Source organism: Ascidia mentula, chromosome 2 (assembly GCF_947561715.1).
Source record: "Ascidia mentula chromosome 2, kaAscMent1.1, whole genome shotgun sequence".
In the NCBI taxonomy this organism is placed as follows: Eukaryota; Metazoa; Chordata; class Ascidiacea; order Phlebobranchia; family Ascidiidae; genus Ascidia; species Ascidia mentula.
The window spans coordinates 1,101,398-1,347,607 of NC_138567.1; the positions used below are offsets into that span (position 1 = coordinate 1,101,398).

The 246,210-nt window shown below is 37.3% G+C and overlaps 17 protein-coding genes, 1 long non-coding RNA gene and 6 pseudogenes across 33 annotated transcripts; 15 read left to right on the top strand and 9 right to left on the bottom strand.

The window, feature by feature from the left end:
- The first annotated feature begins 13,309 nt into the window (after positions 1-13,309).
- LOC145889622 (uncharacterized) lies at positions 13,310-44,485 on the top strand. Its single transcript, XM_082980607.1, has 35 exons — positions 13,310-13,503; positions 14,139-14,215; positions 14,490-14,600; positions 23,001-23,249; positions 23,547-23,597; positions 25,290-25,391; positions 25,654-25,791; positions 26,088-26,268; positions 27,391-27,535; positions 27,739-27,952; positions 28,188-28,319; positions 28,593-28,721; positions 29,061-29,136; positions 30,213-30,315; positions 30,696-30,834; positions 31,107-33,237; positions 33,476-33,532; positions 33,785-33,942; positions 34,286-34,460; positions 34,631-34,965; positions 35,163-35,360; positions 35,729-35,875; positions 36,250-36,348; positions 36,707-36,814; positions 37,092-37,178; positions 37,832-37,957; positions 38,324-38,521; positions 38,946-39,125; positions 39,395-39,494; positions 40,828-40,909; positions 41,192-41,291; positions 41,784-41,915; positions 42,475-42,604; positions 43,042-43,161; positions 43,571-44,485. Exons 1-35 carry the CDS (start codon positions 13,380-13,382, stop codon positions 43,711-43,713), a joined length of 6,777 nt encoding a protein of 2,258 aa, XP_082836733.1. The 5' UTR covers positions 13,310-13,379; the 3' UTR covers positions 43,714-44,485.
- A 226-nt stretch (positions 44,486-44,711) lies between these two features.
- LOC145888894 (uncharacterized) lies at positions 44,712-50,224 on the bottom strand. The gene is made up of 6 exons (XM_082979764.1): positions 49,254-50,224; positions 48,862-49,088; positions 48,649-48,698; positions 48,207-48,338; positions 47,460-47,501; positions 44,712-46,438 (listed from the first exon to the last, which is right to left on the bottom strand). Exons 1-6 carry the CDS (start codon positions 50,192-50,194, stop codon positions 46,376-46,378), a joined length of 1,455 nt encoding a protein of 484 aa, XP_082835890.1. The 5' UTR covers positions 50,195-50,224; the 3' UTR covers positions 44,712-46,375.
- A 580-nt stretch (positions 50,225-50,804) lies between these two features.
- On the top strand, positions 50,805-54,781 carry LOC145889258 (spermatogenesis-defective protein 39 homolog). 2 transcript variants are annotated; one of them, XM_082980179.1, is made up of 12 exons: positions 50,805-50,873; positions 51,096-51,241; positions 51,439-51,641; positions 51,834-51,985; positions 52,049-52,184; positions 52,594-52,807; positions 53,233-53,458; positions 53,591-53,688; positions 53,753-53,876; positions 53,941-54,030; positions 54,212-54,319; positions 54,606-54,781. In XM_082980179.1, exons 1-12 carry the CDS (start codon positions 50,853-50,855, stop codon positions 54,624-54,626), a joined length of 1,539 nt encoding a protein of 512 aa, XP_082836305.1. In that variant the 5' UTR covers positions 50,805-50,852; the 3' UTR covers positions 54,627-54,781. The 2 variants fall into 2 exon arrangements, with proteins under 2 accessions (XP_082836305.1, XP_082836304.1); XM_082980178.1 differs by having other exon boundaries at positions 54,212-54,781.
- Positions 54,782-55,340: 559 nt separating this feature from the next.
- On the bottom strand, positions 55,341-65,118 carry LOC145889847 (uncharacterized). The gene is made up of 9 exons (XM_082980891.1): positions 64,978-65,118; positions 64,647-64,816; positions 63,730-64,589; positions 62,159-62,272; positions 60,694-60,771; positions 59,872-59,949; positions 59,090-59,179; positions 58,782-58,892; positions 55,341-56,335 (listed from the first exon to the last, which is right to left on the bottom strand). Exons 1-9 carry the CDS (start codon positions 64,990-64,992, stop codon positions 55,848-55,850), a joined length of 2,004 nt encoding a protein of 667 aa, XP_082837017.1. The 5' UTR covers positions 64,993-65,118; the 3' UTR covers positions 55,341-55,847.
- Positions 65,119-67,110: 1,992 nt separating this feature from the next.
- Positions 67,111-72,844, top strand: LOC145889059 (spermatogenesis-defective protein 39 homolog; annotated as a pseudogene). The gene is made up of 15 exons (XR_014399483.1): positions 67,111-67,384; positions 67,600-67,758; positions 68,145-68,264; positions 68,344-68,397; positions 69,075-69,223; positions 69,522-69,722; positions 69,894-70,045; positions 70,109-70,243; positions 70,564-70,777; positions 71,248-71,473; positions 71,601-71,698; positions 71,761-71,884; positions 71,949-72,038; positions 72,220-72,327; positions 72,717-72,844. The product of XR_014399483.1 is annotated as a spermatogenesis-defective protein 39 homolog (transcript).
- A 369-nt stretch (positions 72,845-73,213) lies between these two features.
- On the bottom strand, positions 73,214-211,140 carry LOC145889842 (uncharacterized). 7 transcript variants are annotated; one of them, XM_082980880.1, is made up of 17 exons: positions 210,375-211,140; positions 210,144-210,313; positions 209,227-210,086; positions 207,711-207,857; positions 207,004-207,108; positions 206,770-206,889; positions 205,801-205,914; positions 205,600-205,710; positions 205,204-205,287; positions 204,442-204,519; positions 148,752-148,841; positions 130,021-130,131; positions 126,047-126,160; positions 125,905-125,952; positions 125,575-125,673; positions 125,057-125,167; positions 117,000-118,478 (listed from the first exon to the last, which is right to left on the bottom strand). In XM_082980880.1, the coding sequence occupies exons 1-17, from the start codon at positions 210,405-210,407 to the stop codon at positions 117,718-117,720; spliced, it is 3,156 nt and encodes a 1,051-aa protein (XP_082837006.1). In that variant the 5' UTR covers positions 210,408-211,140; the 3' UTR covers positions 117,000-117,717. The 7 variants fall into 7 exon arrangements, 4 of the variants coding, with proteins under 4 accessions (XP_082837009.1, XP_082837006.1, XP_082837007.1 ...); XM_082980881.1 differs by lacking the exon at positions 125,905-125,952 and having other exon boundaries at positions 117,001-118,478; XM_082980883.1 differs by lacking the exons at positions 204,442-204,519; positions 205,204-205,287; positions 205,600-205,710; positions 205,801-205,914 and adding exons at positions 149,592-149,669; positions 150,308-150,394 and having other exon boundaries at positions 116,999-118,478.
- On the bottom strand, positions 73,486-89,704 carry LOC145889843 (uncharacterized). 3 transcript variants are annotated; one of them, XM_082980885.1, is made up of 10 exons: positions 86,976-89,701; positions 86,061-86,920; positions 81,241-81,399; positions 81,041-81,118; positions 80,586-80,699; positions 79,140-79,256; positions 77,550-77,660; positions 77,349-77,459; positions 77,000-77,086; positions 73,486-74,471 (listed from the first exon to the last, which is right to left on the bottom strand). In XM_082980885.1, exons 1-10 carry the CDS (start codon positions 87,149-87,151, stop codon positions 73,711-73,713), a joined length of 2,574 nt encoding a protein of 857 aa, XP_082837011.1. In that variant the 5' UTR covers positions 87,152-89,701; the 3' UTR covers positions 73,486-73,710. The 3 variants fall into 3 exon arrangements, with proteins under 3 accessions (XP_082837011.1, XP_082837013.1, XP_082837012.1); XM_082980887.1 differs by lacking the exon at positions 77,000-77,086 and having other exon boundaries at positions 86,976-89,704; XM_082980886.1 differs by lacking the exon at positions 81,041-81,118 and having other exon boundaries at positions 86,976-89,650.
- LOC145889858 (uncharacterized) lies at positions 74,392-76,955 on the top strand. Its single transcript, XR_014399538.1, has 2 exons — positions 74,392-75,508; positions 76,759-76,955. It is a non-coding gene; the product is annotated as an uncharacterized LOC145889858 (long non-coding RNA).
- LOC145889849 (spermatogenesis-defective protein 39 homolog) lies at positions 91,354-96,217 on the top strand (annotated as a pseudogene). The gene is made up of 12 exons (XR_014399535.1): positions 91,354-91,374; positions 91,570-91,704; positions 92,705-92,935; positions 93,112-93,264; positions 93,503-93,638; positions 94,046-94,259; positions 94,673-94,898; positions 95,031-95,128; positions 95,191-95,317; positions 95,378-95,467; positions 95,656-95,763; positions 96,057-96,217. The product of XR_014399535.1 is annotated as a spermatogenesis-defective protein 39 homolog (transcript).
- On the bottom strand, positions 96,822-108,340 carry LOC145889061 (uncharacterized). The gene is made up of 11 exons (XM_082979942.1): positions 108,323-108,340; positions 108,080-108,249; positions 107,160-108,022; positions 106,385-106,543; positions 105,834-105,947; positions 104,441-104,557; positions 103,076-103,186; positions 102,875-102,985; positions 102,526-102,612; positions 101,051-101,161; positions 96,822-97,805 (listed from the first exon to the last, which is right to left on the bottom strand). The coding sequence occupies exons 1-11, from the start codon at positions 108,338-108,340 to the stop codon at positions 97,054-97,056; spliced, it is 2,613 nt and encodes an 870-aa protein (XP_082836068.1). The 3' UTR covers positions 96,822-97,053.
- LOC145889848 (spermatogenesis-defective protein 39 homolog) lies at positions 110,924-117,067 on the top strand. The gene is made up of 15 exons (XM_082980892.1): positions 110,924-110,980; positions 111,382-111,500; positions 111,923-112,048; positions 112,128-112,181; positions 112,735-112,883; positions 113,182-113,396; positions 113,562-113,713; positions 113,777-113,912; positions 114,883-115,096; positions 115,466-115,691; positions 115,819-115,916; positions 115,979-116,102; positions 116,167-116,256; positions 116,446-116,553; positions 116,949-117,067. The coding sequence occupies exons 4-15, from the start codon at positions 112,143-112,145 to the stop codon at positions 116,967-116,969; spliced, it is 1,572 nt and encodes a 523-aa protein (XP_082837018.1). The 5' UTR covers positions 110,924-110,980; positions 111,382-111,500; positions 111,923-112,048; positions 112,128-112,142; the 3' UTR covers positions 116,970-117,067.
- On the top strand, positions 120,038-121,662 carry LOC145888842 (uncharacterized; annotated as a pseudogene).
- Positions 123,463-124,288, top strand: LOC145888844 (uncharacterized). The gene is made up of 3 exons (XM_082979714.1): positions 123,463-123,510; positions 123,610-123,931; positions 124,029-124,288. The coding sequence occupies exons 1-3, from the start codon at positions 123,463-123,465 to the stop codon at positions 124,286-124,288; spliced, it is 630 nt and encodes a 209-aa protein (XP_082835840.1).
- Positions 127,165-128,979, top strand: LOC145888846 (uncharacterized; annotated as a pseudogene).
- On the top strand, positions 131,344-132,177 carry LOC145888847 (uncharacterized). Its single transcript, XM_082979716.1, has one exon. The coding sequence runs from the start codon at positions 131,344-131,346 to the stop codon at positions 132,004-132,006; it is 663 nt and encodes a 220-aa protein (XP_082835842.1). The 3' UTR covers positions 132,007-132,177.
- On the bottom strand, positions 135,935-137,423 carry LOC145889855 (receptor-interacting serine/threonine-protein kinase 1-like). The gene is made up of 3 exons (XM_082980902.1): positions 137,327-137,423; positions 136,973-137,142; positions 135,935-136,915 (listed from the first exon to the last, which is right to left on the bottom strand). The coding sequence occupies exons 1-3, from the start codon at positions 137,339-137,341 to the stop codon at positions 136,039-136,041; spliced, it is 1,062 nt and encodes a 353-aa protein (XP_082837028.1). The 5' UTR covers positions 137,342-137,423; the 3' UTR covers positions 135,935-136,038.
- On the top strand, positions 141,325-142,857 carry LOC145889857 (uncharacterized). Its single transcript, XM_082980904.1, has 4 exons — positions 141,325-141,596; positions 141,817-141,975; positions 142,365-142,484; positions 142,638-142,857. The coding sequence occupies exons 1-3, from the start codon at positions 141,542-141,544 to the stop codon at positions 142,478-142,480; spliced, it is 330 nt and encodes a 109-aa protein (XP_082837030.1). The 5' UTR covers positions 141,325-141,541; the 3' UTR covers positions 142,481-142,484; positions 142,638-142,857.
- On the top strand, positions 158,397-160,470 carry LOC145889859 (spermatogenesis-defective protein 39 homolog). The gene is made up of 6 exons (XM_082980906.1): positions 158,397-158,499; positions 158,973-159,199; positions 159,325-159,610; positions 159,675-159,765; positions 159,955-160,062; positions 160,361-160,470. Exons 2-3 carry the CDS (start codon positions 159,037-159,039, stop codon positions 159,336-159,338), a joined length of 177 nt encoding a protein of 58 aa, XP_082837032.1. The 5' UTR covers positions 158,397-158,499; positions 158,973-159,036; the 3' UTR covers positions 159,339-159,610; positions 159,675-159,765; positions 159,955-160,062; positions 160,361-160,470.
- Positions 169,880-173,287, bottom strand: LOC145889856 (claudin-7-like). Its single transcript, XM_082980903.1, has 5 exons — positions 173,249-173,287; positions 171,585-171,684; positions 171,222-171,319; positions 171,027-171,163; positions 169,880-170,353 (listed from the first exon to the last, which is right to left on the bottom strand). Exons 2-5 carry the CDS (start codon positions 171,616-171,618, stop codon positions 170,179-170,181), a joined length of 444 nt encoding a protein of 147 aa, XP_082837029.1. The 5' UTR covers positions 171,619-171,684; positions 173,249-173,287; the 3' UTR covers positions 169,880-170,178.
- LOC145889852 (spermatogenesis-defective protein 39 homolog) lies at positions 175,381-186,721 on the top strand. 3 transcript variants are annotated; one of them, XR_014399536.1, is made up of 17 exons: positions 175,381-175,791; positions 176,180-176,299; positions 176,379-176,430; positions 176,983-177,128; positions 177,337-177,477; positions 177,553-177,704; positions 177,768-177,903; positions 178,432-178,645; positions 179,072-179,297; positions 179,424-179,521; positions 179,584-179,707; positions 179,772-179,861; positions 183,346-183,465; positions 183,934-184,115; positions 184,483-184,550; positions 185,890-185,997; positions 186,387-186,402. XR_014399536.1 is itself a non-coding variant. In XM_082980901.1 (14 exons), exons 6-14 carry the CDS (start codon positions 177,597-177,599, stop codon positions 186,405-186,407), a joined length of 1,125 nt encoding a protein of 374 aa, XP_082837027.1. In that variant the 5' UTR covers positions 175,381-175,791; positions 175,997-176,299; positions 176,379-176,430; positions 176,983-177,128; positions 177,337-177,477; positions 177,553-177,596; the 3' UTR covers positions 186,408-186,721. The 3 variants fall into 3 exon arrangements, 1 of the variants encoding a protein (XP_082837027.1); XR_014399537.1 differs by lacking the exons at positions 184,483-184,550; positions 186,387-186,402 and having other exon boundaries at positions 185,890-185,998; XM_082980901.1 differs by lacking the exons at positions 183,346-183,465; positions 183,934-184,115; positions 184,483-184,550 and having other exon boundaries at positions 175,997-176,299; positions 186,387-186,721.
- On the bottom strand, positions 186,901-215,242 carry LOC145889066 (uncharacterized). Its single transcript, XM_082979948.1, has 3 exons — positions 215,233-215,242; positions 213,728-214,684; positions 186,901-187,206 (listed from the first exon to the last, which is right to left on the bottom strand). The coding sequence occupies exons 1-2, from the start codon at positions 215,240-215,242 to the stop codon at positions 213,933-213,935; spliced, it is 762 nt and encodes a 253-aa protein (XP_082836074.1). The 3' UTR covers positions 186,901-187,206; positions 213,728-213,932.
- On the bottom strand, positions 187,201-192,766 carry LOC145889845 (uncharacterized). Its single transcript, XM_082980890.1, has 6 exons — positions 192,743-192,766; positions 192,493-192,665; positions 191,577-192,436; positions 190,924-191,082; positions 190,282-190,368; positions 187,201-188,147 (listed from the first exon to the last, which is right to left on the bottom strand). The coding sequence occupies exons 1-6, from the start codon at positions 192,758-192,760 to the stop codon at positions 187,396-187,398; spliced, it is 2,049 nt and encodes a 682-aa protein (XP_082837016.1). The 5' UTR covers positions 192,761-192,766; the 3' UTR covers positions 187,201-187,395.
- On the top strand, positions 195,987-201,911 carry LOC145888848 (spermatogenesis-defective protein 39 homolog; annotated as a pseudogene). Its single transcript, XR_014399470.1, has 15 exons — positions 195,987-196,011; positions 196,246-196,404; positions 196,827-196,952; positions 197,032-197,090; positions 197,639-197,784; positions 198,067-198,269; positions 198,409-198,560; positions 198,624-198,759; positions 199,176-199,389; positions 199,815-200,040; positions 200,173-200,270; positions 200,335-200,458; positions 200,523-200,612; positions 200,786-200,893; positions 201,787-201,911. The product of XR_014399470.1 is annotated as a spermatogenesis-defective protein 39 homolog (transcript).
- Positions 215,243-228,857: 13,615 nt separating the features above from the next.
- LOC145888852 (spermatogenesis-defective protein 39 homolog) lies at positions 228,858-234,560 on the top strand (annotated as a pseudogene). The gene is made up of 12 exons (XR_014399471.1): positions 228,858-228,878; positions 229,073-229,213; positions 229,510-229,738; positions 229,902-230,053; positions 230,111-230,246; positions 230,797-231,010; positions 231,438-231,663; positions 233,506-233,615; positions 233,678-233,801; positions 233,866-233,960; positions 234,151-234,253; positions 234,549-234,560. The product of XR_014399471.1 is annotated as a spermatogenesis-defective protein 39 homolog (transcript).
- The last annotated feature ends 11,650 nt before the right edge of the window (positions 234,561-246,210 follow it).

Consider the following 246,210-nt stretch of genomic DNA (forward strand, 5'->3'; position numbering starts at 1 on the left):
ATTGTGGGCCGTTATCCGACATCACTATGTCTGGAATCCCATGACGGGAAAAAATAGACTTCAAGTGACTGATAATGTCCGATGAGCTCGTACCATGAGCGAGTAGGGACATCTCAATGAACCTCGAGAAGTAATCTACGACCAATAGATACATTTTACCTTGGAAATACAGCAAATCTGTTCCTACTCGTTCCCATGGTCTACTGGGGAGAAGAGAAGGAATCATTGGTTCTGCTGGCATATTTCTATTCCGCTGACACTTAATGCAGCTGGAAACAAATTGATTAATGTCGTTGGTAATACCTGGCCACCAGACAGAATCTTGGGCTCTCCGTCTACACTTTTCCATCCCCTGATGTCCAACATGGATACTGCGCAAAATTTCATTTCGCAGAACTTCAGGAATGATAAGTCTGGAGCCTTTGAGAAGCAATCCGTCAACAACAGTTATATCGTGGCGCACTTGGAAATATGACTGCAGCGAATCGATATACACTCGTTTAGGCCAACCGTCTTTAGTAAGTTGAATAACTTTTTGACTTAATACGTCACACTTCGTCGCGTCACGGATTTGCTGTAACCGTGTTTGAGATGCGGGAATGTTACCAATTACCGCAACAACGTTTTCTTCTATCTCATGTTGCAAAGTAATTTCAATTGCAGAGAGCGAGTTTAGAGAAGGCGATCTAGAGAGTGCATCAGCAGCATGCAAAGATTTACCAGGTACATGAACTATATCAAAGTGATACCACAACAAACGCATTCTTAACCTTTGCAATCGAGGGGACAACTCAACAATATTCTTTTTTCCTAAGATGCTAATAAGGGGCTTATGATCAGTCTCCATAATAAACTTTAGCCCAATCAAATATTCACGAAACTTTTCACACGACCAAGCTACTGCCAAAGCTTCTTTCTCAATTTGAGCGTACCTCTGTTCTGTTTTCGTTAGTGCTCGTGATGCGTAGGCTACTGGACGAAAGTTACCGTTTCTTCGCTGTAATAAAACAGCCCCGAGTCCATAGGATGATGAATCAGCAGAAACTACAGTTTCAGCCTGAGGATCATAATGTTGAAGAATGTCAGCGCTCGTGAGAAGATCTTGGATTGCCTGAAAAGATTCTTCATGTGGACGAAGCCACTGCCATGGTTCATCTTTCTGTAACAGTCCACACAACGGTTTAGATATGTCTGCCAAACGGGGAACAAATTTTGCGAGTTGATTTGCTAAACCCAAAAACCTGCGCAATCCCGTTATATCGTTAGGAGGTTTCATGGACACTACTGCTTCTATTTTTGAAGGATCTGGATAAATACCATTTTCATCAATGATATGACCTAAGAAACCGATTCGTTTCGCAGAAAAGACACACTTATCTGCATTTAACGTTACTCCAGCCTGCTGTAGGCGCGACAAGACCTCCATCAAACGCTCGTCGTGCTGTGTCTGAGTGTCTCCAAACACGAGAATGTCGTCCATGTGGCACAAAACTCCTTGAAGTGAGTCCAATATTTGTGACATTTGTCTTTGGAAATGTTCTGGAGCAGATGTTATACCGAAAGGTAATCTATTAAAACAGAACCTCCCCACTGGTGTTATGAAAGTGGTGAGCAATCGAGATTTTTTTGAGAGTACAATTTGCCAAAATCCCGAATTAGCATCCAATTTAGAAAAATATTTAGAACCGGATAGGCGAGCAAGTGTTGCATCAACAGTAGGCAGCATCAGTCGTTCGCGACAAACATGTTTATTTAAGTGAGTATAGTCCACACATATTCTAACGGTTTTGTTTTTCTTTGGGACCACAACCATGCCGGCGCACCAATCAGTTGGTTTAAGTACACGAGAAATAACTCCAATTTCTTCCATTCTTTTTAGTTCGGTTATAACTTTATCATGTAAAGGAAGTGGCACTCTGCGAGGTGAAGTGAGACAAAATGGTTTTGTTGAATGTATGAGTTTTATATCATAAGTGGGTGTCAATTGTCCAAGTCCCGAAAAAATTTTGGGGTATAAATCGGTAAATTTACTTTCAGATTTTACTGCACAAAGAGACTTGAGAATATTCAGAGACTCTATAGCCGGCCAACCAAGTAGTGATTGCCGTAATCCTTTGACAACATAAATATCTTGTACAGACGAAATACCTTCATGTTCTAATGTGGCTGAGAATTTTCCTTTTAGCGAAAGTCGAACACCCTGAGGACCCCGCAACACTTCACTGCAAGGTAACAATTCCGGGGCATCCAAGAAGTTATGTAGTTGAACAGAAATAGCAGTTACATCCGCACCTGTGTCTATACGGAAGTTGATTGTTTTGCCATTAACAAAAACAGAAAAGTTATTTTTCTGTCATACCTGACATAGCGGTACAAATATACACCCGTCCCAAGTACAAAGGCAACTTATTTTCTTCTATGAAATGAAGTGATTTGCTTTTACATACCGACTGGAAATGACCGCGCTTGTTGCACGTGTGACATGTAGCATTGCGCGCTCGGCAAAGTTGCCTTGGATGAGCCTTCGCATTTCCACACCACTGGCATCTTCCCTCGGGCTTCATTCCAGTGCTTGATTGGCGCTTGCGTTGAACGCGCTCAACGTCGGCATAGGAATGAGATGTGCGACGCAGTTCCACCTGCTGCTTTTTCACAATCTCCGTGTTTCTGGCCATATTCACTGCTTTATTCAAAGTTAGATTAGGATCTAGTTGCAATCGCTCAGACAAACTTTTATCAAGCAACCCAACCACGATACGATCTCTTATCATTTCTTCTTTTAGTTCGCCATAATTGCAGCTTTCGACTAGTGAAAATAGTGAAGTTATAAATTCATCAATAGTTTCTCCAGGTCTTTGCGCACGTGAATTAAACTGACATCGTTCATAAATTACATTCTTACGAACATCAAAGTATTCATCAAATTTTCTTTTTACAATTTCGTACGTTTTAACCTCGTCTGCAGATAAACCGAAAGAGTTGAGAATATCATCGGCCTTATCGCCGAGAAGGTATATTAGGGTATCTGTTTGCTTTTTCTTTGATTCGTCAGACAATTTAGACGCTGATCTGTAGCGATCAAACCTGCGAATCCATGTCCTCCAGCTTTCCGGCTTGTTAAAATCAAAGCATTCCGGCGGCGATATCTGGAAAGCCATACCCTTCTATCACTTAGTTAGTGGACAAAAGTTAAATCAGATTTAACTCCGCCGTCAGACGCTTCGAGCGAGAAAATCACGCCGTCACGGCATGACGCCGGCTGGTGTGAATCCCCCGCCGCTTCGAAACCGCGTCGCCAGCCGTTAACCGCGTCTGGTGTGAATCCCGCTATTATTATTCGACACCCTGCACATGAGTCAAAGCATAAAATACCTTTCCTATGTCTTTAACGGAACATAAGACTTCATCGCCGTCATCTTGGCAAAACGTGGCTCTTTGTGGTAGTGGAACAGTTGTCATGACAATTTCTCTAGATATTTCCTTGATAAGACACAAAAGCGAGGTTGGTAAAGCACTAAATACGGCACAGCAAACACAACACACCAAACAGGGATTTTCTGAAACAAGCCCAAAAACCGCCCAATTTTACTCCGACTTAGTTTCTGTCGCATCCCCACTGCGTGTTTATGTGAACGCATTATAACTCCCTGCGCCATACGTTTGTTTCGTTTGTCGGGAAATAAACGCATTTTAATTGGAAATTGCCTCATAATACTGCTGGTTTCTCCCCGCATTCCTATCTATATTTTCAGCTACAACAAGTAGAAGAAATGTTTCTTCACCTGACCAGGCACCAGTTCTTACTTGTTTGCTCATATTTCTGTTGTATGTTATAATGTGATAATGCTTAAAACTACTGTGGCACTCATTACACATATCATCTGTTTTAATTCCTGAACAATCAATCACCAGAGGGATGTTAGTTGACACAAAAAAATCGCCAGTTAACAAAAGTTTGAACGCGGGTTACTCGGCCACCTTACGAGGTAGCGACTTACTTTAAAAGGTTTTTGTTTACAAGGATAGTAATTGGGCACCTGCTGTTTTGTCGAATATTCACGCATTTCATAACCTAAAATAATCATCCTGGTTGCCAATTACAACTACATGTTTCTGTTTTTTATCAGTACTACACTGTAAAAACCTCTAATAGTCTCAGAGATATTTAACAGTGTCTCGATAGCTTGAGCGCGAGTTGAGCCTCTTCGATTGTTGAGCCTGCTTCTGCCTCGTCTTGCAATGTAAACAGACCTTGGATAATTCTCTGGATAACGATTGTATTGGAAACTGTCACTGCCCTGATTAAAACGGTACATTACAACTCTTCAATAGAATGCTAATAGTGTGACGATGTTTATGCAGGCGCCAACAAATCAGAAAGAATGCCGGTTACTTTAAGGAGCAAGTTGCATACATAAAACGAGACACATGTAAGAAAAAGGCAATCGACGCATGTCACGGTTCGATAAATACACGGTAGTCGCTACCATAGAATCCAAGCGAATAGAAGACTAGACTAGAATAGAGCTCAAGTTGTTGCCAGGTTAAATTTTCTAAAACCGCCCAACGCCTGTTCAAAAGTAGCCCAAAAACCGCCCAAACAAGGATATTCTGAAAGAAGCCCTAAGCCAGCCCAATTGTAATTTGGTTTAGCTGTAATTCGACATATGATTATAAATTCCTACAGTCGGAAAATCAATCATTTGCAAACAATCAACACATTTCATTTCATCGTATTTTCGTGCGTAACACGATTAAGCGTGCATGGGAGCTATGGGTTGAGAATTATTGCAAAATATTTTCTTAATGTACGGAAACGCTGCGTTTGTTTAATTAAAAAAAACAATGGAAAGACAATCCCTATTGTTTCCAAACCACGCAACAGTATCCGTATTCTTATCGCATAATAGTCGCAAATCCGTATCTTGCTGGGTGTTATCGACCGTCTGCCGCTGGAAAACGATTCGCCGGGAATCACAATAAAGCGACGTCCGGGGCAACACATAGGGCATTTTCGCCTACCGATAAGACGCTCTGTGACATTTCTAAACAAAATGGGGCAATGACAGACAAAGGACACAAAAAAAAACAGTTTGCAACTGGTATCCCGAGAGCCATGATTTTAAGATAAAAGTCAGATAATAAACTTTAACATTTCACATACAGTCAGATGTTTTGCACGGTTATTTACAAAAAACAAATGCCCGGAGATTATTCACAAACTTATTTAAAATAATGCAAATGAAAAATTATCATTAAATTTACGATTTTACATGATAGTAGTGAGTGATTTCACGCTTGACTAACTTGGTTGTTATGCATGGGTGGACAGCTTCATGCGTGACAACTGTGACGTAACAAAACCAACGTTGAAATTTGGAAGACAATATTTTTATCACAAACGTGGTGATTTGCTCGTTTCTATTCTTTTTTAAAGCAGTTTACGTTCATAAAAATATTTATGCCAAATATTGTGTTTTTTTAATGCGAAAATGTATATAAAACTTGAAGCAAAATTTTTGTTATTGTTGTTGAAACCCTATTTATTTTTAAGGTGCAATATCATTTGTTATACACAAAACTGTACGTTATGCTATTATAAACTGTTTAAAGTTGTACTACCAACAGCAGTATGTCGTGGATTGGAGGACTTAATGACAGTTTCAATCAGATTTCGTCCTTTACTGGGCAAATTGGTGGCCAACTTTCTTCTTTCACAAAAGAAGTTCTGGCTGAGGGCGCTGATGAAGAAATTGGTAAAGTTAAAGCTTAACCTCAGGAAATACAAGGCCAAGCCAGTACACACAAGGTGTGTGATCGCGGTCAAACCCATTTCGTTGCGATATACTTTATAGGTGTTCAAAAAACGCAATGGTAATGTGATCTGCTTGTTTTAAACCTAATCTAGACCAACGCAGAAGTTATGCCATGCTTTCGCATAGCAAGGCAGGATCGCCCCACTGCGCAGGCCCTTTATATTTGGCGATCACAGCTCTGAGCTCCTGTAGCTCAGTTGGAAGAGCGTTAGGCCTGGTTAGCCCAGAGTCGTGAGTTCAAACCTCACCGGGAGCTTGATTTTTCAGATCTTTCTCCGATTGTTCGGGAAAAGTGGCTGATCCGGCCAAGCTGCGATGCCTTGGCTGCGAAACCTTGTAATCTAGACCAATTTTCAAAACATTCTATGGCCCGGATCATCATCAAATTGGCACTTGCATGCAGCGCCAAAAATCAGAAGGGGAAATAATAATTACTGGTTGTAAACATGGCTGGTTGTATCTATCCTAACAAACTAAATGAGTGTTTTATTAAAATTATGAAACAAATTAATGTCCCATTCTTTTGTGTGGTGCATTTACTGCTAATTTCATGCGCGTTTCCCGCAAGGCCGAGAAAACCCTTAGAAACCACTTCTGCTCAATTTCTCGGGCACATTTCCGGACATGTACCAGGATATGTATCACAAAGAATGGAAAAGTCCTTTTTTGATCACCGAACGACACAAACATAACCAAACCGAATTTGCTATCGAAAAAGTCAAAACTGGCAAATAGGTGCAGTTTTATTAGACGTTTCAAAGAAAGTCACGTATTTACAAATATACAGCGGTGACACCAAAGAAGGGAAGTAAGGAAACGAATTGCAACGAAAATAATTTATTTTCTGCGCCGAAGCCGTTTCGCCCAAGGTTGTGGTGTAGCATGCACTCCTCCTCCTCCTCCTCCTCCTCTTCCTGCAGCTGTCAAACCAGAGGTTCGGCGTCCACGTCGTCCAGCGTAACCGGAGTGTTTCGGGAGATGTATATGTAGTCGGCGATTTGAGTCTCGCTCGGGTAGAACACGTGTTGGTCGTACGACATGATTTCGGGGTTCTGTTTGAGCACAATTTCACGAACAAAGTCGTGAACGATCACCCGTACTTTTCTCACGTCGTATATTTCCAAAGACAGGAGTTCGTCGATTTTCGCGGCCACCGAGAAATGGATGTTTGGCCTGAGGCCCCCGCAAGGCACCAAGTGGCCCATGTGGACTTCAGGAAGAGGCAAATGCACGTAAAACCTGTGCTGAACATTGATGGGGTTCTGGGGCCCTGTGTCTGAGGACGCCGCCGCTCTGGCTTGTTTCAGTTGCAACATATGATTTTCTTTTTCTTGCCGGACTTCGGTTTCACTCAATCGATCGATGTCCAAGGCAAAGTCGGGGAACATGACAACTTCGCGGACCTGTATGGTAGCAGGGCAGTCTTTCTTTTTCGTGGGCTTCTTTTGACTCTGCAAAGTATTGAGTAATTAGGTTATGTATATATACACTGACTATGCATATGGTCATGTATACACTTTTAAAACCAAACCCCTTTCATCAGATAATTTTAAAACATTAGACACTTACCGGTAATCTTTCAGCATTGGTTTTGCAGATATGTGAGCCGAGTTCACAATGTTTAATAAAGTTCTCTTCTATAACAAATGGAACTCCAGTGAACGGGATACTCACGTTTCGAGAATTGTGTTTCCAGTAAATGCGTTCTGAGAAAAAAAAATACATATAACTTAAGGTTTTCAATTTTTATTGGATGCCTTTTAACATTTTTAAGGGTTAATCACGATCAATGAAGTATAAACTACAACTGTTGCCTGCAGATTTAAAATATTGGAAAAGGTGAAAGCTTAAAGCAAAACCATACCCGTTTCTGCATATCTTCGTTGTCTTGGTAAGTTAGGGGCAGCTTTTCTCCAAGAAGTTCGAACACTAAACTCGGTCTTGCAAACTTCATTGAATTCCTTCATGAACATTTCGAAGGTATCTCCCCCGTCAACATAACCTTTGACGTACATTCCAACTATTTTGGGATTTTTTAAGTAAGTGGCAAGGACACTGTACGCAGACTTCTGTCCTTCGATTGTTGCAACACCTTGGTGTAAGTGGTGCTGCCCATCCATTCTACAACTAGTGACTATGCTTGAAAAAGTAATCTAAAAAATAATAATATAAGTAAAGCAAAGCGAGAACCAATGCAAAGTATAAAAATTATGATAGTTTGGGAAAAAAACAAAGGAATATACAAAGGCAGCATAAATGGAATGTCATAAAGGTAGTGAATGTCTCATTTAACTTCAGGAAGTTTTACTGATGCGCCTTCGTCTGTTTCAACCATGGGCATCCGCAGGAAACAAAGCATGGGGGGGGGGTAATATTATCGTCACATCGCCGTTTTAGAAACGGTATTTCAGAAGAAAAATCATCTTGCCCCTCCCTGCGGACGCCCATGGTTTCAACCCTAACTTGTAATACTCGTGCGACTGTTATTTATGTATTAAACTGACAGATTGACTTTGGGTTAGAGAGTAGCCTTTTTATCAGGAGTCAGATATACGGCAGTGTTAATATTTTAAACCTTCTGATTAATAATCTACGCAAATTATAGAACTAACTACAAATATGGGTAATTTCTTGTGTCTAGAAATTAACGAAAAAAATGTTAAAGCCGTGGAACCATTATGTTCACCGGTCTTGCAGCCACAGCACGAAATACGGTAAATTTCAAATGTGAAAAAATATTTTATTGATATATTTTATGAAAAATTTACTGCGCTTGCACCGAAAATAACAGCAAGCTCTTTGCTGCTTGTTAACCAAAGAGATGCTGATTGGCCATTTTTAGGTGCAAGCGCTGTAAATTTACCACAAAATGTAATAAAACGTTTGAATTTTAATAAAAGTGTAAACCAGATAATGTTTATGATTCGAAAAGCACTACTCACCTCCTGCAGGCTACTTTCCAAATCAACAATCTTGTCCTGTTGAGTGGTTTTTGCCTCGTTGTATTTATCAAGAAGCTCACGCTGTTCATTCTAAAATTTACTAAGTTACAAAAAACACAACGCTTTCCTTTAAAACATATTTTGCGGGTTCAGTTTGCATAAATTCAGTAGTTAATTTTTTTTTCATACTTGCACGTCGTATAGTTTTGCTTTGGTTTCCTCCAACTCCTTCTCCAACTTTCTGATTTGTTTCCGGAGTTTATTTTCCTCGGTCGTGAGATTTTCAACCTCCTGCAACGGATGAGAGAAACATTAGGAAATATTTTAATCAAGAAACCCCGAACGGAAGCAAATGGGTCAAAATAATCCATGAGTTGCAGACACTGCACACTGTTACGATCCATCAGGTCTTATCAGTGCAGCTGGTGACGGAGATGGACCTGGTGGGTAAGAACAGTGTGTAGCGCCTGCAACTCTAAATTCAAACGAATACAAAACTTCATGAAACAAATGGTTAAATGTATGAAATGCATGATGCAGGCTGCTATGTCTCTTTTGAGGTCCGATTGAACGAAAAATGGCACTTGTTCGGTAACAATGCTCCATGTTTGGAAACAATGCTTAGTTTTGTGTATAACGTGCTTATTTGAACGTTAAAGTAAATGCTGACAGGTTTTTGCATGGATTTTGTCCAAAAATTTATTGCGTTTTTATAACAAGCTAAACAGACAAATTTATTTTGGGTGGACGATGATATCGGATTTCAATACAACGTAACCGTTCAGTTAAATGCTGTTGTTAAATAGTGACTCGAAATACAAATTTCTCCCCAAATAATTGTTTGCGGTTTGAAATTAAACGATTTATACTGGCACCAACGTCTTTGAACCACTTTGCCACCAGCATGTATGGCAAAAAAATTGACAACTACATGTTAATAGGAAAATCGTTGGCGTCCAATCTTCGAAAAAAGAAAACTAGTAGTGATGCACCGAAACAGCTATTTTTATATTCGGCCGAAACCGAATATTCGGCAAAAGTTGCCGAATTATTTCGGCCGAATAAACCGCAACTAATTTTGGTATCCATCTCTTTAAACGCAATAAATTTAAACAAAATATGTGCTGGGTTGGAACTAATCTGATCATACAGCCTTTTTTGGTCTTCTGTGCCAACTGCCTAAAGTTGATTTTTATCATTTCTGTGAAAGTCAACAAATGAAACGAACATACTCGTACAATTTAAACAATGATTTTAACCTTTTCTAAACTTCGGGTATCAGCGTTACATGCAGTAAAAAAGTTTCGGTTTCGGCCGAATTTTGCAGAAATATTCGGCCGAAACCGAATAATTGCGAAAATCTTAGTTTCGGCCGAATAAATTCGGCAAACCGAACTTTCGGTGCATCCCTAAAAACTAGTATCGATGTGAATGTTGCAAGATTGGCGTGACCAATTAATTAAGTTATTATAGTAATTCAATTTATGGACATTTGAAGATAACAGTAGCGTTTGTCTGCTCGTGGTACTGCATACCGGTAACTTTATTTCGCGTCGCCCGTAGGGCTTTGCACACCATACGCGGTTGACGGTAGCGGCTGGCGATGCGGTGCCGTCGCGGTTTTTTCGCGCGTTGTTCGAAGCGGCAGGGGGCTTCACACCCGCAGAGCGGTTGGCGCTGACGGCAATAAATCATTTTTCGTTGCCACGAAAACTAGGCCAATGTGCCAGCCAATTTCAGCGTCTCTGCATCGTAAAATGTTGTGACAAAGCCAATTATCGTTTGAACGTTTAAATCTGTAATGAAATAAAATATTTATGTCTAGTGTGTTTCCTTAGCACAGGTGCAAAATGAATAATTTTGATTTAGTTGTGATATTACTGCTAAATTAGCAAGTGATATTGTTAGTGGCACTGATGTACAACATTTTGTACCCCAGAAGGTAAGTTGGTTTGTATATTGGTTGCTCCAAAATGAACTTTATGTGTCAAACAGACAAAACAGCAAACAAAAATTTACGCCAACTTACCATAAAACAATTAATTTACAAACAAAACTAGCTAAAATTGTCTGAAATAAGTCAAATAACCCACAAAAATAAGTTTCTGCAGCCAGCAGACCTACTAGCAAACAAAGCGTCTGGCGGAAAAGTTAAATCAGATTTAACTCCGCCGTCAGACGCTTCGAGCGAGAAAATCACGCCGTCACGGCATGACGCCGGCTGGTGTGAATCCCCCGCCTCTTCGAAACCGCGTCGCCAGCCGTTAACCGCGTCTGGTGTGAATCCCGCTTCGAAATAGGCATTATTCGACACCCTGCACATGAGTCAAAGCATAAAATACCTTTCCTATGTCTTTAACGGAACATAAGACTTCATCGCCGTCATCTTGGCAAAACGTGGCTCTTTGTGGTAGTGGAACAGTTGTCATGACAATTTCTCTAGATATTTCCTTGATAAGACACAAAAGCGAGGTTGGTAAAGCACTAAATACGGCACAGCAAACACAACACACCAAACAGGGATTTTCTGAAACAAGCCCAAAAACCGCCCAATTTTACTCCGACTTAGTTTCTGTCGCATCCCCACTGCGTGTTTATGTGAACGCATTATAACTCCCTGCGCCATACGTTTGTTTCGTTTGTCGGGAAATAAACGCATTTTAATTGGAAATTGCCTCATAATACTGCTGGTTTCTCCCCGCATTCCTATCTATATTTTCAGCTACAACAAGTAGAAGAAATGTTTCTTCACCTGACCAGGCACCAGTTCTTACTTGTTTGCTCATATTTCTGTTGTATGTTATAATGTGATAATGCTTAAAACTACTGTGGCACTCATTACACATATCATCTGTTTTTCCTGAACAATCAATCACCAGAGGGATATTAGTTGACAAAAAAAAATCGCCAGTTAACAAAAGTTTAAACGCGGGTTACTCGGCCACCTTACGAGGTAGCGACTTACTTTTTTCACACAAAGATAGATCACCCAACAGAATAAAGGTTTTTGTTTACAAGGATAGTAATTGGGCACCTGCTGTTTTGTCGAATATTCACACATTTCATAACCTAAAATAATTATCCTGGTTGCCAATTACAACTACATGTTTATGTTTTTCATCAGTACTACACTGTAAAAACCTCTAATAGTCTCAGAGATATTTAACAGTGTCTCGATAGCTTGAGCGCGAGTTGAGCCTCTTCGATTGTTGAGCCTGCTTCTGCCTCGTCTTGCAATGTAAACAGACCTTGGATAATTCTCTGGATAACGATTGTATTGGAAACTGTCACTGCCCTGATTAAAAAGGTACATTACAACTCTTCAATAGAATGCTAATAGTGTGGCGATGTTTATGCAGGCGCCAACAAATCAGAATGCCGGTTACTTCCAAGGAGCAAGTTGCATACATAAAACGAGACGCATGTAAGAAAAAGGCAATCGACGCATGTCACGGTTCGATAAATACACGGTAGTCGCTACAATAGAATCCAAGCGAATAGAAGACTAGACTAGAATAGAGATCAAGTTGTTGCCAGGTTAAATTTTCTAAAACCGCCCAACGCCTGTTCAAAAGTAGCCCAAAAACCGCCCAAACAAGGACATTCTGAAAGAAGCCCTAAGCCAGCCCAATTGTAATTTGGTTTAGCTGTAATTCGACATACGATTATAAATTCCTACAGTCGGAAAATCAATCATTTGCAAACAATCAACACATTTCATTTCATCGTATTTTCGTGCGTAACACGATTAAGTGTGCATGGGAACTATGGGTTAGGAATTATTGCAAAATATTTTCTCACTGTACGGAAACGCTGCGTTTGTTTAATTAAAAAAAACAATGGAAAGACAATCCCTATTGTTTCCAAACCACGCAACAGTATCCGTATTCTTATCGCATAATAGTCGCAAATCCGCATCCTGCTGGGTGTTATCGACCGTCTGCCGCTGGAAAACGATTCGCCGGGAATCACAATAAAGCGACGTCCGGGGCAACACATAGGGTATTTTCGCCTACCGATAAGACGCTCTGTGACATTTCTAAACAAAATGGGGCAATGACAGACAAAGGACAAAAAAAAAACAGTTTGCAACTGGTATCCCGAGAGCCATGATTTTAAGATAAAAGTCAGACAATAAACTTTAACATCCCACACACAGTCAGATGTTTTGCACGGTTGTTTAAAAAAAAAATTGTTCGGAGATTATTCATAAACTAATTTAAAATAATGCAAATGAAAAATTATCATTAAATTTTACGATTTTACATGATAGTAGTGAGTAATTTCACGCTTGATTAACTTGGTTGTTATGCATGGGTGGACAGCTTCATGCGTGACAACTGTGACGTAACAAAACCAACGTTGAAATTTGGAAGACAAATTTTTTATCATAAACGTGGTGATTTGTTCGTTTCTATTCTTTTTTAAGGTAGTTTACGTTCATAAAAAATATTTATGCAAAATGTTGTGTTTTTTTAATGCGTATATAAAACTTTAAGCAAAATTTGATTATTTTGTTGTTAAAACCTGATTTATTTTTAAGGTGCAATATCATTTGTTATACACAAAACTGTACGCTATGCTATTATAAACTGTTTAAAGTTGTACTACCAACAGCAGTATGTCGTGGATTGGAGGACTTAATGACAGTTTCAATCAGATTTCGTCCTTTACTGGGCAAATTGGTGGCCAACTTTCTACTTTCACCAAAGAAGTTCTGGCTGAGGGCGCTGATGGAGAAATTGGTAAATCTGAAGCTTAAACACTTTTTCTTTATATCATGCCAGGTTCTTCTGGTAGCCAAGAGCTGGTTTATTGCCTTTGATAACAACATAATGACTTTATCAAGTGTGATTCGATCTTGGTTGTTATTCTGATATGGTTGTAATATTTACCACTCATTTTTAAGTGCCTTAAAATTAATTTTGGTCTATATCTGAAAACTTATTTGATTGCAATTGCCTTTTTTGTTGTTGTAAAATATTGTTTCGATGTGCAATATTTGCCGCAGTTTCCACCATGGATATGTTTGTACATCCTTGTTCCTCTATTATATTCTTGCATAAAATTGAACATATTGATAAACAAACAATTTTTCCTCGAGAATCTTTGTGGAAATAACAAAAATATTTTTAATGCTTTAAAATTAAAATAAGCATAAAAACAATCATTGCATAATTAATGTTTTTTTTGTGAATTTTTGTGGTAATCCAATTGAACACACAGGTTAATTGTACAACATGCTTTAGCTATTTTTTTGTTGTTGTGGAAAAAACAAAATTTTTGTAGTTGTGGAAATTCAATGTTTTGTTTGAAGCAGCATGCAGTGCATTTATGCAACGTTGTATTATCTGTTGTTAACAGTTATAAATTTGTGCAGATTTTGAAGCAGAAGTACGCAGACTCAGAATGAAGCTTATTGAAGCTGAAGCATTTATTAATGAAAAGGAAGCACAGGTATATATGAATTCACATATTTAGTTTTAAAAGTTGAACCCAGCACTACCAATTTCTTAAAAAGTAAACATATTTGTTTTTTAACTCATCCATATAATTCCCCATAAGAAGTGTTTGTATTGTTGACATAATATTGTCATTGCAGTTATTGTTCTTATTATTTATGTATTTTTTGTTTAAAAAATTAGTTTTGTGTGATTTTTATTGCAAATACTCACTCGACCTCACATGCCATTTAGTTTTGCCTTTATTGCATGTCATTATTACTTGATAGATTTCCAAGTACGTTCAAGCAAACTCTGCACTACAGGAGAGAGTAAGAACAGCGGAACTGGAGGTTGGCAGCGTGTCACATGAATATCAAATAAAACTACAACAGCAACAAGTGAGTTCCCTGGGGATATTAAAGAAGTTTCCACAATAAGTGAAATTTTATTGTAATTTGTCAGATCTAGGGTTATTCCAGACTGGTATCTGTAATGATGTGATAAAAAAGTCATAATTTTGGTTTGTAAGCTTTTGCGATCACAAATCTAGGTTCATTATCTGGGCAGATCAAAATATACAACGTAAGACTGTGTTACAAAATGCAAGGCTGATCAGGTCTATGGTCTAATAGCGCAAGTCTTCATTTTCATCTGGACAACAGCACTCTGCACTTGTAGTACACACGTTATTATAGTCATGTTATTTGCCTGACTAATAGGATAGAAGTTGAAGGGTCAATGATTCCATTGGTCGCTTCTGCTGACAAAGCAATATTGCTGCACAAAGTCCATGTCTACTAAGCACATTATTGTAGCACGGCAGGAAATTTTATGCGAGTTGTGAAATGGTGAAAAAGTTTTCATGCTTTCCCGGATGAATTCAACTTTTCATTATCACAAATTTGTCATGGGATTGCTTTCCAAAAAATGTTCTTGCTCCATTGTAAATGGGATGCATTTCAATTTGTGTTGTTTTTACCGACACTGATGATGTTGTGCAAAATATGAGAAAGCAGCCTGGTTTTAATCTTGGAAAACCAAAAGCTTTCATAAATCAGCCTTTTTTGGCGACATAATGAGAGGAGTTTGCATTGTCTTTGAAATTCTCTACTCTATTTATCACTGATACACAAGTGTATGAGATGTCTTCTTGACATGGAGTTGTTTGAACTGGAGATTATGGATAAATGTAATGATCAAGTTAATTAGTAGCCAACTTACTAGCAGCCCGTTCTCTCCTTTGCGCTTCATATTAGGGTTTGTGCAATTTTTCTGTTCAAGGTTTACCTGCTGTCGCATTTCTAGAAGTTGTGTTAAATTTTCCATGTCATTATTTATTTGTGTGTTTTAGCATTGAAAGAAACAGTTGAAGAAATTACTGAAAGAAACAGGGAGTGTCCAACTTTTAAAGTGGTATATTCTGAACAAAGAGTACACTTGATGGTTATGTAAAGAGTTTCAAGATAATTTGTTTTAGAGGCAGATATGGATAATTACTAGTTAATCACAATAATCTGAGATTACTGCTTGGAGAAGAACAACTTTAATTTTGTGAGGCAAACCGTGGGACGGGAGTTCTTGTCCATTATTGCGACAAGCCAGTCCCAATGGAGGGCATTGTGCAATGGTTTAAAGTGCCCACACTTGAGCTCGTTGAAAACGAATGGTATGACTTTCCACGTGGCATTCTCAACTTTAACGAATTACTGTCTTTCCGCGCGTTGGCGCTAGAGAGTTGTTATGCGTTGTCGGGTCAAAAAATATTCTCTCTTGTTTTGGTTTTAAATTTCAACCCTGGGGCATTTTAGCGACGAAATTTGGTTGAAAAATGGCGACAAAGAAATTTAAATAACAAAATAACTCTTCATGCATCAAGGTGGCTTGAATTTATCAGAACGCGAGGCTGTGACGTCAACTGGAAAAGACTGGATTTTGTTTGGTATGGTTTATTAGTTAACTGATTCAAACAGTTTGTGTCCAAAGGTACGGTTTGCAATAGATTATATCACCGTGTGACTATTGTGCTTAAAGCCAGGTTAAACTTAACTTTAAAAAACCTGTTCCACAGATTTACAGTTTAAGAAAGCAGGTTAGTCTAAAAGTAAGAGAATAAGTTGCCCAAATTGTTTCGTTCCTCTATTCACATGGTGGAGGCATATACGTATATACATGAAAAATCGGCACCAAGTTGTGGTTTACGCTGTAAAATAAGCTCGTACTCTTATATCAAGTTGCACGTGTTTGAAAAGCACTCTGTTTATCATTCCCACCGTCAGCCTAAAAAACGATTATGACGTCAGTAATCATCATGCTTGACTGAGCAGCCTGTCAAGAAAGATTTCGTGTAGAATTAAACGACTTGGAAAGTTGTTTTGTAAATTTTGTTGCTGTAGTAACTGTTGAACAGACTGCGTTAAATTTGCTCGATTCGGTGTGTTTGTAGTCGGCAGGGTGTTTACACAAGCATTGGGCGTCATTATGGTTTGATAATTTTCTGGATAAACAACAAATAAGATGTCTCTGTGGCCTCGTTTTCCAACTCCTATAGAAATATTAAACAGATAAGAAAGTGCATAAACCCATCTCGCGACATGGTGTTTTCAAATCTTGATCGGTTACTGTGCTGGACTCCGAAGTGTTGAATGGAGAATCGCTTTCTAAACTTCAGAATGTACAAGTATTTGCGCATACAAAGTATTCGACACATATCTCTCTTCACAATGCTGGAATAGAAACTACTTTGGTTCAAGCTGATCACGTGACTTTGCCACGCCGCTTCAATCACAAAAAAATCCCTTGTTGAATGTTGAAGATAAAAATCAGTTGAAAAATGACCTCATAATGGTTCTAACAATCTCCTATTGTGATGACAAAGCTGTGAGTTTCTCCCGATTTACTGCCTTTTGTCGAAGTAAGGTTTTTGGGAAAGTTGGCTGTTATGCGAATGAAATGAGATTTTTTGTGCACAAATGTTGAAAAAGCTCTCAAGTAATTCCTTGAGTGCGTTTATTCCCAAAGGACCGTACATTCGTAACACGCTATAATTGTTCATAGATTCCGTATCAAATTCAAAGATAGTTCAAATTTCTCATAAATAATTGGCTGTTGCGAAATAACGACCACTACAGTTTGTCGTTTCTGTTAATTCCACCAACATTTTCACTTCTTGAAACGGATTTTAGTTTTACCAAAGCTTGTGTTGTATTTTCGTTACGGAAGACACGCAAGTTTAGTTATTCCAAAGATTATCCCGCTATACTGCGTTACGAATTCTGACTTCATGAATTACGTATATGTCGGTGGCCAATGTACAGTAATCTGGCTCCAGCGCATCAATTAAACGACACGTAACGCTATTTCTTTGGGACACAGGCCCTTACATTGTGATGACCGAAAGCTCTTGAAACTCTTCGCAACCGTCAAGTAGATTGGTCACAAAAAGGCGGGAAATTTGAATTTTGGCGGTCTTTTACCCCCACACTTCTTGATGGTGGAAACAAAAACCTGAGAACCCACTAACAGACAGACCCGTTTGTGGCGTCCTGTCTCTTGTAACGTAACACACCCAATTGTGACGTGTCAATGAAAGTGTGAAGACACCAGGAACGTTTCATTGCCCCTTTTTTCCCAATGGCAACTTGATACAACACATTGTGTGAGTCAGTTTTTGTGTCCTTTCAAATTATCAGCGTCCATTCTTCTTCGGACAACTTCTGGTGGCTTCGGACAGGTTTGTCTTCATCAACAAAAAGCGCCCAATCGAGTGGGAATTGGGTTAGCCGGATACATGGGGTTGCTCCATTGTAACTTGTGTCATTCGCCGCATCCGAACGCTGGAATTTGATGGAAAATCACACTTTGAAATTTTACGCCTGCGGTTTCTTGTGATGGGAAACGATTTTTGGTCACACGACCTATGACCAATCGAACATACGATATCTATGTGTATTGAGGATGCGGGTTGTGTAACGGTACTTGCTGTGCTTAAAACCGTGCGCATTAACTACACGTATGTTTTAATTCAAATCCACACAACACGTGATCATTTAAACATTCGATATTTCTTCCACACTTGGTTAGCGTTTTAGTAGAATGTGTATTAACGCGTGTAGATTTTCAATTCCAATCCTCGCTCTTTCAACCGATTTGAGTGGCAGCCCTCGTAGTAATAATTCACCCCCAGCTTCCACTTCAATTCTTGCGCGTATTGATTCGATCCACAAAAGTTCTGGAACGTCGCGCGTCGTGAAAAGAGGGGCCACTCGTCCGCGACACGCGACCCTCTCCAACCACTCCTGCAGACCCGGATGTAAAGCTGTTGCCGTGGAAACCGATCGATCGACCGTCGCTGTGGATCCGGATCTTTTTACGAGTATCCCGGATGTTCAACGCACGATTTTCGGCTTTCAAGGGGGGCTTAACTGCCGATTGTGACGTGGTACATTACGATTGTGACGTGGCAATCTCAATCAGGGCAAGATGTGGGCGTGTCCTTGGACAACACTACGTTGCGTAGATTTGACCTACCTGTGTTTGGTTATTTTATTCGTGTGATACCAACTATCAAGTTGCTTCGTTATTCATTGATCGGGAATCAACCAATAGTTTCACCGACAGTAGATCATGACTTGTCTTGGACCCAAATTTATAAAAAAACCGTTAAAACCAATTGACAAACTTTCGTTGTCGTTTACATTGTATCCACTTACATTAAACTTGTTCATGTAACATACGTGTGGTAAGAACAGTTTTATTTATGAAAAAATCCATGTAATCTCTCGTTTCGTCTCAAGGCAGCCTGAAACGTAATTTACTGTCGTGTCAATTCAGCCATTTTTGAAACAATGATATTATGTTATGTTCTCTGTTGTCCGAAACCATTTAGATGCTTATAAACCTCCCAAGACATTAACAACCATGTTCTGTTTTCTTCAATGTACACTTTTGTCTCTTGAAAGTAATCGGCTTCATTGTCTGCGAAACGGTGGTAAAAGTCTTGGGCCAAAATTCTGGATTAGTATCTATGGTGGCTTGTGTGCAGTCAAGCTTGACGATTTGCCACCGAGTGCCAAGGAGTCGTGTTCAAGAAACGTCGCGCGTTCGTCTTTTTTCCTCCTTAAACGACTTACAGCGCGGCGAAAACAGAGCTTCCTCCCCCCCCCAGCTTATCGGCCCGCCCCAAATAGAACACTTGAAATGTGAAGAAAGCCAGTCGTGGGGGCTGCGAAGCGTTTGTAAAATATTACTTAAAGCTTTAATCTCGGCGAGCTGTGAGAGTGATCTGACTGTGGGATTTCTGCTGTTAAAGATTTCACCAAAGTTTAAGTCGTGGAGACACACATGCTTGTGTCAAATTTTCAGTGTGCGTTGGTGAAATCTGTTGATGAGGTTTCTTGGTGAACTTTTTTGTGGTTTTAGATATTGCAATGAGCAGAGTTATTAAGGTTACCTATCTATGTATTTGCGTGGTGGTAAAAAAAGTAAATCACCGGAAAATAAGGTTTTGGAATTCCGGCACGGTTTATTTCGTCTGCGGTCTGAAGGAGCCGATTGTCCCGACTTTTACGTTTGCATAGGTATTAAGATAACCCCTCTATGTACATATACGTAGTCGCACAAGAAATTATGGGAGTATTTAAGTACAGTTCGTTTCCGTTTGTTGTATGACATTGTCAAGAGCGAGGGGAAAATGTTGAATAGTCCAGACTTTCTACGTTTACTCTGTGATAAATCTCTCTTCTGTATCTTGTACATGCAATGAACGGTCGAACGATGATCTGCGTTCTGGTTATTGTCACGTGTCAAATAACTCCAGACACGGTTGGGTGGATACGCTGTTTATATGTTTCATGTAAACGTTGGATTGACGTCAGAGTTGTCACTGAAGTGAGTGATGTGGGCCCCAGTTTACCCAGCCACGCATATACTGGGTTAACATATCCATCGACATAACTGTTGATGTCAGATTGGGAAGTTTGCAATTTACGCTGAGTTTTTTTTTCGGCGAACGTTAATTTCGCGGATTATCAGAACGTTTTTCGTCGGATATCCGCGATTTTTTATTGCGTTAGCTGATTGTTTAGCTAGACCACGCACGGCATTTCATCTGATCTAAATGTTCGGCACATTGCGGGATGCCATACTCATTTAAGTGACGAAAAATGTTAATCGTTTTATAAAGTCGGCATTATGTTGTTTGTGTTTAAATTTTACTGATTATTGCGTCATCACGCACCAATTCTACACATGATAAATTAACTCGTCATGATAAATCATAATAACGTAAGAATTTAACCGACTTTTTACTCTTGTCACACGTTTTACATGCAAACAAAGCTAATGCATGTAGACCCCGTTTGTAAAAAAACTGTTTAAAGTGAAAGATATGCGTTGTGTACCGCATAACTCCACCTCTTCTGCCCAAATATATTTTGCATCATGACGTCATATACCAACTTGGAATTACGGTTGAAGCTAACGAGCTCTCGTTGTTTTCTGTTTTCTGGGAAAACAATTGTTCAGTTTTCCGGTTGAGATCTCATTAAAACGTTCCCTCCTTGAACCGTAAGTTTTGTGACAAATGGGACTGGGTTATGTCAGGTTCATGAACTTGTTTATTTATGTATTTGGCTTCAACGATTGCCTGCAGTTTCTCTCCTAAAATATATTTTTTTAATCCGCTCGTTGCATATATTTTGGCGCACGGATGACGGCTACATATCCAAAAAATGTAAAAATAAACTGTTAGTTTTAGGAAAGACTGCTTTAGGAGTAACAGAAATGCTTTTTAATTTTTATTAAATATCATAAAATACGGCCTAATATGTCCTTCTTCATAGCACTTTTGCGTGCAAACGCATAATTTATTAGTATATTCAATAAATTCATTTAATGTCACGCTGGACGACGGTTTCGTTATTCCAAACCTGCATTTAAACCACATTGTGTTTATTCAACCATTCTCACCCACGTGTCAACTACTGGGCGTCACGTGATCGTAACTATGGTTTTCCCGCGTTTTTTGTAAAAGAAACTTTCGCCTGTTTTGTTCGAATGTTTCAGCCGAGGTTCAGAGCAGATAATTACACATTTCGTAATAAAAAACTAAATTACAAAACGATAAATAGTCAACATTATATGTGTTGCACCTGATTTATTAATCCTGTTGTGAATTTTTATCACAGCATTAACTGGCAAAGTCAAAGATATCTACTGATTGTATCGTTTGTGTGAAAACAAAACAAAAATATTGTTAATTTTATGTGTTTTGTTGAGTGTTGTTGTCCAGCCACGTATTAGCATTGCTTTTTCACTTAATTCTAGGAATGCAAGCGTGCGTGCTAATCTCTAATAAAAAATGTGCTAATTTTGTTTACCCCGTTTTGTTGTTGTTTTGTTTGTAATCTTAACCGAAAAAAAAACAATTGCTGTTTGCCAGTGGCAGTGGGAAAGATGTCCCCCTCTAGCGTAATAATCTTTTTCGGTTGCGAAATCCTCCAACAGCAAAAGAAGCCACTTGAGTAGTTCAGAGCACTCAAACATTCTGAATGATTGAACTGTTCGTTCGGACCCTCTGTGAGCAAACAAAGGTCCCTGTTGCGTCACAGCTCACTGCCCAGCAGACACTTGTGCCAGTCTACCCTGTTATAAAGAGGCGCCAAATGGCGAACCACGTGTACAGTCGTTTCGACGGAGCGCTCCACACTAAAGTCTTTGTGTTTTTAAGCGTGGTTTTACAATCTGGCTCAAAACGCGTTGTACGAAACACGGTCGTATGCTTAGTAGTTATTTGTCGTTGCCGATGTTTGGGCAAACTTGCTTTGAAACACGCATCAGAATTGCAGTGCAGGAAAACGATCTTAACATTCAGGCGATTTTCAGGCTGACTGACAAGCGACGATGTATGTAGATAAAGGGTTATTGTGTTAGATTGCTTTGCTCCTTATGCACTTCTATATTGCTTTGTCGTTTAATTGAGGCGTAAGTTGTGACTGGTGGTTATTCCCTAGGGACACTTTTTTGGCGTTTGAACACAAGCAGGAGGTTGACGAGTCGCGAAGGTTCTCGCTTGAACAAATATTTAGTTATGGATCGCGGGAATTTCACGCGACTTTCTCGATGTCAAGCTTGAAAAAAAAAACAATAACAGACCATCGCGGCCCCTTTTTACGTTGAAAAATATTTCCTTTTTTGTGGTTTCGCATTTAGAAAATAGACAGATAGACTGCGTGGTTGAATGAACGTAGCGTTTCTAGGCCAATAACACGGCTTGCTTTTAGCGCCAGAGCATGGTCACGTGACTCAGTAGGAATGTGGGGGGTTTGTATGTGTGTTCTACCCGAAGCGGCGTGGCGTCGAATTTATTTGCCGACCAGTAGTCCACTCGATATCTCGGTCGCTTCTTGTTTTGAAGGAAACCATTCCCCCTGCGGAGCCACGATCGTCGAACCAAATTGTCAAGCACGTTGCCAGGAAACGGTGGCTCTAACTGGCTGCGTATCTTCGGAAGTTAATTCGCTGTGTTGGTTATTAAGTCGCAGGGCGTTTTGGTAAAAAAACGTTCTCCTTCATTATGCACAAACCTCGTTTATGCGCAAAGCTCTTTAAATTGGGATTTTTTGAAGAAATCCCAAAGAATGTGTTGAATGAATCTTGCTTAAAACCTGCCACAGTTCACGTTTTGTGAATACAGATATTTTCGTCTGTTTATGTCTAAAGAAGGTCGGTTTATTTTTGTGATTTGGTGTCATTTTAAGGGAGAAATCGTGTTGCAAATTACAAATTTGAATTGTTTCCAGAAAATCATAAGTAAATTGAAAAAAGATGCCAACATATCTGATGATGGATTTCAAATTCTTCACGAAGACGACTTCCATCCTCACCAAAGCTCCTCCAGATCCGGGAGGACTTTCTCGGGAGGTTCTACAGATGCTGCGGAGTTTGATGATGTCATAAGTTCCCAGCGAGAAGTAAATCGTTTGTCGTTCGAATTGGCTCGAGCCAGAGAGGAATGTGATCTCTGGAAGAAAAGATCGAGTGGAAATAACGTAAGAACAATCAGCACTTTTCTGAAACAGCAACTGAATAATTTAGTTTTTGTGTTTTTTGGAATTATTGCCAAAAATCTTGCCTTCGAAATGCTGTCCTTACCATTTTGATAGACTTTTAAGTTTTGACCAAGCACAAGTCTCACCAAAATTGTAATTTTTATTTCTTATTTTTTTTATAATTGTATGTGCAGGTTTCATAAAAAAAATATACTAAAAACCATAAAAAATGTTATAATATAGTGTTATTTTATTCCTAAAACAAGAAATTTGTAAAAGTGCAATTTTTACCAATAGAGCTTGGCTTCGATGGATGAAGACAAGACTGCACTTCACAAGAAAATAAAGGTTTGTATTAATAGGAGTTTATTAAAAGTGATATGGAATAATAAATGAAACTTTCATGGAAAAACAATAAGGAATGTGCTTTTAAATTGCTGTGGGTGTTGCGAGACATGTTAATTGTTAAAAGGGATTTTCAGGCATGGTTTGGATTTAGGTTCCAGTAAGTTATTGGTTGTTAAAATGAATTTATTTTTTAACAAAATTTTAAAACTTTGAACTGGAAAGTAGCTGCAAAAAATAGATCCAGATTTACCCAAAATTTCCACACATAAACTCACAACAGTAAAAATGTTTTCATATACTTCATGCATAAACCTAAAATATTTTAGAATTTGAACCAAAGTGAACTCAAAGAAAAAATTGGTATAATTTCTATTTAAATCTAGTAGACATAAATTAAATTACATTGTCACGATACCATTAGAGAGCACACATACTTTGACATCATTGATTCTTTATCTTCATGGGAAAGATAATGTTTGCCTTTTGCACAGTTAATCGTTAAGCCACACAGGCTTGTAAAAGTGAACGCTTCTTATTAGTTACTTGGTTTAACCTTAAATCATGGCTAGAATATATATATTTTTTCTTTCACTGAACAAGAAATGCCATTTTAGATAAAATGTTTGTTTTTAAATATTATTGTTATTTCTTTTTCTGGAAAACTATGGTGTTGAAGGCACTGTTACAACATTTGTGGTAAAGTTCTCCATTTAATAAAAAAATACACTAAATAAGTGAATATGATTTTGGGATATTGCTCTTAAGGCAGGCACAACATTTGTTGCATGAAACTAAATCTTTAAAAAAAAAATTGTTGCATTTTTTAAAATAAAACGCTAAATCCGTTCATGTGACAATTTAGATGCCTTATTTTTTTTCCTTTGTGCAAACACTTAAATCACACAGTGGAGGAACTAGAATTCACGCAGTAGAAAAACTGATTTTTTGACAACCCCACTCAACCACTTGACATAAAATATCCGGCAGTTGATGGACCCGACAGCTTTTATGTGACGATAAATTCTCACAAAATGAGACAATGCCACCTGTGCCATCTAGTCGAGCAGCAGGCTCTCAACAAGCGGTTGAAAAAGCAACAAGTAGCATAACATCGACTCGCACAATCATTAAACCATCATGAAAATGTTGTTACAGTCACACTAGCATAACACTTAAGTATCTCGCAGTACTGCCATATCGATTGTGTCTTGTCAAAGTAGGTTTTTCTGCCACTTGTGTCAATGACTGTCTGCAGTGTTCCCGATACTCACAGCAAATATTATGTCACCCCCTCAGATATGTGAGAAAATGTAGCATTTTAAACAATCCTTATTTTTTGTTTATTGTAACTAAATTGCAACAGGGTATGCATGAGTGTCCTACCAGTGTATCAGTTTTTCAAAACATGGTTTGCTTCCAAAGAATAATAGAGTTTATATACCTGTTAAAACCTATGCTAATTTTCACTTATAACAACATTTCATTATAACATGATTTATAATTTGGGTGGCAGCCTTACGTTGAACGAAGTTTTCATGTAGAAACATTTTAATTTACAAGAAAAAAGCCAATAATGGTGACAGTTGTATTATTCAGCCATCAACAGCCACTAGCTGGACTGATAAGAACTTGATAGGTCGAAACAGCACAGCTGCCTGCAGCTCGCGTAAAATTTTATTATGTTGTTGGCAGGAGTTACAAGACAAGTTGGGCTCGGAAGTTGAAAGATATCAACATGAAATAATTTCACTCCAAGAATCTAATTCCGCGTCAATCAGACAATTTAAGGAAGAGGTATTTATTGACTAGATATCTGTTTTGCATAAAATTATTAAACAAAATGGGGAGTTATTTTAAAGAAATGCGAAAATAATGTGCATCAAATTCTACCTACAGTGTCCTGTTTTTGTTGACTAAGTATTTCGCGAAAGTAAATTTTTCCAAGATTTTGTTTTCATTCTGATATTTGGCCAGAGCACAATAAATTTTGTTTCTTAAGATAATGGTAAGGGTTTTGATGCAAATCAGGTTTTACATAAAATTTTATTATTTGAAGATTCATCACCTTCGATCACATGGTGGCAGTCAAGGCCCATCACATGACAATCTTAACCAATCACAAAAAGCCGCCAAACTTAGTGCTGAGCTTGAAGAACTGAAATCTAAACTGAGAACAAGAGATCGCCAGTTGCAGGTAAACTTGTGTGTGGAATGTTCTTCCCAATGCTCTGCAACCAGCTACACTGCTGTACTTAGAGATGAAGCTGGGTATGCCGTGGTGCGACTTTTCACATTGCAACAGCTGAATATTCGCCATAGTTAATCCAAAATTTATGGCAAACTGCATTTATATATCCATATAGTTATGTTAAGTTTTCCACATAGGGTTAAGGTGTGGCGCCTAATTTTGAAAGTTTGTGAACCAAAGATTCCTAAACCAAAGATTTAAACAAATGTTTGTGAGATGTTTTATGAAGGAATTTTTTTCAGGTGCAAAAAAATAATATCGACGCCCTGAAACAGCAAGTAGACGAACATAGAAATGGTAGGGAAATCGCTGAAAGCAGTTTAAAGGAATCTCTTTCAGAAGCAGAATCTCTACAGAAAGAATGTGTTTATCTTGAAAAGCTCTCAAATAAACACAAAGATGATTTGGAACAAGCTTTGAAAGGTGAAGTTTTTTATAATTGTTTTTCAATAAAGTTCTAAACAGCTTAAACATTTTTCCTTCTGAAACTGGTCATTTGAAGTCATTAGCTGTTGCACTGTTTGAAAACCTGAGAGAAAGGGAGAGGGATCCGTTAGTGGCGTGAAACATGAGCTGAGAACAAGATGGAATCACAATTGAATTATTGTTCTAATGTTTGGGTCAGTGCATTGTGGCACGCTTGTCTGTATGTGTTCCCAATCCATACCTGTGTCTTCTATTCAGCGAGTTTGAAACTTTATACAGTGGAGCTGGGTTTGTATGTTAGGTTACTAAGAGAACGTTGGTGGTTACCTGTCAGTTAGCTTGAAAGATATTTCAGTTGAAGACCAGAGAAGTTTCAAATGTGCAATAAACATCCAAGTAAGGCCAGGTATTCCAGCGTAATAAACCGACCTCTTCTATGTTTACTGCAAGCATTTTATTGAATTTGTTCTTTCTGACTTCTATGAATGTTGGTTGTGACTTTCAACTCAACTTTCTACTCAAACTTTTTGCTCAACTTTCAGTTAGAATTACTTGATTGGAATGTTTGTTGAAATTCATGCAGTTTACAATTTAAAGTGTTTGGCAGTAATACTCAAAATTTTGCAGAGGATTTGCAGAGTTGTTGCAAAATTGTACTAAATTATTTAATGTTTTCTGCAATTTAGTAAAGTTTGTTGCAGAAAAATTTTATGTACAAAAACTGCAATTTAAATTTCTGGGATAGTGGAGACATTTTTTGTGCCCAGATGTAAAACATGTTGTACAGTGTAAGGATGTGTTGGTACGAGACAGACAGGCAGACAGACACTAAGCAGAAGTGGAATGTGTGAATATGTAGATAAGCAGTGACGTCTTGAAATACTTGCTGGTGGTATTGCTATTCTGGCACAGTGAATAGGACCCATGTATTTCTGCCTGCCTTGTCATTTGTCACAGGAATGATTGTATTTAACAGCATATAACTTTTAATATGGTCACACGTCGATAGTTTTGCTGTAACTTGGTAACCAAAGAATTCAGATCCTGTAGAAAAGGTTTTTCTTGCTAGAACTCATTTGCAAAAGGAACTGTGTTCATTTACAATGTTTTGATTTCCAGAAATTCAACGTTCCCTCTTACTCCAGAATGGAGATGAGCTCGTAGATAGCGATAACTTGTCTGTAAGTAAGATAGTTGAAAGAATCAAAAACCTGAAAGAGGACAAAGAAGTCCATGGAACTGATGAATCTTGGAACATCGACAAGTGAGTAAAAGTTTAACAACAAAAACATAAAACCTATTACCTCACTACAAATACAACCAAGGTCTTGCCTGGGATAATAGTTACAGTTAAGAGTGATTAAGGTTCCGAACTGCTTCACATTTGCGTCATTTGCGTCGGTTTGAAATATATTTAGTGACATAGTTTAGTAACCACCGATAAACAACACAGGAAATTTTCTATAGGTCGATCACTGAAGACGACGAACTCAGTCGACCTTTCGCTATCCCTCGTCACATTTCAAAACCCCTCTATCAGAGTTCCCCCCAGGGCAAGAAAGCAGGGGGCGCGGAGGAGAAATTCCTCCTTGTGGACGACAGTCACCATGACAACGGAGACAAGGAGGTGTCAGCGGTGGGTGGGGATTTGACCTTGACCTTGGCCGCACTTCAAAAACAGGTTTGTCGCAGTTGAATATGAAGTGCAAGTGTGAAACTATTTGTTTCATGAAAACTTTTACTTTTCCCTTGTTTTGGATTGTTTCAGGTTTTTATTAAAACTAATTAGTTAAGAAAAATGTAAATCAACAATAATTTAAAATACTTGAAAGTGAAAATGCTTTGGCAAAACTTTTTCCACTGTTGGAGTTTCCAAATAGTCGATATCTATGTTTTAATCAACGTCTTTATGACAGGTTGAAGATTATGAACTCGAGATCGCGCAGTACGAGGTTGTACGCGAGGAGTGGCAAAATGAGAAGGAATCTTTACAAACTATGCTCGATCGATATGAGAATGAACTTGGAGGAAAAACTAGCGAAGAAAAGGTGACTTGAAAGCTCACAGTTGTTAATAAAACTTGGCCAGCAAGATCTCGTCTATAGTCTAACCAAGCTGCACTGGTGAAACCTTATAGGTTGAAACAGTGGCCATTTGTATGCAGCCCTTAAAATGAAATAATATTGACTCAAAACCTAGATATGACTTATTGTTGTTTGATGTACAAAAAGTACTGCAGACAAAAAGTCCTATTGAAATAACTCTGTTTATAAACCTGTATTATTCCCAATTATTTATTCCAATGTTAATGTGGTTTTTAGAATGAGAAAGTTCCGGAACCTGATGAACTGCGAGCGTTGGCTGTTGCAGATTTGAAAAGGGAACTTGAGGATGTGAAAGGAGCCAGAATCAACCTGGAGAAAGACAAACATAAACTTCTGCAAGAAAAGGTAAAAAAAAATATTATTGTTTGCTGCCTTTGCAATTATGTTTTTTAGTTATCAATATAAAACACTATTGACAGTAAAAGAAATTCGAAACAAAGTTTAACTACGGTTTGGAAAAATGTTTTTTTTTCAAGAAAATTAAAAAATAATCTATGAAGTTAAAACCTTATATTTGAGACAAAAAAATCCCTTTTTGTTGTAAACAATAATGAACGACACAGTGAAATAAAATTTCTACAAAATAAATTGAAAATTTTAAGTATTGTTACTACAGAAGACTGGTCTTTAGCACAACTTAAAAATATTCTCAACATTTTATTACCAATTTTTTTTAAAACAAAGGAACGACTGCAAACAGCTGCAAACAATCTTGAGGATGAACTGAATGTTTCAATCAGTGAAGCCCAGTGTGAAAAAGGTGAAGTTCACATTTAGCAACTTTGTTGGGTTTGGGTAAAACAATATTAGAGTATCTGACAAACAAATTAAACCTGTAGATCCACTTTAATCAATCAAACAACAACACAAATATGGCCTAATGATACCATTGATATCTGGCAAACATTTAAAGCTGGGTCGTGATGCCCAAAATCTGAAACAGTTGTTTTTTTAATTCCTCTGCCTGATCAGTCTTATTCTGTCGGTCACTACACTTACTGCTTGTTCGACACGGAAATTTGAGAATAATTTTTTAAAGTACCCTAAGGAGAACATTTTCTTAAAATTGTCTTGTACTGAGCAATGATCCCAACCCCTATGGTCACTACCAACTTTTTATGTGTGGCCTTTCATGAAAAATATGCTGACTCCTGATTTGAGCATGGCAGTATTGCGCAATCCTTGAACCCAAAATGGGAGCGCCTGAAAGATTATTTTTACTTTTGCTGCAAGAAATAATTGTTATTGGTATCGCTTTTGTAGTTTTTTTTTTTGTGTGTGTAACACGAACTATGCAGTAATAAAACTGTACAAGGAAAGTAGCGCCCTCAAATGATGCAGCTTTGTCAACTGTTCTTCACTATGTTAAACTCACTGCGCGGCTTTTAAGCTTGGGTCGTGAGAATTAAAACAACATTTTGAAAAAAGTCAGGGCAGCATTAATTAAAGGTTGGAAACTATTGGTATCGATGGTCTTCAGTAATTAAATCTCCATCAAATTCGTCCAACCAGACTGCTAGCATCTGTGTTAGTTTGCCAACCAATTGTTATTAGAGCAACCCCCTGTGTTTGTATAACTGGCCAGCCATAAGTGCTCTTTCCCAATATGTTGTAAAAGCAATGGTGCTTATTTCAGATGATGTGTCATTGCGGGTAACATGTCTGTATGCTGGGATTAGGAAGTTACCCTTTAGAAACCATAAACTTGAACCTATTCAATCTTAGGTTACGTAGAACAGTTCAATTATTAAAAAATGTAAGATTCTTGATAGGGCTGTTACTCTTACATTATTTAGGGTCAGCCAAAGATCAAAATAAACTGTTTTTTGTTTTCAGATAAAGTTACTGAACTTCAGTCTGACTTGGAGCAAGTTGTAGCCGAGAAGAAACGACTTGAGACCGCTTTGAAAAACGTTTCAGACGAATTGAATTCAAGCAGGTGAAAAAAATGATGATTAGTTGACTTTTTTACATAATATTAAATTCTTTAACTTAAAATACTTCAGATCCAAGAACTTGTGCTAATGATGATAGCAGTTGTGTTTATGATGTATGTTTACTGCAATGCTAATCAACTGTTCTTATCTCTAGCATTGGTTCTCAAATAAAATTAATTTTACTGAAAAACTAAATTATTTATTCGATTGTAAATTACGGCTTTTAAAGTTTTCACAATCAAGCAAATGTGATGAGCAGTTTTAAGTCCAACCAACAAATGGTGATATTCATAAATCCAAAGCTTACTAACTGCTGAAAATTAATTAACCATGATAGTAACAATGACAAAAAAACACGCCCCAAACAAAACTTTCCTTTCAGAATGGAGAAAAACGAGTTGGACGACGCCATAGAAATGCTCGATACTCAACATCAAGATGAGATGACCGAGATCATCCAGATCAGAAACAACCTTTCCTCACAACTCAAGGAAGCTCAAACTCAACTGAGCAATGTGAAGGTGAACTTATTAACTGTGAAAATGCATAACTGAAACATGTGGCAGCCAAATCTGTCTTAATTTTTAACAATTGTTATGGTTGGGATGATTATTTAAGAGAATGATATAGAGCTGAGCTCCACCTGTTGCAATACCCCCACAAAAATAGTTGTTTATGTCGTTTGTAGATTTAACATGTGTGAATTAAACAAGGTTTTGTCTGTTTTCTTTGCCCAACTTTCATCATGTAAATATCCACACAGTGTCAGTAAACCTGTTGTCCATCATTTCAGAACGAGAATAAACAAAATCAAGCAGAGATGGCAATTCTTAAAGAGAAACTTCAATCTATGGAAAGTCAAAAGAGTTCGGAGGAGGAAAACGTCCTCCTTAAGACACAAGAGATGCTGAAATCTGAAAAGGAAGACATTGCCAGGCAACTTCAAGAGGCACATGAAAATATTCGCAATCTTGAGAATAATCTGACGGAAGCTCAAGAAATCCTCTTGGATGTTGAAACGGAAGCAAAAGATGCAGAAGAGAAGTTGACAGATGCCATCAGGGAGAAAGAAGATGCGGTTGCTAGGAACACAGAGCTGGAAGCTGAGATCTCACATCTGATGGAAATGCTCCAGCAGCAGGCTAGGGAGAGCTTACAGACGATCACAGAGGCGGAGTCAAGAGTTGATGAGGTAGAATCGAGGAGAAAAAAGATGGAAGAGGAGCAGAAAGCGACTTTGATCAAGATGGACGAATTGAAAAACGAACATCTAAAAGTGATCCAGGACATGGATGTCTTCCGGGAAGATCAACTTAAATCCGAAGATGAGTTTTCTGCCACGCTGGAAGAGAAAAATGAAGAAGTGAAAACACTGAAGGAAGAGCTTGCTCTTCTGCTGGAAGAGGAAAGGAAGAGAAAAGAGGAACTTCATGTTCATGAGAGTGATGCGGAGGAAGGGACTCTTTTGAAGAGCGAGATCCGACGACTGGAGGAGAGACTTGAAGTTCTGGTCGAGGAACGAAATTCACTGAAAACAAACGTTTCTGCAACCGAGAAGAAAGTGTCTGAGTTGCAGAGAATTGTGGATGCAAAAGATTCTGTCATCCAGGAGTTGAACTCACAGGTTGACGAGATGAAGAAGGAATCTGCCTCCGACCTTCAAGAGGCGGTGTCTGGTTATGAGGAGAAAATGAATCAAATCCGGAAAGACACCCAGGAAGAGGTTGAAAAGATGAAGAGGAAACAGGAGGATGAAATTAAAAACATTCAGTGTGATTTCGATTCCCAAGCTTTAACGTTGGAAGCTGAGTATGAAGATCGTTTAACCTCGCTGCAGGAAGAAATTGAGAAGTCTCGGGTCTTGAGGTCAGAACTAGAGGCAAAGATCAAATCTCTTCAGTTGGAAAAAGAGTCCGAGGTCCAACTGATCCAGGAGAGGATGCAGAAGTCTTCTGCTGATGAACAAACTGAAGTCGACGCTCAAATAAAAGAAATTGAGGGAAGGTTTAGAGAAGAGACGGAAGAATGGGAGGTCGTGGAGAAGAAGCTTCAACAGAGAGTGCTCGATGCTGAGGAGGAATGTAAAAGTCTTCATCAATCTTTGGATGCAAACGAAGCAAACTTTGAAACAGAGAAGAGAAGGTTGATGGTGGAGTTTGGTGAAGAAAGAGATGCTCTTGTTGAGAAATTTGAATCTGCTGGAAAGGAGAAAGAGGTTTCCTATCAACTTATGGTGGAAGATCTGAAGAAAAAAAAAGAGTCAGAATACTTAGAAACATCAATTGTTCACCAGGATAGAGTTGCTTCCTTGGAAAAAGACATCCAAGAAGTGCAAGATGAAAAAACTCTGATGGAAGAAGAGCTCGTTTCCACAAAGAATGATCAGACACTTCTTCAACAACAGCTGGAGGAGAAAGAAGTGGAATGGATGAAGAAGCTGAAAGATATGGAGGAGGAGTTGGAAGCTGCACAGAATGATGTCGTACTGATGTCAGAGCATCTGGATCAGGAGAAAAAGAAGTGGAAGAAGGAGATGACATCAGCTGTTGAGAAGATGAGACTGGATCACAAGGAGGAAGTGAAGAAGATGCAGCAGCATGGAGACACTGGTGATGAGGCAATAAATAAGATTAACGAACTCACAGAAACAAATCAAGAGCTTGAGATTGAAATCGCCAAAGTCCAAAAATCTTTCCAAGAAGCGAGCGCGGAAGTGAAGCAAAATTACGAAACTAAAATCACAAACCTTGAATCCGAGATCAAGAATCTGCAGATTTCAACTTCCACCAATCTCTCCTCGGCTTCTCCACCTCAGCAAGACATCGATAAGATGCTGCAAGAGATCCGGGATCGAGATCTTAGTGGATGGGAAAAGGGAGATTTATCAAAGGAAGATATCAGCTCGTTGCTTGAAGTTATTAAAGGTCAGTGAATGGCAAGCGTGGAAAAGCAGTTTAATAGCAAGTTTGCATTGGTTTTAGTGATATGAAAAATACATTGGCACACTTTCTCTTTCAACATAGCATTTGATATATCTATCTGTCGTAATCGAATCATTGAAAAGATTGTATTTTGGAGTTTTAAAGTTCGATAAAAGTTTTCTCTCAACACACATGTCAGTGTGGGTCATTGTTTAAAGTTGGTTCCATTATATTTTTGTAGAGAGAGACCAAGTGATCAACCTGCTGAGAACCAAGAACAAAAATACCACAGAAAAAAGTAAGTATAGAATTGGTGACACGTTGGCAAACGTGTCGGATTGTTGCTCTGTGCAGTGTAATTTTTTATCACTGGTGGACTGTGCTAAGGTCCTTTTAAAGCTCATAAACAGTCCTGTTTCAAATTGAAAATCTCAAGTAAAATTAAAAAAACAGCAACTTCTTTCTGGCCCTAATCACATCGGGCTCCTTTGCTTTTGTCTAGTTTATGATGATATGTTTGTGTGTGGAATTAACTTTTGTTTAATTTAAGGCACTGTGGATTTGGAGGAGAAATGTCGAGAATTAAATGAGGAGCGCGACCAAATATTGGCTGTGATATCTCAGAAGACGAAAGAAAATCGACAATTGAAAGATGAGATCCAGAGAATGTTGGATACACTGAGTACAGGGCAGACTGCACTCGCAAAGGTGGGTTTAGCATTATGGAAAATTGCCGTTCCCATGATGAGCGTGAACATAAATTTCATTGCTTTATGGATGGTCTTTATGCATATCTCTTTAGTAACTTTTAAATGCAAAAAAAGAATTGTTTTTATACCACCTTCTAGACTAAGCTTCTCAATAACCACGTTTGGTTTCAAGGTGACCTCAAAAAGTATTGTGCTTGCGTTAGTTTCATTTGCTTAACATGGGATAATAAGTTATGCATGTACGATGTGATTCTACTGTGGCAAACGACTAATTCGCACTGTAACGTATAAATGTCGTTTATCGTTCTTTAAAACTTGACCTCAATATTTCTGCTCCACAGGTTGAAGAAGAGAACAAAGCTCTGAAGGAGAAATATGAAGGATTTGATCAGGAGATGACGAAGGAAACCGTGGGAAGATTGTCGAAACTAATCAGTGAGAGAGATTTGGAAATTGAATCCCTCAAACAAAAATGCCAGACTCTCTTGGATGTCCTCCAGCAACAAGAGAACATGCGTAAGTTGCATAAACGTGGTTCTGAGATGGCAATTTATAATAAGATTTCTATGTTGCTTTGTCATTTGCAATGTTATTTCTGTTGAAAAAACTTTTTCTCTTATTTTGACAACATTTTCCACTCTAAGCAATCGGTCGTTACGAAGACTTAATGATGTTTTTCTTCACAGCTTCATCACCAGGAGGCAGCACAGAGCAGTCGGTGTCATCTCAGCAGGTCCAGGCCCTTCTACGAGACCGTGAGACTCTGTCACAGCAGGTACGACAGCTTCTAACGGAGCGTGACCACCTGGTGGCGCTGGTGAACAACAAACACCAGGAGGCGCTCTTGTTCCAAGAGGAGGCTCGCAAGGCTTCGGAGGCGGTGGAGAAGGACACGGCTGAAAACTCTAAGTTGCAAGTCGATTTTGGGAACTTGGTTCACGATTATGAGCAGCTGGAGATGAAGTTGAATTCTGTTCAGCGTGAACTTGGAAGGTTTAAAGAGGATTCGAATCACTTGGAGGTTAGATGTAGTGTCTGAAGAAGTGTCCAAATTAAAAAGTTCGGATCGTATCTATAGAGTGCTGATGCTGGCCTGGCGATCACTGTAGCTTTCGTAATGGCAATCGTTTTTGGAGCAGTTTATTAAGAAATAAACCAACGTGTTGGTACTTTAAGCGATTATTTTTTATCAAACAATTTGACCGATTTCTCCTCCAGGAGACGAAAGAAATCCTCTTCTCCAAGCTTGAGATCCCACCAGATCAGCAACCTCCTCTGAGATCGGATGCGAGTCGTGGTTCGGAGAAGAGCAACGAAGAGCTGGAAAAGATCCTCGAAAAGAAAACGGAATCACTCCTCCAGAAAGATCTCCTCCTCCAGGAAACAGTGAAGAAACGGGAGGATCTTGATTCAAAGGTTCGGCACGTAACCATGGCAACATCTCTGCCGCCATATCCTAAAATTTAAAGTTTCTACATTCGTGACATTTTAGTTTGTGACGACACAAAGGTTACAGACAAAAAACCCGCCATCGTCCTTTAAACTGTAGCTCGTCGTTTCTGACTGACATACAAAGGTCTTAAAATCTAATATTCTAATGATAACATCTCTAAATTGTGTAAATTTTCCCAATATCCGTTTTAAGTAACAATGATCGTTTCCTTAAAGTGAGGACTGGGAGGTGTTTGTCCTAAGCTGGCACAGAAACAATTCAAAATTCTCCAAATCCGAACAATCTTGATCAGTTTGGCGAGCAGATTTTCCTCATTAGATTATATTCGCAGGTCGGGCAGTTGCTGAAAGATATCAAGGAGAAAGACATCCTGATACACAAGAAGATGGAGGAATCTTCACTGATGGGAAACGATCTTGCACGGAAAACGAACGAAGTTGGGATTTTGAGGAAGTCTGTTGAAAACTTGAGGGAACAAGTGAGTTTTTAAGTGATAAAAAACATGTGAACTCCTGACTGTGGCCCATGGAATCGTAGATGTTGAAATAATTTGAAGCAATGACTTTCAACCTTTTTACACTTGCGAAAAAATTTAAACGATTTTACGAACTGTGGATTTGATTCAATCTAAACTAACGTGTGATGAACAGAATATATTATTAAAAAATAAATACTTATTAAGGCAAAAAGATGCACTTTGCTCCAGAAATAAAATCCACTTGAGGTAAAAATAATATATATTGCGAAACCGGTAGGAAAAATAACGGGCAGGCTTGAACACAGGTGTAAAGTTTCCCTAGAAAATCCTTTAAATTTATCCAAATATTGTTGTTTAATGTTGTAATATAACAGGTCGCTTCCTGTACGTATGAAAGCAACTTGCTTCGAGAGAAGACTGCCTCACTCGAAAGATCGGCCGAAGATAAAAACTCTGAAAGTTCAGCATTTCAGGTAAAAATTTTCCAGGTTTCCACTGGATTCCTCTTATCGTGATACATTTTGAAACAATTGGAGAATTACTCGCATTTTTTTGTAAATCTTCAAAACAAGCAATAAAGCCTTTGCAAATGTTAAGAAATCATTTTTCAGATGTTTCGTTTGTATCTACAATCATTCTCAATGCGAAATGCAGGCGAGCGTTATTGTGTGCTTATTCCAGGTGTTATTGTAACGGGCAAAGCTTCACGGCAGTTTAGCTGCAACATTGTGTAATTTTCCATCCCAGCATGTCCGTAGTTTCTATCACTATAACTGGACCCACAGCCGAGGTTTTGCGACTTTTTAACATTTTAACTCGAAACGTTTCCAGGAAACCAACGCCCAACTTGCGATGCTTCTGAAAGAACGTGAATACGAGTTAGAGGCGATGAGAGAAAAGGTTTCGAGCGTCAACGATGTATTACAAAGAAACGAACAGGTTCGGGAAATACTTAATAAGGAGGAAATCACCGGGTTTGCTAAAAGGGGAATTCCCGGTTTGCTAACTCAATTTTTTTTTTTTTGAAAACGGGGAGCAAAAGTGTGTCCATATATTTTTGATTTAAATAACAAAACTTGGTATTTTACACTAACTTCAAAAACCCTTAGTGCCGTACTTTGTGGGAATTATGATTAAATTTGATAAATGCCAGTATCAAATCTTAATATTACAAAGTGCTACTTGTTACGACGCTAACCAAACAAAACATAATCAGGGAAAAGATTCGGAAACGAGGAAATATTTGGAGGAACTTGATCGATTGAAGAGAGAAGCAACTTCAGCCAAACACGAACGTGATCAGGTACGGTTGACTGCTTTAGGCGTGACTGACATTCTTTACAAAAACCTATTTCAGTGTTTCTTAACCATCGGCGCCAGACCGCGTATATATTTTTATCGGTCCTCCAACATATATTATTTGAACCAAATGAATTTTCTGGTGTACGAAGTACCTTTGCACATAGGATTTCCTGTTTAGTTTGTATATTTGTTCTTTCCAAGACATTTTCGATTTGATTTCGTTAATCTGCCAGGCCGCAAAAGTATGGTTTGAAACTTTACCGGTCCGCATGTGCAAAAGAGAACCACAGCTCTATTCTGAGTATTATTAATACCAAAAAAATACCACCTCACGACTAAAACTTTCAATGCGCAAGAATCCATTTACAAACCTGCAACAAAGGTTTCGTATTTTCCCAAATATCTGCATAACTCGCAGAACAAACTACCTGTGTCGGTCATACTGTTGGCGTTCTACTGAATACTAAACTGCTCGTTTTGCGCCAAAAAAAGTCACCCCCAAGTGGAAGTCTTTGCTCGGCCGTTTGGTCGGCAAAGTCGTCTGATAGTCACACCAGCTCCACTGATGAGACCTTATAGGCCAACGCAGTGCCCATCTGTATGCAGCTTACACTATTCTACTCTCTTTCCAACAACCCTGTGTGTATTTTACAGATAATGTTGACGTTGAAACAGAAACAGTTGGAAGCTCAAAGAGCGAACGAAGAACTCCGGATGTTGAGAGACAAGGAATCAAAACTTCAGTCGGAGTTGACGCGACTGAGGGGTCATCTCGTACAGGTGAGGATACATTGTTGTTTTCATGGGATGAATTTTTGCATTTAGGGTTATTTTAGGTGTTTAAACGCACATGTCAGAAATGGTACAGACAACGGCTGTTTTACTGTGATTTTAACCTTTTTTGTTATGAAACCTGTTTTGCTTGAGTAACGCGAATATTAAAACCCAGGACACGTGTGATTTTAAGATTTTGAACTCAGTTTAAAAGTCATATGGTCAACATTTTTATATTCGAAACCATGTGACATTTCTAATTGCATGAACTTCATCACCATAAGTAAATATTCACTTTGAATGTCATTCCGAGCTCCGTTGTAACTTGTGTCTTAACTTGTTTTGTTTTAACCTTGAACGTTTACCTTCAAGGTCGAAGAGACTTACACCCAGGAAGCGGTCCTCTCATCCGATCGGGAACAAGCTCTCCGCAAGCAGTTGGAACAAATCCAGTTTCGTAGCGAGAGCGTTCACGAAGCTAGCGAGCAATCGAAACAACAGGTTGAAAGTTTGCAGGAGCAACTCCGCTCCATGGCCGCACAGAGAGACCAAGTCATGTACAAGTTACAGGTAAGCCGGGGAATACCCGTACGTAGGAACGTCGACAGTATTAACAGCTTGGTGAAATTTCTATGATGGAAATAAATTGTCCACTATAAATCCGTTACATTTCATACTGGAGTTTTTTTAATACATCAGATGGATATTGTTGACATCCTTGCAGTTTGTAATGCTTGTGGCTCCACTATGAACACGTTTGGCGTAGGGTTGTGGAGGCGCGACACACTTAAGGTTGACAAAGTAAGCAGAGAAAATAGAGTTTAAGGCAGTGACCTTTTTCTTCCCAACCGTAAGCGAAAATAGTTGCAATTTTGTATAACAACATAACTTGCGAGTATTGAAATAAATGCAATAACTTCTTACTGTACAAACCCTGCCTTATTTGTTGACGATCCTTTGTATTATTTCACATTGTGACAATTTGTGTTTCCAGTTATCGCAAGAGCAGTGCGCTCAATACGCATCTGCATTGCAACAACTTCAAGCAGCCGCCGAACGAATGCAGAGAGAGGAAGCTTCCATGTATTCAGCGCAACTTGACAAGATCAGACAACAGTACCATGTTAAAGAAAAGGAAGCGAAGACGATGTCAGACACTGTTGCTACTCTAAAGGTCCGTGTTTTAAGTTGTTTTGTTTAATTTTCACATGTAAAGCACAGTAGAGGCTTCTTCCCTTTCAGATAGCAGGTCTAAAACCTTGAGTGAAAATTCCTTTTTCATATTTTTGCTTGAAAATTAATTTTTTCGTGTTCATAATATATGACATTGTTCTTGCTATCTTAACTTTCAGTACTGACGAAGAGAAAAATAAACATTGCTTTTTTCTCTCTTCAACTTTAGTATTATGAAACAAACAACCATAACTTTCCTTGTGCGTTTAGGCCAAACTCGATGACGTCAACGAGGCTTTGGAATCGGCGTCACGCTTGAATGCACAGCTCGAGTTAAAGGAACAAACCATCGATCGATTAAAGGAAATTGGTGAGAATTTTTTTTTGAAACATTTTCAGTTCCTCAATCGTTTTGCTTACTTTGGTCTCGTGGAAGTGGAAATGGATGGAGTTTTGTTTAACAATCCAACCTTTAATTGTTCTTTATTTCCACTAAAAAAAATCGGAAAATACTAATACACCGGGATACAGAATTTTTGCCAAACTTGATCCACATTTAAGTCTGCGTAACATAGAAATCTGTGCGAATTGTAATGTTTAGGTTTGAACACAGCAACCACCTGTTATTTTTGGTTATATACTGGAATTAAAATACTACGCTAAATTGGATCTATAATCTTCGCACAGATTTCTATGTTACCTAGGCTTATGTGTGGATCAAGTTTGCCGCAAAGTTTGCGTCCCGGTGTTATTGTATTCTCCCAATACAACAAACAACCCAATGTGAGGAATATTTCAGTTTGCCTGTCGAGTGATACTTTCTCCGAGCCTGGGGTGATTTTTTAGTTTTTTGTCGAACCCGGGTTAATCTCTGCAGGCAACTGTGACACTGGGTGGCGCTCACACGCGCCGGCAGAGATCGACTCGGGTTTTCGATGTTTTCTTCGTTCAAACTAACCGACCTTCGTGTGCATTGGAAGATTATGAGTTGTTTTTATGTTTTCTCTGCTTGCCTTGCTTTGGTTGCTTTACGTTCGGTTGCCATTAGCAACGTAATCTCAGCTGGCAATCTGTGATCGTCGGCACCCGTTGTGACATCACAGTTGTCGATGAGATTGCGGTGAAGGTGGAAAATTTCAACTCAGCCAAGCGAGTGGAAAAAAGGTGTAAAGAGGTCAAGGGAGCAGAATAATTTTGAAACATTTCCATCGGCCAGTTTGTACTATTTTACAATCTGAGGTAAAAGGTTTGAGATAAATAAATCGTATTCAGCTTTAGGAAGATTTTGTACGCGTGAGACCAGAGAATTTGAAAGGTCAAGGAGTGCTTTGCTCATTCGAGGGAAAGGTTCTGTTTTCAGTTCAAGAAATAAAAAATATCATGCTATGCTGTGTTGGGTTTACTGCATTAGGAACTGATTGGGAGTTTATCCTCACTCAGTTTCAAGTGCACTACATTCAGTACTGCACCAACACGTGTGAGGATTATCGAGAGAAGATATGAATGTTGGGATTTTTAAGACCAAACTTTACAGAAGGGTTGATTTTATTGGGTTGCATTTCAACCCCTATGTTTTTTCTGGAATTCCTTCAGCATAAAATTGGTTTGTCCTGGTTTTCGTTTGTTTAACACAAGAAAATATTTTTGCTTAAACTTTAAATTGAATAAATTTCGACAACAACTAAAAATCGAACACGTTTTAGTTTCGGAAAAACAACTTAACCTTGAAGAAACCCAGGATCGACTTCACGCTTTGAACGCCAGAAATGAAACCATGGTCGATAAGTAAGTGGTGAATATTATTTATTTTATCGGTTCGTATCACACAATACTGTACGTTTTCATCATTCCCAATACATGATTGATTCATTGAGTGACATGACCAAACGCGCATTTTCGAAGCGCTGTTCGGTCCTTCCAAGTAATGAAAACAAGATATAATGTACCACAAAGTGTAGTGGTCTTCGGCTGGCTTGTCAGCTGATCAGTCACAGGCTGCTGTGATGAAAGCTGGGAGGTCGAAACTCTGTCTGCAACTCAACAACATAATATTTGTATATTTTCCAGGGAATTGGTAAAGAATTTGTTGGTCGGTTATTTTGGAAGTCCAACCAACAAACAACCTGACGTTCTCCGTCTCATCGCCAGCGTCATTGGTTTTACTCAGGTAAAAGGGGCTTTGTGACGTTTGTGTTACCTGGGTTTGAAACTTCCCGCTCATGTTGCATTGCATTGTGGGATTAAAATTAGCACCACGTGATTACGAAATGTCGATTTTTTCGGTTGATGTTTCGCTACAGATAAAAAAAGTGATGCAATAAATTGTTGGAATTGATTCGATTTCGTTTAATGAAGCAAACTATTGAAGTAACTTGTTTTGTACTTTTATACCATACACTGCAGTACAAATGTTAATCATTGTGACATAAAGTCAATGAAAACGCTCCGCAATATAAAGCGCAAACAAAATTGAACCTCAAGACACGTTGTAACACCAACTGACAAGGCATTAAAGTTGTTGTGCTCAACAAACTCTGGTATCAATTTGTCAGATAGGAACTGTTAAAAATATGCAACTATGAGAACAAATGGTTGAACCTTAAACCTTTCAAAGTACGTCATAACTTCAGCTGATAAATCCGCTCTGCTTTCGTTTCAGGACGAACTGATCAAGTTGGAAAAACCGAAAGCGAGTTGGGTCGGAGGGTGGATTCCCTGGGGAGGTAAAGGGGGAAGTCCCAGTCCGAAACAATCTCAAACCAACCAAGGCGAAAAGACGGATTTGAATGAGGTGAGTGGACGGCGTCAATGTTTCCTGTTCGGCGCGAATGCAAATGACGTCACACACTAGACCAGTGGTTCTCAAACTGTGGTACGCGAGAGCTTTTTAAGTGGTACGCGATTTAGTCTACTCCATACAATTTGCCGCACTTTGCAGAAGCCAAAACCGCTGCAAATACATGATGTCGTTTTTCTTTATTGTGTATTTGTGACGAAATAGTATCAACGTGAAATTGTTGCACTGTTGAAGTAATTCTGACATCGTGTATTCAACTGTGCAACAATTTCACGTTGATACTACTGCGTTACAAATGCACATATGTCATAACAGTTATGGTATAGTAATACGGTGGTACGCAGTGTATTAAAAAACAAATGAGCGGTACGTGATTGGAAAAAGTTTGAGAAACACTGCACTAGACAAATTAACTTTGGACACTTGTCTTTGTAATCTGTACAGATACCGACTATACAAAAGCAACGCCGTTTTTTGTTTCTTATGACGTACAAATTCTGACGTAACCACCCGTGACGTGGTTTATATTCTTAACATTTCTTCGTGTTTGCAGTCATTCTCCCAAATGTTCGTGAAATTTCTTGAAAACGAATCATCGAAGCAACCGGTGGCGAAACTTCCCGCTGCTGAGATGGTGAACGAAGCTCAACAACGAATGTCGCAGAGGAAGATCGCGTCAGAAGGTGCGGATGAATATGTAACATGTTGTGGTAGATTTAACACGGGTGTGGTTCGCGGTCGCTCTGAAATTCGTATGCCACCGCCAATGCAACATTATTTGCATTAATATATAATTATAATCCCGAATTCAAACACAAACCGTATTTATTTAATAACGAAAGGTTGGGTTTCTCAAACTGTGGGAGTTGTGTGTCTCTGCATCTACATTGAACCATAATTTACAAACAACAGCACAAAACAAAAGTTCAATCAATAAACTGTTTAACGATCGAACAATCAGACAAAAAACTTAAAAAAAAACCTGCTTTTATTTCATTCCCTACAAAGTCGCAAAAACAAGTTATCTCGCGATAGTCTACATCTGGAAAATCAACTTTTTGTCACTTCAGCGATAATTTTTTATTTGAAACAATTTTATGCAAGTTTGTTATTATCGTAGGTATACCAACACCAGCTTTTAACCCACCGGCAGGTGGCAGCAAAGACGTGCCAGTAAGGACGACGGTTGCAGGGCGTTATAACCCCTTCCTAGCACCAAGCTCCGTGCCCTCAACAGTCGGTAAGTAGGAAAACAATTAAATGTGTTTCAAATCCAGTTCTAAGACAACCGTTAAAAGTCAATGTCACTTTGGTTATTTAAATGAAGTTCGTCAAAATCATTCACAATTAAGCGGCGAAGGGTTATTTTTGAAACTTGCTTCATATACTATATATATTCATTTGTGTCTGGGATGTATCAGTGAACTGGATGATTAATCGGCATTAACATCAGTAGAAGCATTTGCAGTATTGCAATACCATATGGATGTGTAAATACTATCCAAAGTCTTGATTTTTAAGGAGCTGTTGGTTGCTTCTGATGAGATCACAATTTTAGTTTGGGTTTATATGTGATGCAATCATGTTGCTGAGTGAATGATTTGGTTTCGAGAAACTTCACTATAAAATAACTATTATCTGTCCTGCAGCGCCATCAAGTGGTTTGACTTCTCATCCGTTGATCCAACCCCTCACTCCGATCCTCCCCACTTTCACCCCAGTGGCTGGTATGAAACCGACGGCTGAACGCGATCTTCTGCAGGGAATTCTACATAATGACCAGAACACGTAGCACTCCGTGAAGATCATGTTCTGTTTATTTCAATCAAGTCTGTTGGAAGTTTTGTAGAACATCATCCTGTTGTTTGTGGTGAATTGTTGAAGAAATTTCCATTTATTGCAGATCAGGCTCGTGTTTAAATTTAATGCTTGATAAAATATCAGTTCTCCTCCCCCTCTAGTAACAAAATTATTAAAAAAGCCTCAGTGAATTCTATAAACATTTTGATAAAAAACACATGGTTTGGTGATCTAAGACAGAAACCTACATGCTCATACCAAACAGTGAAATATTATACTTACGACAAATACTCTTGCCATCTGTGCCCAATTATTAAAACTTGATATATTGTTTCAGCCTACTGTGATAAAATGGTCATCGTTATCACAAATCCTATAATATGTTGGTCCCTGGTTAGTTGCCATGCCAACAAAACTAGTTGTAACACTTGGCGCAGTACTTCCCTATCGCAGTTCACTGTCAAAAATGAATGGGGAAAATTGCTCTACTTTGTGAGGCTTCATGTTGGTTATTTTGTGGGCAATGGTGTTAATTTGTGTCATGTTTACATTAATAAGGGTTGCTAAACAACCCAAACAAAATGCCCACACGCTGGTTTTATGCCTGGTTTGTGTTAAAACAAGCACAACATTGTTTCACTTTCTGTCTGTTGTTTTTTTTTACTGTGGTACTTCATGCTTCAACCGAGATGTATTGATACTTAATATATTGAATATATTCAAATGTTGGTGCAATGTTAGAAAAGTTAAATACAAATAAACTGCTCAAACTTGTGTGCTAGCCAGTTGTAAGATATGTGTTTGTATTTTAACAAAATAAACCCCAACGTTTTAATTAAATACGTCATTAACTGTTTGGGCAGTTGGCATTTTAAGAAAAAATCTGAAAGTGTTTATTTAGGCTTCTTAGTTGCTTTTATAACCAACACAACTGGCTTTGAAACCCAATTAAGATCCCAAATCTACTTGGTCAAAACAAGACAGCCTAAATATGCATGGAAACCTGTAATTGCACGAAATAAAAAAGCACAAATGCTACAAAAAAATAAACAACACAGAGAGAAAGTACTGAAGAATTCTCATCAAAAATCCATTTAATTAATTTGAAAAAAAGCACACGATTCATAGTTTCACAATATCAATGGAATATTGAAAAAGATGTATTCGGATTTTTAGGCTTCCTACTCTGGTAAATTGCGCAACAATCGACTTGTTTACAAAATGTCATGACGAGTCTGCTATTCATCACATCACACAACGTGTCAACAGATAAAAACCATCCCCACTTCGTATCGTGAAGTAACTTGCACTGCAGGGAATTGTGTGAATTGAAGGTTTGTTTACGACATCTAATTCATTACAAGCAAAAGATTGCACTAAAGCAAATAGTTTCACCTCCAATGTTCAACTTCATAAACAAAATACAAACATCTGAATTTTTTTATCAAGCAAAAAATTACAATGAAGTGTAAGTTATGGGTAAAAGTGAAAAGCACTTTTAATTACAAACATGTATCAAAATAATATGAAATCCACAAAACAAATAGCAGGACGTTTGAAATCCTCAACACAATTTACATGAACAGTGTAAGTAGTTGGAGACCAGGTTGGTGTAACTGTCAATTTTGTCATACTAAGTTTGGCGAAGAAAGAAACGCAAAAGAATGGGATTGAATAATGTACATAAACTTTACACAAAGGAGCATTATTAACACAAAGTGAGTTTGAAATATCATATTGCCAAAGTTCTATTTTATTTTTGACAATTTAAACCAGGGGCATCCAACCATTCTGCCGTTAAGTCCACATGCAGTTTGGAAATAATTTTGCGATCAACTTGACAGGGAGCACTCTACATTTTAGAATTGGAACAGTCGATCATTTGTGCTATTTGCCCAAACAAAGATCAGTTCAATAATGTATTACATGTCATGAAATTTGTCAGATTAATTGACTTCATTTCAGAAATTTTTCCATTTACTACTCGGGACCTCTATGCTGGTTGGAAACCTCTGATTTAAACTGGAAACTAACATCACATGTACTTTTTAATTCAGCTGTGAAGTTTCAGAATAAACAACATTTACTGTGTAAATATGCATAAAGTTTGCTTCGAATAAAAACAATTAACTTTTTCACTTGAGTGGAAAACAGTGAAACGAGTTTTCCAGAAAATATTGTAAAAATTATTGAATCAATACAGCGTTTGTGCAAAACATAAAAAATGTCGACAAAGTTAAACAAAAACACATATATGAAGCAAAAACTTAGTGGGCATGGACGTAAGAAAGCCTAAATTTCCTAAGCGTAGTTGCAAATCCTAAAACACTATGCTCCATTCACACGTGTTAACCTTACATAGGGTTTTGCTACATTAATAATTGAATAAAATCATGATGAACACGCCGAGTGTTGTGAGGTCAAAAATAAACAACTGTAGACAAAAAATGTCGATAGAACAACAACTATATTAAATCATGACAACTTTTGACCTCACGGGTCTAAACATTTGCCGTTTTTAACTTGAAACAAATCAATGATAAAACAACATAACATCGCTATAGAAACCATGCACGTACTGCTACTGACGCCATCGCAAAATTTGCCACAACCCAGGTTTTCTTGCATTTGAAGAATTCCCTCGGAGAAAAATGTTAAAATTCATCTTCCGAACTTCCTTCAAGGAGCGTGAGTCGGTCACTGTGGTAAGCCCCACCCTGAAAACACAACATCCTTCAATACAGATTGGTGGCAACAGTAATAAATCAACCTTAAGTTATTCTTACAGTGGAGCTTTTTTGTAGGGTAGAGAGGTTTATTACATATTGGACTTACTGACATAATATTTGATTGTTTATTAACTGGAACACAAAATTCAAATATAAGTAGCTAGAATTTACTTCAGGTAAGGCTTAAGATATCTTTTTGAAGAGAAAGGTGGCTAAAAAATTATGGTAACCTTTTCTCCTAGAGACAATACAGTATGTTACAGAATCACAAAATTGACACTTTATTAAAACTTGGCATGGATAAAAATAATTCAAGCTGATTTTTTTCTACTGTTTTTCTATCCAATTTTAATTTGCAAATCTTTCAATAGTTTGGGAGTGGATGGTCGTGTACGAGTGTATCTCTGCGCTACAAAAGTGCCAAACTGTGTGTTGAATACCACATCTTGTACACAGATGCTAAGCAAACAACCGAACTTCAGACTTTGATACAGAGCAGGCTTGTTATACAAACAACACCCAAATGTGAACGGAGAAAAACAAGAGTAATTGAGTCGGATTGAATTGGGTGCTCACACTCAGCTCTGTTGTGGACGATTGAATAAGGAGAACTTTGTTTGTTTTGTGGGCGGGTAAACCACACATGATTACAAACCACTTTAATATTTTATGAACGCCCATATCTAGTTGCAGGCACTACTGTTGGGTGCATTTTACAGTCGATTTAACAAAATGTATCTCTAATTCTCTAATGAAATTTTTACCAACTGATTTACGTACTATTGATAAAGTTCAGTTCAAAATCACTTTCTACCAGTCGTAAATTGCAGCAAAACAACAGTTTGAATATACCATAGTGTTTCGTCACTAAGCATGTAATATAAGCTTTGATGAATTAGTAAAATTCTTTGCCAGGAAAAGTGTTTTTACCCAATTTGCAAGGAGGTATTGGCAACATGTAACATCTTACAAACTTGAACGCCACATGGTTGGTTAATTATCAACTTACCGTCTGATCTGTTAGTAAGAACTCCTTCTCTTGACCAAACTCCTGAAAATCAAATTGATAACAGTTAATGTTAAATTGTGGGATAAAATTTTGATTGTGATAAATCTGAATGCAAAAAACATGTTCTATCATCAAATGTTGATGTTGGAAAACAGAAAGTCATCAAAAAATCAATGACAATTTTTGAAACAACATTCACAATTAAATAAATCACAATTTACAAAATAAATATAATGTACAACAAAACACACAGGCCATCAAGCCACTAACATGTTTTAATACTAACAAGTTAAGAACAAAGTTTCTGGATATCTAAAGTACCATGCATGCAACCAATAACTTGAACAGAACAGATGAACTACTGTGAAATAGCTACCCAAGCAATTTACAACAGTTATACACACAACATTTATAATAAAATCAACCCACTGCTTCTATACTGAAAGGGTTTGGCACTTCAACCTAAATTTCAATCAACAATTTAAGAACTGGATGCTAAAACAACTTGTAACAACTGATAAAATTGTGTGAGTGTGAATGAATAGTCCTAAATAAAAAAAAAATCACAAGAAAACAGCAACATTTTTGTTAAATTACAACTAAATTCAAGTACAAACAAACATTATACTTGAAACGTCTGCTAAAAATGTCCAGCTTTAACTTTTCTATTGAAAGTTATCAACTCACCAAACTCAAAACTTTCATTTGTTTAGAGAACATAGTTTTTTAATAAAATACAAAACAAACCTTTAATCTTCTGCTGCGAATTCTTCCATACCGACGGCGTTTACATATTCTACACGTCACAAAAATCACAAACCCTGTCAAGAGCACGGCCAGAGAAGCAATTGCAGCAACTTGTGGACCTCCGTACTTTTTCTAAAAAATCATTATCATGTCAAAACCAAATACCTTTGTTATAACACAACATAAACATTATTTTACAGGCAGGATATATTGATATAAATTTAGCATTATCTTGGAATTAATAGAGAAAACGTCAGAAAGTGACTACAGGAATCAGGCGGTGAACGACGGATCTGTCTTTACAAATTAGTATTATATTCCTAGAATTCCAAAAGGATCAGCGCTAGTATAAGATCCTTATCACAGAAATATATGAGTTCTAGGAATGTAATATCTTGGAATTAAAAACAAAAAAAATTTCGGATAGCAGTCTTATATTTACCACAATATCTTCAGCAGCTTTCTTTGCCGAGTCAAAAATACTTCCAGAACCTGTGAGAACAGAACAGTATTTCTAAATCATAGAGATTTTCTTTGAAGGAAAGTTTTAGTCTTGAAATGTAGAAAATCCCTAATTTTAAATATCAATCTAGTTGTCTGCCATAGTTACAAAACAATAAACCTAATGTTACTCAACACTAACATTAAATTATACCTGTACTGCTAACTGCAGTTGTTGTTGTGGTTGTCTCCACTGAATTTGACGAAGATGTTGTTGTTGTTGTTTGTTTTAATGTTGTAGTTTTAGGTTTTATTGTTGTAGTAATAGGTGCTGTAGATGTTGTTGTGGTTGATGTTGTAGATATGGTGGTAGTGGTTGTAGAACTGGTTGTTAATGGACTTAAAGTCGGCGAAGGAGCTTCAGTTACAACAGGATCTTGTCTGTAAAATAAAAAGCATGTAATTTTTACGCACAATAAGTTATTTGAACATTTTATCAACGCATAGATTTGAAACAAAAGTCAATGTTATCTTGACTGTATCACATTTAATCCAATAATGTAGGCATAAGAACATGTAGTTTTAAACAAGCATGAAATCTTATACCCATGTGTTGTTTCTGGTGTTGTCGACTCAGTTGCTTTCTCTGTCCCAACATTCAAGGTCGTTTCCTCTGAGCCAGGGGTCGAGGTTGGTGAACTTGTATTGCCTTGTACAGAACTAGAATTGTTCTTTTCTACCACATTGGTGCTTCCATTGCCAGGTTTTGACAGTGAAACAGAAGACGTTTCAACAACTTCATAAGTAGTTGAGGTTTGCGGCACTGAAGTGTTTCCCACTCTACCAACTTCCGCTTCCTCCGTTGTACCGATGCTGGTCACAGGTTGTTGTGTTGAAGGAACAACAGTTGTTTCCATGGGAACTGTTGCACTGCTAGAAGATGCTGAAGATAGGGGTTTTGTTGTAGGACTTGTGATTCTCTCTGTACTAGTGGGAACTTCTGCTTCTGTTGTTGTTGTAATCTGGTCACTCTTATTTTCTTGTGAGGTTGATGAACTTGTACTAGATGTACTGGGACTAAGTTTTGCTTCTGTTTCTGCTTTTGTGTCCACTATTGTACTCTGGCTCTTTGAATCCTTCCCTGCGCTGGACTTTGTTGGAGCAACTGGTTCATTCTGACCAGATTCTATACTAGTTGTAGTTGTGCTTGATAAAGTTGTACTGAATGCTTCAACATTATTGCCACCATCAAAAGTAGTGGTCGTAACAGGTGTTACTGTGGCTGGTGGAGGTTCATTCGTGTTCCCTTTCTCAGTTGTTGTTGAAACAGTGGATGTGCTTGTTGGGGTGGAATCTTTTTCTTTAGTTTTTGCTGCCAGTGTTGTTGTCATGGATGGAGATTTTGTACTCAGCGTGGTTGTTGTGCTTGAAATTGTAGATGATGAAACTGGGTTTTCATCAGCATTGTTTTGAGAGCGAGAATAACAAACAAAACACAAAAGCAAAACCAATATCGCAGACTTTAAACGCGAGCAAATAAACTTCATTTTACACTTTTTATCATTAAACTACCAACTTCGGCTGAAACCAAGGCATTGATTTAAAAAATATACGTGTATTTAAGCATGTTGGATTTAGATACAACAGTCAGACACAATGGAACGCATGCATCTAAATAAATTCATAATTTTCATCTGAAATATTTTTATTATCGACTTTTCCACATACCCCTGTACCTTTACATTTATCTATTTAGGTTTACAACATGTCACTACAAATAGAAGCTTATCAGTTAAAAAAAATACACGGCAACAATTTTAACCTTCAAACTTTCTGAATCTGAACCAAAACCAACTCACGTAACTTTTGGAAACTACACACAGAAGAAAAAGTTTGCGCAACCACCATAGAAAATCTCCACGTTGGAAATCCAAAATATTTTTATTTAGACCTACTTTTATTTAATCCTATTCATCAAAAAACAGCAAACTGAAACGCCGATTAAAATACATAATTAAACAAATTATGTGAACTAGGCAACTACAACTAATGATAAAAAGGTGACAAAAATGAGTTACATTTTTTTCAAATTCAAGTATCCGATATTTAAGCCTGCGATCATTGCTGATAAATTCCCCGGTACTTTTTCTGTCAAGTTGTCTTTTGTTTTTTTGCGTAGAATAGGGGAATAAAGTTTTTTCAATCATGGCTTCTGTCCGCCGGCAGGTAATTTATTTCCAAAAACGGATATGTGCACACATTGCGCAATCAAATATATACTAGTTTTTGTGGAAAAATATTTAAAATAGTGTTGATTTAAAATAGTGTTTTTTCCATTCTTAATCAAAAGTAAAATAAAAGTTTGAGAACATAACATGCTGTAGCCTATAGGATTACCTCGCCGGAAGATTTTATTGGAAAATCTTTTATTTTGGTATTTTATTTAAGCCGGGAGTTACTCAGCAAGCTGACTCAGACGAATACTGGAGTGGAACCTCATTAAAACGATTCAACTTTGATGATGATGATGAAAATGAAGACAGCATCGAAAAAATTCAATTCGATGGTTCAACAGCTACACTTGTCAACAAAAGGTAAAATGCAATTGTTTCAACTGTTGTCTAAGCTAAACTAATAATATAATTGAACCCCAAACAAAAAAGTTTGTTATTTGTAATGATTTTTTTGGCGAGATTTGATTGCGCAGACCTTAAAATATGAAATTGGCCTTTCAAAAAGTTTGATATGCAAATCAGGATTCAAATTATTTTTATCTTTGTTGTTTTTATAGAAACCAAGCAAGTGTTTATGGTCATGGTGAAAAGAGTTACGTTGCTGAGGCAACTCCACCACGAGCCATGTCGGCCAGATCCCATCGGCCATCGATGCCAAAAAAACAACAATTTCAACCTTCATCTGCAACTTTACCTCCTGCTACAAAAATCGAATCAGTAAAATCCAACAATGTTCAACAAACCATGACCATCACAGAAGGTTGGAATTCATGGTTACAATAACCACAAGCTCGAAGAAACTTTAAAAATATTCAAATACTTCATTTGACAAATTGTTGTACGTTGTACCTGGAAAACAGAGCTGCATCTACAAAATAATATTATAATTACTGTCAGTAAATACACAGTCAATGTTTTATTAAATAAAAACATCATCATTTTTCATCTCAAGCTGCTTCCAACTATGACAAAAAAGCTGTTCCATCCGCAACAAACATGGCTCAACTTGAAACAGAAATCAACTCTCTTCGACGCCAACTTGTGCATGCAAAGCGAGATAGAGCTGCAGCTCCTTCAGTGTCGGACACTTTGCGTCATTTATTGGTGGGTAAAACTGCAAAGCCTACCCAGCAGCACCTAGTTTAAACCATTATTGTTTGTAATCAGATTGGCAATCCCTATGTACTTGAACTATACAAGTCGAAAGATGAAAAAACTAAGCTCTTGGACAGTGCAATTCATCGACATGATGGCAATGCAATTGTTGCAGTAACTCTTTTTATGCGAGACACACTAAAACGAGGTAAACTTTAAATTAATTATGTCTGGAAATGTTTAACTTCATATATTTATCTACTAATAAGGGAAACAGATTCTGATACAAAAATGGGCACTAAACATTACTTAAAATAATAAACATCTTACAATTGAAGGCCACTTACATTAGGTTTTAACATCATTACACATATCATGGTGACGATTATATATGGTGGCTATCTTGAATATATGGTGTATACATATTTGTAGATAGCAAAGAACGATAAATGTTTTCCTTATACTAAATAATTATTAACATACAAAATAAAAATGATTTGAAAGGCTCTAAACCTTACTTAAAATAATCCAAGGCAACTTATATAATGCTTTTAATAGCAAATATTTCATTGACAATTACATGGTTGCTGACAAAAAAATATGTTACATGTTTGTAGATATATTTAGCAAAGAACTGATGAGTCGTCCAGTGGCAGTGGATCATTATTGTGCTTATCTGCGAGAAGCTGGTGAAGTTGATGAACTACACGAAACATTAAGTGCCCTTGGTCGAACTGAAGAAGCTGCAATGTTGAAATATAAACAATGTCTTGCATCGACCGCAACAACCACTCCTGAAATTAGATCATCAGGGTTGAAAGACTGTATTAAGTGAGTTCCTTGTGAACAGAAAGTTACAATAAATGGCCCCATTACATAACCCAGATATTGGTAGACTCTTACCCAAAGATGGAGTCTGACCCACTTGTTCTTTCACATATATTACCAGGGGTTTGTATAAATGAGTGTTGCTCCGGAATGCTGTTCAGATTGTAGTAAAATGTATGTCATTTTAGTGCAAATGTTTTTGCTTTTCGGTTACAAAATAGCTTAGTTTAAAAACTATAGTGCAAACACTCTATGTTCACTTTATAGCCATTGGCTGGTCCAGTTTGTAATAATTTTTAGTTAATGATTTTGCCAACTGCTGTTTTTTAACTGAGTGAAATAATGTATAAATTTTCCATTGGGTTTTAAAAACTTATGTTTAACCCACAGTTATCATGTGAAAGCTACAAACAAACTTCTTTTTTCAGATATTATTTTGATGCTGACATTCGCCTTGCGAATGAAACCAGTGCAATATTTGAACAAATCGCGATGATGGAACGGCAATCGGCTGTGGAGGATGCTGACAGCGCTGCTGAGAAAACTGGTCAAGTCATGGTGTTTAAAAGTCACCCTCGTAAAGAAGCAATTATCCACAAACCAGTGGTGGACACTTTGTTTTATTGTTGTTATTATCATTGGGGAGAGGCAGAGGTAAATGTAAAAAATAACATGAAAAATGCTTCAATATGTTTTACCTGATTTCTTTGTATGTTTAGCTTATTGTTATCTGTTGTTTGTTTGTATATATATGGTTTTGCACAAAAATCCAACCTTGTTTTTCAGGGTCTTTTAAGTAGTCCCACTTCAATTCGCAATCAACATAAAATCAGTGAAAGGCAGTTTATGTTTACGACAATTGCAGCTTTGTGCAGAATGAGAAGGCAAAGTATTTCTGTTACACATACACTTTTGAAATGTTTGTTTAAACTAATTACAATTTTGCAGATGGCGTGATATAGAAACTTTGTTAACAGTTCCACGTTCATTGTTTCGGAGTTCAAGACTGCAAGCTGTTATTGGTTTTGATCGAGTGGTCGACGTTCTGAGTAAAAATCATGCTCCAGATGATGTCTGTTGTGTTTTTTACATTGTATTTTGCAACCTGTTCATATTCTTCCATGTTTTGTTTAAAGGCTCTTGCAAAATATTGCGCTGAAATTGAAACATCCGATAAAAGATTGGAAATGTCAATGAAACTGAAATGCTACAAAGTTGTAATTGATGTAAGGTTTTATCAGCTAACATATCGGTCATTAGGTTTCAGTGCCATTGCATTGAGCCTTAGCTGCTTGTGTAAACCATTTATCTAAAAATATAAATTATTACATATTATGTATTTTAACAACTGTCACACTACAGTGGATTTGAATTGAGGTAAATTATAAAGTTGAGTTTTTTGTACAGACTCTTGTTTATCAACGTGATCGACAGCAGTTGATGTTGTATCTTGATAAAATCCCGCAAGCTAACCAACATATGAGGCAGTATTTGTCAAATCAGTTAAGATCACAGGTGAGTTGCCATAACATAGGGTTGCCAGGCAAGTTTCATTGTAAAAATCTGTGATTGTGGAAAATGACAAAAAGTGCCTAAATGCCCAGAATGTCAAGACAAGACTCATAGCAGCCTGTAAATTATTGTAAGGTTCCCTAGTTTAAACCAATACCATGCTGCCATCAAATAACTTTCAATTGATAAACAAAACATAGTAACCCCAAGATTACACTAATCCACAAACAACACCAGTCAAGTTTTTGTTACACAGATTTTTGCTGTTAAGTATTTTACTGTTTTTCAGGAAATCAAATGGAAAAACTGATATAGTTTTTTGTAATCTGTCGGTTTCATCCACATCCAAGTTGATTTTAATCAGCATTTTGAACTTAACTCTATAACATTATGTGTGCAATGCTTTACATTATGTGATCTTTAATATTACTAAACTTTGGTTTGTCAACAAAATATCTGAATGTATATCGTGGTTATGTGTGTAACTTACCTGCAATGCAAATATACCCTAAATGTGTCAAAACCATTTGCCCATGTACAAAACACTTAGAAACAAGTGGAAAGGCACAGGTTAGGAAGTCTTGTTTGTGCTCCATGCTTAAAAGTATCTCATATTTAACATTCACAACCCCCTAAAAAGTACAAAGTCACGAAGAAGCAAGTCATGATGTCATCACCACTAAATTTATCTTGTCGCACCAAAAAAAATTAATCGCAGTTGTAAATTGCAACACAAGTTTTAAATTTTTACACATTAAGGTTGGTCGGCAAGAATATGGATTTAATTCCTTGTGTCAAAACTGCAACTTACAGTTTCGGTTCATTTAAAACTTCTAAAAATATCATAGATCTTACACATTTAGTCATTGTTTTTGATAATTTCCAAACCTTTCAGATACTTTTTTACCTTATCCACTCTCAAGACTGATCTGTGCAACTGCTTTCTGCACAACTTTTAATACAAATGTCTTTAAAATCACTTTTTTGTCCCCAACAATCTCGTTCTTCACCATAAAACTTGTCTGAAATCTACTTTTATTGCATTCACAATTAAATATTGACATGGTGAAAAACAACAACCAATATTATTTACAAACACAACATTTTTCTACAATACTCCAGGTTTTGATTTCAATCCAATACATTTTGCATTAAAAGTTTCCACAGTACATTTTATGGAAAATATTTACACATAATTATTACTGCTGTTTCATGCTTATTGACCAATCCAGAAACTACAATTGTTATGCAGTTGTGATGTCATAATGCCTACTGTTGCAACTTTTCTGTAACTATGCGCAAATTGTTTTCACTTCTTTCAATCTCCTCCTTTCTTCTCTCTTCAGTTATGTCTGTTGCCATTCTGTAAGCTTGGATTGCTTTTTGATAAAAATCCACGGTTTCATTCAGTCGATTTGTTTCCATGCAAACATGACCAAGGTTGTTTAACAAATGTCCGAACACTTTTGCTTTGCTGAGTTTTCACCAAACTGTTTCCTCATCATTTCAAGTCCAAGTTTAATTGTTGATTCTAATCTCCGATTAAACCTTGAATCCATGCAATCGAGTGCGAACACCACAAGTCACTTACACCTTTAATTCCTTCTTCCACGTTTTCAATAATTAGTATTTTGAGTCTCATAATTTTCATCAGTGGGATCACATGACGACGAATTATTCGTTTGTTTTCAAGTTTTTGATTCGAATCTGATGTTTCCATCAAATCTCTGCATGTCAGACTCAAACCCCGAACACAACCCTCCATACCTTTCACCCTTGTCACGTCATCGTGATGCCTTGAATAAAATTCACCTCCAAGTTCGTAAAATAAAATCGATTCCAAACATTTTCCCTCTTCTCTCTTTTCATCTCCAGTTGTTTTCAATTCTTCTGCAGTTGCCCCAAGACCTTCAAGTGACCTTGAAAGTTGGTTTTTTGTTTCATTTGCTTCAGAATATTTGTCTTGTTTCAACAAATTCACGTAAATTTTTTTCAGGGAATTTGGATCGATGTTTTTATCTGAAATAAAATAGAAATTGATTTTTGATTTAAATAAACCCGACATCTTGCTTATCCGTACCCTGACGTTCATTTCAAAGTGTAAATTCTCGCGGAAAATGTGTTGGTGGCGCTAAAGAGCATCAACGGATATTTTTTTATAAATGGGGATTTTTTAGGAAAAATTACAGAAAAAAATTATGCATTTTATTTGTGACTTTTGTTACTCCAAAATGAAACAAAAATATGTCACTGCACAGAAAAATAATTTGTGTTTATCGCCTAATAAACTTCACAATTTTTTTTACTGATGCCTGTACTTTTAACGTTTCAACTGTTTCAACTGACTGTTTTTGCAAGATGCATAGATTGACACAAAATTTATGGGGGAAAACAATTCTTCTACTATTGCAAAGCTTACACAAATACCTTTACGAGTAACGGCAGAGTTATGTGCGTTTAAAGTTTTGTCGACTAGCGTATCTGATAAGTCGGCGAGCCGAGTGATCGAAATCAGCGAGGGTCAAGGCCGCGCGGCGGGCAGAGAGATCGGGGCGAAGCTACGACATACATTGTTACGAAATAAGCAATGGAGAAGCCGATTGTTCAGAACTAGTTGAATGTTTGTACCCAGCCAAAGGCAAGAACTCTTTTTCGATCATTGTTTATTGTTAATATATGTAAATTTAATTTCGTTTACTTTATTTTGCAGCCTACAAGAGTGGAGAAGTATGGCGTTGGAGTATCTGGGAAGCAAACGATGTGGCGGGTTCCCGTCAAAAGCAGTCGGAAACGGTTGCTGTATATTTCCGACAGCAATGCTCGGAAATACGTTTTGCCTTATGAGGTAAAACCATCTAATTCTTTTTCTTTTGATTTTGCAGCTTTAAGCATGCCTGGTGGTACCATCTGCCATGCAATACAGGAACTTTCTAAAAGTCTAGCGAGAGATCGAGGAGGGAAAGCACCCAAAGGTCGTGTCGCAATCGAGAGAGTACGAGAGTTTCGAAGGAGAAACCCCGCCCCACTTTCGAAGTGCGCAAAAGGACAAGCTCGAGGTAACCTAACAGTAGACATGTTTGTGTCAGCATTATCCACGTACACTTCATTTGACCCTCATACCCCCTCTTCATGGCATGTATTGATAAAGCATTTTTTTGCCGAAGACATGTCCAAAAAACGGGTTAACAAAATTCTAAATCTAAAATACTTCTGAGCAAAACATGAAGGACAAATAAAATCTCGATTTGTTTGGCGACTGTAATGTTGATGGTAAAACCGAAGACAATATTAATGGTGAAGAAATAACTGACGAAATCTTTGAACATCAATCCAATGTTGAGCGTAGTCTTGTCGACATAAATCCCCCCTGTGTAAGCGACGAGGGTGAAGTAGGTGAAGATAACGTGGATAATGCTGATGTTTGTGTTGCGAATCGCTAGTTTCACGCGGCCAAAGTTTTGTTAACTGGGAATTTTTTCTGTTACCTTTCACGGGGAGCGCAAAAAGTTGGAAAATATAGGGGGTATGGTTAATATTCTTCAAATTTGAGAAGGTGCGCGTTTTTTATCGCGAACAAGATTAATATTTTTTGATAGTATGGACGCCAAAGAATATCTGCCCTTAAGGATTTCAGCGGGAATCGATGTTTACTTATGGTTATGACATAGCAAACATTTAATATTCATATGATAAGCAATGTGGAGCCAATAACATGAATTGTGTATAAGCTGCAGACAGATGGCCACTGTTTCGACCTAAAGGTCTCATCAGTGCAGCTGGTGTGACTATAAGACGACTTTGCTGACCAAACGGCCAAGCAAAGACTTCCACTTGGTGGTGACTATACAATCACCGTCATCCGTTGGGCACCAAACTAGGTGCAACCTTACGGAGAAAACAAGGTGGAAACACTATGGCCAAGCAAAGCTCAGCCAATAGTTGAGTGGAAGTCTTTGCTTGGCCGTTTGGTCAGGAAAGTCGTCTTATAGTCACACCAGCTGTACTGATGAGACCTTTTAGGTCGAAACAGTGGCCATCTGTCTGCAGCTTATACACATTTCATATTCATATTCGAATATGAGCGTAATTTTTAAAAGTTCAGCCAGTGATCTATTTTTGTGTGGAAAAAGTAAGTCGCTACCTCGTAAGGCGGCCGAGTAACCCGCGTTCAAACTTTTGTCAACTGGCCATTTTTTTTGTCAACTAACATCCCTCTGGTCCATGACCCTATGTTGTTCACATACAGATTAGTGACCACGATTGTTTGTTCAATTATTTTGATGTTGGATAAAACTTTGCTTTACTATAAACTATTCCCACTGTTTTGCAAAGGTTTTAAAGAACATTAAAGTTATTTTCCGAATCATGAACAAACGCGTTATTTATAAATATTACCCAAGTCAGCAATTAACTTTCTGAATATAAAAGTTTAGCTTGTTAAATAACGCAACCCAGATCACGTTACCTGTTTGCTGCGTTGTTTCCTGTGTTGCATTTTCTGTATCTCCACTTGGTGGACGACTGTATGTTTCGTCATGAGAAGTAGTTGAACGCTCCTCAGTGCCTTGAATTTGTTCTGCAATAAAATAAAATGTATCAGGTGACATTAAAAATGATTTGCGACACACATTTTCTGAAATTCTTAATGGTTACATTCAAATCAACAAGGGTGTTTATGCCTTGGTTGTACTTGGCACCAGTGCACTTAATTGTGTTTGTGTAAGTGTGTAGAAACAACACTCTATAAATGCAAGTTATAACAAAGGTCTATACTGGTTAATTGGATGTCTTCAACTGTTGCTCTCTGTATCTCAGCTTGAACAACGTCACCAGATGTACTCGGAATAACTTTCCTTTTAGTGTCTAAAAAACAAAATTTTGGCAACAATTTTAACAATAAGTAATGACACACAAAATTTTCACAACTAATGAAGAATCTTTCATATTTGAAAAAAAACAGCAAGGCATGGACAAGAGTTGAAAAAGTAGAGTTTACCTACAGGCATGCATTAATCCAAAGGACAGCCTATGCTATTGAATCTTGATTGAGTTTACTACAAATTGCGCTGCAATGTTTGTAAAATTATTGGAGATAATACACTTATTTTAAGAAATTTGTATTACAACTAACTCTGCCATTTTTTCTGCTCTGACATGTGTATTATTTTTGCTTCCAAAAAGGGAGAATGCCCTTTCTCTAATGGGCCTTCGAAGTAAAAAGTGCCAAGGTGGTTAATGGTGTTACAGAGCTAGGCGGCAATATCACAACAATGTTTTACTGCACGCATTCTGACCAACTGAATTTAATTGTGTGTTGCAAATACTTGCAAGTTCCATCAAGATTTCAGGAAATTAACATTTGGACCACCAAATATTTCAGTATATATTAATGCATTAGCATAGGACATTTGTATAATACTACAAGATGTATAACATAGCAACCTAAAAGTTAATACTTACAAGTATTTTTGCCAGAAGAGTCGTCTTGTAGTATTAACTAATGTATGATTGTACACACAGACAGCCAAAAGGTAAAAAGCAAATTAAAACTATACCTGTACATTGTCGACAGCAAACAGTCATGAACCAAGAAAACACTTTGTCCAACGAGCATGACTTGGATCTGGCTGAACCTAAATAAGTGCAGTTATTAAACCAATAATTTGGATAGTTTTGTTTGTATAAACATTTGAAAATGGTGGTCAAAAAAAAATGAAAACGTGGAATCAGCCGAGATGCTTGTTTTTTGATCATTTCAAATCACCCAATTGCATAAACCCTTACTGATGAAGCTTGAAATGTGTTGGCATACCAAGTATGCTGAAGTAAAATTAAAGGATGCATACTGGTATTTCAATGGAAATAAGTTTCGGTTGAATGAGCAAGGAACACCGATAGTTGCTTGAAGCGCCCCCCAGGGGGCATTTTGCCCCTGGTCGGACATTATTTTAGCTGAATAGGCTGCAAAATATGTAAGTTTGTTTTGCAAAAATAAGAATCACAAAAACCTCATTCAATTTGCTATTTAAATGTTGGCCCCAACCCCTTTCTAAGCAATGGCAAAAAAAATTGTCACAGGAAAGTTGCTTTGGTTGCCCCCTAGGACTGTTTTTGTCCATTTAAACTTTCAAGTTGCACTTAGCCTGGTTTCAGATATTGCAATTACATGTGGAAGTAATCGACATGAGGAAAGCAATTCCTCCAGAAATTTTAAATTGTGCAATATACTTCGAAAATTTGAATGCATTAGTAATCAGAACAGTTGCATTATTTACGACTGTTACCCAACAGCAATATACATACTGAATACAAAAGTTTAGCTTAGTAAAAAAAAGCAACCTATATCAAGTTACCTGTTTGCTGCATTATCAAGTTACCTGTTTCTCCATTTGATGAACGACTGTATATTTCATCATCATAAGTAGTTGAATAGTAGTCCCCATCAGCGCATTGTTCTGCAAAAAATTAACATGTATCAGGTGACATTGAAAATGATAGCAACTCCACATAAATAGAATTTTTGCAATATATCTCCATTATTACATCAAAATGATAAACAAGCGTTGTTATGCCATGAATGTATTTGTTACCATTACACGTAGGCGTTGATTTAGGGGTGACATGTCAATAATAGCTGTAATAGATTTTTTAATAGTTAACAATTCATATTTTTGGCTCCACATTGCTTATCATATGAATATGAAATGTTTGCTATGTCATAACCATAAGTAAACATCGATTTCCGCTGAAATCCTTAAGGGCAGATATTCTTTGGCGTCCATACTATCTAAAAATATTAAACTTGTTCGCGAGAAAAAACGCGCACCTTCTCAAATTTGAAGAATATTAACCATATCCCCCATATTTTCCAACGTTTTGCGAAGGACATGTCAAAACCAGTCAACAGAATTTTAAAACATTATACTGCTTTGCAAAAGAATGGAACAGTTGTCGCTTGTAAAATTATAACAATTATGATGAAAACTCTAAACACCACTAAAAGGCAAAACATTTCCTAGCTTGGCGTTGGCACATATTTGTATGCATATCGGGTATTATAAATTCTCCAGAACCCTGCAATGCAATTATAAAAACTCCACCTGACAAGTGTCTCCAGGGGCGTATCCAGGAATTTTTAAAGGGGGGGGTCCAAATTTTTTAGGGAATTCCCCGATTTTCAGGTATAAACTAAGGTTAATTGTGGGCGAGAATCGCAAAATACGAACGCCGGTGTTCGCGCCAATCGTCATATAAAAGGTGGCTTTCTGGCTTGCGCAATTGTGTAACGCTATGGGACACTCGATGCGAGGTTTTGCCGTATAGTGCTTGCGCCGTAGTGTTATTACTACTGCTTTCAAAGTTTAACAACTAAACTAATTGACTTTCACGCAAGTAAACCGCTAGTCATTGCAACGTGGCCACTGAAAAACGACGTTTCGTCCGTAAACTGACGAAAAATGACCTTTGTTTCGTAACAATGCAACATGTTTGGTAACAATGCCAAGTGTTCGGTAACAATGCTCCCTGTTTGGAAACAATGGCTAATGCAAGCACGATGCGGTTTTCTGGTCAACGTCAAAGAAAATTTCTGGTTTTCACGCGGATTTTGACAAAAAAATACAGTGGCGTCTGTTTAGTTATCAACAAGGACCAAAATATTTCACAAAAGGGGGGGGTCCGGACCCCTCGCCCCCCTCCCTCCCCTGGATACGCCCATGAGTGTCTCCAATTATGTTGTGCTGCTGTGACATCGGACGACCCTTCGTCTATTGTGTAGTTTTTTGGGATTAGCAAATAGAGTGTAAACTTAAAACTTCACCAAATGCATGTTTCCAATATTACCTGCTCGAAGTTCAGAAACCACTTGACCTTGAGTGGAATCAGAAATTGTTCGATTAAGGGTAAATTCACCAAGTGCAGAAGATCGGTTTCCTGCATCAGAGTTTGGGTTGGAATCTGTGACCAAAATACAAACTTATTTAAACTTAAAGGTTTTCACCAGGTGATGATTAGTTAATGGTGAAATTGCCGTTAAAAGAAAAACAATACTATTTTCTTGCACGGTGCAGTACCTGGTCCATATCCTACCACAGTGCTGCTGTAACAATAATGCACTAGGTTATCACCATTTATAAGTTTGTTTAAATAACAGTAAAGAATCTGAGAATGGGTTTAGCCACAGGCATATCCAGGATTTTCAAGAGGGTGTCGAAATTTTTTTGGGATTCCACGATTTTCCGGTGTAAACTAGGGTTAATTGTGGTCGAGCATTTGCAAAATCTGAACGTGTTGGCGCAAATCGTCGCATAAACTGTGGCTTTCTGGCTTGCGCAATTGTGTAACGCTATGGAACACTCGATGCGAGTTTTTGCGGTAGTGCTTGCGCCATAGTTTCATTACTACTACTTTCAAAGAAAGGCTTGGATATATTTGTTAGCAGAAGGGATCAAACGTGGGCTTACGTTATCAAGAAAACAAACAAATAAAAACTATTTTTCAAGCAGTAGCCTTATATTCCTCTTTGAACCTATGCGAGCGTTAACAGTTGTTATCAACATGCGTAATATTGGCAACGTGTTTAACAGCTAAACTAGTTGTCTTTACACACAAGAAACCCGCTTGCCATTGCAATAACGTGACCACTAAAAATGTCCTTACTAACAAAAAACGACACTTGTTTCGTAACGAAGCAACTTGTTTGGTAACAATGCAAACGGGGACCCCCCTGGATACCCCAATGGATGCTTTTCTGGCATAAAGTTTCACAAACATTAACTTGTATTCTATCGACTAACAACATCAATTTCAAACGTCAAAACAGGGTTTTCAAAGTGACAAACGATAGCTTTTCGACATATTAGGTTTGAGGTTTACAGATCCAAGCCTAACAACTCGTCTCTTGAAAGTCCTGTAGCAATATTGCCAAACCTTTTTCAGCGATTTTCAAATTTCTGCAAAAAAAAATCGCCTAGCTGCGCCCAATTGTAGTGAAGTTAATATAGTAAGTTAACTTTATTATACCGATAGTTATTTCATGCCACGGTTGACTGCACTCGGCCCCCAAAAAACATAAAAAATGGAAAACTGAGACCGTAAGGCCGGGTCCACACTCACGCTTTGCGCCGGCGAATTCTTTGTTTGTTTCAATGTCCCGAGCGTACACCCGCACGCCGGCGTATAATGAAACAAACAAAGAATCCGCCGGCGCAAAGCGTTTTGAATTTCTTCAAGTTTTGAATTTCTAAAACTCTACCAATTGTCCCCATAGCGCAAGGACATAAAATAGCACGAACACCCACGACAACACGACCAGTTGTGCGAAAAAGCGCTCAAAAGCAATCATGACCTGAACTGGCTTGACATTTAAAAGTACAAATTCACCAATCTTAAGCGGTCTGTAAATCAAAACCAACCTAAAAATCTTTCCTGTCTTGTTGAATAGCAATCAAGTGGAACCAATCGATCAAGGTCGATAGGAAAGGGATCTTTGATGTCCATCTGTCTGACAACATCTTCCACTTGTTGCTCGATCACTTCTGGGTTTTGCTGGTCGAGAAGTTGCTGCAATCTCTCACAGATTTCGATCATCGTTGGTCGTTTAGATGGATCTTGATCCCAACACTGCTTCATCAGCTGCCCCAGGTTTTCAACGATTACTCTGTCCCTGTCGTTGAGATTAAGCTTCAATTCCTCTAATATGGAACAGTTTGGTCTTGTTCCTTCCTTGATGGAATCCAGAAGAGGCTGTAGATTGTCATGCGCAAAAGGCAATGCACGCACGACAACGGTAAACACCATCACACCGAAAGCGTAAGCATCAAGTTCTTTAGTGGGTTTCATGGTGAGGTCTCTTAGTTTTTCAGGAGCCGTGTACATCGGTGTGTATTGGGGTCTTTCCTTCTTGCTTCTTGCCGAGGAATTTACAGTCATCGAACCTGTGGTTGTTGCGAGTTCAGCACTTCCAAAGTCGCACACTTTGAGGCGCAGCCATTTAGTAAGCAAGCCATTCTCTGGTTTGACGTCTCCGTGAACCATTCTCTTCAGAGGTAAACCATGGCAAGCTTTGAGACCTTTTGCAGCATCAAGTAAAAGCCGGACACGTAAGGGAAATCCCAATGAAATAGAATGATTCAGTAATAACTGAAGCAAGTTTCCATATTCGCAGAACTCCATGACGATCCCGATGGCAAAAGGCCATTTGGTCCAACCGTAGACACGAACTATGTTGTCATGATCTCCTAGTTTGTGCAGGTTTTCCATTTCTTCCCAAAATCTGCATGAAATTTGTTTTAGGAAACTACAATTTCAAGGTAAAATAAGCTGCACTTACATTCGTTTGAATATCTCCTCGTCTTGGGGTCCGCCAGCTTGGATGACTTTTACTGCAACAAATCGTTTCAAACGAATATGATACCCAATCAAGACATCTCCAAATCCACCAGTTCCAGCAATAAAGTTGACTGGATCACATTGAATGTCCCCAGCGTTGATTGAACGGTACTGGAAAAACGATTTATTATGAGCATTTAAATCAGATATTTACAAATATGCAAAAACTTCCCGAGCCATATAATGTAATAATTTTTTATTATTTAATCCACACAACATGCTTGAAAGTTGCAATAGTCCCAACGTTTGCAAATTAAGAAATCGTTACGTACCTTATCTGAGGCCATCACCACAAGATGTTGTGAAGGTCAACAACAATGTCACGAAGCAATGAGCATAATCCAATGGAGAAAGCAATATTACTAATCACATAAATCCTATTAATACAAATCCTGCAGGTCGTGGTTTGATTAAAATAATATGCAAGATTCGGGAGATATATTTTCAAATTTTATGAACATGTTTTGATAAAATGCAAAGACTATTTGTAACTTTATTTTAACAAAACTTTTTAGTCATTACTATCACTGACAAGAATTGTAAGGCGCATCTGCTGTTCGTTAGATTACCTTTTGTTTCCTTGGACATTCAGGGTTGCCAAGGGTGGAAAGCTCGCTAGGAAATCTCACAAAGCGGCTGTATCACATCACAAGCTACCCATTGTTACGTTCTAATCGTATTACAAAAACACGAAGAGTTGAACAGAAGGTATTTAGCCCTACACAGCACTGGTTCTCAGACTTTTGAGTTTGCGACGCATTGGAATAGCTTCACGATACTTGCGACAAACCAATCTATCGCGACGATCAGTAGCTTTGATTACAATTTTAAATCGCAAAAAACTGACTTAAATTGTTATTTGTCTCTATCTCTCCTTAAAAAACTCACATTTTGTAGGTATAAATTGTAACGCGACGACCTTGGAAACCCAAAACAACGCATCAAGGTCATCGCTACGCACAACATGGAAACCTTGGTTTTTCACAATACAAGATGTCTTCCCAGTCCAAAGCGGAAACATTTTTACAAGATGTCTTCCCAGTCCAAAGCGGAAACATATACTGTCACGGCTCTCATGATACACCGAGTTCTTACAATTTACTCATGAGCCTCGTTAATAGCAGCAGCTTTGCTCGGTGGTCCACCGTATCCATAATCATCAGAATATTCATCCGATCTCGATCCACAAGTTGAACAAATGGCGATTCCTCCTGATACAAGAGATAGAGCTTCACCAACCCAACCCAGGAATAAACTTTCACCGTAAATCCACCTGCGAAGCAATGACAGAGACGTTTGATTTTGACCGGTTGCAAATTTTGTTTGTTTAACTGAGGTATTTTAATTCAAGTCCGAGGGCTTCAAGAAATACGTCAATCTTCACATTCTAAATAAACAAGTATCAACTTGCATCCATAAAGTTATGTGTGATAGGAATTATATTCCCCCCAGTAGAAAGTGAGTCACGTGAATGTAGTGACGTCATAAACTAGTTTGGGTGGCACTTGAGGTCACACGAGAGTCGCGTCAAAAGTCTAGGATTGCTTTCAAATTTCCAATCAATGAAAGGACTTCTTCTTCATTAATTGATTCTCGTGCGACACCAAGCGGGAAACTTACATGCAAATGAGTGCTGTAAGCGTGCGCTGATTAAATTTAATTATATTTCGGATGGATTTTTTTGTAGAAACTTTTTCCTATCTATGTTTCCAATGTCAAAGAAGTAACTCATCCTAAATCACATTCCGAATCTCCAAACTCTTCCTACTGCAGGAGTTATTTTTCTGTATATAAATAAATGGTCTCAGTCAAATGATACGCGAAGTTTAAAGTTTTTTATGTGTTGTTTGCAGCTTGTAGTGTTGCACTACACTAAATATAATTGTCAATAAATGTGTGTTTCACTTTGAGACAGATGTCAAAACATTTTACTACATTCTGGAAAAATATTATGATTATTTCTACATTTTTTTATTGTTTAGTTTCAGAGTGTTTAGTGCGTGCAACCATAGAATTGTAAAACTTCCCGTGGTTAACAAACATATTTTTATACGATTATCCTTTATGTGACATGTTTGATTTCTATTAAAGGAAGTATCAAATTGGGAAATACCCTCCACATGCTTAATTTTTGATAATGAGCATTGTAATTTCGAAAGTGACGTAACAAACCAATCAGTTATATACCAAATAACATTTTCCGGTTGAACAAGCAAAGAAGCACAATCTTGCAATTTGAAATTAGTTTTGCGGAATAATTTATTTTTCATACGATGGGAAGTTAATGGCCACGGTGAAAGCGGGTATCAAAGCCAGTTATCTGCAGCTCATTATCGTTAATCCCAGGCTACTTCTACACTTAAATGTAAATTTTCGTTTTTCTTGCAGGCTTGGCAGTACTGGTCTGTAAGGCATTTGTAACCGGTCCCTAGAGAGGAAAGTTTATTGGCATTAATTTAAGGGTGCGACATGCTTTATATTCACGCAGCTGCAAATGCCAGTTGAGCACTTATCCAGCCAGAGGACAATCATTGTTCACTTGCTACACCATGAAGATCAGCCTATGGAAATACTACCTCGTTACACTGGTCTGTAGTGCAAATTAGGTTGGAGAACTCTGCACCATGACACATGTGGAAAACCCTGATCCTCACAGAATTCTATGTAACATAGAAATATGTGCGAACATAAACATGCTTTGCTACTCTTTGTTGTTAACCAATCTAAATGTACTTTTAGTCATTAAATAACAAAACACTGATAAATTGTTTGAAACAAGTTACAACAAAATATTTGTTTAACTTTCTACCTGATGAGTATACAATACTACATTTCATTGTTAAATCGTATCGTATATAGGCCTACTTGTTTTAATGTCAATTTTTTTGGCACAGTTCCAACCGATACTCGAACATTGACACATTATGACATCAGAGAAGGTTGATCATCCTTCCACAACGAACCACGTCCTGATGACATCATTCAACGTCCATCAATTTCTGGGTTCGATTTTGAAGATCATATCAATCATCAGGAATCACAAGTTTTGAAAGGTTAGGATTACAACATGGTTGTATGGGTTTATGGTACATGCTGATCAGAAAAGTTTCAAAAGGTTGCATTCACCTGATATAGTTAATGATTCTGTAAGCTTGATTGTTGTATCATGAATACAGTTCGTGCAAAGCTATTCCCAGATTATTTTTGTGCCACTATAGGATATAAATGGTGGTAACACATTGCATTATTGTTACAGCTGCTCTGTAGTAAGGATATGGGCCAGATGCTGCACTGCGCGAACACTGTCAATACTTTAACCTGTGTTAAACCAAACTATTAATGTTGTTATTTCAACAACAATTCCAGCATTCACTAATCATATGCAGAGTAACCTGTTGGAAAACCTGAACCCTGAAAGTTTAATATGTTTGTGTTTTAGTCAAAGAATCCAATCCAAACTCTGATGCAGGGAACCGATCCCAAGCACTTAGTAATGTCAACTTAACTCATTTATCCACTGATTCCACTCAAGGTCAAGTGGTTTCTGAACTTTAAGCTGGTAATATTGGAAACATGTGTTTGGTGAAGCATAATTTTACACTTTAATTACTAATGCCAAAAAACTTACTACACAATAGATCCAGTATCATCCGATGTTACAGCAGCACAGCATAATTGCAGACACTTGTCAGGTTGGGTTTGTATAATTCCAGTGTTGTGGAGAATTTATATAGATAGTTATTTATTATACACGATACACATATGAATATTCAATTGGACCGAGCGTTATTTAAACTGACAAATATTGTTGCATCTGCGAAAACCAGGGTCACCTTGAACGGTGAAACTGTCAGCATAACTAGCGGAAATCTCATATTCAATGCGGTCTTACCGCACATAAACGTGCGTTCATTTGCAAAAATGCTTGGTGGTAGAATTGCGCTGCGTGTAAGCCTTAACATAGCCCCACCCTATCTAGCGCCAAGAAAGATATTTGGCTTTTTATGGTGTCATATAATTTGGCATACCCGAAAAAATTTCAAAGTCGGCGCCTATGCTACAAACATTACAGATAAATTCCCTGTTACTTTCTGTGTTAAATTAATTTCATTATTTGTGGAAAATCGTACGAAGTAAACTAAAGTTTTTTTGATCATGGCTTCAGTTTGTTGGCAGGTAATTAAGTTTAAAACATGGATAAGTGCATTCGTTGCACAAACAATTGCTAATTTGTAATAGTGTAGTTTGCATTAACACAGAAAATGAAAATAAAAGTTTGAGAACTTCCCAATATTAATATACAGTAGTACTATAGGACTAACGCACAGGACATTATTGGGTGTACATAAAATTTTGTGTTTTATTCTAGCCAACAGTTCCCCAGCAAGTTGACTCGGGCGATTACTGGAGTGGAACCTCATTAAAACGATTCAACTTCGCTGATGATGATGAAAATGAAGACAGCATCGAAAAAATTCAATTTGTTGGTTCAACAGCAACTCTTGTCAATAAAAGGTAAAATGCAATTGTTTCAAACTTTGTCTAAGAGAGAGCTTTTGATGTAATGGTACCCCAGATTTAAAAGTTTGCTATTCTGTACTGTATTTTTTTAGGCAAGCTTTGATTGCACAGATAAACTGACATTTTGTATATTTTATTGAATTAGCTGCTTGTTTTTGCATGGATTGCGGAATTGCAAAAAATACTGTTATTTGTCCAATCAAATTCCACTTACCCCCATATACAATATTGGACTTTTAGAAGGCATTTTTTTATAAAAACTGATTGTTGGCAAGTCCAAGTATTTTTACATTTGTCATTTTTCTAGAAATCAAACAAGTGTTTATGGTCATGGTGAAAAGAGTTACGTTGCTGAGGCAACTCCACCACGAGCCACGTCGGCCATCGATGCCCAAAAAACAACAATTTTAACCTTCATCTGCAACTTTACCTCCTGCCACAAAAAGTGAATCAGTAAAATCCAACAATGTTCAACAAACCGTGACCATCACAGAAGGTAGGAATCCATGGTTACAATAACCACAAGCTGGCAGAAAATATTCAAATACTTCATTTGACAAAGTGTTGTATCTGGAAAACAGAGCTATATTTTCATAATAATGTTGTAATTACTGTCAGTAAATATGCAGTTAATATTTTATAAAACATCATCATTCTTCATCTTAAGCTGCTTCCAACTACGACAAGAAAGCTGTTCCATCCACAACAAACATGGCTCAGCTTGAAACAGAAATCAACTCTCTTCGACGCCAACTTGTGCAAGCAAAGCGAGATAGAGCTGCAGCTCCTTCAGTGTCTGACACTTTGCGTCATTTATTGGTGGGTAAAACTGCAAAGCCTACCCAGCAGTACCAAGTTTAAACCATTATTGTTTGTAATCAGATTGGCAACCCCTATGTACTTGAACTATACAAGTCGAAAGATGAAAAAACTATGCTCTGGGACAGTGCAATTCATCAACATGATGGCAATGCAATTGTTGCAGTAACTCTTTTATGCGAGACACACTTAAACGAGGTAAACTTTAAATTAATTATGTCTGGAAATGTTCAACTTCATATATTTATCTACCAATAAGGGAAACAGATTCTGATACAAAAATGGGCACTAAACATTACTTAAAATAATAAACATCTTACAATTGAAGGCCATTTACATTTAGTTTTAACATCATTACACATATCATGGCGACGATTATGGTGGCTATCTTGAGTATATGGCATATACATGTTTGTAGATATACTGACCAAGGAACGATAAATGTTTTACTTGTACTAAATAATTATCAACTTACAAATGGAACAGATTTTGAAGGCACTAAACTTTACTTAATATAGTCCAAGGCAACTTACATAATGCTTTTAATAGCGTGACAGTGGATCATTATTGTGCTTATCTGCGAGAAGCTGGTGAAGTTGATGAACTACACGAAACATTAAGTGCCCTTGGTCGAACTGAAGAAGCTGCAATGTTGAAATATAAACAATGTCTTGCATCGACCGCCACAACCACTCCTGAAATTAGATCATCGGGGTTGAAAGACTGTATTAAGTGAGTTTCTTGTGAACAGAAAGTTACAATAAATGGCCCCGAAAGATAACCCAGATATTGGTAAACTCTTACCCAAAGATGGAATCTGACCAACTTGTTCTTTCAAATATCTTACCAGGGGTTTGTATAAATGAGTGTCACTCATGAATGCTGTTAAGATTGCAGTAAAATTATGTCATTTTAGTGCAAATGATTTTGCTTTTCAGTGACAAAATAGGTTAGTTTGAAAACTATAGTGCAAACACTCCTGTCAATCATTGCATGCACATGCATTACTGCGTTGACACTCTATCTTTACTCACTTAAACCATTGGCCTGTAAAGTTTGCAAGAATTTTTCATCAATAATTTTTCCGACTGCTGTTACTTAACTTAGTCAAATAATGCATAAATTGTTCATTGGGATTTCAAAATACTCACGTTTAACCCACAGTTATCATGTGAAAGCTACAAACAAACTTCTTTTTTCAGATATTATTTTGATGCTGACATTCGTCTTGCGAATGAAACCAGTGCAATATTTGAACAAATCGCGATGATGGAACGACAATCGGCTGTGGAGGATGCTGACAGCGCTGCTGAGAAAACTGGTCAAGTCATGGTGTTTAAAAGTCACCCTCGTAAAGAAGCAATTATCCACAAACCAGTGTTGGACACTTTGTTTTATTGTTGTTATTATCATTGGGGAGAGGCAGAGGTAAATGTAAAAATAATTTCAAAATGCTTGGATAAGTTTTATGTTGATGTTTATCTTATTATTATCTGTTGTTTATTGTATATTTATACCTCTGCACAAAAACCCAGAAATTATTTAAATTTTTCAGGGTGTTTTAAGTAATCCCACTTCAATTCGCAATCAACATAAAATCAGTGAAAGGCAGTTTATGTTTACGACAATTGCAGCTTTGTGCAGAATGAGAAGGCAAAGTATTTCTGTTACACACACTTTTTTAATGTTTGTTTAAACTAATTACAATTTTTCAGATGGCGTGATATAGAAACTTTGTTGACAGTTCCACGTTCATTGTTTCGGAGTGCAAGACTGCAAGCCGTTATTGGTTTTGATCGAGTGATCGACGTTCTGAGTAAAAATCACGCTCCAGATGATGTCTGTTGTGTTTTTTACATTGTATTTTGCAACCTGTTCTTATTCTTCCATGTTTTGTTTAAAGGCTCTTGCAAAATATTGCGTTGAAATTAAAACATCCGATAAAAGATTGGAAATGGCGATGAAACTGAAATGCTACAAAGTTGTAATTGATGTAAGGCTTTATCAGCTAACATATCAGTTATTAGGTTTCAGTGCCATTGCATTGAGCCTTAGCTGCTTGTGTAAACCATTTATCTAAAAATATATATTATTACATGTTATGTATTTTTACAACTGTTACACTACATTGGATTTGAATTGAGGTAAATTATAAAGTTGAGTTTTTTGTACAGACCCTTGTTTATCAACGTGATCGACAGCAGTTGATGTTGTATCTTGATAAAATCCCGCAAGCTAACCAACATATGAGGCAGTATTTGTCAAATCAGTTAAGATCACAGGTGAGTTCCCATAACGTAGGGTTGCCAGGCAACCAGATGTCCTGAGTTTCGTTGTTAAAATTTGTGATTGTGGAAAATGACAAAAAAGTGTCCAAATGTCCAGAATTTAAAGACAAGACCCATAATTGCCTGTAAATTAACGTAAGGTTCCCGAGTTTGAATCAATACCATGCTGCTGTTAAACAAGTTTAAATTGACAACAAAACATAGTAACCTCAAGATTACACTAATCCACAAACAACACCAGTCAAAGCCTGTAAGGTCTCATCAGTGCAGCTGTTGACAGTTACACTGCAGCTCTTCAATATTATGGCTTTTTTGCCCTTATAACACCAGTCAGGTTTTTGTTTGATAGTTTTATTACTGTTAAGTATTTTATTGTTTTTCAGGAGATCAAATGGAAAAACTGATATTGTTACAAAGATATCTCTAATCTGTCGGTTTCATCCACATCCAAGTTGACTTTAACAGCATTTTGAACTTAACTCGATAACGTTATGTGTGCAATGCTATACATTATGTGATCTATACTATTACTAAACCTTGCTTTGACAACAAAATATCTGAATGTATATCGTGGTTATGTGTGTAACTTACCTGCGAATCAAATTGACCCTAAATGCATCAAAACCATTTGCCCATGTACAACAAACTTTGAAACAAGTGGGGAAGCCACAGGTTAGGAAGTCTTTTTTGTGCTCCATGCTTAAAAGTATCTCATATTTAACATTCACAACCCCCCAACTACAAAGTCACGAAGAAGCAAGTCATGATGTCATCACCACTAAATTTGTCTTGTCGCACCCAAAAAAAATAATCACAGTTGTAAATTGCAACACTAGTTTTAAATTTTTGCAAATTAAAGTTGGTCGGCAAGAATCTGGATTTAATTCCTTGTGTCAAAACTAAAACTTGCATCTTTGTTTCGCTTGAAACTTTTATAACTAAACAGTGCCCTGAGTTTTTTAAAGACTAACTTTATCCAAGCAAAATACATTAGTTGTTAACTTGAATCTAAAAATCTCATAGATCTTACACATTTAGTCATTGTATCCACTCTCAGGCTGATTAGAGCAACTGCTTTCTGTACAACTTTTCAAACAAATGGCTTCAAAATCACTTTTTTGTCCTCCACAACCTTGTTCTTCATTAAAAAACTTGTCAGAAATCTACTTTTATTGCATTCACAATTAAATATTGACATGGTGAAAAACAACAACATTTACAAAAATATTTAAAAATGACATTTGATTTTAATCCAAAGTTTCCACAGTACATTTTATAGAAAAATATTTACTTATAATTATTACTGCTGTTTTATGCTTACTGACCAAACAAGAAGCCACAACTTTCGATTGTTTTGCAGTTGTGATGTCATAATGCCTATTGTTGTAACAATTCTGTAACTATTCGCAAATTGTTTTCACTTATTTCAATCAACTTCTTTCTTATCTCTTCAGTTATGTCTGTTGTCATTCTGTAAGCTTGGATTGCTTTTTGATAAAAATCCACGCTTTCATTCAGTCGATTTGTTTTCTCGCAAACAACACCAAGGTTGTGTAACAAAACTCCGAACACATAATGCTTTGCTGAGTTTTCACCAAACTGTTTCCCCATCATTTCAAGTCCAAGTTTAATTGTTGATTCCCTCGACGAATAATCTCCGATTAAACTTTGACTCCATTCAATCCTGTGCAAACACAACACCTGATTTAAACATCGAAATCCTTCTTCCACGCTTTCAATATTTTGTATTTTGAGTCTCATCGTTTCCATTAGTGGGATCACATGACCACGAATTATTCGTTGGCTTTCAAGTTTTTGATTCGAATCCGATGTTTTCATCAAATCTCTGCATGTCCGACTCAAACCCTCAACACAATCCCTCACACCTTTCACCCCTCTCACGCCATCGTGATGCCTTGAATAAAATTCACCTCCAAGTTCGTAAAATAAAATCGATTCCAAACATTTTCCCTCTTTTCTCTTTTTATCTCCAGTTGTTTTCAATTCTTCTGCAGTTGCCCCAAGACCTTCAAGTGACCTTGAAAGTTGGTTTCTTGTTTCATTTGCTTCAGAATATTTTTTGTGTTTCAACAAATTCACGTAAATTTTTATCAGGGAATTTGGATCGATGTTTTTATCTGAAATAAAATATAAATTGATTTTTGATTTAAATAAACCCGACATCTTGCTTATCCGTACCCTGACGTTCATTTCAAAGTGTAAATTCTCGCGGAAAATGTGTTGGTGGCGCTAAAGAGCATCAACGGATATTTTTTTATAAATGGGGATTTTTTAGGAAAAATTACAGAAAAAAATTATGCATTTTATTTGTGACTTTTGTTACTCCAAAATGAAACAAAAATATGTCACTGCACAGAAAAATAATTTGTGTTTATCGCCTAATTAAACTTCACAATTTTTTTTACTGATGCCTGTACTTTTAACGTTTCAACTGTTTCAACTGACTGTTTTTGCAAGATGCATAGATTGACACAAAATTTATGGGGGAAAACAATTCTTCTACTATTGCAAAGCTTACACAAATACCTTTACGAGTAACGGCAGAGTTATGTGCGTTTAAAGTTTTGTCGACTAGCGTATCTGATAAGTCGGCGAGCCGAGTGATCGAAATCAGCGAGGGTCAAGGCCGCGCGGCGGGCAGAGAGATCGGGGCGAAGCTACGACATACATTGTTACGAAATAAGCAATGGAGAAGCCGATTGTTCAGAACTAGTTGAATGTTTGTACCCAGCCAAAGGCAAGAACTCTTTTTCGATCATTGTTTATTGTTAATATATGTAAATTTAATTTCGTTTACTTTATTTTGCAGCCTACAAGAGTGGAGAAGTATGGCGTAGGTGTATCTGGGAAGCAAACGATGTGGCGGGTTCCCGTCAAAAGCAGTCGGAAACGATTGCTGTATATTTCCGACAGCAATGCTCGGAAATACGTTTCGCCTTATGAGGTAAAACATCTAATTCTTTTTCTTTTGATTTTGCAGCTTTAAGCATGCCTGGTGGTACCATCTGCCATGCAATACAGGAACTTTCTAAAAGTCTAGCGAGAGATCGAGGAGGGAAAGCACCCAAAGGTCGTGTCGCAATCGAGAGAGTACGAGAGTTTCAAAGGAGAAACCCCGCCCCACTTTCGAAGTGCGCAAAAGGACAAGCTCGAGGTAACCTAACAGTAGACATGTTTGTGTCAGCATTATCCACGTACACTTCATTTGACCCTCATACCCCCTCTTCATGGCATGTATTGATAAAGCATTTTTTTGCCGAAGACACGTCCAAAAAACGGGTTAACAAAATTCTAAATCTAAAATACTTCTGAGCAAAACATGAAGGACAAATAAAATCTCGATTTGTTTGGCGCCTGTAATGTTGATGGTAAAACCGAAAACAATATTAATGGTGAAGTAATAACTGACGAAATCTTTGAACATCAAACCAATGTTGAGCGTAGTCTTGTCGACATAAATCCCCCCTGTGTAAGCGACGAGGGTGAAGTAGGTGAAGACAACGTGGATAATGCTGATGTTTGTGTTGCGAATCGCGAGTTTCACGCGGCCAAAGTTTTGTTAACTGGGAATTTTTTCTGTTACCTTTCACGGGGAGCGCAGAACGTTAGAAAATATGGGGGGTATGGTTAATATTCTTCAAATTTAAGAAGGTGCGCGTTTTTTCTCGCAAACAAGTTTAATATTTTTAGATAGTATGGACGCCAAAGAATATCTGCCCTTAAGGATTTCAGCGGGAATCGATGTTTACTTATGGTTATGACATAGCAAACATTTCATATTCATATGATAAGCAATGTGGAGCCAATAATATGAATTGTGCATAAGCTGCAGACAGATGGCTACTGTTTTTCAGCCTGTGATCTAACTCTGCCATTTCTTCTGCTCTGATATATGTAATATTTATGCTTCCTAAAAGGGAGAATGCCCTTTCTCTGATGGACTTAATAAGTAAAAAGTGCCAAGGTGGTTAATGGTGTTACAGAGCTAGACGGAAATATCACAATAATGTTTTACTACAGGATTCTGACCAACTGAATTTGATTGTGTGTTGCAAATACTTTCCCCAAGATTTTAGGAAATTAACATTTGGACCACCAAGTATTTCAGTCTATGCAAATGCATTAGCATAGGACATTTTTTTAATACTACAAGATGTTTAACAGAGCAACCTAAAAGTTGATACTTACAAGTATTTTTGCCATCAGAGCCATCTTGTAGTAATAACTAATGTTTGATTGTACAAATAGACAGCCAAAAGGTAAAAAGCAAATTAAAACAACACAACTATATACGTACATTGTTGACGGCAAGCATTCATAAACAAGAAATGCGGGTAATTTATATAATTATGGTAACCTTGCTTACGGCACTTATGACTAAAGCATATCAATATTTTATTGCAGAAGTTCACAGATCATTCTATGTCAAATCATCCAATTGCCCAAACCCTTACTGATGAAGCATGAAATGTGTTAGTATACCAGTATGTGTAAGAAAAATATGAGCTCGGCTTATGAGTTCTGGTGTGTTTTTAAATTTTGGTGCCAAATTGTTTGTCATATTTTAAAAGAGGAGTTTAGCAAACAACAGGTAGTTACTATGTTACAAACTAGTACAGTAATAAATGTATAATATAACTTGTACCAGTATGTGTGATTTGTGCATGTTGTGGTGATGAGTTGTCTGACAGTGATAACGATGACAAAACTTCCTCTGGTCTTCTTCTGCTTTCTATGTTAGAAACAAAAATGTTTTGGCATTGTTCGTTCAAACTGTCATGAAATTTGCTGCCACAGCTTGGACAGAAAGACAAACAAACACATAATCTGCAAATACCTCCGACTTCCTCTGGTATTAACAAAAGCAATAACTTACAACTATATTTTTACAATAACGCAAAATTACAAAAGCACGTCATTTTGAAGCTGTTAGATAACAAACAAAAATACACAGTGATGTGCTAGTGATGCAAACATGGCCGACATCAAGTTACCTGTTTGTTGCATTGTTTCCTGCGTTGCATTTTCTGTTTCTCCACTTGGTGGACGACTGTATGTTTCGTAATGAGAAGTAGTTGGACGCTCCTCAAAATGTTGAATTTGCTCTGCAAAAAAATAAAATGCATCAGGTGACATCACAAATGATTAAAACTCGTCATAAATATAATTATCGAGATATATTTTTTCAATATTACCTGCTACACACTCAGATACCACTTGACCTTGGGTGGATACAGAAGTTGTTTGAGTAGGAGTAACATCAAGTGCTTGGGATCGGTTCCCTGCATCAAAGTTTGGATTGGAGTCTGTAATCAAAATAGTTGAAAGATTGAAAGATTTTACACTTTGAAGTATCTGGCCCATGTCTTTATTACATTGCTGCTGTAACAATACTAATGATCCTTAGCTGGGGGTCCACAGGCCCCTGGGGGTTAGTAGAGTGTTGTCAGGGGCAACCTCTAAATACTGACGCCATAAGTTTGTTACTTTGTAACAATTTTGAAAATATGTTGATGCATTGTGCAACAAATCCTCAAAACAATACTATAGAAGCATGTTTACAACCTATCGCAAACAAAAACCACATGGTGATGTGCAACTTAAATTTTATCTCAGAAGATGCAAAATTGTCAAAAAAATTAGGGTGACAGTTTTAAGGACTTATATGGCAATTAAATCAAAGAAATCCTGTTTTCAAGGCCCTCAGCAATGATGCAACTTATGACTGTTCCATTGCAGGTTACCATAATCATTGCTGGGTCTTCTTACCCATATAGGGACCTAATATTCTTTAAAGTTAAAAAAAATTATTGCACCTGGATGGGACAGCACACAGCAATGATTTGTAAAGCCTCATAGAAAATCTTGTGACCAACAGGGGGCCATAAACAGCCCTGGGGGGTTGTTTAGGTAATTATTCAGCAACCAATTGTGGTGCTGTTGTGTGGAGGAGAGATGGATCTTGCACTGAACCATAATAGATAGGAGCAGGGTGTCGATTTATGCCTTTTTCACCATTCTAAGTGTTCGACATGCGACGCCACTGTTCGACACGGGCGGCGTGAATAAATGTTGAGTTACCGTTTTCAGTACTATGAACAGACCAACGCTATAATTGTTATCTGCAAAAGTCCATAAATTGATTTACTATAATAAATTAATTAAGCCTAACATATCGGTCACGCTAATCTTGCAACATTCACATCGATCTTACTAGTTTTCTTTTTTAGAAGATTGAACGATTTTTCTACAAGAATCCTGTAATCGAAATAAGCCTGGTCTTTCTCATGCGTTAGTTACCAGATACACCATTTTTGCGACAAGCACGAAAATTTTTCTTAGATGTTCGACATTCAATAAACTATCAACGCCCTGGATTGGATACTTAATAGATTCATTTTTCTTCAATATCCAATTGCATTTTTTCTTCTTTTTTACCCTAAATAATGTCCAACATGGATGGATCAAATGCTCCCGGGGGTCAAAAAATGGGTATAAACCATGCTAATCAGCATACATGTCAAACAAATCGCACTGTTTTGTTGTTGGTACTGTATTGTTACAGCTTGCCATATACTGTTTAGGCCAATTTAACAGGGTATTACACAAAATATTTGGTTGAAACCAAACTGTTAAAATCTTGTGCATCCCCTTGATAGGTCACTGTGCACCCTAAGTTTAGAACCCTGAAAACCTTTTCTAAAACCTCTACTGATCTGGATACTTCAGTCCCTCATTGAATTATCTTCAACAACTTCATACAACAACCATGTTGTAATCCTAACCTTCCACAAGTTGCGGTTCCTGAAGATTGAGATGGCCTTCAGAACTTAACCCAGAAATTGATGGATGTTGAATGACATCATCAGGACGTGGTTCGTTGTGGAGGGATGAACGATCTTCTGTGATGTTAAAATGTGTTAATGAATAAGTGTCGTTGCTTTAACAGAAAATAAATAATTAAGTACCAAGAATGAAATATTGGATTGCCGTATTCTGATACTTTTCTGGAAAGTATGTATATACAGGAAAGATTTAGTTTTGAAAATAATTTTGAAATCTAGGACACTGTACAAACATTTCAAACACAACTGTGTTCATCATCAGTGCTTTTTCTTACTGACTAGAAAGAATAATTGTCTGTGCCCACCAACCGGTTGACAGATGCAATATACCTTTTTGTCAAGAACTGTGTGATTTGCCTTTTTACAAAAATAATTACTGTGGCTTTTGACCCATTAAGGTCCACTAATAGTTCTACCACAGGCAGAAGGTTGCAGCTGCATTAGAATATACACAGCAGAATCTAAGGAGTATACAGGAGAACCTTGGGTCCTATTGGATTGCAAAAAATGCATAGGGGCCAGTCTGGAGAATATGGCAGTTCTGACAAAATCTTGGGCATGCAGAACTAAATCTTTCTGCATGGACATGTGCACGACCCCCAAGCCTATATGCAACATAAACGATAAAACACCTTTGGTACTTCAGTTCATTTTTTCATTTTTAGACATTAGCATGCCAAAAAATTTCCATTTGCAGCTAAAAAATTGGAGTGCAAATAAAAAAAGGTGAAAAAATATCAACACACATGCAGCTGCCATACTCTGCAGACTGGCCAAGGGGGCCAAAGCAACTTTACTATGATGTTTTTTGTTATTGCATAGAGAAGGGTTTGGGCCAACACTGAATTGCAAATTGGAGGTTTTTGTGATTTATTTTCCACAAAACCAGCCTACATTTTTGCAGCCTCATGAGGCGACGAAATGCCCCCTAGGGATGCTTTAAGCAACTATCCTGCATGTAATTTGGACCTGGCTGACAAAACATAAAATGGCAAATTAAAGTTTACTTCTGTGAATACACCCCCTCAAACATTTTCATGCTATTTCAACATTTTGACAACACCCAGCACCAAATAACCAGCTGATTAAAGAGGTAAACAGCATGCACGTCCTCGCTCATTCAACCCAAAATTTGACCTTACTGCATCACCGATTGTTTTGTTATGTGCCGCCTTATCTATGACAGAGGATAGGCATTACCTGCATAGCAGGCATCAACAAAACATTCAAATTTTGTACATCCTCAACATACCAATACAAAACTATGACATGTTGTATCTGACCACAGCTTCACTAACTGTTTGACCCTCGAGTTTGGTTGCAGTGCTGGCCCATCAGATGCTTTATCTAATGTAAACTTTAAACTATACAAGTTTCCAATATTACCTGCTTTCTGCATAGATAAAACTTGACCTTGAGTGAAATCAGAGGATGAATGAGTTCGGGTGACATCACCAAGTGCTTTGGGTCGGTTCCCTGCATCAGAGTTTGGATTGGAATCTGTGACCAAAATATGTACCTTTCTGGGTCCAGATTTTTCACCAGGCTATAAATATTGTATCCTGAAATTGTTGTTAAAGGATCAACATTATTACTTTAGTGTGGTGCAGGTTAAAAAATGTACAGATTTTGCACAGTGCACTATCTGGCCCAGATCATTATTACAGAGCTGCAAAGGAAAATAAGTATCTATAAACTTTGCCAATTGGTGAAACAACAAACAAACTGCATTATCTTTAAAAAGGTGATACATGTATAGTGATTTTTGCTGTATTTTGTTCAGTGTTATGTACATTACTTGACCCAAAAACGGCATTCCATTATCCACAAATATCACCCACCAATCCCATAATTGTGTAGGAAAAATACTACTTTTCCGGAGAATCTTGAGAATTTTCCTCCTAGCTTTATGTGCACCCCTAGTTAAGATGCAATGATTCAAAGAAATCCTTTCTTTTAAATCCTCCACTGATATGGATACTTTGGTCTCACATTAATCATGCTTTAACAAACTCACACAACAACCGTGTTGAAGGTCTACCTTCTAAAAGTTGCTGCTCCTGGCTACTAAGATGACCTTCAGAACCTAACCCAGAACTTAATGGACGTTGAATGACGTCATCAGGAAGTGGTTGGTTGTGGGAGGATGACCGATCTTCTCTGATGTCATAATGTGTCGATGTACGGATATCGGCGGTAACTGTGTCAAAAAAGAAAATGTAGGAATGTACATGTCTGACAGATACTTTATACTTTTCTGGCAAAAAGTTTCACAAAGACTTACTTCTCACTTATCGACTAAAAAACATCAATTTCAAACGACGAAACAGGGATGACAAACGAAAGTTTTGTTGCCAGATCTTTTACAAAAAACGCAAATTTCAGCAATACAACGCGTACAAATGCGACTAATGTTAGTCAAGTTAACAAATAATTAGTTACACCGATGGTCATTTCATGTCTACGGTTGCCTGCACTTGTATCTGACGTCACATTTCTCGTATGTTATGTTGTGTTTACGTGGCATCTGTATTTTTATTAACGTCGAGTAATACGCCACGAACCCATTTTCAACATACGACGGATAACGCGCTGTTTATTGTATGCACGGAAGACAGCTAAATATCCGGCTATTCAAATTCCGTGACCCTTCCATCAACACAGCTGTCATTTCAAATGAGTCACGGATCGGGCCGAACCTGTATCTGACGTCACATTTCTCGTATGTTATGTTGTGTTTACGTGGCATCTGTATTTTTATTAACGTCGAGTAATACGCCACGAACCCATTTCAACATACGGCGGATAACGCGCTGTTTATTGTATGCACGGAAGACAGCTAAATATCCGGCTATTCAAATTACGTGACCCTTCCATCAACACAGCTGTCTTTTCAAATGAGTCACGGATCGGGCCGAACCCAAACGACCCTGTATGCATTTTCTATATAAGCCACACATTTTTTGGGTAAAAGATAGAGAGAAATATAGAGTCACATAGAGAAATATAGAGTCACATAGAGTCATATAGAGTCATATATATAATTCAGTCATTGAAGAGGGCGATATTTCAGTCTATAACTCTATTCCATGATTTCTTTATAGACTCACAGACAGAGACTTTAGTACGCGTGGTTGTAACGTTTTGTTGTAATACTTGTGCGACTTTTATTTATGCATTAGAATGACAGATTAACTTTGGTTTAGATAGTAGCCTTTTTATCAGGAGTCAGATATACGGCAGTGTTAGTATTTTGTGTAGACGTTTTAAAGAACACCCTACATAAATTTGGTGACCCCGACGTGATACTTGGACGGGCATTTAAACCTTCTGATTTTTAACCATGTCAAAGTTTTTCAGACATTTCTCGATGTTCTCCAGCAAGGACAAAGATCGAAACAAACATTTCGAACAATAATAAGGTATGACGTTTTTCTCTTGATTTTATGCGCCTGATTGTGTAAGAAAATGCCAAACTGCTGTTAAGTATGTTTTGTCAAATGTCAAACCGTTTTTATAGTTATAAGCATAAGCCTGACCGTAGTGGTTATGTCAATCTCATTTTCGTTGATATTATGATGTTGTAATAACGCTTGCATCTCAATAAGTTTACGTCATACGCGAATACACTTTGGGAAGTGTTTTTTAGATTTAATTAAATCATGTCCGAAACGTTAGATTATTTTCTTTAACATACGTCACTGCTGGCAACTTAGGGTTGATTGTGGAAAAATGGTCATAACATTGTCTGCTTAGAAAGTCCTCACGGAGGCATGACGTCAGCTAAGGGGCCTGACACGTTATTTCTTACATTGCGCAAACGAGGTCGCCCAGCCTGCATGCATTTTTTACTCATTTTATTTTGTCCCTCATTAGGAGAATCCCTCGTGCTAGTTTAGGGGTTGTTATGGCTATTCGAAGCAAGAGATTACTAATTAACAGCTTTCATGTATGATTTTTCGGCCTATTTATTAATTGACATGAGCTTAATGCAAATCTAATTCACCACCATTTACGTTTGTAAACACAAACATTTCCTTCATGTGAGGTGGCTGTAACGATATATTGATTTGCAACGAACCGCCTGACTTTACCTTGTGTCCCTTGTAAGTAACTGCCAGAATCGTTAAAGGAAATTGTATAACAGTTATTCTAGATTCGACATGGCTACGTGTTTCCAAAACGTTAATGTTTATTTAATTTTTGAACTTGCTGAAGGAAAATAGCAGGAGAAATGCACAAAATGACGCGAAATTGGTGTTACAATGCAAAAGCATTTGGGCAAGCGCGACATCTCGCGACCGTGTCCCCTCGACACAGACTGAATCTTTTTTTATTCACCGAGCAAAGACTCGAAGAGCATATAACTGCTAGTCGCAAGGCACATTAACACGCCACATTTTTCGCAAGTGATCAGACGTTACAAACTTGATTACTGAGCACTGAAGCCAGGCTTGGGAGCCGTAGGTAAAAAATAATTCGCAGTGATTAACCTACGAAGTTCCAAATGCACTGGTAAAATTAAAAAGCGACTTATTTTACAGACCGCAGAAGGCATTCATCACTCTCTAAATACTGCGTGTCTATACAATGCAATGTGGGAGATTTGTGCATACGGCCAAGGCGCAAGTTACATTTCACATTTGCAAATCCTTTTTAGCCCACACTGACCGTCAAACTTTGCCAACTCTGCTCAGTACAAAAGCTTGTTCGTTTAACTAATTGGGATTTTTGAACACACGCCTCATGTCGAACCTATCTGTATTGGTATGCACGACTTTAACGGACAGTATAGTTACTCACAAGTTATGATAATCGTGTTGATTAATTTTTTCGCTGCGACGATATTAGCGCTATAGTAACCTCACATGGCAGCATTAAAGTCCTTATATGACTCGTAAACACGAGCAATTCAATGTCACTCATTCATGTCCCCTGCGCGTCAAAGTAAACAACAGCGACTCTTGATGTACATTATTATATCCTTGTTTGTGTGTTATAACTTTTATCTGTTATGTTTTGTGTTAACATGAGGCCTAGATATAACGGCAGGATGTTCGAGTTTTTTTTGACAGATACGAGCAGATCATTATACGTTGATGATTACGTTCGAGTGTTCACAGCACGGACATCTCAATATGTACGTTTGACAACTCAACAATTTCCGACGGTTTCCGGAGTTCGATTGACGCATATTTCGACGGCGTACGCAATCTTTCAACTTTCAACGATCACCACCGTCTATACTCGTGCGGGAGTAACAACTGCGATCTATATACGAGTACAACCAGGAGTTGAACAAGGAAATCACATCAAAAGATATGGACAATTCGCAACAAGAACAAATATTCAATCTATCAAAGGACAAGATTGATGTTGAGGAACCATAAACACTTGTTCGGAAAACATTTACGAGGACGGGAGTTTTTATGTATCTGACGTCACATTTCTCGTATGTTATGTTGTGTTTACGTGGCATCTGTATTTTTATTAACGTCGAGTGATACGCCACGAACCCATTTCAACATACGGCGGATAACGCGCTGTTTATTGTATGCACGGAAGACAGCTAAATATCCTGCTATTCAAATTACGTGATCCTTCCATCAACACAGCTGTCTTTTCAAATGAATCACGGATCGGGCCGAACCTGTATCTGACGTCACATTTCTCGTATGTTATGTTGTGTTTACGTGGCATCTGTATTTTTATTAACGTCGAGTAATACGCCACGAACCCATTTCAACATACGGCGGATAACGCGCTGTTTATTGTATGCACGGAAGACAGCTAAATATCCTGCTATTCAAATTACGTGACCCTTCCATCAACACAGCTGTCTTTTCAAATGAGTCACGGATCGGGCCGAACCTGTATCTGACGTCACATTTCTCGTATGTTATGTTGTGTTTACGTGGCATCTGTATTTTTATTAACGTCGAGTAATACGCCACGAGCCCATTTCAACATACGGCGGATAACGCGCTGTTTATTGTATGCACGGAAGACAGCTAAATATCCTGCTATTCAAATTACGTGACCCTTCCATCAACACAGCTGTCTTTTCAAATGAGTCACGGATCGGGCCGAACCTGTATCTGACGTCACATTTCTCGTATGTTATGTTGTGTTTACGTGGCATCTGTATTTTTATTAACGTCGAGTAATACGCCACGAACCCATTTCAACATACGGCGGATAACGCGCTGTTTATTGTATGCACGGAAGACAGCTAAATATCCTGCTATTCAAATTACGTGACCCTTCCATCAACACAGCTGTCTTTTCAAATGAGTCACGGATCGGGCCGAACCCAAACGACCCTGTATGCATTTTCTATATAAGCCACACATTTTTTGGGTAAAAGATAGAGAGAAATATAGAGTCACATAGAGTCATATAGAGTCATATATATAATTCAGTCATTGAAGAGGGCGATATTTCAGTCTATAACTCTATTCCATGATTTCTTTATAGACTCACAGACAGAGACTTTAGTACGCGTGGTTGTAACGTTTTGTTGTAATACTTGTGCGACTTTTATTTATGCATTAGAATGACAGATTAACTTTGGTTTAGATAGTAGCCTTTTTATCAGGAGTCAGATATACGGCAGTGTTAGTATTTTGTGTAGACGTTTTAAAGAACGTCCTACACACTCATCTCACTCTGAGCAAGATCGGTAAAAATTCAACTACCCCTATAGCGCAAGGGCCTTAAAAAGGCAGGAACACCCAAGACCACACGACAAATTGTGTGAAAAATGCGCTCAATTGGCAATCATGACCTGAGATGGCTTTGACAGTTAAAAGTCATAGTTCATCAATCTTAAGCGACAATTTGTAAACTATCGAAACCTACCTGAAAATCTTTGGTTTCGTGTAGAATAGCAATCAAGTGGAACCAATCGATCAAGGTTGGTGGGAAAGGGATCTTTGATGTCCATCTGTCTGACAACATCTTCCACTTGTTGCTCGATCACTTCTGGGTTTTGCTGGTCAAGAAGTTGCTGCAATCTCTCACAGATTTCGATCATCGTTGGTCGTTTAGATGGATATTGATCCCAACACTGCTTCATCAGCTGCTCCAGGTTTTCAACGATTACTCTGTCGCTGTAATTGAGATGAGGCTTTAATTGATTTATTATGGAACAGTTTGGTCTTGTCCCTTCCTTGATGGAATCCAGTAAAGCTTTAAGGTTGCCGGTCGGATATGGCAATGCACGCACGACAACGGTAAACACCATCACACCGAAAGCATAAGCATCAAGTTTTTTAGTAGGTTTCATGGTGAGGTCCCTTAGTTTTTCAGGTGCTGTGTACATCGGTGTGTATTGAGGTCTTTCCTTCTTGCTTCTTGCCGAAGAGTCCACAGTCATCGAGCCTGTGGTTGTTGCGAGTTCAGCACTTCCAAAGTCGCATAGTTTGAGGCGCAGCCATTTAGTAAGCAACCCATTCTCTGGTTTGACGTCTCCGTGAACCATTCTCTTCAGAGGTAAACCATGGCAAGCTTTGAGACCTTTTGCAGCATCGTGTAAAAGCCGGACACGTAAGGGAAATCCCAATGAAATTGAATGATTCAGTAATAACTGAAGCAAGTTTCCACATTCGCAGAACTCCATGACGATCCCGATGGCAAAGGGCCATTTGGTCCAACCGTAGACACGAACTATGTTGTCATGATCTCCTAGTTTGTGCAGGTTTTCCACTTCCTCCCAGAATCTGCGTGAATGTTGTTTTAAAATCACAAGCTCATGGTAAAACAGAGTGCACTTACATATTCTTGAACATCTCCTCGTCTTGAGGTCCGCCAGCTTTAATGACTTTTACAGCAACATATCGTTTCAAACGAACATGATACCCAATCAAGACATCTCCGAATCCACCAGTTCCAGCAATAAAGTTGACTGGATCACATCGAATGTCCCCCACGTTGATTAAACGGTACTGCATCAAAACAGATAGAAAGATCACACAGATATTTCGTTGCAGAAATCTAAAAAATCCCAGCCAGAAATACCTTCTCTTTGGACGACATTAAGGCTGTTTTCATCAGGTGCCTGTTATCTATTTGCAGTATTACTGTAGCCTGTAGACGAGTTGACTCGTTTCATAGCAAGCTAATAACAATGCTTTGGTACCACCTCAGCTACGCAACTTCCGCTAAACTATCTACACACTAAAAAGTGTGAATTTTCCCTTTGTTTCAATTTGCGCATCGTGTAGGCGATGAAATTTTCCCACTTCAAGGAACTGCAGTTATTTCGCGCAATGACTCTTATATCCAATCACGCAGTTATAATGAGACCATTCTTGTGTTTCCTTGTTGTGCCATCCAGGTTTGCTCGTCGCAAGTTCAACTCTTTGGTATCTTTATTTATGACTAAATAGAGGAACATATGCTATTAAACTAAACTGCGTTCATGAGCTTATGTTTATGTTATAATTTTAAATGTGTAGTTTCTACCTGTGTCACGCACAACAAGTGGAGTTGGAAGAAAAGTGGATTCTGAAAGAAAACCTCAAATATTGCCACATTTTTTTAATAAAAGGATTTAAAAATTAGCCAAAGAATCCTAAGTTTAATTTTATTCAAATTTTTGTTGTCTGTATGTGGCTAGAATAACTGGTCTTTTACCGGAATAAGTTTTGGTGTCCTCAAACACCAGATTATGTTTGCAGTTGTCGAGTTTGTTTGAAGAACTGCAGTTGCAAAGGATTTGAATCGACGACGCAAGGATTGCCCGGTACTTTCCGCGATTGCAGTATTTACATTTAGTTTTGAGTGTCCTGGTAGTTATTCGCAAATTGAAAGTATTTAAAATTCAAGCAATACCAAATGTTGTAGATTTGGTTGGGTGTTTGCTATAATGACGACGTCTGAAATAAGATTAAAATACCAACGTGGCGAGTACGTCACAGTGGCAAAGTCACAAACTACCCGTGACGTCACATTGCTGTAGATGTTGCGGTGATTTTGAACGAATTCGCTTGGCCGCTCCATAACTGAAACTAAGTAGACTTTTGTTAATTGAAATGTTGCCTTAGTAACTGAGCGAGATGGAAATAATTTCAACACGTTGCTGATTTCTAAGAGCGCGTGCGTTGGTTAGAACGTGAGAAGAAATCACGGAATTCATTGAGTAACTGCTGTCCTACTTCTTCTAGGTAAGCGTCAGAGTAAATTGTAAACGAGTAACATGTATTTATAACAAGTTGCGATGAAAAATGTCTGTCGTCGAGCCGGATGCCAGAAGATTACGAGAGTTCTGCATGAAAACCTCCGTTTTGCACGGTGGTTCACCGTATCTATAATCATCAGACTATTCGTCCGATCTCGACCCACAAGTTGAACAAATGGCGATTCCTCCTGATAGAAGAGATAGAGCTCCACCAACCCAACCCAGGAATAAACTTTCACCGTAAATCCACCCGCGAACCAATGACAGAAACGTTTGATTTTCGCCGGTTGCAATTTTGTTGATTAACTGAGGAATTTGATTTAAGTCAGAGAGGGCTTCAAAAAATATTCCAATCTTCACATCCTAAACAAACTAGTATCAACTTGCATCCATAAAGTTATGTGTGATAGGAATTATATTTCACAAGTGGAAACATAAACTCTACAAACGAATTCACTAAGTCACGTGAATGTAGTGACGTCATAAACTAGTTTGGGTACCACCTGGGGTCGCACGAGAATCGCGTCAAAAGTCTAAGATTGCTTTCAAATTTCCAATCAATGAAAGGACTTCGCCTGCATTATTCGACTCTCGTGCGACACCAAGCGGCAAACTTATATGCAAATGAGTGCTGAAAGCGTGCGCTGCTGATCATATTAAATTTAATTTCGGATAGATTTTTTTGTAAAAACATTTACCAATCTATGTTTCAAAGGTCAAAGTTTCTACCATCGTCACCATGAAGTAACTCATCCTAAATCACATTCTGAATCTCCAAACTCTTCCTACTGCAGAAGTTCTTCTTCCGCATATAAAAAAATTGCCTCAGTCAAATGATACGCACAGTTTAAAGTTTTTTATGTGTTGTTTGCAGATTGTAGTGTTGCAATACACTAAATATAATCGTCAATAAATGTGTGTTTCACTTTAAGACAGATGTCAAAACATTTTCTTAAATACTGGAAAAATATTTATGATTATTTCCACATTCTTTGATTGTTCAGCGTCAGAGTGTTTAATGCGTGTAACCATAGAATTATAAAACTTCCTGTGGTTAACAAACATATTTTGATACGATTATCCTTTATGTGACATGTTTGATTTCTATTAAAGGAAGTATCAAATTGGGAAATACCCTCCACATGCTTAATTTTTGATAATGAGCATTGTAATTTTGAAAGTGACGTAACAAACCAATCAGTGATGAATAAACAACATTTTTACAATGGATCAAGCACAGAAGCACAATCAAAATTAGTTTTCTGTTATTTTTCTGTAAATTTTCGTTTTTCTTGCAAGCTTGGGCTACGCTTAAGCGTAAATCTTCATTTTTGTTGCAGGCTTGGCAAACTTGCGAAAAATACTTATTTGCAATAATTTAAGGGTGCGACATGCTTTATATTCACCCAGCTAGGAATACTAGTTGTGCATTTATCCAGCCAGAGGTATGACTTACGTACACTTTACAATCATTGTTCATTTGCTACACCATAAAGTGTGGTCCGTGAAAATACTAACTGCGTTACACTGGTCTGTAGTGCAAATTAGGATGGAGAACTTTGCCCATGACACATGTAGAAAACCCAGATCCTCATAGGATTCTATGTAACATAGAAATATGTAACATAAACTTGCTTTTCAACTGTTTGTCATTAACTAAAAAAACCTCGATTAGTTGTTTGAATTTGATGTGTTGGTCGACTATTCACAAGAAAATCTTTGCTCAACTTGCTACCTGATGAGTGTACAGTACTACACTTCATTGTTTAATCGTATATACTTGTTTTATTGTCAATTATTTGACACAGTTCTAACCGATACTCGTACATCGACACATTATGACATCAGAAAAATTTGGTCATCCTTTCACAACGAACCACATCCTGATGATGTCATTCAACGTCCATCAATTTCTGGGTTCGATTCTGAAGGTCATCTCAATCGCCAGGAACCACAAGTTTTGGAAGGTTAGGATTACAGCATGATTGTTGTATGAGTTTGTGGTATATGCTGAATAGTAAAGCTTTAATCAGTCGCATTCACCTGATATACTTAATGATTATCAGTCGCATTCACCTGATATAGTTAATGATTCTGTAAGCTTGATTGCTGTAAAATGAATACAGTTCGTGCAAAGCTATTCCCAGATTAGTTTAGTGCCACTGCAGGTTATAAATGGTGGTAACCCATTGCATTATTGTCACAGCTGCTCTGTAGTAAGGATATGAGCCAGATACTGCACTACGCGAACGCTGTCAATATTTTAACCTGTGTCAAACCAAACTATTAATGTTGTTATTTCAACAACAATTCCAGCATTCACTAATCATATGCAGAGTGACCTGTTGGAAAACCTGAACCCTGAAAGTTTAATATTTTTGTATTTTAGTCAAAGAATCCAATCCAAACTCTGATGCAGAAAACCGATCTTCTGCACTTGGTGATGTCACCCTAACTCAAACAACCTCTGATTCCACTCAAGGACAAGGTCAAGTGGTTTCTGAACTTCAAGCAGGTAATATTGGAAACATGCATTTGGTGAAGTATAAGTTTAACATTTAATTACTAATGCCAAAAACCTTACTACACAATAGATCAAGGGTCGTCCGATGTTACAGCAGCACAACATAATTGGAGACACTTGTCAGGTTGGGTTTGTATAATTGCAAGGTTGTGGAGAATTTATGGATAGTTATTTATAATACCCGATACGCATACGAATATGTGATAAGCTTTGAAGTCTTGTGTCTTTTAGTGGTGTTTAGAGTTTCAGGTTGTGTAGAGGAATATACATACTTTGAAACATAGGCATTGACTCAGCAAATTGTTTAGAAACAATCGTATACTACCCTGCTTTTGAACGATATTGACGCATCGGAGATTTAGGCCTATTGCAGATAAATTTCTGTTACTTTTTGTGTTGAATTAATTTCATTATTTGTGGAAAATATTAAACTAATGATTCTTTAAATCATGTCTTCAGTTTGCCGGCAGGTAATTAAGTTTAAAACATGGATAAGTGCATTTGTTGCAAAAACAAATGCTGATTTGTAATAGTGTAGTTTCCAATAACACAGAAAATGAAAATAAAAGTTTGAGAACTTCCCAATATTAATATGCAGTGGTACTATAGGACTAACGCACAGGTAGACATTATTGGATGTACGTAAAATTTTGTTTTTGTTCAAGCCGACAGTTTCCCAACAAGCTGACTCTGACGAATACTGGAGTGGAACCTTGTTAAAACGATTCAACTTTGATGATGACGATGAACATGAAGACAGCATCGAAAATATTCAGTTTGTTGGGTTAACAGCAACACTTGTCAATAAAAGGTAAAATGCAATTGTTTCAACCGTAGGCGCCGAACATGGGTATGCCGGGTATGCCTCGCATACCCGGACGGAAATCTCGGGTATGCCGCATACCCGAGAATCTGACCAACGTTCGTCATGTGTTATTTAGATTTAGCGGTTGATACGGTATCGAGTTTCTGGAGAGCAGGTATTGCAAAGTATGTCGCGATAGGTATAGCGTTTAATTTAGGAATAGAGTTTCTAGGTGAACCTCACTTTAGAGTTTAGAGTTTATAGGGTCTTTGACCTTCAAAAGGCATGATCGTTGCAGTAACAATGAGATGTTTATTGCTTGCTTCACCAAATATAATACCACGAAGCTCAATTTTCCGCCTCACCACAGATTATGTTTACCACATTATACGTATTAATAACCATTATGTTCGAAGTAAGCCCTCACGCTAAACATAGACAGTAAACACAATTTGTACAGCGGTTTTAATGGGTCTTAGGCAGAACCTTATTCAAACTTTGTCATTTCAAAAAGCCCTTTGGCTTTCCTGGATAATATTCAATGCGGTCTTACCGCACATAAACGTGCGTTTATTTGAAAAGTGCTTGGCTGTAGAATTGTGTTGCGTTCGTAAACTATACAAGCCTTAACATTGTCTCACATCTACCGCCAAGAAAGATATTTTGCATTCTATGACGTCATAAATGGCATACCCGAAAAAATTTTAAAGTCGGCGCCTATGGTTTCAACCTTTGTCTAAGAGAGAGCTTTTGATGTAATGGTACCCAAGATTGAAAAGTTTGCTATTTTGTACTGTCTTTTTTTAGGCAAGCTTTGATTGCACAGATAAACTGACATTTTGTATATTTTATTGAATTAGCTGATTGTTTTTGCATGAATTGCGGAATTGCAAAAATACTGTTATTTGTCCAATCAAATTCCACCTACCCCCATATACAATATTGGATTTTTAGAAGGCATTTTTTTATTAAAATTGATTGTTGCCAAGTCCAAGTATTTTTACATTTTTTGTTTTAATAGAAATCAAGCAAGTGTTTACGGTCATGGTAAAAAGAGTTACGTTGCTGAGGCAACTCCACCACGAGCCACGTCGGCCAGATTCCATCGGCCATAGATGCCAAAAAAAAACAACAATTTCAACCTTCATCTGCAACGTTACCTCCTGCCACAAAAAGTGAATCAGTAAAATCCAACAATGTTCAACAAACCGTGACCATCACAGAAGGTAGGAATTCATGGTTACAATAACCACAAGCTGGCAGCAAATATTCAAAAACTTCACTTGACAAAGTGCTGTACCTGGAAAAAAAGAACTGCATGTACATTATAATGTTATAGTTACTGTCAGTAAATATACAGTTAATATTTTATTAAATACAAATATCATCATTCTTCATCAAGCTGTTTCCAACTATGACAAAAAAAGCTGTTCCATCCGCAACAAACATGGCTCAGCTTGAAACAGAAATCAACTCTCTTGGATGCCAACTTGTGCAAGCAAAGCGAGATAGAGCTGCAGCTCCTTCAGTATCCGACACTTTGTGTCATTTATTAGTGGGTAAGGCTTGTTATTTTGTGTCAAACCTGTCTTCTTAATTGTGGATATTATTTGAGTAAAAAACTGCAAACCTAATTATTTATTGACAATTTAAATATACTTGATGAATTCAACTTTAGACATGTTGTGCTTATGTTGAAATTGTTGAGGATTTTTACCCTAAAATTCTCCTTTTTTCAGAAGCTGTCTCGATGTAAGCAGTACCTAGTTTAAACCATTATTGTTTGTAATCAGATTGGCAACCCCTATGTACTTGAACTATACAAGTCAAAAGATGAAAAAACTAAGCTCTTGGACAGTGCAATTCATCGACATGATGGCAATGCCATTGTTGCAGTAACTCTTTTTATGCGAGACACACTTAAACGAGGTAGACTTAAGATTAATTATGTCTGGAAATGTTCAACTTCATATATTTATCTACCAATAAGGGAAACAGGATCTGATACAAAAATGGGCACTAAACATTACTTAAAATAATAAACAACTTACAATTGAGGGCCATTTACATTTAGTTTTAACATCATTACACATATCATGGTGACGATTTATATGGTGGCTATCTTGAATATATGGTATTTGTAGATATATTTAGCAAAGAACGATAAATGTTTTACTTATACTAAATAATTATCAACTTACAAATGGAACAGATTTTGAGGGCACTAAACTTCACTTAATATAATCCAAGGCAACTTACATAATGCTTTTAATGGCGTATATATTGCATTGACAATTACATGGTTGCTGACAAAAAAATATGTTACATGTTTGTAGATATATTTAGCAAAGAACTGATGAGTCGTGTAGTGGCAGTGGATCATTATTGTGCTTATCTGCGAGAAGCTGGTGAAGTTGATGAACTACACGAAACATTAAGTGCCCTTGGTCGAACTGAAGAAGCTGCAATGTTGAAATATAAACAATGTCTTGCATCGACCGCCACAACCACTCCTGAAATTAGGGTATCGGGGTTGAAAGACTGCATTAAGTGAGTTCCTTGTAAACAGAAAGTTACAATAAATGGCCCATAACATAACCCAGACATTGGTAAACTCTTTCCCAAATGCCAAATCTGACCCACTTATTCTTTCAAATATATTGTTTGTATAAATGAGTGTTGCTCTTGAATGCTGTTCAGATTGCAGTAAAATTATGTCATTGTAGTGCAAATGATTTTGCTTTTCAGTGACAAAATAGGTTAGTTTAAAAACTACAGTGCAAACACTATGTTCACTTTATAGCCATTGGCCGGTCCAGTTTGTAATAATTTTTAGTTGATGATTTTTCCAACTGCTGTTTTTAACTGAGTTAAATAATGTATAAATTTTCCATTGGGTTTTAAAAACTTATGTTTAACCCACAGTTATCATGTGTAAGCTACAAACAAACTTCTTTTTTCAGATATTACTTTGATGCTGACATTCGTCTTGCGAATGAAACCAGTGCAATATTTGAACAAATCGCGATGATGGAACGACAATTGGCTGTGGAGGATGCTGACAGTGCTGCTGAGAAAACTGGTCAAGTCATGGTGTTAAAAAGTCACCCTCGTAAAGAAGCAATTATCCACAAACCAGTGGTGGACACTTTGTTTTATTATTGTTGTTATCATTGGGGAGAGGCAGAGGTAAATGTAAAAAATAACGTGAAAAATGCTTCAATATGTTTTACCTGATTTCTTTGTATGTTTAGCTTATTGTTATCTGTTGTTTGTTTGTATATATATGGTTTTGCACAAAAATCCAACCTTGTTTTTCAGGGTCTTTTAAGTAGTCCCACTTCAATTCGCAATCAACATAAAATCAGTGAAAGGCAGTTTATGTTTACGACAATTGCAGCTTTGTGCAGAATGAGAAGGCAAAGTATTTCTGTTACACACACTTTTCTAATGTTTGTTTAAACTAATTACAATTTTGCAGATGGCGTGATATAGAAACTTTGTTAACAGTTCCACGTTCATTGTTTCGGAGTGCAAGACTGCAAGCTGTTATTGGTTTTGATCGAGTGGTCGACGTTCCGAGTAAAAAGCACCCCCAGATGATGTCTGTTTTGTTTTTTACATTGTATTTTGCAACCTGTTCATATTCTTCCATGTTTTGTTTAAAGGCTCTTGCAAAATATTGCGCTGAAATTGAAACATCCGACAAAAGATTGGAAATGTCGATGAAACTGAAATGCTACAAAGTTGTAATTGATGTAAGGCTTTGCTTGCTAACTTATCAGTCATTAGGTTTTAGTGTCACTGCATTGAGCCTTAGCTGTTTGTGACCGACTGTAAACCATTTATCAAAAATATATATTATTACATATTATGTATTTTTACAACTGTCACACTACAGTGGATTTGAATTGAGGTAAATTATAAAGTTGAGTTTTTTGAACAGACTCTTGTTTATCAACGTGATCAACAGCAGTTGATGTTGTATCTTGATAAAATCCCGCAAGCTAACCAACATATGAGGCAGTATTTGTCAAATCAGTTAAGATCACAGGTGAGTTGCCATAACATAGGGTTGCCAGGCAACCAGATGTCATAAGTTTCGTTGTTAATCTGTGATTGTGGGAAATGACAAAAAGTGTCCAAATGATTTAAAGACAAGACCCGTAATAGCTTGTAAAGTAACGTAAGGTTACTTATTTTGGATCATTACCATGCTGCTGTCAAATAAGTTTTAATTGACGAACAAAACATAGTAACCCCAAGACTACACTAATCCACAAACAACACCAGTCAAGTTTTTGTTAAATATTTTTATTACTGTTAAGTATTTTACTGTTTTTTCAGGAAATCAAATGGAAAAACTGATATTGTTACAAAGTTTTCTCTATAATCTGTCGGTTTCATCCACATCCATGTTAACTTTAATCAGCATTTTGAACTTAACTCGATAACATTGTGTGTGCAATGCTTTACATTATGTGATCTATAATATTACTAAACCTTGCTTTGACAATAAAATATCTGATTGTATATCGTGGTTATGTGTGTAACTTACCTGCAATGCAAATTTACCCTAAATGCATAAAACTTTGAAACAAGTAGGGAAGGCACAAGTTAGAAAATCTTGTTTGTGCTCCAAATGGGAAAAGTATCTCCTATTTAACATCTACAGCCCCTTAACTACAAAGTCACGAAGAAGCAAATCTCATCACAACAAAATTAGTCTTCTCACCAAAATAATTTAATTGCACCACAAGTTTCTTTGCACATTAAAGTTGGTGTTTATCTGCAAGAATTCAGATTTAGTTTGTATTAAAACTGGTGAAGCTTTCACAACTATACAATATCTTAAGTTTTTTAAAGCATTTAACTTTGTCCAGCAAAAACACCGGTTATAAATTTTAACCTAAAAATAGCACAGATCTTACATTTATTATCTTTTCATGACACCGTTCTAATACTTTCTTACCGTATCCACTCTCAAACTGATTATAGAGCAACTGCTTCCTGTACAACTTTTAATACAAATGGCTTTAAAATCACTTCTTTGTCCTCAACAACCTTGTTCTTCATTAAAAAACTTGTCTGAAATCTACTTTTATTGCATTCACAATTAAATATTGACATGGTGAAAAACAACAACCAACATTATTTACAAACACAACATTTTTCTACGATACTCAAGGTTTTGATTTCAATCCAATACATTTTGCATCAAAAGTTTCCACAGTACATTTTATGGAAAACATTTACACATAATTATTACTGCTGTTTCATGCTTATTGACCAATCCAGAAACCACAATTGTTATGCAGTTGTGACGTCATAATGCCTATTGCTGTTACATTTCTAAAACTCGTTGCAAATTGTTTTCACTTTTTTCAATGAACTCCTTTCTTCTCTCTTCAGTTATGTCTGTTGCCATTCTGGAAGCTTGGATTGCTTTTATATAAAAATCCACGCTTTCATTCAGTCGATTTGTTTCCTCGCAAACAAAACCAAGGTCGTTTAACAAATATCCGAACACTTCATGCTTTGCTGAGTTTTCACCAAACTGTTTCCTCATCATTTCAATTCCAAGTTTAATTGTTGATTCCATCGACGAATAATCTCCGATTGAATCTTGACTACATCCAATGCTGTTCAAACTCCACACTCCATTTACACATTTTATTCCTTCTTCCACGTTTTTAATATTTTGTATTTTGAGTCTCATCGTTTCCATCAGTGGGATCACATGATCACAAATTATTTGTTTGTTTTCAAGTTTTTGATTCGAATCCGATGTTTTCATCAAATCTTCGCATGTCAGATACAAACCCCCAACACAATCCCTCACACCTTTCGCCCCTCTCACGTCATCGTGATGCCTTGAATAAAATTCACCTCCAAGTTCGTAAAATAAAATCGATTCCAAACATTTTCCCTCTTCTCTCTTTTTATCTCCAGTTGTTTTCAAATCTTCTGCAGTTGCCCCAAGACCTTCAAGTGACCTTGAAAGTTGGTTTCTTGTTTCATTTGCTTCAGGATATTTTTTGTGTTTCAACAAATTCACGTAAATTTTTATCAGGGAATTTGAATCGATGTTTTTATCTGAAACAAAATATAAATTGATTTTTGATTGAAATAAACCCGACATCTTGCTTATCCGTACCCTGACGTTCATTTCAAAGTGTAAATTCTCGCGGAAAATGTGTTGGTGGCGCTAAAGAGCACCAACAGATAATTTTTTATAAATGGGGATTTTTAGGCTTTGCAAAAAAAAAGAAAAAATTTATGCATTTTATTTGTGACTTTTGTTACTCCAAAATGAAACAAAAATATGTCACTGCACAGAAAACTAATTTGTGTATATCGCCCAATTAAACTTGACAATTTGTTTTACTGATGCCTGTACTTTTAACGTTTCAACTGACCAAAGAGACGCTGGTCGACAAAACTTCAAACGGACTGAACTCTGCCGTTGCTTCTGGGATTTCGATGTTTTTTTTTGCAAGATACATAGATTGACACAAAATTTATGAAAATAAAAAAATTTGTCAATTAACAGATATTAATGTGCATTGCCATAAATCAGCTATAACTTCTCTTACAGCGATACATAACTTGTGCGCGATTTTGTGGGGAATATATGTTTTAACGACCGAATAATTATTATGACCGTACAAAAAAAATCAATGTTTTACTTGTAACTTTAGCACAGTGTACGCGGGGAAAACAATTCTTCTACTATTACAAAGCTTACACAAATACCTTTACAAGTAACGGCAGACTTATGTGCGTTTAAAGTTTTGTCGACCAGCGTCTCTTTGGTTGTAACTGATGCCTTTTCAAAACAGTGGTTATAAAATTGGAATTTTTCACCAAGTGAATCAGAATGACTTAATTACCACCCAGTTCTCATTACCTTTAGGTACAAAAAATTATTCAACATAACCACCAGAGGGATGTTAGTTGACAAAAAAAAATCGCCAGATGACAAAAGTTTGAACGCGGGTTACTCGGCCGCCTTACGAGGTAGCGACCTCCTTTTTCCACACAAAAATAGATCACAGGCTGAACTTTGCAACAAAAAAAAATCTGATAAGTCGGCGAGCCGAGTGATCGGAATCAGCGAGGCTCAAGATCGGGCGGCGGGCAGAGAGATCGGGGTGTGCGAGGCTCAAGATCGGGCGGCGTGTCTTCTGATCGGCATAAATTGACGAAGCTACGACATACATTGTTACGAAACAAGCTATGGAGAAGCCGATTATTCAGAACTGGTTGAATGTTTGTACCCAGCCGAAGGTAAGAACTCTTTTTCGAGCATTGTTTATTGTTAATATTTGTAAATTTAATTTCGTTTACTTTATTTTGCAGCCTACAAGAGTGGAGAAGTATGGCCTTGGAGTATCTGGGAAGCAGACAATGTGGCGGGTTCCCGTCAAAAGCAGCCGGAAACGGTTGCTGTATATTTCCGACAGCAATGCTCGGAAATACGTTTCGCCTTATGAGGTAAAACATCTAATTCTTTTTCTGTTGATTTTGCAGCTTTAAGCATCCCTGGTGGTACCATCTCATACCAACTTTCTACCGCTTCTGCTGACACACGCGAAAAGGACTGTCCAATCTCGGAAGGTGGTGGTTAAGGCTATCCAGGATTTCCCCGAATTAAATGCGGGAACAAAGATGAAACCGAGCCCACTATCGGCGAGTACAAATGTTTTCACCAAGAAAACTATTCAATTAACAACAATATTTTTAACTAGAAATTCATTGAACGGACGGAACCGGTGAAATCAAACCAACATTTCTTGATGTTGTTCAGGAAAGGGCGCTCAAATATGGGGAGGAGGAGGAGTACTGGATTCCAACCAACAAGACCTGCGGTCGTCCACCAAACTGCGCACAAGACCACAACGGAAAGTGACGGAAGCATCGGAGTCCGGATGGATGGTTGTAACAAGAAGAGGAGGAGGGGGTCGGGGTACTCGAGCAGCGAGGAGTTCCAGACCAGCCCAACACCCGAGGACACCGAGATGACCATCCAAACACCTGATGACGCCGAGAATACCATCACCCCGCTGAAGAAGTGCACAAAGAGGAAGAAGAGTCCCAGCGCGAGGAAGACAGACTCGCCATCGCCATTGATGAAGTGCGCACGAAGGGCAATTACAGCCTCCAAGAACACCGACTCCACATCCAAGAAGTCTAGCGAGAGATCGAGGAGGGAAAGCACCGATGATGAGAAGGTCGTGTCGCCATCGAGAGAGTACGAGAGTTTCGAAGGAGAAACCCCGCCCCACTTTCGAAGTGCGCAAAAGGATAAGCTCGAGGTAACCTAACAGTAGACATGTTTGTGTCAGCATTATCCACGTACACTTCATTTGACCCTCGCACACCCTCTTCATGGCATGTATTGATAAAGCATTTTTTTTCCGAAGACATGTCTAAAAAAACGGAATAACAAAATTCGAAAACTAAAATACTTCTGGGCAAATCATGAAGGACAAATAAAATGTTGTCTCGATTTGTTTGGCGACTGTAATGTTGATGGCAAAACCGAAAACAATATTAATGGTGAAGTAATAACTGACGAAATCTTTGAACATCAATCCAATGTTGAGCGTAGTCTTGTCGACATAAATTCCCCCTGTGTAAGCGACGAGGGTGAAGTAGGTGAAGACAACGTGGATAATGCTGATGTTAGTGTTGCGAATCGCGAGTTTCACGCGGCCAAAGTTTTATTAACTGGGAATTTTTCTGTTACCTTTCACGGGGAGCGCAAAACGTTGGAAAATATAGGGGGGTATGGTTAATATTCTTCAAATTTGAGAAGGTGCGCGTTTTTTCTCGCGAACAAGTTTAATATTTTTAGATAGTATGGACGCCAAAGAATATCTGCCCTTAAGGATTTCAGCGGGAATCGATCTTTACTTATGGTTATGACATAGCAAACATTTCATATTCATATTTGAATATTAATGTAATTTTTTTTTAAAGTTCAGCCAGTGATCTATTTTTGTGTGGAAAAAGTAAGTCGCTACCTCGTAAGGCGGCCGAGTAACCCGCGTTTGAACTTTTGTCAACTGGATTTTTTTTTTTCAACTAACATCCCTCTGGTCCATGACCCTATGTTGTTCACCTACAGATTAGAAACCAGGATTGTTTGTTCAATTATTTTTAATGTTGGATAAAACTTTGCTTTACAATAAACTATTTCCACTGTTTTGCAAAGGTTTTAAAGAACATTAAAGTTATTTTCCGAATCATGATTTATGAATAATACCAAAGTCAGCAATTAACTTTCTGAATATAAAAGTTTAGCTTGGTAAATAACACAACCCACATTAAGTTACCTGTTTGTTGCATTGTTTCCTGTATTGCATTTTTTGTTTCTCCACTTGGTGGACGACTGTATGTTTCGTCATGAGAAGTAGTTGGACGCTCCTCAGTGCTTTGAATTTGTTCTGCAATAAAATAAAATGTATCAGGTGACATTAAAAATGATTTGCAACACACATTTTCTGAAATTCTTAATGGTTACATTCAAATCAACAAGGGTGTTTATGCCTTGGTTGTACTTGGTACCAGTGCACTCAATTGTGTTTGTGTAAGTGTGTAGAAACAACACTCTATAAATGCAAGTTATAACAAAGGTCTATACTGGTTAATTGGATGTCTTTAACTGTTGCTCTCTGTATCTCAGCTTGAACAACATCACCAGATGTACTCAGAATAACTTTCCTTTTTTTTGACTTAAAATCATTACTTATTTTAACAATAAGTAATGACACAAAATTTTCACAACTAATGAAGAATCTTTCATATTTGAAAAAAAAAACAGCAAACGCATGGACAAGAGTTGAAAAAGTAGAGTTTGCCTACAGGCATGTTTTAATCCAAGGGGCAGTCTATGCTATTGAATCTTGATTAAGTTTACTAAAATTGTGCTTCAATGTTTGTAAAATTATTCGGGATAAGACACTTATTTTAAGAAATTTGTATTACAACTAACTCTGCCATTTTTTCTGCTCTGATATATGTAATATTTATGCTTCCTAAAATGGGGGAATGCCCTTTCTCTGAATGACTTAAAAAGTAAAAAGTGCCAAGGTGGTGAACGGTGTTACAGAGCTGGGTGGAAATATCACAACAATGTTTTACTGCAGGATTCTGACCAAATGAATTTGATTGTGTGTTGCAAATACTAGAAAGTTCCATCAAGATTTTGGGAAATTAACATTTGGACCACCAAGTATTTCAGTCTATATTAATGCATTAGCATGGGGCTTTTTTTTTAATACTACAAGATGTATAACAGAGCAACCTAAAAGTTGATACTTACAAGTATTTTTGCCATCAAAGCCATCTTGTAGTAATAACTAATGTTTGATTGTACAAATAGACAGCCAAAAGGTAAAAAGCAAATTAGTACAATACAACTATATACATACATTGTCGACAACCAACAGTCATAAACAAGAAATGTGGATAATTTATATAATTATGGTACCTTTCAGCCCCTTCTACCAATAAACACCCACATGCTTACGGCACTTATGACTAAAGCATATCAATATTATATTGCAGAAGTTCACAGATCATTCTATGTCAAATCATCCAATTGCCCAAACCCTTACTGATGAAGCATGAAATGTGTTAGTATACCAGTATGTGTAAGAAAAATATGAGCTTGGCTTATAAGTTCTGGTGTGTTTTTAAATTTTGGTGCCAAATTGTTTGTCATGTTTTAAAAGAGGAGTTTAGCAAATAACAGGTAGTTACTATGTTACAAACTAGTACAGTAATAAATGCACAATATAACTTGTACCAGTATGTGCAATTCGTGCATGTTGTGGTGATGAGTTGTCTGACAGCGATAACGATGACAAAACTTCCTCTGGAGTTGTTCTGCTTTCTATGTTTAAAACAAAAATGTTTTGGCATTGTTCGTTCAAATTATCATGAAATTTGCTGTCACAGCTTGGACAGAAAGACAAACAAACACATAATCTGCAAATACCTCCGACTTCCTCTGGTATTAACAAAAGCAATAACTTACAAATATATTTTTACAATAACGCAAAATTACAAAAGCACGTCGTTTTAAAGTTGTTAGATAACAAACGAAAATACACAGTGATGTGCTTGTGATGCAAACATGACCGACATCAAGTTACCTGTTTGTTGCATTGTTTCCTGCGTTGCATTTTCTGTTTCTCCACTTGGTGGACAACTGTATGTTTCCTCATGAAAAGTAGTTGGACGCTCCTCAAAATGTTGAATTTGCTCTGCAAAAAAATAAAATGCATCAGGTGACATCAAAAATGATTAAAACTCGTCATAAAAATAATTATCCAGATATATTTTTTCAATATTACCTGCTTCACGCTCAGATACCACTTGACCTTGGGTGGATACAGAAGTTGTTTGAGTAGGAGTAACATCAAGTGCTTGGGATCGGTTTCCTGCATCAGAGTTCGGATTGGAGTCTGTGATCAAAATAGTTGAAAGATTGATAGATTTTACACTTTGCAGTATCTGGCCTATATCTTTACTACATTTCTGCTGTAACAATACTAATGATCCGCTATTGTTATCTGCAAAAGTCCATAAATTGAATTACTATAATAAATTAATTAAGCCTAACATATCGGTCACGCTAATTTTGCAACATTCACATCGATCTTACTAGTTTTCTTTTTTAGAAGATTGGACGATTGTCCTATTCACATGTAGTTGCCAATTTTTTTTGCCGTACATGCTGGTGGCAAAAGTGGTTGGAAGATGTTTGTGCCAATATAAGTCGTTTAATTTCAAACAGCAAACAATTATTTGGAGAGAAATTTTTATTTCGAGTCTCCATCAAACAACAGTATTTAACTGGAACGGTTAGGTAGCGTTGAAAACTTAATGGCATCATCGTTCGGGATCCCCACCCAAATAAATTTGTCTGTTTAAACAACGGAATAAACGCAACTACAGTAAATTATAGGACAAAATCCATGCAAAAGCCACCCAACACTTGCTTTAACGTTCGGCGAATAAGCGCGTTAAACTTACCATTGTTTCCAAACATGGAGCATTGTTACCGATCACGTGTCATTGTTACGAAACAAGTACCATTTTTTGTTCAATCGAACGTTAAAAGAGACATAGCACCCAACAACATTCAAGGTTTTTAATTGTTTTGTTGTTATTTCAACTTGTATTCTAAACTTATGTAAGTACAAGAATCCTGTAATCGAAATAAGCCTGGTCTTTCTCATGCGGCAGTTACCAGATACGACATTTTTGAGACAAACACGACAATTTTTCTCAAGATGTTCGACACACAATAAACTATCGACGCCCTGGATAGGATACTTAATAGATTCATTTTTCTTTAATATCCAATTGCATTTCTTTTTTGCTTTTTTACCCTGAATAATGTCCAACATTGTCCAACATCAAATGCTCCCGGGGGTCAAAAAATGGGTATAAACCTTGCTAATCAGCATACATGTCAAACAAATCGCACTGTTTTGTTATTGGTACTGTATTGTTACAGCTTGCCATATACTGTTTATGCCAATTTAACAGGGTATTACACAAAATATTTGGTTGAAACCAAACTGTTAAAATCTTGTGCATCCAAGTTTAAAACCCTGAAAACCTTTTCTAAAACCTCTACTGATCTGGATACTTCAGTCTCTCATTGAATTATCTTCAACAAATTCATACAACAACCATGTTGTAATCCTAACCTTCCACAAGTTGCGGTTCCTGAAGATTGAGATGGCCTTCAGAACTTAACCCAGAAATTGATGGACGTTGAATGACATCATCAGGACGTGGTTCGTTGTGGAGGGATGAACGATCTTCTGTGATGTTAAAATGTGTCAATGAATAAGTGTCGGAGCTTTAACAGAAAATAAATAAACAAGTACCAAGAATGAAATATTTGATTGTCTTATTTTGATACTTTTCTGGAAAGTATGTATATACAGGAAAGATTTAGTTTTGAAAATAATTTTGAAATCTAGGACACTGAGAACACAACTGTGTTCATCATCAGTGCTTTTTCTTGCTGACTAGAAAGAATAATTGTCTGTGCCCACCAACCGGTTGACAGATGCAATATACCTTTTTGTCAAGAACTGTGTGGTTTGCCTTTTTACAAAAATAATTACTGTGGCTTTTGACCCAATAAGGTCCACTAATAGTTCTGCATTAGAATATACACAGCAAGGATCTGAGGAGCCTACAGGAGAACCTTAGGTCCTATTGGATTGCAAAAAATGCCAGTCTGGAGAATATGGCAGTTCTGAAAAAATTGTGGGCGTGCAGAACTAAATCTTTCTGCATGGAAATGTGCACGACCCCCAAGCCCACATGCAACATAAACGATAAAACACCTTTGGTACTTTAGTTAAAGACATTAGCATGCCAAAAAATTTCCATGTGCTGCGAAAAAATTGGAGTGCAAAAAAAAAGGTGAAAAAAACTCACACACATGCAGCTGCCATACCCTGCAGACTGGCTAAGGGGGCCAAAGCAACTTTACTATGATGCTATGACGTTATTGCATAGAGAAGGGTTGGGGCCAACACTGAATTGCAGATTGGAGGTTTTTGTGATTTATTTTCCACAAAACCAGCCTACATTTTTGCAGCCTTATGAGGCGACGAAATGCCCCCTGGGGATGCTTTAAGCAACTATCCTGCATGTAATTTGGACCTGGCCGAGTGCAAAAACATAAAATGGCAAATTAAAGTTTACTTCTGTGATTACATTTCCTCGAACAATTTAAAGCTATTTTAACATTTTGACAACACCCAGCACCAAATAACCAGCTGATTAAAGAGGTAAACAGCATGCGCGTCCATGCTCATTCAACCCAAAATTTGACCTTACTGCATCACCGATTGTTTTGTTATGTACTGCCTATCTATGACAGAGGATGGGCATTACCTGCATAGCAGGCATTAACAAAACATTCAAATGTTGTACAGCCTCAACATAACAATACAAAACTATGACATGTTGTATCTGACCACAGCTTCACTAACTGTTTGACCTCGAGTTTGGTTGGAGTGCTGTCCCATCAGATGCTTTATCTAATGGTAAACTTAAAACTATACAAGTTTCCAATATTACCTGCTTTCTGCTTACATAAAACTTGACCTTGAGTGGAATCAGTGGATGAATGAGTTAGGGTGACATCACCAAGTGCTTGGGATCGGTTCCCTGCATCAGAGTTTGGATTGGAATCTGTGACCAAAATACAAACTTATTTACCTTTCAGGGTCCAGATTTTTCACCAGGCTATAAATATTGCATCCTGAAATTGTTGTTAAAGGAACAACATTATTACTTTAGTGTGGTGCAGGTTAAAAAATGTACAGATTTTGGTGATACATGTATAGTGATTTTTGCTGTATTTTGTTCAGTGTTATGTACACTCCTTGGACCCAAAAACGGCATTCCATTATCCACAAATATCACCCACCAATCCCATAATTGTGTAGGAAAAATACTACTTTTCGGGAGAATCTTGAGAATTTCCCTCCTAGCTTAATGTGCCTCCCTAGTTAAGATGCAATGATTCAAAGAAAGCCTTTCTTTCAAATTCTCCACTAATATGGATACTTTGGTCTCACAATAATCATGTTTAACAAACTCATGCAACAACCGTGTTGAAGGTCTACCTTCCAAAAGTTGCTGTTCCTGGCTACTAAGATGACCTTCAGAACCTAACCCAGAACTTGATGGACGTTGAATGACGTCATCAGGAAGTGGTTGGTTGTGGGAGGATGACCGATCTTCTCTGATGCCATCATGTGTCGATGTACGGGTATCGACGGTAACTGTGTAAAAAAGTAAAAAATAAAATGTAGGAATGTACATGTCTGACAGATACTTTATTCTTTTCTGGCAAAAAGTTCCACAAAGACTTACTTCTCACTTATCGACTAAAAACATCAATTTCAAACGACGAAACAGGGATGACAAACAAAAGTTTTGTTGTTTTAAAAGCCCAAATTTCAGCAATATAACGCGTACAAATGCGCCTAATGTTAGTCAAGTTAACAAATAATTAGTTACACCGATGGTCAGTTCATGTCTACGGTTGCCTGCACTCATCTCACTCTGAGCAAGACCGCTAAAAATTCAACAATTTGATCACAATCGTCATTGCAATACGATTATGACGTAATATTAGTTCAGTTTGTAGTGTTTCAAATAAGGAAGAAACAGCGTTTTGCACAAATTTAATGAATCTATAATCAAGTTTTGAATTTCTAAAGCACTACCAACTACCCCTGTAGCGCAAGGGCCTTAAAAAAGCACGAACACCAAAGACCACACGACAAATTGTGTAAAAATGCGCTCAATTGGCAATCATGACTTGAGGTGGCTTTGACAGTTAAAAATCATAGTTCATCAATCTTAAGTGACAATTTGTAAACTATCGAAACCTACCCGAAAATCTTTGGTTTCGTGTAGAATAGCAATCAAGTGGAACCAATCGATCAAGGTTGATAGGAAAGGGATCTTTGATGTCCATCTGTCTGACAACATCTTCCACTTGTTGCTCGATCACTTCTGCACTTTGTTGGTCGAGAAGTTGCTGCAATCTCTCACAGATTTCGATCATCGTTGGTCGTTTAGATGAATCTTGATCCCAACACTGCTTCATCAGTTGCTCGAGGTTTTCAACGATTACTCTGTCGCTGTAATTGAGATGTGGCTTTATATATTGCTTTATTATGGAACAATCTGGTCTTGTTCCTTCCTTGATGGAATCCAGTAAAGCTTTACGGTTGCGGGTCGGATATGGGAATGCACGCACGACAACGGTAAACACCATCACACCGAAAGCGTAAACATCAAGTTCTTTTGTGGGTTTCATGTTGAGGTCTCTTAGTTTTTCAGGAGCCGTGTACATCGCAGTGTATTGAGGTCTTTCCTTCTTGCTTCTTGCCGAAGAACCCACAGTCATTGAGCCTGTGGTTGTTGCGAGTTCAGCACTTCCAAAGTCGCATAGTTTAAGGAGCATAGCTCTGGTAAGCAACCCATTATCTGGCTTGACGTCTCCGTGAACCATTCTCTTCTGAGGTAAACCGTGACAAGCTTTGAGACCTTTTGCAGCATGGAGTAAAATGCGGACACGTAAGGGAAATCCCAATGAAATTGAATGATTCAGTAATAACTGAAGCAAGTTTCCACATTCGCAGAACTCCATGACGATCCCGATGGCAAAGGGCCATTTGGTCCAACCGTAGACACGAACTATGTTTTCATGATCTCCTAGTTTGTGCAGGTTTTCCACTTCCTCCCAGAATCTGCATAAGAGTTGCTTCTAAAATTCACAACCACAGGGTAAAATAGGCCGCACTTACATTTGTTTAAACATTTCCTCGTCTTGAGGTCCACCAGCTTGGATGACTTTGACTGCAACAAATCGTTTCAAACGAATATGATATCCAATCAAGACATCTCCGAATCCACCAGTTCCAGCAATAAAGTTGACTGGATCGCATCGAATGTCCCCAGCGTTGATTGAACTGTACTGTATCAAAACAGACAGAAAGATCACACAGATATTTCGTTGCAGAAATCTAAAAAATCCCAGCCTGAAATACCTTCTCTTTGGACGACATTGAGGCTGTTTCCTTCAGGTGCCTGTTATCTATTTGCAGTATTTACTGTAGCCTGTAGACGAGTTGACTCGTTTCATAGCAAGCTAATAACAATGCTTTGGTACCACCTCAGCTACGCAACTTCCGCTAAACTATCTATGCACCAAAAAGTGTGAATTTTCCCTTTGTTTCAATTTGCGCAACGTGTAGGCGATGAAATTTTCCCACTTCAAGGAACTGCAGTTATTTCGCTCAATGACTCTTATATCCAATCACACAGTTATAATGAGACCATTCTTGTGTTTCCTTGTTGTGCCATCCGGGTTTGCTCGTCATAAGTTCAACTCTTATTTGGTATCTTTATTTGTGACTAAATAGAGGAACATGTGCTATTAAACTAAACTGCGTTCATGAGCTTATGTTTATGTTATAATTTTAAATGTGTAGTTTCTACCTGTGTCACGCACAACAAGTAGAGTTGGAAGAAAAGTGGATTCTGAAAGAAAACCTCAAATATTGCCACATTTTTTTAATAAAAGGATTTAAAAATTACCCAAAGAATCCTAAGTTTAATTTTATTCAAATTTTTGTAGTCTGTATGTGGCAAGAATAACTGGTCTTTTACCGGAATAAGTTTTGGTGTCCTCAAACACCAGATTATGTTTGCAGTTGTCGAGTTTGTTTAAAGAACTGCAGTTGCTCCAGGATTTGAATCGACGACGCAAGGATTGCCCGGTACTTTTCGCGATTGCATGATTGACATTTAGTTTTGAGTGTCCTGGTAGTTATTCGTAAATTGAAAGTATTTAAAATTCAAGCAATACCAAATGTTTGAGATTTGGTTGGGTGTTTGCCATAAAGACGACGTCTGAAATAAGATTAAAATACCAACGTGGCGAGTACGTCACAGTGGCAAAGTCACAAACTACCCGTGACGTCACATTGCTGTAGGTGTTGCGGTGATTTTGAATGAATTCGTTAGGCTGCTTCCATAACTGAAACTAAGTCTGCTATGCGTGTTCTTACTGTATAGGTTACTACTGACTCCGTAAGTAAACTTTTGTTAATTGAGACATGTTGCCTTAGTAACTGTGAGCAAGATGGAAATAATTACAACACGTTGCTAATTTCCAAGAGCGCGTGCGTTGGTTAGAACGTGAGAAGAAATCACGGAATTCATTGAGTAACTGCAGTCCTACTTCTTAGCGTCAGAGTAAATTGTAAACGAGTAACATGTATTTATAACAAGTTGCGATGAAAAATGTCTGTCGTCGAGCCGGATGCCAGAAGATTACGAGAGTTCTGCATGAAAACCTCCGTTTTGCACGGTGATCCACCATATCTATAATCATCAGAATATTCGTTCGATCTCGACCCACAAGTTGAACAAATGGCGATTCCTCCTGATACAAGAGATAGAGCTCCACCAACCCAACCCAGGAACAAACTTTCACCGTAAATCCACCTGCGAACCAATGACAGAAACGTTTGATTTTCGCCGGTTGCAATTTTGTTGATTAACTGAGGAATTTGATTTAAGTCAGAGGCCTTCAAGAAATACATCAATCTTTACATCCTAAATAAACTAGTATCAACTTGCATCCATAAAGTTATGTGTGATAGGAATTATATTTCCCCCAGTAGAAACATAAACTCTACAAACGAATTCACAAAGTAGGACACTTGAATGTAGTGACGTCATAAACTAGTTTGAGTACCACCTGGGGTCGCACGAGAATCGCGTCAAAAGTCTAAGATTGCTTTCAAATTTCCAATCAATGAAAGGACTTCGCCTTCATTATTCGACTCTCGTGCGACACCAAGCGGCAAACTTATATGCAAATGAGTGCTGAAAGCGTGCGCTGATCATATTAAATTTAATTTCGGATAGATTTTTTTGTAAAAACATTTTCCAATCTATGTTTCAAAGGTCAAAGTTTCTACCATCGTCACCATGAAGTAACTCATCCTAAATCACATTCTGAATCTCCAAACTCTTCCTACTGCAGAAGTTCTTCTTCCGCATATAAAAAAATTGCCTCAGTCAAATGATACGCACAGTTTAAAGTTTTTTATGTGTTGTTTGCAGATTGTAGTGTTGCAATACACTAAATATCATCGTCAATAAATGTGTGTTTCACTTTAAGACAGATGTCAAAACATTTTCTTAAATACTGGAAAAATATTTATGATTATTTCCACATTCTTCGATTGTTCAGCGTCAGAGTGTTTAATGCGTGTAACCATAGAATTATAAAACTTCCTGTGGTTAACAAATATATTTTGATACGATTATCCTTTATGTGACATGTTTGATTTCTATCAAAAGGAAGTATCAAATTGGGAAATACCCTCCACATGCTTAATTTTTGATAATGAGCATTGTAATTTTGAAAGTGACGTAACAAACCAATCAGTGATGAATAAACAACATTTTTTACAATGGATCAAGCACAGAAGCACAATCAAAATTATTTTCTGTTATTTTTCTGTAAATTTTCGTTTTTCTTGCAAGCTTGGGCTACGCTTAAGCGTAAATCTTCATTTTTATTGCAGGCTTGGCAAACTTGCGAAGAATACTTATTTGCAATAATTTAAGGGTGCGACATGCTTTATATTCACCCAGCTAGGAATACCAGTTGTGCACTTATCCAGCCAGAGGTATAAATTACGTACACTTTACAATCATTGTTCATTTGCTACATCATGAAGTGTGGTCCGTGAAAATACTAACTGCGTTACACTGGTCTGTAGTGCAAATTAGGATGGAGAACTTTGCCCATGACACATGTAGAAAACCCAGATCCTCAGGATTCTATGTAACATACAAATATGTAACATAAACTTGCTTTTCAACTGTTTGTCATTAACTAAAAAAAACTCGATTAGTTGTTTGAATTTGATGTGTTGGTCAACTATTCACAAGAAAATCTTTGCTCAACTTGCTACCTGATGAGTATACAGTCCTACACTTCATTGTTTAATCGTATATACTTGTTTTATTGTCAATTATTTGACACAGTTCTAACCGATACTCGTACATCGACACATTATGACATCAGAAAAATTTGGTCATCCTTTCACAACGAACCACATCCTGATGATGTCATTCAACGTCCATCAATTTCTGGGTTCGATTCTGAAGGTCATCTCAATCGCCAGGAACCACAAGTTTTGGAAGGTTAGGATTACAGCATGATTGTTGTATGAGTTTGTGGTATATGCTGAATAGTAAAGCTTTAATCAGTCGCATTCACCTGATATAGTTAATGATTATCAGTCGCATTCACCTGATATAGTTAATGATTCTGTAAGCATGATTGCTGTAAAATGAATACAGTTCGTGCAAAGCTATTCCCAGATTAGTTTAGTGCCACTGCAGGTTATAAATGGTGGTAACCCATTGCATTATTGTCACAGCTGCTCTGTAGTAAGGATATGGGCCAGATACTGCACTACGCGAACACTGTCAATATTTCAACCTGTGTCAAACCAAATTATCAATGTTGTTATTTCAACAACAATTCCAGCATTCACTGATCATATGCAGAGTAACCTGTTGGAAAACCTGAACCCTGAAAGTTTACTATTTTTGTATTTTAGTCAAAGAATCCAATCCAAACTCTGATGCAGAAAACCGATCTTCTGCACTTGGTGATGTCACCCTAACTCAAACAACCTCTGATTCCACTCAAGGACAAGGTCAAGTGGTTTCTGAACTTCAAGCAGGTAATATTGGAAACATGCATTTGGTGAAGTATAAGTTTAACATTTAATTACTAATGCCAAAAACCTTACTACACAATAGATCAAGGGTCGTCCGATGTTACAGCAGCACAACATAATTGGAGACACTTGTGAGGTTGGGTTTGTATAATTGCAAGGTTGTGGAGAATTTATGGATAGTTATTTATAATACCCGATACGCATACGAATATGTGATAAGCTTTGAAGTCTTGTGTCTTTTAGTGGTGTTTAGAGTTTCAGTTTGTGTAGAGGATATACATACTTTGAAACATAGGCATTGACTCAGCAAATTGTTTACAAACAATCGTATACTACCCGGGTTTCGAAACGATATTGGCACATCAGAGATTTAGGCCTACAAACATTACAGATAAATTCCCTGTTACTTTCTGTGTTAAATTAATTTCATTATTTGTGGAAAATAGTGCAAAGTAAACTAAATTTTTTTTTGATCATGGCTTCAGTTTGTTGGCAGGTAATTAAGTTTAAAACATGGATGAGTGCATTCGTTGCACAAACAAATGCTAATTTGTAATAGTGTAGTTTGCATTAACACAGAAAATGAAAATAAAAGTTTGAGAACTTCCCAATATTAATATACAGTAGTACTATAGGACTAACGCACAGGACATTATTGGATGTACATAAAATTTTGTGTTTTATTCAAGCCAACAGTTCCCCAGCAAGTTGACTCAGCTGTATACTGCAGTGGAACCTCATTAAAACGATTCAACTTCGCTGATGATGATGAAAATGAAGACATCATTGAAAAAATTCAATTTGTTGGTTCAACAGCAACACTTGTCAATAAAAGGTAAAATGCAATTGTTTCAAACTTTGTCTAAGAGAGAGCTTTTGATGTAATGATACCCAAGATTGAAAAGTTTGCAATTTTGTACTAGTTTTTTTTTAGGCAAGCTTTGATTGCACAGACAAACTGTCATTTTGTATATTTTATTAAATTAGCTAATTTTTTTTGCATGGATTGCAGAATCGTAAAGATACTGTTATTTTTCCAATCAGATTGCACCTACGTTTTTATATGATATTGGACTTGGAGAAGGTATTTTCTTATTAAAATTGATTGTTGCCAAGCCCAAGTATTTTTACATTTGTTATTTTTGTAGAAATCAAGCAAGTGTTTACTGTCATGGTAAAAAGAGTTATGTTCCTAAGGCAACTCCACCACGAGCCATGTCGGCCAGATCTCATCGGCCATCGATGCCAAAAAAACAACAATTTCAACCTTCATCTGCAACGTTACCTCCTGCCACAAAAAGTGAATCAGTAAAATCCAACAATGTTCAACAAACCATGACCATCACAGAAGGTAGGAATCCATGGTCGCAATAACCACAAGATGGCAGAAAATATTCAAAAACTTTATTTGACAAATTGTTGAATCTGGAAAACAGAGCTGCAAGTACATTATAATGTTATATCAGTATATAGTTAAGTCAATATTTTATAAAACATCATCATTTTTTATCTCAAGCTGTTTCCAACTATGACAGAAAAGCTGTTCTATCTGCAACAAACATGGCTCAGCTTGAAACAGAAATCAACTCTCTTCGATGCCAACTTGTGCAAGCAAAGCGAGATAGAGCTGCAGCTCCTTCAGTGACCAACACTTTGCGTCATTTATTGGTGGGTAAAACTGCAAAGCCTACCCAGCAGTACCAAGTTTAAACCATTATTGTTTGTAATCAGATTGGCAACCCCTATGTACTTGAACTATACAAGTCGAAAGATGAAAAAACTAAGCTCTTGGACAGTGCAATTCATCCACAAGATGGCAATGCAATTGTTGCAGTAACTCTTTTTATGCGAGACACACTTAAACGAGGTAAACTTTAGATAAATTATGTCTGGAAATGTTCAACTTCATATATTTATCTACCAATAAGGGAAACAGATTCTGATTACTTAAAATAATAAACAGCTTACAATTGAGGGCCACTTATATTAAGTTTTAACTTAATTTTAATTTAATAATCTGATCTTCTGGCACATTGAAAAGGTATATAACTTTATTAACTGACGTTTCGCCTGTTATCCAACAAGGCTTCCTTATGCCTGGCAACAACAGAAACAATATATGTAGTTTTAACATCATTACACGTATTGTGGTGACGATTATATATGGTGGCTATCTTGAATATATGGTGTATACATATTTGTAGACATACTGACCAAGGAACGATGAATGTTTTACTTATACTAAATAATTATCAACATACAAAATAAAACAGATTTTGAGGACTGTAAACTTAACTTAATATAATACAAGGCAACTTACATAATATATACCGTATAGATATTGTAGTGATGTTCCCAGTTCCAAATTATCCGGCCCGGCCGGATCCGGATAGTTATTAATCACATCCGGCCAGATAATTTGGATCCGGCAGTTTGTTAACACCGATTCGTGTATTAAGGCAAAAATGTTTGATTGCCAAATAGAATGATATGTTAAGGTTAGCTTATCATGAGTGGAACAAATAAACGTGGGCATTTATTAATATGGTATAACACGTCACGAAAAATTTTAATAACAAATAACAGCAAAATCCTACGTCGGCGAGTATAACAGACTGGGTCCCAAAAACGAGTAATTTGCGAAATGTTTGTCCGCTTTTAGGACAAAAATGCTTTCCCAACTATCCAGCAAAATTAAGTGTATTATCCGGCCGGGTCCGGGTATTTAAAATTGGTCAATATCCGTCCGGGTTCCCGAATCCGGCGCAACACATCACTAAGATATTGTATTGACAATTATTTGGTGGCTGACAAGAAAATATGTTACATGTTTGTAGATATATTTAGCAAAGAACTGATGAGCCGTGTAGTGGCAGTGGATCATTATTGTGCTTATCTGCGAGAAGCTGGTGAAGTTGATGAACTACACGAAACATTAAGTGCCCTTGGTCGAACTGAAGAAGCTGCAATGTTGAAATATAAACAATGTCTTGCATCGACTGCCACAACCACTCCTGAAATTAGATCATCGGGGTTGAAAGACTGCATTAAGTGAGTTCCTTGCGAACAGAAAGTTTCAATAAATGGGCCCATAACATAACCCAGATATTGGTAAACTCTTTCCCAAATGCCAAATCTGACCAACTTGTTCTTTCAAATATCTTGCCAGGGGTTCAAATAAACGAGTGTCACTCATGAATGCTGTTTAGATTGCAGTAAAATGTATGTCATTTTAGTGCACATGACACTTTATACTCACATAGACCATTGGCCTGTCAAGTTTGCTAGAATTTTTAGTTAATGATTTTATTTGTTACTTAATTGAGTGAAATAATGCATAAATTATCCTTTGGGTTTTTAAAAACTCATGTTTAACCCACTGTTATCATGTGAAAGCGACAAACAAACTTCTTTTTTCACATATTATTTTGATGCTGACATTCGTCTTGCGAATGAAACCAGTGCAATATTTGAACAAATCGCGATGATGGAACGACAATCAGCTGTGGAGGATGCTGACAGTGCTGCTGAGAAAACTGGTCAAGTCATGGTGTTTAAAAGCCACCCTCGTAAAGAAGCAATTATCCACAAACCAGTGTTGGACACTTTGTTTTATTGTTGTGATTATCATTGGGGAGAGGCAGAGGTAAATGTAAAAATAATATTAAAATGCTTGGATAAGTTTTATGTTGATGTTTATCTTATTATTATCTGTTGTTTGTTGCATATTTATACCTCTGCACAAAAACCCAGAAATTCTTTTAATTTTTCAGGGTCTTTTAAGTAGTCCCACTTCAATTCGCAATCAACATAAAATCAGTGAAAGGCAGTTTATGTTTACGACAATTGCAGCTTTGTTCAGAATGAGAAGGCAAAGTATTTCTGTTACACACACATTTCTAATGTTTGTTTAAACTAATTACAATTTTGCAGATGGCGTGATATAGAAACTTTGTTGACAGTTCCACGTTCATTGTTTCGGAGTGCAAGACTGCAAGCTGTTATTGGTTTTGATCGAGTGGTCGACGTTCTGAGTAAAAATCACGCTCCAGATGATGTCTGTTAGGTTTTTTACATTGTATTTTGCAACCTGTTCATATTCTTCCATGTTTTGTTTAAAGGCTCTTGCAAAATATTGTGCTGAAATTGAAACATCTGATAAAAGATTGGAAATGGCGATGAAACTGAAATGCTACAAAGTTGTAATTGATGTAAGGTTTTGTCAGCTAACATATCGGTCATTAGGTTTCAGTGCCATTGCATTGAGCCTTAGCTGCTTGTGACGGACTGTAAACTATTTATCTAAAAATATATATTATTACATATTATGTATTTTTACAACTGTCACACTACAGTGGATTTGAATTGAGGTAAATTATAAAGTTGAGCTTTTTGTACAGACCCTTGTTTATCAACGTGATCGACAGCAGTTGATGTTGTATCTTGATAAAATCCCGCAAGCTAACCAACATATGAGGCATTATTTGTCAAATCAGTTAAGATCACAGGTGAGTTCCCATAACATAGGGTTGCCAGGCAACCAGATGTCCTGAGTTTCGTTGTTAAAATCTGTGATTGTGGGAAATGACAAAAAGTGCCTAAATGTCCAGAATTTAAAGATAAGACCCATAATAGCCTGTAAATTAACATAAGGTTCCCTAGTTTAAATCACTACCATGCTGCTGTCAAATAAGTTTTAATTGAAAAATAAAACATACCGTAGTAACCCCAAGATTACACTAATCCACAAACAACACCAGTCAAAGCTTGTAAGGTCTCATCAGTGCAGCTGTTGACAGTTACACTGCAGCTCTCTAATATTATGGCTTTTTTTGCCCTTATAACACCAGTCAGGTTTTTGTTTGATAGTTTTATTACCGTTAAGTATTTTGTTATTTTTCAGGAGATCAAATGGAAAAACTGATATTGTTACAAAGTTATCTCTAATCTGTCGGTTTCATCCACATCCAAGTTGACTTTTAACAGCATTTTGAACTTTACTCGATAACATTATGTGTGCAGTGCTTTACATTAAGTGATCTATAATATTACTAAACCTTGCTTTGACAACAAAATATCTGAATGTATATCGTGGTTATGTGTGTAAATTACCTGCAATGCAAATTTACCCTAAATGTTTATGTGCAAGAATTCAAATTTTGTTTGTATTAAAACTGCTGAAGCTTTCACAACTAAACAGAATCCTAAGTTTTTTAAAGCATTTAACTTTGTCCAGCAAAAAACACCGGTTATAAATTTTAACCTAAAAATAACACAGATCTTACACATTTATTACCTTTCCATGACACCGTTCCAATACTTTCTTTAGAGCAACTGCTTTCTGCACAACTTTTGATACAAATGGCTTCAAAATCACTTTTTTGTTCTCAACAACCTTGTTCTTCACCATAAAACTTGTCTGAAATCTACTTTTATTGCATTCACAATTAAATATTGACATGGTGAAAAACAACAACCAATATTATTTACAAAAACAACATTTTTGTACGATACTCAAAGTTTGATTTTAAACCAATACATTTTAATTCAAAGTTTCCACAGTACATTTTGTAGAAAAACATTTACTCATAATTATTACTGCTGCTTTATGCTTACTGACCAAACCAGAAGCCACAACTTTTAATTGTTTTGCAGTTGTGATGTCATAATGCCTACTGTTGTAACAATTCTGTAACTTTTCGCAAATTGTTTTCACTATTTTCAATGAACTCTTTTCTTTCCTCTTCAGTTATGTCTGTTGTCATTCTGTAAGCTTGGATTGCTTTTTGATAAAAATCCATGCTTTCATTCAGTCGATTTGTTTTCCCGCAAACAACACCAAGGTTGTTTAACAAAAGTCCGAACACATGATGCTTTGCTGAGTTTTCACCAAACTGTTTCCTCATCATTTCAAGTCCAAGTTTAATTGTTGATTCACTCGAAGAATAATCTCCGATTGAACGTTGACTCCATTCAATCCCAAGCAAACACCACAATTGACATAGACACCTAAACTCTTCTTCCACGTTTTGAATATTTTGTATTTTGAGTCTCATCGTTTCCATCAGTGGGATCACATAATCACGAATTATTCGTTTGTTTTTAAGTTTTTGAACAAAATCCGATGTTTTCATCAAATCTTTGCATGTCAGACTCAAACCCTCAACACAATCCTTTACACCTTCCACCCCTCTCACGTCATCGTGATGCCTTGAATAAAATTCACCTCCAAGTTCGTACAATAAAATCGATTCCAAACATTTTCCCTCTTTTCTTTTTTTTTGTCCATTTGTTTTCAAATCTTCTGCAGTTGCCCCAAGACCTTCAAATGACCTTGAAAGTTGGTTTCTTGTTTCATTTGCTTCAGAATATTTTTCGGTCTTCAACAAAACCAGGTAAGTTTCAACAAATAATTTTCGATCAACGTTTTCATCTAAAACAAAATAGAAATCAATTTTCTATCGGGTAATTGCTGTTGTGCGTTTTAAGACGGTGCCACATCAGGTAGACACTTAACCACCTCATGGACGGGCGAAACGGGACTTCCCCGTTTCATGCGTGGCTACTCAACATTAGTTTTCACGAAGACTTTGCAATATTATAACTCTAATATTTAGTTTGTGTATGCAAAAACGTTGTTACACACTAAGAGCATATTGTTTTTTGGTAGATTTGCCTAAAGACCAAGAATTTTGATACTTAGGACGTGTGTAGCATTGCCAAAGCAGGTGGTGAACGAAACAAACGTTTTGTTGATTGAATATGTTTTGCTTGTTTTTAAAATACCTCTATACAATGCCTTTATAACTATTTTAGTTCAGAAAGAATAATATTTCCAACAAACATGTCTGAAATGCTATTTTAACCATATCACGAAATCCGGGGAAGTCCCGTTTCGCCCGTCCGTGAGGTGGTTTAAGTGTCAACCGCCACATCAAGGGCTAGATTTTGCCCACTTGAGATATCCAGTTTTAAATTAAAATAAACGCGCATCTTGCTTTTTCGCTCACTTTTATTTGAAAGTGAAAGTGTCAAGTTTTACAGAAATGCTTGGTTGGCAGCTAATTTTTTTTGAATGGGGAATTTTTTTCGTAAAATTTTATTCGAGGCTTACATTACACTGCACAAAGTGGCGTTTTTATGCCTTGGTTCTATTTAGTACAGCATAAAACTTTGTTATTCGTTGTTATGATCAAAATTAGTCTCCGAAAAAATGGTTTAGCCACACCCCTAGGGCCATTTGCCCCCCTGGTTACTCAGTATTTTTGTAAGAAAAGCAACAAAAAATGGAACTGGATTTTGCAGAAAAATGAATCGTTCAACTACCCACTCATTTGCATTTTTTGTAAGTTCCAACTCTTCTCTATGTAATGGCATCAAATTTAGTTGCTGAAAAAGTGTCAAAGCCCTCCCCCCAGGGCTGTTTATACCCCCCTGTTGGTCATATGATCTTCCAGGAGGCCCAACAAGTCCTTGCTCTGTACAGTCTCATCCAGGAGCAAAATTTTTTTTTAAACTTTGAAGAATTTTAGGTCCCTATGTAAGTCACAAGACCCATCAACGGTCATTGGGAAACAAGCGGAACAGTCGCTATAGATGCATTACAGCTGAGGGCTTTGAAAACAGGATTTCTCCAATTTAATACCCATATAGGTCCTTTAATTCAATGGCCAGCCCATGCTCTTGAATCTTCAAAGAATACAGTTCAAATTGTACTTAGTGTTGGTGATCGAACGCAACACTTACACGGGCGCGTGTAATTAATTGTGCCTCAGGAATTATACGCCTTCTATGTCTGCCAGCGCCCTGTGTTTCTTTAGTTGTTCTTGGTGTTCTCTGTGTGCGGTCTTACTTTTGTATTTCTTTTACAGGTGTTATTGTTTGTCACTCGAAGTTCAACTTTATTAAAACCTGGATTCCGTTTACCAATAAAATCCCTCTAAAGGTTTTGACAATTTAATAAAGTTGATTAAAGTAGCGTTCGGAAAAAAAATGGAACAGCACATACCCCGACCGAAGGATTTAACTGCTGATCCGAATGCACCCGATGCAGACAATGTTTTTAAATTTTGGCTTCGTACCGTTGTGGATTACCTTGCCTCATTAGAAGACTTCAAAGCTGAAGGCTTACCGGCAATTAACAAAGCTCGTGTCATACGGAGTTTTCTTTCGCCTGATATTTACCCGTACGGGGAGGAAAATGACAGTTACGATTCCATCGTAACTACGTTAAAGGAACTTTATGAAAAAAAAATGTAAACAGTCTCTCATGAGGCGATATTTTTTTTACATTTTGTTTAACGGGCCGGAGAAACCACTTGTGATTAATTCAAAGCCGAAGTTTGCAGCTCTAATTTCGGCCAAAGTACGGCCCCCTAGGCTTTTCCAATTTCTTCAGCCAAATTACAAGCCGATTGCATCTCCTTCCCGCTCACACTGCCAGGAAGACATCGATTTTATTGGTGGGAAAATTAAGCGTCCGTTGGACGAGGACATCAATGAGCCCGCGCGCTCTCCGTGGAGGTCGCAGGTACTTGTCGTAAAGAACAAAAACAAACGACGGTTGGTTATTGACTACTCCCAGACCGTAAATCGTTGTACTCTACTTGACGCATACCCTCTACCCAAAATCGAGGAAATAGTGCGGAAAGTTTCTCGAGACAAGTTTTACAGTTCTTTGGACCTGCGCTCCGCTTATCATCAAGTACCTATTTTGGACAAGGAAAAACCTTTCACTGCTTTTGAAGCGATGGGGAAATTGTACCAGTACAAACGTTTGCCGTTGGGTGTTACGAATGGCGTATCAGCTTTTCAAAGAGTGATGGACGACTTCATTCAAAGAAACAATTTGCAAAACGGTAATTGATTGTTTGTCGACACTCTTTTGTCTTTTTGGTTTTCCGCAATATATCCATAGCGACCGGGGGATGTCCTTCATTAGCAAAGATGTTAGGGAATTCTTAACTGCTCGTGGTATCGCAGCAAGTTGTTCCACACCCTATCACCCCCAAGGTAATTCTCAATGTGAACGAGCGAATCAAACTGTGTGGAAAACAATTAGGCTTCTCCTTAAAACACAAGACTTGACGGAAGAAAATTGGGAAAGAGTTCTTCCAGAGGCATTGCACGCCATACGCTCACTACTTTGCACGGCAACTAATCAAACACCGCATGAGAGACTGTTTACATTTTCACGACGGGCGATGTCTGGGACGTCAATGCCTTCATGGCTTTTAAATCAAGGAACTGTGTTGCTGCGTCGTTTCGTACGCAATAAAGAAGAACCCGTTTGCGATGCTGTGGAGTTGTTATCTGCAAACCCCACGTATGCTCGTGTCCGATACGCAAATGGCCGGGAAAGCACAGTGTCAACCTCTGATCTGGCCCCTTATCCAGTCGCAGAAACACCGATACACGAAAGCTTTGAAGAAGATGAACCTGCAAGTCCGCAACAGAGATCGAATGATGGCGATGAAGTAGATAGTGGCGAAGATTACATACAAGAACTAAACGAGGAACCTTCCCATCACGAAGAAACTGCGTCAACGCCGCCTGGTCCCAGGCGTTCTACCCGTGAACGCAAACCTCCACAGAGGTTCGGAGATTGGACCACATGAAATTGAACTTATTATTTCCCTTGTGTCTTATGTGTGCTATAGCCTAGTTGTAAACAAAAATTGGTGGGGGTGATTGTGGTGATCGAACGCAACACTTACACGGGCGCGTGTAGTTAATTGTGCCTCAGGAATTATACGCCTTCTATGTCTGCCAGCGCCCTGTGTTTCTTTAGTTGTTCTTGGTGTTCTCTGTGTGCGGTCTTACTTTTGTATTTCTTTTACAGGTGTTATTGTTTGTTACTCGAAGTTCAACTTTATTAAAACCTGGATTCCGTTTATCAATAAAATCCCTCTAAAGGTTTTGACACTTATTTTGTAAAAACATTGGAGATAAGACTCTGATGAACACACAATTTAAATTAACAAATTGGTATTTCAATACATGCCATTTTCTTCTGCACTTGTCATGCCAACTGCTATGTGAAAAGAGAAAACGTTATGCATGATATGTTGTGAATATACCAGGGTTAATGGTCATGTGTTTTTATGATGTAAAATTACAAGAGCTACCAAAACATACAGTGATGCGAACAGCTTGAAATCATAGATAGTTGTCAAGAAGTTGCCCGGAAAAGGTGGAGTTATTTATATATTATGAGCAATACACATTATTCATGGTTTTTTGAAATGTTGTTCAGTACTGACAGTTGTTCATGAAGCATTCTGGTCAATTGTGTTTAAAACATAGGTGATATATATTTTGCATTTTGTGTGTGTATTTGTTTCAGACTGTAAAGCGTGGAATATGGAAATAATATCTTGCATTAATTTTTCCAAGTTGAAATTTTTGCAAATTTTTTTGTTTTAACAGACTACAATTTTTCCGGGATGATTCGATGTATCAGTGCAAAACCTGATGTATTATGATCAGCAATGTAAAATGTTATTGTTCTTGGGGTGATGTCATCTAAGAAATCAGAGTGATTTCATGCCAAATCACCAAATTTGAATCACATTTCTAACCTGACCTTTTCAAATTTAATAAAATTTACACAGCAGCTTTATAATGATAAAATAACTAAAAGTTCCAAATTTTACAAAAACAACCAAGTACTTTTCAGATATCGCACTTTGAAATTGCCACAAGATGGCGATAGATTTTTTGTTTTTTTGCTAATATCTTAGCAATTTCTTGATGGATTTCTACAATGTTGGGTTTATTTTTAAGGTAAAAGCAAGGCCTAACAGATCATACTTGTGACTTACAGATTTAGCCAACAAAATTTTATTTACAATGGAGAAAACAAAACTTAGTTTACATTAAAGTAAACAAAATTGTATTGTTAACCTTTGACGGTTCATAGCATAAATATATCACCTCAAAAATAAAAAAATTAAATAAATGGTAATTTTTTTAAACATTGCCTGTATGTCTGCACTTGCGTTTCTTATTATTCACATGCAATGAAAAACTGCTATTTTCATTGAAAATCTTTCCAACCCAACATATTTATATGAGCAGCATAGTAGAGCATATAAGATTAATATATTACCTGGTAACAAAAGTTATGTGAAATAAACCACATTATACATAAAAATTTATTTTATTGACATATGAGTTTATGTGTGTGTTATCATGAAAAAGCATTGTTTGTGAAGTTTTCTGACAATATGAGCAGTAATACCAGCTAAGTTTGTGATGTTGAAAATTGGATTCTGGCCAGTTCAGGAAGGGCACAGCATGAGACTGATAAGTGAAAGAAAATTTGTCCATAGTGACGTACGTTACTTTACAAGCAAGCCTCTTCATCCACTAGCAGCAGTGTTGAAACACAAGAGTTTGAGTTGCCAACTACAGTGATGGAAACACTGAATGAATCAATGGAAGTTTTGGGCGAGTCACCCATGGTAAAAAGAAAGTTTCAACAAAAAAGATACCAAGAAGAAAAAACACAAAAAAACGTCCGGTGAGTTGTGGGTGACAAAATTCAAAAAAATACCTGGCAGCAGGGAACTCACAATGCGTGTGTGTGTCATCCATCAAAACGTAAAGCTTATGTTGGAGGGGACAAAAAGCAACACTGTCAAAAGCGTCTTATTTTATGTACATTGAATGAAGCTTACCAGTGTTTCAAAGCAAAACATCCAGAAGTTAAAGTAGGCTTTACCAAATTCACAACTTTGCGACCGAAACATGTGGTGTTACCTGGCAGCAGCAGAACTCACAATGTGTGTGTGTGTGTCATCCATCAAAACATAAAGTTTATGATGGAGGGGACAAAAATTGCTCTGCCAACAATTCTTGAAATTGAAAATTTTGCTGGAAATTGTACTTACCATCATTTTCTAAGTTTTCTTAGATGTAATCCCAGTAAACTAGAGTGCTATTTGAATGACTATGAGGAATGTCAAATCATGGCAATCAGCTGACCGAACAACATTAGAGACCATTATCAAATCAACCGAAGACTTCATGGAAAATTTTGCTCACAAACTTCAACAGCTACAGAGACATGACTTCATTGCCCAACAACAGGCCAGTTACTTGCAACACATGAAAGAAACAATTAGCTCTGATTCTCCAATTGTTATTGGTGATTTTGCAGAAAATTATTCATTTGTGTTACAAGGTGCAGTACAAGGCTTTCATTGGACCAACAGCCAGGCCACTATAGCATTATTATGATATAGAGATCATTTGGGCAAAAAAGATTTTTTTTTGAGATGTTGCATTTATGTTATAAACCATCAAAGATTAACAATAAAATTTTATTTACTCCATTATAAATAAAATTTTGTTTACTCCATTGTAAATAAAATTTTGTTTTTTCCATTGTAAATAAAATTTTGTTTACTCCATTGTAAATAAAATTTTGTTTTTTCCATTGTAAATAAAATTTTGTTTACTCCATTGTTAATTAAATTTTGTTTGCTCCAATGGAGTCAACAAAATTTTGTTAGGTAAATCTGTAAGTGACAAGTCTGATATGTAAGGCCTTGCCTTTACTTTGAAAATGAGCCCAACATTGTAAAAATCCATCCAGAAATAGCTGAGATATTAGCAAAAAAACAAAATATATATCGCCATCTAGTGGCAATAGGGTAATAACCTAAAAGTATGATATATCTTGAAAAGTACATGGTCAATTTTCACGAAATTTGAAAAAAAAGAGTGTTCGGGCCTGAGCAATTTCAATTTTGAGGAAAATCCAAAAAGGTAATGCTTTATGGGTTGGGTGATTTGACATGAAATCACTTATCATTTGTGTAGACGTGATCGAGTGTTGACATGTTGGACGGGGGTGCTGTGATTGTTGGTTGTCAATGATTTGTTGTCCATTTAAACTTCATTAGTTTGTATGCAATTTCAGAAGTGGTAAATTGCATGATAGACTTCTAACTTACTAAATATAAAAGTGTAGATTGGTTAAAAACGCAACCCACATCAAGTTACCTGTTTTCTGCATTGCTTCCTGTGCTGCAATTTCTGTTTTTCCACTTGGTGGACGATGGTATGTTTCGTCACGAGAAGTAGTTGGACGCTCCTCAATATGTTGAATTTTTTCTGCAAAAAATTAAAATGGATTAGGTGACATAAAAATGATTTTTTGTCGCATTCGTAACGTTCTAAGAAAAAAAGACCTAAAAACAATGTGTTTCTTACACGACGCACACAAAATATGTTGACCTAGTTTCGCTTGCGTAGCTGACATCGGTTGTTGCAACGTCAGTCTCGCAGTACGATATGTCAACTGGTACTCATTGGTCGTTACATAGACCAATCTCGCGTGTTCATTGTTAACGCCGCCCTTTTGGCTAATACACCCCATGCATTGAAATTGAAATATACAAAACAAATTGACAAAAATTCTCAATTATATCCCAGGAAACACATATTTTGTACTTTTAATCACACCTGAAATGTTTCGCTACATTAATCTAAATAAAAAAAAACTGAATAATTTTTTGTACCCAATGGTCGTTCTTTTTTCATTGTAGCTCTCCGTAGCTCAGCTTGAATGACCTCCCCAGATGTACTGGGAATATCTTTGCTTGTTTTTGTTGTTTTATCTGTTAAACAATATACATTTCAAAACTTAACACTTCAAACCTGACTTTTGCCTTATGTTGTGAGTATTAAAAAAATCCGATACACATAAAATCATATTTTTCACATATTTTATTTTTGCAGTAGCATGAAACATTTCTGCATGGGTATTATGGGTATTAACAAAAAACTAATTTTCATAGTCTTTCCAACCACACAACTATACAAACTTTACTTTTCATATTCTTTCATACCTGACCAATACCTTACTAAATTTTTGATCTTCTCATTGGGTTGTACTGCTGTTACATCAGATGATAATTGTTAAAAAAAAATTAAGATTAGCAATTGAAGTGTAAACTTCAAACTTCACCAAATGCATGATTCCAATAATACCTGCTTGATGTTCAGAAACCACTTGACCTTGAATGGAATCAGTGGATGAATGAGTTAGGTTGACATTACCAAGTGCTTTGGATCGGTTCCCGGCATCAGAGTTTGGATTGGATTCTGTCACCAAAATACAAAAATATTTAAATTTCGGGGTTCAGGTATTTTATCAGGTGATGATTAGTGAATGGTGAAATGGTCATCAAAAGAAATCAATTCTATTTTTTTGCGAAGTGCAGCACCTGGCTCATACTTTTACTACAGTGCTGTTGTAACAATAATCCACTAGGTTACCACCATTTATAATTATGTTTAAACAGCAGTAACTGTGTAATGATGACAATCAAAGAATCCAAGAATGGGTTTAGCTTACAAAATCCTCACATTATGGACAAGGTTTCTTAAACAAAAATGTGTGTCATCAAAAAAAAATTGTTTTAGGTCAAAATGTTGACTGCATCATAATAATGCAATGACACCAAAAATTTTGATGGCAAAAATAAAGCTTAACGATTTACAAGCAAACACTGGTAAAATAAATGGAAATTTTTTTATATATTGCCTGTACTATAATTCCTTATTATTTACATGCAATGACAAAGTGCTGTGTAAATATGTTATTTTCACAAGCAGAAGAACCTTTCCAACCAAACATATTTATATGAGCAGCATGGTAGAGTAAATAGATTAATATTTTACCTGGTAACAAAAGTTATGTAAGATAAACCACATTATACGTATAAAAATATCTTTTATTGACATATGTGTTTATGTGTGTGTTATCATGAAAAAGCATTGTTTGTACAGTTTTCTGACAATACCAGCTAAGTTTGTGATGTTGAAAATTGGATTCTGGCCAGGTCAGGAAGGGCATAACATGAGACTAATAAGTGCCCAATGATTTGAAAGTGAAAAATGAGGCATATAACCAGTTTCACAGCATGATATCTGGAAATTAATTGACAAGTCCGGCCTTCACAGCACAGCATAAAGTAGCTGTTTTATGTACATTCAACAATTCATATGAAGGAAAGAATAAGACTTGGGGCCATTTTGATGTGAGTTAAGTTTGTCTGTTAGGTTAAAATGTATGTCTATGAGTATTACAAAAACAGTTTTTAGGAATGTATTCCCTTCGTGAAAGAAAATGTTGCAATCCATTCAAGACACACAAGCCAAGCAAACCTGTAAAAAAAGGTATTGGCATTATATCCTTGGAATTAGCAAAGACACACGATAAACTTGTACTGATCCCAGGAAAGAAAATTTGTCCACAGTGCTGTACGTTACTTTACAAGCAGGCCTCTTCATCCACTAGCAGCAGTGTTGAAACAGAAGACTTTGAGTTGCCAACTACAGTGATTGAAACACTGAATGAATCAATGGAAGTTTTGGGCAAGTCACCCATGGTAAAAAGAAAGTTTCAACAAAAAGATACCAAGAAGAGAAAACACAAAAAAGTTCCGGTGGTTTTGTGGGTGACAAAACTAAAAAAAATCAAAGTTTTTATTTTTAAGAAAAAGTTTTTTAAATAGCTAATTATTTCAGATACAATCAGAAAAAGCCTTAAAATGGACCAACCAAACCCAACCACTTCTCAACAAAGTACAAAAGAAAAAGAGTATGACACCTTGATTGCCCAGCTAAAAATAAAATAGCTTCACATAGTTGCACATAGCTCCACATAGTTGCACATAACTCCACATAGTTGCACATAACTCCACATAGTTGCACATAGCTCCACATAGTTGCATGAACACATCACATGATGCCAGGAAAGAATGATTATGTTTCTATGAAAATTGGAGATCAAAAGCAACACTGTCAAAAGCGTCTTATTTTATGTACATTGAATGAAACTTACCAGTATTTCAAAGCAAAACATCCAGAAGTTAAAGTAGGCTTTACCAAATTCACAACTTTGCAACCGAAACATGTGGTGTTACCTGGCAGCAGCAGAACTCACAATGTGTGTGTGTGTGTGTGTGAGTGTGTCATCCATCAAAACATAAAGTTTATGTTGGAAAGGACAAAAATTGCTCTGCAATTCTTGAAATTGAAAATTTTGCTGGAAATTGTACTTACCATCATTTTCTAAGTTTTCTAAGATGTAATCCCAGTAAAGAGTGCTATTTGAATGACTATGAGGAGTGTCAAATCATGGCAATCAGCTGACCGAACAACATTAGAAACCATTATCAAATCAACATAAGACTTCGTGGAAAATTTTGCTCACAAACTTCAACAGCTACAGAGACATGACTTCATTGCCCAACAACAGGCCAGTTACTTGCAACACATGAAAGAAACAATTAGCTCTGATTCTCCAATTGTTATTGGTGATTTTGCAGAAAATTATTCATTTGTGTTACAAGGTGCAGCACAAGGCTTTCATTGGACCAACAGCCAGGCCACTATACATCCCTTTGTTGTTTATTACAGACCAGAAAGCTCAGATGCTCTAATGCATTTCAACTTCGTGACAATTTCAGATTGCTTAAAACATGACACAACAGCAGTGCATTGTTTCCAGAAACACCCGGTACAATTCCTTCAAAGCAAAATTTCTAGAAAACAACTTCACAGATGGAGCAGAATCACAATACAAAAATAAGAAAAACTTCATTAATTTGATCTATCACAAGAAAGTCTTTAAAGTTGATGCAGAGTGGAACTTTTTTGGAAAAGGACCATGTGATGTGCTGGGTAGCACAGTTAAACGACTAGCTGCTCGAGCCAGCTTACAGAGGCCCTACAAGCAACAAATCCAAACGCCAATGCAACTGTATGAATTTGCCAAGGCACATATTCCTAAAGTGTCATTTTGCTTTGTGCCGGAACACACTATTGAGGAAGAGAAGGCTTGGTTGGAAGACCACTTTCAATTGGCTGTGGCTAAGTGGCACCCAAAAGTTTCACTCCTACATGCCGGTGTATGAGTCGGAAGTACATCTCATGGCAAAAGAATATTTCTTTTCCAGTAAAACCATGACAAAACGAGTGTTTCCCATCCTTGTTGAAAGACATTTCTTGGAAAGATGTAGTTGGATATGTAACAGTGGAGTATGATACCAAATGGTGGCTGGCAATTGTAATACAATCCAACAATGAAACAAATTTTTGCATCTCGCTGACCCATCCCCATCATTTGCCTATCCGTTAGCTGAAGATTCTTTGATGATCACAAAAGCAACCATTTCAACAAGTGTCAACCTAAAAACTGTAACAGGAAGAGTAAACACATTCACTCAGAAAGAACAACACCAAGCAACAGAAACCCTTCAACTGAAGTTAGGAAAAAAATAAATCCTAACAGAAGAATTTTTCAATATTTCCAGTTGTGTATTGCTTGTTTTTAGTGCTATGTTTGCTATTGTATTTCATGAGTGAACTGTATTTGTACATATTGTGGAAAAATAAAATGGGGATTAGTCATTGCATGATATAGTACATGAAAGTAACATGGTGAAGTATAGCAAACGAACAAATATTGCTACCACCAAAAAGCTGCTCCTAAATTTTAGTGTATAATTTGTCCATTCAAAATTTTGGGTGTCACACATTATTACGATATAGACAGCATTTGGTCCAAAAAGATTTGTTTTGAAATGATATATTTATATACGTTATGAACCCTCAAACACAAAAGAAAAATGTTTTTTGCTGGGTTGTAAATAAAATTTTAAAATTATTTCTGTAAATTGAAGGTAAAAATACCTTGTTGCAACCTTCAAAACGAGTCTAACATTATAGAAATCTATCCAGAAATGGCTGAGATATTAGCAAAAAAACAAAATATATATCACCATCTAGTGGCAACAAGGCAATAACATAAAAGTATCTCGAAATGTACATGGTCAATTTCCACGAAACTTGAAACAAAGTGCGTGTGTTTGGGCTTTAACAAGTTTCCAATTTTGGGCAAAAACCAAAAAGGTCCCGCTTTGGGTTGGGTGGTTAGGCAGGAAATCACTCATTACCTGTTTGTTGCATTGTTTCCTGTGATGCATTTTCTGTTTCTCCACCTGGTGGACGACTGTATGTTTCATCATGAGAAGTAGTTGGACGCTCCTCAGTGCTTTGAATTTGTTCTGCAAAAAATCAAAGGTATCAAATATGTTAGGCGAAATTTAAAATGATGGTTCAACATAAACAGAATTTTCGCAATATATTTCTTCATGATTACATTGAAATAATGAAACAAGCATGTTTATGCAGATACAATTTAGCCAATCATCATACATGTCAAACAAATTGCATTATCTGCAAATCAGCGACCCATACAGTTGGGTATATATAGAGAGAGACAGTTTGTTGCATTTTGTCATAGTGAAGGCCGCATCTCTGTATTTCTATGGAAAAGACTTTCCCGGTTAGGAAATGCCCTTCTCGAACTCTGCCCTGCGTAACAGAGTAAAATTATGTGTAACAATGCAATGGGTCATGCATGGGCGCCAGTGTTTTGGTTGAATGAGCGCAGATGAACAGGCTGTTGCCAGGGCGATTTTCAGCGTGTTTGGGGCAGTTTTACTATGGTTTTCAGGGTTATTAGTCAGGCAGTAAATTGGTAGAGGGTGCTGTAAAACATGCAGCAGAAAAACTACCCAAATATTGAGGTAGATTTTGTGGAAAAATGAATCACAGAAAGTATGTTCAATTTGTGATTTTCTGTTAGTGCCGACCCTTGACTGGGAATTCTGGCCAAATTTATAATCGAGATAACTACTTTAACTGCTCCCCCGGGGGCATTTTGACCCTCTGTTGGCCATTATTTTGGCCAGAAAAGCAGAAAAAAGTGTAGGTTTGTTTTGTGAAAAAATGAATCACAGAAAGTACCCTCCATTTGTGATTAAGTGAAGCCACCAACCTTCCTCTACACAATTCATTAAGAATTAGATGTCTTGTAACAGTCTTGGGCCCCCCCGGGGGCTGTTTGTACACCCCCTAGGACTGATAATTTAGCAGTTAGCCTTTGCAAAAAAAACCAATGTGCTGTCTTAATGCAGCTGCAATCAATTTTTTTTCTGTTCAGCAATAGTAGTCCCCCTTCATGAGTCATCAGACCCGGCAATTGTTTTTGGCAAACAAGAGAAACTGTAACCAGATGCACAATGATAAATGACTTCTAAAACTCAATTTTTAGGATTTAATTGTGAGATGCGGCCGGTATCGGCCTCTCTAACTACGTTTGCGCTCCTACAGCGAACCGGACAAATTGACTTTTTTTTACTCTCGTCCCTCGTGGTTTATTCGCCCATTGTGTCATTCCTATAGTTTGTACCTCGAATAAACACCTCGCTACAATGAACGCTGTAGCCATCAAGCTACCTTTGTTTTGGACAGCTCAGCCACGAGTTTGGTTTCGGCAAGCCGAGGCGCAGTTCGCTCTGAAAAACATTACAGGCGATCAGACGAAGTACTATTATGTCGTTTCGGCTTTAGATCAGGACACAGCAAAGCGTCTACTCAACCTGCTGGACAATCCGCCCAATGATGACAAATACGAGTCAATTAAAGCACGATTGATCGACACTTTTTGTCTTACGCGTTCGCAGAGGGCCAGGCAGCTACTGCACATGCCCCCTTTGGGCGATAGAATGCCATCCGCTTTAATGGATGACATGCTAGCTTTACTTGGTGATGAAAAGGAATGCTTTGTTTTTCAAGAACTGTTCTTGGAGCGCTTGCCAGAATATGTACGGACACGACTGATAGGAGAGGAGTTTCGTGATTCTCGACTCTTAGCACGCAAAGCTGACGCGATATGGACAGGAAGTCAGCCGTCTACGGATTTCGCACTTTCCAACGTGCGTCGCAGCAAACCTTCCAAGTCTCCATCAGTTTTGCCACAGATAATGCCCGATCCGAAGTCGCTTTGTTTTTATCATCGCCGTTTCGGCAAAGATGCGATAAAGTGCCGCCCCCCTTGTGCACTGCAGGGAAACGACGATGTCGGCCATCATTAGTTGCTACGATGGTCGGCGCAGTTAGTAGTCTTTTCTTTGTGTGGGATAGCTCAGCGGGTCGTAATTTTCTTGTTGACACCGGCGCCGCCGCACCAATCCCCCTGGAAAGGCTCTGGTCGCTGCTAATGGTACTCACATCCGGACGTACGGTTCACGTCTAGTCACCATGAATTTTCCTCCCGGCAAATTTCAATGGAAATTTGTTCTGGCCGAAGTTTCTCGGCCGTTACTCGGCGCTGATTTCCTGCGGGCAAATTCCCTTCTGGTTGACCTCAAGCACCGACGCCTAATCAACGCCGAAACCTTCTCCAGCAGTAAACTGGGCAAAGCAGCGCAATCGGCTCCCCACCTTAACGCCATTTCCGCAGGCACATCGGTCTATGCTCGAATGTTGGCTGAATTTCCAGGGATAGCTTCTCCCCATTTCTCGCAGTCGCTTCCTAAGCATGGAGTTCAGCATTTCATCCCCACCAGCGGACCACCCGTGCACTCTCGCGCTCGACGACTTCCTCCCGAAAGGCTCGCCCGCGCTAAGAAGGAATTTCACAACATGCTACAACTGGGAATTATTAGACGCTCATCCAGTCCACAGACTTCGCCCCTGCACATGGTACCAAAGTCGTCCGTTGGGTGGCGCCCATGAGGCGATTACCGCCGTCTTAACTCTGCTACCCAGCCTGATCGTTACGCTATCCCCCACATCCAAGATTTTTCAGCTCGTTTGGCTGGATGTCGAGTTTTCTCCAAAATTGATCTTGTTCGCGGCTATTACCAAGTTCCTGTGGCACCGGATGATATTGCGAAAACGGCGGTTATCACGCCTTTTGGCCTTTTCGAATTTCTTCGCATGCCTTTTGGTTTGAAAAACGCTGCACAAGCCTTCCAGCGACTTATGGACACGGTGTGTCAATCCTTTGATTTTGTGTTCGTCTACCTAGATAACATACTCGTCGCAAGCAAGTCCCTCTCCGAGCACTACGACCATTTAAAACGCCTTTTTAAGCAGCTTTCAGATCATGGCCTCGTCATTAACCTCGGCAAATGCCAGTTTGGAGTATCCAAAATTGATTTTCTGGGACATCGGGTTGACACCAACGGTGCCCGAGCTCCTCCCAACAAGGTTGAAGCCATTCAGAATTTCCCGCGCCCTACTACCATCATCAAAGGACTCCAAGAATTCGCAGGTATGGTAAACTTTTACCATCGTTTTATTCCTGGGGTTGCACGCATAATGTCACCAATCTACGAATCACTTTCGGGCAATCCTACAAAGTTGATTTAGAGTGAAAAGCGAACCGGACAAATTGCCTTTTTTCTTTTACTCTCGTCCCTCGTGGTTTATTCGCCCATTGTGTCATTCCATTAGTTTGTACCTCGAATAAACACCTCGCTACAATGGCCAGTATGTAGCAAACTGCTTGGACCCAGAAATGTTGCTGCATTATAAAACAAGTATTGATTTAGTCCACATTTATTTCCTCGCAGAACTGATAAATGTGTGTGCCCTTTTTTATGATGAAGACTTGATGATGTCCACGATAGGTAACTTTGTAAACGTAAGAGTAGTCACGCTATACCTTGCACTATGTCCATGATAGGTAACTTTGTTAAACGTTAGAGTAGTCACGCTATACCTTGCACTGTGTCCACGATAGGTAACTTTGTTAAACGTTAGGGTTGTCACGCTATACCAAGGTATAAGGGGACATAGTGCAAGGTAAAGCGTGACTACTCTAACGTTTAACAAACTCAAAGGCCTACCTTCTAAAAGTTGCGGTTCCTGGCAAATAAGATAGCTTTCAGAATTTAAGGCAGAAATTGAAGGATGTTGAATGACGTCATCAGGACGTAGTTCGTTGTGGGAGGATGACCGATCTTCTCTGATGTCATAATGTGTCGATGCACGAGTATCAGCGGTAACTGTGTCAAAAAAAAATAAAGGATGTAGTCAGGGTTGCCAGAATATTTTTGTGTTTAGAGCCAAACAGCACGACAAAAAAAACCGCCAAAAAGCGCCATAAGTTTTGAAGGAAAAGAAAAGAGCCAATTGTTTAAATACTGTATCGTTTAATGCGTGACGTTTTTTCCGAAAAGAAGCATGCCGGGAACCTGGAGCCAAACCAAATTTTGGGCGCCAGACAAAATTAAAAAAAGCCACATTTAGAGAATTTGGCGCTGAAAGCTCCAATCTGGCAACCCTGGTTGTAGCAACACGCATGTTTTCCTGGCCTAATTCTGACCACCATGCATATTTCTTGATCACACACTGGAACGCCAGAGTGAAGAATAAAATAGTAAAGAATCAAATGTAAGGATGTACAATATCTATCAGATACTTTATTTTGGCGAAACTTTTCTGGCAAAAAGTTCCACAAAGATTTACTTGCAACTTATCAACAACATCAATTTTAAACGACGAAACAGGGTTTTCAAATATGTTAATTCTGTATCCGACGTCATATTTCTCATATGTTATGTTGTGTTTCCGTGGCATCAACTGTATTTTTATTAACGTCGGATAACACACCACAAACCCATTTCAACGATACGGTGTGCGCGCTATTTATTCGTTGCACGAAAGACAACTAAATATCCGGCTAATCATATTCCGTGACACTTCCAGCAATAAGCTGTCTTTTCAAATGAGTCACGAATTGGTCCGAACTCAAACGACCCTGTGTGCATTTATTATATAAGCCACATATCTTAGAGTAAAAAGTCAGTCATTAATAGAGTGATTAAGTCATTCCTTTACGCAGTCGAGTCTGGTTTTTCTAACAGTCTATAATTCAACTCGGGGTTTCAAACAGACATAGATTTTAGCACGCATGGTTTGTAACGTTTTATTGTAATACTCGTGCAACTGTTATTTATGTATTAAACTGACAGATTAACTTTGGGTTATATAGTAGCCTTTTTATCAGGAGTCAGATATACGGCAGTGTTAATATTTTGTGTAGACGTTTTAAATAACGCCCTACAATTCAATTCATGACAAACGATAGTTTTGGTTGCCAGATCTTTTTCACAAAAGCGCAAATTTAATTACAATCGTCATTACAAAACGATTATACTCAATATAAGTTCAGTTTATGGTGTTTTGAATAAGAACGAAACAACGTTTTGCAAATACATAATGAATCAACAATCTAGATATGAATTCCTAAAAATCTATACCAATTGCCCTTTAGTGCAAGCTTGCCCTAGGGCCTGTAACATACTCAGAGAAACCTGTACTTCAAGACACTGCTATTATTACTGAGACACTACATATGCCGGCTTGGGATTTATTCCCACAGCCTGATAATAAACTGTTTAGACTGTTTGCTGTTGAGGATGGCAAATCCTTACATACTGGTGCCCCTTTGGAAAAACTCACGTCTTGAGAAGCAACAAGATAACTGGAACCCCATTTGGAGGCACTCACGACGTAACATACAACCAGAGGAGCAACCAGAGGAGCAACCAGAGGAGCAACCAGAGGAGCAACCAGAGGAGCAACCAGAGGAGCAACCAGAGGAGCAACGGAGTCGCATGGACAATCTCTCACAAGTACAATAAACAAACAATTTCAGCAATCTCTAAACGCGCCGAAAATCATGTTGTAGTTCGCATTTCAACGTTTTGCCGAGTTCTATAACAAAACCATTATTTTCACTCTGTTTTTATAATTCGCCTCCTGAAATCTACAACCCTTTTTTTCGCATTGATGATGATCCGCCGAACATTTGAACGGACCCAGGAGGACAACTTAGTTTGATATTGTGCATGTTTTCATTCGTATTATATGTATCAGATCGACAGATTTTGGATCAGAAATTATTGAGACACACGCGTTAGCGCCATCAAAGACACAGTTAAGAGTTAGTCTACCGCAATATAGTATACGTAAAGCCTTACAGGCCCAAAATAGCACGAGCACCCAAGACACAAAACAACGCGACCAATTTTTGCGCCCAACTGGCAATCCTGACCCAAAGAGACTTGTCATTTAGAGGTACGAATTCTTCAATTTTATTGTTAATTTGTAAACTATCGAAACCAACCTGAAAATCTTTGGTTTCGTGTAGAATAGCAATCAAGTGGAACCAATCGATCAAGGTTGATAGGAAAGGGATCTTTGATGTCCATCTGTCTGACAACATCTTCCACTTGTTGCTCGATCACTTCTGGGCTTTGTTGGTCGAGAAGTTGCTGCAATCTCTCACAGATTTCGGTCATCGTTGGTCGTTTAGATGGATCTTGATCCCAACACTGCTTCATCAGTTGCTCGAGGTTTTCAACGATTTTTCTGTCGCTGCCGTTAAGGTTTGGCTTTATATATTGCTGTATTATGGAACAGTCTGGTCTTGTTCCTTCCTTGATGGAATCCAGTAAAACTTTAAGATTGCCCGTCGAATATGGCAATGCACGCATAACAACGGTAAACACCATCACAACGAATGCGTAAACATCAAGTTCTTTTGTGGGTTTCATGTTGAGGTCTCTTAGTTTTTCAGGTGCCGTGTACATCGGTGTGTATTGGGGTCTTTCCTTCTTGCTTCTTGCCAAAGGATCAACGGTCGTCGAACCAGTTAAAGTTGCAAGTTCAGCATTTCCAAAGTCGCATAGTTTGAGGCGCATAGCCCTGGTAAGCAACCCATTCTCTGGTTTGACGTCTCCGTGAACCATTCTCTTCAGAGGTAAACCGTGGCAAGCTTTGAGACCTTTTGCAGCATCGTGTAAAAGCCGGACACGTAAGGGAAATCCCAATGAAATTGAATGATTCAGTAATAACTGAAGCAAGTTTCCACATTCGCAGAACTCCATGACGATCCCGATGGCAAATGGCCATTTGGTCCAACCGTAGACACGAACTATGTTGTCGTGATCGCCTAGTTTGTGCAGGTTTTCCATTTCTTCCCAAAATCTGCATTAAAGTTTCTTTAATATATCACAAGTATGCGGTATATTAGGCGGCACTTACATTTGTTTAAACATCACTTCGTCTTGAGGTCCACCAGCTTGGATGACTTTGACAGCAACATATCGTTTCAAACGAACATGATACCCAACCAAGACATCTCCGAATCCACCAGTTCCAGCTATAAAGTTGACTGGATCACATCGAATGTCCCCAGCGTTGATTAAACGGTACTGGAAAAAGGATTGATTATGCTGAACATTACTGCCCACACGGTCAAGAAAAGACTTCCACATTGTGGTTACTATGACTATATAATCACCGCCATGAATATAGCCTACAATCATTTTATAAAATAAAATAAATATGAAAGTTGCGCTGTATGATCCCAACTTTATTTGTGAAATATTTACGTACTTGATCTGAGGCCATCACACTTTGCAAAAGTCAACAACAATGTCACGTAGCAGTCAGTATAAGATCCAATGCAGAAAGCAATATTACTCATTGCATAAATCCTATCAACACAAATTCTGTATGTCACGGGTTCGTTGAACAATATGCAATAATACGGGGAAATATTTTTTAATGAATAGGAAAATATTTGGTCAAAATGCATGGCAACTTTATCCCCAAAAACGTCATTGTATGTTGCCCGATATTGACGAGAATTGTTAAGCGTATGTGCTGCTTGTCAGATTACCTTTTGTTTTGACTTTCAGGGGTGCCAAGGATGGAACGCTCGTTAGGAAATCTCCCACTAAGCGTCTGTATCACATCACAAGCTACCCATTGTTACGTTCTAATCGTATTACAAAAACACGAAGGTAGTCCTACACAGCACTGCTTCTCAGATTTTTGAGCGTGCGATGCATTGGAATAGCTTCACGATACTTGCGACACAGCAATTGTAAATCGATTGCTACGATCAGTGCCTTTGTTTACAATTTTAAATCGCAAAAAACTGACTTAAATTGTTATTTGTCTCTATCTCTCCTTAAAAAACTCACATTTTGTAGGTATAAATTGTAACGCGACGACCTTGGAAACCCAAAACAACGCATCAAGGTCATCGCTACGCACAACATGGAAACCTTGGTTTTTCACAATACAAGATGTCTTCCCAGTCCAAAGCGGAAACGGTATCACGGGGAAAAATTTTTATTTCAGCACAGGGACTTCTCCTAACTTTTTTCTTTTAAGTGACTGCACTTAATTTTTGCTAGGTGTATGTTAGACGCCAAAACTTTATGTCTGTTGCAGTGGCGTGCCTGTTTAATTAAAATAAAAATTTCTCTAAATATTACGATCTTCAAATTAGAAAGCATTTAGTGTTTTAAAAATTTCTGATTTCCTGAACGTACCAGTAGGTTTTACCACGTCGTTATAAGCTTGCTAGCTGGCACTGTGATGTTACAGAGACCTTTGCATTGTTCACATTCCCATGTTACGTGTAGAAAGGGTTCAAATTGTCTTAGAATAACAAACAATAATGCTAATGTCCTCCACGAACAACACAACCCATGTACGGGTTTGTATGGAAAAGCCGTACGCTCATTCTGCCACTTGACACGTTGGAACGAAACGTATCTTGCTTAAAACATCCAAGAAGTTTGTGATCTGTGCTCAAACCAATCATAATACGGCCTAATTGTTATTCAATGTAACATTGTCACTACCTTTGTAGATGTTTGTGGTTGGTCGTTTGCTGTTGTGATTCTAAGAAAGCGAAATCATTGATTTTGTGTCTGTTGCATTATTTGTATAGCTTGACGAAGTAAACGACTGCTAAAATACATCTTCGGTCCAAAGTTTAAAGTATAATGTCAAAATCTTGTTTTCAAAATGGTGCAATCACTACTTTAAAAGCTACGTGAAAACCGGAAAAAAAGAAGTTTTTTTGATTCATTTCAAGTGCGACGTTTTCTAAGGGGCTTAAAAACCCATTAAATAGAACAAAATTTAAAACTTTTTCAAAGAAACAGGAAGTTTGATCCCTCGTCTTTTGAAATATGTTGATGATTTTGAATAAATCGCGTCGCATCATTTTTTACGGCGATTTGCTGTCTACTGCCTTTTGGGTCAAACTATGAACAAATAATTGCGCGCTTTTGCTGTTTGCAAGCAGTGGGAGGCTAAATCGAGTAATATTATCAACTACTATGCTTGTTATGTAAAATCAACTACTTGCTTATTATGTTTTTTTCTAGGACAGTATCTCTGCACACAGTAATGCGATTGTTGGGGATATTTATTTCGCAAAAACAGGGCATTTGACAAACAGTTGACAAACGATAGTATGACTGCTTTTTTTCTGCGATTTCTGTATCTTGATGAAGATGGAGATGAAGATATTATAATGAACCAAATTATTAAAATCAGTTGATATCAGGAAATACCTTGCCAACACCATGTTCATACTGCTGAGTGCAAATGTTTTCAGTAAAGTTCAACACAAAACAACATTTTGTGCATAATATGGGTTTGAAAAAGCTAAGCCTTGACAAAATATATGTTGATTGCTTGCAAATACTCAAAGGCAGTGGGAATACTTCCAATATAAACCAACTATAATTTGTTTTTAAGTGTTTGCATACGAGCAAATTCTGAAAACTTTCATCTTTTTCTTCAACATGACATGTCTCCTCAGAAGCATTTTAATACATATCTAAATCAAATTCTGTTGTGTTTTATTTAAAACTAATCTGCGAAGAAAAAAAAATGACTGGTGAAAAAGGTTATTAATATGTTAAGGTCCAATTTTGCTGAAACAAAAGGCAATTATGTTTAGTTCAACAAAACATTACATATTTTCAACTGTGTCAGGAGCATTCAACCAAGTGTTATGATAAGAGTAAAAAAATATACTTCTGTTATGTGTGCAATAGTTTGACAAAAATAATTTCCATCAAATTTGTTTTCTTCTCAGGAATATTGGATTAATCAACACTTAAAGGCGAACTTTCGGACAAAAATGCCAATATACAACCAAATATTTACAATGAAATCAAATAGAAAACTCAGATGTGTGGGAAAAATGTATAAAGTAGATTACTAGTACAACAAAAGCAAGTTCATTAATATTCACAGAGCATCGGCTCATATGTGGCATGAATTGCTCAAAACCAATGGAATATAAAAAATGACACAATAATTTATTTGATGGTATGTCAATATTTTTTAGATAGCTACCACTATTTATTTATCATTTAATATTATTTGCATAAAAGATGAAAAACGGCCAGATTTAAGTATGGTTAACCAAATAAATACAATCTTTAAAATTAAGCAGCAAAATTTGGCCCTATCTTATCTGGTTTACAAAGGCTACAATCTGACATTTTGGGCCAAAAACTACTTCATGTAGTACTGCACTATCTGTCCAACATATGTCTTTACAAAAAGAGGAGCTATGAAACATTTTGATACATACCCAATAATGACTGCAAAAATGTGACCTCTGGGTCAGACTGTTTTGTTCAAATATTAGGTTTCTGAATCCAATGATTGCTTTTTAGGCAGATATGCAAATATAAAACATTACGTCATTACTTGAATGACGTAATTACATGTCTTACGTCATCTTTGAGGTTGACGCGATGACGTATTAACATTTTTTTAGTCAGTAAGGTGACTTGTAACACACGGTTAAAAAGTGTATTAGAGCGCGTCATAATTAAAATCATCCACATATTTTAAAAGATTAAGGATGAAACTACTTGAATTACATTTAAATAAATTCTTGTGGTTACATTAACTTGGAGTTTTTGGCCGCCGAAAAACGCCAAAATCGCATTTAACCCAATGCATTTTTCATTTTGCGTAAAGTGTTACTCATGCGTGACGAAAAGAGTTTCCATTCCATGTTTTAGTATTCTATGGTTTCACTTTGAGACAGATGTCAAAACATTTTACTACATTCTGGAAAAATATTATGATCATTTCTACATTTTTTTATTGTTTAGTTTCAGAGTGTTTAGTGCGTGCAACCATAGAATACTAAAACCTCCTGTGGTTAACAAACATATTTTGATACGATTATCCTTTATGTGACATGTTTGATTTCTTTTAAAAGGAGTTTAAAATTGGGAAATACCCTTTACATGCTTTGCTCTTTTTGATAATGAGCATTGTAGTTTTGAAAGTGACGTAACAAACAAATCAGTTATACCAAATAACATTTTTCGGTTGAACAAGCAAAGAAGCACAATCTTGCAATTTAAAATTAGTTTTGCGGAATAATTTATTTTCCATGCGATGGGAAATTAATGGCCACGGTGAAAGCGCGTATCAAAGCCAGTTATCTGCGGCTCATCGTTAATCCCAGGCTACTTCTACACTTAAATGTAAATTTTCGTTTTTCTTGCAGGCTTGGTACTTGGTAGTACTGGTCTGTAAGGCATTTGTAACCGGTCCCTAGAGGGGAAAGTTTATTGGCATTAATTTGAGGGTGCGACATGCTTTATATTCACCCAGCTAGGAATACCAGTTGTGCACTTATCCAGCCAGAGGTATACCTGACGTACACTTTACAATCATTGTTCACTTGCTACACCATGAAGATCAGCCTATGAAAATACTAACTGCGTTACACTAGTCTGGAGTGCAAATTAGGTTGGAGAACTCTGCACCATGACACATGTCGAAAACCCTGATCCTCACAGAATTCTATGTAACATAGAAATATGTGCGAACATAAACATGCTTTGCTACTCTTTGTTGTTAACCAATCCAAAAGTACTTTTATTTATTAAATATTTTTTAAATAACAAAACACTGATAAATTGTTTGAAACAAGTTACAACAAAATATTTGTTTAATTTGCTACCTGACGAGTATACAATACTACATTTCATTGTTTAATCGTATCGTATATACTTGTTTTAATGTCAATTTGTTTGGCACAGTTCCAACCGATACTCGTACATTGGCACATTATGACATCAGAGAAGGTCGATCATCCTTCCACAACGAACCACGTCCTGATGACATCATTCAACGTCCATCAATTTCTGGGTTCAATTTTGAAGATCATATCAATCATCAGGAATCACAAGTTTTGAAAGGTTAGGATTACAACATGGTTGTTGTATGAGTTTATGATATATGCTGATCAGAAAAGTTTCAAAAGGTTGCATTCACCTGATATAGATAATGATTCTGTAAACTTGATTGCTGTATCATGAATACAGTTCGTGCAAAGCTATTCCCAGATTATTTTAGTGCCACTATAGATTATAAATGGATGTAACACATTGAATTATTGTTACAGCTGCTCTGTAGTAAGGATATGGGCCAGATACTGCACTGCGCGAACACTGTCAATACTTTAACCTGTGTCAAACCAAACTATTAATGTTGTTATTTCAACAACAATTCCAGCATTCACTAATCATATGCAGAGAAACCTGTTGGAAAACCTGAACCCTGAAAGTTTAATATTTTTGTATTTTAGTTAAAGAATCCAATCCAAACTCTGATGCAGGGAACCGATCCCAAGCAATTGGTGACGTCACCCGAACTCATTCATCCACTGATTCCATTCAAGGTCAAGTGGTTTCCGAACTTTAAGCAGGTAATATTGGAAACATGTGTTTGGTGAAGCATAATTTTACACTTTAATCACTAATGTCAAAAATCTTTTTACACAATAGATCAAGCATCGTCCAATGTTACAGCAGCACAGTTTGATAGTTTTATTACTGTTAAGTATTTTATTGTTTTTCAGGAGATCAAATGGAAAAACTGATATTGTTACAAAGATATCTCTAATCTGTCGGTTTCATGCACATCCAAGTTGACTTTAACAGCATTTTGAACTTTACTCCATAACATTATGTGTGCAGTGCTTTACATTTAGTGATCTATAATATTACTAAATCTTTCTTTGACAACAAAATATCTGAATGTATATCGTGGTTATGTGTGTAAATTACCTGCGAAGCAAGTTTACCCTAAATGCGTCAAAACCAGTTGCCCATGTACAAAAAACTTAGAAACAAGTGGGAAGGCACAGGTTAGGAAGTCTTGTTTGTGCTCCATGTTTAAAAGTATTTCCTACTTAACATCCACAACTCCTTAACTACAAAGTCATGATGTCATCATCACTAAATTTATCTTGTCACCAAAAGCATGAGTCGCAGTTGTAAATTGCAACACAAGTTTTTAAATTTCTACACATTAAGGTTGGTTTGCAAGAATATGGATTTAATTCCTTATATCAAAACTAAAACTTGCATCTTTGTTTCGCTTGAAACTTTTATAACTAAACACTGCCCTGAGTTTTTTAAAGCCTAACTTTATCCAGCAAAATACATTAGTTGTTAACTTGAACCTAAAAATCTCATGGATCTTAAACATTTAGTCATTGTATCCACTCTCAGGCTGATTAGAGCAACTGCTTTCTGTACAACTTTTGATACAAATGGCTTCAAAATCCCTTTTTTGTCCTCAACAACCTTGTTCTTCACCATAAAACTTGTCTGAAATCTACTTTTATTGCATTGACATGGTGAAAAACAACAACCATAATATTTACAAAAAGCAACAATTTTCTACATAACATGGCGTTTGATTTTACTCCCAATACATTTTAATCCAAAGTTTCCACAATACATTTTATGGAAAAACATTTACTCATAATTATTACTGCAACTTTATGCTTACTGACCAAACAAGAAGCCACAACTTTCGATTGTTATGCAGTTGTGATGTCATAATGCCTACTTTTGTAACTTTTTTGCAAATATTTGCAAATTGTCTTCAGTTGTTTCAATCAACTCTTTTCTTTCCTCTTCAGTTATGCCTGTTGCCATTCTGTAAGCTTGTATTGATTTTTGATAAAAATCCACGCTTTTATTCAGTCGATTTGTTTCCATGCAAACAACACCAAGGTTGTTTAACAAAACTCCGAACACTACATGCTTTGCTGAGTTTTCACCAAACTGTTTCCTCATCATTTTAAGTCCAAGTTTAATTGTTGATTCCCTCGATGAATAATCTCCGATTAAACCTTGACTCACTTCAATCCAGTTCAAACTACAAACTTCACTTAAACATTTTATTCCTTCTTCCACGTTTTTAATATTTTGTATTTTGAGTCTCATCATTTCCATCAGTGGGATCACGTGATCACGAATTATTCGTTTGTTTTTAAGTTTTTGATTCGAGTCTGATGTTTTCATCAAATCTCTGCATGTCTCACTCAAACCCTCAACACAATCCCTCACACCTTCCACCCCTCTCACGTCATCATGATGCCTTGAATAAAATTCACCTCCAAGGTCGTAAAATAAAATCGATTCCAAACATTTTCCCTCTTTTCTCTTTTTATCTCCAATTGTTTTCAAATCTTTTGCAGTTTTCCCAAGACCTTCAAGTGACCTTGAAAGTTGGTTTCTTGTTTCATTTGCTTCAAAATATTTTTTGTTTTTCAACAAATTCACGTAAACTTTTATCAGGGAATTTGGGTCGATGTTTTTATCTGAAATAAAATATAAATTGATTTTTGATTTAAATAAACCGACATCTTGCTTATCCGTACCCTGACGTTCATTTCAAAGTGTAAATTCTCGCGGAAAATGTGTTGGTGGCGCTAAAGAGCACCAACAGATAATTTTTTATAAATGGGGATTTTTTAGGCTTTGGTTTTGCAAAAAAAAACAGAAAAAAATTATTCATTTTATTTGTGAAATTTGTTACTCCAAAATGAAACAAAAATATGTCACTGCACAGAAAACTAATTTGTGTATATTGCCGAATTAAACTTGACAATTTTTTTTACTGATGCCTGTACTTTCAACGTTTTAACTGACCAAAGAGACGCTGGTCGACAAAACTTCAAACGCACACAACTCTGCCGTTACTTGTGGGATTTCGATAATTTTTTTGCAAGATGCATAGATTGACACAAAATTTATAAAAATAAAAAAAATTTCCTATTACCGGATATTAATGTGCATTGCCATAAATCAGCTATAACTTGTTTTGCATAGGTTGGCAGAAAAGGCAACTCTACCACCGTTGGAAAGCCCTTAAAAATCTCATACAGCGATACAAAACTTGTGCGGATTTTGTGGGGGCTATATGTTTTAACGACCAAACAATTATTATGACCGTACAAAAAAAATCAATATTTTACTTGTAACTTTAGCACAGTGTACGCGGGGAAAACAATTCTTCTACTATTGCAAAGCTTACACAAATATCTTTACGAGTAACGGCAGAGTTATGTGCGTTTAAAGTTTTGTCGACTGGCGTCTCTTTGGTTGTAACTGATGCCTTTTTAAAACAGTGGTGAAAAAATTGGAATTTTTCACCAAGTGAATCAGAATGACTTAATTACCACCCAGTTCTCATTACCTTTAGGTACAAAAAATTAATCACCATAATCACCAGAGGGATGTTAGTTGACAAAAAAAAATCGCCAGATGACAAAAGTTTGAACGCGGGTTACTAGGCCGCCTTACGAGGAAGATACCTCCTTTTTCCACACAAAAATAGATCACGGGCTGAACTTTTCTACAAAGAAAAATCTGATAAATCGGCGAGCCGAGTGATCGGAATCAGCCAGGCTCAAGATCGGGCGGCGTGTCTTCTGATCGGCATAAATTGACGAAGCTACGACATACATTGTTAGGAAATAAGCTATGTAGAAGCCGATTATTCAGAACTAGTTGAATGTTTGTACCCAGCCGAAGGTAAGAACTCTTTTTCGATCATTGTTTATTGTTAATATATGTAAATTTAATTTCGTTTACTTTATTTTGCAGCCTACAAGAGTGGAGAAGTATGGCGTTGGAGTATCTGGGAAGCAGACAATGTGGCGGGGTCCCGTCAAAAGTAGCCGGAAGCGGTTGCTGTATATTTCCGACAGCAATGCTCGGAAATACGTTTCGCCTTATGCAGTGGCGCCAAGTCCGGGTGGGCGGGGCTTCCATGTCCCCCCGCAAATTTTAAATTGTTTGGTCACAATCACAAACTTGCGCAGCGACACTTTGACACGCTTCGTACGAATGTCGGTAAAGTGATTCGCATTGTAAGAATTCTTTCGTTAAGTGTATTAGATTGTCGCGCTTAAATTTGCGCCATAGTTACCAAACATGTTGCATTGTTACGAAACAAGTGCCATTTTATTTGCTCAGCTTTAAGAGACTGGGGCAAAAGTGATCTTGTAGTTGCAATAGCATGCGCTTTTCTCAGTGCAAACCATTTTTTGCGCTGCGGAACAAACATAAATTACTTTAGTGTTCAAACACATAGCGCAAATGTGCAGGAGCTTACCGGGCTACATCATGTATTTTTTTTTGTATATTTTCTTGAGCACATTAACGCACAATTAATCTATTATGGCACCATATTTATTTAAATGTTTTCGTCCAAAGTAAAAGAAACGTACGGCACGCATGCATCGCCGCAAAATCTCGCATTTGAGTTTTCCATTATGTAATGCAATTGCGCAAACCACAGTTCATGTTTGTGTCTGTTTTCATTAACTTAAACACGGACGTTCGTGCTTTCTTGAGATCGACCCCCTAATTACTTTGAAAGAAATTTTTGCAGAAGGAATACAAAGGAATTTTAGCCCAAATTTAGGAACCCTCCAATTACGGTTAACATTAGTTATGACGTCACGATAAGACCGTACCCCCGGTTAGTATGAAAACTTGGCGCCAATGGCCTTATGAGGTAAAACCATCTAATTCTTTTTCTATTGATTTTGCAGCTTGAAGCATGCCTGGTGGTACCATCTGGCATGCAATACAGGAACTTTCTACCGCTTCTGCTGACACACGCGAAAAGGACTGTCCAATCTCGGAAGGTGGCGATTAAGGCTATCCAGGATTTCCCCGAATTTAAATGCGGGAACAAAGATGAAGCCGAGCCCACTATCGGCGAGTACAAATGTTTTTACCAAGAAAACTATTCAATTTACAACAATATTTTGCACTAGAAATCCATTGAACGGACGGAACCGGTGAAATCAAACCAACATTTCTTGATGTTGTTCAGGAAAGGGCGCTCAAATATGGGGAGGAGGAGGAGTACTGGATTCCAACCAACAAGACCTGCGGTCGTCCACCAAACTGCGCACAAGACCACAACGGAAAGTAACGGAAGCATCAGAGTCCGGATGGATGGTTGAAACAAGAGGAGGAGGGGGTCGGGGTACTCGAGCAGCGAGGAGTTCCAGACCAGCCCAACTCCCGAGGATACCGAGATGACCATCCAAACACCTGATGACGCCGAGAATACCATCACCCCGCTGAAGAAGTGCACGAAGAAGAAAAAGAGTCCCAGCGCCAAGAAGACCGGCTCGCCATCGCCATTGATGAAGTGCGCACGAAGGGCAATTACAGCCTCCAAGAACACCGACTCCACATCCAAGAAGTCTAGCGAGAGATCGAGGAGGGAAAGCACCCAAAGGTCGTGTCGCCATCGAGAGAGTACGAGAGTTTCGAAGGAGAAACCCCGCCCCACTTTCGAAGTGCGCAAAAGGACAAGCTCGAGGTAACCTAACAGTAGACATGTTTGTGTCAGCATTATCCACGTACACTTCATTTGACCCTCGCACACCCTCTTCATGGCATGTATTGATAAAGCATTTTTTTGCCGAAGACATGTCTAAAAAAACGGGATAACAAAATTCGAAATCTAAAATACTTCTGGGCAAAACATGAAGGACAAATAAAATGTTGTCTCGATTTGTTTGGCGACTGTAATGTTGATGGTAAAACCGAAAACAATATTAATGGTGAAGTAATAACTGACGAAATCTTTGAACATCAATCCAATGTTGAGCGTAGTCTTGTCGACATAAATCTCCCCCTGTGTAAGTGACGAGGGTGAAGTAGTTGAAGATAACGTGGATAATGCTGATGTTTGTGTTGCGAATCGCGAGTTTCACGCGGCCAAAGTTTTATTAACTGGGAATTTTTCTGTTACCTTTCACGGGGAGCGCAAAACGTTGGAAAATATAGGGGGTATGGTTAATATTCTTCAAATTTGAGAAGGTGCGCGTTTTTTCTCGCGAACAAGTGTAATATTTTTAGATAGTATGGACGCCAAAGAATATCTGCCCTTAAGGATTTCAGCGGGAATCGATGTTTACTTATGGTTATGACACAGCAAACATTTCATATTCATATTCGAATATGAGTGTAATTTTTAAAGTTCAGCCTGTGATCTATTTTTGTGTGAAAAAAGTAAGTCGCTACCTCGTAAGGCGGCCGAGTAACCCGCGTTCAAACTTTTGTCAACTGGATTTTTTTTGTCAACTAACATCCCTTTGGCCCATGACCCTATGTTGTTCACCTACAGATTAGTGACCACGATTGTTCGTTCAATTATTTTTGATGTTGGATAAAACTTTGCTTTACAATAAACTATTCCACTGTTTTGCAAAGGTTTTAAAGAACATTATAGTTATTTTCCGAATCATGAAAACATGCGTTATTTATGAATATTAAGTCAGCAATAAACTTTCTGAATGTAAAAGTTTAGCTTAGTAAATAACGCAACCCAGATCACGTTACCTGTTTGTTGCATTGTTTCCTGTGTTGCATTTTCTGTTTCTCCACTTGGTGGACGACTGTATGTTTCGTCATGAGAAGTAGTTGGAAGCTCCTCAGTGCTTTGAATTTGTTCTGCAATAAAATAAAATGTATCAGGTGACATTAAAAATGATTTGCAACACACATTTGCTGAAATTCTTAATGGTTACATTTAAATCAACAAGGGTGTTTATGCCTTGGTTGTACTTGGCTCCAGTGCACTTAATTGTGTTTGTGTAAGTGTGTAGAAACAACACTCTATAAATGCAAGTTATAACAAAGGTCTATACTGGTTAATTGGAGGTCTTTGACTGTTGATCTCTGTATCTCAGCTTGAACAACGTCACCAGATGTACTCGGAATAACTTTCCTTTTTTTGTCTAAAAAACAAAATTTTGGCAACAATTTTAACAATAAGTATTGACACAAAATTTTAAAAACTAAAAAAGAATCTTTCATATTTGAAAAAAAACAGCAAGGCATGGACAAGAGCTAAAAAAGTAGTATACCTACAGGCATGTTTTAATCCAAGGGACAGTCTATGCTATTGAATCTTGATTGAGTTTACTACAAATTGTGCTTCAATGTTTGTAAAATGATTCGGGATAAGACACTTATTTTAATAAATTTGTTTACAACTAACTCTGCCATTTTTTCTGCTCTGATATGTGTAATATTTATGCTTCCTAAAAGGGGGAATGCCCTTTCTCTGATGGATTAATAAGTAAAAAGTGCCAAGGTGGTGAACGGTGTTACAGAGCTAGGCGGAAATATCACAACAATGTTTTACTGCAGGATTCTGACCAATGGAATTTGATTGTGTGTTGCAAATACTTGCAAGTTCCATCAAGATTTTAGGAAATTAACACTTGGACCACCAAGTATTTCAGTCTATATTAATGCATTAGCATGGAGTTTTTTTTAATACTACAAGATGTATAACAGAGCAACCTAAAAGTTGATACTTACAAGTATTTTTGCCATCAGAGCCATCTTGTAGTAATAACTAATGTATGGTTGTACAAATCGACAGCCAAAAGGTAAAAAGCAATTTAGTACAATACAACTATATCTGTACATTGTCTGCAGTCATAAACAAGAAATGTGGGTAATTTATATAATTATGGTACCTGGGTATTTGGTGGCATCTTTTTTTCTTAGCCAAGGAAATACTTTGTCCAAGAAGCCTGATTTGGACCTTGCTAAACCTACATAAGTGCAGTTATTAAACCAATAATTTGGATAGTTTTGTTTGTATAAATGTTTGAAAAATGGCGGTTAACCAATATTGAAAAAGGTAGAGTTGGCCTTAGGCATGTTTTAATCCAAGGGCCAGCCCATGCTATTGAATCTTCATTCAGTTTACCACAGATTGAGCTTTAATGTTTATAAAACATTGGAGATAAGACTCTGATGACACATAATTAAAAATAACAAATTGGTATTTTAATGCATGCCATTTTTCTTCTGCTCGGACATTGATTATGCTCCCATTCTTTTGTACTAAAAAAGTGAGTGTGCACCCCTGGGTAACCTTTCAGCCCCTTCTACCAATAAACACCCACATGCTTACGGCACTTATGACTAAAGCATATCAATATTATATTGCAGAAGTTCACAGATCATTCCATGTCAAATCGTCCAATTGCCCAAACCCTTACTGATGAAGCATGAAATGTGTTAGTATACCAGTATGTGTTAGAAAAATATGAGCTTGGCTTAGAAGTTCTGGTGTGTTTTTAAATTTTGGTGCCAAATTGTTTGTCATGTTTTAAAAGAGGAGTTTAGCAAATAACAGGTAGTTACTATGTTACAAACTAGTACAGTAATAACTGTATAATATAACCAGTATGTGTGATTCGTGCATGCTGTGGTGATGAGTTGGCTGACAGTGATAATGATGAGAAAACTTCCTCTGGTCTTCTTCTGCTTTCTATTTTAGAAACAAAAATGTTTTGGAATTGTTAGTTCAAACTGTCATGAAATTTGCTGTCACAGCTTCGACAGAAAGACAAACAAACACATAATCTGCAAATACCTCCGACTTCCTCTGGTATTAACAAAAACAATAACTTACAAATATATTTTTACAATAAAGCAAAATTACAAAAGCACGTCGTTTTAAAGTTGTTAGATAACAAACAAAAATACACAGTGATGTGCTTGTGATGCAAACATGACCGACATCAAGTTACCTGTTTGTTGCATTGTTTCCTGCGTTGCACTTTCTGTTTCTCCACTTGGTGGACGACTGTATGTTTCCTCATGAGAAGTAGTTGGACGCTCCTCAAAATGTTGAATTTGCTCTGCAAAAAAATAAAATGCATCAGGTGACATCAAAAATGATTAAAACTCGTCATAAATATAATTATCCAGATATATTTCTTCAATATTACCTGCTTCACGTTCAGATACCACTTGACCTTGGGTGGATACAGAAGTTGTTTGAGTAGGAGTAACATCAAGTGCTTGGGATCGGTTTCCTGCATCAGAGTTTGGATTGGAGTCTGTAATCAAAATAGTTGAAAGATTGAAAGATTTTACACTTTACAGTATCTGGCCCATGTCTTTACTACATTGCTGCTGTAACAATACTAATGATCCTTAGCTAGGGGTCCACAGGCCCCTGGGGGTTAGTGAAGTGTTGTCAGGGGTCTGTAGCAACCTCTAAATACTGACGCCATATGTTTGTTACTTTGTAACAATTTTGAAAATATGTTTACGCATTGTGCAACAAATCCTCAAAACAATACTATAGAAGCATGTTTACAACCTATCACAAACAAAAAGCACATTGCGATGTGCAACTTAAATTTTATCTCAGAAGATGCAAAATTGTCAAAAAAATTAGGGTGACAGTTTTAAGGACTTATATGGCAATTAAATCAAAGAAATCCTGTTTTCAAGGCCCTCAGCAATGATGCAACTTATGACTGTTCCATAGCTGGTTACCATAATCATTGCTGGGTCTTCTTACCCATATAGGGACCTAATATTCTTTAAAGTAAAAAAAAATTATTGCACCTGGATGGGACAGCACACAGCAATGATTTGTAAAGCCTCCTGGAAAATCTTGTGACCAACAGGGGGTCATAAACAGCCCTGGGGGGTTGTTTAGGCAATTATTCAGCAACCAAATTTGGTGCTGTTGTGTGAAGGAGAGATGGACCTTGCACTGAACCATAATAGATAGGAGCAGGGTGTCGATTTATGCCTTTTTCACCATTCTATGTGTTCGACACGCGACGCCACTGTTCGACACGGGCGGCGTGTATAAATGATGAGTTACCGGTATACAGTACCACGAACAGACCAACGCTATTGTTATCTACAAAAGTCCATACATTGAATTACTATAATAACTTAATTAAGCCTAACATATCAGTTACGCCAATCTTGCAACATTCACATCGATCTTACTAGTTTTCTTTTGTAGAAGATTGGACGATTTTCCTATTCACATGTAGTTGCCAATTTTTTTTGCCGTACATGCTGGTGGCAAAAGTGGTTGGAAGATGTTTGTGCCAGTATAAGTCGTTTAATTTCAAACGGCAAACAATTATTTGGAGAGAAATTTTTATTTCGAGTCAATATCAAACAACAATATTTAACTGGAACGTGGTGTTGAAAGCTTAATGGCATCAAAAAGGTGAAAAAAAACCTCACACACATGCAGCTGCCATACCCTGCAGACTGGCCAAGGGGGCCAAAGCAACTTTACTATGATGTTTTTCGTTATTGCATAGAGAAGGGTTGGGGCCAACACTGAATTGCAGATTGGAGGTTTTTGTGATTTATTTTCCACAAAACCAGCCTACATTTTTGCAGCCTCACGAGGCGACGAAATGCCCCCTAGGGATGCTTTAAGCAACTATCCTGCATGTAATTTGGACCTGGCCCAGTGCAAAAACATAAAATGGCAAATTAAAGTTTACTTCTGTGATTACATCCCCTCAAACATTTTGATGCTATTTCAACATTTTGACAACACCCAGCGCCAAATAACCAGCTGATTAAAGAGGTAAACAGCATGCGCGTCCACGCTCATTCAACCCAAAATTTGACCTTACTGCATCACCGATTGTTTTGTTATGTGCTGCCTATCTATGACAGAGGATAGGCATTACCTGCATAGCAGACATTTGCAAAACATTCAATTGTTGTACAGCCTCAACATAACAATACAAAACTATGACATGTTGTATCTGACCACAACTTCACTAACTGTTTGACCCTCGAGTTTGGTTGCAGTGCTGTCCCATCAGATGCTTTATCTGATGTAAACTTAAAACTATACAAGTTTCCAATATTACCTGCTTTCTGCTTAGATAAAACTTGACCTTGAGTGGAATCAGAGGATGAATGAGTTAGGGTGACATCACCAAGTGCTTGGGATCGGTTTCCTGCATCAGAGTTTGGATTGGAATCTGTGACCAAAATACAAACTTATTTACCTTTCAGGGTCCAGATTTTTCACCAGCTATAATTATTGCATCCTGAAATTGTTGTTAAAGGAACAACATTATTACTTTAGAGTGGTGCAGGTTAAAAAATGTACAGATTTTGCACAGTGCAATATCTGGCCCAGATCATTATTACAGAGTTGTAAAGGAAAATAAGTATACATAAACTTTGCCAATTGGTGAAACAACAAACAAACTGCATTATCTTTAAAAAGGTGTTACATGTATGGTGATTTTTGCTGTATTTTGTTCAGTGTTGTGTACACTACTTGGACCCAAAAACGGCATTCCATTATCCACAAATATCACCCACCAATCCCATTTGTGTAAGAAAAATACTACTTTTTGGGAGAATCTTGAGAATTTCCCTCCTAGCTTAATGTGCACCCCTAGTTAAGATGCAATGATTTAAAGAAATCCTTTCTTTTATATCCTCCACTGATATGGATACTTTGGTCTCACATTAATCATGTTTAACAAACTCACACAACAACTGTGTTGGAGGTCTACCTTCTAAAAGTTGCTGCTCCTGGCTACTAAGATGACCTTCAGAACCTAACCCAGTACTTGATAGACGTTGAATGACGTCATCAGGAAGTGGTTGGTTGTGGGAGGATGACAGATCTTCTCTGATGCCATCATGTGTCGATGTACGGGTATCGACGGTAACTGTGTAAAAAAGTAAAAAATAAAATGTAGGAATGTACATGTCTGACAGATACTTTATACTTTTCTGGCAAAAACTTTCACAAAGACTTACTTCTCACTTATCGACTAAAAACATCAATTTCAAACGACGAAACAGGGATGACAAACGAAAGTTTTGTTGCCAGATCTTTTACACAAAAGCGCAAATTTCAGCAATACAACGCGTACAAATGCGCCTAATGTTAGTCAAGTTAACAAATAATTAGTTACACCGATGGTCATTTCATGTCTACGGTTGCCTGCACTCATCTCACTCTGAGCAAGATCGGTAAAAATTCATTAATTTGATCACAATCGTCATTGCAATACGATTATGACGTAATATATGTTCAGTTTATAGTGTTTCAAATCAGGACGAAACAGCATTTGCGCTTTGCACAAATTTAATGAATCCATAATCAAGTTTTGAATTTCTAAAGCACTACCAACTACCCCTATAGCGCAAGGGCCAGTAGCAACACGTATGTTTCCCTACTTAATTCTTTACACATTTGGAACACATACGGACCGAAGACTACAGACGGTGTTAAGCTTTCCTGCCGGAGCTTGCACAGGCTTTCTGGCATCCTGCTGGACAACACATTTTTCTGACACTTTGTTATGAAACGCCCATTTCGTAATCCTTCGACAGCCAGTCTAGTCTACTCTCTTAGTCGCTCGAACTCTCTCGGCCCTGTTGTTATTCTCGCCATCGCGCTGTAAACGTTCGCACGTTCTTTTAATAGTTTTAATAAACAATAAAACAAGTCTGCCACGGAGTCGAACTTAGTAACCTATACAGCAAGAACACGCAAGCATACTTTAGATTCAGCAAAGCAGCGACTGGGGAATCCTATGCGTACGCTAAAGGCCTTAAAAAAGCAGGAACACCCAAGACAACACGACAAATTGTGTGAAAAATGCGCTCAACTGGCAATCATGACTTGAAGTGGCTTTGACAGTTAAAAGTACGAGTTCATCAATCTTAAGCGACAATTTGTAAACTATCGAAACCTACCTGAAAATCTTTGGTTTCGTGTAGAATAGCAATCAAGTGGAACCAATCGATCAAGGTTGATAGGAAAGGGATCTTTGATGTCCATCTGTCTGACAACATCTTCCACTTGTTGCTCGATCACTTCTGAGCTTTGCAGGTCGAGAAGTTGCTGCAATCTCTCACAGATTTCGATCATCGTTGGTCGTTTAGATGGATCTTGATCCCAACACTGCTTCATCAGTGTCACGAGGTTTTCAACGATTGCTCTGTCGCTGTAATTGAGATGAGGCTTTAATTGATTTATTATGGAACAGTTTGGTCTTGTCCCTTCCTTGATGGAATCCAGTAAAGCTTTTAGGTTGCCGGTCGGATATGGCAATGCACGCACGACAACGGTAAACACCATCACACCGAAAGCGTAAACATCAAGTTCTTTAGTGGGTTTCATGGCGAGATCTCTTAATTTTTCAGGTGCCGTGTACATCGGTGTGTATTGGGGTCTTCCCTTCTTGCTTCTTGTCGAAGAGTCCACAGTCATCGAGCCTGTGGTTGTTGCGAGTTCAGCACTTCCAAAGTCGCATAATTTGAGGCGTATAGCCCTGGTAATCAATTCATTTTCCGGTTTGACGTCTCCGTGAACCATTCTCTTCAGAGGTAAACCGTGGCAAGCTTTGAGACCTTCTGCAGCATCGAGTAAAAGCCGGACACGTAAGGGAAATCCCAATGAAATTGAATGATTCCGTAATAACTGAAGCAAGTTTCCACATTCGCAGAACTCCATGACGATCCCGATGGCAAATGGCCATTTGGTCCAACCGTAGACACGAACTATGTTGTCATGATCTCCTAGTTTGTACAAATTTTCCATTTCCTCCCAGAATCTGCATAAAAGTTGTTTTAAAAGTCACAACCTCAGGTTAAAATAAGTTGCTCTTACATTCGTTTGAACATCTCCTCGTCTTGAGGTCCGCCGGCTTTAATGACTTTGACTGCAACAAATCGTTTCAAACGAATATGATACCCAACCAAGACATCACCAAATCCACCAGTTCCAGCAATAAACTTCACTAGATCACATCGAATGTCCCCAGCGTTAATTGATAAGTACTACAGCAAAATAATTGAAAATATGTTTACGAAAATCTAAAACTTTCACTATTCTACAGGTAACATACCTGCATCGAAGAAGACATAGCAGCTATTTTGTGTTTGAAACAACTCTTTTATTTCTAAATAGTGATTTTTAATCTGTAACCATTGAACGAACTCCCGAAAACTTGTATGAACCAAACTTGCATCTAGCTGTTATCGACTGTTTGCCGTTCCGATTATCTGGTAGTCATATTTACTCAGTCGCATAATCGTCTTTTTGCTGCTTTGTCATATTCTTGGGCACTGCAAGCATTTTTTTTGAACCCAATACCATGAATAGATAAGTTTATATCGTGAATTGTATTGCTGCTTATACATCAATCTGGACTTCATATTTTATTTGACATGTTGGACCTTAACTTCGCTTTCGTAAATTTAAAAAATAATATTACCAACGATAAAAAACAAAACAAGTAAAAATGACGTCGTTTTTAAAATTTTAAACGACAAAGATGTTCATGTTTATTGTCTTTCTAGCCCTTAAAGAATCAAACCGTAGGAAAGCCCACATACAAAATACCGGCGTGCAGAGGATAAGTAAATGCGTAACCCAATGGATGATATAAGCATGGAGCGAATAATAAGGGTTTTTGTAGGCTGCAGACAAATGGCCACTGTGTATTGTATAAAACACACAACGCAGACATATTCATCAGCGCTCTGATATATTTGTACCATACTCACACTTAACCAAATTAATCAACAACCAACTTTTTCCAGCTCGGATCATCCACTTATCACGAACGCTCTTGGTTTAAAGGTAAACCGAGATAAAAAATGTTTACCCAAACGTTAATGATTCGACAAATCAAAAATTAACAACCACATCACGTGCCAATATGTCCTTCAAATGAATTTCGCAACATTCATAAACATGAAGGATTTATTACAATGGAAAGTTAAATTGACAGAGTACTTGAGCATTTTGTCACCACTTTTCTACTAGTTCGATTTGTTTTTACCAATAAGCAAATGTTATCAGCTGCTGTTAAATCAAACTGGACAAAATTGTGAAATAAAATACATAGCAACATACAGAAAAGGCACGAGCACATATGCAATCACGTGACATCGCCCCAATGCGGAGACCTAATTGCCTTGGCTGCGGTGCTTTATGATGCAGAAACCACAGAGTAAATTACGACGTAATATTTCACCTACAAAGCCAACAAGTTAGTTCTTAAATTTGCCAACCAGGTTTGGAAAATTCTCAACCACAATAGCGTTACAGTTATATATTGTTTTCGGCGACAAAGTCATGAAAGGTATTTGGGCAAAATTCCTCATCGTCATCGTAATAAACAATAACCAGCACCAAAAATATAATGAAGTGTTCAACAAAATTGAACTTGGGTCTGATGATATACCGAGTCCTTATTTTTTACACGTAAGACTCGTTAATAGCAGCAGCTTTGCACGATGGTTCACCGTATCTATAATCATCAGAATATTCATCCGATCTCGATCCACAAGTTGAACAAATGGCGATTCCTCCTGATACAAGAGATAGAGCTCCACCAACCCAACCCAGGAACAAACTTTCACCGTAAATCCACCTGCGAACCAATGACAGAGACTGTAGCATTTACGCCGGTTGCAATTTTTGTTTAACTGAGGCATTTTAATTCAAGTCAGAGGGCTTTAAAAAATACGTCAATCTTCACATCCTAAATAAACTAGTATCAACTTGCATCCATAAAGTTATGTGTGATAGGAATTATATTTCCCTGTACAAACACAAATTATACAAACGAAATCACAAAGTGAGTCTCGTGAATGTAGTGACGTCATAAACTAGTTTGGGTGCTACCTGAGGTCACACGAGAGTCGCGACAAAAGTCTAAGATTACTTTTAAATTTCCAATCAATGAAAGGACTTCGCCTTTATTAATTGACTCTCGTGCGACACCAAGCGGCAAACTTACATGCAAATGAGTGCTGTAAGCGTGCTCTGATTAAATTAAATTTATTTCGGATGGATTTTTTTCTAAAAACTTTTTCCAATCTCTGTTCCCAAGGTCAGGGTTTCTTTTATCGTCACCTTGATGAAGTAACTTATCCTAATTCAGACTCTGAATCTTCAAACTCTTTATACTGCAGGAGTTCTTCTTCCGCATATAAATGAATGGCCTCAGTCAATACGCACAGTTTAAAGTTTTTTTTGTGTTGTTTGCAGTTTGTAGTGCTGCACTACACTAAATATAATTGTCAATAAATGTTTGTCTCACTTTAAGACAGATGTCAAAACATTTTACTAAATTCTGGAAATATAGTATGATCATTTGGAAGCAAAGTGCGTTCATCGTCAGTTAGGCTTTTATGCTCATTTCTACATTCTTTAATTGTTCAGCGTGGTCAGAGTGTTTAATGCGTGTAACCATAGAATACTAAAACCTCCTGTCGTTAACAGAAATATGTTAATACGATTATCCTTTATGTGACATGTTTGATTTCTATTAAAGGAAGTATCAAATTGGGAAATACCCTCCACATGCACTATTCTTTTTAATAATTGTGCATTTTAGAAACACCCTTTTGAAAGTGACGTAACAAACCAATCAGCGATGCATAAACAACAATTTTCGGTTGATCAAGCACAGAAGCACAATCTTGCAATTGAAAAATTAGTTTTGTGGAATAAACTGAAGAAGCTGCAATGTTGAAATATAAGCAATGTCTTGCATTGACCGCCACAACCACTCCTGAAATTTGAGCATCGGGGTTGAAAGACTGTATTAAGTGAGTTCCTTGTGAACAGAAAGTTACAATAAATGTGCCCATAACATAACCCAGATATTGGTAAACTCTCATCCAAAGATGGAATCTGACAGACTTGTTCTTTCAAATATCTTGCCAGGGGTTGGTATAAATGAGTGTCACTCATGAATGATGTTCAGATTGCAGTAAAATCTATGTCATTTTAGTGCAAATAATTTTGCTTTTCGATTACAAAATAGGTTAGTTTGAAAACTATAGTGTAAACACTCCTGCCAATTATTGCATGCACATGCATTACTGCGTTGACACTCTATCTTTATACTCACTTAAACCATTGGCCTGTAAAGTTTGCAAGAATTTTTCATCAATAATTTTTCCAACTGCTGTTACTTAACTGACTCAAATAATGCATAAATTGTTCATTGGGTTTTCAAAAATCTCATCTTTAACCCACAGTTATCACTTGAAAGCTACGAACAAACTCCTTTTTTCAGATATTATTTTGATGCTGACATTCGTCTTGCGAATGAAACCAGTGCAATATTTGAACAAATCGCGATGATGGAAGGACAATCAGCTGTGGAGGATGCTGACAGTGCTGCTGAGAAAACTGGTCAAGTCATGGTGTACAAAAGTCACCCTCGTAAAGAAGCAATTATCCACAAACCAGTGGTGGACACTTTGTTTTATTTGTTGTTATTATCATTGGGGAGAGGCAGAGGTAAATGTAAAAATAATTTAAAATGCTTGGACAAGTTTAATGTGATGTTTATCTTATTATTATCTGTTGTTTGATGTATATTTATACCTCTGCACAAAAACCCAGAAATTATTTTAATTTTTCAGGGTCTTTTAAGTAGTCCCACTTCAATTCGCAATCAACATAAAATCAGTGAAAGGCAGTTTATGTTTACGACAATTGCAGCTTTGTGCAGAATGAGAAGGCAAAGTATTTCTGTTACACACACTTTTGAAATGTTTTTTTTAAACTAATTACAACTTTGCAGATGGCATGATATAGAAACTTTGTTGACAGTTCCACGTTCATTGTTTCGGAGTGCAAGACTGCAAGCTGTTTGTTGGTTTTGATCGAGTGGTCGACGTTCTGAGTAAAAATCATGCTCCAGATGATGTGTGTTGTGTTTTTTACATTGTATTTTTCTACCTCCTCAAATTCTTCTATGTTTTGTTTAAAGGCTCTTGCAAAATATTGTGCTGAAATTGAAACATCCGATAAAAGATTGGAAATGTCGATGAAACTGAAATGCTACAAAAGTTGTAATTGATGTAAGGCTTTATCAGCTAACATATCGGTCATTAGGTTTTAGTGTCACTGCATTGAGCCTAAGCTGCTTGTGACGGACTGTAAACCATTTATCTAAAAATATATATTATTACATATTATGTATTTTTACAACTGTCACACTACATTGGATTTGAATTGAGGTAAATTATAAATTTGAGTTTTTTGTACAGACTCTTGTTTATCAACGTGATCGACAGCAGTTGATGTTGTATCTTGATAAAATTCCGCAAGCTAACCAACATATGAGGCAGTGTTTGCCAAATCAGTTAAGATCACAGGTGAGTTCCCATAACATAGGGTTGCCAGGCAACCAGATGTCCTAAGTTTCGTTGTTCAAATTAGTGATTGTGGAAAATGACAAAAAGTGCCTAAATGTCCAGAATTTAAAGACAAGACCCATAATAGCCTGTAAATTAACGTAAGATTCCCTAGTTTAATCAATACCAAATTGCTGTCAAACAATTTTTAATTGACAAATAAAATATGGTAACCCCAAGACTACACTAATTCACAAACAACACCAGTCAAGTTTTTTTAAATATTTTTATTACTGTTAAGTATTTTATTGTTTTTCAGGAAATCAAATGGAAAAACTGATATTGTTACAAAGTTTTCGTTAATCTGTCGGTTTCATCCACATGCAAATTGACTTTAATTAGCATTTTGAACTTTACTGGATAACATTATGGGTGCAATGCTTTAAATTATGTGATCTATAAAATTACTAAACCTTGGTCTGTTAACAAAACATCTGTATGTATATCGTGGTTATGTGTGTAAATTACCTGCAAAGCAAATTTACCCTTATGTTTATGTGCCAGTAGTGCCAGAATTCAATTTTGTTTGTATTAAAACTGGTGAAGCTTTCACAACTAAACAGTTGTTGCCCTAAGTTTTTTAAAGCATTTAACTTTGTCCAGCAAAAAACACTGGTAATAAATTTTAACCTAAAAACAACACAGATCTTACACATTTATTACCTTTCCACGACACCGTTCTAATACTTTTTTACCGTATCCACTCTCAAACTGATTATAGAGCAACTGCTTTCTGCACAACTTTTAGTACAAATGGCTTCAAAATTACTTTTTTGTCCTCAACAACCTTGTTCTTCACCATAAAACTTGTCTGAAATCTACTTTTATTGCATTCACAATTAAATATTGACATGGTAAAAAACAACAACCATAATTATTTACATAAAGCAACATTTTTCTACATGACATGGCGTTTGATTTTACTCCCAATGCATTTTAATCCAAAGTTTCCACCGTACATTTTTTAGAAAAACATTTACACATAATTATTACTGCAGCTTTCATGCTTATTGACCAATCCAGAAACTACAATTGTTATGCAGTTGTGATGTCATAATGCCTACTGTTGTAACTTTTCTGTAACATTTCGCAAATAGGTTTTAATTCTTTCAATCTTCTCCTCCCTTCTCTCTTCAGTTATGTCTGTAGCCGTTCTGTAAGCTTGGATTGCTTTTTGATAAAAATCCACGCTCTCATTCAGTCGATTTGTTTTCTCGCAAACAACACCAAGGTTGTTTAACAAACGTCCGAACACTCGATGCTTTGCTGAGTTTTCACCAAACTGTTTCCTCATCATTTCAAGTCCAAGTTTAATTGTTGATTCCCTCGACGAATAATCTCCGATTAAATGTTGACTGAATTCAATCCTGTGCAAACTCCACGCTTCACTTACGCACCTAAAGTCTTCTTCCACGTTTTTAATATTTTGTATTTTGAGTCTCATCGTTTCCATCAGTGGGATCACATGATCACGAATTTTTTGTTTGTTTTGAAGTTGTTGAACAAAATCCGATGTTTTCATCAAATCTTTGCATGTCAGAAACAAACCCCAAACACAATCCCTCACACCTTCCACCCCTCTCACGTCATCGTGATGCCTTGAATAAAATTCACCTCCAAGTTCGTAAAATAAAATCGATTCCAAACATTTTCCCTCTTCTCTCCTTTTATCTCCAGTTGTTTTCAAATCTTTTGCAGTTGCCCCAAGACCTTCAAGTGACCTTGAAAGTTGGTTTCTTGTTTCATTTGCTTCAGGATATTTTTTGTGTTTCAACAAATTCACGTAAATTTTTATCAGGGAATTTGAATCGATGTTTTCATCTGAAATAAAATATAAATTGATTTTTGATTTAAATAAACCCGACATCTTGCTTATCCGTACCCTGACGTTCATTTCAAAGTGTAAATTCTCGCGGAAAATGTTTTGGTGGCGCTAAAGAGCACCAACAGATAATTTTTTGAATTATGAATCTGACGCTCTTCTGGTGGAGAACAACAAATATACACCACCAGAAGAGCGTCAGATTCATAATTCATTATGATACCTGGTGGTCAAAACCTATTTTCAGTTTTCAGATAATTTTTTATTAATGGGGATTTTTTAGGCTTTGGTTTTGCAAAAAAAAACTTATGCATTTTATTTGAGACTTTTGTTACTCCAAAATGAAACAAAAATATGTCACTGCACAGAAAACTAATTTGTGTATATCGCCGAAATAAACTTGAACATTTTTTTTACTGATGCCTGTACTTTTAACGTTTCAACTGACCAAAGAGACGCTGGTCGACAAAACTTCAAACGCACATGACTCTGCCGTTACTTGTGGGATTTCGATATAAATCAGCTATAACTTGTTTTTCATAGGTTGACAGAAAAGGCAACTCTACCACCGTTGGAAAGCCCTAAAAAATCTCATACAGCGATACATAACTTGTGCGCGATTTTGTGGGGGCTATATGTTTTAACGACCGAATAATTATTATGACCGTACAAAAAAAATCAATAATTTACTTGTAACTTTAGCACAGTGTACGCGGGGAAAACAATTCTTCTACTTTTGCAAAGCTTACACAAATACCTTTACGAGTAACGGCAGAGTTATGTGCGTTTAAAGTTTTGTCAACTAGCGTCTCTTTGGTTGTAACTGGTGCCTTTTTAAAACAGTGGTTATAAAATTGGAATTTTTCACCAAGTGAATCAGAATGACTTAATTACCACCCAGTTCTCATTGCCTTTAAGTACAAAAAATTAATCACTATAACCACCAGAGGGATGTTAGTTGACAAAAAAAAAATCGCCAGACGACAAAACTTTGAACGCGGGTTACTCGGCCGCCGTACGAGGTAGCGACCTCCTTTTTCCACACAAAAATAGATCACAGGCTGAACTTTGCAACAAAATAACAGAGGCTGAACTTTACAACAAAAAACACAGACTGAACTTTGCAACAAAATAAAAATAAAAAATTCATATTTGAATATGATTATGAAATGTTTGCTATGTCATAACCATAAGTAAACATCGATTCCCGCTGAAATCTTTAAGGGCAGATATTCTTTGGCGTCCATACTATCTAAAAATATTAAACATTTTCGTGAGAAAAAAACGCGCACCTTCTCAAATTTGAAGAATATTAACCATACCCCCCATATTTTCAAAATTCGTTCAAATATTTTTTCGGATTTAATGAAGTTTTAATGGGATTTTACGTTTTGGAGTTGTTTGCCACAAAGGAATGTTGCTTATCAGTTGTTTTCGCAACATTATTTTTACGCTGGACCCTATTAGGCGGGGGGAATCTGATAAGTCGGCGAGCCGAGTGATCGGAATCAGCAGGCTCAAGGCCGCGCGGCGGGCAGAGAGATCGGGGTGTGCGAGGCTCAAGATCGGGCGGCGTGTCTTCTGATCGGCATAAATTGACGAAGCTACGCTACGACATACATTGTTACGAAATAAGCAATGGAGAAGCCGATTGTTCAGAACTAGTTGAATGTTTGTACCCAGCCAAAGGCAAGAACTCTTTTTCGATCATTGTTTATTGTTAATATATGTAAATTTAATTTCGTTTACTTTATTTTGCAGCGTACAAGAGTGGAGAAGTATGGGGTTGGAGTATCTGGGAAGCAGACGATGTGGCGGGTTCCCGTCAAAAGCAGCCGGAAGCGGTTGCTGTATATTTCCGACAGCAATGCTCGGAAATACGTTTTGCCTTATGAGGTAAAACCATCTAATTCTTTTTCTTTTGATTTTGCAGCTTTAAGCATGCCTGGTGGTACCATCTGGCATGCAATACAGGAACTTTTTACCGCTTCTGCTGACACACGCGAAAAGGATTGTCCAATCTCGGAAGGTGGTGGTTATAAAGGCTATCCAGGATTTCCCCGAATTAAATGCGGGAACAAAGATGAAGCCGAGCCAACTATCGGCGAGTACAAATGTTTTTACCAACAAAACTATTCAATTTACAACAATATTTTTAACTAGAAATCCATTGAACGGACGGAACCGGTGAAATCAAACCAACATTTCTTGATGTTGTTCAGGAAAGGGCGCTCAAATATGGGGAGGAGGAGGAGTACTGGATTCCAACCAACAAGACCTGCGGTCGTCCACCAAACTGCGCACAACACCACAACGGAAAGTAACGGAAGCATCGGAGTCCGGATGGATGGTTGAAACAAGAGGAGGAGGAGGGGGTGGGGATACTCGAACAGCGAGGAGTTCCAGACCAACCCAACCACCAAGGACATCGAGAAGACCAGCTCCCCATTGAAGAAGTGCACGAAGAGGAAGAAGAGTCCCAGCGCCAAGAAGACCGGCTCGCCATCGCCGTTGATGAAGTGCGCAAGAACACCGATTCCACATCCAAGAAGTCTAGCGAGAGATCGAGGAGGGAAAGCACCCAAAGGTCGTGTCGCCATCGAGAGAGTACGAGAGTTTTGAAGGACAAACCCTGCCCCACTTTCGAAGTGCGCAAAAGGACAAGCTCGAGGTAACCTAACAGTAGACATGTTTGTGTCAGCATTATCCACGTACACTTCATTTGATCCTCGCACACCCTCTTCATGGCATGTTTTGATAAAGCATTTTTTCGCCGAAGACATGTCTAAAAAAACGGGATAACAAAATTCGAAAACTAAAATACTTCTGGACAAAACATAAAGGACAAATAAAATGTTGTCGCGATTTGTTTGGCGACTGTAATGTTGATGGTAAAACCGAAAACAATATTAATGGTGAAGTAATAACTGACGAAATCTTTGAACATCAATCCAATGTTGAGCGTAGTCTTGTCGACATAAATTCCCCCTGTGTAAGCGACGAGGGTGAAGTAGGTGAAGAAAACGTGGATAATGCTGATGTTTGTGTTGCGAATCGCGAGTTTCACGCGGCCAAAGTTTTGTTAACTGGGAGTTTTTTCTGTTACCTTTCACGGGGAGCGCAAAACGTTGGAAAATATGGGGGGTATGGTTAATATTCTTCAAAATTGAGGTGCACGTTTTTTCTCGCGAACAGGTTTAATATTTTTAGATAGTATGGACGCCAAATATCTGCCCTTAAGGATTTCAGCGGGAATCGATGTTTACAATGTTTATGACATAGCAAACATATCATATTCATATTTGAATATGAGTGTAATTTTTTTTAAAGTTCAGCCTGTGATCTATTTTTGTGTGAAAAAAAGTAAGTCGCTACCTCGTAAGGCGGCCGAGTAACCCGCGTTCAAACTTTTGTCAACTGGCGATTTTTTTTGTCAACTAACATCCCTCTGGTCCATGACCCTATGTTGTTCACCTACAAATTAGTGACCAGGATTGTTTGTTCAATTATTTTTGATGTTGAATAAAACCTTGCTTTACAACAAACTATTCCCACTGTTTTGCAAAGGTTTTAAAGAACATTTAAAGTTATTTTCCGAATCATGAACACATGCGTTATTTATGAACAATACCAAAGTCAGCAATAAACTTTCTGAATGTAAAAGTTTAGCTTAGTAAATAATGCAACACACATTAAGTTACCTGTTTGTTGCATTGTTTCCTGTGTTGCATTTTCTGTTTCTCCACTTGGTGGACGACTGTATGTTTCGTCATGAGAAGTAGTTGGACGATCCTCCGTACTTTGAATTTGTTCTACAAAAAAATAAAATCTATCAGGTGACATCAAAAATGATTAAAACTTGTCATAAATATAATTGTCCAGATATATTTTTTCAATATTACCTGCTTCACGCTCAGATACCACTTGACCTTGGGTGGATACAGAAGTTGTTTGACTAGGAGTAACATCAAGTGCTTGGGATCGGTTCCCTGCATCAGAGTTTGGATTGGAGTCTGTAATCAAAATAGTTGAAAGATTGAAAGATTTTACACTTTACAGTATCTGGCCTATATCTTTACTACATTGCTGCTGTAACAATACTAATGATCCTTAGCTAGGGGTCCACAGGCCCCTGGGGGTTAATAGAGTGTTGTCAGGGGTCTGTAGCAACCTCTAAATACTGACGCCATATGTTTGTTACTTTGTAACAATTTTGAAAATATGTTGATGCATTGTGCAACAAATCCCCAAAACAATACTATAGAAGCATGTTTACAACCTATCGCAAACAAAAAGCACATGGTGATTAGGGTGACAGTTTTAAGGACTTATATGGCAATTAAATCAAAGAAATCCTGTTTTCAAGGCCCTCAGCAATTATGCAACTTATGACTGTTCCAGTGCAGGTTACCAGAATCATTGCTGGGTCTTCTTACCCATATAGGGACCTAATATTCTTAAAAGTAAAAAAAAATTATTGCACTTGGATGGGACAGTACATAGCAATGATTTGCCTCCTGGAAAATCTTGTGACCAACAGGGGGCCATAAACAGCCCTGGGGGGTTGTTTAGGTAATTATTCAGCAACCAATTTTGGTGCTGTTGTGTCAAGGAGAGATGGACCTTGCACTGAACCATAATAGATTGGAGCAGGGTGTCGATTTATACCTTTTTCACCATTCTAAGTGTTCGACACGCGACGCCACTGTTCGACACGCGACGCCACTGTTCGACACGGGCGGCGTGAATGAATGTTAAGTTACCGGTATACAGTACTATGAACAGACCAACGCTATTGTTATCTGCAAGTCTATAAATTGAATTACTATAATAAATTAATTAAGCCTAACATATCGGTCACGCTAATCTTGCAACATTCACATCGATCTTACTAGTTTTATTTTTTAGAAGATTGAATGATTTTCCTATTCACATGTAGTTGCCAATTTTTTTTGCCGTACTTGCTGGTGGAAAAAGTGGTTGGAAGACGTTGGTGCCAATATAAGTCGTTTAAAGTAAAAATTTTTACTTCGAGTCTTTATCAAACAACAATATTTAACTGGAAGGTGGTGTTGAAAGCTTAATGGCATTATCGTTCGGGATCCCAACCCAACTAAATCTTTCTGCATGGGCACGACCCCCAAGCCTACATGCAACATAAACGATAAAACACCTTTGGTACTTCAGTTAATTTTTTTAGTTTTAGACATTAGCATCCCAAAAAATTTCCATGTGCAGGGAAAAAATTGGAGTGCAAACAAAAAAAAGTGAAAAAAACCTTACACACATGCAGCTGCTATACCCTGCAGACTGGCTAAGGGGGCCAAAGCAACTTTACTATGATGCTATGACGTTATTGCATAGAGAAGGGTTGGGGCCAACACTGAATTGCAGATGGGAGGTTTTTCTGATTTATTTTCCACAAAACCAGCCTACATTTTTGCAGCCTCATGAGGTGACAAAATGCTCCCTGGGGATGCTTTAAGCAACTATCCTGCATGTAATTTGGACCTGGCTGAGTGCAAAAACATAAAATGGCAAATTAAAGTTTACTTCTGTGATTACATCCCCTCAAACATTTTGATGCTATTTCAACATTTTGACAACACCCAGCACCAAATAACCAGCTGATTAAAGAGGCAAACAGCATGCACGTCCACGCTCATTCAACCCAAAATTTGACCTTACTGCATCACCGATTGTTTTGTTATGTACTGCCTATCTATGACAGAGGATAGGCATTACCTGCATAGCAGGCATTAACAAAACATTCATTTTGTACAGCCTCAACATAACAATACAAAACTATGACATGTTGTATCTGACCACAGCTTCACTAACTGTTTGACCCTCGAGTTTGGTTGCAGTGCTGTCCCATCAGATGCTCTATCTAATGGTAAACTTAAAACTATACAAGTTTCCAATATTACCTGCTTTCTGCTCAGATAAAACTTGACCTTGAGTGGAATCAGAGGATGAATGAGTTCGGGTGACATCACCACCGCTTCATCAGTTGCTCGAGGTTTTCAACGATTACTCTGTCGCTGTAATTGAGATGAGGCCTTATATATTGCTTTATTATGGAACAATCTGGTCTTGTTCCTTCCTTGATGGAATCCAGTAAAGCTTTACGGTTGCCAGTCGGATATGGGAATGCACGCACGACAACGGTAAACACCATTACACCGAAAGCGTAAGCATCAAGTTCTTTAGTGGGTTTCATGGTGAGGTCTCTAAGTTTTTCAGGTGCCGTGTACATCGTAGTGTATTGAGGTCTTTCCTTCTTGCTTCTTGCCGAAGAATCCACAGTCATCGAGCCTGTGGTTGTTGCGAGTTCAGCACTTCCAAAGTCGCATAGTTTGAGGCGCAGCCATTTAGTCAGCAAGCCATTCTCTGGTTTGACGTCTCCGTGAACCAGACTCTTCAGAGGTAAACCGTGGCAAGCTTTGAGACCTTTTGCAGCATCGTGTAAAAGCTGGACACGTAAGGGAAATCCCAATAAAATGGAATGATTCAGTAATAACTGAAGCAAGTTTCCACATTCGCAAAACTCCATGACGATCCCGATGGCAAAGGGCCATTTGGTCCAACCGTAGACACGAACTATGTTGTCATGATCTCCTAGTTTGTGCAGATTTTCCAATTCCTCCCAGAATCTGCGTGAATGTTGTTTTTAAATTGCAAGCTCAGGGTAAAATAGGCCGCACTTACATTTGTTTAAACATCTCCTCGTCTTGAGGTCCGCCAGCTTTAATGACTTTTACTGCAACAAATCGTTCCAAACGAATGTGATACCCAATCAAGACATCTCCAAATCCACCAGTTCCAGCAATAAACTTGATTGGATCACATCGAATGTCCCCAGCGTTGATTGAACGGTACTACAGCAAACAAGTTAACTTAAATTCGTTGAGCATTGGTGGATTAAAAGAGGATTATTAACACACCTGTTCTTCTGAAGACATCCCAGGGTGCAATTACTACTTTCCAATCTCCAAAGTGGATGCTTTCGTCTTGAAAAAATGTGTCTATCTTAAGTTTGGCTGAAAATTCCATTGAACTGTAGAGCAATAAACCGAATTTGCAGGTAGGTTTTCTGCCCTCATATATTGACGAATCCTCGTCGACAAAGCAATTGTCAAACATCGTAAAACAGAGGATTTTCAAAGTGAGCGCACCGGGTCTTGGTTTCCAGGTCGTTAAAATCGTTCGCCAATGACTTGACTGTCTTTGTCGGCTCTAGATAGTAAAAACACCTAAATTAACTTTCGGTTTTGACAGAACAGTAAACGATTTCTTGGCAGTCATTTTGGAGACAAAACAGTTTTGGGCGAGTAAATACCGGCGTTCATCATGAAATCTAACCATGATTTGTGTGCGATAATTTCTCCGTCAATTTGTTTGTTGTGATGGTAGAAACACTATTCAGCTCACGAACCAGAAAATGCTTTTTTAGAAAAGAAAATATTATCAGGTGGACCAATGGGGGTGCACCATGGGATGTGCCTATATAAAGTAAACATGGAGTGTTTGCGCTATACAGTTGATACGATGTTAAAACTGCAAAGCAAACACAAACGAGCATTTAACTTATACAATGGGACTGCAGTACGAACATTTCTCTTGAGCGATAATAACTTATTTCAACACCTGGAGGGCCAGATTTGGGGGCGGGGTGAAACTTTCACAATGTCTGATCGTTGTCGGATGTCATTTGTTCTCAAAGTTGCTTTCAATCTTATGTTAATATGACGTAACTTCCCCAGATAAAAGAATAAATTACGCACACCTTTAAACTTTGCCATTGTCTCTTGAAATTTAAGCTTTGATGAAATAATCTAAATATGCTAAATTATTTTACAAACAGGTTTAATACGGGTAGTTCATTTACGAGATATGTGATAGATGGCAAAGGCAAAAATTAACTCTCCAAAAATCTGTAACATGCAATGGGAGCATTGGTAAAGACGACGCAAGGCGACATTTATAACTGGATAGAGTTTTGAAGGGCGTGTAGTCTTTAAAATTCAAACTTTCCTTTCACATAATAAGCAGAATTTGACATCAAGTATAACGGCGCGAATTGAACAAAACGCGAATAAATAAATAACATATGAATGGACTTTGTTAACCTAAACCATGTCCTTATTGTTCACAATATCAGTACAGTAATGCCACGAACTCAAAAGCGTTTGTCTGCATCAAAGCATGAAACATAATTTCACGGCTCTCTTCATATACCGAGTATTATTTATTTACACATGAGCCTCGTTAATAGCAGCAGCTTTGCTCGGTGGTCCACCGTATCCATAATCATCAGAATATTCATCCGATCTAGATCCACAAGTTGAACAAATGGCGATTCCTCCTGATACAAGAGATAGAGCTCCACCAACCCAACCCAGGAATAAACTTTCACCGTAAATCCAGCTGCGAACCAATGACAGAGAGTTCAGACGCCATGTATTCAAAAAATATCGACCTTTCTAATCTCTCAACACTAGAGTAAAACTAAAAATACTAAAATCCTATGATTTCTCTAAAAACAGGAGAAATTTCAAAAAAAGTTTTGTTCTTCTCCTTAAAGATGTCGAGACACCTTAAGTCCACGCCAGGACCCGCTATTGTCTATTAAATATCTGGGATTTAATATATTAATATAACCTGATTTCTATGACGTAATTTTGCATCAATGAAATCATATGACGTCAATGTTTTGTGCACAGGCATAGAAATATTTTCACATTTCCAGAACTTTTTTATTAGGAATAAAGAGATCTTTGTTTCAAAAAACTGATGTCAACGGGAAAGATCACTCCTTATTTGATATGTTCTCGTATCAATCAAAAACTGACCATTTACGTTTAGGAGACTTCAGTGCAAGTAAATGGTTTGATTGAGGGCAGTGACCTATCTTTTAATGGCAAAGGTATTCGTAACAACACACAAGATGCTTTCAGATGGTGCAAATCAAAACCCTCGCGCGCAACCTTCTGTAAATAATGTTAATATTTGTATGCCGCATGAGGTCGCGCTAGAATGGTTTTGAAAATACATGTCCAAAGAGCGCGGTAAAAACATCAAATCAAGGAAGAGACTTCACCTGACCAGGTTCCTAAACGGTTCAGCATTTGCTGCAGAGTTACTGGCGTCGACTTTGCTGGCATACCAAGAAGCTGCCACCAACATCGCAATTCCAGATATGACTCCACATATTCCAGCAGAAATCAAAGCTATTTTCTGGAATTAGTTGGTTGTAATAAGTTTGCTACTTTGTGAATGTGTTTTGAAAGTTCACCTTTAACAAATGCTTATTTAGGCAGAACTGCAATCCGGAAATTATGATTATGAACGAAAGATTGGAGAAAATCAGAGAAACAATCCCAAGACGACGAGCTGAAATAAAAAAAGCTTTTTCACTTGCGTTCTTCGTGAAATTAACAAAAAAAAAGATACGAAAGTTTTATAACGACCCGTGCTAAAAATCTTTAGTTTAACATAAAAATCTTTAGTTAAAATCAATTCGTTTTTATAGTTTTTCTAATGTTAGCATCTCGTTGTGACTTAGTTTAGGTAAAATGTCCAGAACTCTTAAAACTTTAATCGGTTTAACCAATTTGTCCTCAACATAAAGCGCCTGGTACGCGATTTGTGTTCTGACCTCCCTTTAGATGGAGGGGAAGCTCAAGGAACATGTTGTAATCGACACAATCCCAGTTGCCTGTGGAAAGAATCTGGCACTTAATCCACAATCCTTCATACTGTGGAAAAATGTAAGTAATCAATTGATTGCAGCTAAGTAACACAAAACCTTACCCAAACATTGTTCTTTTAAACCCTTCACAAACATATACAAATAGAACAGTTTTTACGTCAAACGTGCTAACTCTCACTCTGTAAGAAAATCAACAACTCCAGTCATGCGGTCAAGGGACTTGCTATGTCGTCCCTGACGGCGTATTCCGGATTTCCTTTTGCCCAATATGAAGTAAACACTGCAGCACAGGAAAGAGCGAACCCAACCATTAAACCCATCCAGGCAATATACTGCACTACAACTCGCATTACCATTTGCCGTTTTTTGAGAGACCCAGATATAAATCAGATTTAAAGCAAATAGTTTCGGCAAAATATATTAGATACTCCAAAAACAGCATTTGCGGCACCATTTTATTACTTTGTGTATAAGCTGCAGACAGATGGCCACTGTTTCGACCTAAAAGGTCTCATCAGTGCAGCTGGTACTATTGGTTAAGCTTGCTTGGCCGTAGTGTTTCCACCTTGTTTGCTCCGTAAGGTTGCACCTAGTTTGGTGCCCAACGGATGACGGTGACTGTATAGTCACCACAAAGTGGAAGTCTTTGCTTGGCCGTTTGGTCAGCAAAGTTCGTCTAATAGTCACACCAGCTGCACTGATGAGACCTTTTAGGTCGAAACAGTGGCCATCTGTCTGCAGCTTATACACAAATTCATATTATTGGCTCCACATTGCTTATCATTTTATTACTGTTTATACGTTCGACAGAAATAATTGGTAAATCTCAAGGTTTGAATTTTGGGTGTCACCGCCATGTGGTTTAAGTTTAATTAAGTGCCAGCTTGCGTTAAGCCCTGAGGATTTTTCAGTAAAGAAAAGCATTGTCTGTGAATGATCCGCACTTGGTAAACTGTATGTTGGCCTAGTCAGCATTGTAATAGTGGCGCATTAAGTCACCGTCGTTGCTGGTAAGTAGCCTACGGGTGTTGCAAAAAAAACACAACACTATAAATATTGAGTAAACTATTTTTTCCGACACTGACGATGATTTTTAAAGTGAAATATATTTATTTTAAAAAACAAATCTGACAGATTTTAACTAAATCTTTACCCTTTCCGTGCTTATGGTAAAAATATTTTCCTAAAAATTATTAGAATTTAAACAAAGTTTGGTTGCGCGATTAAAGTTGAACATATTCATCATAACATCACTGACGAGAAATATTAACATTTCCACTTGAGCCATTAAATATTGTGCCTTTATATATCTTATTGTTAATCGTGAAGAGCCTTACTGCCCTAAACCTTTTGAGAAAGAATTAAAATCTCATAAAATATACTTTATTTAATATTAAGTTGTTGTTGCTGCTAGTGTAAAGAAAGCCCATAGCTGAATACCAGGTAAAACTTCGGTTAATGAAAGTGTACGTTTAATTGTGCCAGAAGAACAAATTATTTATAAACTATATACCTTTATTATCCTAAAACATACCTAAATTTATCTCAATAAAGTGAATGAGTCGGTTTTTTAAACTATTGTCTGCCTAAAACATGTTTACGGCACTTACCTATGCAGCTTCGAGAACCATTAACTTCCAATGCAATGCAAAAACTCACGAGTCTAGAATTCAGTTTTGCTTTTTGCTGGGAAGTGAGATTGCCGCCGGCTAATGCACGCAGAATATTCGCCTCACGCATGGTTTTAACATTAGAGTATTCGCAAACACCTGCAAGCACTGCAGCAATATTGACTGACTCACGATCATAGCCCTGTAACCATCTTGATGTCTCCGTGGTTTTTGAGATATCAAAACTATTCAATACCTAGACTTGGTTTCGTACGTAATGACGTCAGTTCTTCAGCAGTTTTGCATAAAGTTAGATGGAACCTAATTGTTTTGAAAATGTCGTGCTGCGGATGTGTTCTTTAATTTCTAGGCCAATTTTTAATTTCTGCTAGCAAACTAAAATCAAATCAAATCATTTTTATTTTGCACGCAAACTTACTACGCACACAAACGATAAACGTCAAACACAAAATGACATAGGCAACGATAAAACCATAAAGGTTATCGAGTCAAACGCCCATGTGAAGGTCCTCACGGAGAATCACAGTCTGTCGTTGGATCGCAGCTAGTCGAACTGGGAAGTTCTGTGTTGCGAGCAGCCACATATGACGTGGCCAATCGGCCGTAATAAAAATATGACAAGGATTTGGCAAATGTTCCCCAGTGATTAGTGCAGTGATGCTACGAATAAAAAGCGTTTGTTTGAATCAAAATACGAATATGCAAATAAAATATCATGGCTTTCTTGATATACCGAGTCCTTACAAATTACACGTAAGCTTCGTTAATATCAGCCGCTTTGCACGGTGGTCCACCGTATCTATAATCATCAGAATATTCGTCCGATCTCGATCCACAAGTTGAATAAATGGCGATTCCTCCTGATACAAGAGATAGAGCTCCACCAACCAATCCCAGGAACAAACTTTCAGAGACGTTTGATTTTGCCGTTTTTTTTGTTTAACTGAGGCATTTTATTTAAGTCAGAGGGCTTCAAGAAATATGTCAATCTTCACATCCTAAATAAACTAGTATTAACTTGCATCCATAAAGTTATGTGTGATGGGAATTATATTTCCCAGTAGAAACACAAACTCTACAAACGAAATCACTAAGTGAGTTCATTATTCGACTCTAGTGCGACACCAAGCGGCAAACTTATATGCAAATGAGAGTTGCAAACGTGGGCTGATTAAATTTAATTATATTTCGGATGGATTTTTTTCTAAAAATACTTTTTCCAATCTCTGCTTCCAAGGTCAGGGTTTCTACCATCGTCACCTTGATGAAGTAACTTATCTTAATTCACATTCTGAATCTCCAAACTCTTCCTACTGTAGGAATTTTTCTTCCGCATATAAATGAATGGCCTCAGTCAATACGCACAGTTTATAGTTTTTTATGTGTTGTTTGCAGCTTGTAGTGTTGCACTACACTAAATATAATTGTCAATAAATGTGTGTTTCACTTTAAGACAGATGTCAAAACATTTTAATAAATTCTGGAAAAATATTGTGATCATTTCTAAATTCTTTGATTGTTCAGCTTCAGAGTGTTTGGTGTGTGTAACCATAGAATACTAAAACTTCCTGTGGTTAACAAACATATTTTTATACTATTATCCTTTATGTGACATGTTTGATTTCTATCAAAAGAAGTTTCAAATTGGGAAATACCCTCCACATGCTTCACTCTTTTTGATAATGAGCATTGTAGTTTTGAAAGTGACGTAACAAACCAATCAGTTATACCAAATAACATTTTTAGGTTGATCAAGCACAGAAGCACAATCTTGAAATTTAAAATTAGTTTTACGGAACAATTTTTTTTTCATACGATGGAAAACCACGGTGAAAGGGCGTATTAAAGCCAGTTATCTGCGGCTCATTATCGTTAATCCCAGGCTCAGTACTGGTCTGTAAGGCATTTGTAACCGGTTCCTGGAGGGGAAAATTTATTTGCAATAATTTGGGGGTGCGACATGCTTTACATTCACCCAGCTAGGAATACCAGTTGTGCACTTATCCAGCCAGATGTATGAATTACGTACACTTTACAATCATTGTTCATTTGCTACACCATGAAGATCAGCCTATGAAAATACTAACTGCATTACACTGGTCTGTAGTGCAAATTAGGTTGGAAAACCCTGATCCTCATAGCATTCTATGTAACATAGAAATATGTGTGAACTTGCTGCACTACTGTTTGTCATCAACTAAAAAAACATGATCAGTTGTTTGAAATTGATGTTGTTGAAAAGTTGGTCAACTAGTTACAAGAAAATATTTGTTCAACTTGCTATCTGATGAGTATACAATCCTACATTTCATTGTTTAATCGTATGTTATATACTTGTTTCAATGTCAATTTTTTTAGACACAGTTCCAACCGATATTCGTACATCGACACATTATGACATCACAAAATTCAGCCATCCTTTGACAACGAACCACGTCCTGATGACGTCATTCACCATCCATCAATTTCTGGGTTAGATTCTGAAGGTCATCTCAATCGTCAGGAACCGCAAGTTTTGGAAGGTTAGGATTACAACATGGTTTTTGTATAAGTTTGTGGTATATGCTGATCAGAAAAGTTTCAAAAGGTTGCATTCACCTTATGTAGTTAATGATTCTGTAAGCTTAATTGCTATTAAAAGATACAGTTTGTGCAAAGCCATCCTCAGATTAGTTTAGTACCACTGTAGGTAATAAATGGTGGTAACCTATTGTATTATTTTTACAGCTGCTCTGTAGTAAGGATATGGGCCAGATACTGCACTGCACGAACACTGTCAATGTTTTAACCTGTTTCAAACCAAACTAGTGATGTTGTTATTTCAACAACAATTCCAGCATTCACTAATCATATGCAGAGTGACCTGCTGGAAAACCTGAACCCTGAAAGTTTAATATTTTTGTATTTTAGTCAAAGAATCCAATCCAAACTCTGATACAGGGAACCGATCCCAAGCACTTGGTAATATCACCCTAACTCATTCATCCACTGATTCCATTCAAGGTCAAGTGGTTTCCGAACTTTAAGCAGGTAATATTGGAAACATGCATTTGTTGAAGTATAAGTTTACCATTTAATCACTAATGCCAAAAAACTTACTACACAATAGATCAAGGATCATCCGATGTTACAGCAGCACAACATAATCACAGACACGTCAGGTTGGGTTTGTATAATTGCAGGGTTCTGGAGAATTTATAGATAGTTATTTATAATACCTGATACGCATATGAATGTGCAACAAGCTTTGAAGTCTTGTGTCTTTCACTGGTGTTTAGAGTTTGAGGTTGTGTAGAGGAATATACATACTTTAAAGCAGAGGCATCAACTCAGCAAATTGTTTACAAACAACCGTTTACTACCCGGGTTTCGAACGGTATTGGCACATCGGAGATTTAGGCGTACAAACATTACAGATAAATTCCCTGTTACTTTCTGTGTTAAATTAATTTCATTATTTGTTTAAAATAGTATGAAGTAAACTAAAGTTTTTTTGATCATGGTTTCAGTTTGTTGGCAGGTAATTAAGTTTAAAACATGGATAAGTGGATTCGTTGCACAAACAAATGCTAATTTGTTATAGTGTAGTTTGCATTAACACAGAAAATGAAAATAAAAGTTTAAGAACTTCCTAATATTAATATACAGTAGTACTATAGGACTAACACACAGGACATTATTGGGTGTACATAAAATTTTGTGTTTTATTCTAGCCAACAGTTCCCCAACAAGCTGACTCAGGCGAATACTGTAGTCGAACCTCATCAAAACAATTCAACTTCGCTGATGATAATGAAAATGAAGACAGCATCGAAAAAATTTAATTTGTTGGTTCAACAGCAACCCTTGTCAATAAAAGGTAAAATGCAATTGTTTCAAACTTTGTCTAAGAGAGAGGTTTTGATGTAATGATACCCAAGATTGAAAAGTTTGCTATTTTGTACTAGTTTTTTTTAAGCAAGCTTTGATTGCACAGACAAACTGGCATTTTGTATATTTTATTGAATTAGCTAATTTTTTTTGCATGGATTGCAGAATTGTAAAGATACTGTTATTTTTCCAATCAGATTGCACCTACATTTTTATATGATATTGGACTTGGAGAAGGTATTTCAATTTTAGGAATCCATGGGTCTCAATAACCATAAGCTGGCAGAAAATATTCAAAAACTTCATTTGACAAAGTGTTGTATCTGGAGAACTGAGCTGTATGTACATAATAATGTTACTGCCAGTAAATATACAGTTTATATTTTTTTAAAACATCATCATTCTTCATCAAGCTATTTCCAACTGTGACAAAAAAGCTGTTCTATCCGCAACAAACATGGCTCAGCTTGAAACAGAAATTAACTCTCTTGGACGCCAACTTGTGCAAGCAAAGCGAGATAGAGCTGCAGCTCCTTCAGTGTCCAACACTTTGTGTTATTTATTGGTGGGTAAAACTGCAAAGCCTACCCAGCAGTACCTAGTTTAAACCATTATTGTTTGTTATCAGATTGGCAACCCCTATGTACTTAAACTATACAAGTCGAAAGATGAAAAAACTAAGCTCTTGGACAGTGCAATTCATCCACATGAAGGCAATGCAATTGTTGCAGTAACTCTTTTTATGCGAGACACACTTAAGCGAGGTAAAATTTAGATAAATTATGTCTGGAAATGTTCAACTTCATATATTTATCTACCAATAAGGGAAACAGGATCTGATACAAAAATGGGCACTAAGCATTACTTAAAATAATAAACAGCTTACAATTGAGGGCCACTTAATTTAATAATCTGATCTTCTGGCACATTGAAAAGGTATATAACTTTATTAACTGACGTTTCGCCTGTTATCCAACAAGGCTTCCTTATGCCTGGCAACAACAGAAACAATATATTTAGTTTTAACATCATTACACGTATTGTGGTGACGATTATATATGGTGGCTATCTTGAATATATGGTGTATACATATTTGTAGATCTACTGACCAAGGAACGATAAATGTTTTACTTATACTAAATAATTATCAACATACAAAATAAAACAGATTTTTAGGACTGTAAACTTTACTTAAATATAATACAAGGCAACTTACATAATATATAGAGCGTATAGATATTGTATTGACAATTACATGGTGGCTGACAAGAAAATATGTTACATGTTTGTAGATATATTTAGCAAAGAACTGATGAGTCGTCCAGTGGCAGTGGATCATTATTGTGCTTATCTGCGAGAAGCTGGTGAAGTTGATGAACTACACGAAACATTAAGTGCCCTTGGTCGAACTGAAGAAGCTGCAATGTTGAAATATAAACAATGTCTTGCATCGACCGCAACAACCACTCCTGAAATTAGAGTATCGGGGTTGAAAGACTGTATTAAGTGAGTTCCTTGTGAACAGAAAGTTACAATAAATGTGCCCCATAACATAAACCAGATATTGGTAAACTCTTACCCAAGGATGGAGTCTGACCAACTTGTTCTTTCAAATATATTACCAGGGGTTTGGATAAATGAGTGTTGCTATTGAGTGCTGTTCAGATTGCAGTAAAATGTATGTCATTTTAGTGCAAATGATTTTGCTTTTCAGTGATAAAATAGGTTAGTTTAAAAACTATAGTGCAAACACTCTATGTTCACTTTATAGCCATTGGCTGGTCCAGTTTGTAATAATTTTTAGTTGATGATTTTGCCAACTGCTGTTTTTTAACTGAGTGAAATAATGTATAAAATTTCCATTGGGTTTTAAAAACTTATGTTTAACCAACAGTTATCATGTGAAAGCTACAAACAAACTTATTTTTTCAGATATTATTTTGATGCTGACATTCGACTTGTGAATGAAACCAGTGCAATATTTGAACAAATCGCGATGATGGAACGACAATCAGCTGTGGAGGATGCTGACAGCGCTGCTGAAAAAACTGGTCAAGTCATGGTGTTTAAAAGTCACCCTCGTAAAGAAGCAATTATCCACAAACCAGTGGTGGACACTTTGTTTTATTGTTGTTATTATCATTGGGGAGAGGCAGAGGTAAATGTAAAAATAATTTTGAAATGCTTGGATAAGTTTTTTGTTGATGTTTATCTTATTATTATCTGTTGTTTATTGTATATTTAACCTCTGCACAAAAACCCAGAAATTATTTTGATTTTTCAGGGTCTTTTAAGTAGTCCCACTTCAATTCGCAATCAACATAAAATCAGTGAAAGGCAGTTTATGTTTACGACAATTGCAGCTTTGTGCAGAATGAGAAGGCAAAGTATTTCTGTTACACACACTTTTGTAATGTTTGTTTAAACTAATTACAATTTTGCAGATGGCATGATATAGAAACTTTGTTGACAGTTCCGCGTTCATTGTTTCGGAGCGCAAGGCTGCAAGCTGTTATTGGTTTTGATCGAGTGGTCGACGTTCTGAGTAAAAATCACGCTCCAGATGATGTCTGTTGTGTTTTTTACATTGTATTTTTCAACCTCCTCATATTCTTCCATGTTTTGTTTAAAGGTTCTTGCAAAATATTGCGCTGAAATTGAAACATCCGATAAAAGATTGGAAATGGCAATGAAACTGAAATGCTACAAAGTTGTAATTGATGTAAGGTTTTGTCAGCTTTCATATCGGTCATTAGGTTTCAGTGTCACTGCATTAAGCCTTAGCTGCTTGTGACGGACTGTAAACCATTCATCTAAAAATACATTACATTACATTTTTATAAATCATTTAAGTTTTTTGTATTTTTACAACTGTCACACTACAGGACGCATATTGGTATTTCTATGAAAATTAGTTTTGGTGCTGGGAAATGCCCAACGTGTAGACCTGTGTCACAATGCAAAGTCATGCATCAGCAAGCAAAGCAGTGACGCAATTAAGTTAAATTAACGGTTGAATGAGCGCACATGTGCGTGCTGTTGTCATGGCGAATTTTAGGGTGTTTGGGGCAGTTTTAGTGGGGTTTTGGGCTATTTTAATGAGGTAGTTACTTGATGGTGGGTGCTGCTGAAAATTATGGTGAAAATGGAGCAAAAAATTCAGGCTGTATTTGTGGAAAAATGAATCGTTTAAGTGTCCAATCATTTTTGATTTTATGAAAGATTCATCCCATATCTACAAATTTTGATCAAAATTAGTGTGTGAAAAAATGGTTTAGCCGCCCCCCTAGGGTCATTTGCCACCCTGGTTACTCAGTATTTTGGTAAAACAAGCAACAAAAAATGAAACCTAATTTTGCAGAAAATTGAATCGTTTAACTGCCCACTCATTTGCGTTTTTGTGTAAGTCCCAACTCTTCTCCATGCAATGGCATCAAAGTTAGTTGCTGAAAAAGTACCTAGGCAACCCTCCAGGGCTGGTTATGACCCCCCCTGTTAGTGATATGATCTTCCAGGAGGCGTAACAAGTCCTTGCTCTGTACAGTTTCATCCAGGAGCAGCAATTTTTTTTTTAACCTTGAAGAATATTAGGTCCCTATGTAAGTCACAAGACCCATCAACGGTTGTTGGGAAACAAGTGGAAAAGTCACCAGGTGCATTATTGCAGAGGGCCTTGAAAACAGAATTTGCCCAATTTAATACCCATATAGGTCCTTAAGGCGAATTTGGCCATTTTCAAAATAGTACAATTTAAAAAAGATTTGTGTAAATTTAAGTTTGTGTGGTTATTTTAAACAACCCATAAAGGTTTTAGAGCAGCTCCAGTCACCAAACGCCACCTAGTGACCATATTTTTTTTTTTTTAATTCTGCATTTCTGCAATGTTTCTGGTAATTCTATTGCATTACAAACATAAATAAATTACTAAAACTGACCCTAACCCTAACCTTAACCCTAACCACAACCCTAACCCTCATTAAAAGGCCATAAAGTTGAAACAACTTTTTTTCCCCTATGGTTCTCTGGTTCTCTGTTCTGTTATCTGATTTCTATATTACAAACAGCTTGTGTTTTATTGCAGTGCGTAAAAAAGCATATATAAAAAACAAAGCAAAAAAATAATGCAACAGCAACAGCTGTCAACGGCAGCAAGAGCAAAGCTCTCTGACAGATCAGTGCAGGAGGGAAGTTGCTTGATTTGGATTGGGGGAAAGTCGGGGACAGGCTATGGCTCTATTTGGTTCCTCGGGCAGTCTTTCTATGTTCATCGCCTTGCCTACATGGCAAAAATTGGGGCGATGATAGAAAGATTGCCTGTGGGACTGGACGTGAGCCATTTGTGCCAACACAAACTGTGCACAAACCCCGACCACCTCAGCCTTGAGCCAAGAAACATCAACATGCAGAGGCTGAGGTGCATGGCTGAGCATTCTTGTGAGGGTCATGGCATTTATGAAGACTGTGTTCTGCCAGAGAGTTAGGTAGGTAGGTAGGTAGGTAGGTAGGTAGGTAGGTAGGTAGGTTGGTTGATAGATATGTATGCATGCGTGTTACTGTGATGCAGACTCATAGGTTTCTTTAATGTTGAGTGCCTTCTCTTCATACACCTTGTACCTCTGCATTCTTTTACCCTTTCTTAATTTTCTTGAAGCAGAAGTAGCTTCAACCAAGCTTCTTCGTCGCTGCTGTGCATCCACTGATGCCAACATTCTTGCGGCAGGTGATCCCTTCTCTGGTGAGCAGCCGGCATATTCGCTGACCAATGCATAGGCTGAACCAAGTCCATTGTTTCTGCGTAAAACTGCGGCATGAGCCCGGCCACTGCAGGTTGAATAGAATGTTCTTCCTTTGGGCAGGACTTGACTGAAGGTTGAGTTAATGCTTTCGCACTTGTTTGTGTCCAGTCCAGTTCTCATTCTGGACACATTTGCAGTGGAGAAAAACTTGTTGACTGTTTTCTGCCACTTCAGTCGGTCATCTTGAGTCATCATCAAACCTCTGTGGCGAGCAAAAAAGCCTTGCTTTCGTTTCTTTCTTCGGCAGACATATGAGTGGACCTTGCAACCTGAATGGTTTCCATGGAAGCATTCTAAAACAGCCTTGGCAACTGCATTCATTTTTCTGCTGATATCAGCATAGTCTGTATCATACTGCTTGATACAATCAGCATATTCTGCCATGAGGCGGGTTTGTGTTTCCTCTGCAAGCCTTTTGGTGTAGTGGTTCTTGAGTCTTGGTTGCTGGTCAGTTGCAGGAAAGAGCTGGTTGAACTTGATCTTGCGAACAGCGCGGTACAGAGATCTTGCCCTGTGTACGATGCAGTGCCTTTGAACAGGGTCCTGCATTTGTTGCAGTGATGTTGAAATACCATCAAAAAGTTTGCTGTTGGTGTCAGTGGTGACTTCTGCTACTTGCAAGTTGTGAGAAGAAAGAATACCTCCCATCTCGTGTCCAAGATCCCATTCCATGTTGCCAACCGGTAGGTGTTCATCAAAGAGTGGCTGCCTTGACTTTGTGTAGCGCGGATTTCTGCTTTTTCTTGTAAGTGTTGAAACAGCCAGGATGTCCTTGCTTGGAGTGCTGTTATCAGCTACAACACCCACAACTTGGCTTGCTGCTTGGCCTAGACGAGCTCTTCCTGAGCCCTGGCGAAGGTTGTACCGACAATCCGATTGCAGGTTGACCGGGTGCTGCAATGGAAGTCCACATTGCTGATTTCGCCAGCCGCAATCATTGCGCAGTGCTTGCATGTTGCTCTCATTCACCAGCTCAAAGTAGTCGGATGCCTTTCGGGTCAGCTCAACAATTGTGCTGGAAGCAGGAGAAGGCAGGTCAAGGTAGCTTAAAAACACCTGTGCAGTTAAAACACTGATTCCAGTGGCACATATTGCAAGACCCAGTTGGCCATTGACAGCACAGGTCTTGCGCCCTCTTTGCCTGAGGTCAGCAGGCCGTTGACACTCTTTGTACAGGGGCTTGAATGCTGAGGAAAACAGACATCTTGGACAGGTAGCCCTTGCAGCAAAACCGCAGCCATTGCTGCGCTCATCAGTAATGACTGGCACACCGGCACATGTCCCATAGCCCCCTTGTCTGTTGAAAGAGCGGTGTTCATGCCAAATGTCCTCCATGAAACAGTTTAACTTGCCTAGATTAACAATGCGGTTGCCGGTAGGCATTGAACTTGAAGTGTTTTCTGTTTGCAGCTCTTCTATTGGACGCACACGATCTGCCGTGGGTCTCAATACATGAACTGCTCGCAAGCCCCCTCCCTCCACATCATGCAGTCTTCCCATCTGGTCAGCTGAAAAACATCAAGCACCACAGTGAGTTCATAATATAATATACGGTTTCCTCCAATTTGAGTTTCATGCACATCAAATATGATTGTTATCATGACTATAAGCTGATAATTAGGCAATGACGGTAGAAATAAATCAATTTAACTAGACAAATTAAATTGATTATTGAATAAAAATGATTAATTGATCAATAACTACATACACAGCAAATGTGTCTGCAAGTTTTACAAAAAGAGTCATGATAAAAGTCAAATTTTTTGCCAAAAACAAAGCAAAAAAGCCATAGTTATGGTTGAAACCAACCGTAGTTTGAAGTACATTTTTTTAGAATTATATGCGCACATATACATATATTTGCATTTGCAGCAGACCTGCCCTGTCTGTTTAATACCAGTATATTCTCGATACAAACAAGTGCCAATCTACTTGATTTCACATTACATATGCATGCTAAATAGCTTGGTACTGTTAAATAACCTATTGCCACTGTAGTTGTCCAGCACACACAAAGTCACATACCTGGAAGACGGCGCCAGACAGGAGTAGAAGTACCAGGTTCAGAGCTGGAGGTAGAGGCTAGTTCGTCATCCTGGCCAGCAGCGCCACGCCCCCGCAATTTCCAGGCTTGATTGCCGGTCGCAAACAAATGTTCCCCTTTGCCCCCCATGTTGAAGGTGAGTTTGACATGATGCCTTTGGGCCTAGCCATTGCTGTATATATACCCCTATCGGCAGTGTCCAGTAGATAGAGGTGTAAAAATTGCATTAACCGCGCTCTGTGGGAATTAAGGCAATAACCCACATGTTAATTTGACACGGTGCAAAACTGGGTGAAAGGACATGCTGTTGCTTTGTTTGTACATGTAACAATGTAACATATTCCCATGATTGCAACATTCACAAGGAGTGAAGCTGTGCCTAAAAAAATGCCACCAATATGCATGTGTGTGTGTGTATGTATGTGAATATAAAAATATCAAAAACAATGTACCATCCACAAATATTAATTAATTAATATTGCTCCAAAATTGCTTTATTGTAGGGCGCCACCATGGTAATTTGCAGCTGTAAAGCAAGCATGCGCAAGCAAGCAAGCACCACAAATGACTGGTATGGTTACAAACCCTATGCTTCAATATTGTCATCTTTTCGGCCGCTATGGCTTGTGTATTTGTAATGGCATTTCCTTTCCCTTAAATGGCGTAATTTTTTCAAAGTTTTTTGCAAAAATTAGCATTTTTGTTAATTGCACTGTTAATTAATTAACTACCAACTGGCTAATTAGCTTATGTGTCAACTCATTGAAGCTAATTGGAAGTGGGGTGCATGTTTTAATTCAAAACAAACAATGTTTGGAGTTGATCATGCCATTTTTGGGCCATAAGTTGCATGGTCAGCAGGGCTGCAAGCATGCCTGTTCTGCACAGACAAGGGAGTGTGGCAAAAACATGCATAACTCTGGGACCGATGATCAACCAAGCGTGAAAATTCAGATTGTGATAGTTGAATGTCCTATGCATGGTGCGGCATAGGCCAATTGGGATTCTGGTTCGTTCACCTCCTATTGAAGGACGCATATTGGTATTTCTATGAAAATTAGTTTTGGTGCTGGGAAATGCCCAACGTGTAGACCTGTGTCACAATGCAAAGTCATGCATCAGCAAGCAAAGCAGTGACGCAATTAAGTTAAATTAACGGTTGAATGAGCGCACATGTGCGTGCTGTTGTCATGGCGAATTTTAGGGTGTTTGGGGCAGTTTTAGTGGGGTTTTGGGCTATTTTAATGAGGTAGTTACTTGATGGTGGGTGCTGCTGAAAATTATGGTGAAAATGGAGCAAAAAATTCAGGCTGTATTTGTGGAAAAATGAATCGTTTAAGTGTCCAATCATTTTTGATTTTATGAAAGATTCATCCCATATCTACAAATTTTGATCAAAATTAGTGTGTGAAAAAATGGTTTAGCCGCCCCCCTAGGGTCATTTGCCACCCTGGTTACTCAGTATTTTGGTAAAACAAGCAACAAAAAATGAAACCTAATTTTGCAGAAAATTGAATCGTTTAACTGCCCACTCATTTGCGTTTTTGTGTAAGTCCCAACTCTTCTCCATGCAATGGCATCAAAGTTAGTTGCTGAAAAAGTACCTAGGCAACCCTCCAGGGCTGGTTATGACCCCCCCTGTTAGTGATATGATCTTCCAGGAGGCGTAACAAGTCCTTGCTCTGTACAGTTTCATCCAGGAGCAGCAATTTTTTTTTTAACCTTGAAGAATATTAGGTCCCTATGTAAGTCACAAGACCCATCAACGGTTGTTGGGAAACAAGTGGAAAAGTCACCAGGTGCATTATTGCAGAGGGCCTTGAAAACAGAATTTGCCCAATTTAATACCCATATAGGTCCTACAGTGGATTTGAATTGAAGTAAATTATAAAGTTGAATTTTTTGTACAGACTCTTGTTTATCAACGTGATCGTCAGCAGTTGATGTTGTATCTTGATAAAATCCCACAAGCTAACCAACATATGAGGCAGTATTTGTCAAATCAGTTAAGATTACAGGTGAGTTGCCATAACATAGGGTTGCCAGGCAACCAGATGTCCTAAGTTTCGTTGTTAAAATCTGTGATTGTGGGAAATGACAAAAAAGTGTCTAAATGTCCAGAATTTAAAGACAAAACCCATAATAGCCTGTAAATTAACGTAAGCTTCCCTAGTTTGAATCAATACCATGCTGCTGTTAAACAAGTTTCAATTGACAACAAAATATGGTAACCCCAAGATTACACTAATCCACAAACAACACCAGTCAAAGCCTGTAAGGTCTCATCAGTGCAACTGTTGACAGTGACACTGCAGCTCTCCAATATTATGGCTTTTTTGCCCTTATAACACCAGTCAGGTTTTTGTTTGATAGTTTTATTACTGTTAAGTATTTTATTGTTTTTCAGGAGATCAAATGGAAAAACTGATATTGTTACAAAGATATCTCTAATCTGTCGGTTTCATGCACATCCAAGTTGACTTTAACAGCATTTTGAACTTTACTCCATAACATTATGTGTGCAGTGCTTTACATTTAGTGATCTATAATATTACTAAATCTTTCTTTGACAACAAAATATCTGAATGTATATCGTGGTTATGTGTGTAAATTACCTGCGAAGCAAGTTTACCCTAAATGCGTCAAAACCAGTTGCCCATGTACAAAAAACTTAGAAACAAGTGGGAAGGCACAGGTTAGGAAGTGTTGTTTGTGCCCCATGCTAAAAAGTATCTCCTACTTAACATCTACAAACCCTTTTACCACAAAGTCATGAAGAAAAAATCACAGTTGTAATTTGCAACACAGGTTTTTAAATTTTTGCACATTAAAGTTGGTCTGCTAGAATATGGATTTAATTCCTTAGGTTAAAACTGAAACTTGTGGCTTTGTTTTGCTTAAAACTTTTATAACTAAACAGTGCCCTGAGTTTTATAAAGACTTCAGCGAAATACATCAGTTGCAAACTTGAACCTAAAAAAATTACAGATCTTACATATTTAGTAACTGTTTTTCATAATTTCCATCAAAATTGTCAGATACTTTTTTACCATATCCACTCTCAGACTGATTAGAGCAACTGCTTTCTGCACAACTTTTGAAAAACAAATGGCTTCAAAATCACTTTCCCACTTAGTAATTTTGTTCTTCACCATAAAACCAACTTTTATGAAATCCACTTTTATTGCATTCACAATTAAATAATGACATTGGGAAAAACAACAATCCTTAATATTTACAAAAGCAACATTTTTCTGCATGGCTCAGGTGTTTGATTTTAATCCAACTTTTCCACAGTACATTTTATGGAAAAACATTTACTCATAATTATTACTGCTGCTTTATGCTTGCTGACCAAACAAGAAGCCACAACTTCCGATTGTTTTGCAGTTGTGATGTCATAATGCCTACTGTTGTTACTTTTCTGTAACTATTCGCAAACTGTTTTTACTATTTGCAATCCACTCCCTTCTTCTCTCCTCAGTTATGTCTGTTGCCATTCTGTAAGCTTGGATTGCTTCTTTATAAAAATCCACGCTTTCCTTTAGTCGATTTGTTTTCTCGTAAATTCCACCAAGGTTGTGTAACAAAACCCCGAACACTTCATGCTTTGCTGAGTTTTCACCAAACTGTTTCCTCATCATTTCAAGTCCAAGTTTAATTGTTGATTCCCTCGACGAATAATCTCCGATTAAAGCTTGACTCAATTCAATCCAGTTCAAACACAACACTTGACTTAAACATCGAAATCCTTCTTCCACGTTTTTAATATTTTGTATTTTGAGTCTCATCGTTTCCATCAGTGGGATCACATGATCACAAATTATTTGTTTGTTTTTAAGTTGTTGAACAAAATCCGATGTTTTCATCAAATCTTCGCATGTCAGTTTCAAACCCAGAACACAATCCCTCACACCTTTCACCCCTCTCACGTCATCGTGATGCCTTGAATAAAATTCACCTCCAAGTTCGTAAAATAAAATCGATTCCAAACATTTTCCCTCTTCTCTCTTTTTATCTCCAGTTTTTTTCAAATCTTCTGCAGTTGCCCCAAGACCTTCAAGTGACCTTGAAAGTTGGTTTCTTGTTTCATTTGCTTCAGAATATTTTACGTTTTTCAACAAATTCACGTAAACTTTTATCAGGGAATTTGGATCGATGTTTTCATCTGAAATAAAATATAAATTGATTTTTGATTTAAATAAACCCGACATCTTGCTTATCCGTACCCTGACGTTCATTTCAAAGTGTAAATTCTCGCGGAAAATCACTGATCTCTATGTGTTTATAGAGATCAGTGCGGAAAATGTGTTGGTGGCTCTAAAGAGGATTTTTTAGGCTTTAGTTTTGCAAAAAAAAGAAAAAAATTATGCATTTTATTTGTGACTTTTGGTACTCCCAAATGAAACAAAAATATGTCGCTGCACAGAAAACTAATTTGTGTATATCGCCTAATTAAACTTGACAATTCTTTTACTGATGCCTGTACTTTTAACGTTTCAACTGACCAAAGAGCGCTGGTCGACAAAACATTTTTTTTCCGTCGACAAAACTTCAAACGCACACAACTCTGCCGTTACTTGTGGGGTTTCGATAATTTTTTTGCAAGATGCATAGATTGACACAAAATTTATGAAAATAAAAAAAATTTTCAATTAACGGATATTAATGTGCATTGCCATAAATCAGTTATAACTTGTTTTTCATAGGTTGACAGAAAAGGCAACTCTACCACCGTTGGAAAGCCCTAAAAAATCTCTTACAGCGATACATAACTTGTGCGCGATTTTGTGGGGGCAATATGTTTTAACGACCAAACAATTATTATGACCGTACAAAAAAAATCAATATTTTACTTGTAACTTTTGCACAGTGTACGCTGGGAAAACAATTCTTCTACCATTGCAAAACGTACACAAATACATTCACGAGTAACGGCGGAGTTATGTGCGTTTAAAGTTTTGTGGACTGGAAAATTTTTTAATTTTTAGATAGTATGGACGCCAAACAATATCTGCCCTGAAGGACGCATATTGGTATTTCTATGAAAATTAGTTTTGGTGCTGGGAAATGGCCAACGTGTAGACCTGTGTCACAATGCAAAATCATGCATCACCAAGCAAAGCAGTGACGCAATTAAGTTAAATTTACGGTTGAATGAGCGCACATGTGCGTGCTGTTGTCATGGCGAATTTTAGGGTGTTTGGGGCAGTTTTAGTGGGGTTTTGAGCTATTCCAATTAGGTAGTAACTTGCTGGTGGGTGCTGCTGAAATTTATGTTGAAAATGGAGCAAAAAAATCAGGCTGTGTTTGTGGCAAAATGAATCGTTTAAGTGTCCAATCATTTGTGATTTTATGAAAGATCCATTTCATATCTACAAATTTTGATCAAAATTAGTCTCCAAAAAAATGGTTTAGCCACCCCCCTAGGGCCATTTGCCCCCCTGGTTACTCAATATTTTGGTTAAAAGAGCAACCAAAAATGGAACTGGATTTTGCAGAAAAATGAATCGTTCAACTACCCACTCATTTGCATTTTTTTGTAAGTTCCAACTCTTCTCTATGCGATGGCATCAAATTTAGTTGCTGAAAAAGTGTCAAAGCCCTCCCCCAAGGGCTGGGTATACCCCCCTGTTGGTCATATGATCTTCCAAGAGGCCCAACATGTCCTTGCTCTGTACAGTCTCATCCAGGAGCAATTTTTTTTTTCAACTTTGTAGAATTTTAGGTCCCTATGTAAGTCACAAGACCCATCAACGGTCATTGGGAAACAAGTTGAACAGTCGCTAGATGCATTACAGCCGAGGGCCTTGAACACAGGATTTCTCCAATCTAATACCCATATAGGTCCTTAAGGGCTGAGTGCAAAAACATAAAATGGCAAATTAAAGTTTACTTCTGTGATTACATCCCCTCAAACATTTTAATGCTATTTCAACATTTTGACAACACCCAGCACCAAATAACCAGCTGATTAAAGAGGTAAACAGTATGCGCGTCCATGCTCATTCAACCCAAAATTTGACCTTACTGCATCACCGATTGTTTTGTTATGTGCTGCCCATCTATGACAGTGGATGGGCATTACCTGCATAGCAGGCATTAACAAAACATTCAATTGTTGTACAGCCTCAACATAACAATACAAAACTATGACATGTTGTATCTGACCACAACTTCACTAACTGTTTGACCCTCGAGTTTGGTTGGAGTGCTGTCCCATCAGATGCTTTATCTAATGGTAAACTTAAAACTATACAAGTTTCCAATGTTACCTGCTTTCTGTTTAGATAAAACTTTACCTTGAGTGGAATCAGAGGATGAATGAGTTAGGGTGACATCACCAAGTGCTGGGGGTCGTTTCCCTGCATCAGAGTTTTGATTGGAATCTATGACCAAAATACAAACTTATTTACCTTTCAGGGTCCAGATTTTTCACCAGCTATAAATATTGCATCCTGAAATTGTTGTTAAAGGAACCACATTATTACTTTAGTGTGGTGCAGGTTAAAAAATGTACAGATTTTGCACAGTGCACTATCTGGCCCAGATCATTATTACAGAGCTGCAGAGGAAAGTAAGTATATATAAACTTTGCCAATTGGTGAAACAACAAACAAACTGCATTATCTTTAAAAAGGTGATAAATGTGATTTTTTGCTGTATTTTGTTCAGTGTTTTTTGTTTAGTGTGTGCACTCCTTGGACCCAAAAACGGCATTCCATTATCCACAAATATCTTCCACCAATCCCATAATTGTGTAGGAAAAATACTACTTTTTGGGTGAATCTTGAGAATTTCCCTCCTAGCTTAATGTGCACCCCTAGTTAAGATGCAATGATTCAAAGAAATCCTTTCTTTTAAATCCTCCACTGATATGGATACTTTGGTCTCACATTAATCATGTTTAACAAACTCATACAACAACCGTGTTGAAGGTTTACCTTCTAAAAGTTGCTGTTCCTGGCTACTAAGATGACCTTCAGAACCTAACCCAGTACTTGATGGACGTTGAATGACGTCATCAGGAAGTGGTTGGTTGTGGGAGGATGACCGATCTTCTCTGATGTCAGCATGTGTCGATGTACGGGTATCGGCTGTAACTGTGTCAAAAAAAGTAAAAAATAAAATGTAGGAATGTAGCCTACATGTCTGACAGATTCTTTATACTTTTCTGGCAAAAAGTTCCACAAAGATTTACTTGTAACTTATCGACTAAAAACATCAATTTCAAACGACGAAACAGAGATGACAAACAAAAAACGAAAGTTTGCAATCTTTTCCACAGAAGCGCAATTTTCAGCAAATTTAACACGTGTATTATGAGGTAATCTAAGTTCAGTTTGTAGTGTTTTAAATAAGGACGAAACAGGGTTTTGCACAAATCTAATGAATCTATAATCAAGTTTTGAATTTCTAAAGCACTACCAACTGTCCCCAAAGCACAAGGGCGCTAAAATAGCACGGACACACAAGACAACACGACAAATTGTTTAAAAGTGCGCTCAACTGGCAATCATGACTTGAAGTGGCTTTGACAGTTAAAAGTCATAGTTCATCAATCTTAAGTGACAATTTGTAAACTATCGAAACCTACCTGAAAATCTTTGGTTTCTTGTAGAATAGCAATCAAGTGGAACCAATCGATCAAGGTTGATAGGAAAGGGATCTTTGATGTCCATCTGTCTGACAACATCTTCCACTTGTTGCTCGATCACTTCTGGGCTTTGTTGGTCGAGAAGTTGCTGCAATCTCTCACAGATTTCGATCATCGTTGGTCGTTTAGATGGATCTTGATCCCAACACTGCTTCATCAGTTGCTCGAGGTTTTCAACGATTATTCTGTCGCTGTCGTTAGGATTAAGCTTTAATTCCTCTATTCTGGAACAGTTTGGTCTTGTTCCTTCCTTGATGGAATCCAGTAAAGCTTTACGGTTGCCAGTCGGATATGGCAATGCACGCACGACAACGGTAAACACCATCACACCGAAAGCGTAAACATCAAGTTCTTTAGTAGGTTTCATGGTGAGGTATCTTAGTTTTTCAGGTGCCGTGTACATTGGTGTGTATTGAGGTCTTTCCTTCTTGCTTCTTGCCGAAGAATCCATAGTCATCGAGCCTGTGGTTGTTGCGAGTTCAGCACTTCCAAAGTCGCATAGTTTGAGGCGCAGAAATTTGGTGAGCAACTCATTCTCTGGTTTGACGTCTTGATGAACCACTCTCTTCAGAGGTAAACCATGGCAAGATTTGAGACCTTTTGCAGCATCGTGTAAAAGCCGGACACGTAAGGGAAATCCCAATGAAATTGAATGATTCAGTAATAACTGAAGCAAGTTTCCACCTTCGCAGAACTCCATGACGATCCCGATGGCAAATGGCCATTTGGTCCAACCGTAGACACGAACTATGTTGTCATGATCTCCTAGTTTGTACAGGTTTTTCATTTCCTCCCAGAATCTGTGTGAATGTTGTTTTTGAAATCACAAGTTCAGGGTAAAATAGGCCGCACTTACATATTCTTAAACATTTCCTCGTCTTGGGGTCCGCCAGATTTAATGACTTTTACTGCAACAAATCGTTCCAAACGAATATGATACCCAACCAAAACATCTCCGAATCCACCAGTTCCGGCAATAAAATTGACTGGATCACATCGAATGTCCCCAGCGTTGATTGAAGGGTAATGCTGTATCAAAACAGATGGAAAGATAAATACATATTTCGTTGCAGAAATTTTTAAAAAAACAAAAACATCTTGAATACCTGCTCTTTGGACGACATCGAAGCTGTTCACTACAGGTGCCTGTTATCTATTTGCAGTAAGAACCTGTAGACGAGTTGGCTCGGGTGATAGTGTATGGTATAGCTACGATCCATCAAACACCTTCGCTGTGCAACTTCCGCCAAATTACCTGCGATAAAAGGTGAGGCTGCAATGGTAATTGTTGTTATTTCCGGCCTTGCGCTCTTTATGACGTCACATTTATCGTTTATTGTTTCAATTTGCTTGCGTTAATGAGATTGCACAGCGTATGCAGTAGAACTTTTTCCACTTATTGCAACTGCAGTTATTACGCGCAAAGACTGTTATCACGCAATTATTTTGTGACCATTTTTGCGTTTCCATGTTGCTGCTTCCAGATTTGCTTGTCGTATGTTCCACCAAGTATATTTATGAATACATAACGCAAAAAGTATTCTTAATTTGAACTGACTTTAAAGACAATAAATTTTTATAAATTTAAATGTGAAGTTTTCACCTGTTTCACGAACAACAAGTGGAGTTGGTAGAAAAGTGGATGTCGGCGTTTAATTGTGTTCAAGCCCAGATCTATGTGACACCACAATCTAAGGTGATGACACATGTCTCTTTTCCCATGATAAGTTCCTTATAAACACCAGAGTATGTTTATAGTTGTCGGGTTTGTTTAAAGAACTGCAGTTGCAAAAGGATTTGAATCGACGACACAACGATTGCCTGCTTGTTTTCGCTGTTACGGTTTCAAGTGCCTTGGTAGTAAAATGTTATTCGTAAATTCAAAGTATTCAAAATTCATAAACAAGTAATACCAAATGTTTTAACGTTGGTTGGGTGTTTGCTATAATGACGACGTCTGAAATAGAAAAGAGTAAAATACCGACGTTCTGAGTGTCGAAGTCACAAACTGCCTGTGACGTCATATTGCTGTAAATGTTGCGGTGATTTTAAATGAATTCGCTTGTCTGCTTCCATAACTGAAACTAAGTCTACTGTGGGTATAGGTTAGTACATTGATAATTACTTAGCGAGATGGAAACAGTTACAACACGTTGCTAATTTGTAAGAGCGCGTGCGTTGGTTAGAACGTGAGAAGAAGAAAGTGAGGAAATAGATTGAGTAACTAGTTCTAGTTAGGCGTCAGAGTAAATTGTAAACGAGCAACATGTATTTATAACAAGTTGCGATGAAAAAGGTCTGTCGTAGAGTCGGATGCCAGCAGAAGATTGCGAGAGTTCTGCATGAAAACCTCCGTCTGCATCCCTGGTTCCGTCTGCGTTCCAATTGTGCGAGGAATTAAGTCATGAAACATGCGTGGTGTTACGCACGCCCCTTCCTTGTGAAAATTGTTTCTTTCCGACTTTCCCTTGCATCCCACGCATATTTCCTGACTTAATTAAAAAAGGAATAATTGTCCAGCATGATGCAGTCCAACTGAAGGCTGGTCAATTTTGCCCGCTGTCTAATTTTTGTTGGCTCGAAAATTGAACCCGGACAGCGACACAAACGTTTATAAAACTCTTATTGTTAAGTATGAAAAGGCATTGTTTTGTCACAAAGGACTATTCACCATGAACCCATTTTTTCGTTGTCTATCTTGGCAATTCCGGGCATCTGTTTAATAAGTGGCCAGTGACAAAAAAGAGTTGCACTCGTCCGGAAAAAAACTACCCCGGTATTGTCATCACTTTGCTTTAACAGGCGCACACTTGTTGCAGCTGGGCTGAAGAACAACTGGATATAGAATACGTAGTTTTATCATTACAATTACTGAGGATCAACAGCAAGCAACAAGTCAAACATCAGTTTCAAAAAGTTAATGCAAACGGACGAGTTTTTAAATTTCTTAATCATTTTTGTAAATCTAGTCAGCTAGTTTTTCTGGTAAAACGACACTTTTTATCACAGAAAAATCAGAAGTTTTCGGCCCAAAACTTTCATCGTAAATCCACCTGCGAAACATTGACAGAGACGTTTGATTTTCGCCGGTTGCAAATTTTTGTTTAACTGAGGAATTTTCATTCAAGTCAGAGGCCTTCAAAAAATATTCCAATCTTCACATCCTAAATAAACTAGCATCAACTTGCATCCATAAAGTTATGTGTGATTGGAATTATATTTCCCAGTAAAAACACAAACTATACAAACGAATTCACGAAGTGAGTCACATTAATGTAGTGACGTCATAAACTAGTTTGGGTAGCACCTGAGGTCACACGATAGTCGCGTCGAAAGTCTAAGATTGCTTTCAAATTTCCAATCAATGAAAGGACTTCGCCTTCATTACTCGACTCTCGTGCGTCACCAAGCGGCAAACTTATATGCAAATGAGTGCTGAAAGCGTGCGCTGATCATATTAAATTTAATTTCGGATAGATTTTTTTGTAAAAACATTTTCCAATCTATGTTTCAAAGGTCAAAGTTTCTACCATCGTCACCATCAAGTAACTCATCCTAAATCACATTCTGAATCTCCAAACTCTTCCTACTGCAGAAGTTCTTCTTCCGCATATAAATAAATTGCCTCAGTCAAATGATACGCACAGTTTAAAGTTTTTTATGTGTTGTTTGCAGCTTGTAGTGTTGCACTACACTAAATATCATCGTCAATAAATGTGTGTTTCACTTTAAGACAGATGTCAAAACATTTTCTTAAATACTGGAAAAATATTTATGATTATTTCCACATTCTTTGATTGTTCAGCGTCAGATTGTTTAATGCGTGTAACCATAGAATCATAAAACTTCCTGTGGTTAACAAACATATTTTGATGAGATTATCCTTTATGTGACATGTTTGATTTCTATTAAAGGAAGTATCAAATTGGGAAATACCCTCCACATGCTTAATTTTTGATAATGAGCATTGTAATTTTGAAAGTGACGTAACAAACCAATCAGTGATGAATAAACAACATTTTTACAATGGATCAAGCACAGAAGCACAATCAAAATTAATTTTCTGTTACTTTTCTGTAAATTTTCGTTTTTCTTGCAAGCTTGGGCTACGCTTAAGCGTAAATCTTCATTTTTATTGCAGGCTTGGCAAACTTGCGAAAAATACTTATTTGCAATAATTTGAGGGTGCGACATACTTTATATTCACCCAGCTAGGAATACCAGTTGTGCACTTATCCAGCCAGATGTATAACTTACGTACACTTTACAATCATTGTTCACTTGCTACACCATGAAGTGTGGTCCGTGAAAATACTAACTGCGTTACACTGGTCTGTAGTGCAAATTAGGATGGAGAACTTTGCCCATGACACATGTAGAAAACCCAGATCCTCATAGGATTCTATGTAACATAGAAATATGTAACATAAACTTGCTTTTCAACTGTTTGTCATTAACTAAAAAAAACTCGATTAGTTGTTTGAATTTGATGTGTTGGTCGACTATTCACAAGAAAATCTTTGCTCAACTTGCTACCTGATGAGTGTACAGTACTACACTTCATTGTTTAATCGTATATACTTGTTTTATTGTCAATTATTTGACACAGTTCTAACCGATACTCGTACATCAAAACATTATGACATCAGAAAAATTTGGTCATCCTTTCACAACGAACCACATCCTGATGATGTCATTCAACGTCCATCAATTTCTGGGTTCGATTCTGAAGGTCATCTCAATCGCCAGGAACCACAAGTTTTGGAAGGTTAGGATTACAGCATGATTGTTGTATGAGTTTGTGGTATATGCTGAATAGTAAAGCTTTAATCAGTCGCATTCACCTGATATAGTTAATGATTATCAGTCGCATTCACCTGATATAGTTAATGATTCTGTAAGCTTGATTGCTGTAAAATGAATACAGTTCGTGCAAAGCTATTCCCAGATTAGTTTAGTGCCACTGCAGGTTATAAATGGTGGTAACCCATTGCATTATTGTCACAGCTGCTCTGTAGTAAGGATATGAGCCAGATACTGCACTACGCGAACGCTGTCAATATTTTAACCTGTGTCAAACCAAACTATTATTGTTGTTATTTCAACAACAAATCCAGCATTCACTAATCATATGCAGAGTGACCTGTTGGAAAACCTGAACCCTGAAAGTTTAATATTTTTGTGTTTTAGTCAAAGAATCCAATCCAAACTCTAATGCAGAAAACCGATCTTCTGCACTTGGTGCTGTCACCCTAACTCAAACAACCTCTGATTCCACTCAAGGACAAGGTCAAGTGGTTTCTGAACTTCAAGCAGGTAATATTGGAAACATGCATTTGGTGAAGTATAAGTTTAACATTTAATTACTAATGCCAAAAACCTTACTACACAATAGATCAAGGGTCGTCCGATGTTACAGCAGCACAACATAATTGGAGACACTTGTCAGGTTGGGTTTGTATAATTGCAGGGTTCTGGAGAATTTATAGATAGTTATTCATAATACCCGATACGCATGTGAATATACAACAAGCTTTGAAGTCTTGTGTCTTTCACTGGTGTTTAGAGGTTGAGGTTGTGTAGAGGAATATACATACTTTAAAGCAGAGGCATCAACTCAGCAAATTGTTTACAAACAACCGTTTACTACCCGGGTTTCGAACAATATTGGCACATCGGAGATTTAGGCCTACAAACATTACAGATAAATTCCCTGTTACTTTCTGTGTTAAATTAATTTCATTATTTGTGGAAAATAGTGCAAAGTAAACTAAATTTTTTTTTTATCATGGCTTCAGTTTGTTGGCAGGTAATTAAGTTTAAAACATGGATGAGTGGATTCGTTGCACAAACAAATGCTAATTTGTAATAGTGTAGTTTGCATTAACACAGAAAATGAAAATAAAAGTTTGAGAACTTCCCAATATTAATATACAGTAGTACTATAGGACTAACGCACAGGACATTATTGGATGTACATAAAATTTTGTGTTTTATTCTAGCCAACAGTTCCCCAGCAAGTTGACTCGGGTGAATACTGGAGTGGAACCTCATTAAAACGATTCCACTTTGATGATGACGATGAAAATGAAGACAGCATCGAAAAAATTCAATTTGTTGGTTCAACAGCAATACTTGTCAATAAAAGGTAAAATGCAATTGTTTTAAACTTTGTCTAAGAGAGAGGTTTTGATGTAATGATACCCAAGATTTAAAAGTTTGCTATTTTGTAACTGTCTTTTTTTAGGCAAGCTTTGATTGCACAGATAAACTGGCATTTTGTATATTTTATTGAATTAGCTGATTGTTTTTGCATGGATAGCGGAATTGCAAAAATACTGTTATTTGTCCAATCAAATTCCACCTACCCCCATATACAATATTGGATTTTTATAAGGCATTTTTTTATAAAAATTGATTGTTTTAATAGAATTTAAGCTAGTGTTTATGGTCATGGTGAAAAGAGTTACGTTGCTGAGGCAACTCCACCACAAGCCATGTCGGCCAGGTCCCATCGGCCATCGATGCCAAAAAAACAACAAATTCAACCTTCATCTGCAACTTTACCTCCTGCCACAAAAAATTAATCAGTAAAATCCAACAATGTTCAACAAACCGTGACCATCACAGAAGGTAGGAATCCATTGGTCACAATAACCACAAGCTAGTAGGCAACCCTGGAAAACAGAGCTACATGTAGATAATAATGTTATAATTACTGTCAGTAAATATGCAATTAATGTTTTATAAAACATCATCATTTTTCATCAAGCTGTTTCCAACTACGACCAAAAAGCTGTTCCATCCGCAACAAACATGACTCAGCTTGAAACAGAAATCAACTCTCTTCGACGTCAACTTGTGCAAGCAAAGCGAGATAGAGCTGCAGCTCCTTCAGTGTCCAACACTTTGTGTCATTTATTGGTGGGTAAAACTGCAAAGCCTACCCAGCAGTACCTAGTTTAAACCATTATTCTTTGTGATCAGATTGGCAACCCCTATGTACTTGAACTATACAAGTCCAAAGATGAAAAAACTAAGCTCTTGGACAGTGCAATTCATCGACATGATGGCAATGCAATTGTTGCAGTAACTCTTTTTATGCGAGACACACTTAAACGAGGTAAGCTTTAGATAAATTATGTTTGGAAATGTTCAACTTTATATATTTATCTACCAATAAGGGAAACAGGATCTGATACAAAAATGGACACTAAACATTACTTAAAATAATAAACAGCTTACAATTGAGGGCACTTATATTAAGTTTTAACATCATTACACATATTGTGGTGACGATTATATATGGTGGCTATCTTGAATATATGGTGTATACATATTTGTAGATATACTGACCAAGGAACGATAAATGTTTTACTTATAGTAAATAATTATCAACATACAAATGGAACAGATTTTTATGACTGTAAACTTTACTGAAAAAATAATACAAGGCAACTAAGCTAATATATAGAGCGTATACATATTGTATTGACAATTATTTGGTGGCTGACAAGAAAATATGTTACATGTTTGTAGATATATTTAGCAAAGAACTGATGAGTCATCCAGTGGCAGTGGATCATTATTGTGCTTATCTGCGAGAAGCTGGTGAAGTTGATGAACTACACGAAACATTAAGTGCCCTTGGTCGAACTGAAGAAGCTGCAATGTTGAAATATAAACAATGTCTTGCATCGACTGCCACAACCACTCCTGAAATTAGATCATCGGGGTTGAAAGACTGTATTAAGTGAGTTCCTTGTGAACAGAAAGTTACAATAAATGGCCCCATAACATAACCCAGATATTGGTAGACTCTTACCCAAAGATGGAGTCTGACCAACTTGTTCTTTCAAATATATTACCAGGGGTTTGTATAAATGAGTGTTGCTCTTGAATGCTGTTCAGATTGCAGTAAAATGTATGTCATTTTAGTGCAAATGTTTTTGCTTTTCAGTGACAAAATAGATTAGTTTAAAAACTATAGTGCAAACACTCTATGTTCACTTTATAGCCATTGGCTGGTCCAGTTTGTAATAATTTTTAGTTAATGATTTTGCCAACTGCTGTTTTTTAACTCAGTGAAATAATGTATAAATTTTCCATTGGGTTTTAAAAACTTATGTTTAACCCACAGTTATCATGTGAAAGCTACAAACAAATTTTTTTTTTCAGATATTATTTTGATGCTGACATTCGCCTTGCGAATGAAACCAGTGCAATATTTGAACAAATCGCGATGATGGAACGACAATCGGCTGTGGAGGATGCTGACAGCGCTGCTGAGAAAACTGGTCAAGTCATGGTGTTTAAAAGTCACCCTCGTAAAGAAGCAATTATCCACAAACCAGTGGTGGACACTTTGTTTTATTGTTGTTATTATCATTGGGGAGAGGCAGAGGTAAATGCAAAAAATTACATGAAAAATGCTTCAATATGTTTTACCTGATTTCTTTGTATGTTTAGCTTATTGTTATCTGCTGTTTGTTTGTATATATATGGTTTTGCACAAAAATCCAACCTTGTTTTTCAGGGTCTTTTAAGTAGTCCCACTTCAATTTGCAATCAACATAAAATCAGTGAAAGCCAGTTTATGTTTACGACAATTGCAGCTTTGTGCAGAATGAGAAGGCAAATTATTTCTGTTACACACACACTTTTGAAATGTTTGTTTAAACTAATTACAATTTTTCAGATGGCGTGATATAGAAACTTTGTTGACAGTTCCACGTTCATTGTTTCGGAGTGCAAGACTGCAAGCCGTTATTGGTTTTGATCGAGTGGTCGACGTTCTGAGTAAAAATCATGCCCCAGATGATGTCTGTTGTGTTTTTTACATTGTATTTTGCAACCTGTTCATATTCTTCCATGTTTTGTTTAAAGGCTCTTGCAAAATATTGAGCTGAAATTGAAACATCCGATAAATGATTGGAAATGGCGATGAAACTGAAATGCTACAAAGTTGTAATTGATGTAAGGCTTTATCAGCTAACATGTCGTTTCAGTTTCACTGCATTGAGCCTTAGCTGCTTGTGACGGACTGTAACCATTCATCTAAAAATAATTACATATTATGTATTTTTACAACTGTCACACTACAGTGGATTTGAATTGAGGTAAATTATAAAGTTGAGTTTTTTGTACAGACTCTTGTTTATCAACGTGATCGACAGCAGTTGATGTTGTATCTTGATAAAATCCCACAAGCTAACCAACATATGAGGCAGTATTTGTCAAATCAGTTAAGATCACAGGTGAGTTCCCATAACATAGGGTTGCCAGGCAACCAGATGTCCTAAGTTTCGGTGTTAGAATATGTGATTGTGGAAATTGACAAAAAGTGCCTAAATGTCCAGTATTTAAAGAGAAGACCCATAATAGCCTGTTAATTAACGTAAGGTTACCTATTTTGAATCAATACCATGCTGCTGTCAAATAAGTTTTAATTGACAACAAAATATGGTAACCCCAAGATCAGGGGCGTATCCAGGAATTTTTAAAGGGGGTGGTCCAAATTTTTTAGGGAATTCCCCGATTTTCAGGTATAAACCAAGGTTAATTGTGGGCGAGAATCCTAAAATACGAACGCCGGTGTTCGCGCCAATCGTCATATAAACGGTGGCTTTCTGGCTTGCGCAATTGTGTAACGCTATGGAACACTCGATGTGAGGTTTTGCCGTATAGCGTTTGCGCCGTAGTGTTATTACTACTGCTTTCAAAGTTTAACAACTAAACTAATTGACTTTCACGCAAGTAAACCGCTTGTCATTGCAACGTGGCCACTGAAAAACGACGTTTCGTCCCTAAACTGACCTTTGTTTCGTAACAATGCAACATGTTCGGTAACAATGTCAAGTGTTCGGTAACAATGCTCCCTGTTTGGAAACAATGGCTAATGCAAGCACGATGCGGTTTTCAGGTCAACGTTAAAGAAAATTTCTGGTTTTCATGCGGATTTTGACAAAAAAATACAGTGGCGTTTGTTTAGTTATCAAAAAAGACCAAAATATTTCACAAAAGGGGGGGGTCCGGACCCCCCCCCCCCCCTGGATACGCCCATGCCTAAGATTACACTAATCCACAAACAACACCAGTCAAGTGTTTGTTACATCGTTTTATTACTGTTAAGTATTTTACTGTTTTTCAGGAAATCAAATGGAAAAACTGATATTGTTACAAAGATATCTCTAATCTGTCGGTTTCATCCACATCCAGTTGACTTTAAACAGCATTTTGAACTGTTACTCTATGATATTATGTGTGCAATGCTTTACATTATGTGATCTACAATATTACTAAATCTTGCTTTGACAACAAAATATCTGAATGTATATCTTGGTTATGTGTGTAACTTACCTGCAATGCAAATTTACCGTTGTCAAAACCATTTGTCCATGTATAAAACACTTAAAAACATGTGGAAAGGCACAGGTTAGGAAGTTTTGTTTGTGCTCCATGCTTAAAACTATCTCGTACTTAACATCTACAAACCCCCTAACTACAAAGTCATGAAGAAGCAAACGTCATCACAACTATATCTTTTTTGTCACCTAAAATATTAATTGTAGTCTAAAATAGCACCACAAGTTTCTTTGCACATTAAAGCTGGTGTTTATCTGCAAGAATCTGAATTTTGTTTGTATCAAAACTGCTGAAACTTTTAAAACTAAACAGTGCCTTGTGTCAAGATTTTTAGAGCCTATCCAGCAGATCTTACAACATTGGTAATCAATTTTAACCTAAAAATACCACATATCTTACACATTTAATACTTTTCCATCAAACCTGTCAGATACTTTTTTACCATATCCACTCTCAGACTGATTTGGAGCAATCTGCTTTCTGCACAATTTTTCATACAAATGGCTTCAAAATCACTTCTTTGTCCTCAACCATCTCGTTCTTCATTAAAAAACTTGTCTGAAATCTACTTTTATTGCATTCACAATTAAATATTGACATGGTGAAAAACAACAACCAATATTATTTACAAACACAATATTTTTCTACGATACTCTAGGTTTTGATTTCAATCCAATACATTTTGCATCAAAAGTTTCCACAGCACATTTTGTGGAAAAACATTTACTTATAATTATTACTGCTGTTTCATGCTTAACTGACCAATCCAGAAACTACAATTGTTATGCAGTTGTGATGTCATAATGCCTATTGTTGTAACTTTTCTGTAACTGTTTGCAAATTGTTTTCACTTATTTCAATCCTCTCCCTTCTTCTCTCTTCAGTTATGTCTGTAGCCATTCTGAAAGCTTGGATTGCTTTTTGATAAAAATCCACGCTTTCATTCAGTCGATTTGTTTCCATGCAAACATGACCAAGGTTGTGTAACAAACCTCCGAACACTCCATGCTTTGCTGAGTTTTCACCAAACTGTTTCCTCATCATTTCAATTCCAAGTTTAATTGTTGATTCCCTCGACGAATAATCTCCGATTAAATCTTGACTCAATTCAATCCAGAGCAAACACCACGCTTCACTTAAACATTGAAATTCTTCTTCCACGTTTTTAATATTTTGTATTTTGAGTCTCATCGTTTCCATAAGTGAGATCACATGACCACGAATTATTCGTTTGTTTTCAAGTTTTTGATTCGAATCCGATGTTTCCATCAAATCCCAGCATGTCAGTTTCAAACCCCAAACACAATTCCTCACACCTTTCACCCCTCTCACGTCATCGTGATGCCTTGAATAAAATTCACCTCCAAGTTCGTAAAATAAAATCGATTCCAAACATTTTCCCTTTTTTCTCTTTTTATCTCCAGTTGTTTTCAAATTTGTTGCAGTTTTCCCACGACCTTCAAGCGACTTTGAAAGTTGGTTTCTTGTTTCATTTGCTTCAGAGTATTTTTCGTGTTGCAACAAATCCACGTAACTTTTAACAAGAAATTTTCGATTGACGTTTCCATCTGAAATAAAATATAAATTGATTTAAGATTTAAATAAACACACATCTCACTTTTGCGTTCACTGCCGTTCAAGTGTCAAGTTTTGCGGAAATATTTGGTGGCGATAAAGAGCACCAACAGATTTTTTTTTTGAGTGGGGATTTTTTACATTTTTGTTTTGCAAAAAACGGCCTAAATTTATACATTTGATTCGCGACTTACATTATACTGCGCAATGAAACGTTTTTATGCCTTAGCTTCATTTGATACCAGTGCACAGAATTGTTTTCATGTAAGTATGTATGTACAAATAATATTCTATATGTGCAAAAAAAGCCATAATATTGCAAAGCTGCAACTTTGAAATAATATTCTGCAAATGCATTATTTTACAAAAGTTAAAAGATAGGTTTATATATACTGATTGTTGCGACTTCTTTGATGGTTGCATGTTTTAATTCAATGGCCAGCTCATGCTTCTGAATCTTGATTGAGAATATAACATATTGTGCTTCAATTTTTGGAAAAACATTGGAGGTATATACTCTTAATTCAAGAAATTGGTATTACAACAAACTCCATTATTTCTGCTTGGATACCACCAAGATTTTAGGAAATTAACATTTGGACCACCAAATATTTCAGTCTATACTAATGCATTAGCATAGGGCATTTTTTTAATACTACAAGATGTATAACAGAGCAACCTAAAAGTTGATACTTACAAGTATTTTTGCCATCAGAGCTGTCTTGTAGTAATAACTAATGTTTGATTGTACAAATAGACAGCCAAAAGGTAAAAAGCAAATTAGTACAATACAACTATATACGTACATTGTCGACAGCAAACAGTCATAAACAAGAAATGTGGGTAATTTATATAATTATCGTACCTGGGTATTTGGTGGCATCTTTTTTTCTAAGCCAAGGAAACACTTTGTCCAACAAGCCTGACTTGGATCTTGCTGAACCTACATAAGTGCAGTTATTAAACCAATAATTTGGATAGTTTTGTTTGTATAAACATTTGAAAAATGGTGGTTAACCAATTATGAAAAGGTAGAATTGGCCTTAGGCATGTTTTAATCCAAAGGCCAGCCTATGCTATTAAATCTTCATTCAGTTTACCAAAAATAGTGCTTCAATTTTTGTAAAAACATTGGAGATAAGACTCTGATGACACACAATTAAAATTAACAAATTCGTATTTTAATACATGTCATTTTCTTCTGCACAGACATGTGCATCGATTATGCACCCATTCGTTTGTACTAAAAAAGTGAGTGCCACCCCTGGGTAACTTTTCATTTGTACTAAAAAAGGTAACTTTTCAGCCCTTCTATGCCTAAACACCCACATCCTTGGCACTTACGACTAAAGCATATCAATATTTTAGCTATATTTTTTTTAGTTAAATGGATATTGCTGAAGTTCACTGATCAATCCATGTCAAATCACCCAATTGCCTCAACCCTTACTGATGAGGCATGAAATGTGTTGGTATACCAGTATGTGTAAGTAAAATTGAGTTCTGGTGTGTTCTTAAATTTTGGTGCCAAATTGTTTGTCATGTTTTAAAAGAGGAGTTTAGCAAATAACAGGTAGTTACTATATTACAAACTAGTACAGTGATAAATGTATAATATAACTTGTACCAGTATGTGCAATATGTGCATGCTGTGGTGATGAGTTGTCTGACAGTGATAACGATGAGAATACTTCCTCTGGTGTTCTGCTTTCTATGTTAGAAACAAAAATGTTTTGGCATTGTTCGTTCAAATTATCATGAAATTTGCTGTCACAGCTTGGACAGAAAGACAAACAAACACTTAATCTGTAAATACCTCCATGTGGATCATTTTAAAATCATGGTTGTTAAGTTGTTGAAAAAATAGCCAACTTCCTTTCGGTATTAACAAAACAAAAACTTGCAAATATATTTTTACAATAATTCAAAATTAGAAAAGCACGTCGTTTTAGAATTGTTGGATAACAAACGAAAATACACAGTGATGTGCTTGTGATGTGAACGCTAACCTACATTAAGTTACCTGTTTGTTGCATTGTTTCCTGTGTTGCATTTTCTGTTTCTCCACTTGGTGGACGACTGTATGTTTCGTCATGAGAAGTAGTTGAATGCTCCTCAGTGCTTTGAAATTGTTCTACAAAAAAATAAAATGCATCAGGTGAAATTAAAAATGATTAAAACTCGACATAAATATAATTATCCAGATATATTTCTTCAATATTACCTGCTACATACTCAGATACCACTTGACCTTGGGTGGAATCAGAAGTTGTTTGAGTTCGGGTGACATCACCAAGTGCAGGAGATCGGTTTCCTGCATCAGAGTTTGGATTGGAGTCTGTAATCAAAATAGTTGAAAGATTAAAAAGTTTTACACTTTGCAGCATTTGGCCCATGTCTTTACTACATTGCTGCTGTAACAATAATAATGATCCTTAGCTGGGGGTCCACAGGCCCCTGGGGGTTAGTAGAGAGTTGTCAGGGGTCTGTAGCAACCTCTATACTGATGCCATAGGCCATGTGTTTATAACTTCAATTTTTAAAATATGTTGATGCATTGTGCAACAAATCCTCAAAACAATACTATAGAAGCATGTTTACAACCTATCGCAAACAAAAAGCACATTGTGATGTGCAACCTAGATTTTATCTCAGAAGAAGCAAATTTGTCCAAAAACCTAGGGTTTGCAACTACTCTGAAGTCATTATACAGCAATGAAGGTTACAAAATCAGCTACATCAGGTGAATGTGGCTTTTTAAACAAAATGAGTGTGACAGTTTTAAAGGACCTATATGGCAATTAAATCAAAGAAATCTTGTTTTCAAGGCCCTCTGCAACAATGCACCTGCTGACTGTTCCACTTGCCCGATAACCATTGCTGGGTCTGGTAACCTATACAAGGACCTAATATTTTTAAAGTAAAAAAAAATATTTCTACTGGATGGGACAGTATACAGCAAGGATTTGTGAAATGTAGAAATGTACATGTCAGGCAGAATGCAAATCCTTTTACTATTCTGGGAATAAGTTTCACAAAGATTTTCTTGTAACTAATCGACTAATGACATCAATTTCAGACAAAACAGGATTTTGCAGATCCAAGTCTAACAATTCATGAGGCAGGGTTTCCAGACCATTTTGCAAAATGGCGGATTCCTGCAAAAACAACAACGCAACCCACATCAAGTTACCTGTTTGTTGCATTGTTTCCTGTGCTGTATTTTCTTTATTTTCTGTTTCTCCACTTGGTGGACGACTGTATGTTTCATCATCAGAAGTAGTTGGACGCTCCTCAGTGCTTTGATTTTGTTCTGCAAAATTTTTAAATATACCAAATGCATCAGGTGACATTAAAAATGATTAAAACTTTACTGTAACAGAAGTTTTTAGATATATTTCGTCATTATTATATTTTTCAATATCACCTGCTTCATGCTTAGAATCAACTTGACCTTGAGTGGCTGTTTGTGTTGAAGTAAAATCACCAAGTGCAGGAGATAAGTTTTCTGCATCAGAGTTTGGATTGGACTCTGTGACCAAAATACAAACTTATTTACCTTTCAGAGTTCAGGTTTTTCACCATGTTATGAATATTGCATCCTGAAATTGTTGTTGAAATAACAACATTATTAGTTTATACCTTACAGGTTGAAACAGTGCGTGTATACACCCTGTCTGCAGCTCTCATTATTAGTTTAGTTTGACACAGGTTAAAAAATTCACAGATTTTGCACAGTGCAGTATCTGGCCCGTATCATTATTACAGTGCTGCAATGAAAATGATTATAAACTTTGCCAATTAGTGAAACAACAAACAAATTGCATTATCTTTTAATTGGAGATGAATTTATTTGGTGATTTTTTGCTCTATTTTGTTCAGTGTTATGTACACTCCTTGGACTCCAAAACGGTATTGCATTATCCATAAATATTTTTCACCAATCTGATTATGTGGGAAAATTACTACTTTTTGGGAGAATCTTGAGAATTTCCCTCATAGGTCATTGTGCACTCCTAGTTAAAACGCCTTGATTCAAACCCTTTCTTTGAAATCCTCCACTGATACGAATACTTCGGTCTCACATCAATCATGTTTTAACAAACTCGTACAACAACCACGTTGAAGGTCTACCTTCTAAAATTTGCAGTTCCTGGCAATTCAGATGACCTCCAGAACCTAACCCAGAAATTGATGAACGTTGGATGACGTCATCAGGACGTGGTTCCTTGGGGGAGGATGACCGACCTTCTCTGATGTCATAATAAGTATCGGTGGAAACTATGACAAAAACATATGAAAAAGGATTCTGTACGTGATATGAGTAAACAATGAAATGTAAAATTTTACATGCCTAGCAGAAAAAATCAACAAGCCCAACTGCGCCCAATGTTAGTAAAGTTTTCACATATTAGCTAGTTACACCATAGAATACAAAAACATGGAATGGAAACTCTTTTCGTCACGCATGAGTAACACTTTACGCAAAATGAAAAATGCATTGGGTTAAATGCGATATTGGCGCTTTTCGGCGGCGAAAAAGTGTAAGTTAATGTAACCACAAGAATTTATTCAAATGTTATTCAAGTAGTTTCATCCTTAATCTTTTTAAATATGTGGATGATTTTAATTATGACGCGCTATGATACACTTGTGTTACAAGTCACCTTACTGACCGAAAAAATGTTAATACGTCATCGCGTCAACCTCAAGGATAACGTAAAAGATGTAATTACGTCATTCAAGTGATGACGTAATGTTTTAGATTTGCATATCTGCCTGAAAAGCAATCATGGGATTCAGAAACCTAATATTTGAACAAAACAGGCCGACCCAGAGGTCCCATTTTTGCAGTCATTATTGGGTATGTATCAAAATGTTTCATAACTCCTCTTTTTGTAAAGACATATGTTGGATAGATGGTGCAGTACTACATGAAATAGTTTTTGGCCCAAAACGTCAGATTGTAGCCTTTGTAAACCAGATAAAATGGGGCCAAATTTAGCTGCTTAATTTTAAAGATTGTATTTACTTGGTTAACCATACTTAAATCTGGCCGTTTTTCATCTTTTATGCAAATAATATTAAATAATAAATAAATAGTGGTAATTATCCCAAAATTATTGACATAATCAAATTAATCCTTGTGTCATTTTTTATATTCTATTGGTTCAGGGCAATTCATGCCACATATGAGCCGATGCTCTGTGAATATTAATGAACCTGCTTTTGTTGTACTAGTAATCTACTTTATACATTTTCCCACACATCACTGAGTTTTCTATTTGATTTCATTGTAAGTATTTGGTTGTATATTGGCAATTTTGTCCGAAAGTTCACCTTTAAGTGTTGATTAGTCCAATATCCCTGACAAGAAAACAAATTTGATGGAAATTATTTTTGTCAGACTATTCCACACAAAACAGAAGTATATTTTTTACTCTCATCATAACACTTGGTTGAAGGCTCATGACACAGTTGAAAATATGTAATGTTTTGTTGAACTAAACATAATTGCCTTGTGTTTCAGCCAAATTGGATCTTAATATATTAATAATCTTTTTCACTAGTCGTAACGCCCCTACTAGACGGGGCAGAATAATGGGGCAGAAAAAGCGGTAGACCTATTCTGCAAAATATCGAAACCTACCTAAAAATCTTTGATGTCTTGTAGAATAGCAATCAAGTGGAACCAATCGATCAAGGTTGATAGGAAAGGGATCTATGATGTCCATCTGTCTGACGACATCTTCCACTTGTTGCTCGATCACTTCTGGGTTTTGCTGGTCGAGAAGTTGCTGCAATCTCTCACAGATTTCGATCATCGTTGGTCGTTTAGATGGATCTTGATCCCAACACTGCTTCATCAGTTGCTCGAGGTTTTCAACGATTACTCTGTCGCTGTAATTGAGATGAGGCTTTAATTGCTTTATTATGGAACAGTTTGGTCTTGTCCCTTCCTTGATGGAATCCAGTAAAGCTTTAAGGTTGCCCGTCGGATATGGCAATGCACGCATGACAACGGTAAACACCATCACACCGAAAGCGTAAGCATCAAGTTCTTTAGTAGGTTTCATGGTGAGGTCTCTTAGTTTTTCAGGAGCCGTGTACATCGCAGTGTATTGAGGTCTTTCCTTCTTGCTTCTTGCCGAACAATCCACAGTCATTAAGCCTGTGGTTGTTGCGAGTTCAGCACTTCCAAAGTCGCATAGTTTAAGAAGCATAGCTCTGGTAAGCAACCCATTCTCTGGTTTGACGTCTCCGTGAACCATTCTCTTCTGAGGTAAACCGTGGCAAGCTTTGAGACCTTTTGCAGCATGGAGTAAAATGCGGACACGTAAGGGAAATCCCAATGAAATTGAATGATTCAGTAATAACTGAAGCAAGTTTCCACATTCGCAAAACTCCATGACGATCCCGATGGCAAAGTGCCATTTGGTCCAACCGTAGACACGAACTATGTTGTCGTGATCTCCTAGTTTGTACAGGTTTTCCACTTCCTCCCAGAATCTGCATAAGAGTTGCTTATAAAATTCACAACCACAGGGCAAAATAAGCTGCACTTACATTCGTTTAAACATCTCTTCGTCTTGAGGTCCGCCAGCTTGGATGACTTTGACTGCAACATATCGTTTTAAACGAACATGATACCCAATCAAGACATCTCCGAATCCACCAGTTCCAGCAATAAAGTTGACTGGATCACATAGAATGTCCCCAGCGTTGATTGAACGGTACTGTATCAAAACAGATAGAAAGATCACACAGATAAATCTAAAAAATCCCAGCCAGAAATACCTTCTCTTTGAACGACATTGAGGCTGTTTCCATCAGGTGCCTGTTATCTATTTGCAGTATTTACTGTAGCCTGTAGACGAGTTGACTCGTTTCATAGTTAGCTACTAACAATTCTTGGTACCACCTCAGCTACGCAACTTCCGCTAAACTATCTATACACTAAAAAGTGTTTGCGTTTAAATTTGAAATTTTCCCACTTCAAGGAACTGCAGTTATTTCGCGCAATGACTAATATCCAATGACGCAGTTATAATGAGACCATTCTTGTGTTTCCTTGTTGTGCCATCCAGGTTTGCTCGTCGCAAGTTCAACTCTTTGGTATCTTTATTTATGACTAAATAGAGCAACATGTGCTTTTAAACTAAACTGCGTTCATGAGGTAATTTTTATGTTATAATGTGTAGTTTGTTCCTGTGTCACGCACAACAAGTGGAGTTGGAAGAAAGGTTGATTCTGGAAGAAAACCTCAAATATTGCCACATTTTTTTAAAAAAGGATTTAAAAATTACCCAAAGAATCCAACGAAAAAACACTGAGTTAAGTTTTGTTCGAATTTTTGTTGTCTGTATGTGGCAAGAACGATTGGTCTTTTACCGGAATAAGTTTTGGTGTCCTCAAACACCAGATTATGTTTGCAGTTGTCGAGTTTGTTTGAAGAACTGCAGTTGCAAAGGATTTGAATCGACGACGCAAGGATTGCTTGGTCCTTTCCACGATTGCATTATTAACATTTAGTTTTGAGTGTCCTGGTAGTTAAATGTTATTCGTACATTGAAAGTATTTAAAAATCTAAAACAAGTTTAATACCAAATGTTTTAACGTTGGTTGGGTGTTTGCTATAATGACGACGTCTAAAATATAAAAGACTAAAATACTGACGTGGTGAGTACGTCACAGTGAAATCAAGTCTGCTATGCGTGTTCTTACTGTATAGGTTACTACACTGACTCAGTGAGTAGACTTTTGTTAATTGAAACGTTGCGTTAGTAGCTGAGCGAGATGGACACGTTGCTAATTTCTAAGAGCGCGTGCGTGCGTAGGGATGCACCGAAAGTTCGGTTTGCCGAATTTATTTGGCCGAAACTAAGGTTGTCGCAATTATTCGGTTTCGGCCGAATATTTTTGCACAATTCGGCCGAAACCGAAACTTTTTTACGGCATATAACGCTGATACGCAAAATTTGGAAAAGGTTAAAATCATTGTTTAAATTGTACGAGTATGTTCGTTTCATTTGTTGACTTTCACAGAAATGATAAAAATCAACTTTAGGCAGTTGGTACAGAAGACCAAAAAAGGCTGTATGATAAGATTAGTTCCAACCCAGCACATTTTTGTTTAAATTTATTGCGTTTAAAGAGATAGATACCAAAATTAGTTTCGGTTTATTCGGCCGAAATAATTCGGCAACTTTTGCCGAATACCCGGTTTCGGCCTAATATAAAAATAGCTGTTTCGGTGCATCACTACTGTATAGGTTACTACACTGACTCAGTGAGTAGACTTTTGTTAATTGAAACGTTGCGTTAGTAACTGAGCGAAATTACAACACGTTGCTAATTTCTTAGATCGCGTGCGTGCGTTAGAACGTGAAGAGAAGAAAATCACGGAATTGATTGAGTAACTGCAGTCCTAGTTTTAGTTAGGCGTCAGAGTTAATTGTAAACGAGTAACATGTATTTAAGTTTCGATAAAAAAGGTCTGTCATCGAGCCAGATGCCAGAAGGTTGCGAGAGTTCTGCATGAAATCCTCCGTCTGCATCCTTGGTTCCGTCTGCGTTCCAATTGTGCGAGGAATTAAGTCATGAAACATGCGTGGTGTTACGCACGCCCCTTCCTTGTGAAAATTGTTTCTTTCCGACTGTCCCTTGCATCCCACGCATATTTCCTGACTTAATTTAAAAAGGAATAATTGTCCAGCATGATGCAGTCCGACTGAAGGCTGGTCACTTTTGCCCGCTATCTAATTTTTGTTGGCTCGCGAATTGAACCCGGACAGCGGCACAAACGTTTGTAAAACTCTTATTGTTACGTATGAAAAGGCATGGTTTTGTCACAAAGGACTATTCACCATGAACCTATTTTTTTCGTTGTCCATCTTGGCAATTCCGGACATATGTGTAATAAGTGACAAAAAAGAGTTGCACTCGTCCGGTAAAAAACTACCCCGGTATTGTCATCACTTTGCTTTAACAGGCGCACACTTGTTGCAGCTGGGCTGAAGAACAACTGGATATAGAATATGTTGTTTTATCATTACAATTACTGATGATCAACAGCAAGCAACAAGTTAAACATCAGTTTCAAAAAGTTAATGCAAACGGACGAGTTTTTAAATTTCCTAATCATTTTTGTAAATCTAGTCAGCTAGTTTTTCTGGTAAAACGACACTTTTTATCACAGAAAAATCAGAAGTTTTCGGCCCAAAACTTTCACCGTAAATATACCTGCGAAACATTGACAGAGACGTTTGATTTTCGCCGGTTGCAATTTTGTTGATTAACTGAGGAATTTAATTTAAGTCAGAGGCCTTCAAAAAATATTCCAATCTTCACATCCTAAACAAACTAGTATCAACTTGCATCCATAAAGTTATGTGTGATTGGAATTATACTTTCCAGTAGAAACAAAAACTATACAAACGAATTCACAAAGTCACGTGACTGTAGTGACGTCATAAACTAGTTTGGGTGCCATCTGAGGTCACACGAGAGTCGCGTCAAAGGCCTAAGATTACTTTCAAATTTCCAATCAATGAAAGGTTATTATCTTACTCTCGTGCGACACCAAGCGGCAAACTTATATGCAAATGAGTGCTGTAAGCCTGATTAAATTTCAATTTAATTTAATCAGAGCACGATTTTAAATTAAATTAAATGTATTTTAATTTAAAAATGTATTTTTTTCTGAAAAACTTTCTTATCTGTGTTTCCAAGGTTAGGGCTTTTATCATCGTCAACTTTATGAAGTAACTTTATCCGAATTCACTTTCTTTCTACTGCAGGAGTTTTTCTTCTGTATATAATAAAACGAGCAGTTCAAAGTTTTTTGGTATTTGTGCTTGTTTGTGACTTCATCCGGCAAAATACATTAGTTGTTAACTTGAACCTAAAAATATCATTGATCTTACACATTTAGTCATTGTTTTTAATACCTTTCCAAACCTTTCAGATACTTATTTACCGTATCCACTCTCAAGACTGATTAGAGCAACTGCTTTCTGTACAACTTTTCATACAAATGGCTTCAAAATCACTTATTGTGTTTAACAACCTTGTTCTTCACCATAAAACTTGTCTAAAATCTACTTTTATTGCGTTCACAATTAAATATTGACATGGTAAAAAACAACAACCATAATATTTACAAAAAGCAACAATTTTCTACATAACATGGCGTTTGATTTTACTCCCAATACATTTTAATCCAAAGTTTCCACAATACATTTTATAGAAAAATATTTACACATAATTATTACTGCTGTTTTATGCTTACTGACCAAACAAGAATACACAACTTTCGATTGTTTTGCAGTTGTGATGTCATAATGCCTACTGTTGCTAATTTTCTGTAGCTATTCGCAAATCTTTTTCACTTCTTTCAATCTCCTTCTTTCTTCTCTCTTCAGTTATATCCGTTGCCATTCTGTAAGCTTGGATTGCTTTGTTAAACAAATCCACACTTTCATTCAGTCGATTTGTTTTCATGCAAACAACACCAAGGTTGTTTAACAAATCTCCGAACATTCCATACTTTGCTGAGTTTTCACCAAACTGTTTCCTCATCATTTCAAGTCCAAGTTTAATTGTTGATTCCCTCGACGAATAATCTCCGATTAAAAGTTGACTCGATCCAATCCAGTTCAAACAACACACTTCACTTAAACATCTGAATCCTTCTTCCACGTTTTTAATATTTTGTATTTTGAGTCTCATCGTTTCCATCAGTGGGATCACATGATCACGAATTATTCGTTTGTTTTCAAGTTTTTGAACAAAATCCGATGTTTTCATCAAATCTCTGCATGTCAGATACAAACCCAGAACACAATTCTCCACACCTCTAACCCCTCTCACGTCATCGTGAAGCCTTGAATAAAATTCACCTTCAAGTTCATGAAATAAAATCGATTCCAAACATTTTCCCTCTTCTCTCTTTTTACGTCCAGTTGTTTTCAATTCTCCTGCAGTTGCCCCAAGACCTTCAAGTGACCTTGAAAGTTGGTTTCTTGTTTCATTTGCTTCAGAATATTTTTTGTGTTTCAACAAATCCACGTAAATTTTTATCAGGGAATTTGGATCGATGTTTTTATCTGAAATGAAATATAAATTAATTTAAGATTTAAATAAACCCGACATCTTGCTTATCCGTACCCTGACGTTCATTTCAAAGTGTAAATTCTCGCGGAAAATGTTTTAGTGGCGCTAAAGAGCACCAACAGATATTTTTTTATAAATGGGGATTTTTTAGTCTTTGGTTTTGCAAAAAAAAACAGAAAAAATTTATGCATTTTATTTGTGACTTTTGTTACTCCAAAATGAAACAAAAATATGTCACTGCACAGAAAACTAATTTGTGTATATCGCCGAATTAAACTTGACAACTTTTTTTTACTGACGCCTGTACTTTTAACGTTTCAACTGACCAAAGACTTCAAACGCACATAACTTTGCCGTTACTCGTGGGATTTCGATATGTTTTTTGCAAGATGCATTAGATTGACACAAAATTTATGAAAAAAAAAAATTTCAATTAACGGATATTAATGTGCATTGCCATAAATCAGCTATAACTTGTTTTTCATAGGTTGATAGAAAAGGCAACTCTACCACCGTTGGAAAGCCCTAAAAAATCTCATACAGCGATACATAACTTGCGCGCGATTTTGTGGGGGCTGTATGTAAAAAAAAACAATATTTTACTTGTAACTTTAGCACAGTGTACGCGGGGAAAACAATTCTTCTACTAATGCAAAGCTTACACAAATACCTTTACGAGTAACGGCAGAGTTATGTGCGTTTAAAGTTTTGTCGACCAGCGTCTCTTTGGTTGTAATTGGTGCCTTTTTAAAACAGTGGTTATAAAATTGGAATTTTTCACCAAGTGAATCAGAATGAATTAATTACCACCCAGTTCTCATTACCTTTAAGTACAAAAAATTATTCACCATAACCACCAGAGGGATGTTAGTTAGACAAAAAAAAATCGCCAGATGACAAAAGTTTGAACGCGGGTTACTCGGCCGCCTTACGAGGTAGCGACCTCCTTTTTGCACACAAAAATAGATCACAGGCTGAACTTTGCTACAAAATAACACAGGCTGAACTTTGCAACAAAAAACACAGACTGAACTTTGCAACAAAAAAAAAAAAAAAAAAAAAATACATTAATATTCGAATATGAATATGAAATTTTTGCTATGTCATAACCATAAGTAAACATCGATTCCCGCTGAAATCCTTAAGGGCAGATATTCTTTGGCGTCCAAACTATCTAAAAATATTAAACTTGTTCGCGAGAAAAATCGCGCGCCTTTTCAAATTTGAAGAATATTAACCATACCCCCCTATATTTTCAAAATTCGTTCAAATATTTTTTCGGATTTAATTAAGTTTTAATGGGATTTTACGTTTTGGAGTTGTTTACCCCAAAGGAATGTTACTTATCAGTTGTTTTCGCAACATTATTTTTACGCTGGACCCTATTAGGCGGGGGGTATCTGATAAGTCGGTAAGCCGAGTGATCGGAATCAGCCAGGCTCAAGGCCGCTCGGCGGGCAGAGATCGGGGGGCAGCGAGGAGTTCCAGACCAGCCCAACACCCGAGGGCACCGAGATGACCATCCAAACACCTGATGACGCCGAGATTACCATCACCCCGCTGAAGAAGTCCACGAAGTTGAAGAAGAGTCCCAGCGCCAAGAAGACCGGCTCGCCATCGCCATTGATGAAGTGCGCACGAAGGGCAATTACAACCTCCAAGAACACCGACTCCACATCCAAGAAGTTTAGCGAGAGATCGAGGAGGGAAAGCACCCAAAGGTCGTGTCGCCATCGAGAGAGTACGAGAGTTTCGAAGGAGAAACCCCGCCCCACTTTCGAAGTGCGCAAAAGGACAAGCTCGAGGTAACCTAACAGTAGACATGTTTGTGTCAGCATTATCCACGTACACTTCATTTGACCCTCGCACACCCTCTTCATGGCATGTATTGATAAAGCATTTTTTTGCCGAAGTCATGTCTAAAAAACGGGATAACAAAATTCGAAATCTAAAATACTTCTGGGCAAAACATGAAGAACAAATAAAATGTTGTCTCGATTTGTTTGGCGCCTGTAATGTTGATGGTAAAACCGAAAACAATATTAATGGTGAAGTAATAACTGACGAAATCTTTGAACATCAATCCAATGTTGAGCGTAGTCTTGTCGACAAAAATCCCCCCTGTGTAAGTGACGAGGGTGAAGTAGGTGAAGATAACGTGGATAATGCTAATGTTTGTGTTGCGAATCGCGAGTTTCACGCGGCCAAAGTTTTGTTAACTGGGAATTTTTTCTGTTACCTTTCACGGGGAGCGCAAAACGTTGGAAAATATGGGGGGTATGGTTAATATTCTTCAAAATTGAGAAGGAGCGCGTTTTTTCTCGCGAACAAGTTTAATACTTTTAGATAGTATGGACGCCAAAGAATATCTGCCCTTAAGGATTTCAGCGGGAATCGATGTTTACAATGGTTATGACATAGCAAACATATCATATTCATATTTGAATATTTGTGTAATTTTTTTTAAAGTTTAGCCTGTGACCTATTTTTGTGTGAAAAAAGTAAGTCGCTACCTCGTAAGGCGGCCGATTAACCCGCGTTCAAACTTTTGTCAAGTGGCGATTTTTTGTCAACTAACATCCCTCTGGTCCATGACCCTATGTTGTTCACATACTGATTAGTGACCAGGATTGTTTGTTCAATTATTTTTGATGTTGGATAAAACTTTGCTTTACAATAAACTATTCCCACTGTTTTGCAAAGGTTTTAAAGAACATTTAAAGTTATTTTCCGAATCATGAACACATGCGTTATTTATGAATAATACCCAAGTCAGCAATAAACTTTCTGAATGTAAAAGTTTAGCTTAGTTAATAACGCAACCCATATCAAGTTACCTGTTTGTAGCATTGTTTCCTGTGTTGCATTTTCTGTATCACTACTTGGTGGACGACTGTATGTTTCGTCATGAGAAGTAGTTGGACGCTCCCTAGTGCTTTGAATTTGTTCTGCAATAAAATAAAATGTATCAGGTGACATTAAAAATGATTTGCAACACACATTTTCTGAAATTCTTAATGGTTACATTCAAATCAACAAGGGTGTTTATGCCTTGGTTGTACTTGGCACCAGTGCACTTAATTGTGTTTGTGTAAGTGTGTAGAAACAACTCTCTATAAATGCAAGTTATAACAAAGGTCTATACTGGTTAATTGGACGTCTTTGACTGTTGCTCTCTGTATCTCAGCTTGAACAACACCACCAGATGTACTCAGAATAACTTTCCTTTTTAGAATTGAAAAAGTAGAGTTTGCCTACAGGCATGTTTAAATCCAAGGGACAGTCTATGCTATTGAATCTTAATTGAGTTTACCACAAATTGTGCTTCAATGTTTGTAAAATTATTCAGGATAAGACAATTATTTTAAGAAATTTGTATTACAACTAACTCTGCCTTTTTTTCTGCTCTGATACGTGTAATATTTATGCTTCCAAAAAGGGGGAATGCCCTTTCTCTGATGGACTTAATAAGTAAAAAGTGCCAAGGTGGTGAACGGTGTTACAGAGCTGGGTGGAAATATCACAACAATGTTTTACTGCAGGATTCTGATCAACTGAATTTGATTGTGTGTTGCAAATACTTGCAAGTTCCATCAAGATTTTAGGAAATTAACATTTGGATCACCAAGTATTTGAGTCTATATCAATGCATTAACATAGGACATTTTTTTAATACTACAAGATGTATAACAGAGCAAACCTAAAAGTTGATACTTACAAGTATTTTTGCCATCAGAGCCATCTTGTAGTAATAACTAATGTTTGATTGTACAAATAGACAGCCAAAAGGTAAAAAGCAAATTAGTACAATACAACTATACGTACATTGTCGACGGCAAACAGTCATGAACAAGAAATGTGGGTAATTTATATAATTATGGTACCCTTTCAGCCCCTTCTACCAATAAATACCCACATGCTTACGGCACTTATGACTAAAGCATATCAATATTATATTGCAGAAGTTCACAGATCATTCTATGTCAAATCATCCAATTGCCCAAACCCTTACTGATGAAGCATGAAATGTGTTAGTATACCAGTGTGTGTAAGAAAAATATGAGCTTGGCTTATGAGTTCTGGTGTGTTTTTAAATTTTGGTGCCAAATTGTTTGTCATGTTTTAAAAGAGGAGTTTAGCAGGTAACAGGTAGTAACTATGTTACAAACTAGTACAGTAATAACTGTATAATGTAACTTGTACCAGTATTTGTGATTCGTGCATGTTGTGGTGATGAGTTGTCTGACAGTGATAACGATGAGAATACTTCCTCTGGTGTTCTGCTTTCTATGTTAGAAACAAAAATGTTTTGGCATTGTTCGTTCAAATTATCATGAAATTTGCTGTCACAGCTTGAACAGAAAGACAAACAAACACATAATCTGTAAATACCTCCATGTTGATCATTTTAAAATCATGGTTGTTAAGTTGTTGAAAAAATAGCCAACTTCCTTTCGGTATTAACAAAACAAAAACTTGCAAATATATTTTTACAATAATTCAAAATTACAAAAGCACGTTGTTTTAGAATTGTTGGATAACAAACGAAAATACACAGTGATGTGCTTGTGATGTGAACGCAAACCTACATTAAGTTACCTGTTTGTTGCATTGTTTCCTCTGTTGCATTTTCTGTTTCTCCACTTGGTGGACGACTGTATGTTTCGTCATGAGAAGTAGTTGAACGCTCCTCAGTGCTTTGAAATTGTTCTACAAAAAAATAAAATGGATCAGGTGAAATTAAAAATGATTTAAACTCGACATAAATATAATTATCCAGATATATTTCTTCAATATTACCTGCTACACACTCAGATACCACTTGACCTTGGGTGGAATCAGAAGTTGTTTGAGTTTGAGTAACATCACCAAGTGCTTGAGATCGGTTCCCTGCATCAAAGTTTTGATTGGAGTCTGTGATCAAAATAGTGAAAAAAAATTTTACACTTTGCAGCATCTGGCCCATGTCTTTACTACATTGCTGCTGTAACAATAATAATGGTCCTTAGCTGGGGGTCCACAGGCCCCTGGGGGTTAGTAGAGTGTTGTCAGGGGTCTGTAGCAACCTCTAAATACTGATGCCATATGTTTGTTACTTTGTAACAATTTTGAAAATATGTTGATGCATTGTGCAAGAAATCCTTAAAACAATACTATAGAAGCATGTTTACAACCTATCGCAAACAAAAAGCACATTGTGATGTGCAACCTAAATTTTATCTCGGAAGATGCAAATTTGTCCAAAAACCTAGGGTTTGCAACTACTCTGAAGTCATTATACAGCAATAAAGGTTACAAAATCAGCTACATCAGGTGAATGTGGCTTTCTAAACAAAATGAGTGCGACAGTTTTAAAGGACCTATATGGCAATTAAATCAAAGAAATCTTGTTTTCAAGGCCCTCTGCAACAATGCACCTGCTGACTGTTCCGCTTGTTTCCCGATAACCATTGCTGGGTCTGGTAACCTATACAGGGACCTAATATTTTTAAAGTAAAAAAAAAATATTTCTCCTGGATGGGACAGTATACAGCAAGGATTTGTGAAGCTTCCTGGAAGATCTTATGACCTACAGGGCGGCAAAAACAACACTGGGGGGTTGCTTAGGCAATTATTCAGCAACTAACTTTGGTGCTGTAGTGTGGATGAGAGATGGACCTACCAATAAACCACAATAGATTGAATACTCACTGATTCATTTTCTGCAAAATCTAATTGCATTTTTTGCTGCTCTTTTACCCAAATGCCCCCAGGGTCAAAAATGCACCTGGCTGACAATCAATTTTAACCAGACTGCACAGATGAGGGATGGATCTTTCATAAAACCACAAATGTCTGGGAACGATTCATTTTTCTGTTAATACATCCTGAAGTTTGAGCTACCTTTTTATCCCAATTTTCTGCAACACCCAGCACCAGCTACTTGATTTAAAACACCCAAAGCCGCTCTAAAACTGACAGGGGCCACAATACAAGGTGGAAATTCCCCGCCAGTGAAACTTATTTTGACAGAAATATCAATATGCAGCATAAAAGTGTGGCATTTGTACACATAAAGATGGGTATAAACTTTGCAAATCAGCACAAAAAATTCTTGTGGATCCCCTTGATAGGTCACCATGCACCCTAAGTTTAGAAACTCTTAAAAGTGTTAAAACTTTTTCAAAAATCCCTCACTAATATGGATGATTTAGTCTCTCATAGAATTACGTTTAACAAATTCATGCAACAAATCATGCTGCAGGTCTACCTTCTAAAACTTGCAGTTCCTGGCGATTGAAATGACCTTCATAACCTAACCCAGAAATTGAAGGAAGTTGAATGACGTCATCGGGACGTGGTTCATTGTGGGAGGATGACTGGTCTTCTCTGATGTCATAATGTGTCGATGTACGAGTATGAGTAGGAACTATGTCAAATAAATTAACAATAAAACAGGTGCAAATAAACAATTAATGAATGAAATGTAGAAATGTACATGTCAGGCAGAATGCAATTCCTTTTACTCTTCTGGGAATAAGTTTCACAAAGATTTTCTTGTAACTAATCGACTAACGACATCAATTTCAGACAAAACAGGATTTTTAGACTAATAAAAACCAAAGTTTTCCAGCTCATGAAGTTTGAGGTTTGCAGATCCAAGTCTAACAATTCATGAGGCAGGGTTGCCAGATCATTTTGCAAAATGGCGGATTCCTGCAAAAACAACAACGCAACACACGTCAAGTTACCTGTTTGTTGCATTGTTTCCTGTGCTGTATTTTCTTTATTTTCTGTTTCTCCACTTGGTGGACGACTGTATGTTTCATCATCAGAAGTAGTTGGACGCTCCTCAGTGCTTTGATTTTGTTCTGCAAAATTTTTAAATGTACCAAATGCATCAGGTGACATTAAAAATGATTAAAACTTTACTGTAACAGAAGCTTTTAGATATATTTCGTCATTATTATATTTTTCAATATCACCCGCTTCATGCTTAGAATCAACTTTACCTTGAGTGGCTGTTTGTGTTGAAGTAAAATCACCAAGTGCAGGAGATAGGTTTTCTGCATCAGAGTTTGGATTGGACTCTGTGACCAAAATACAAACTTATTTACCTTTCAGAGTCCAGGTTTTTCACCATGTTATGAATATTGCATCCTGACATTGTTGTTAAAATAACAACATTATTAGTTTAGTTTGACACAGGTTAAAAAATTCACAGATTTTGCACAGTGCAGTATCTGGCCCGAATCGTTATTACAGTGATGCAATGAAAATGATTATAAACTTTGCCAATTAGTGAAACAACAAACAAATTGCATTATCTTTTAATTGGAGATGCATTTATGGTGATTTTTTGCTCTATTTTGTTCAGTGTTATGTACACTCCTTGGACTCCAAACGGTATTGCATTATCCACAAATATTTCCCACCAATCTGATTATGTGGGAAAATTACTACTTTTTGGGAGAATCTTGAGAATTTCCCTCATAGGTCACGGTTCCCCCCCTAGTTAAGATGCCTTAATTCAAACTCTTTCTTTGAAAACCTCCACTAATATGGATGCTTCGGTCTCACATTAATCATGTTTAACAAACTCACAACAACCATGTGGAAGGTCTACCTTCTAAAAGTTGCGGTTTCTGTGGATTAAGATGACCTCCAGAACCTAACCCAGAAATTGATGGACGTTGGATGACGTCATCAGGACGTGGTTCCTTGGGGGAGGATGACCGATCTTCTCTGATGTCATAATAAGTATCGGTGGAAACTATGACAAAAACATATGAAAAAGGATTCTGTACATGATATGAGTAAACAATGAAATGTAGAATTTTACATGCCTGGCAGAAAAAATCAACAAGCCCAACTGCGCCCAATATTAGTGAAGTTTGCCTACGATTGACTGCACTCGTCCAACAAAAACAAACATAAAGACAGAAAACTAAGATCCTGAGAAGGCTACAAGAATCGTCATTGCAATATGATTATGATGTTGTATCGCCAGATTGTAATTTTCGAATTGAGGTCGAAACAGCGTTTTGTCACATATTTAATGAATCCACATCTTCCAAAATACGCCCAAATGGGCCGAAAGAGTGAACTACTTCTACTCCATCTGTCAACGTCCAATCGCCGTCACGCACTTAGGCGACAATCAGAGACATCTAAACTAATTATCTCAACATACGTTTTCTATATAAGCCACCTTAGCACTAAAACAGAGACTTGAATAGACACGGTTGAAAACATCTAGAGACAACGAGAGAGACAGAGAAAGTCAAAGGTTGGTGTAAACAGACGACAGCCAAGCGCTATTGTGTGTGGCCGTGTATTAAACGGTGCCATGTGAGGTTGTAAACTCGTCGTACGATTGTTAATTATGTATTAAACTGATCGATTGACTTTGGGTTTGATAGTAGCCTTTTTATCAAGGGTCAGATATATGACAGTGTTAGGCCTATATTTCTGTGCAAGTTTTTAAGTAACAACCCTACAAGACAACACGGGGTACAATAATGGGGCAGAAAAAGCGGTAGACCTAATTTGTAAAATACCGAAACTAACCTAAAAATCTTTCCTGTCTTGTTGAATAGCAATCAAGTGGAACCAATCGATCAGGGTTGATAGGAAAGGGATCTTTGATGTCCATCTGTCTGACAACATCTTCCACTTGTTGTTCGATCACTTCTGGGCTTTGTTGGTCGAGAAGTTGCTGCAATCTCTCACAGATTTCGATCATCGTTGGTCGTTTAGATGGATCTTGATCCCAACACTGCTTCATTAGTTGCTCGAGGTTTTCAACGATTACTCTATCGCTGTAATTGAGATGAGGCTTTAATTGCTTTATTATGGAACAATTCGGTCTTGTTCCTTCCTTGATGGAATCCAGTAAAGCTTTAAGGTTGCCGGTCGGATATGACAATGCACGCATGACAACGGTAAACACCATCACACCGAAAGCGTAAACATCAAGTTCTTTAGTGGGTTTCATGGTGAGGTCTCTTAGTTTTTCAGGAGCCGTGTACATCGCAGTGTATTGAGGTTTTTCATTCTTGCTTCTTGCCGAAGAACCCACAGTCATTGAACCTGTGGTTGTTGCGAGTTCAGCACTTCCAAAGTCGCATAGTTTAAGGATCATAGCTCTGGTAAGCAACCCATTCTCTGGCTTGACGTCTCCGTGAACCATTCTCTTCTGAGGTAAACCGTGGCAAGCTTTGAGACCTTTTGCAGCATGGAGTAAAATGCGGACACGTAAGGGAAATCCCAATGAAATTGAATGATTCAGTAATAACTGAAGCAAGTTTCCACATTCGCAGAACTCCATGACGATCCCGATGGCAAAGGGCCATTTGGTCCAACCGTAGACACGAACTATGTTGTCATGATCTCCTAGTTTGTACAGGCTTTCCACTTCCTCCCAGAATCTGCAAAAGAGTTTCTTGCAAAAATCACAACCACAAGGTAAAATAACCTGCACTTACATTTGTTTGAACATCTCCTCGTCTTGAGGTCCACCAGCTTGGATGACTTTGACTGCAACAAATCGTTTCAAACGAATATGATACCCAATCAAGACATCTCCGAATCCACCAGTTCCAGCAATAAACTTGACTGGATCACATAGAATGTCCCCAGCGTTGATTGAACGGTACTGTATCAAAACAGACAGAAAGATCACACAGATATTTCGTTGCAGAAATCTAAAAAATCCCAGCCAGAAATACCTTCTCTTTGGACGACATTGATGCTGTTTCCTTCAGGTGCCTGTGATCTATTTGCAGTATTTACTGTAGCCTGTAGATGAGTTGACTCGTTTCATAGCAAGCTAATAACAATGCTTTGGTACCACCTCAGCTACGCAACTTCCGCTAAACTATCTATGCACCAAAAAGTGTGAATTTTCTCTTTGTTTCAGTTTGCGCAACGTGTGTTGGCGATGAAATTTTCCCACTTCAAGGAACTGCAGTTATTTCGCTCAATGACTCTTATATCCAATCACGCAGTTATAATGAGACCATTCTTGCGTTTCCTTGTTGTACAATCCAGGTTTGCGAGTCACAAGTTCAACTCTTTGGTATCCTTATTTGTGACTAAATAGAGGAACATGTGCTATTAAACTAAACTGCGTTCATGAGCCTACCGGAATAAGTTTTGGTGGCCACAAACACCAGATTATGTTTGTAGTTGTCGAGTTTGTTTGAAGAACTGCAGTTGCAAAGGATTTGAATCGACGACGCAAGGATTGCTTGGTCCTTTTCGCGATTCCATTATTAACATTTAGTTTTGAGTGTCCTGGTAGTTATTCGTAAATTGAAAGTATTTAAAATTCAAGCAATACCAAATGTTTGAGATTTGGTTGGGTGTTTGCTATAATGACGACGTCTGAAATCTAGAAAAGAGTAAAATACTGACGTGGTGAGTACGTCACAATGGCGAAGTCACAAACTACCCGTGACGTCATATTGCTGTAGATGTTGCGGTGATTTTGTATGAATTCGTTAGGCTGCTTCCATAACTGAAACTAAGTCTGCTATGCGTGTTCTTACTGTATAGGTTACTACTGACTCCGTGAGTAGACTTTTGTTAATTGAAACATGTTGCCTTGGTAACTGAGCGAGATGGAAATAATTACAACACGTTGCTAATATCTAAGAGCGCGTGCATTGGTTAGAACGTGAGAAGAAATCACGGAATTCATTGGGTAACTGCAGTCCTACTTCTTAGCGTCAGAGTAAATTGTAAACGGGTAACATGTATTTATAACAAGTTGCGATGAAAAATGTCTGTCGTCGAGCCGGATGCCAGAAGATTACGAGAGTTCTGCATGAAAACCTCCGTTTTGCTCGGTGATCCACCGCATCTATAATCATCAGAATATTCGTCCGATCTCGACCCACAAGTTGAACAAATGGCGATTCCTCCTGATACAAGAGATAGAGCTCCACCAACCCAACCCAGGAATAAACTTTCATCGTAAATCCACCTGCGAACCAATGATAGAGACGTTTCATTTTCGCCGGTTGCAATTTTTGTTTAACTGAAGCATTTTAATTCAAGTCAGAGGGCTTCAAAAAATACGTCAATCTTCACATCCTAAACAAACTAATTTTAAATGTTACTAGAACAACTTTGTGTCCACGCTTCTGGTTTTAGAAAACATGTTTCGTTTTTTATTAAAGCTTCTTCAGTTCTACAAACAAAATAAACAGAAAATACATAGTTAGACGCTAAAAATGATAAAACGATAAAACTGGCCGAACAGTAGAAACCTCTGGTGCTAACATACTGGACGACGCTCTGATCAGATGTTACAAGTGACCTACTGAAAGAAGTGCTGCTGGTTAGGTAGATTTCATGTAGTAAAACAATTTATTCCTAAACAAACAAGTATCAACTTGCATCCATAAAGTTATGTGTGATAGGAATTATATTTCCCAAGTGGAAACACAAACTCTACAAACGAATTCACAAAGTCACGTGACTGTAGTGACGTCATAAACTAGTTTGGGTGGCACCTGAGGTCTCACGTGAATCGTGTCAAAAGCCTAAGATTACTTTCGAATTTCCAATCAATGAAAGGACTTCACCTTCATTATCTGACTCTCGTGCGACACCAAGCGGCAAACTTATATGCAAATGAGTGCTGTAAGCCTGCTCTGATTAAATTAAATTCAAATATTTTTAAATAAAATTTAATTTAATTTCGAATGTATTTTTTTCTAAAAAACTTTCTTATCTGTGTTTCCAAGGTCAGGGCTTTTACCATCGTCAACTTTATGAAGTAACTTTATCCTAATTCACTTTCTACTGCAGGAGTTTTTCTTCTGTATATAATAAAACGAGCAGTTCAAAGTTTTTTGGTATTGTTTGCAGCTAGCAGTATTGCACTACAATTTATATAATCGTCAATAAACGTGTGTTTCACTTTGCAACAGAAGTCAAAACCTTTTCCTGAATTTTGCAAAAATATTATGATCATTGGGAAGCAAAAATAGTATGATTAAAACACTAACTGCGTTCATAATCAGATATACTAAAACCTCCTGTGGTTAACAAAAATATTATGATACGATTATCTTTTATGTGACTTGTTTGATTTCTTTTAAAGGAAGTATCAAATTGGGAAATACCCACCACATGCTTAACTTTTGATAATGAGCATTGTAATTTTGAAAGTGACGTAACAAACCAATCAGTGATGCAAAAACAACATTTTTCGGTTGATCAAGCACGGAAGCACAATCTTGCAATTTAAAATTAGTTTTGTGGAATAATTTATTTTCCATACGATGGGAAATTTATGGCCACGGTGAAAGCGGGCATCAAAGCCAGTTATCTGCGGCTCATTGTCTTTAATCCCAGGCTACTTCTACACTTAAATGTAAATTTTCGTTTTTATTGCGGGCTTGGCAAACTTGCGGAAAATACCAATACACCAAGACGGGAACCGGTCTGTGAGGCATTTGTAACCAGACCCTAGAGGGGAATGTTTATTTGCAATAATTTAAAGGTGTGACATGCTTTACATTCACACAGCTGCAAATACCAGTTGTGCACTTATCCAGCCAGAGGTATAACTTGCGTACACTTTACAATCATTGTTCATTTGCTACATCATGAAGTGTGGTCCGTGAAAATACTAACTGCGTTACACTGGTCTGTAGTGCAAATTAGGTTGGAGAACTCTGCCCCATGACACATCTCGAAAACCCTGATCCTCATGGGATTATATGTAACATAGAAATGCGTGCAAATGTAAACTTGCCGTTTTGCTACCGTACAGCATTCACTAATCATATGCAGTGTAACCTGTTGGAAAACATGAACCCTGAAAGTTAAGAACCTATATGGGTATTAAATTGGAGAAATCCTGTTTTCAAGGCCCTCAGCTGTAATGCATCTAGCGACTGTTCAACTTGTTTCCCAATGACCGTTGATGGGTCTTGTGACTTACATAGGGACCTAAAATTCTTCAAAGTTGAAAAAAAAAATCGCTCCTGGAGGAGACTGTACAGAGCAAGGAGCTTTTGGGCCTCCTGGAAGATCATATGACCAACAGGGGGGTATAAACAGCCCTGGGGGTGGGCTTTGACACTTTTTCAGCAACTAAATTTGATGCCATTGCATAGAGAAGAGTTGGAACTTACAAAAAATGCAAATGTGTGGGTAGTTGAACGATTCATTTTTCTGCAAAATCCAGTTCCAATTTTTGTTGCTTTTTTTGTCAAAATATTGACTAACCAGGGGGGCAGATGCCAAAATTTGTAGATATGTCATGAATCTTTCATAAAATCAAGAATGATCGGCAACTTAAACATTTTATTTTTCCAGCACCCACCAGCAAGTAACTACCTAATTGAAATAGCCCAAAAACCCACTAAAACTGCGCCAAACACCCTAAAATTCGCCATGACAACAGCACGCATATATGCGCTGATTCAACCGTAAATTTAACTTAAATGCATCGCTGCTTTGCTTAGTGATGCATGAATTTCTATTGTGACACAGGTCTACACGGTGGGCATTTCCCAGCACCAAAACTTATTTTCATAGAAATACCAATATGCGTTCTTCAGTAAGTTTGTATTTTGGTCACAGATTCCAATCTAAACTTTGATGTAGGAAACCGATCCCAAGCACTTGGTGATGTCACCCTAACTCATTCATCCACTGATTCCACTCAAGATCAAGTGGTTTCTGAACTTCAAGCAGGTAATATTGGAAACATGCATTTGGTGAGGTATAAGTTTACCATTTAGTTATTAATGTCAAAAAACATTTTACATGATAGATCAAGGGTCGTCCGATGTTACAGCAGCACAACATAATTGGAGACACTTGTCAGGTTGGGTTTGTATAATTGCAAGGTTGTGGAGAATTTATGGAGATAGTTATTTATAATACCCGATACACATATGAATATACAACAAGCTTTGAAGTCTTGTGTCTTTCAGTGTTTATTTAAGAGTTTCAGTTTGTGTAGAGGAATAAACATACTTTAAAAATAGGCATTGACTCTTCAAATTGTTTACAAACAATCGTATACTACCCTGCTTTTGAACAATATCGACGCATCGGAGATTTAGGCCTACAAGCATTGCAGATAAATTCCTTGTTACTTTTTGTGTTGAATTAGTTTCATTATTTGTGAAAAATATTAAACTAATGATTCTTTAAATCATGTCTTCAGTTTGTCGGCAGGTAATTAAGTTTAAAACATGGATAAGTGCATTTGTTGCACAAACAAATGCTAATTTGTAATAGTGTAGTTTCCAATAACACAGAAAATGAAAATAAAAGTTTAGAACATCCCAATATCAATATACAGTAGTACTATACGACTAACGCACAGGTAGACATTATTGGATGTACATAAAATTTTGTTTTTATTCAAGCCGACAGTTTCCCAACAAGCTGACTCTGACGAATACTGGAGTGGGACCTCATTAAAACGATTCAACTTTGATGATGATGACGATGATGAAAATGAAGACAGCATCGAACAAATTAAATTTGTTGGTTCAACAGCAACTCTTGTCAATAAAAGGTAAAATGAAATTGTTTCAACCTTTGTCTAAGAGAGAGCTTTTGATGTAATGATACCCAAGATTTAAAAGTTTGCAATTTTGTACTGTATTTTTTTAGGCAAGCTTTGATTGCACAGATAAACTGGCATTTTGTAATTTATTGAATTAGCTGATTGTTTTTGCATGGATTGCGGAATTGCAAAAAATACTGTTATTTGTCCAATCAAATGCCACCTACCCCCATATACAATATTGGACTTTTAGAAGGCATTTTTTTATTAAAATTGATTGTTGCCAAGTCCAAGTATTTTTACATTTTTTGTTTTAATAGAATTTAAGCAAGTGTTTACGGTCATGGTGAAAAGAGTTACATTGCTGAGGTAACTCCACCACAAGCCATGTCGGCCAGGTCCCATCGGCCATCGATTCCAAAAAAACAACAATTTCAACCTTCATCTGCAACATTACCTCCTGCCACAAAAAGTGAATTAGTAAAATCCAACAATGTTCAACAAACCGTGACCATCACAGAAGGTAGGAATTCATGGTTGCAATAACCACAAGCTGGCAGAAAATATTCAAAAACTTCACTTGACAAAGTTTTGTATCTGGAGAACTGAGCTGCATGTACATAATAATGTTACTGCCAGTAATTATACAGTTTATAATTCATAAAACATCATCATTCTTCATCAAGCTGTTTCCAACTATGACAAAAAAGCTGTTCCATCGGCAACAAACATGGCTCAGCTTGAAACAAAAATCAACTCTCTTCGACGCCAACTTGTGCAAGCAAAGCGAGATAGAGCTGCAGCTCCTTCAGTGTCCAACAATTTGCGTCATTTATTGGTGGGTAAAACTGCTACCCAGCAGTACCAAGTTTAAACCATTATTGTTTGTTATCAGATTGGCAACCCCTATGTACTTGAACTATACAAGTCCAAAGATGAAAAAACTAAGCTGTTGGACAGTGCAATTCATCGACATGATGGCAATGCAATTGTTGCAGTAACTCTTTTTATGCGAGACACACTTAAACGAGGTAAACTTTAGATTAATTATGTCTGGAAATGTTCAACTTCATATATTTATCTACCAATAAGGGAAACAGGATCTGATACAAAAATGGGCACTAAACATTACTTAAAATAATAAACAGCTTACAATTGAGGGCCACTTATATTAATTTTTAGCTTAATTTTAATTTAATAATCTGATCTTCTGGCACATTGAAAAGGTATATAACTTTATCAACTGACGTTTTGCCTGTTATCCAACAAGGCTTCCTTATGCCTGGCAACAACAGAAACAATATATTTAGTTTTAACATCATTACACGTATTGTGGTGACGATTATATATGGTGGCGATCTTGAATATATGGTATATACATATTTGTAGATCTACTGACCAAGGAACGATAAATGTTTTACTTATACTAAATAATTATCAACATACAAAATAAAAAAGATTTTTAGGACTGTAAACTTTACTTATTATAATACAAGGCAACTTACATAATATATAGAGCGTATAGATATTGCATTGACAATCATTTGGTGGCTGACAAGAAAATATGTTACATGTTTGTAGATATATTTAGCAAAGAACTGATGAGTCGTCCAGTGGCAGTGGATCATTATTGTGCTTATCTGCGAGAAGCTGGTGAAGTTGATGAACTACACGAAACATTAAGTGCCCTTGGTCGAACTGAAGAAGCTGCAATGTTGAAATATAAACAATGTCTTGCATCGACCGCCACAACCACTCCTGAAATTAGAGCATCGGGGTTGAAAGACTGTATTAAGTGAGTTCCTTGTGAACAGAAATTTACAATAAATATGCCCACAACATAACCCAGATATTGGTAGACTCTTACCCTAAGATGGAGTCTGACCAACTTATTCTTTCAAATATATTACCAGGGGTTTGTATAAATGAGTGTTGCTCTTGAATGCTGTTCAGATTGCAGTAAAATTATGTCATTTTAGTGCAAATTATTTTGCTTTTCAGTGACAAAGTAGGTTAGTTTAAAAACTATAGTGCAAACACTCTATGTTCACTTTATAGCCATTGGTCGGTCTAGTTTGTAATAATTTTTAGTTAATGATTTTGCCAAATGCTGTTTTTTTTTTAAAGAGTGAAATAATGTATAAAATTTCCATTGGGTTTTAAAAACTTATGTTTAACCCACAGTTATCATGTGTAAGCTACGAACAAACTTCTTTTTTCAGATATTATTTTGATGCTGACATTCGTCTTGTGAATGAAACCAGTGCAATATTTGAACAAATCGCGATGATGGAACAATAATCAGCTGTGGAGGATGCTGACAGCGCTGCTGAGAAAACTGGTCAAGTCATGGTGTTTAAAAGTCACCCTCATAAAGAAGCAATTATCCACAAACCAGTGGTGGACACTTTGTTTTATTGTTGTTGTTATCATTGGGGAGAGGCAGAGGTAAATGTAAAAATAATATTAAAAAGCTTGGATAAGTTTAATGTTGATGTTTATCTTATTATTATCTGTTGTTTATTGTATATTTATACCTCTGCACAAAAACCCAGAAATTATTTCAATTTTTCAGGGTCAACAGAAAATGGCCTTATCAGCAGGGCTACAAGCAGTACAGCTAATAGGCAGAAAATGATGCCACCGACCTTAAGCGGTTCACATAAATTACACCGAAACATCATGCACCAGTCATGGCAACACCCATTTGTATGCACACATGCTCAATGACACAACAAAAGTTTCAATTAATCAATATTCGAGGCTAATTAGTCACATGCATAATGGTAAGAAATCATGGCTATCTCCAAAGCATGAAAATGACATGAAAAAAGTGCTGTTAAGTGGCCTACAAGACCTTGCAAAGTGTTTTGTATTGAAATTTAATGGCCCAAACACAATTAGGAACTACTGTACATGTCAACAAGTGCAGTACATACAGGAAATACATTGTTGGTTGCGGCAGTTTCAGCAGTGGGTTTATTGGAATCCTTTCGCATGAAGTATCACCCACCGGCATTGGACCACTTCTTTCTGTGGCAATAAATACAGTACTTAGGCCACAAAATAATTATATTTTATGTATTATAACTAAACAAAATGAAATAGCCTTTAATTCAAGATTTTGCAAAATAGGTCAACAAAAGAATGGATGCTGTGAAAGACAGCACATGCAACAAATGCCATGACGAATGAACAATACATTGCAAAAACTATGTGTTATAAATGACTCAAAATGTGTTGCGGAATGACAATAGAGGAAATGCATGCATTTTAAGCTATATTTCAAGTTGTTTGAAAGCTGAAAGTCAAGCAACAGACCCCATACTTTATGTACGTTAGGGCATTGAAAAAATTCATTTTTGTCACTAGGTGGCGACTGATGACTGGAGCTGGTTTAAAATCCTCCCATGATGTTTAACTTACATAAATAAACATATTTCAGTGTAAATTTAATGTCTATTTCACCATTTAAAAAATTTGACATTTCGCCTTAAGGACCTATATGGGTATTAGATAGGAGGCCCTCGGCTGTAATGCATCTAGCGACTGTTCCGCTTGTTTCCCAATGACCGTTGATGGGTCTTGTGACTTACATAGGGACCTGGAATTCTACAAAGTTGAAAAAAAAAATTGCTCCGGGATGAGACTGTACAGAGCAAGGACTTTTTGGGCCTCTTGGAAGATCATATGACCAACAGGGGGGTATACCCAGCCCTTGGGGGAGGGCATAGTCACTTTTTCAGCAACTAAATTTGATGCCATCGCATAGAGAAGAGTTGGAACTTACAAAAAAATGCAAATGAGTGGGTAGTTGAACGATTCATTTTTCTGCAAAATCCAGTTCCATTTTTGGTTGCTCTTTTAACCAAAATATTGAGTAACCAGGGGGGCAAATGGCCCTAGGGGGGTGGCTAAACCATTTTTTCGGAGACTAATTTTGATCAAAATTTGTAGATATGAAATGGATTTTTCATAAAATCACAAATGATTGGACACATTAACGATTCATTTTGCCACAAACACAGCCTGATTTTTTTGCTCCATTTTCAACATAAATTTCAGCAGCACCCACCAGCAAGTTACTACCTAATTGGAATAGCTCAAAACCACACTAAAACTGCCCCAAACACCTTAAAATTCGCCATGACAACAGCACGCACATGTGCGCTCATTCAACCGTAAATTTAACTTAATTGCATCACTGCTTTGCTTGGTGATGCATGACTTTGCATTGTGACACAGGTCTACACGGTGGGCATTTCCCAGCACCAAAACTTATTTTCATAGAAATACCAATATGCGTCCTTAAGTAGTCCCACTTCAATTCGCAATCAACATAAAATCAGTGAAAGGCAGTTTATGTTTACGACAATTGCAGCTTTGTGCAGAATGAGAAGGCAAAGTATTTCTGTTACACACACTTTTGTAATGTTTGTTTAAACTAATTACAATTTTTCAGATGGCGTGATATAGAAACTTTGTTGACAGTTCCACGTTCACTGTTTCGGAGCGCAAGACTGCAAGCTGTTATTGGTTTTGATCGAGTGGTCGACGTTCTGAGTAAAAATCACGCTCCAGATGATGTCTGTTGTGTTTTTTACATTGTATTTTGCAATCTGTTCATATTCTTCCATGTTTTGTTTAAAGGCTCTTGCAAAATATTGCACTGAAATTGAAACATCCGATAATAGATTGGAAATGGCGATGAAACTGAAATGCTACAAACTTGTAATTGATGTAAGGTTTTGTCAGCTTTCATGTCGGTCATTAGGTTTCAGTGCCATTGCATTGAGCCTTAGCTGCTTGTGACGGACTGTAAACCATTTATCTAAAAATATAAATTATTAAATATTATGTATTTTTACAACTGTCACACTACAGTGGATTTGAATTGAAGTAAATTATAAAGTTAAGTTTTTTGTACAGACAAAGTGTTTATCAACATGATTGTCAGCAGTTGATGTTGTATCTTGATAAAATCCCACAAGCTAACCAACATATGAGGCAGTATTTGTCAAATCAGTTAAGATCACAGGCGAGTTGCCATAACATAGTGTTGCCAGGCAGCCAGATGTCATAAGTTTCGTTGTTAAAATCTGTGATTGTGGAAAATGACAAAAAGTGTCCAAATGATTTAAAGACAAGACACGTAATAGCTTGTAAAGTATCGTAAGGTTACCTATTTTTGATCATTACCATGCTGCTGTCAAATAAGTTTTAATCGTAAAACAAAACATAGTAACCCCAAGATTACACTAATCCACAAACAACACCAGTCAGGTTTTTGTTAAATATTTTTATTACTGTTAAGTATTTTACTGTTTTTTCAGGAAATCAAATGAAGAACTGATATTGTTACAAAATTTCTTTGACAACAAAATATCTGAATGTATATCGTGGTTATGTTTGTAAATTACCTGCAAAGCAAATTTACCCTAAATGTTTATGTGCCAGAATTCAATTTTGTTTGTATTAAATCTGCTGAAGCATTCACAACTAAACATTGCCCTCAAGAGTTTTAAAACATTTAACTTTGTCCAGCAAAAAACACCGGTTATAAATTTTAACCCAAAAATAACACAGATCTTATACATTTATTACCTTTCCATGACACCGTTCTAATACTTTCTTACCGTATCCAATCTCAAGACTGATTAGAGCAACTGCTTTGTGTACAACTTTTCATACAAATGGCTTCAAAATCACTTTATTGTCTTCAACAACCTCGTTCCTCACCATAAAACTTGTCTAAAATCGACTTTTATTGCATTCACAATTAAATATTGACATGATGAAAAACAACAACCAATATTATTTACAAAAGCAACATTTTTCTACAATACTTAAAGGTTTTGATTTCAATCCAATACATTTTGCATCAAAAGTTTCCATTTATGGAAAACATTTACACAAAATTATTACTGCTGTTTCATGCTTATTGACCCAACCAGAAACCACAACTTTCAATTGTTTTGTAATTGTGATGTCATAATGCCTAATACTGTTGTAACTTTTTCGTAACTATTCGCAAATTGTTTTCACTTCTTTCAATCATCATCTTTCTTCCCTCTTCAGTTATGTCTGTTGCCATTCTGTAAGCTTGGATTGCTTTGTTAAACAAATCCACGCTTTCATTCAGTCGATTTGTTTCCAAGCAAACAAAACCAAGGTTGTTTAACAAACTTCCGAACACTTCATGCTTTGCTGAATTTTCACCAAACTGTTTCCTCATCATTTCAAGTCCAAGTTTAATTGATGATTCACTCGACGAATAATCTCCGATTGAAAGTTGACTCACTTCAATCCCGTACAAACACCACAATTGATTTACACATTTTATTCCGTCTTCCACGTTTTTAATATTTTGTATTTTGAGTCTCATCGTTTCCATCAGTGGGATCACGTGATCACGAATTATTTGTTTGTTTTCAAGTTTTTGAACAAAATCCGATGTTTTCATCAAATCTCTGCATGTCAGATACAAACCCCCAACACAATCCCTCACACCTTCCACCCCTCTCACGTCATCATGATGCCTTGAATAAAATTCACCTCCAAGTTCGTAAAATAAAATCGATTCCAAACATTTTCCCTCTTCTCTCTTTTCATCTCCAATTGTTTTCAATTCTTCTGCAGTTGCCTCAAGACCTTCAAGTGACCTTGAAAGTTGGTTTCTTGTTTCATTTGCTTCGGAAAATTTTTCTTGTTTCAACAAATTCACGTAAATTTTTATCAGGGAATTTGGATCGATGTTTTTATCTGAAATAAAATAGAAATTGATTTAAGATTTAAATAAACCCGACATCTTGCTTATCCGTACCCTGACGTTCATTTCAAAGTGTAAATTCTCGCGGAAAATGTGTTGGTGGCGCTAAAGAGCACCAACAGATAACTTTTTATAAATGGGGATTTTTTGGCTTTGATTTTGCAAAAAAAAAACAGAAAAAATTTATGCATTTTATTTGTGACTTTTGTTACTCCAAAATGAAACAAAAATATGTCACTGCACAGAAAACTAATTTGTGTATATCGCCGAATTAAACTTGACAATTTTTTTTACTGATGCCTGTACTTTTAACGTTTTAACTGACCAAAGAGACGCTGGTCGACAAGATGCATAGATTGACACAAAATTTATGAAAATAAAAAAAAAATTGTCAATTAACAGATATTAATGTGCATTGCCATAAATCAGCTATAACTTCTCTTACAGCGATACATAACTTGTGCGCGATTTTGTGGGGGCTATATGTTTTAACGACCGAATAATTATTATGACCGTACAAAAAAAATCAATCTTTTACTTGTAACTTTAGCACAGTGTACGCGGGGAAAACAATTCTTCTACTATTGCAAAGCTTACACAAATACCTTTACGAGTAACGGCAGAGTTATGTGCGTTTAAAGTTTTGTCGACTAGCGTCTCTTTGGTTGTAACTGGTGCCTTTTTAAAACAGTGGTTATAAAATTGAAATTTTTCACCAAGTGAATCAGAATGACTTAATTACCACCCAGTTCTCATTACCTTTAAGTACAAAAAATTAATCACCCTAACAGTAGACATGTTTGTGTCAGCATTATCCACGTACACTTCATTTGACCCTCGCACACCCTCTTCATGGCATGTATTGATAAAGCATTTTTTTGCCGAAGACATGTCTAAAAAACGGGATAACAAAATTCGAAATCTAAAATACTTCTGGGCAAAACATGAAGGACAAATAAAATGTTGTCTCGATTTGTTTGGCGACTGTAATGTTGATGGTAAAACCGAAAACAATATTAATGGTGAAGTAATAACTGACGAAATCTTTGAACATCAATCCAATGTTGAGCGTAGTCTTGTCGACATAAATCTCACCTGTGTAAGCGACGAAGGTGAAGTAGGTGAAGTAGGTGAAGAAAACGTGGATAATGCTGATGTTTGTGTTGCGAATCGCGAGTTTCACGCGGCCAAAGTTTTGTTAACTGGGAATTTTTCTGTTACCTTTCACGGGGAGCGCAAAACGTTGGAAAATATAGGGGGGTATGGTTAATATTCTTCAAATTTGAGAAGGTGCGCGTTTTTTCTCGCGAACAAGTTTAATATTTTTAGATAGTATGGACGGCAAAGAACATCTGCCCTTAAGGATTTCAGCGGGAATCGATGTTTACTTACGGTTATGACATAGCAAACATTTCATATTCATATTTGAATATTAATGTAATTTTTTTTTAAAGTTCAGCCTGTGATCTATTTTTGTGAGGAAAAAGTAAGTCGCTACCTCGTAAGGCGGCCGAGTAACCCGCGTTTGAACTTTTGTCAACTGGATTTTTTTTTTCAACTAACATCCCTCTGGTCCATGACCCTATGTTGTTCACCTACAGATTAGTAACCAGGATTGTTTGTTCAATTATTTTTAATGTTGGATAAAACTTTGCTTTACAATAAACTATTCCCACTGTTTTGCAAAGGTTTTAAAGAACATTAAAGTTATTTTCCGAATCATGATTTATGAATAATACCAAAGTCAGCAATTAACTTTCTGAATATAAAAGTTTAGCTTGGTAAATAACGCAACCCACATTAAGTTACCTGTTTGTTGCATTGTTTCCTGTATTGCATTTTTTATTTCTCCACTTGGTGGACAACTGTATGTTTCGTCATAAGAAGTAGTTTGACGCTCCTCCGTACTTTGAATTTGTTCTGCAATAAAATAAAATGTATCAGGTGACATTAAAAATGATTTGCAACACACATTTTCTGAAATTCTTAATGGTTACATTCAAATCAACAAGGGTGTATATGCCTTGGTTGTACTTGGTACCAGTGCACTTAATTGTGTTTGTGTAAGTGTGTAGAAACAACTCTCTATAAATGCAAGTTATAACAAAGGTCTATACTGGTTAATTGGAATTCTTTGACTGTTGCTCTCTGTATCTCAGCTTGAACAACGTCACCAGATGTACTCAGAATAACTTTCCTTTTTTTTGACTTAAAATCGTTACTTATTTTAACAAAAAGTAATGACACAAAATTTTCACAACTAATGAAGAATCTTTCATATTTGAAAAAAAAAACAGCAAACGCATGGACAAGAGTGGAAAAAGTAGAGTTTGCCTACAGGCATGTTTTAATCCAAGGGACAGTCTATGCTATTGAATCTTGATTAAGTTTACAACAAATTGTGCTTCAATGTTTGTAAAATTATTCGGGGTAAGACACCTATTTTAAGAAATTTGTATTACAACTAACTCTGCCATTTTTTCTGCTCTGATATATGTAATATTTATGCTTCCTAAAATGGGGGAATGCCCTTTCTCTGATGGACTTAATAAGTAAAAAGTGCCAAGGTGGTGAACGGTGTTACAGAGCTGGGTGGAAATATCACAACAATGTTTTACTACAGGATTCTGACCAACTGAATTTGATTGTGTGTTGCAAATACTTGAAAGTTCCATCAAGATTTTAGGAAATTAACATTTGGACCACCAAGTATTTCAGTCTATATTAATGCATTAGCATGGGGCTTTTTTTTAATACTACAAGATGTATAACAGAGCAACCTAAAAGTTGATACTTACAAGTATTTTTGCCATCAAAGCCATCTTGTAGTAATAACTAATGTTTTATTGTACAAATAGACAGCCAAAAGGTAAAAAGCAAATTAGTACAATACAACTATACGTACATTGTCGACGGCAAACAGTCATGAACAAAAAATGTGGGTAATTTATATAATTATGGTACCCTTTCAGCCCCTTCTACCAATAAACAGCCACATGCTTACGGCACTTATGACTAAAGCATATCAATATTATATTGCAGAAGTTCACAGATCATTCTATGTCAAATCATCCAATTGCCCAAACCCTTACTGATGAAGCATGAAATGTGTTAGTATACCAGTATGTGTAAGAAAAATATGAGCTCGGCTTGTGAGTTCTGGTGTGTTTTTAAATTTTGGTGCCAAATTGTTTGTCATGTTTTAAAAGAGGAGTTTAGCAAGTAACAGGTAGTTACTATGTTACAAACTAGTACAGTAATAAATGTATAATATAACTTGTACCAGTATGTGCAATTCGTGCATGCTGTGGCGATGAGTTGTCTGACAGTGATAAGGATGACAAAACTTCCTCTGGTGTTCTGCTTTCTATGTTAGAAACAAAAATGTTTTGGCATTGTTCGTTCAAATTATCATGAAATTTTCTGTCACTGCTTGGACAGAAAGACAAACAAACACATAATCTGTAAATACCTCCATCTGGATCATTTTAAAATCATGGTTGTTAGGTTGTTGAAAAAATAGCCAACTTCCTTTCGGTATTAACAAAACAAAAACTTGCAAATATATTTTTACAATAATTCAAAATTACAAAAGCACGTCGTTTTAGAATTGTTGGATAACAAACGAAAATACACAGTGATGTGCTTGTGATGTGAACGCTAACCTACATTAAGTTACCTGTTTGTTGAATTGTTTCCTGTGTTGCATTTTCTGTTTCTCCACTTGGTGGACGACTGTATGTTTCGTCATGAGAAGTAGTTGGACGCTCCTCAGTGCTTTGAAATTGTTCTACAAAAAAATAAAATGGATCAGGTGAAATTAAAAATGATTAAAACTCGACATAAATATAATTATCCAGATATATTTCTTCAATATTACCTGCTACACACTCAGATACCACTTGACCTTGGGTGGAATCAGAAGTTGTTTGAGTTTGAGTAACATCACCAAGTGCTTGAGATCGGTTCCCTGCATCAGAGTTTGGATTGGAGTCTGTAATCAAAATAGTTGAAAGATTAAAAAATTTTACACTTTGCAGCATCTGGCCCATGTCTTTATTACATTGCTGCTGTAACAATAATAATGGTCCTTAGCTGGGGGTCCACAGGCCCCTGGGGGTTAGTAGAGTGTTGTCAGGGGTCTGTAGCAACCTCTAAATACTGATGCCATATGTTTGTTACTTTGTAACAATTTTGAAAATATGTTGATGCATTGTGCAACAAATTCTCAAAACAATACTATAGAAGCATGTTGACTGTTCCGCTTGTTTCCCGATAACCATTGCTGGGTCTGGTAACCTATACAGGGACCTAATATTTTTAAAGTAAAAAAAGAGTTTTCTCCTGGATGGGACAGTATACAGCAAGGATTTGTGAAGCCTCCTGGAAGATCTTATGACCTACAGGGCGACATAAACAACACTGGGGGCTTGCTTAGGCAATTATTCAGCAACTAACTTTGGTGCTGTAGTGTGGATGAGAGATGGACCTACCAATAAACCACAATAGATTGAATACTCACTGATTCATTTTCTGCAAAATCTAATTGCATTTTTTGCTGCTCTTTTACCCAAATGCCCCCAGGGTCAAAAATGCACCTGGCTGACAATCAATTTTGACCAGACTGCATAGATGAGGGATGGATCTTTCATAAAACCACAAATGTCTGGGAACGATTCATTTTTCTGTTAATACATCCTGAAGTTTGAGCTACCTTTTTATCCCAATTTTCTGCAACACCCAGCACCAGGTAGCTACTTGATTTAAAACACCCAAAGCTGCTCTAAAACTGACAGGGGCCACAAGGTGGAAATTCCCCACCAGTGAAACTTATTTTGACAGAAATATCAATATGCAGCATAAAATTGTGGCATATGTACACATAGAGATGGGTATAAACTTTGCAAATCAGCACAAAAAATTCTTGTGGATCCCCTTGATAGGTCACCATGCACCCTAAGTTCAGAAACTCTTAAAAGTGTTAAAACTTTTTCAAAAATCCCTCACTAATATGGATGATTTAGTCTCTCATAGAATTACGTTTAACAAATTCATGCAACAAATCATGCTGCAGGTCTACCTTCTAAAACTTGCAGTTCCTGGCGATTGAAATGACCTTCATAACCTAACCCAGAAATTGAAGGAAGTTGAATGACGTCATCGGGACGTGGTTCATTGTGGGAGGATGACTGGTCTTCTCTGATGTCATAATGTGTCGATGTATGAGTATGAGTAGGAACTATGTCAAATAAATTAACAATAAAACAGGTGCAAATAAACAATTAATGAATGAAATGTAGAAATGTACATTTCAGGCAGAATGCAATTCCTTTTACTCTTCTGGGAATAAGTTTCACAAAGATTTTTTTTGTAACTAATCGACTAACGACATCAATTTCAGACAAAACAGGATTTTTAGACTAATAAAAACCAAAGTTTTCCAGCTCATGAAGTTTGAGGTTTGCAGATCCAAGTCTAACAATTCATGCGGCAGGGTTGCCAGATCATTTTGCAAAATGGCGGATTCCTGCAAAAACAACAACGCAACACACGCCAAGTTACCTGTTTGTTGCATTGTTTCCTGTGCTGCATTTTCTTTATTTTCTGTTTCTCCACTTGGTGGACGACTGTATGTTTCATCATGAGAAGTAGTTGGACGCTCCTCAGTGCTTTGATTTTGTTCTGCAAAATTTTTAAATGTACCAAATGCATCAGGTGACATTAAAAATGATTAAAACTTTACTGTAACAGAAGTTTTTAGATATATTTCGTCATTATTATATTTTTCAATATCACCTGCTTCATGGTTAGAATCAACTTTACCTTGAGTGGCTGTTTGTGTTGAAGTAAAATCACCAAGTGCAGGAAATAGGTTTTCTGCATCAGAGTTTGGATTGGACTCTGTGACCAAAATACAAACTTATTTACCTTTCAGAGTCCAGGTTTTTCACCATGTTATGAATATTGCATCCTGACATTGTTGTTAAAATAACAACATTATTAGTTTAGTTTGACACAGGTTAAAAAATTCACAGATTTTGCACAGTGCAGTATCTGGCCCGTATCGTTATTACAGTGATGCAATGAAAATGATTATAAACTTTGCCAATTAGTGAAACAACAAACAAATTGCATTATCTTTTAATTGGAGATGCATTTATGGTGATTTTTTGCTCTATTTTGTTCAGTGTTATGTACACTCCTTGGACTCCAAAACGGTATTGCATTATCCACAAATATTTTCCACCAATCTGATTATGTGGGAAAATTACTACTTTTTTGGAGAATCTTGAGAATTTCCCTCATAGGTCACGGTTCCCCCCCTAGTTAAGAAACCTTAATTCAAACCCTTTCTTTGAAATCCTCCACTAATATGGATACTTCGGTCTCACATTAATCATGTTTAACAAACTCACAACAACCATGTGGAAGGTCTACCTTCTAAAAGTTGCGGTTTCTGTCGATTGAGATGATCTCCAGAACCTAACCCAGAAATTGATGGACGTTGGATGACGTCATCAGGACGTGGTTCCTTGGGGGAGGATGACCGATCTTCTCTGATGTCAGAATAAGTATCGGTGGAAACTATGACAAAAACATATGAAAAAGGATTCTGTACATGATATGAGTAAACAATGAAATGTAGAATTTTACATGCCTGGCAGAAAAAATCAACAAGCCCAACTGCGCCCAATATTAGTAAAGTTTGCCTACGATTGACTGCACTCGTCCAACAAAAACAAACATAAAGACAGAAAACTAAGATCCTGAGAAGGCTACAAGAATCGTCATTGCAATATGATTATGACGTTGTATCGCCAGATTGTAATTTTCGAATTGAGGTCGAAACAGCGTTTTGTCACATATTTAATGAATCCACATCTTCCAAAATACGCCCAAATGGGCCGAAAGAGTGAACTACTTCTACTCCATCTGTCAACGTCCAATCGCCGTCACGCACTTAGGCGACAATCAGAGACATCTAAACTAATTATCTCAACATACGTTTTCTATATAAGCCACCTTAGCACTAAAACAGAGACTTGAATAGACACGGTTGAAAACATCTAGAGACAACGAGAGAGACAGAGAAAGTCAAAGGTTGGTGTAAACAGACGACAGCCAAGCGCTATTGTGTGTGGCCGTGTATTAAACGGTGCCATGTGAGGTTGTAAACTCGTCGTACGATTGTTAATTATGTATTAAACTGATCGATTGACTTTGGGTTTGATAGTAGCCTTTTTATCAAGGGTCAGATATATGACAGTGTTAGGCCTATATTTCTGTGCAAGTTTTTAAGTAACAACCCTACAAGACAACACGGGGTACAATAATGGGGCAGAAAAAGCGGTAGACCTAATTTGTAAAATACCGAAACTAACCTAAAAATCTTTCCTGTCTTGTGGAATAGCAATCAAGTGGAACCAATCGATCAAGGTTGATAGGAAAGGGATCTTTGATGTCCATCTGTCTGACAACATCTTCCACTTGTTGCTCGATCACTTCTGGGTTTTGCTGGTCGAGAAGTTGCTGCAATCTCTCACAGATTTCGATCATCGTTGGTCGTTTAGATGGATCTTGATCCCAACACTGCTTCATCAGTTGCTCGAGGTTTTCAACGATTACTCTGTCGCTGTAACCGAGAAGAGGCTTTAACTGCCTTATTACGGAACAATTTGGTCTTGTCCCTTCTTTTATGGAATCCAGTAAAGCTTTAAGGTTGCCGATCGGATATGGCAATGCACGCATGACAACGGTAAACACCATCACACCAAAAGCGTAAACATCAAGTTCTTTACTGGGTTTCATGGTGAGGTCTCTTAGTTTTTCAGGAGCCGTGTACATCGCAGTGTATTGAGGTCTTTCATTCTTGCTTCTTGCCGAAGAACCCACAGTCATTGAGCCTGTGGTTGTTGCGAGTTCAGCACTTCCAAAGTCGCATAGTTTAAGGAGCATAGCTCTGGTAAGCAACCCATTCTGTGGTTTGACGTCTCCGTGAACCATTCTTTTCTGAGGTAAACCGTGGCAAGCTTTGAGACCTTTTGCAGCATGGAGTAAAATGCGGACACGTAAGGGAAATCCCAATGAAATGGAATGATTCAGTAATAACTGAAGCAAGTTTCCACATTCGCAGAACTCCATAACGATCCCGATGGCAAAGTACCATTTGGTCCAACCGTAGACACGAACTATATTGTCATGATCTCCTAGTTTGTGCAGGTTTTCCACTTCCTCCCAGAATCTGCATAAGAGTTGCTTCTAAAATTCACAACCACAGGGTAAAATAGGCCGCACTTACGTTTGTTTAAACATTTCCTCGTCTTGAGGTCCACCAGCTTGGATGACTTTGACAGCAACAAATCGTTTCAAACGAATATGATACCCAATCAAGACATCTCCGAATCCACCAGTTCCAGCAATAAACTTGACTGGATCACATCGAATGTCCCCAGCGTTGATTGAACGGTACTGTATCAAAACAGACAGAAAGATCACACAGATATTTCGTTGCAGAAATCTAAAAAATCCCAGCCAGAAATACCTTCTCTTTGGACGACATTGAGGCTGTTTCCATCAGGTGCCTGTTATCTATTTGCAGTATTTACTGTAGCCTGTAGACGAGTTGACTCGTTTCATAGCAAGCTAATAACAATGGTTTGGTACCACCTCAGCTACGCAACTTCCGCTAAACTATCTATGCACCAAAAAGTGTGAATTTTCCCTTTGTTTCAATTTGCGCAACGTGTAGGCGATGAAATTTTCCCACTTCAAGGAACTGCAGTTATTTCGCTCAATGACTCTTATATCCAATCACGCAGTTATAATGAGACCATTCTTGCGTTTCCTTGTTGTGCCATCCAGGTTTGCTTGTCATAAGTTCAACTCTTTGGTATTTTTATTTGTGACTAAATAGAGGAACATGTGCTTTTAAACTAAACTGCGTTCATGAGCTTATGTTTATGTTATAATTTTAAATGTTTAGTTTCTACCTGTGTCACGCACAACAAGTGGAGTTGGAAGAAAAGTGGATTCTGAAAGAAAACCTCAAATATTGCCACATTTTTTTAATAAAAGGATTTAAAAATTACCCAAAGATTCCTAAGTTTAATTTTGTTCAAATTTTTGTTGTCTGTATGTGGCAAGAATAATTGGTCTTTTACCGGAATAAGTTTTGGTGTCCACAAACACCAGATTATGTTTGCAGTTGTCGAGTTTGTTTGAAGAACTGCAGTTGCAAAGGATTTGAATCGACGACGCAAGGATTGCTTGGTCCTTTCCACGATTGCATTATTAACATTTAGTTTTGAGTGTCCTGGTAGTTATTCGTAAATTGAAAGTATTTAAAATTCAAGCAATGTTTGAGATTTGGTTGGGTGTTTGCTATAATGACGACGTCTGAATTCTATATAAGAGTAAAACACTGACGTGGTGAGTAAGTCACAGTGGCGAAGTCACAAACTACCCGTGACGTCACATTGCTGTAGATGTTGCGGTGATTTTGAATGAATTCGTTAGGCTGCTTCCATAACTGAAACTAAGTCTGCTATGCGTGTTCTTACTGTATAGGTTACTACTGACTCCGTAAGTAGACTTTTGTTAATTGAGACATGTTGCCTTGGTAACTGAGCGAGATGGAAATAATTACAACACGTTGCTAAATTCTAAGAGCGCGTGCGTTGGTCAGAACGTGAGAAGAAATCACGGAATTCATTGAGTAACTGCAGTCCTACTTCTCAGCGTCAGGGTAAACTGTAAACGGGTAACATGTATTTATAACAAGTTGCGATGAAAAATGTCTGTCGTCGAGCCGGATGCCAAAAGATTACGAGAGTTCTGCATGAAAACCTCCGTTTTGCTCGGTGGTTCCCCGTATCTATAATCATCAGAATATTCATCCGATCTCGATCCACAAGTTTGAACAAATGGCGATTCCTTCTGATACAAGAGATAGAGCTCCACCAACCCATCCCAGGAACAAACTTTCACCGAAAATCCACCTGCGAACAAATGACAGAGACGTTTGATTTTCGCCGGTTGCAATTTTTTTGTTTAACTGAAGCATTTTAATTCAAGTCAGAGGGCTTTAAAAAATACGTCAATCTTCACATCCTAAACAAACTAGTATCAACTTGCATCCATAAAGATATGTGTGATTGGAATTATATTTCCCAAGTGGAAACACAAACTCTACAAACGAAATCACAAAGTAAGTCACGTGAATGTAG

What these genes read in the sequence shown, in the direction of transcription:
- LOC145889622 (XM_082980607.1), top strand. Translation starts at nt 13,380, where the DNA reads ATGTCGTGGATTGGAGGACTTAATGACAGTTTCAATCAGATTTCGTCC. An exon ending in TTTGGAACAAGCTTTGAAAG is followed by an intron (nt 26,269 to 27,390) that starts GTGAAGTTTTTT and finishes TTTGATTTCCAG; the next exon opens with AAATTCAACGTTCCCTCTTA. An exon ending in CCAAACACGAACGTGATCAG is followed by an intron (nt 37,179 to 37,831) that starts GTACGGTTGACT and finishes TGTATTTTACAG; the next exon opens with ATAATGTTGACGTTGAAACA.
- LOC145888894 (XM_082979764.1), bottom strand. Translation starts at nt 50,194, where the DNA reads ATGAAGTTTATTTGCTCGCGTTTAAAGTCTGCGATATTGGTTTTGCTT. An exon ending in ACACCAGAAACAACACATGG is followed by an intron (nt 49,089 to 49,253) that starts GTATAAGATTTC and finishes TTTATTTTACAG; the next exon opens with ACAAGATCCTGTTGTAACTG. An exon ending in TCTTACTAACAGATCAGACG is followed by an intron (nt 46,439 to 47,459) that starts GTAAGTTGATAA and finishes TTGTGTTTTCAG; the next exon opens with GGTGGGGCTTACCACAGTGA.
- LOC145889258 (XM_082980178.1), top strand. Translation starts at nt 50,853, where the DNA reads ATGGCTTCTGTCCGCCGGCAG. An exon ending in AACCATGACCATCACAGAAG is followed by an intron (nt 51,642 to 51,833) that starts GTTGGAATTCAT and finishes TTTCATCTCAAG; the next exon opens with CTGCTTCCAACTATGACAAA. An exon ending in ACACTTTGCGTCATTTATTG is followed by an intron (nt 51,986 to 52,048) that starts GTGGGTAAAACT and finishes GTTTGTAATCAG; the next exon opens with ATTGGCAATCCCTATGTACT.
- LOC145889847 (XM_082980891.1), bottom strand. An exon ending in AAGACAGGAAAGATTTTTAG is followed by an intron (nt 62,273 to 63,729) that starts GTTGGTTTTGAT and finishes TTTTGGTCACAG; the next exon opens with ATTCCAACCCAAACTCTGAT. An exon ending in GGAAACAACGCAGCAAACAG is followed by an intron (nt 56,336 to 58,781) that starts GTAACGTGATCT and finishes ATTTTATTTCAG; the next exon opens with ATAAAAACATCGATCCAAAT.
- LOC145889843 (XM_082980885.1), bottom strand. Translation starts at nt 87,151, where the DNA reads ATGCAGTACCGTTTAATCAACGTGGGGGACATTCGATGTGATCCAGTC. An exon ending in GAGGAGATGTTCAAGAATAT is followed by an intron (nt 86,921 to 86,975) that starts GTAAGTGCACTC and finishes ACATTCACGCAG; the next exon opens with ATTCTGGGAGGAAGTGGAAA. An exon ending in ACGAAACCAAAGATTTTCAG is followed by an intron (nt 81,400 to 86,060) that starts GTAGGTTTCGAT and finishes TTTTTGACACAG; the next exon opens with TTACCGCCGATATCCGTACA.
- LOC145889061 (XM_082979942.1), bottom strand. An exon ending in ACGAAACCAAAGATTTTCGG is followed by an intron (nt 106,544 to 107,159) that starts GTAGGTTTCGAT and finishes TTTTTTACACAG; the next exon opens with TTACCGTCGATACCCGTACA. An exon ending in GGAAACAATGCAACAAACAG is followed by an intron (nt 102,613 to 102,874) that starts GTAACTTGATGT and finishes TTTTAAACATAG; the next exon opens with AAAGCAGAACAACTCCAGAG.
- LOC145889848 (XM_082980892.1), top strand. Translation starts at nt 112,143, where the DNA reads ATGTTACAGCAGCACAACATAATTGGAGACACTTGTGAG. An exon ending in ACACTTGTCAATAAAAGGTA is followed by an intron (nt 112,884 to 113,181) that starts AAATGCAATTGT and finishes TTTTTACATTTG; the next exon opens with TTATTTTTGTAGAAATCAAG. An exon ending in GCTACAAAGTTGTAATTGAT is followed by an intron (nt 116,257 to 116,445) that starts GTAAGGTTTTGT and finishes CTTTTTGTACAG; the next exon opens with ACCCTTGTTTATCAACGTGA.
- LOC145888844 (XM_082979714.1), top strand. Translation starts at nt 123,463, where the DNA reads ATGGAAACACTGAATGAATCAATGGAAGTTTTGGGCGAGTCACCCATG. An exon ending in TTTTGGGCGAGTCACCCATG is followed by an intron (nt 123,511 to 123,609) that starts GTAAAAAGAAAG and finishes AATACCTGGCAG; the next exon opens with CAGGGAACTCACAATGCGTG. An exon ending in TGAAAATTTTGCTGGAAATT is followed by an intron (nt 123,932 to 124,028) that starts GTACTTACCATC and finishes CATGGCAATCAG; the next exon opens with CTGACCGAACAACATTAGAG.
- LOC145888847 (XM_082979716.1), top strand. Translation starts at nt 131,344, where the DNA reads ATGAACGCTGTAGCCATCAAGCTACCTTTGTTTTGGACAGCTCAGCCA.
- LOC145889855 (XM_082980902.1), bottom strand. An exon ending in GAAGTGATGTTTAAACAAAT is followed by an intron (nt 136,916 to 136,972) that starts GTAAGTGCCGCC and finishes ACTTTAATGCAG; the next exon opens with ATTTTGGGAAGAAATGGAAA.
- LOC145889857 (XM_082980904.1), top strand. Translation starts at nt 141,542, where the DNA reads ATGACACATGTCGAAAACCCTGATCCTCACAGAATTCTATGTAACATA. An exon ending in TCTATGTAACATAGAAATAT is followed by an intron (nt 141,597 to 141,816) that starts GTGCGAACATAA and finishes TGTTTGGCACAG; the next exon opens with TTCCAACCGATACTCGTACA. An exon ending in GGAATCACAAGTTTTGAAAG is followed by an intron (nt 141,976 to 142,364) that starts GTTAGGATTACA and finishes TTTGTATTTTAG; the next exon opens with TTAAAGAATCCAATCCAAAC.
- LOC145889859 (XM_082980906.1), top strand. Translation starts at nt 159,037, where the DNA reads ATGATGGAAGGACAATCAGCTGTGGAGGATGCTGACAGTGCTGCTGAG.
- LOC145889856 (XM_082980903.1), bottom strand. Translation starts at nt 171,618, where the DNA reads ATGTTCCTTGAGCTTCCCCTCCATCTAAAGGGAG. An exon ending in TCCCCTCCATCTAAAGGGAG is followed by an intron (nt 171,320 to 171,584) that starts GTCAGAACACAA and finishes TTTTTATTTCAG; the next exon opens with CTCGTCGTCTTGGGATTGTT. An exon ending in CCGTTTAGGAACCTGGTCAG is followed by an intron (nt 170,354 to 171,026) that starts GTGAAGTCTCTT and finishes ATTGGTTCGCAG; the next exon opens with CTGGATTTACGGTGAAAGTT.
- LOC145889852 (XM_082980901.1), top strand. Translation starts at nt 177,597, where the DNA reads ATGGCTCAGCTTGAAACAGAAATTAACTCTCTTGGACGCCAACTTGTG. An exon ending in ACACTTTGTGTTATTTATTG is followed by an intron (nt 177,705 to 177,767) that starts GTGGGTAAAACT and finishes GTTTGTTATCAG; the next exon opens with ATTGGCAACCCCTATGTACT. An exon ending in ATCATTGGGGAGAGGCAGAG is followed by an intron (nt 179,298 to 179,423) that starts GTAAATGTAAAA and finishes TTGATTTTTCAG; the next exon opens with GGTCTTTTAAGTAGTCCCAC.
- LOC145889845 (XM_082980890.1), bottom strand. An exon ending in GGAACAGCAACTTTTAGAAG is followed by an intron (nt 190,369 to 190,923) that starts GTAAACCTTCAA and finishes TTTTGGTCATAG; the next exon opens with ATTCCAATCAAAACTCTGAT. An exon ending in ATCCTCTGATTCCACTCAAG is followed by an intron (nt 188,148 to 190,281) that starts GTAAAGTTTTAT and finishes ATTTTATTTCAG; the next exon opens with ATGAAAACATCGATCCAAAT.
- LOC145889842 (XM_082980880.1), bottom strand. Translation starts at nt 210,407, where the DNA reads ATGGAAACAGCCTCAATGTCGTTCAAAGAGAAG. An exon ending in GGAAACAATGCAACAAACAG is followed by an intron (nt 205,288 to 205,599) that starts GTAACTTAATGT and finishes TTTCTAACATAG; the next exon opens with AAAGCAGAACACCAGAGGAA. An exon ending in GGAAACAATGCAACAAACAG is followed by an intron (nt 126,161 to 130,020) that starts GTAATGAGTGAT and finishes TTTTGGTGACAG; the next exon opens with AATCCAATCCAAACTCTGAT.